The sequence below is a fragment of the Pagrus major genome, chromosome 2 (assembly GCF_040436345.1).
Source record: "Pagrus major chromosome 2, Pma_NU_1.0".
NCBI lineage: Eukaryota > Metazoa > Chordata > Actinopteri > Spariformes > Sparidae > Pagrus > Pagrus major.
In genome coordinates this window covers 13,758,148-13,965,626 of record NC_133216.1, presented here as the reverse complement: position 1 = coordinate 13,965,626, position 207,479 = coordinate 13,758,148, and the positions used below count along the sequence as shown (strand labels likewise).

The 207,479-nt window shown below is 41.0% G+C and overlaps 11 protein-coding genes across 15 annotated transcripts; 7 read left to right on the top strand and 4 right to left on the bottom strand.

Moving 5' to 3' along the window:
* The first annotated feature begins 1,330 nt into the window (after positions 1 to 1,330).
* rabgef1l (RAB guanine nucleotide exchange factor (GEF) 1, like) lies at positions 1,331 to 7,920 on the top strand. Of its 3 annotated transcripts, none has more exons than XM_073490105.1 (9): positions 1,331 to 1,432; positions 2,125 to 2,321; positions 2,473 to 2,645; positions 3,048 to 3,226; positions 3,733 to 3,814; positions 3,913 to 4,045; positions 4,175 to 4,266; positions 4,367 to 4,623; positions 4,996 to 7,920. In XM_073490105.1, exons 2-9 carry the CDS (start codon positions 2,149 to 2,151, stop codon positions 5,425 to 5,427), a joined length of 1,521 nt encoding a protein of 506 aa, XP_073346206.1. In that variant the 5' UTR covers positions 1,331 to 1,432; positions 2,125 to 2,148; the 3' UTR covers positions 5,428 to 7,920. The 3 variants fall into 3 exon arrangements, with proteins under 3 accessions (XP_073346206.1, XP_073346222.1, XP_073346214.1); XM_073490121.1 differs by having other exon boundaries at positions 1,374 to 1,432; positions 2,128 to 2,321; XM_073490113.1 differs by having other exon boundaries at positions 1,400 to 1,467.
* Positions 7,921 to 9,398: 1,478 nt separating this feature from the next.
* Positions 9,399 to 12,646, top strand: LOC141013058 (high affinity immunoglobulin gamma Fc receptor I-like). Its single transcript, XM_073486596.1, has 6 exons — positions 9,399 to 9,476; positions 9,560 to 9,595; positions 9,776 to 10,063; positions 10,683 to 10,955; positions 11,631 to 11,906; positions 12,007 to 12,646. The coding sequence occupies exons 1-6, from the start codon at positions 9,452 to 9,454 to the stop codon at positions 12,435 to 12,437; spliced, it is 1,329 nt and encodes a 442-aa protein (XP_073342697.1). The 5' UTR covers positions 9,399 to 9,451; the 3' UTR covers positions 12,438 to 12,646.
* Positions 12,647 to 14,396: 1,750 nt separating this feature from the next.
* On the bottom strand, positions 14,397 to 19,485 carry otol1b (otolin 1b). The gene is given in 7 exon segments (XM_073494792.1): positions 14,397 to 14,408; positions 14,573 to 14,677; positions 14,679 to 15,514; positions 15,601 to 15,672; positions 17,127 to 17,216; positions 17,301 to 17,707; positions 19,406 to 19,485. Coding segments are annotated over 7 exon segments (1,602 nt in total).
* Positions 19,486 to 29,354: 9,869 nt separating this feature from the next.
* Positions 29,355 to 29,631, bottom strand: sptssb (serine palmitoyltransferase, small subunit B). The gene has a single exon (XM_073493774.1). The coding sequence runs from the start codon at positions 29,629 to 29,631 to the stop codon at positions 29,389 to 29,391; it is 243 nt and encodes an 80-aa protein (XP_073349875.1). The 3' UTR covers positions 29,355 to 29,388.
* Positions 29,632 to 36,403: 6,772 nt separating this feature from the next.
* On the bottom strand, positions 36,404 to 50,682 carry nmd3 (NMD3 ribosome export adaptor). 3 transcript variants are annotated; one of them, XM_073490020.1, is made up of 16 exons: positions 50,616 to 50,682; positions 50,078 to 50,179; positions 49,067 to 49,201; positions 48,850 to 48,946; positions 47,901 to 47,981; positions 47,216 to 47,344; positions 45,292 to 45,382; positions 44,512 to 44,590; positions 43,757 to 43,853; positions 42,750 to 42,867; positions 40,192 to 40,337; positions 39,745 to 39,857; positions 38,573 to 38,645; positions 38,256 to 38,362; positions 37,126 to 37,196; positions 36,404 to 36,927 (listed from the first exon to the last, which is right to left on the bottom strand). In XM_073490020.1, the coding sequence occupies exons 2-16, from the start codon at positions 50,119 to 50,121 to the stop codon at positions 36,794 to 36,796; spliced, it is 1,515 nt and encodes a 504-aa protein (XP_073346121.1). In that variant the 5' UTR covers positions 50,122 to 50,179; positions 50,616 to 50,682; the 3' UTR covers positions 36,404 to 36,793. The 3 variants fall into 3 exon arrangements, with proteins under 3 accessions (XP_073346121.1, XP_073346112.1, XP_073346126.1); XM_073490011.1 differs by having other exon boundaries at positions 50,581 to 50,657; XM_073490025.1 differs by having other exon boundaries at positions 50,590 to 50,651.
* Positions 50,683 to 52,989: 2,307 nt separating this feature from the next.
* Positions 52,990 to 107,765, top strand: ppm1lb (protein phosphatase, Mg2+/Mn2+ dependent, 1Lb). The gene is made up of 4 exons (XM_073489641.1): positions 52,990 to 53,892; positions 89,778 to 89,994; positions 101,902 to 102,063; positions 104,750 to 107,765. Exons 1-4 carry the CDS (start codon positions 53,494 to 53,496, stop codon positions 105,088 to 105,090), a joined length of 1,119 nt encoding a protein of 372 aa, XP_073345742.1. The 5' UTR covers positions 52,990 to 53,493; the 3' UTR covers positions 105,091 to 107,765.
* Positions 107,766 to 109,952: 2,187 nt separating this feature from the next.
* On the top strand, positions 109,953 to 112,568 carry LOC141015532 (ADP-ribosylation factor-like protein 14). Its single transcript, XM_073489655.1, has 2 exons — positions 109,953 to 110,329; positions 111,676 to 112,568. Exons 1-2 carry the CDS (start codon positions 110,015 to 110,017, stop codon positions 111,982 to 111,984), a joined length of 624 nt encoding a protein of 207 aa, XP_073345756.1. The 5' UTR covers positions 109,953 to 110,014; the 3' UTR covers positions 111,985 to 112,568.
* Positions 112,569 to 114,027: 1,459 nt separating this feature from the next.
* kpna4 (karyopherin alpha 4 (importin alpha 3)) lies at positions 114,028 to 128,471 on the top strand. The gene is made up of 17 exons (XM_073482343.1): positions 114,028 to 114,268; positions 116,037 to 116,081; positions 116,243 to 116,332; positions 118,136 to 118,165; positions 118,298 to 118,350; positions 119,952 to 120,047; positions 120,355 to 120,440; positions 121,971 to 122,057; positions 122,150 to 122,319; positions 122,711 to 122,755; positions 122,903 to 123,034; positions 123,554 to 123,682; positions 124,385 to 124,489; positions 124,613 to 124,684; positions 125,594 to 125,756; positions 125,864 to 125,958; positions 126,093 to 128,471. Exons 1-17 carry the CDS (start codon positions 114,200 to 114,202, stop codon positions 126,186 to 126,188), a joined length of 1,563 nt encoding a protein of 520 aa, XP_073338444.1. The 5' UTR covers positions 114,028 to 114,199; the 3' UTR covers positions 126,189 to 128,471.
* Positions 128,472 to 128,928: 457 nt separating this feature from the next.
* On the top strand, positions 128,929 to 135,755 carry trim59 (tripartite motif containing 59). Its single transcript, XM_073482494.1, has 5 exons — positions 128,929 to 129,034; positions 132,301 to 132,606; positions 132,724 to 132,945; positions 133,035 to 133,244; positions 134,114 to 135,755. The coding sequence occupies exons 2-5, from the start codon at positions 132,352 to 132,354 to the stop codon at positions 134,711 to 134,713; spliced, it is 1,287 nt and encodes a 428-aa protein (XP_073338595.1). The 5' UTR covers positions 128,929 to 129,034; positions 132,301 to 132,351; the 3' UTR covers positions 134,714 to 135,755.
* Positions 135,756 to 137,196: 1,441 nt separating this feature from the next.
* smc4 (structural maintenance of chromosomes 4) lies at positions 137,197 to 156,128 on the bottom strand. The gene is made up of 24 exons (XM_073482470.1): positions 155,947 to 156,128; positions 154,330 to 154,490; positions 153,150 to 153,340; positions 152,385 to 152,576; positions 151,157 to 151,333; positions 148,860 to 149,024; positions 148,315 to 148,442; positions 147,946 to 148,086; positions 147,363 to 147,513; positions 145,226 to 145,390; positions 144,883 to 145,116; positions 144,583 to 144,768; positions 144,275 to 144,436; positions 143,813 to 144,038; positions 143,200 to 143,276; positions 142,167 to 142,319; positions 141,912 to 142,038; positions 141,592 to 141,781; positions 139,888 to 140,032; positions 139,230 to 139,403; positions 138,511 to 138,693; positions 138,183 to 138,415; positions 137,915 to 138,098; positions 137,197 to 137,532 (listed from the first exon to the last, which is right to left on the bottom strand). Exons 2-24 carry the CDS (start codon positions 154,478 to 154,480, stop codon positions 137,368 to 137,370), a joined length of 3,900 nt encoding a protein of 1,299 aa, XP_073338571.1. The 5' UTR covers positions 154,481 to 154,490; positions 155,947 to 156,128; the 3' UTR covers positions 137,197 to 137,367.
* Positions 156,129 to 156,620: 492 nt separating this feature from the next.
* Positions 156,621 to 196,635, top strand: ift80 (intraflagellar transport 80 homolog (Chlamydomonas)). The gene is made up of 20 exons (XM_073482482.1): positions 156,621 to 156,948; positions 157,059 to 157,142; positions 157,578 to 157,796; positions 160,120 to 160,230; positions 160,386 to 160,454; positions 163,587 to 163,696; positions 165,518 to 165,607; positions 165,688 to 165,825; positions 184,076 to 184,255; positions 186,593 to 186,711; positions 187,500 to 187,574; positions 188,084 to 188,247; positions 188,331 to 188,395; positions 190,445 to 190,580; positions 190,678 to 190,825; positions 191,867 to 192,038; positions 194,366 to 194,455; positions 195,164 to 195,336; positions 195,441 to 195,564; positions 195,949 to 196,635. The coding sequence occupies exons 2-20, from the start codon at positions 157,103 to 157,105 to the stop codon at positions 196,057 to 196,059; spliced, it is 2,334 nt and encodes a 777-aa protein (XP_073338583.1). The 5' UTR covers positions 156,621 to 156,948; positions 157,059 to 157,102; the 3' UTR covers positions 196,060 to 196,635.
* The last annotated feature ends 10,844 nt before the right edge of the window (positions 196,636 to 207,479 follow it).

Sequence of the window (207,479 nt, the reverse complement as noted above, 5' to 3'; positions counted from 1 at the left end):
TAATAATAAACTTTATGTTTATAGCACCTTTAAAAACAGAGTTTACAAAGTGCTATGACGATCAAGCAAAAGCAGGACACAAGCAAAAACAATACAGGACGATTAGAAGACAACATCACATCATAAGAACAGATAAAAAGGAATAAAGGACAATAAATATATGAAAAACTAACAAGTAAAAGCAGTAAAGGATGGGGGGAAAAAAGGGGGAAAAATACAAGGGAGGAATTTAAAAAAGAGTAATAATCTAAGAGCATTAAAAGGAATGAAAGATGGAAATTCAGTAAAAAAAAAAAAAAAAAAAAAGGATGACTTCACATAAAAGCAAGTCTATAAAAGTGGGTTTTAAGAAGTGATTTAAAAAGAAGTTCCTGCAAGGGTCCACACAGGGTTCATTCTCCGCGTAGGCTTTATGTTTTATATCTACAGCTACACCTTTTGTTTTGTTTGTTTGTTGTTGTTAACTCTGACACCACACCTTCCATGATGGTTTGAAGTGAAAAACAAACTTTGGACCACACAGTTTATAAAAAAAACAACAAAGTTTTATTGCATTAAATTCATATTTCAGTACAGAAAGAAGCAAAAAGAAAAAAACATAAAAACAACAAAAACGCAACAAAATCAAAAACTATATCTGCATATTTATCCCTGCATGTCCACACATACGTACATGTATGAACATGCATATTTGAAAACGTCACATGCTATTATTCATGCCTATGTACAGATTAATGAAGAACCCTCTTAATTTAAATGTGTCAAGATATCGGGACAGACATACAAAAACCTGGGGCGAATTAAAAAAAATAAAATATACAAATAAATAATAATAATAATAAATTCAGTAAATAATTTAAGGTGTGTGTATGTCACCTCCTGTAAATGTGTACACTGAGTACGTCTATGCGATTATTCATTTTCCCAAAACCTGCTCTATCTTTCTATGATTTTTTTCTTTTCTTGGGTATACGATTAAACAAATACATTTTTGACTATAAGTAGTGGCTTCACAGTTTGTTTGGGTTTTTTTAGAATAGCTTTGTTGTTATTTAGTTGAGTCAATGAGGTAAACAAAAGGACCAGTATAAAACATTTAAGGAGCTAGTGTACAACAATTGGGGGTCTGAAACAGTGTTTTTGAAATGATCTTTTTTAATGATATTGTGTTATAGGATTGCATACATGTTTGTCTTGAAAAAAAAACAAGACTTAATTAATATTATATATCATATAATATCAGAATAACATGAGCTTTTGCAATGAGGTGACGCTAGGTGGCGACATACCGTAAAACCTGTTTTGTAAGGTGCTAAAAAAAGAACCAGAGAAGAAGAACCAGCTGACAGACAAAATGGCTGTGGGACAAAGCTAGCTGCTTGGCTAGTGTAAACATCCACCCTCAGTAGCCTGGAACTGGAGCGACGATAAGGTTACCTGAGCTTTTTTGACACTGCGAATGAGACTGTATGTTGACATAAAATCCGCGTAGCAAACACAGAGCAGCTACACCAACATATTGTTAATTTAGCTAGTTAGCTTGACTAGCTAGGTTAGCTCTGTAATTAGCCTGGTAACCACTGGTAGCTAGCTGTAGATTAGCTTGTTGATTTGGCGTTTTTGAATATAAATCGGACGTTACGACAATACAACCATCTTTCAGGACGATAGCAAGTAATTGCCAGGGACAACGATTTTTTAAAGGATATTCTGTTTTAGAGCTACGGTCTGTCAGCTCAGCACTATGGCAACTGCTGGATATTAGCTAATGCTAACAAACTAGGTAGGTCAAAGCTGGAGACATTCCGCTTCGCCAGACTTTTCGGCCCGCAAAAATAAATCTAACCAGAGCCATCAGGACATTGATTACGTTAAATAATTTGGCGGATGCTACAGCAAACTAATGTTGCGTCGAACCAAATTATCTGTGTCTGATCGACGACGTAATGTGAGATTTAAACTCGAGCTCAGCTTACTTACTTACTAAAAAGTTGTTGGCATACTTAAATGGCCAACTGAATTGATCAGAGTGCAGAGGGACCTGTTTTGGTCACTGCGTTGCTGCTCCTACTCACTGTTTTGATTGCTAACGTTTTCTGTCTTTTGGTCCCCCCCCCCCCACAGCAGTCTTCTTAACTTTGGTGAAAGATGATGAGCCAGCGGCGTGGGATCCATCTGGACCAATCAGAGCTGCTTTGCACGAAAGGATGTGGATTTTATGGCAACACTGCTTGGCAGGGCCTCTGCTCGAAGTGCTGGCGAGAGGAAAATCAGCGAGAACGACAAAAACAGATTCAAGAAGACCAGGCACTTGCTGAGAGGTTTGTCTTTCAATCTGTGTCCAATGCACGACGGTTCCCAAAAGACGAATACTGCATCTTTCGTTGTGTTACCTCCTCATTTTGTGCGCTTGCTCTTGTTCATTTGCTCATCTGACACCTATTAACCTTTGCACTGTCTTTTCACTCCCAGGCTGCAGAAAGAGGAAGAGGAAGCATACGCAAGCAGGAATCAGAAGGCCCAATCACAGTCTACCATCACACCCTTCAGCAAGTTTGAGGAAAGAAAAACGAAGGAAAAGTCCAGCAAAGTCCACACAGTCACAAAGTTTTTTACTCCTTCCTCAAAAACACCACCAAAAAAAGGTACATGCAATTGGACATCGACAACTGTAAGAGATGAGTCGTTGTTTATGAAATCTTTATTTTGAAAGTCTTTATTGCTGTGTTTTCGTTGAGATTTAACAGCATCGTTATCAAATTGAAGTGCCTGAGCATGCATTTGTGCGGAACTTGGTCTGGTGACCTGATTTACTGGAATAACATTTAGAAACTAAACCAGACTGAGGTCATCGAAACTATTGCTCAATAATGTTTTTTTAGTTCAACCACTTCCCTTGGTTTGTAGCCTCGACACAATGTGGTTAAATGAGGACATAAGACTGAAACACATAGCACGACTATTGCAGGTGTCAAAGGGTATTACAAGAAAATACTATACGAGGGTTTGTAGTATTGATTAAAGCAACATTCTGATTCTTCCTCCAGATGCTTCTCCCTTTGACGCGCAGTCCAGCCCAAGCCCCAGCTCCTCTGCAAGCCGGCATTCCTCTGTGGACAGTGACCATGCTACGCGTGAATTCATTGATTTCCTCAAGCCTCTGAAGTCTGGCAGGGAAATCTTCAAACAGTGCAGGGCCTTCACTGAGAGCATGGTCTATAAGCGGGTGAGTTAAAGTGGATTAATCATCATGTGTTGGTGTGTTTGTGGGTGAAACGAGCATGCAGGAACCAGTCAAGTCTTATCTATGAATAGTTGTATGAAGGTCCAGACATCATGTTAACACATTGCTTTTGCTTAAATTCTTTATTTGTAGTGTGTCACTGCTTCAACTCGAATGCTAAAAACATGGAGCTTTTATTTTTTGTGTGACATTGTGTAACAGCTTTAACATTTATGTCTGTGAAATGCTGACTGTCGCACATTGTTGTTTCAGATGATGTTTTTATAAATAAATAATGAGGAAATATGCTCCTTTAGTCATTGCAAATGTTTTTCTAAAATCAGTTTGTTATATATTGACTAGTTATCAATTTACAATTGTCTAGTAATAAATCTAAATTGTGCACAATATATGGTGTTGTCATATTTGAGTTTAATTGTGATATCTTTTACCATTGTGTACATTTTAAGCTGAAATTCAGTGAAATCTGATCTGAATTCCTTGTTTAGGACATGGGTGCTGATGAGCTGTCAGAGTGTGTGCAGGACTTCTACCAGAACCTCTCTGATCGCCTCCACACTCAGTTCAAAGGTACCGCTTAACTCTTACACTCAAGAAGAGTAGTGGATATCAGTGAACATCACTAACGTCTGCTCTGTGTCTTTGTTCTTTGTGCCTCTGTTCCATAGGTTCGTCAGATCATGTGGAGAGTGTAATGGATGAAGTAGAGAAGTACATGATGACTCGTCTCTACAAGGAAGTCTTCTGTCCTGAGACCACAGACGATGAGAAGAAAGACCTGGCCATTCAGAAGAGAATCAGGTTTGCAAAAGTTCTAACAATGCTTTAATTGCTCGTCATTAATCTGTCTGCGTTCCCTCTGAGCACAAGGAAACAAAATGACAGGTGAAATGACTACATCTGAGAGGTATCTACTGCTTTCTGTTACAGAGCCTTGCATTGGGTCACGATTGAGATGCTGTGTGTTCCTGTAGATGAGGAGATCGCTGAGGTGTCTGACAGTGTAGTCAAAGCCATCACAGGTAAGTCTCAATAGGTTTATTTTTATCTTGGCGTGAGAGATGCACTAAGATATTTTTGATAAACAGTTTGTCATCTTCTCAAACCTCTGCATCATTTCAGATGTGATTGAAATGGATTCGAAGCGTGTGCCCAAGGAAAAGCTGGCGTGCATCACTCGCTGCAGCAAGCACATCTTCAACGCCATCAAAGTCAGCAAGAAAGAGGCTGCGTCTGCGGATGACTTCCTCCCCACGCTCATCTACATTGTGCTGAAAGCAAACCCTCCGAGACTGCAGTCCAACATCCAGTACATCACCCGCTTCTGCAACCCGAGCAGACTCATGACTGGAGAGGATGGTTACTACTTCACCAATCTGGTGAGAAAATCAGTACCTGCTTGCTTGCATTTATGTGATTTATCTGTTTTTGTCTCCAAGTCTCTATATTTATATGTTTTCGAAGAAGTTTAGATGCTGTTGAATTGTATTGGACTGATGTGCGGTGTGTTTCTATTATTTCTGTTATTTCTTCCATCGCATTTCACTACGTCTTCACTACTCCAATTGGCATTAAAAGATCTAAGTAGTTTTAAAACTGAGTAAATGTGGAGTATCCTGCTAGAACGTCTGCCTCGACTGTCCCATTAAATGCAAAATGTCACAAAATGTTTTTGAATCTGATGTCACAGACTGATGTTATCCATAGCTGAGGCTTTTGTCTTAATGACCTCCCACATCCCCTCTTCCCAGTGCTGTGCGGTGGCCTTCATCGAGAAGCTGGACGGCCAGTCTCTGAACCTAAGCTCCGAGGAGTTTGAGCTCTACATGTCGGGCCAGGCGTCCCCTCACTGGCCACAGGCAACCGGAGCTTCCTCCTGCTCCCCAGGCAGCGCAGCTCTTAACCAGGTCCACAAACGGCTAGACCTGCTCACAGGGCTCGGGGAAAGGCAGGACCGGGTCATGGAGAAGGCTCGCCAGCTGGAGAACGACCTCATTGACTGGACGGACGAAGTGGAGCAGAAGGTGCAGAGTGTTCTGGAGAGCTTTCCACCAGAGACACAGAACCTGACTGATACCGCAGCCAGTGGGACAGCGGCGGCAGCATCATCAGCCATCGACGCTGATAATGTTGAGAATGAGCTCCTGCCACCACCACTGACCCCACAGGTGTTTGCTGGTTGATGTTAGAGCTCTGCTCTAAAATAAATCCCTAGAGGCTTTACTCCACCCTCCTTCTTTCCCCTGCTGTCCGTATGCACATACAGCAGCCGATACATGAAATATGAATCATTTCCCCTCTAGGCATCACTGTTCCATCCATCCCTTGTCCTCGAGGCCCTGAAACCACACCGAGCAGTAACAGAAACATTGTTTTTCTGACATTTTGGGAAGCACACTTATTTGCTTTCTTGCAGAGGGTTAGATTAGAAGATCAATAACAACTGGATCTCTGTATGGTAAATGTGAAGCTGTAGCTGGTTAGATTATCTTAGCATAAAGGCTGGAAACAAGCTGGCTCTGTTGAAAGCTCACAAATGAACATGTTCTATCTCATTTGTTTATCTCATATAAAAACCGAAGTATAAAGAGGACTAGTTGTCACAGGTGCTAGTTGTTGAGTTGTGTTGCCTTTGAACAGAACCAGGCTTGCTATTTCCATTTGCTTCCAGTCTTTGTGCTAAGCTACGTTAACCATCTCCTGGCTTCATCCTAACTCCCAGCAAGAAAGCGAATACGCATATTTCCCAGAGAGAGTCGCAGAGACCAAGTACACTCCAGCATTTTTGTCGTGGTTGAAAAGTCAAGGATATCCTGATGTGATGTCTGGACCGCCTCAACTGGCTCCTTTTAATGTAAAGGAGCAGACTGACTCCACTTCAAGTTCTTCCCGAACACTTCTGTTGGTCAGCCTCAAGGCATCTTCAGTACCTCAGTCCCTCTTCATCCTTGTAATCGTTGTTAGATTTGTGCAGATGACATAAATGGTTTGATGTGATATTTAAACATGTTTTTGTCATTACCTGCATCTTTTCAGATAAGGTTTTTCTTATTATGTTGTGACGTTTCCAGCTGTTAATGGAAAAGCGGAAGCTTTAGCATCTAATAATAAGAATGAGAAGTTTTGGCAAAAGGAAATTGAGAAATCTTAACTTCCCCACACTAAGAAAAGCCCTCCAGCCCATGCTCGTGATACGTGCCGTATTTACTGTGTATTTCCCTTTCCTACGGAGAAACATCTGGAGAGAAAGACATGTGCGTGTGGGGCGGTTGTGCATGCGGGCAAGAGTGTCCGAAAGTGAGGATGTGCTGCATGGACATGTTCTTTTTATGACGATGAATCATAAAGTCCTCCAGTCGTGTGGATGGACATTGTAGTTTTGGGTTTTTTGTTTTTTTTTCTCATGCCAGACGTCTCACTCCAGTCATACGCTGGATGTACAGAAGTGATTTTATTTTTCTATAGAGTGGCAGGTATCAATTCTTTTGGATGCAATAGCAGATATTAATCCTGTAATATTTACAGTAGTAAAGAACATTGCTTGAAGACATGATTCGAATGATTGAATAGTCAAATGTTTATGTCCTGGTTTATCGTCTCAAGAGGGTGTCATGAGCATGTCCCATCATAACACAAAAAAAGAGTTAAGATGAATTTTTATTTTCTCTGTCCGAGCTGTTGGATTAGATAGAAAAGAAGACAAATGTGATGTTTCCATGGAAACATAAAAATCACTGGTAAGGCCGGTTGCTTTACCAGTGCAGAAGACTCAACATAACTCAACCAATTTAATTTATGTTTAAGCACTTTTCTTCTGTTTGATTTTAATTCAGGAGTATGTTTAATGAAGGAAGAAGTGGCTGTATTCTGTTGAATGGATCATTGGTTGAAAACAGTGTTGTGGGCTGTTTCCGTACAGACGTGTTTCTCTGTATTTGGCAGCCATGTAGTGGAAGAAATGTTTGGGAGAGTTGTGCGTTTGTCTTCCTTCTGCTTATGAGCTAACATTTCCTTATGTTGCAAGATTTTAATCTTTTTTTTTGTATCTATATGTGCAACAATATAGTCAGTGTGCCGTTGCTTTTCAATTTTAGTTTGAGAAGAGGTTTTAAAACAAACTTATAGCTACTACAAGGAACACTCATTCTTTGCTGAGTCTGGCAGCCCCTATATGGACAAAAGATGATGATGTGAACCAAAGTAAACTCTGTACAACTACCAGACCACGGAGCAGCTTCTTTCCTCAAGCACTCTGCCGTAAAACAGTTTAAATTTTACAACGTATTCCACCCAGATAAGTCAGAATCTGACCCAGTGACAGGCATTAAGAGTAACTGTAACAACTGTACAGAAACAGCCGGTCTTCTTGCTAATGGTCCTGTTCTCATATGTAGGACATATAGAGGCATCGGTATTAAATTGATTCAATTAAAAGTTCCTTGTAGTACATTCAAACAATAGCTTGAATAATTTCATATTGCACTGTATGCAGAAGCCATTTATCAGGTATTTAAAGAAGTTTAAAAACATCTTTGTAACCTTATAGGTTTGTTATTGTATCACTTGGGAGAAAGTAACTCAATACTGTCTTTTATTTAAATGTAACTTATTGGGGCAGTGTTGGTTTATTTACATCTATGGGTGTGTGATGATGATGATTAAAAATTGAAAATGCACGTGCACTTGTGTGCAGTTCCTGTTCATCATGTTGTTTCGCAAGACTGTCATGATTTTGCAAGCTTGGATTAAATGAAGAGTTGACGTACTGGGAATTAAATACTCGTACAGCACTCGTACTGTATTATAGTGGAGATGTGTAGTAGATGGTAATAAAAGTTAAACAAATTATTACCTTTCTGGGATTCATTAAACTTTTCCCCCTGTGAATGCTAATATTTAATAAAAACCCACAGTCCATGCTCTGTTTAAAAAAAATTACTGCTCAAGTTCAGTCAAAGTTAATATGGGATTTAGCATTCTGGGTCCCAAACTTGAACTCTTTTTTGTTCAAAATCCTCTCTTTGTGCTTCAACGGACAGTGTTTGTGTGCCGAGCTGTGGAAGAGGAATAGTAACACTGTTAAAAAGCATATTCAAAGTCAGAATAAGCAGACAAACCAAGAGGGAGTCTTCCAAAGTCAGATTTTTGTATGAATTTCTTTGTGTTATTAATCCTCTCAGCAAGCAAACACTGTCTGACAGAAGCGTGGACAGGAGGAATAATTATAGCAAGTCTTTCAATGTAGATACAGTAATGTAAAACATAGAAAAAATGAACCAAATGTCAAATACATCTATGTAATGTGTTGCAGAGATGTCTTCTCACCTTTGCCCCGGTCCATCCTCTCTCGCAATACCACTTTGTAACACAAGGGGTGATAGTCCGATAGCCCCCAGTTGTTTCAGCGGGGAGATGTAAAGCGGCAAGTTCGTTCAATAAATGAATAAACCTAGAAATAAATCCTCAATTCAAAGAGTAGGTTGTAAGTAAGCTACAGCCAATGACCGCTAGTAAAGAGCAGCTGGTGTTGGTCGATACGCTGTCCCTTTGAATTCCAGCCATATTTTATAAATTATACCTGTAAGATGTTCTTGAATGTATGTGAACATATCCTCTAAGTATTACTGTTCTCCAAAAATGGTCTCTTTCTCATTGGAGAGAGATTTATTACTATTTATTTGAATAAGCATTTATTTAGTCTCTTTCCCACACTTTCTTCCCATTTTTTCTTCTCAAAGGGCGTAGATACATTTCCACCCAGAATTCTGAAAAGTCATGTAGGCGTACGACTTTCACTTCCCTTTGTTTTTTCTCAGGTTGTGTGTTTTCCAGGATTGAGATATACCTCACGTGGGGTCAATGAAATGAAGTAGAAATGAAGAAATTATAAACAGAAAAAACTGGGTTGCCACATCAAATCTACTAAAAATGTTTATAAATGCGTGAAAAGATGACGCTTCCTTTTACTGTAAGTCATCCAGTCTTGTTAAAAACTAAATCCTGATCAGTTCCCAGAAACGCTCACAGCTTAAGATGAAAAACAAACTTGTCAGTCATGGGAAATATGAAAGTTTTGTTTCTGAAAAAGGGGATGTCATGCGGGGGTGTTTTCAAGCTTAGACAAAACCCAATTTTCACTTCCCTCTTCATCATCAGAAATAAAAGAATCTCTATCGGTCTCTACTTCCCACAAACAGAGCAGCCAAAATGAACACGGTCCTTTTCCTCCTTGGTGAGTTTTCTTTATTTCAGTCACAATATCTCACAAATCTAACATTATGGTTGTTTAAGTTAATTAAATTTTTTCTTTTTCAGTTCTTTCAACACTACCACAGCTTGTTGTACCCGGGGGTATGTACCAAATATTCCTATAATTAAATTCTAGATATGAAACAGCTTGGCATAGCATAATGCTGATATTTGAAAGCATACTGTATCTGTAGAATTAATATGATAGCTTTGTATTTCAGCAAGTATACAGATGATTAAGATATTCCTCCCTCACAAACCTGTATCTATGTGTCTCAATAGCCCCGCACAAGGCCTCATTCAGAGCTGTGGTGGAGATCGTGTCAGGGGATTCGAGAATCTTCTCTGAGGAGAGTGTTCGGCTGAAATGCAGCGTTTCTGATAACAGGTCCACCTGGGATTACCTGTGGTTCAGGGGCTCTGAGAAGCTCCCACAGCGTGGGGAGCACTTTGTGCTGTGGAGAGCCCATGTTAAACAGAGTGGGAAATATTACTGCCAGGGAGTGAGGGACTCAGTGGTGGGAGATATATACACCAGTCAAAGTCTGCCTGTAGAGATCAACGTCGATGGTAAGATCTTGTTTAACAGTATTATTAGAAATCTCCTTGACTCACATATTAAAGGAAAGGTTGGAACCCAAAAATGGAAAAAAAACAGTCATTATCTACACACCCCCATGTCAGGTGAAGTTTTGTAGTCCACAAAACATTTCTGGAGCTCTTAAGTTGATTTGAAAAGATATTATTTACATCAGACGCAGAAAACAACAGAAAAAAATGTATAATGGCTCCATTCAGCTCATCTGGCATAATCCAAGTCTCCGGAAGACCCAAGATCCCAAATTAATTTGAAAAGATGTTATTTACAGGAGCCATTTTATGTTATTTTTTTCAGTTGTTCTTTACATTTTTAAACAAGCCCCCATCTGCTTCAGTTGTTGTGCTGTGAGTCTCCAGAAATGTCTTGAGGACCATCAGTCTTCCCCTGTCTTTCCATCGGCATGAAGGTGACTAGATAATGACTGAACTTTCCTTTTTGGATGAACTTTTCCTTTAACACTTAATATTGGAAATTACTGAACTCTTGTGATGCTTCCTGTGCAATTGTGTTTTGTTATTTTAACTGTGACTACTAAGATAAGTTCACAAGATATTATTTTGAGGTAACTTTTCTGCGGTGTTTGTTCAGGAGGGTGGGCTATCCTGCAAGTCCCACCTCTTCCCACCCTTGTCGGAGAGTCCTTAGAGGTCACATGCCGTGTCCGAGGCACCCTCCAGCTTCGTCAGGTGATTCTGTACAAAGATGGCGTTGAAGTTATGAGACAAAACGGCCTCAACCCACGTTTCAGCCTGACCCACTTGACTGTGGCAGACCGAGGAATGTATTCCTGCAGAGCTTCCTGGGACATAGGGAGGCGTACACACTCTGTAATCTCAGTTGACACTCTACTGCAGGTTGTAGGTGAGTTTATGTGTGGTGATTGGTTGTAGTTGCAGATCACATGTTGAAAGAACGGCTAGACTTTTGGGGAAATGCACTTCTTCTCTTTCTTGACAAGAATAAAATGAGAAGATTGATATATATATATATTTATATATATTTATATATTAGTTTATTCATTTTATTAATTTACTTAATTTCTTATTAATCAAAAAATATTCCCAACAAAAAAACTATACTGAAATTTTGAATGAGTCATAATGTCTCATGTCAAGTCACGAGTCCTTTAACTTCCAAATCCAAGTCCTCATCTCTGCTTATTAGCATGTTACATCTTGTTTTATTATATATTCTGTACTAAAATTCCAGTGTAAAAACAACAATTTGTGGGTTTTAGTGGTGCTGGTAGGAGGATTCTGTTACCTTTGTACAGAGCCAGGCTCACTATGTCGCAATGTTTTCAGTCTTTATGCTAAGCTAAGCTAAGCTGCAGCTTGCTGACCATAACTACATATTTTGTGTACAAGCACAAGAGTGTTATCAATCTTCTCATGTAACAAGAAAGTGGATAGAATTTCCCAAAATGTCAAACGATCCCTATATTTTTAATTAACTGCCAACATACAATAATATAATATTCTCCAGAAATTATTCCAGCATGTTATTAATGTCTTCTCTCCTGTTGATCTGTCTCAGAGGTCCTGTCGGAGCCAATTTTGGAGATTGTTACCGTCGGCGACTTGATTCCAGCAAAAATGATGCGGCTCAACTGCCACCACCAATACAATGCCCCTGCTCCTGCACCTCCTGTACACTACTATTTCTTTAGGAATAACATGAAACTGGGAACAGCGACCTCTGAGAACCATGATCTGGTCAGACAGACTCCGGGCTGGTACACCTGCAAGGTCAGGGTGCCTGAGTTGGGCCTCATCAGGTGGAGTGAGCCCAAAAGCTTTGGACAAGAGACAGGTACTGAGAAGTAAATGTAACCTGCTGTTTACCTCGACTTAAAGTTTAAAGCCTTGTCCTCTTCCTGATTGACGAGGCCAACTTGTCTCTGACCCAATAGAACCACAGATGACAAAGCCTCCAATTCATCCCAGAGATCCATGGACTCGAGCTCCTCTAATTCATCCCAGAGGTCCATGGACTCAAGCTCCTCCAATCTCATCCCCAGACCCCTCCCTGCCTCCTGCATCTGAGCCAACAGCAGCGCTGCTCTCCCCTCACCCATCCACTGCTACTCCTACTTTTATTCAGACTACTGAAGCGAGCACCCCCACCTCTGGTCCTCCATCTTCACAGCCAGAACCAAGCACTGTGCCATCCACAGCCCAGTCTCTCAACAAGACTACTATCCCAGAAACTGTTGATATAATGAAGGAATCTGGTGACATGCCCGAGGACAATGTCGACATGTCTGGAGAGTCTGGTGACATGTCTGGAGCATGTGGTGACATGCCCGAGGGGTCTGGTGACATGTGTCCAGATTCTCCATAACTATAGAGACAACTTAACATACATTAAAGACCATTACAGATATTAATGATCCTAAATCAGAGTAATAACATGCGATTGCCACATCTTCAGCTGTCTGATATCAATCATCCGTACAATGCAATTGCGCTACTTAGTAATATTCATGTTATATTCATGTCATGTCATGTCATAATAAATAATGCCACAAATAAAGCTATTCATGAATGATACGTACTACTGGATTTTATTTTCAATGAACTCAATCACTTTTTACAACCCTATTGTACAGCGATACTGCTTACACTGGTGGGAAGCCCAACTTGAATTAAAAAAAAAAAAATCCTGCACACTGTCTCGCTTTATTACTGCTGTATTTATTAACAATGTTTCAGTCTTCAAGCATCTGAACAAGCATCACAACAGTTTCATATATGTGTATTTATAGTTGGTTAATTACCCAGTTTTCATCATTAATTTAAATCTTATAATTGTATCATGCACAAAGCAGTTTTGTTTTTTCTGTTATTTTTTAAAAATTCTTTAACCATTGAATGGTTTGAGTTGTTATATGGATGCTGTTGCGAATATTCACAATTGTCCCCCTTTACACCTTTTTCTAATATTTTCAGTGTGATTTGTAAAAAAATTCCTTCTTCCTTTAAATGTAACAATTTGTCTCAATTTACATTCATCAATCAATTTTTTCTTTGGCTATATGTGAGCAGATTGTAACGTGATGTGAAAAATTAGACCATATCTCTTGGTTACCTGCATTATACAAGCCTGTGGACGGTTTGTGTAAGTTGTTAAAAGCTGCTGGACTTTCATGGATTTCTTTGTGAAGGACTCGGAGTGGATTTTCCGAGTCAGCCCAAAGGATGTGACTCTACGTACGTTCTCGACTTCCTCGTCTCAGCGACTCTCTCTGCTCTGCTAACAGAGAGCAAATCAAAGTTCAAAAGTTCAAAGTCGACTTTATTGTCAAAACTGCAATATGTACAAGACATACAGAGAATTGAAATTGTGTTTCCCTCTGTCCAGACAGAAATAAGAAATATAAGAATATAAAATAAAATAGAAATATAGATCTAAAAATAAAAATAAAAATAAAATATGTACAGCTAAGAGACATTCGGGAATATAAAGTCCGGAAATGCAGCTAGAAATGAAGTATAAACTAACATAACATAAACTAACAACCGGCTTCCACCACAACACAGAAGTTAAATATAGCCCCTTTAAATACCTACCAACTGACCTAATTTTTGTGGCCTGGATAATTTACCTTGTATCTACGGATATATAAAGAACTGTTGTGTGTGTCCCGTAGATCCAAACGTTATTACATATATCAGCAGTAACTAGACAGTGTGTGTGAGTTTTTAAAACTTTTATTCAAACGCAACAGTTAAAAGAAAAAAGATGATACAAGTAAGAAGATGATACAATAAACATGATATTGATATTGACCATCTTTAAAGGAACAGTTCGTCCAAAAATGAGCATTCAGTCATTATCTACTCACCCCCCATGCTGATGGAAAGTCAGGCGAAGTTTCGTAGTCCACCAATCATTTCTGGAGCTTCACAGCAAAACAGCGTAGCAGCATTCTCCTAAACAACTGAAATAGATGGGGACTTGTTTTAAAATGTAAAAATAAATAAATAATAATATTAATAATGGCTCCATACAGCTCGTCTGGTGTAATGCGGTCAAGCACCTCACCCACTCCAGATGAGGTCACGCTTTTAGCTTTGCAGCTACGGTGAAGATTTCAGGTTAAGTTTTTTCAAATCTATTTGGGATATGGGGGTGGAGACTTGGATTACACTGAGCAAGCTGCATGGAGCCATTTAATGTGTTTTTTTCACACTTTTTTTACATTTTAAAACAAGTCACCATCTACTTTATTTGTTCAGGAGAATGCTGCAACCTTGTTTTGCTGTGAAGCCCCAGAAATGTTTTGTGGACTACAAAACTTCACCCAGTGTTCTATCAACACAAAGGCAAGTCGATAATGACTAAATTTTAATTTTTGGTTGAACTGTTCCTTCATTTTTTTTCATACTACTGTGCAGTCCAGCTTTTGAGCAGTTCATAAGTGATGAGTATAAAGTAGCACCACCAGTATTTGGCCTTTTCATGGATATAGTCACGTTGGAACAGTCCAGTATAAAGGAAGATATTTTCAGTAGAGTGTCAGGGCTTGTCTGAGTAAAGCAGGAATCCAGAGAAGATGCTGTCATCCTCACTGCTGGCATACGCCCCGTTCCAGTCTCTGAAGGTCTCCATCCACACCTGATCGCCCACTGCCAGCCGCAGCACCACCAAAGTGGACGCCTGGTCGATGTCTTGACCGTACAGAGAGTCCCGTGTCCTTACCCGCCGTGACCCGTTCACCACCAGTGTGGCTCTCAGTGGCTGATTGCGTACGGTGATGTGGAAGGAGAAGATGTAAACCCCAGCGTGGACGCATGTGAAGCTGTTGGACGTGACATTGAAGTGGTTCTCCTCGTTGTAGAAGACTTTGTCGAAGCGAATTGGGAAGCCAGAGGGAGGGAAGGACTTTCTTGGAGAGATACCCACACTGAAGGCTGAGCGTTTCTGAGGAACCCCTGATCCTTTTGCACCTTTGAATCCACGAAAGCCCCGGTCACCTCTCATCCCAGGGTAACCTCTGTCCCCTTTGGGCCCAATCATCCCTCTTACGCCTTGTGGTCCCTGAGATGCTCTAACCCCTGGTTCTCCTTGTGGTCCAGGAGGTCCTTGATCCCCTCGGACACCTACAGGACCTGGGGCGCCATGCTTGCCGTTTATTCCTGGGATGCCCATCGCTCCGGGGATGCCAGGAGGCCCAGAATCCCCTCGCTCACCTTTTTGTCCTCGCTCCCCGAATGTGCCACACTCCCCCTTATCTCCCTTGTCTCCCTTAGGCCCTGATTCAACAGCCACTCCTGGAGGTCCAGCTGGACCTTCTTTTCCTGGTTCTCCTTTCTCACCAGCAGTCCCATTCTGGCCTGGCTCTCCTTTCTCGCCACTAACACCTTTGACACCTTGCAACCCTATTACACCTTTCTCACCTTTTGATCCAACATCACCTGCAAGGTAAAAGAAACAATGTCAGAGCTATTGAAGTCTGGCAACATTATAAAATAATTCAACAATCACCTGAACAAGTTGGCACCTTTTTGTCCTGGTTTCCCTGGGACTCCTGGTGGACCGGCTGTCCCACTGCCTCCTCTGTCACCTCTTTCCCCTGAGAAATGAACATGATAAAGTTCATATCAACTCTCAAAATCTAACATAAGCTATTAGGACTTTATATCATCCTACGTTTTGGATCTCCTTCTATCGTGATATGACGTATAAGTGTTTATCATACTTGCATGATTATTCATCAAAGATCCTACTGTGTTAATATTTTGTGAAAGTACCAATAGTCATCTCTACAGTATTGTCATAACTGATATTAAGGTATTTGGTCAAAAACAACCAGAGATTTTTTAACTAGTGCTAAGTGCAGAAGAACAATATATTTAACAGGATTACAGGGCACAACCTCAGAGGCCTAAGGGATCAGGGGGCACCAATGACCGGAGGTGTTGAGTATATGCACAAACAAATCTTTATCAACACATTTTAAAGGAGACCTATTATGCTTTTTCATTTTTTTCCTTTCCTTCAGTGTGTTATATAGGTTATTGTGCATGTAAAAGCTCTTGAAAGTTAAAAAGGTCAAAGTCTGCACCAACAGAAACTCCTCTCTCCTACAGAAAACACTGCTCCTGAAACGCCTCGTCAGTAGTCCCACCTTTAATTCACCTGACTCTGTGACATCACACTATGTCACCATGTCACATGTTTGCATAATTTATGCCTGGCAGCTAGTTTGGTACATACAAATTGATTTAGCACAGCTGCCCTATTGTTATTAGCTGTGCTGGCTCAGGCTTGCGTGAGCTGACCAATCAGAGCAGACTGGGTATTCAGGAGAGGCCGGTCTTAAAGAGACAGGAGCGAAAACAGAGTGTTTCAGACAGAGGGGGAATACAGAGCTGCAGCACTGGACAGAATGAGAAAACTGATGTTTATTGAGCATTAAAGCATGTAAACCTTTTCTAGTAGTTACCCAAAATAAAATTATGAACCTGAAAATGAGCAGAATGTCTCCTTTAAAAGTGAACAGATTATACTCAATCCCCATCAGTTCTGGATTATTGGCTGTTCCCTGAGTCAAAAATAAACCCGTTGAAGCTGCGTTTAGCTGCAATACTTCTCAAATGTGGAACAATCTGCCAGAAGAGCTAAGACTTGAGACAAAGCTTACTACTTTAAATCCTGTTTCACAACGCTTTCTGATTAATTTTCTTTTATATCAAATTGTATTTGTAAGTTTGTCGTATTGTTTTTACTCTGCGTGCTTTTATTGTTTTTGTTTTTTTTAATCATTTCTTTGTTATGCTTTCACCTGTTTAATTTATGAAGCACTTCAGTTATGAAACTGTTAAATAAATAAATGTGCCTTGACTTGTAAAAGCTAATTTTGTACTGGACTGAACATGAAAGCCTTTGAACATTTAGAAATTCACTTATTGACGTACTCAAGTGTATTGTTACTTTGTCTCCCCATATCTAATGGCTCTATATTCTCATTATAAATGATGATAAAACATTTTGTAAGCAGCAATTTTAAGTGTGTATCATATTCACCCTTGTCTCCTTTAAACCCCATCGGACCGCTCACTCCCGGTGGTCCTGGTAAACCAGCTGCTCCTATAAGGCCTCTGTCACCTGATGGCCCTGAATAAGCAACAAAAGGTAAAGTTTTAATAAAAACAAATGAATTGATTAAATTAAAAGCATTTTTCTTTATTGCAATCTTACCTTCTAGGCCTCTGTCTCCCTTTGGCCCCCTGGGGCCCCTCTCAGGTGGACAGCACTCACAGAAGTTGAAGTAGCACTCATTATAATCTAGGGTGTAGTTCTCAGGGCCGACACCAGGGGCCTCAGGGCTCTCTGTGTAGTACTTTGGAGAGATGTGGCTCGGATAGGTAGTCCTCTCCGTGGGGGGCAGCGGATGGGGTTTTACAGTCGGCACTACCTTGTGAGTCTTGGGCATGCTGGTGGTGGCTGGGTTGTACACAGTGATCTGAGGGACTGGCTTCTTGGTGTACTGGTACTTCGGTTTTTGTGTGGTCTTCGATTCAACGCAGGACACCACAGTGAGTGTAAGAACAACTACAGCCACAAGTGACGACTGACAGGAGATAATCCTCATGGTTGACCTGGATCTGAGAAGAGACGAGTTTATACATGACACTTGTCTTCTGTTTCCTTTTCCGTGTACTTTAGGTTTAAAGACAAGAGGATACAAAAATAGCTCGATGATGATCAGCAGCTAACTGTTAAAAATCACTCGGTAGTAACCAGTGATGAACAATCTCAACATTTGTTTTTACAATTCAGCTTCTTTGTCTGAGTTTCTCAATGTTGCACAATTTTTCCTACATTGCCAATTTTCATTTCAGGAGCTACATTGTTCCTTATGTGCCTCTGTGACTCACTAAGTCTATAGTTTGGCCATTCAATGCTGATTTTATGGTTGTTATCAGTAAATTTAGCTGCTAAAAACCGATGGCAGATTTTTGAAGTCCAGGACTCTCCTCTTAAACATCAACAAATCATTTTCATAGGTTACCTCTCATGCTGACACTCAACTTTCCGAGCAAAATGTACAGTTTAATAAATACGGTAAGACTCACCCAGTTATGCATAAGTGGTATGGTCATTTATCCTCTCTAGCAGTCTCTTGGAGGCAGCACCAGGAGCCCCAGGTCTCTCTGATATCTCTGCCAGGCTTGGGCGAAAGAACATCCCCACCAATGAGGGTGTTTGCTGGAAGCACAGGGGGAGGTCTTGAAATCCAACTACGGCGGGCTGGAGCCGACCCAAGGAGAACCACTGTGCTGTGGACCATTCTCTGTACCCTTGTTGTGTAGAAAGGTGCTTTTGTGACACGGGATACAGCGCCCGCCAGGAGCACTCCCTCGCTGCGAGCTAGGCGAGGAGCAAAGGCCGTGGGGCAATGGGTCACCCGATATGGGAGGCATTCCTCCAACATCCAGCCTACTACCCAGGCTCTTACGCTGGACAAAGCCAAGCAAAGAGGGTTCTGTGACAGAGGCCAGGGCACTACAACGGCCTGTTTTCAAGCATGGGTTTGGTTTGTATTCTGTGTGTAGCTGCAAGCAGGAAGGTTGCAGATCTTTTATGTGCAAGGCGCCATTCACAATCTTGCACGTTGATGCTTTGAGTACACCTAGACAACAATATCTGCAACAATTAATTTAAAATGACATGTGCAAACTGGCGCGCAGTACTTGGTAAAAATCCAGAAGAAAGATTTAGCCCAAAGAGCTCTGATAATCTCCTCACTCAACAGTTACTAAACCTGAGATGTTTGTCAAAGGAACCAGTTAATCTCCATCAAATCAGTGCAGTCGCAATGCTTGCCTGATCACTGTGACCGACTTTCTGCACATGAGCCCCCAGCTACATTCGCTAACTATGATTCATACTGTGTGGCTGGACAATGATTCATTCTTACGGTGTAACGAGATAGCATCGGGTTTTTGGAGAAAAGTGATTTTCTGGTAGCTGTCTAGTCGAAACTCTCGACTTGTCCGTGACAATGAATGCTTGAGCAGCGGACATGCCTCAGTTGTCAAAGACCCCACGTCCTCAGAGGGATCTATGACCAGCTATGAGTGAGCAGGAGGAAGGGGAAATGAAATTTGGGAAATAGAGAGGGGTGATCAGGAGAGAGCTACTAAAGAGGAGACTGTGTTTATTTCATTTTATCTTCTAACATACACTTTTCTTTATCTCCTCACCCTCCATTTACATGCTCCTCTTCCCAGCAGCTCAGGTGATGTGTCCCTGACTTACCCCTTCATAAAAGACAAACAGATGGAGTGTAAGATATGCACCTGAGCCCTGAGAGAGCCAGAGAGGGGTTCCTCTGGGGTTCTCCTTGCCCGACCTCAACCCCATCGTCTCTCAGCTCCATTCAGACCACACACAACAGCGGCGGTCAGCTTACAGTGCCCAGCTGGTCACAGAGGACCCAGGCGCCGCTCACCTGTCCGTTCATTTAACACTGGCATCGGCCCTGCCCTCAGCCTCCATCCACACCGGCTATAGAGTGAGGGATAAGGAAGCGTTAACTTACTCAACGGGTGCAGCCGAGCAGAGAGAGGACCTAAGATGACTTGGATGGATGGAGGTGTATTGCCTTACATTAACCCTATTCATGTAAAGGAGATCCTGAAGCTGCAGGGAATGTGTATAGAGTGAGTTAGAGAGGGTGAGACAATAAAATAGAGACTTGTTTAGTAACCAACACAGAGCTCAGTCACTGTCACCATCATACTCATAAGGCCATAGACTGTTTTTTTGTTCCTCATTGTGGGTTCTTATCAGAGAAAATCTAGATCCTGCAGAATTAGCAGCTAATGACTTTGGCAAGAGATCTGCTGGCAGTGAAGACTCATCTCATGTAGTCAGAGAGAGCACAAAAACACTCTCTCCCGCCACACTTTCTCTGATCTTAGGGGATTGGTTTCTAATGCGCTCGAAGCTGGTTGTGTCAACGCAATGGCATTTTCCACAAGAGAAAAGCTGTTTTGCTCAAGGTGGAATCTCTATTTGTATTTACATTTATCTAAATGTGTTGGTAGTGATACAAACGTGATTGACAGAGATCTAGAAGTCCAACAGACACAGATAGTTGAAAAGCCATAAAGAGATCAGTGATTCTTCTGATCGTATCATTTAATCGGGGATTGTTTGGGAATAAATGTGTGGTGATGTCTTTTCGTATTTCTTGAAAAGCTGTCTTCTGTTCATTGTTGATTGAGTTCTACATCAGCGTACTTGGACATCTGGAAATCAGCGGGATTCATTTTCTTATTCTGGTGGAGACATCATAGTTTAAAGGAACAGTTCACCCTAAAAATGAAAATTCAGTCATTGTCGACTTTCTACAAAACATTTCTAGAGAGTCATAGAAAACAGCATTGCGTCCTCCTCCTAAACAACTCAAGTGGCTGGGGACTTGTTTTTGTTTTTTAAAAAAAACATAAAAGGGCTCTATACAGCTCATCCTGTGTAAGTCTCTGGATGCTCAGACATCCCTCATTGATTTTGAAAAAAAAAAAACTTCCTTCCTTCCATTCCTTTAATTACAAATGTTACAAATATTTGAAGAATATTGATGTCAAAAACTGTATTTTGGTTTATCAGTCAACATAATTAACTGACTGTGTATCTGTTAGTTCACTGTTAGAGGAACAAAACAAACAGGATCCTGCAAGCTCCCAGAGTGATTTGAGGTCATGAGTTGTGACTCTGGGGAACTGAAACAACCTCGACAGCACAAGAGGTTGACGCTAGATGTGGGTCATGAATGGATGGATGATTTTTCCACCCTCTTGTTCCCTATCTCCTTCTTTACTCCTCCTACACCGTCCTGCAGCTCCACAGAAACTACCACACCTCCCTCAGGTGTCGCCCCACTGTTATACCTGAAGGTCCCATACCGAGCACACCAACTCTAAATCATGATAAAAGAAATATAAAATAAACAGCAATCTGATCAGGTGTAGCTCACCTAACAGATTTCATGACCCTGTGAAATAAGGACAGGTTTTATATCAAGGGAAAGAGAAATTACACAACTCTGTCCTGTTCCCTCCCTTCTGTGTTTCACAATAAAATTCTTGGTACCCTGTCAAACATTCCTTCACAGCAGCTTGCACACACTGAGGAAAACATCCCTGTTATCCATGAATATACAGCACCGTACTCTGTGAGACAGATAGTCTCAAGAGTAATTCTCATCTTAATTCAGAAACTTCAGAAGCTGTGATTTTACTTGAGAAACAATGAGATTATCACATCAGAAGATTTTTGTCTCTACTTGACCACTTGGTGGCAGACTTGTGCTTTTTTTCAGTTTCTGAAGTACATTTGTACACATGTTTTGATACTGACTTGTATTTATCATTGCCATTTATTGTTGTTATTGTGACTCTTAACTATTATTTGTCAGTGCTTTAAAAAGGTACCCAGAGTAGAAGTAAAGACAGCGTGCTGAAATATCATTTTAGTTAAAAGGACAACACAATTTTTATACTGTTTTACTTTGTTTATATTTGGCGGACCCTGCCACCTTTCTAGCTTCAAACAGTGTTCTGGGGACCATATTTTCCGCCGACAACAGCTTGTTTATTCAGTTATGGAAAAAATACATATTTTGGAGTTTGTTTTATTACCTAATTAATATTGTAAATATAAAAATTTGGAGATTTTATTTCTTCTCCAAAACTACATTACTACTTTAAGATACCTGATCAACGGATGTATTAATTTGAGGTATGTACAAAAGTATACATCAGCTCATATTAGATGGTTATGATGAAGCAACAATCCAGCCTCTTTATTAAGCTACAGTTCTCAACATTTACCACGAGCCAAACGTAGCACAACATGGTTTTTTTTTGTAGTGAAAGTCCATCGACCATGTCAGGGTTTGGCTCCGGCTGTGGGTTCACGCCTTGCTGCCTGAGCTCAGGTTCTTATCATCAGACCAACCACTCCTACACAATCATATTGACTGATTCCTATCTGAGATAGACTGTGGAGCTGGGAGCTGGGTCATGACATGACTTCCTCCTCCATCTCCATCTTTGATCAACAAAGAATACCAGGAATTGCACAATCAAAATGAGTGCCACACAACTAACCTTGTCTGATTGCACAGCGAGAAGGCTAGAAATAAATCTGGTGTTGACATTGAGTTAAACATGAAACAACATATTAATTTATCCTCAGAACATGATAATGTGAACCTGAACTCTGCAGCGGAACCACAAAACATGTAACTACTTGGGCTATTGTGTCTCATCTAATCGTTGTTTGCTCAGTGGGTGATTTGCCTTTGTTTTTCTCTCTATATGAAGACTGTAAAGTCAAAGTGAGAAGTTCAACTATTAAAGAAGGAAAATGAACACATGAAAACTTACTGGCTAATAAAGAATTCATGGATTATGGTGTGATAAGAAAACTGATTTATACATTCATAAAAATGTCGATTTTTTGGAAATGACCTTTTGAGTGTGTTTAACCCAGCCCCAACCTGAAACGCTGTATAACAACAGACAGAGACGCACACAGACACACACACGCCCAGCAGTGCAAACAACGTTCCTTTAAAACAAGCCTGTTAAATGACACCATAATGCATTATAACAGCAGGTTTATTGTCCTGTCCAGTCCTTTTATTTATCCATTTATCTTCTTTTCTATGTTGCAGATCCTTACACAAGTGACTCAAAAACCACACAGTCATTGCAAAATTCAGTTTCACAATGAATCACAAGACTGAGTCATACAGAGAGCTGGAAAACATTCAGAGAAGTCGGTCACGTTTGTTAGCCGTGCAGAACAATATAAAATTCAACCATGTCTTTATAAGATGCTCATTTTGTGGCTGTAGGAGATAAAACTGCAATAAATTTAACGCTGTAAAAAATTGATGTACATGTGAGTGCCTTAAAACATTTCACATATTTTCTACAAACAGTGACAGAAGGGTCTGTACTCAAAAAACTGACTTTTAACAGTGATGGAATGTAACTGAGTACATTTACTCACGTACTTCACTTAAGTACAATTTTGAGGTACTTGTACTTTAGTTCCATAATAATCAATTATTATACTTATTTCCATTTCCTGCTGCTTTATACTTCCACTCTCCTACATTTACATCTACACTTTTGTACGTTTTACTCCATTACATCTATTTCCTAACTTTAATTAGGCCTACTAGTTACTTTTCAGATTACATGCTGCATCTGATATATGATGATATTGTTTGAATAATCCAGTGAAGATGTTGGGCCTTTTGCATCCTTTGTCTATTGTTCATGAGTTATTCTGGTTGCCTTTTCACAAGCACTTGAGTAGTTGATGGTAATTGTTCTTTTTGTGCACTTTTTTACATGGTTTTTGGTTCATGAGTAGAGTAAATAAAACATTTGTTGAAATCTTAAAGCTTCTCAAGGAGAGTCTGAAAATTAAATCTTACAAATTAGATTTAAAAAAGCACTTTAAGCCGAAGAAAAACAAGCATATTCTGTTTTGTTAGAGAATATTAAGGGTACAGATTAGAAAAGTAACCAACCAGATATAAATATGGCATCAGAAAGTTAATTCAAGGAATACGAACAAGCTGTAATACCGTGTGTGTGTGTGTGTGTGTGTGTGTGTGCGTGTGTGGGTGTGGATGTCTAAATGTGTCCATTGTTGTCTGTCATAGATCAAGGCTAAACATCAGTCTGCAGTCATTACCATGGAGACATTCACTGTAAAGGCACACACACCTGTAGGAGGTTAGAGCTGAACAATGGGCTGTTAAATCGTTGCACTTAAGGTGTGTGTGTGTGTGTGTGTGTGTGTGTGTGTGAGAGAGAGAGAGAGAGAGAGAGAGAGAGAGAGAGAGAGAGAGAGAGAGAGAGAGAGAGAGAGAGACTAGTTAGAAATGATTGAATATTGGCAATAATATTAATATTTGAGCACTCTCTGGGGGTCCTGGTAAACTGAAACCAGGCTGCAGTGGCACTTTTGGTGTATGTGTACGTGTGTGTGTGTGTGTGTGTGTGTGTGTGTGTGTGTGTGTGTCTTCGTTTTCTTGGTGTCACGTACCTCTCTGTCTGTGGACTCCACAGTTGCTACGAGCCCCGCCTCCCAGTTTTATTCACAGGCCACATGTAAACACAACAGAAACAATACACCAGCCCTCCAAGTGTTTGCAGATAGCTTTGTGTACACCTTGTCATTATGGAGATAACCTCTGGCCTCTTCCTTCACGGGACAAAAATTAACATGTTAAGTGTCAACAGATGACAGCTCTTCAAAGACCCCGAGGAAGACTTAAAATCTTTACTACGCAGGATGTATGAGGGGAGAAGAGAGGAGAGGAGAGGAGATGGAAGGAAATGGAAGGGAAGGAAAGGAACTGGGGTAAAGGTAATGATAGGATTAAGAGAAAAGAAAAGAAGGGGACAGGTGAGGAGATGAAGTCAGGTAAAGGAAAGTAAAATTCTCCAACTTCCTCTCTTCTTCATGAGAAGAAGAATAATGGGAGGTAAAGGACTTGAAAAGAGGATAAAGGAAAGGAAAGGAAAGGAAAGGAAACGGCCTCAGTCGTAATTTAGAATGAGCTTGAATGTGCAGGTTGAGAAATGAGGGTGCAGCATTTGTGTTCCTGGGAAAAAACAAAAAACAAGATGGAGGTGTCCAGTTACAAGGCATAAACATAGTTACCTGGCCTGCCCTACTACTGCAGCGACACTGATAATAACCAAAGTATTTTCCTGCTCCCTCACCCACCGTCCATGTTGATAACATTACAGGAAATTTGCATGTGTAGTGCAAATTTAATTTCACATTATTCTGCCATCAATCCCTTTGAAACAGGCTTTGCTTCTCATCATCTAAAACGTGTCTGCTACAACAAAGAGGACGGACGTGGACGGCTTGTTGGCACGGGCCGGTCACCTCGTACCACCTGCAGGAGGGAAAGACAAGCCGCTGGGTATTCATTCCTACACTGTCTAGGGAGAACTGGTTTGGTGGCTCTGCCTCTTATTGTGTGATTTCACATAATGTAGTGCAGTCAATTGTGTCAGGAATGTGCAACCCATGAGCCTTTGTTTTGTTTGTTCTTTCATTTCAAAGTAACTGCTCAGCTTTGCAAAATTCAAAAGCCTTTATATACTGTAAGCCCTGATGAAGACTGTGAGTTGAATCCCATAGGCGCTGAGCACCATTTATTAACTTGCTCTTATTCCTGGAAATGTATCCTGAAGCGCCTCTCCCAGTGTAGCCCAAAGTAAATTCAAAGCTGTTATCGAACCATTTGGAGTACAGGCATGGCTTTAGGCTCATTTGAAAGGTAATAAACTGATCTTTTCAGAAGCTGTGTAAGTGCTTCTGGCATTAATCTATAGGAGTCTTCACACACTGAATTATTATCATTATTTTTCCCAACTAAATTTTGTAACACAAAAATAAGCCTGCAGTTGACCTGTAACTGCCACCTGTTAGCTGGAAAACACAATGGGTCCACATCATGTAGTCTTACATGGTCCATGCTCAAATTTAATAATAATGTCCAAGTTTATTTTGAAACTGTAGCTGGCATGTAAGTGGATCAGGAGTGAGGAGAGAGGGGAGAGAGTTAGTCACTTGCCTACACGATTAGTCATGGCTGTTATAGGCTCTAGGGCGGGCCTAGAAGCTCCTATCTATCCTATTTGTTACCATTTAATCATGGATTACTGTGTTTTAGGCTAAATATGTTACTGAAATGGATCTATTGGAAATTTAAACAAGTTTTTGTTGAAGTCTGACACACTACTGAAACACCCAGACACTTTATTGGTGAGTTGGCAAAACTTCGTACATGCTGGTTCGTTAGCTTGTTTGTTTGTTTGTTGATTGTACCTCGCTGATGTGATTTTATCTTGAAATGATTTGCATGAATAGAATCTTGTTTGTATGGCACGACTTAAGTTGAGACGTTTGCCTATTTGCTCAGCCATGTTTGTAAAGTTGGCGAACTCAACAACTGACAGTATGCTTTGGTATTTTTTGGTCATGACTTCTTCAACACAAATCAAAGTATAACTCTCACCTCTCTCCTGTCCTTGGATCCAAAGAGCACCTGTTTTTGAAACCTGCATTGGTGAAGCAGCACTCCTCAGCCAATCTACTTGCATTTTCTCTTGTTTTATAGGCATAACAGACTTTATTTGCTGCATGAATTCATCAAATACCAGACGAGGACTTGTCCAAGTATCTTCAGATGTCTTTATTTTCTGAATATTGCAGTGATGTGTTGCCATCATGTATAAATATAACATTCATTTTGGTGAACGGTGAAAAAAGCCTCTCAGAGAGCTCTTCATTCTTGGTACATGACATGTCTGGAACGACTGCAAAATGTTTAAGACAACATAAATGAAATGCAACAGATTGGGAACAATATAAAAGCACTTTTTTCACGTGGAAAAACAAAGTAAAGAACAAAATTATGTGTTATTTATGGCCACAAGAGAACACAGATATAAATAATCAAAGATGTTTGGTAATTGACATTGTAACCAGCCAAGCATTTACCAGTGTATATAAATATAGAACTCCATATAAATAAAGTTAAGTTAGAGATCATGATTAGACTGTAATCAGCGAGCCCTTGACCCAAAGCACAAATAATCAAAGATGATCTTTAAACACACAACTAAATGCAACACTCATCCCAACTACCAGATACGACTCACTCTCTATAGATCAACTATAGGTGAGGAGGACGGGGTTTTCGTTCCACCAGTCAGGCTTTGCTTTTCATTCAGGCCAATTTGACTGCATTTTGCATGTGACAGCAAACAGTTCTGCTTTGAGTTCAGACGCTGTTGATTGAGTAAAGCTTCGTCATTAACAAAGCCAAGCCTAAAACGAAAAGGTGTGTTGTATCAATATTTGCTCATGCTCAGCACTGAGCACACCTTCCTGACATACCAACCAGTCAAAAATAAGGAGATAAAGAGAGGGCTCGGCACACATGCCGGTATTTTTTTCCTTTTATTACTCGCTTTGACCAGTAAATGAGGGCCCCTGATTGTGATGCCTTTAGATTAATTGCATAGCTTGGGCTTTTCTATCAACTTTCACTTTGAATATCAGCTACGCAGTGACTTGAAATGTGCGGTGTACCCTGCCAGTTAGCATTACAGTGCATAAAGGCAACTTAAACAAGGTGATGGTGGTCCTGATACAAAACCATAGATCAACCAGTAACATTAAGTGCATATCAGAAATGTTTGGATGAGGACTAACCCCCCTTTCATCAGAGAGCGATTCACAAACAGTGATAACATGGCGTCACAGATGAGATAAGAACAGACATGCTTAAAGGGGCACTCCACCAATTTTATACACCATGTTCAGTTTACTCCTCAGAGTCCTGTAAAAACAGCTGTACAAAGTCTTCTTTGGCTCTGAAGGGAGTTTCCTCAGGCTGCGCTTGAAATCATTCCTTTATTCACGTATTCACTCTGCACACTCAAAATTTACTCTGTAGTGAGCTGAGAGAGACAATTATGAATCATTGTCATTTTGCATCATTACTAACAGCCGTAGTCCCACAGAGCCGAGTGGCCAGAATAAAATGTTGGCATTTTACATTTCTGCAAACCACAGATATGTCTAAGTTTGTTCATGGCATAGGCTATGTACCATATTGACATTGGTATAAAAATGTGCCATATCACGTTGACATTACAGGTTTATAACTGACTATCACATTGGGAGGTGGAGGGGACAGTGGTGGAGTTACAGGCAACAAGGCTGCCAAACGGGCAACCGCAGTTCATGTTAAGTGTGAAACGACTGGATAGTTTTGTGGCCACCAAAACCTTGTTTCCCTTACCAAGTGTTTTTTGTGCCTCAACTCAACCAAACCATAAACACAGCGTTGTGACAAGATAGAAATAGAAAATTGATCCTAAGCAATCATAAAATTGCGAGGTAACCCAAAACATGAACTTGTCCTAACCCTAAGCCTGAGCTTTACCAAGGGTCAGCATATCAGCAGTTTGCAGAAATGTACATTGCCAACATTTCTTCTTTAATGCAGTGCACTGCAGAAAAGATTGCAGAAAGGAGTGAACATGCCATTGAACTATTCATTTTTCATTCCACTGTTGGAACCATTGAGGATACTATATATAAAATATTAGTGCACTATATAGTAAATTGTGATTTCGGATACAGAGTCTGACAAATAACCCAAATAAACCTAACAACGTCAGCGCTATTTCAACTTGGAGACTACACAGTTTTAGCAGAGGCTGTGTTACATGCTTGGAGTGTTAAGTTTAAACAAGTGGGTATTAACTGGTCAGGGAGTGTCTACCAAAAGACCTGATTGAGTTGTATTATGGGAAATGTAGGATCAGGTATTTTAGGATTTAGACGCTGTGGTCAAATAGTCAAAAAATTACATCGTATATCTTATTTAAAATACTTTACTTGATCACGATGGAAAACGTTTTGAGGTCAAGAAAAAAGAGGTGAAGGGAAATTCACAAGAACTTAGAAGAGATGAACTGTGGGACGGCATTATCTCCTTTCCTTTCATAAAGGATGCTCCAGTCTACACTATGCTAAATGAGATAAGAAAGACAGAATTAAAGCACCTTTCCTTAGCATTTAGAGAATTCAAATAGCCTTTTCAGCTTATTTCCAGGTTCTCAATTGGAAACCTTTGTGAGCAAAAAACAGACTATTTGACCGCAGCCTTAAAGTCTGGACGTCTCCACCTCTGCTGCTTCGTTTCTCCCCCCTGCATTTTATGGAACTGACTACATAAATCACTGGAATTCCCCTTTAAAGACTTAACAGTCACAATGAAAAGAAAAGTGTCTATATTTTGTATTGAGACGAGCATGCAAATGAACCACCCACATATGACCCTATCATGCAAAACCCAGAGGTGGTATGCACTCATACAGGACATGTGGGGAGAAAAAAAAAACAAAAAAAAGAGAAAAAGGACAAACAACATTTCACAAGACGTTTCACAGCGAGGGTGTGAAAGTAATGTAGAGTCGAGTGTCTAATACCATGGGGTAAGGCCAGAGGGTTCGGGATGTAAAGAAGATAGTGAGGCTCTGATTTCCAGATTGCTCCGTTAAGATCTTCATGTTTTCAGTCTTGATTAGATGAGGTGACTGACTGCTGGGGTTGGGGATGAAAGTGGGGTAAAGAGGTACTTCAGGAGCTGAGGAGGAAATGATTTGGGGACTCGTGCTAATCCACCCAGCCGCTGCCTCTTTCTCTCCTTCATTTAGTTCATGAGTGCCATAGTGCTCTCAGGCTGGCCGCCAAAGATCCCCGAGAAAAACTCCAGCGCGAGCCGCACATGGATGGGCACAAAGACATATGAGGTGTAGATCACCATGGCGATGGCGGAGAAGAGGATGGAGTTGAAGATGGACTTTTCCCACGGCTCCAGGACATAGATGCCGGTGATGAGCAGGTACTGGTAGTACAGCCAGGCCAGGTACTCCAAAAGGTTCTTGAAGTTCATCTTGCAAGCTGGATGGAAGGGAGGTGGAGGTGGTGGCCGTAAGAAAGAGATGGAGAGATGTGGAGAGGATAGAAAGACAGAGGTGAAGGTGAGGGAGGGAGCTCACAGAGGCAGTGCCTCAAGGTAAAAACACTACACTACAAATCCTGCATTCAAAATGGTACTGCAGTCGAGGCACAGACGCATTAAAGGAACAGTTCACACAAAATGAAAATTAAGTCATTATCTACTCACGCATGCCGATGGAAAGTCAGGAGAAGTTTCAGAGTCCACAAAACATTTCCGGAGCTCCACAGCAGTGTTGCAGCATTCTCCTGAACAACTGAAGTAGATGGGGACTAGTTTTAAAACATTTAAAAAAAAAAAAAGAATTAATTAATGGCCCCATACAACCACAATCAAAGTGTCCGGAAGCCCTGAGATCTCAAATTGATTTGAAAGGACGTTATTTACACCATCAATGTGCGGTAGAGCTTGTGCACCCACTTCAGACTCAGTGGATGCCAATGTTGTTAGTGTAGCTGCTAAAGGGGAAGATTTTGTCTAAAAAAGACTGTAAATAATGTCTTTCAAATCAATTTGAGATCTCGGGGCTTCCAGAGACTTGGACAAGCTGTATGGAGCCATTTTATGTTTTTTTTGGTCCCCATCTACTTCAATTGTTTATGTTCTGCTGTGAAGCTCCAGTAGTAGATAATAACTGAATTTTTATTTTTGGGTGAACTGTTCCTTTAACAGCACAATGTACTCAAAGAATTACAAGTTTAAGTACACATGAAGGACAAGAACTACTGGCACATGGCTACTCATGTAGCTGTAGTAAGCTAGTTAGCTCAGTTAGCCATGCAGTTAGCAGTCTGGACAGGGAGCTCAAAGTGGTATTATGAGACAGGGTTTGAGTAGATATCCCTGCAACACAATACACAGACGTCTTCACATTCTGTTGATAAGTTCAGTTAATATTTAGTTCAAAAAGTCTTATATATTGCACCTTTAAAGTAACTTGTAACTAAAGTTATGTAGCGGAGCTGAAGTATACAGTAGCATGAAAGTACTTACATACAGTACTTGAGTAAATCTACTTGGTTACTTTCCACCACAGTTTACTTATTAAATAAAACCTTTAGGTAAATTCAGCAAGGAAACATTGGAAATTTACTCTGGAAAAAATATAGACTAGCACTATGTACAGAAGATTATTCTATAAAACTCTCGGGATATCATAATGATAACACAACATGTATAATTTTCTACAATGAACACTAACAGTCTACACACACAGACTGAGACACGCTCTCCCTCTTGTTAATTATTATCCATGGGGACGACTGCGTAACCACAATGGAAAATAATCCTCGAATTAAAAAAAACAGTGCTTGTGGCTATGTGTTTATTAATTAGGTGGTGTGAGAGGGAATTGTGAGCTCCTCTCTAACCCAAACCCACAACCAAGTGGGCCTCACGGGAGCTCAGAGTCCTACAGGAGTCAGAGAAACACCAATGAAATCAAAGCTAGAGTTCCCACATGGACACAAAACAGTCCCCACTTATCCCCACACTTGACACACATACACACATGGGAAACTTACAAATAATTTACGTGATGTGAGGAGGGTAAAGAGCGACTGTATTCCACCCTCATCGAACATAGAGCACAGGCTAAAACATACACTTTAAAGGTGCAATATGTAGTTTTTGGGGAGGAAATTGTAACTAGAAGAGAAAAATCTTCATTGACTGATTTTTTTTTTATGCATAAACAAACTAAATATACAAACTGTCTTTGATTTCATGACTGAATAAACAGATTAAACGAACTGACCTTAAAGGACAACACAATTTCATACTGTTTTACTTACTTTATATTTGGCGATTATTGTAAATATTAAAACTCTGAGCTTTGATTTCTTCTCCAAAACTACACAGTGCCTCTTTAACATGCACATGGAAGAAATCTCTTTCTTTGCATGTTGTTTGTAATTAGTGCACCGTTCAAACATATCTGATGAAAAGCTACGTGTGTGTATTAGATGAAGGTTTACGTATCCGCAGGCGTTAACAGGTCCTGCTGCACAGGTAGGGGGCGGGGCCAACAGTTGCGCTACAGGTGCACCTGGCTTTCTAGAATATACTCTAACAGGGAGACTACAAAACAAGAAGGTAGCTGCTCTTTACAGCACGTAGCTCGATTAAATACTATACAGCAGGAGTGCAGCAAAGAGCAAAACCTGCAAAATAACTGAAGCAGAAGTATCCTGTCCGGATGGTCACATGAATAAATCTCATCCTCAGCTGACTGATTTTCTTTCTAATAGTGGGAGCACATCTATCTGTATTCTGCATGATCATAATAACGCCATAATAAATCTATATGTTGACTTACCTCAGCAGCCGGAGTCAGATCCCCTGGATGTTGTACTAATGAGGCAAAACGACAGGACGAGTCACAGACAACAGCCCGCGTCCCGCTGCCGCTGCTCTGCTCTGCTTTGTGTAAACGAAAAGCTGCCTCGCTACTTTCACTGGCCTATATGTAGCAGGTCATACAGACTATGAGAATGACACCACACCCACTACTCGTGCTTACACTCACCTGGCTCGCAGATGGTGCAGGTGAAGTGACCGCGGAGCTACGACGTGACAGGCCGGTGTGTGTGTGTGTGTGTGTGTGTGTGTGTGTGTGTGTGTGTGTGTGTTTCAGTGGGAGGCTCGGGAGGACTCGATGTCTTGGTCGCAGCTCTATTTCAGCCATGCAAAGTCCGCTGCTTTGTGCCGCATCTTTAAACTTTCTTCAGCTGGTGTCGCATCCTCCTGCGCATCGGTCCCACCATGCTGCAGCCCGACGCTGCCGCAGCACCACCTCTGACGTAGGCAGCAGCAGAAGCAGGATGGACAAACAAGCCGAGGCAGCACAGACTGGCAGCACACTGGTATGCACTCATACCAGCGCAGCGTAGGGATGTTGTAGTATAGTTTATTTTTGGGAACCAAATATTAGACAAATGTGATTTTTAAAAAAGCAGACATGCACTAACAGTCCTGCATCTGTGTATCGCCTGTTTTGCACGTAACAGTCAGAAAAACCAACAAGCTGGACCCACATCAGTGCACACAGCACCAACAGGACCAGTGTTCTCCGAGTAATCTTGGAGACTGATTTGAAATATTGATTAAAACATGCGCAAAATATCTTATCAGACACTCATCTCTGCTCTTTTGTCCTCATCAATGTAGTCTATGCGTTTGTGATTATGCATAATAATGATAATGCTATGATGAATGCAGGAACTCAAAAACAAGGTGTACTAAGGAGGTGTGTGACTGGAGAGGTGCTCGTTGCGTAAACGTATTACGCACTACCCACAGAGTTGATTTACTCCAACAGCAGCCAGGCTCTGTTTTGCTTATGCACACTCAAACATGCATTCAGAAAAGTGTACATTTAGCCAATTCTTCTTTTCATTATCTCTGGTCCAAAACAAAAAAATGTTTCCGGATTAACTGAAGGACCCGAGGGTGCCGTCAAAAAGGACAACCAAGAGAAAAAACGCACAACCCAAACACCCCTGGAAACAAAATCCAAGCATAAGCTGAGAAGTTGTGCCTCTGTTTGTGAGCAGCCAGACAAACAGTTAGGAAATCTTATCTCCTATCTGCTCCAGGGTTGCTGACCTGCTCAGTTCCTGCACTTGACAACACTGTGCATTATTGATGTGTAAACACGGGCAGTGGCGCCGTGGCGCACAGTTTACGCATGGATGCACTGCAGCGCCACAAGGACGAGGACTGGTTTAAAACGCCAGACAGCGCGCATAAACAAAATTAAGCCTTTGCATGTGATTCAGCACCACTTTGTAGTATCTACTGTTGTCTTAACATGAACTGTCCTGACCTGCTTCAGCACAAGTACTTTGCAAATCAGTATTCAAAGCAGATAACCAGCCTCCATAGACCTAATAAGCTCAGGTGTTGCTGCTCTAACAACATGTCACTCATACTCAGAAAGTGAGTGTAATACTAGAAATTGGTTAAAGGGGCTATGGAGGCAAAGCATTTGGGTCACAAGGGCTCAGTCTGTGCACATGCAAAGATGGTGAGAAAATCAGGTCAACAGGAGGTCGATCAAGAAAAAAGGAAGGACCCCTGCTCCACATTGTTGTTGCCCCCACCACCCACACCCACAAACACCCAGAGGAGATTCAGCTCATTCACTTTCCCAAGTAGATCTGATTACCGTTAACAGCAAGCTCAGGTTTGTGAAAAACAAGACTGGGCCGCCTCCTCCTCCTCCTCCTCCTCCTCCCTCTTCATGTTCAAATGTCACAGACACTAACACAGCCCGTGAAACACACATTCCTCTTGTGTCTTATTACATAAAACTGCATTCTCGTAGGTCTACACGGCCATGCAGCAAAGCTGATGACAAAAGGAAAACTTCTAAACCAATTCTGAGTTTTATAATGGTTTGGATTTATTGCTGTAGAGAGGGCAGTGTGTGAGCACATGATGTGATGTGACATGTGATTTGATATTAAATCGATATGAATTTGGTATCTAATCTGCTGTCAAACAAAAAAAAAGGAGTAGTCTCACACAAGATACCATCTGCCTTTTTCCACATAAAGTTCCAATAAAGTTGTTAAAATGCTCTATATCTCCAGCATTTTATCCATCAAACTGAGGCAAAAAATGTCAAAATTGTGTGTCTTAAATGTGGGGACTTGTGACTTTTCTTTGTCATTTATGACAGTAAATGAAGAGTCTTTTGTTTGGACAAAAGACACAATCTGAAGACGTTACTTTGGCTGCTGGGAAATTGTGATGAGCATTTTTCACAATTTTTTGATAGTTTACAGAAACAATAAATCGATTAATAATGAAAATAATCAGAAGATTAAGTGTTATTCGTGTATATCTTGATTATAACATAAAAAAAATAATCGATAACTAAGTTTATGTTGTGATTTCCATTTTTACTGTTTTGTATAAGCACAAAATATCAAGTGCCAAGATTACATATTTGACTACTACCAGAGTACCAGACAAGATATAATCTGCCTAATGTTTTAAAGCTGTTAGCTAATTATAATTTTATTACCATGAAGGAATAACTTGTTATTCATCCAAAAGTCCCTACTTGGACAGCATCTATGTTTTGAAGAACAGTCCTGGGTGCAGAGTCCAAATGTTAATGTATCAATTTGCAAATACAAAGTGAAATCTAGCATTGATGGAGCTCGGATTTGTTTGTGTGTGTTTATGATGTGCGATTGTTGAGTTGGGAGCTGTTCACACATGAGCCATGCCTCTCATCAGTTGCACATCACTCCAGTTCACATGGGGACATCACTGTTATTCAGAGCAGCAGTAATCCTTATGTGCATCTCCAGCTTCAGCCTGTATCAGAGCATAGACAGCTCTCTCTCTCTCTCTATCACAGGCTGAAAATGTGTTACAGCTGAGTGAGTATCTGAATATTATAGCAGTGACATGATTTAATTTACAGTGGCTATTTGAATGCATTATGTCCTTTTCCTAGGTGATCAAAAGCTCCCTCTGGTGGATATGTACAGTAAAGTATTTAACGATGAAGTCACTGAGTCTCAGTTTTGTACTACGTGCCAATTCTCAGCAGGTCTCGAGTATGTGATGTATATTGTTTTCATCTTGTGAGCCTGTGCGTGTGTCATCATTGCAAAACGTCATCCTAGAGACACCTTCTGTAGAGGGGACTAACACAGAAGGTACTCTCAGCTGTTTACGTGTCTGTCTGTCTGTGGACACTTAACAGGTGTGTAGATGAGATCAAAATCGAGGCAGAGTTTGAGGAAGAGAGCGGTACGAAAGGCCTGGGTATTATTAAGAAAATGTCAATACTGGTACCAATGCCTTGACTTCGATACCGGTTCCTGAACGATGAAATCTGCTTCAACAAAGATCACATTATACATACACGTGGTGAGCCCCATCTCTGGGCGTAACCCAGTGTTTTTCCTGCATGACTTGAGTCAGCCAATCACCAGCACTGTTAGGATCTCTGCACAACAAGCATGCTGCATGCTTATTGGCTCACTGACACTGATGAGATCAACTCCATAGGTATTGAAATATGGTATCGAATGACAAAACATTTTTCAATACTCAACAGTACTGAATTTGGGTTGATGCCAGAAAAGTATCAAAGTTCGATACCTGGCTGCAGGTATGGGCAAGGAAGCCAGAGGTAGGGGGCCAGGAAGCAGGGAAGAGGTCACAGACCCCTCTCACTTCATGCCCCTGTCCTACATTCCAGTTAGTATCCCAGTTTCAGTCATTCCAGTCCACTAAAATGTGGTCCTGGACACCGATTGTAGCAGGAATTACCACAACAGTGGTTTTAAGGACTATGCCAGATGTTTTTTTAGTGTCTGTTTCTCTGGGCAGATTTTTGTCGACACGTCAGCATCACAACTGTACAAGATACATAACTTTACAGGTGGAGACAGTTGAGATTAAAATGAAGGCCGAGTTCGAAGATGGGTGTGGTCCAACCTGACTACTCATGTCATGATGTGGTAATGACCACTGAGTAGTCTTGGGTTGGAACGTCAACATGTTGATGGGCGTCGGGGCTGGTGTGATCCCACAGCCAGACGGTCTCTTCTTAATGCATTGTATCCTTTCTACGATGATTAGCATGTAAGAAATATTGTAAAGAATTACTATGTACAATGGATTTGGGACACAGCTAATATCCTTTACATCCCAAAGCAGGAAATATTAATGAAAAGTGTGAATTAGGACAAATATTTATTTGATATAGTGATCCAGAAGCACTTCATTTCCACATCACTTCAAAATATTTCATGAATTTTATGAAAATGTTGACTTTGTAGGCCCAGTGTGGAGACAGAAATCCACTGAAAGTCTAGTTTCTCAGCAGAAACGTATTTGTTACTAAATGACAACATTATAACCCACAGTTTATGGGTTTCAACTGAAATGAGTCGTTACACCACAGTGTGACGAACTGTGGATATTTTCACTTATTTGTTGGCAGTTCAATCAGTCCTCGATCTGCAGTCAGGCCTCAGCTCTGTGTGTAACTGTATCACTGTATCAGCAGCAGACCTGTATTCAACAGGATAAGCCGTCAGTGTCACACAGGCAGGACGGCGAGCAGCTAGTCTGTCATCATGTCGGCACCGTCTCCTCCTGTGGCATCTGATAGGCTGAGCTCCTCCAGCATCTCCATCAGGGAGATCCGTGGTGCTCCGTCATCATCGGTGTCGCTCTCCACTGGGATCTTTGACGCATCTGAAATTAAAAGCAATCAACATCTATTCATGTACTATCCAATACATCAATAAACTGTGTGACATTAGACCCATTAGCAGCCATTGACGGTAAATGAGCCCTTCAGGCTGCAACAATAGAAACAAACATCTCAAAAGAAGGGCGGAAATCTCAGGGGATACTGGTGCAGTGAAAAGTCAGCATTGTCCAGCTCCTCACCTCTGTAGATGTTTACGTTCTTCCTCAGAGCCTCATCCTCCTCCAGGTCCTCCAGGAAGTCCTGGTATTGTCTGAAGACAGAAAAAGCAAGTTAAAGGAAAACCCATGGGGTGTGAAATCACAGGCAAAAATATATTCACAGGGTACTTGGCAATGTTGGCACATTTTCAGACTATTCACTAGCTAACCAAAACAATATCATGTCTTTAGTCACCACCTCAGGTATGTTAAGTGTTTTCCCTTATTTTCTGTGCAAGAGATATTTGTGCTGAAACTTTCCTCATCGCCTCAAAATGCAGCTGAGGTTTAAACTTTTGTTTTATTTATTCAGGAAGGTATTTTAAAAGGACGAGGTTTTCTAAATTTATACACCTTCTTGTGAGCGGATGAAGGATATTATGCTCACTCTTACAATTAAGGATAAGTCTGGGCAGGATTGTTCCGATACCATTATCGGAAATGCCTCATGACTGTAATGTTCATAGCAAGTACTACATCTGATATTCTGATTTGTCTTATTGTCAACATATCCCACAAAAAGTCCAAAACCAACATGAATTTATCCTACTAACAAGTATTGTCTGTGTAGCCAAAGCCATAAATGGCTAATTAGAGCTCCAAACCTATTAAAACACTGTAATGAGCCACACTGTTGCACTGGGGACATGTTTTTCTTCATGATGACCATTGGCACTTTAATTTAAACCAAGTCAATCCAACACACATAGTTCAGCTGCTGTAAATACTCAAACACAAAATATTTATTACTCCACAACTGGAAATAGTCCCCAACGAATGCACACATTTGCTTTGAAAGTACAGCATCCTGCTGCCTTGAAAACTATTTGGCCCTTTTGCAAACATGAAATCACTCATCACTGACTTGTATTTTAGATTATATATTTAAATAATTATATTTTACGGGTCAAGTAGGACCAAGTGGGTCTAAACTGTTGCAGACAGGGAAGTGAGAGTGTATTGTTGTTTTTGGTCTTTTCCAATAACCAAATATTTAGAATATAACCTTTAAATCTGACTAGTTAAATATCAAGGATGCACACCAGACCAGCAAATGACAGGCTGTGACTGTGAGAACAAATGCTTGAAGCTTGAATTCACTTAGCTCCTACCTCTCATCATCTGTGTCCATGCCCTCGCGGTCTCTGGCCATCTCATGCAGCTTCCAGTTCCTTCTCTTCACCCTCCTGGTGCGGTCATAGCTCTTCTTTATCAGCACCTTTAACAGTCAACGATCATAGGTGTAGAAATTTAAACACTGCAGCAGATCGTCAACATACGAATGTAGTATTTTTCCAAGAATGAGATCAGATCGACAGTCAGTATTTCATGTTGCCACCAGAGGTCAGTGTTAATCAAGTCTACAACAGCTACTAAAGGTCCAGGTTTATTCACCGATGATGTTCAGTGAAGTGAAGGAGAGTCTTACCACATCAGGAACATGGTGAGGGTTCATCTTGTTCAGGTACTCGTCATTGACATTGGAATTAGCGAAGTCAAATCTGTCGGGTGAGAATGTACATTCATACACTCACGCTCATTCAAAATAATTTGTAGCCAAATTTAAGACATTGCAGGTAAACATAAAGGTATGAAGTATAAACTGCCCAAAAAACGTCCAGTTTTCCATGAAACTCACACTTTAATCCATCAAAGGAGTTGCTAAATGAATAGAAAATATAGTCAAGACATTGACAAGGTTATAAATAATGATTTTTAGTTGAAATGTTAATTTTGTCCTTCAACTTTGCTTTCGTCAAATAATCCTCCATTTGCAGCAATAACAGCCTTGCAGACTTTTGGCATTTGAGCTGTCAATTTGTTGAGGTAATCTGAAGAAACTTCACTTCATGTTTCCTGAAGCACCTCCCACACTTTTCAGCTGTGCTGACGTGATTGCTGAAATGTTATCTAATGATCAATTAGCATTTCAACACGACAAACTTTGAATTGCTCACGCGATGTGCCATTGGACCACAGGAGTGATGGTTGCTGAGAACGGTCCTCTGTATACTCGTGTAGATATTCCATTAAAATCAGCCATTTCCAGTTAAAATAGTCTTTTATCACATTAATATTTCTAAATGATGCCAACTTTCTGAGCGGTAGTGTGTTTGTGGTCCTGTGCAGAGAGAGGTAGGTTTTATTTAGGAATCTGATTACTGGACTTAGTTAGCTTTATCTACATGCTGCCAACAGGAAAGTGCAAGCACAAAGTAAAAAGACAGTATTAGGTTCAGTTGTAGGTTTAAATATCTGCAACTACAGAAATGTGCAGCTTGACACATTTGGACAAAAAGTTTGTGGTGATTACTAACTCACAGATTAAAGTTTAAGACTAAAGACTTTTAAGGCCTAGGATTTGTAAAATTGAATTTAAGACTTTTTAAGGACCTGCAGACATCCTCTGTCAGTCGTTAATGCCAAAATGACTCAAATCTGAACTTCTAGTTAGGGATACACAATATTGGATTTTCTCTGATATCTTATTTTGGCCGATGTCAATGCTTTTCAAAATGTTCACATTCATTGGGCAAAATAAGAAAACTATTTCATCGCTGATCCTGCATCCCTTCTTCTCATCAATAACCTCATACACACCCCAGCACCAGGTCTCCGATGTTGAGCAGGTGGCCCAGGAATGTACGGCAGTGATACTGCTGACTGGTGTCCATCTCCGATGTCTTCTGAACCCACACCTCAGCCAGGGTGTGCTGTAACACACACACAAACACACAGAGAGAATATAAATGTACTTTCAAGCCGTTGAAACAACATTACTCTTGTTCTTTTCCTCCGATCTGTTCAGGCAGTTGTATCAATACTAATGCAACATTCAGGCAGAGGAAGGAGAGAGCGAACATTGTTCCCTACAAACCTCATTCCCTGCACCATCAGAACAAACACTCCTGTGTGTTGTTCTGGCTTGAATCCCGCGTACAGGCTCAGGGATAATGTAATGGTTCACTATTGATTTTGCTTCCAGAAAGAAAAGCAATGTTCCTTCATAATGCAATCTGTTCTGCAACAACACACACACACACGCACCTTATTGGACCTCATGCCGGCACCAGCACCCAGCTTCTGGTCTCGGATGGTGTCAGTGTCCATAACGATGAACTCCTCCAGTTGCCGTGGGTTACAGAGACTGTTGAAGGGGTTGCGCCAGTATGTGTTCCCATCCACCTCGGCAACTAGTGAGTTAGAGATGATTTATTGTTTATTATTGGTCACTAGAGCAGACAGCCAGAAACATCAGCACTAAATAGTTTCTTCTCATGTTTACTTGACAGTTAAAGAAAATTAGATAAATCACACACAGACAGCCTCTCAAGAAATGAGTCACTCTCGAGACGTTTAGATATTTCTGACAACTCAAACTTGAATATTTATAATCTTTACAAAATAATACGTATCTGATGTATCTGTCAAAGTGTTTTTCTATCTGTATATATTCCAAATAAACAGAACGATGTGTTTCTGTCTGTATTCGCAGACAAACAGCAACACAAATATTTTTAATACCAGAGTTAATTGCCTTCTGCAGCCCAAATCTGTCGCGCAGAGCTCTGCCTCGAGGCGCTTTCTGCTATTCAGCCCGCTGAAAAACTTTCTGCAACAAAAATAGCCCGCTCTTTGAAGAGTAATTAAAAACGTGTGTGCCGCTTCCAAAATGTCAGAATTCTGTCGAGGAGCGTCTCAGCCTCTCGCTTAATGAGTGATTACACCAGATACAGAGGAAAAGCATCATCACTAATTGTCACCACACTTGTATTGATTATAAATCCCTCTAAATAAGATGAACATTGCCATGACAGCATTCAAAATGCAAACTAAAGATTTTTTCCTTTTCTTTTTGGAAGTGTGTCTCGAGCTCTGCCGTGGCTGGGAGCAGAGGGAAGCTGTTGAGTTAAGACCGCTGTGATGAACATGTGGTCAGCAGACTGGGGTCGGCTTAGTGCAGCTGAAGGGTTTCAACTACTCCCAGTTAGATCTCCATGGTTATATACAGGAAATGCTTTTAATCTTTTTCATTAAACACTAAAAGATGTAAATGCATAAATATGCAAAGCTTGGAGCAGTTATTATTATTACAGTTATGTATTATTGGATTAAGTAAAATCCAAAAATACAATTTCAAGTTTCCATGATACAGTTAGCAGGGATTTGATTCCTCAGATTTAGGTTTCCTGTAAAAAAAAATACACAGGCAGCTAGAGAGGGACTTGTTGCGGATATTGATTGGCATTTACAGAACACTCCCAGAGGCCAGTTTTCTGGCAGGGATTAAGTACCAAGGTGGTCTTCCTGGCACCTCAGAGCTGACTGTGCGTTCATCTGTTATCAGCTATCTGGGAAAATTCACACGAATGCCCTGTCTAGTCGGAACAACAACTCGGAAAGTCGGAGAAAATGTTGGTACACAAGTTGTCGAGTTGACGTCATATGATGCTGAAACACGGTGGACGAAAGTAAACACTGGGGGTTGATGTAAGAAACTCTCACCAAAGTCATGTCTTGTAATCACTGTATCATTTCCTTTGCTCTTCCTTGTCACAAATACTGGAAACAGCTGTCAATGTGTTGTTCAAATGCTCTGAGCAATAAAATGCAAAACAACGTCTTTTCACCGTCCATGTTGTTGCCACATTCCGAAATCACACACATGAACACACCAAAGTCGGAAGAACGACTTCCAAATGCAGGAAATAGGACCATCAGAGGAACACGTGAACGCAGCATGAGTCAGCTATGACTGCTATGTGCACGGCTAACCGAGCTAATGAGATAAGTGCAGCTACAGTAACAGTTGTTAACTTCAGCAACAAGTAAAACCAATCTGTCACCAGTGGATATCAGACGGATAGTGTGAAAAAAAAAATTCTTCATAAAATTTGATCCAGTTTCCCCTAAAGCAGTGACTAATAGAGTTTCGTTTTAGCACAGTGATCAGAGAGGATCCCCAGAGACACCCCACTCCGATGACCTTATAAAAATTCAAGAAAGTGTTTTATTGAGCCTCTGAGGGATGAGTAGTCAACATGTTTATTGTTTTCCAGGTCATTCTAAACTCCAAAACATTGTTAACAATACATAAAAACATTTTTTTGTCATTGTTGGACCTGATACTGGCATACAGTTGACTTATACGCAACACGTGTGATTTAAAAAAAATTGCATTGTGTTGAATACAGCAACAAGTAAAATCTATGTAATGTAGTGTCTTGAAATTTCATGATTTTTGTATATACTTTAAGCAACATCAATGCGATGACAGCTTATTATAATATCAGCTCCCCCCACTGTTCTGCATTCAAACTAACAACGTTGACACGGAGGTCAATCTTGGGCTAAATTCCTCTGTAGACAGAATATACAACTTTGGAAACCTCTGACATGTTGCACATCAGGTCTTCCACTATGCCTATACATAGAGCTCACTGAATTAATGAGTGTAGATACAAACTACAACTCAGCTGACGACAACCAGATACACCAGACAGCAGCTATATGTAACCACAGTGGGGTGCGTTGTAGTAAAATTGGTCTGTGGTGTCAGTTGGACCTGTTAAACTCAGCAGTGCTCCGGTGGTAGAAATACTCACTCTGCAAGGTGTTGGGATCGATGAGGTGGATGGTGCTGGTGACACGGACGCACACACACACTTGACCCATGTTCCCCAGGCTCTGCGCCAGCCGTGGTGGAAGGCACACTACGTTGTCCTGGAAACCAGATTAAAAAAAAAACAAGACAACCTGAGGTCAAACTGAGGTCGAAGAGAAAGTAAAAAAGACTTTAGACTGTAGAAGTTCAGAAGTATCGAAAAGCTCTTTTCCCAAAGGAAAGCTCTGGTTAACCTACAGTTTAGATAAAGAGCGTCTGTCTGGATTAAAACTTTCTGCTCTGACCTTCAAGAACTAAACAAGCAGAGAACTAATCAGATTCCTGTTTTCATTTAATGAAAAAAACTTATATATGATTAATTTATGGTCATTTTACTACACATGGTCGTAAATAGAAATGTAGTTTGTTGTCCCCTAATGCTATTGATTATGCTATTAAAATTGATTAATAACTAATAAGTCATAAGAATAAAACAATTTGAAATTGGAGTGCAGGGGATGAGTGGAGGAGTCTCGGCAGTAACAGGCTGTGGCTCGGGTAGGCGTCGCCCATTCTTTGTCAGAATGCTTTCTATCAGGACAAGTTGACAAGAACTTGGCTTGGTTTCCTTAAGAAACTTTTAACCTTTTAAGTCTTTTAAGAACAGAACTACAGCTACATGTCAAACGGGATTAAGCAACTGTCAAAATTATGAATACAAACACCTGCCAAGAATCTGTATCCCTACCTTGGTTTTAATTTAAGTATATTAGGCTTGACTTTCATTTATCATCACCTGCCAATGTGAAACACAAATATAACAAGAAAGATTCATCATTAGACAGCTTTCTAACACAACATTCCTACTTAACTGACAAAGTGAAGGCTTCAGAGGTGACGTCTAAAGAACAGTTCAGGCTTGTCCAGCAGATATGGGTGTGTCTCAGCTCAGTGTACTCAAAATCCAACTTAGTTAATAGTTAACTTAATATAAAGGTTGCTGGATACCTTGCAGACGGGTACGATCTCCATAGAGAAGGTGCTCTTATAGTTGTAGGTGTTTGAATGGATGTCGTGTGAGATGAGGCGCTGGGATGTCTTTGACCTTTAAAACAGGAAAGAAAGTTTTTATTATTACAGCAGAGTTCACAATATCCCAGTTGAATATCGACAACAATGCCTTAATACAATAAGATGTTGTGCACACATGGAAAACCTTGTGTTGTTTGGAGGTCAACATGCTGTCTCTGCATCCAGAAGACGGATTATGTAATGTTTGAGTTTCTATCATCCGGAAACACTTGCAGCTTTTGTTTTGCAAATATTCTTTTTTTCATGCATTTTTTATGAGGACATTTATTCACAACAACATTTTGATGCACACCTTCTTGTGAATTATTTCTCAGTGACACCTTCACATTTGCTCATATACTTCTAGATTGTTGGATGAAGGCAACTACTGAAAGTCGGCAGTCCTAATCAGCTTGAATCCTCTTGTGATTTGCATTTAAACAAAAGGGGAATGTTGTTCTAATGCCGAGCCTCATGAGGACAAGGTTTTCGTAAGCCTCTTCTACACAGCCTCTTCGAGGATTACTATACCTTTACCCCACAGAATCGCTATATCGTGATGCTGACGTTATCGTGGGCAACCTAGAGTTACTTTGTACTTCCCACCCCTAGTAAAGACGAGTCTTACTGTGGCAGCAGTGCACGATTTCTATGTGAAAAGGTCTATAGGCACAGACTGAGGCATCTCTCACCTGCAGGGCACGGTGCACTGGAGGAAGTCAACCATCTTCTGAGCGTGCTGCTTGGAGCCATAGTAGAAATCAATCCCATCTGAGAGAGAAGAGCAATACCTTCAAACATTGCACCAATAAATACATCACATGCATCACGTGCTTCACAGGTCATCACCCTATGCATGCAGACGCACAGACACACAGATGAAGCTGGGAGAAAATATGGCAGCCACATGTTGTAACCTTCATAAAGCTTTTAAGTCCCGCCGAGATGTGGAGATGATTTAAATCACACTTCTCAGCCAAAACTCTGCTTCACAGTGCCGTCCAAGAGCAAAGAGAGCTGCTGCTGAGCTGTCACTCACTGCACAGCATGTGGGCCTGAGTGTGTGGATGCCTCTCTGTGTGCCTGTATGTATGATGTAGCAGTTAGCATCTCTAAATAGGGTATGAATCAAGCTTGCATTGCAGGAATCTTGTCTGGAATGCCTGCTCTGATTACAGCACACTGATTAGATGCCCAACGCGTGCCCCTCTGAGGCCCACGCGAGGACAGCTGTACGGACTGATTGGCGCCAGTGATACGCATGCATGGCTTGCAGTCTGGTAGGGGAAGAGGTAATTAACACTCGACACATCATTATGTTTCGCTTAGGCCTAATCCACATTGGTTACGCTGGTGACGGATGAGACAAGTTTCCTGCTTTTCTGTGTAATTCAGTTAGAGGCCCTGAGGGATACAGCAGGCCCCTCCCCTCTAAAACAATTTCGAAATATATAAAAATCACATTGACCTACCGTGGATTTCTTTGATGTTGAGGGAATTTTGGTGAAGTTTATGCTTGAGGATCAGCTGCTCCAGATAGTAGAAAGTCTTTTTATGAGCCGTCTGTAAAAAAAACAAATATTTTCGGCATGGTCATGATTATACAGATATTCATACAGATCCCCTGAAGCCCCTCGACCCAACTATGCTATTCAGCCTGCCAAATTTGCACAAAAATGAAGGTGACATTGTTACACAAAGGAAGTGCGTATGCCATTGCGCACAATCACAGGAAGAGACATTGTCTTCCCTGGTCACTGTCCCCAGGTAACAGTGGAAAAACTGGAAAGAACTGTAGAAACTCTACACTGCAAAGGAAAAAAAAACATTGCTGATGGAAGAAGCAAAGAAGGTGAAGAGGGAGTGGGATAGAAACCGAGGCAAAACAAGAGGGGACGGACAGGCATTCACTCGATTGAGAGCGCCAGTGTTATGTCAAAATCTTTTCCCTTGCTGATATGGGTTTCCCCTGAACACCAGGACATGAGACGGTTCCAAAACAATATTCTTTCTACCAGATCAGTAAGTAATAAAATCTGCCTACTTCATACAATCAAGTGTTTTACTCTGCCTTTTCATAGCACTGAAATTGTGGATTCTTGGTTAAATTGGGATTCTTACGATTGTTTCTTTGCTTTGGACAGTAGCCATTAGCGGTAGGAGGAGGGAATTTAAAAAGTTTTAACTTTGCGCTATTAGAAGTGGTAAGAGGCTCAATGTTTTAATCTACAATTGGACTGAATTCACCTGTTTCTGACTAATCCTCTCAATCATCTACCGTCTCTGTAACACATCAGTGAAAAAAGAATCCCTTGAGGATTTAGGGTTGTATATCCTGCCAAATACCTAGAGATCCAAGTTTGTTTAACATGGAACAAACAGACAGTGTTCAGGTTTTAACATGCAATTGCAAAAATAACACAACATTAAAAGATTGTGAAAAGAAAGAGTAAGCCAAGGACACTTAAGATGGAAAAATGAGAGGAATCAAACTACGCACTTTTTAACAGCAGGGAAATATCAGGTCGCCATTAAGGGTTGCAGAAGCAAAAATGTAACTGGCAAACATTTTTGTTTTTAATGTTTTACATTTACAACCTTTGTAGCCTTTCAGTATCACTTTACTTGTATGTGTTTCCAGCCAAGCCCATGAGTGGGTTTTCAAGGCCTTTTACCAGATTCACAGGATTTATCTTCAGACAAAATAAGACTGCTATTAATATTTCAACTAATCAATACATACTTCCTAAAATCAGGCATATAACATTTATGTACGTTGTATTTAAAATATTTTTCAAACGTTGAAAATGTCATTTAGAGTTCAGGTTAAATTAGACTTAGACTTAGACTTCACTTTATTGATCCCGTTGGGATGACTCCCTCAGGGAAATTGAATTTCCAGCAGCATACAGTTCACAATAAACTCTTAGCTAAAAATAGAAAATAAAGATAGGAATAGAACAAAATACAATAGAATACAATAAAAATAAAATAAAATAAAATAAAATAGGATAAATAAAATAAAATAAATATAAATGTAGAGGACTGTATATGTGTTATTGTACAGAAATTATTGCACGAAAGTAAGAGTGTCCAGGTATGTATGTGAATAAATAGATAAATAGATAAATAAGTTATTGCACAGTGACACAGTATTGCAGTATTGCCGGCTATCTATTTCCTCCTCCCCCCAAGTGAGGAGTTGTACAGCCTGATGGCATGAGGGACAAAGGAGTTCTTAAGTCTGTTGGTCCTACACTTGGGAAATTAAACAGCAGATAACAGAAATTAGGATATTTCATCGAAAGAACAGACGCCTACCTTCTGCCTAACACTTGGGAATTAAACAGCAGATAACAGAAATTAGGATATTTCATCGAAAGAACAGACGCCTACCTTCTGCCTAACTTGAACCACGGCCTTCCAGAAGTCCTTGGCTTCCACACGGTGGCAGTCGTCGCACATCTGGTACTGGATGACAAACTCGACCACAAACACCTGCTGTAGGATGGCGCCATTCATCACCTGGAGAGGCAAAGACAGCAACAAGTTACACCATCTGCTCGAACTGCACGGCAAACAGCGACAAAGGCTCTGCGCTTATGGTCATTCACTTCATGAGAAGAAAATCTAAACATGTATCCAAGTTGCCATTGAGATAGATTTGAGGGGTAGGATCTGGAGACAGCACAAACAAGAGAGTTGGCCCTGATAAGCACGGGGCTCAGGTTCTCAGAAAAGGTCAAAGAGATGAGATGACAGCCGCTGGCAAAACTCACTTCTCTCAAACACACATAAGTCATGAACAGAAGACTTAATTTACTCTGTTGCATATAAGATTATCTCATAAATTGTCACTTTGTAGTAAATATGTGTGTGTGATGTTATTATTTTCATGTAAACCAGAAGGCTTCAATTCTAATATAAACTGTCATTGCTGCTAATTACTTCCTGAACAAATAACCCAGATAACCTTTAGATGAAAAACGTGTTGCCTGTCTCAGCTCCCGGATCAGCTTTTTTTTTCTGTACGTCTGAATGTCACTCTCCCACACTTATCACTTCCACTCTGTTCTCGTACCTCTTTCTGGATGGTCACTTTCAGCTTAATCCTTTTGGAGTGTGGCTCTGTCCACAGGAACCCAGCATCAATGAGACGCACCTGTGAGGAGAGACGTGTTGTTGAAGATTACAATGTTTGTTTTCGTTGGAGCTGTGTCACAGGGGTTGATTGAACTTTGTAGTTATTTTAGAATTTCTTGTGTTGGATTTGGCAGCATGAAAAGAAAGTCCTATTAAGTTGTCACTGAGAAGAGTCCACTACATGTGTTGTTTGAGCTTTTTTTTGCTGCACAGCCCCATACAAAGCCTGATGAAATCAAAAATAATGTGCTGAAATTACTGCTTTTGCAATTAACAAAATTTTCTTCTCAAGGAGATCTATCTTTCTTTTTATAGAGATCTTATCTGTTTTTTTATAGGTTCTTGTGCATGAAGAAGATCTTTAAAGTTAAAAAGGTCAAGGTCTGCACCAACAGAAGCTCCTTTCTCCCACAGAAAGATTGCTCCTGAACACCTCGTAAGAAGCCCCACCTTTAATTCTGTGACTTTGTGACATCACACTGCATCACCATATCATACATTTGCATAAGTTATGCCTACCAGCTAGTTTGGCACTTAAGAATTGATTTAACACAACTGCTCTGTTGTTGTTTAGGTGTGTGTCAGCTGACCAATCACAGCAGACTGAGAATTCAGGAGGAGGGGCATTAAAGAGACAGGAGCTAACACAGAGCATTTCAGACAGGGGGAATACAGAGCTGCAGCAATTAAAAATGTAAGACTGACAGTCAGAAGTGGCAAACACATCAATCAGTATCTTGTTACAAGTTACAAATACTTGTTTGTCAAATATATTGAAATAAAAATAATGGTATCAGAATATGTATTTAATTATAGTAATTAGTTTAAAATCTACAAAAAAGACATTCTATTAAAACTGATAATACATTGTAGCCATTTAAACTTACTTTGGTCATAGAGCTCTTGATTTTTTTGAGACAAAGAGCCAGCAGTTCCCTGGACTCCAGGGCACACTGCACCCAGGTGGCTGGAGGCTGCAAATACCTGCACGAAAGAGAAAGATTTTCAAAGAATAAAAAGAAAAGAACTTCTTGTAATTATAAATGTTTTCTATAGGGAAACAATGATCTTATCTGTATATCACACTGTAAATAAAAAACAAACCTTTCACACTGTTTGCAGAAGTGCGCTGTGACTTGCTTGGGGATTCCCTCCGAGATGTCCACCTGAGTACGCAGGCAGGCTACACACATGTTGGCTGGGTTGGGAGGAATGGGGACACCACATGTACAGCACAGGCTGAGGAAGAGAAAATGAATGAATAATGTGTTATTTTACATGTTTGGTTTGATCAAAAATAGAATATTCAATAAAGACAAAATGAGCTTCACATTAGTGCTGACGCTGACCAAAGCATGGCATAGTTTATTCAATCAAACAGTTCCATTTTACGTGAGATCATGGATTATCACAATGAACGTGTAGATGTTTATAGTTTTGTCAAAATTACATCAACATTGTGTTGAAGAGCAGCTGAAATCACAGACTGTTTAGAAAACTCCTTTAAGTGGCTCTGTTACAGTCCAAGTGAGAAGCGTTGCCATTTGAGACTTAAAACAGCAACAGCAAGCCAGCTGTCGAGTCAAGGAAAGCTACCAGATTCATGTAGCCCATTTTAATCTTCCAGACTGGAGACAACAGCACTGGCTCAACCCAACGTTTTCTATTTAATTTCTCAGTAAATGATTCTCTCAGCAGCTTCAGACAAAACTCGTAGCAAGGAACAGTTGGAGCAATTTAGTAGGAAAAGATAAAATGCTTTATAAATGCAGCCTGTTCTTTTGTGCCATATAGCTTGTGACACAAATGTTTACTATGACTGATTACCAAATCTGTACTCTTCTTTGAGGCAACTACAGAGGAAGAAATGTCTGCTTTAACATCTGTTAATGAAGCTTTTTATCTCAGCGTAAACATTTTGACTTGACAAACAGTCAAACACTACTAATGTCTTCACTAATGGCTGCATTCCAGGTAGGCGTGCTAATAGACAAGATGCGTTTTCCTTCGATGACACGCCAACATATCAGTCTTGAGAAAGGTCTATAGTGGTGAAGGTGGACTCACACAATACTACAGATTCAAGGACAAGACCTGTTATAATTGTTCACTTACATATTCCCCTGGCTGCTTGTGGCAGGAGCTTGCATGTACTCCATTCTTGTCAACTTGACAGGTCGGTGTGGGTCAGTTGATCTTAGTGTAGCCCAATGATCTCTGAGGACAGAAACATGACAGGTTTAAATGGCCCTGTCAAAGCTGTGACAGGGGGAAAGTGATGGGAAAAAGCCAGAGATAGCTGGTAGCGACCACTGTGTAACAACTACCAGCTTTTTTTTAACAGCAGGTAAATAAAATAAGAGTATGGTCTCGTTGTTCCCAAGTGTACGCTCATAAATAGTTGTATAAAGACTGCTTTATCACTGAAAACATGCAGTGCATGCTCTATAGTTAACGCTGCTAGCTGATGCTCTACATCCAGTATCAGTTAGCATTAGATGCTAAATTGCTAGTTTTCACGAGTGATTCAAACGGATATTCGAGAAGAAACAAGCGCAAAATGTCGACCACAATTATTGGATAAGTAGAACTGGTACAAACGAGAGATGACATCTTACTGGAGTTACTTTTGACAGGAGAAAGCGCAACACACCGTGAAGTGCAGTCCTCCACGTTTTCCCCACCGAGGACCGAGGGAGGCTCGATGACGTCATGCAGGACTTAAGGACCCCGGGACTGTCTTTGTTCGCCTGAATAAATTTCCTTCAAAAAACATTCAAATTAAATAAAAAAGGCTGATAAAAGGCTAATAAAAACACATTTGGCATGAAGTTATTGGTATGAGCGAATCAAAATGACTCAGAAATAGTATAAATACAGCTGTTGGGCTGGGAAACCAGAAGAAACAAAAGACTTTTATCATATTCCACTTTAAAAAAGATTTTAATAGGTTTTTAAATAAAGATTGAAAACGTATTATGGTCATGTCATACAAAATGTATTAGGCCACGTACAATATATGCTTGTCTAAGAGTACTGCAGCTATATAGTCCAGGCTAAGTCAGGAAAGTGAATGAATGATTATTTTTGAGAATTGCATACCACATAAGAACACACAAGACCTTGATTTGGAAAGCAAATAATTTGGTAGGACTCCATGTGTGCATGTTGTTGTTTTAATAAAACACACAGCCTGGAACTATTTGCAAGTAATTTAGCAATAATATTATAGCAAGGACAGTCTAGCACATATTTGACTGAATCAAATAGATTTGCTTGAGGAATTTTGTTTGAGTTAAGTGTTACTGAGTAATATACAACAGTCTTAAGCAGATCAACTTGTAAGACCCTCACATATCAAACTGCAGATCTGTTAACCTCAACATGCATTAACAAAACCAGAATTGCATGTATATCCACTCTAACCAAGGACATTTTAACTTGCTTGAGGGGCCTGAGGCAAAATTGAGATGCTGGCCTCTATTAAGCCCTCTGTCTGTCCCACTCTCTGTGCAACACAAGTACTCCTATGATAGAACATGATTCCAGGTTTGCTGTGTGGTGTTTTGATTACACACATTATTTTGGAGTTTTCTTAATTAGCACAAAACTAGCTGGAAAAAGGAGGGCCTTAGGAAATAGGTTGCAATGCAAAGACCCTCCTCAAGACACGGTTTCAAGTTCAGGTAATCATGCAAGGGCTTGTGGGACCCCTGTGTGTCTGGAGTCCCCCGGACAGTTACACACTCAGTGCAGTTGGTACTTGTCACTTGTTAAAATAACATTGCCAAAGTTCGGCCTTTATGTTTTTAACATAATAACATAATCATGATTTATCATAAATAAAAACATAATTTTACAAAAATACATACTTTTTAAAACAAATTATTTATCTATGGTCTTTTAAGCGCACCTGTGGTATGGTAGCTCTCTAGATGCCTTCAAGTGCTGTCGGAAATATCTAATCTCAAAACACACGTGAACGATCATGCCTTATTTAGTAAACACACAATGGCAGGAGGCGAGGGAATACTTAGTGCTATGCAACCAAGGTGTTACTATGAATGAACAACATGCACAAGAGCTTTGTGGAATTGATGGTAAATGGTAAATTTTATTCATGAATTGCTTGCTAAAGTTTTTGGTGCTCTGACACAACTAACTGGAAAAAGTTTGGGAATTTTTATCTATTTTTAATTTTGTACTATTTTTGTGTAATTTGATTGTGTTTCTAAATGTTATAATGCATTCTTACCTATATATAAAGCACCTTGAATTACTTCTGTTTTAAAGGTGCTACTGTATATGCAAAAATAAATCTACCTTATCAATCTCAAATGAGTTACTCTGTGCAAGCTGTTATTCAAAGTTTTTATTATTGTTTGTTATTTTTTTGAAAGTAATCAAATTACATTACTCTATTATTGTAACACTTGGATTACGTTACTGACTACATTTTTTAACAGGTAATCAATAAATGAGTCGGAATACATTTTTAAAAAGTAACTCTCCAAACCCTGTCAATAAATGATACAGAAATTTGTGTTTATTTCAACCAGTTACTAATTTATCCATCTTATCTCCCTTATGAGCAGGGAGGTTTGCTCATAAAGGCAAAAAAAGGTTAGTCCTCCTCAATAATATCCACCAGCCTTATTTGCAGTGTTGTATAAAATACTCAAAAGTCATACTTGAGTATGTAAAGTAAAGATATCATGTTAAAAATATTACTTTGGGTAAAAGTGAAAGTCACCTATATGGACAGTTGTAAAGTATCTGACATTAATTGTTCTTAAGTACAGTACTTTTTGGCTTTTTTGAGACATTTTAAATGCCAAACTGATTTAAAAAAAAAAAAAAAAAAAAAAAGAGCATCTACAAAAACATTTATTACAACATAATCCTACAGAGTCCTTTGATTAACAAAGTTAAAGGTGATTCTGTCTCCTCTAGATCGCGGACGTTCCGAGCTGCACCTGAAGGCAGCACCGCTGTGTTTAGTCAGGCACCAGCGGAGCCTCGCAGCCAGTGTGGCAGCTGGGAATGTGACGGCTCCAGCGCGGACCGCTATTTTCAGGGACTGGGCACAGTAGCAGGGCTGGCCAGGAAGAGGCTCAGCCCAAAGCTCCGCTCTTGCCAGCAGCACACTGGCTTAATTTGAAGTCCGAACGGGCGACCTGCGTTGTGTGCTCGGGGCGTCGGTGCGTTCTCGGACCGCATCGGAGGGTCAGCGGACAGCCGTCGGTGGCTCACTGCGGGGCTGCGTGCTGGAGGGAACCCACCGTGTTTGTCCCCCCCCGCGGTCAAGCGTCCGTACTCTAGCACCTTCTGCCTGGCGAGTCCGCTGAAATATGCAGTGAAGTGTCCCCCCCCCTCCCCTGTTTTGTCAGTATAGTCTTCACGTACCGCTCCGGTTAAATGTGCCTGTTTCGCCGCGAACAAACCACTCGCGCCGACGACGATGGACTGAAACCTGCGGCGGGCGAGAGCGACACACAACCTGCCGCGATTTCTTGCATGTAAATAAATAAATGATAGAGGATACAATGACCCTGCTGTCTCTGTTAGGTCGGATCATGCGTTATTTTCTGCTCAGACCGGAGACCTTGTTCCTGCTGTGCATCAGCCTGGCTCTGTGGAGTTACTTCTTCCACACGGACGAAGTGAAGACCATCGTCAAGTCCAGCCGGGATGCGGTCAAGATGGTCAAGGGGAAAGTGGCCGAGATGATGCAGAACGAGCGGTTCGGCGGACTGGACGTCCTGGACGCGGAGTTCTCCAAGACATGGGAGTTCAAGAGCAACAACGTGGCCGTGTACTCCATCCAAGGCCGGCGAGACCACATGGAGGACAGGTTCGAGGTGCTCACGGACATCGTCAACAAGAGTCACCCGTCCATATTTGGGGTTTTTGATGGCCATGGAGGAGAGGTGAGTGTGCACAGGCCAGGTGTCTCCAACACAGACACAAGTGTGTTTGGGCTCCCAGGGGCCCCACACTGAGCTGCAGGGGTCCTCATGTGGTCCTGGATAAGATGCCTTCAAGAGTCAGGTTATCTGTGTTTTGTATCTCTTCTCTCTGGTGTAGTTTAATGACTGCTTTCAAACAGCTCTCAAAAATATACTTTAAAAAGTGAGACAAAGTGAAGGAGACAAAATTGGCCCACTTGGACTATGAAAATGGCATTTTTTTTTAACATGAAGGTATCTTCATCAGGACTGCATCTAACACTGAGTGTATTCTGTGGAAAGTTAAATTATTAAGTAACTTAATAACTAACTTGATGAATAGGTAATATATATATGATGTTTAATTTGGTGCATTAGATTGAATTCACACAAGATCAAAGGGGCACTTTATAGTTTTGTAAAAGAAATTCAAACTCCCAATTTTCAGTCATGAAAACGAAAAGTTTGTTTAATTAGTTTGTTGAGGCATAAAAAGTCAGTCAGTGTAGATCAGTCAAAATTTCTTCCCCAAAACTACATAGTGCACCTTTAATGTGTGAAGTTGTGATTAAGTTGAGGACGGGGCTGGATCAACCTGCCACGGAGAGAAAACATGAGCTGCTGGGCCCCACTTCCTTCCACTGTTTGAACAATGTTTTAATTTTTTCTCTGCTGGGACGATTTTAATATTTCATGTCGCGATTATCCTGGCCAAAATAATTGTGATGCACAATATTACCACCATAATCACCAAGATATGCTTAAATTGGCACTTAAAGCATGCTGGAATAACTTGATGTGACATTTTGTTCAGGAACAAACAGTTTTCGTGTGACACGTCACAGCGTCAGCCATTGTGACAGGTTTAAGATTTTGGAATGACGAAGATAAGAAGATATACAGGACTGAACCTTATCAAACTAGACAGCTTTTTCAAGTCACTCATCTAAGATACTCAAGATTATCCCGATTCACTATCCTGATTATGTAAATCTACCACAATAAACTGATCTTGAGTGTTTCTATCGCAATAAAATCTTATATCTCCTTTTATCTCCAGCTGGAATACCACCATACCCCTCATTTGCTGTTTGGCCATCAAACACAAACTAATCCAGAGATGTGCACCATAAAACAGGGTCCCAGACAGACTTGTAGCTTTTTCATTGAGGTGTACCAGCACATAATTTAGGTGCACCCAATAGTGCATTTTAATTTCGATTCTTAACCCATTATCTGTGACTAGAGAGTCTGTGACTATAACTATAAACAAAGCATACAAAAAAAAACCAATGACTAATGAAAAGACTGCCAGATCTACTGATGGAAAAAAACGATACACTATACCTAACATCTTTGCTGGATTATTCACACGTTATTATCATATGTGTATTGTCAATATGATATCAATATTTCATTTTTTAACATCACCATTATCGTACATATCACGTGGCACAACATCACTATCTTCAAACTACTTTTTTGACACAAAGATCCCCCTCTAGGCCGGGCCTCAAGGTCAGGTGATAAAGCAGGACCCACATTCAGCCACTTATGATGTCAGCTGCTGTTTTGCTGTAGTGGTGCACATTCCTTTACAAGTTTTCAATTGAATTAGGACAAACCAGGTGACACATAGCAGGACTGGAGTTATCTGGGGCCCCTGGAGGCAAGTGGTAATTCACCCTTGGCCATTTGTCATTGAGTATTTGAGGACAAGTGGAGCATGGACCCTTACTGTGCGTAGGAGACCATAATTCCCTGCTGCACGCATTCACCCACACTTACTCTGTTCTCTTCCAAATGGCAAGGCAACTGCATCTCATCTATTTACAGCTTAAAACGATGCCAGAAATATCCATCTCTCATGTTTGGTTTTTTTTTTTGTTTATTTTCTTTTTGCCAAAACAACATTTTTAGGATGCAGACAGCATAGGCCCCGTGGCCTAACATGATTATAGCAGGAAGGAAGAGGGTGAATTCAAATCAGTGTGCTTTTGAGGCAGCTAGCTGAGCTCAACACTGTGAGGAAAGCGTAGCTGAAGTGGGCCATTAGATCACTGGTTTGCTGGTCACTGTCCACCCCAAGTCGATACTTGTTGGCAGCTAAGAAATCTTCCTCCGTTCTGCTTCCTTGGTACTTACTAATTGTTGTCGTTGCCACGAGTGCACGAGCCTGGCAGCGCATTCAGGGCAGCAAGGGAACAGCTTAACAGAGCAACTCGCATCAAGAAGAGAAAGTTGTGAGTTTAAGGGACAGAGAACATTTGAGATGACGCCACGGTTAGACGGGAACACTGATTTATCATGAAGTCATGGCATGCTTGAACACTGGCATTGTTTCTTAGGCGTTCAACCATGACCTCAGCTGACAGTATTGATGCAGCAACTGCAAGTGACAGGGTATCCCATTTCTCCCTGTCTCTAACCTCCTCTTCTTTTCTCTTACTTCAGCTTGTAAATTAAACATTACACACTTCTTGATCAGCCGGATCAGCCAGCTCCCTCCATGCTGTCTTCAGCGACCGTCTTCATTCTGAGTTCGACTGCTGTGGTCTGATTGAGGCTGAACGATAACATGCTAAAAATAGGCAGCCAAAGGCATTGAGGATAGCTGTTCTTTTAGGGGAAATTAAATTTTAGGCTGCGGTGCTGACTGCTGCAGCTTTTAACCAAAAGTGGTCATTGGATTGTTTTCCCCTGCGGCCTTTTAACCCCCCTCCATGCGTCTTCCCTCTGTGGAGTTCCTTTTTTTATACCGCTGACCTAACCTGTGAGCCCTGCTGCAGCTACCACACATATGGTTATGAGAATAGGAGAAATAAATAGTGAATAGCAGAGATGTGTTTGTATATGTGACAGAAAAAGGAGAAAACGAGTGGGAGAGCATCAATGGTGAGAGTAAGAGCGAGAAGAAGACGGTTTAGATTTGCCCATGTAGGCGAGAGGCTGTTTTATCACTGCATGTCCATGGGCAACAATTTGGTCTGTTTTCATTCCCACGCCCTCTTTTGAAGTGTGTGGAGATGGTTTGCCAGACAGCAGCCTTCAGAAACAACTTCCCCTGTTTAGAAAATCTAGAATTTTCTTTTCAGCCAGAGGGCACTGAATAAAAGCAGAGGGATGCTGTGCGGCCCAAGGCAACGCCAGGAACACTGGCTGCCTCAGCTGGCTAGTTAGTGAGGTGTCGGCTGCTTCCATTTCTTTCCGCGCACACACTCCTCTCATCCAAACCACATACACAGTCATTAAAGCAATGTCGGACTTGTGTCAACATCTATCGAGCGTCAAAGACTTTACACCAGCAGGTCTTGGACACGGTTTTCCAAGACAAAAATTTAAAAATACATTTTCACTGCGGTGTGAGCGTGCCAACTAATTAGAGCAGAGATTCAACAAAAAAGTTCAAGGGAAGAGGAAGTCAATCCAAATGCAATTAGGTCTGCAGCAATGAATATTGTCGATTTATCTTCTGAATAATTTCTTGATTTCTTTATTGATTTTAATAGTTTTGCCTTTAAAATCGAGAGAAATGCTTGTCACAGTGTCCCAAAGCCCAACGTAACATCTTCAAATTGCTTGTTTTTTAATGGTTAGTCCAGAACTCTGTTTTGCTTAATGTAACAAAGAAAAGCAGCAAATTATCAAGATTGAGAGAGTGAAAATAAGTTTACCGTCTTTAATAAACATACAGTTTCACTTACGTCTTTTTAACACCGTCATACATCACCGAGCTATTGTAAATGCAAGTAGCTGTAGATGTTGTGAAAGAGTACAGGCTGCAAATGGAGCTTTTGAAAAGTAAGAAGCACAGCATCAGGTATGAGTACTGACTGGCAAAGCAGCCACACCCATGAAAATGATGTAGGTAATGGATGTTTTGCCCTATGGTATGTACTGTATAAAAACACTTAATGTGCCTGTAATGACAGACCTGAGGGTAGGTGGAGATTTAGACTTAATTTGGCTTTTTGGCTTGTTTTTTTTGCATTCTTGCCAACAATAGATTAGAAGATCAATGTCTTATGGAGCTGGAGCTGAATTGGCTTAGCTTAGCTTAGCTTAGCATAAACACTGGAAGCAGGTGGCTGCTAGAAATAGTTACGACACACAAGTCCCTGTAAAACCACTAATTGTCATTTTTACATTTCAGTTTGTGTACAGATAAACAAACACGATATAACATGTCAGTTAGTCGGTGGTAGGTGTATTTACAATTTACAATTACAATCTTTACAATTTTGATAGGGACAGGCTTGCTATTTCCCCCATGCTAAGCTAAGGTAATCTTCACTTGGCTCTAGCTGCTTGCGTACAAGCATGAGAGTGGTATTGATCTTCTTGTCTCTCTCTCTCTCTGCAAGAAAGCGAATACGTTTTTTTTTTTGGGCTGACCCAAATGTTTTGGAGCTTCTGGACGTTGAAATCTGAATGCTTAATTTTTTTAAATGTTGTTTTTTTAAGAGAAAGGGGACGTTGGCTTACTTGCAATAAATGCGAGGAAAAGAGTGATAATCAGTGAAAAATGAAGCTCATCTATAGCGTTTAACTTCTCTCAAAACCAGCACGTGCAAATGGTACGAGCACACAGAGCATTATCCACGAGCGGAAAAAATGTCCTCGCAAGAGATCATTTCTGTTCCACGTGAGCAAATGCGGTCCAGCGAGCGTGGGGATTTGACAAGGGCGAGCTCAACCCTCCAGACACACGTGAAACGGCTCAATACTCGCTCACTCATGAAGTTGAGTTTTGACGGGGATGGAAATGACAGTCCCAGTGAGAGGTTTCTCATTGAAAATACATTTAAAAACATCAGTGGTCACTGGTGAAAAGATACTCAAAACTTTGGACTATATTGAGAAATTTGGTTGAGGTATCTTAGTCAGGCATCAAAATGATGATATCGTATTATTTGTAAATTGTAGAGTGTCCTGATTGACAGATGGTCACTTCACCTGCTGAGCCACAACCACCTCATGTATGTAAATGGCGTGAAGCCTAGCACTTATTTTGTCAATTCATTTTTTTCAACTGACCAAATTACCTAAATAATTACACACATGTGTTTTGTGATGCGTTAATGTTGCAGCCGCATTTTAGCTTGTTGAAAAGTTTTACTAGAAACAGTGCCGAAATCTCAGTTGGTGCTCACTGGGGTGACTGATGTCCCCGTCTCCCTGCCCCAAATCCCCAAAAATGGTATCCGGATAGCCCCACGTATTTCCCAACATGTTAAACTATACCTCCCAGTGTCAATCTAAATTTGCACCATGGTCGGAAGTGATTTGGATCCTGTGATCCCAGGATGTGCAGCATGATGGAAGGATGAAAGTTAAGAATGAAATCTTGAATCCTTCGGTGAGTTCTGCCCCGTCACTGTTCTACCACCTTACTGGAACCAATCGGTTTACTACCAGATAAATCATCAGTCAGTGCTGCTAAGTAACATCTGGAAACCTCCTTTTTATCCGTATCTCTCCGCACCACACACCTGCTCACACACACCAATGCAAATTCAATTTTCAAAGTGCTAAAAATCAGTTTTAAATGTGAAAATAGCCATCGGCAGTCTCAGTCACATTAGATGTTGGCTCAGGGAGGGGATTTAACTGTTAAATGGAGATTGATTTTTAGCTGACTTGTGGGAATAACCTGCATGAAAGTGATAACCCTGGGCTCTCCATCCATATAACGGCAACATGAGCCATTTGTTCCATACCGGCATGTACAGAGTCAGCCGTGCTGTGCTCCTCCCTGCCTCACTGTCAGGATGTGGCTTCAGGCGCTGCAAAATTACGTTAGCTGTAGAGTACAGAGAAGACACTCACTACAAGGCTGTTTGACTTGAGTGCGGGGGCTGCTACTATCTGTCTGTTTTGCCGTCCTTTCAGCTTTTGTTCTGTTGATTTCTCCTTCTATCACAGCTCACACTTTGGTGTATTGGTGTTTGTTTGTGAGTGGGTTGTGATAGATACAGTATGGTCTCTTAACTGCGAAGGAAGCGATGGAAGAGCGCGGAGTAAAGAAGTGGAAAAAACCCTAAAGCACCAGGGATGATGACCATTTTTAGAGGAATCCTCTTTGTCTTTATTCAGCTCACATTCAGGCTGAATGGCCATTTCATTCTCTACTTCATTATTCATTTTTTGGAATCCCAAAGTACACAGGACTTTTGAGAGCGACTGAAGTAGTTATGCAGCATAGCTCACTTTCTTTCCCACTTCACAATGAAGGACATTTTATAGTCAGGACGGCTGGTGTTTGAGTTTTTAGGTATTTCAATGTGTTTATGTGCATGTTTGTGTTTTGCTCCAGGAGCACGGGGTGGGTTACGTAGTTTAGATACTAAGCAGTTTGAATTCCTCCCGAGATGAAAGAAAGAGCCAGCATGTGACTAATTGCACTGTCGGCATTACAGGATTAGAGGGAGAGCAAGCGAAGAGACAGAGTGTGTGAAGACAGCAGTGTGTGTGTGTGTGTGTGTGTGTGTGTGTGTGTGTGTGTGTACACGAGTGTATGAATATTTATGTGTGTGTTGCAAGCTTGCACAAGAAGGAGCACTGCTTCTCCTTGATGAACGCTGAGGATTCACTCGGCGCTGCGAGGGTCAGTTTGGTGTTATCTGGTCTTCCAGGGAGAGACGACTTCACTGTAAGAGGCTAAAATGCCAAAGGCCTATCAGGTCCAGACACCTGCTTCACACTGCTTTACATCACTTCGTCAATCAGTGCCCCCAGCTAGTTTATAAAATAGACTGAACAGGCACTCATTTTGAAGTAAATGACTGTAACTAACTAACTAAATAAATGAAGATGGAGAATTTTGAATTTGTTAAGCTGCTATAATCAATATTTTCACATTGACAAACTAATGGAAAATTATCACCAAAAAAATTGTCCTTCTTGTCCTTTTTCTTTTCCTTCTTCTTCTTCTTCTTCTTCTTCTTCTTCTTGTCCTTCTTCTTGTTGTTGTTCTTCTTCTTGTCCTTCTTCTTTTTCTTCTTCTTGTCCTGCTTCTTCTTGTCCTTCTTCATCTTCATCTTCTTCATCTTCGATTACTAGCGATTACTAAGTCAATGAAGATATTCGGCTTTGTATTATCGGCTCCATTTATCAGCTAGAATTTCATTATTAGCGAATAGCCTATATGTAAATGTCTCATTATAGGGCCAATAATTTATCTGTGCGATATATTATATTATGTATCCCAAGTCTTCTTGCTCATTGTTTGATCTAATGGCCTGAAACTTTAATATCGGGTTTCATTTTCGGCCACAAAAGGGCAGCTGTGTTCAGTGAAAAAGCTATAAAAACCTGTTGTGCAGTACCTACCCAGCACAAAATGGCAGACATACAAAGTAAGCTAGTAGCTGGTCGACAAAGCGTAGCATTTAGCATCCAAAGAGCGAGATATTTCCCCCAGCAGTTGGTGGATTCGTTGGATGTGGGTGTGAAATGACTGGCAAATTTGCTCTGCAGGATGGCACAGTCCATTCACCACCAGGCACAGGCTGAAGCATCATCTGCAGGGTGTTATGCCCCTGGTCTAGGGGAACCCAAGACATAACATGATGTGTGTCTCCCCATTCTTCCCACTGCCAAGAAAGCTAGTGTCACAGATGAGCCACGTTCAAAGTAGCATTTATTGTCCTTCAGCGGGAGAACAAGGCCAACACAACAAACAAAAGAATCCGATTACCCCTAACTTCCTGCCACAAATCAAAAATATAAACAAAAAACAAAATCTTACCTAACACCTAAATCAGTATAAACAGGAGAAAAGGGGTTATCAAAGAAAAAGGCTTCTCCCTCCTACTAGGCTACCACACTGTACAAGATTGTACTGCAGCTGAGTTACTCACAACTGGTTTACATATCACAAACAAAACACTAGTCAAACTAGACACTGGTCCGGGTTTGGAGTGGAGATTGGTGGAGAGGGAGATTGCAGTCAGCCGGCGGTTCAAAAGGGGCTCCTCTCCTCCCTCTGACCAATCCCGTGTATCAAGCAAGCCAATCAGCAGGTCCAACCTGTTCACAATCCACAAACACACACACACACACACACACACACTCAGAGAGAGACAACAGTGAGGAGGAGAGGCAGATCAGCAGCAATTACAAACACAATAATGACTCAGGGTCATAACACCTCCTCACCAAAAAATCTAACATTTATCCCCTAATAAATATTTGATTTAGTGAGAACGTGACAGCGCATAAGCCATAACATTGTCTAACCCCTTGTTATACCAAATCTCAATGTTGAAGTCCTGCACTAATAACAACCAGCGCATCAAGCGCTGATTTCTGTTCTGCATCTCACTCAAAAACACCCTGAAGTGTTCTTAAGAATTACTGAATTCCTGGCAGCTCACCGGTTTCCTCTGCACTTTGCATAGGCCAAAAGAAGAGGAATTAATCTAATTAGGATTAGTAAAACTGGTCATAAGTAATGTTATCCTCCTGTACCCACTTCTGTCACTTGTAGCAAAAGCTGACGCTCAACATTTCAGCCCCTCCTTCATGTCAAGTCAAGCAGAGAATGGAAAGCACACAGGAGGTCATATTCTACTGGAAAATACCAGTGCAGCAGAGAAGAGAGCGCTGGAGGATTCTGCTGAAAAGTCTTCTGACCTTTCGGGTAATTTGTCCCTGGTGGTGAGGTTTGTTTTCCTCGCAGCGAACGGACTGTCGGGGAGCGACTGAGGAGTGGAGCCACTGAGCGAAACACACCGACTAAATGGATGAATGGGGCTTTTGCCTGTCAAGCAACCTGAATGTTTAGCCCCGAAGTAAACATCTGTAATCTCTTCTTTTCCACTGTCATCCTTTTTCCTTCAAATAAATGTGAGGCTCATTCATAAATCCACTGAGTTTAATCATATTTCTGCCTCAGTGTGTTTTAGCATGTACAAACCTTCTCCTCTCTTCAGATAAGAGCATTCAGTGGGCTAAAAAGAACACGCACTCCTCTGGTCTGATAGGTGTTTTTGTGTGTGTTTGCCAACAGCATGTAGCGCCAGATAAGAGTGCCTTCTTCAGCCTCAGTGTGTCGTCCTTCCCTGCTGGCAGTGACTGCTCAATAATTTAACACCCTCTCTGTCACTTCTGCTAAAACCCCCTGACTAAATATACACGTACCTCCAAGCAGAAGGAAGCCACAAGGTCACTGCTCAGACACACGCATCAAATATCACTGTTTATGTTGAGTTTTTTGGGAGGAGTTCATGTCTGGAAAGTTGTTTTTGACATTGGGGCTTCATGGTGTTGAGCTCCTCTTTGTCCTCCTCCACCTCACCCACTGCTCTCCATGTGAGGCTGGTTTGAGCTGGCATGGTGCTGAAGGGTGAGTTTGGTAATGGAGCTGTTTGGAGCTGTTTGGTTGCCAACCCTCCCATCACCCTGTTCTCCCCTTTCACCTACGTCTCCTCCTCTCTCCGGGGGGAATGGCAGTGGATGAATAGGCCGCAAAAGCTCCATCTCCGAGGCCATGTCAACCTGCTGCCCCCCCTGCTTGCCACGCTCAGTTGCTCGATGTTGGTGCACTAACATATTGCCCCTTGTGATGCGTTCCCTGCTTTAGATGCCAAGCATGCTGATTCTGTTGGAAGTAGAGGTTTAGTCTGGCTCTGAATGCATAATCCTCGCCTATATTTGTCCAAAGCAATGCTATTAGATTGTACAGTCTTATGTGTGTTTTTGGTGTGTGTAGCTGATTAGCACTCTCTAAATCTAATCACATGGTGAGAATTGTCTGGGCTGCTTGGTCTAATCTACACTTTGTTTTGAAAGGGGCACATTCTTCATGTAGATGGCGGTTATGTGAAAATGCTGAAATGAAAGAATGCTTGTGCATGTTTGGGGTTTTTTGGAGTATCGTGTGCAATTTGAATCCGACCAGGAGTCTGTATACCAGCGCCGGCTCCACAGTTGTTTGTTTGTGTGTGTGTGATTGAGAAAATAGATGAGTCAGTTGGAGTTTTTGCCCGCTCGCTGTCTTGGCAGTGAGGATCGGTGGCAGAAGAATGTTGGCTGAGAGAAGGTAGCAAGTCGCAGCTGCTCAGAGTTAGCGACATTGGTGTGATTGTGTGCGCAAAGAGACCGGGGGGCGTGATTTTTGTAACGCTCACAGTCGTGGCTCTTTCTCTCTTCTTGCTGCCCAGATGGGCCTCTTGGGTAGGGCAGGTGCATCCTGGTAAATGGAAACAGGCCTCCTGGTTGTGTTTGTCTGCCACTGCCTCTTATCACTTTACAGGCCCACAAGTCGTGATTCGATCATTTTAAAAATCAAAACAATTCACGGTTATTTACTCTAACCCGCTCTGAAATGCATGACTCCACTGCTCGCATGTTTGTATGTATGTTTAAAGTTTGCATACTGGAGCCGGTCTGCTGCACACATGTGCCGCGCAGCCTTCCAGACATCGATCCATCCAGACAGGAGGAATGCAGCTGATATGAATGTTTGATATTTGCACATGGTGTCTATTCGCTGCCAGCTACAAACCTTCAAATCCACTGTGTGGTGGCTCAACCCTGAGCCAGGTTGCCTTTAATTTGCACTGTAGCAAAGGCTCGCGGGATAAGCAAGAGAATCTGACTCCACAGCATGTCATTAATTTGTGCTTGTGATTAAAATCGGGAGGAAGTCTGTTCTGCATGTATTCTTAGGCTGAGTATGTGCGTTTGTTTGTCTACCCGGGCCCTACTGGATCTCTGCCATGTACTCTTGATTGTGGTCCTTTGAGATTTATGACCCTGAGAGTTTTTTTTTTTTTTTCAGCCTGTTGTTTCCGTCTGTGGTTTAGGGCACTTATTGAGAAGGGTGGTGCAAGGGCAGTCTTACACTAGTAAAGCTTTGTGGTGAACCATCTGCTGTGTAAGGGTTAGATAAAGTTGTTCGGTCTAAAGACACAACAGAAGAGGGCCAAAGAAGCAGATTGAGGGCTATAATTTGCAAACATAATGAAGACGAACGCCACATGTTTATCAGACTAACGACAATTAATTAACTCAATCGTCCGATCGGATTAAATCTTGATCCCCATCTGGATTTTCTGACCTTTTTTTTCCTGAACCAAGACAACAGCAGTGTAAACTCTGTACTTAGCCATGTCCCAGTCAGATATAGGTTATCTACTGGCTGCCAGAGCTTAATGTTTGAGGCCTCCGGAGGTATCATTGGCCTCATTCAGAAATCAGAAATGGGTTGTTCACATGCTCTGACCCCAGGAACATAACAGCTCTCGCACACATCCAACATTGGTACTGGGCATTTAATAATATGTACAATTTTAGTCCGATTATACAATAGCGGATAAGATGAATACATAATTTTAAACCTTTTATTGTAAAACAAATGGACATGTTTTAACTTAATACAATACATCTCACTCAAAAGGAAGTGTCAACGTTTCGGCTACTTTTAAAATGAAAATATATCCTTTGCAATGAAGTAAGTCAAACCGTATCGTATCTGATACTAGGGCTGCTGCTAATGATCATTTGAAAAATGTCAATGTCATCCGATCGTTGTAAGTATCTGTGAACATATATAGATGACATATGGAGTTTCACAGACAGTGTTGATTTTATATGTAAGAAAGCCAGTCAGAGAATGGAGGGCTTTGGGGTCAGTCTTGACGTCTTGGAAAAAGTGTATGTCAGCCTGATTGAGAGCATCCTTGTTTTTGATATCTCTGTTTGGGAATGGATACTTGACTTTAATAAACAGAAACAAAGCTGACAAGGATTGTTAAGACAGCAGAGAAGCTAGTAGGCCGCCAACAGAAGCAGCTAGATGATCTTTACACGGGAAAGACCTGTCAATCATTAATGTCAAAACACATCTCCTCTACCCTGAGCTGCAAGGGTTCTTCAATCCCAAATGTAATGAATGAGTTCAGCGTACTACAGTAAACTTGGATATGAATGCACCGACTGTTGTAAAATTGAGAGGTCTTTGTTCTGTTGTGATATTTATTCTATGGACATCCTCCTTCAGCTGGACAGTAAAGTTTATTCTTTTCCATCCTATTCTTCTTTTCTATTCAAGTTGGCATCACCGAATTGCTTATTTCATACGGGTTCACCAGTACAAAACCCCAAAGTATAAATTCTACAGAGATACTGTATAAGACCAAGAAAAGCATTGGAGAAGGTAGAGCTAATATATCAGCCAATATTATCAGATATACAGATATATCAGTATCAGTGTGTATTAGAGGTGTGGAAATTTCTCGATTTATAAGATGCATCAGCATGCAGACGTGGAAGATTCTGGATCGAAGCATAATCGGGAGTTTGCAGCCTATGTTGATTGATGATTTGTGTCGTAAAACTGCTGATTACAGCACACTTGTAATTCACTGCAGACACAGTAATGTTTTGTTTTTCTAATGTTTATCACAGATAGGTAACACAGATACCGGTATTGGAAAGATGCAGCTTTTTATATTTTAGACTGTTGTAGTCTGATTATTGAAAGGACTTTAGAATAATTTTACTGCTTGTATTAAATGATGAAAAAGTAGCCATGCGCACGAATATAGAAACTGAGGATGCCATACATTGAGATGAATCGTTGTGCATTTGAATCATTGGCAGGTGAATCTTAATCTAATCGTGAGGCCAGTGAAGATTCACACCTCTAGTGTGTACGTTGTCCAATGTAAAAACATTTTTTTTTAAAGATTATATTGCAGAAAACTGATGCACCGATGTCATTTTAAACAGTAAAGTCCTCCATCTGTTACATATCTGTGTAACATTTGAGTGATCATTGCAAAATATGTGTAAATATTGGTCAATATATCGAGATCAGAATTTTTTTTTTTACTCTAATATTGCCATCTGCCCCAAAAATTGAATATCTGTCAGGCTCCACAAAAGACTAATCATTTATAAATAACCATTACGTCAACTGAATAATGCTTCCAGCTCTTTCTGATGCATTACAGAAATAGTCTTAGTCTTCTCACTTATGCTTTTCCCCTCACAGCCATAGCAGGTTGTTGTTATTAAACATGATTATTGGAATAAGGTAAACTTCATGATGATGTAATGGAGTCAAACTTCCTCTGACCTATTGTGCACCACCCATTAAACCAGCAGATATATAGCATGCATCACACCCAGTGTGTTGGTAAATGGAGCTTTGAGGCAAGCAGGGTTGGTAATTGATTAGTGTGGTGCAGAGGAAGCTTACGGTGATGATGTGAGCTAATGCTAACAGCTCAAGGCTCTTAGGATCCCTGCTCTCTTCCTGAGAGTGTCTCTAAGCCGAGGCTAAAATGAGTCGAAGAGACAGCGGGGCAGATTAGATTTACACTAATCCCACTGGGGAGATTGGGACTATACGTTCTCTCCATGGATTCACTCTCTTTTTCCCACCATCCTTCTCTCCCTCTTTATTTATTTCCCCAATTAATTCCTCGCTCACTTCCTGACAGACTTTTTGATATTTTTAGATCACCCCCCCTTCTCGTGCGGCTTTTACACATCCAGTACCTGCATGTGTTTGCTATCCTGAGAAGTCTGGTGTGTAGCCCTCTTCCTGAGTTGATTTAATGAGCTTATCCAGCAGCAGAGCTGGTAGCTATACTTACAGCTGCTAAAAGGAGAGGAGAGATGCTTTATCGAGGGTGAGAGAGAGATGAAAATGATGGCCTGCCCTCAGAGGAGGACGTAGAGAGGGGGAAAGATGCAAAGAGGAGGAGAGAGGAGACGGCCTGGCAAAGCAGCCGAGAAATAAAAAATGCTACCGGCTTACAGAAGTTTAAGTGAAGATAGCGGAAGAAGGAGCTTAAAGCTGCTGTTTGGGGGCGGAGAAAAGGCAGGGAAGAAGTTATTTCTTTCAGAAGAGAAGGGGATAAAAACACGGATGCTGAGAGGCGACGCCTGAAGATTTTCCAGAAAGTTGGTGTAGATTCAGAGGCTTAAAGAGTTGACAGATAGGTTAAACATACAGTAACTGTACAACAAGCTGAGTTGGATTGTGTATGAAGTGCCAGTTGAGGGTTTTTTAATCTTTTGATCATGAGTCTGTCAGTCTGAAGGCCACGGCACCATGGGGGCTGCAGTTCCTCCCCCCTGAGAAAGAGCATGGCATACTTTGTTCTGTTTTTCATCTACTCTCTCACACTCGCTCTCTGTCTCTGTTGACCTTTCCCCACAGTAACTGTCTGTTTCCTCCTCCCTCCAACCTCTTCATCCATTCCTCCCCTTCCTTCTGCCTTACCTACTTATCTCTCCTCTCCTTTCTCTCCTGCTTCTGATCCCCCCCTCTGATATCTTTTGTCCTCAGAAATCAGAATCTGTCAATCGCCTCGAGTGTCTCCGGGTCTGTGTGTCAAGGGAGGGCAATTTGAGATTGTGGGTGTGTTTGTGTTCCTGAGGAGAGAGATTCCTCCTTGGACTGTTGAACTACACAAATCTTTAGGTTTTGATCTGCATCACTGACTCTCCCTGGTATTTTAAAATGTGGTAGATATCAGATTTTTCACTTTTTGCCAGAGGTGTCTGGGTTTGGCTGAAGTTCTGTTTTCACCATTCCTCCTCTTCATGTCTTCTCTGACCTTTTGCTCTATTGCCTTATATATCTCTCTTCACCTCGCTATATCTTTATTCCCCCTTCTCCCTTTCTCCTTCTGTCTCCTTCGTCCCCCACCCCCTCCTCCCTCCCTCCCTCACTCCTCACCCCTACCCGCAGAGTCACCTTATCTCTCTGCAGTCTGTCTGACTTATTTATCACTGCTGTGAAATATTAAAGAGTCTGCTGCCTCCAGTCCTGAGGGGAGTCCACGACTTTTACTTACAACACACACACATACACTCAACTTAAATCATAATGTCTTCTGGAGATGCTCTGCAGCAGTACACTTTGGACAAACTGCTTATCTTCTCCTGGTTCTTATGGACTGACGGACTCATCAGGACCCTGTAGATGCATGTATGCTGCTGACATGTATGCCTGATTGACTGTCGTACACACACCAGTTCCATGACACCAGTTAACATTAGTTGGTCTTCCAATACGGCAGTCCTGACGACAACTCTGATTCCAGGAGAGTCGCCGAGTAAAACATAAATAAATCACAGACTGCTCTGCAAATGATTGCCTTCTGTTTTTATTTATGTTGTACACAGCGTCCCAACTTTTTTGGAATAGGGGTTGTGGAGCTGAAAGGATTAATCAATAGGTGCACTATGCAACTTTTTCACAGGCCTGTAAACAAACAGACAGAGCTCTTGATACATGGAATAGCAGTTTGCAGGAGCTATATGTATATATATATACACGTATGTATATATATATATATATACACGTATGTATATATATATATATATACACGTATGTATATATATATATATACACGTATATATATATATATACACGTATATATATATATATACACACGTATATATATATATATACATATATATATATATATATATATATATATATATATATATATATATATATATATATATATATATATATATATATATACACATGTATATATATATATATATATATATATATATATACACATGTATATATATATACATGTATATATATATATATATATATATATATATATATATATACACATATATATATATATACATGTATATGTCTTCCCCTGAACCTGTGAAAAACGTCCACGTTGACAACAACATGCTCGGACCAATATATATGATGCATCCCTAGTGATTGTGGGAATAACTGACTTTTCTTCATGTTGCAGCATGTGTGAGTGATTTTGTAAATAATGTCTTTGTAAGATGTAATAAATTCTTGCAGTGATTTAGTAGTGTTAAATCAAGACAAATTACACATTTATTTCAAAGTGCTTTACAACCTGTACAACATACTGTACAACAACTTCTCAGTTCAAATAACGAACAACTCCTCCTTTTAATGTTGAACAAAATGACAACATCAAGCACCTCCACAAAGTCGGGACACCTGCGAGAGGTGAATTTCAAAACAAAAGAATGATAAAAATGCAGCGAAGGCTGAGGTATCCTGCTTCTATTCTTAGCAGGCGGACCCTTGGGGAGTCATTGGTGTCTAAGGCTGGAAATAGTGAGCGGGCCAAAGTGGAGTGGGTCTGCTCCATGATGGCAGTGCACCTGCTGTGGAAACTGGGCTGCCTTGGAGACCCGTGGCCTGATGCCTGCTGGCTCTGCCACCGCGCCTGTAGCCCTCGCTCCTCTACCAGGCGGGCACGACAACAAATGTACAAGCTGTCAAGAGCTTGCAAACCAAAAGTGAACAAAAAATGATTAGAAGCATTTTTTAAATCCAAACTTATCCGCTACGTGAGCCAGCTTATTCAGCATATAGCAGCGATTCAATTCATTAGTTGGACCCGAATGAAAGTTGTTGGATGCTTTCCACGTAAAGCTTATTGTACGTGTCATGCCCAAATGCCCACGGTGTAGTTCTGAGCTGTAATGGGCTGCGTTTGGGATTGTTTTGGAAAGTGGGCACTGGGTTTGGTCTCTGGCAACACATCCTGTCCTCATTATGTTGTATGGGAACTTGGCTGCGTTGAAGATTTGAGCCATCATGGAGCAGCATGTGTCATCATCATGTCATTAGACTGTTTTAAATAAGTTTGACCTGAGGGAATAAGTTTAGGTATTAATGAAGGAAAAAGACCATCAGCGAGGTCAGGGAGCCGATCAGAGGTTTGTTTTTCTGTCGGTGCCTTGTTCGCAGATTAAAGACCTGAGACGACACAGCGATGCTGAATCGGATTTTTTTTTATTTCTCAGGGACATCCGTTACTTTCAGCCAGTATCTCCTCTGCTAGAGAGTAGGAGGCGATGTCTTGGACGCCCACAAACTTGTCACACAGACTGATGTGATGCAGGATCTACCTCTGTCTCTGTCCTTGTGACTCACATCCTGAAAGTAGCTGCTTCTCTTTGCTCATTCTCCTGTATTGTTCAGTATTCATAGCTCCATCACGCAGAGCCTCTTCCCTATATGCACTTAACAATCCACCTCAAATCCGGAGCCTATTGAATCAGTGTTCTGATGGATAGAGGTCTATACTCCCCCATAAAGTGACGCATCCACACGCAGGCATGCACACAAAATCCTCTATATTCATCAGGAAGCTTTATGAGGGCAGCAGCAGTGGATGTAGTAGATGAGTATTGATTTTTATGAATGTCTGTATGTTTATCATCGAGTGCAGTTTGGTTTTGCTCTATGTCACGCACACAAACAGGCATCGCATTGATCGCTGTGTTTTTTCTTCCCTCTGATGAATGGGAACGCAGAGAGGGGGTGAAGCCAAGAGGCCAGTGACTCGTGAAGGAAAGTCACATTTTCAGCATCGCATATTACTGAATAATCAACAGGACGGAGGTTAGGATTGGTGCCGAATAACCTTGTAAGGAACTCCATGCGTGTGTACCTGCACAGGCCTTGTATTTGTGGATTTAATTTTTTGATGTCGCTAATCAGAGCGAGAAGAGGCAGGCAGTTTGTAATTAACGTGATAAATGCAGCATCAGCATCGGAGTGACAGGCCAGAGGAAAAAGGGGTGAGGTTAAGAAATAGGAGAAGGATATAGATCGAAGCACCGGAATAAGCAAGCGATGAGGGAGTGGCGTGATCATAAATGAGAGAGAGATAAGAAAGAAGGTGTAGTTGTGAGCTGGTGCAGGAGGTAAAGGTGTCAGGGGGAGGAAGTAAACCAGATGACACCAGCAGAGTGCGGCGCTATTAAAATGAAAAGCCATCAATTTATTCACACATGCTTCTCGTACGAAACAGATCAGCAGAAATCCAGGCGTCACTCCGTTCCTTATTTATGGGTGCCCCAATTATAGGCCTTCTGCTGCTAGACGCCGTGTATGTGTGTATGGAAATGAGGTGCATGTGCATGTGAAATATGGAATGGTTACTTTGCACCATATGCCCACTGCTGGGATATTTTTCACTCGTGCCACGTTGTTTAATTGAAAGAGTTGTTGCGCCAGAGAAGCCAGCTGTATGGAGATGAGAGCGATCGTGAATGGATGGACACAGGAAGGGATGAATGGAGTCCAGGAAGCTGTTCACTCAGAATGGCGGAAGTGGCACTTGGCAGAGCGCGCTGCAATGTGCCTTGTGGTGGCAAGAGTCTTTTCAGAATGTCAGCGACTGCGACGACTCAATCTGCATTTCAGTAATCATCAGGTGTCTGTTAATAACAGCGCTGTTATATTTATAGCTGAAGAGATAAGATGCCAAGTGATTATTTCATAGCCAAATACCATTTCGATAAGCAAATATCGCCTGGTCACCACTTAACCACCTAAAACGTCTTTTCACTTTATTCTGACATTTTATAGTCAAAACTATTCAAAAACTAGAAGGGCATGTGGAGAGCGCAGATTTCCACCAAGGCCAAAAGTCCACTATCCTGTATGAAAATTTGCAAGTGCAATCACTATATATTTTTGGATATAATTCCAAAACTACTACTACTACTACTCTGCTCCACTCTCACAAGGTTAACAAAAGTGAAAATGATTAATGTATCCACCTCGTGATTTGGATCTGCTCCAAAACTTAATGGCATCTCCTTTGGCCCATGCAACACTCTTCCACCAAATTACATATAAATCCCGCTAAGAGTCAACAGACAACCAAAAAAACAAACCACAAACATAACCGCCAAAATGGTTGTTAAGCCGTCTGGGGAAGGAACTCAGTACTGCATTGTAGGTGGGTGATAAGCCTACGACATTACTTATCACCCACCTACAATGCTGTGTTGAGTTCTCTCCCCAGACAACTTAACAACCATTCACACCTGGGCTCACCTAGCCCTAGAAACCCACATGAAGGTGGGTTAAGCCAACGACCCACAAGTGGCCCTAACGACTCTGAAACTCAGAGCTCACACGTGTCCTTAACGACTCTGTAAGGACACTCCCACACAGAGTTTAAAAGCCTGCAACTCTCCTCCAGTTAGTTAGAACTGAAGAAGCCTCCTGGATGAGAGGTGAAACTGAAACAGGTTCAGTTGCCCACAACATAGCAGAATCTTAAGAAATATGATATACTGCTATGCATGGGACGATGAACATGTCATGTCCAACATTACAATAACATCACAATATTATCCTGATAATCATGAAAGTATTTTCAAAAAACTTCAGCTTGAATTGCCCTAACACATCACACTCTAACTGTACATTTTTCATTCAGATATTTTTATTGGATCCCAGATAAAATCTTTTTTTCACAAAGAATCTTGAATAAGTCATCATAAATCATAAGATCTTCCTGCACAAATAGAGAATAAATAAATGGTGGTAACCTCACCTCCTTGTTGTTTTTTAGTTTTGAATCCATAGTATTTACACACATCTGATTTTAACTTGTATTAGTGGGGGATACAGTGTGCAAACTGAGCCATCAGCCATGGTGACAGGCTTAGGCAATTCAAAATAAATCAGGAAACCAATATAGGAAAGTACGTCAGCGAGCTAGACAGCTTTTTTAAGTCGTTCAGTGAGGATGTTCACAATTACCTTGATACACGATTAACCCGATAATCGATTCACCATGATCAGTATTACGAGTGTTTTTTAGTCCCGTCCCTATATACGGCACATTTTAAGATATAACAGGAAAAATCCATGTCAGCTGGGCAGACACTGTTCGGATTGAGCCTTAGTCATGCTTGACTAATTGTAGAATAAAGCTGAATTTCTGCTGGATCGGCTGTCGTTTGCAGATAAGATGTATTTCCTGCATGTCTAAAATTTTGGTAAGATTTTCCACGTGGCTGCTGTGAAAAGATCTGTTCTTAACTGTGGTGAGTTTGTTTTGATATTATCTGAGTAGTATTTTACATGTTGTGGCTACCTGTGGTCTGCACTGAGACTGTGCTGTGATATAAGTAAATCAGACTGGCTGTATTGTCCACATGGTTTTCATCTGTCTGCAGATCAATGAAGTAGAAGTGCACAAAAATAATGCTGCCTTTGTCTTCTTAGTCAACATTTGTGAGGACGTGGCCATCTTGTTGGAATAAAGCTGTTTGTGGAATGCTTATTGGATGAAACTGATTGCCTGCTCGGATTGGTAGCAGGAATTCACCTCCAGCAGAAAAAGGAGTAATAGAGGAGAAAGAAGGAGCTGGAGGAACAGTAGGCCAATGTGTGTTTTCTTCAATATGTAAACAGCCCCCTTCTTCCTCCCTTCCTTCCTTCCTATCTTCCTCTGTCCCACAGTGAAGGCATTGTGGTGTGATAAAACACTCGCACAACAGAGGTGGTAATCTGTAAACAGAAAACTTGGTTTGCTTTCCTCTCAAACTACAGCTTTGGTATTAACACTGGAAATTCTCTTATCTCACATTGGCCCCTTTCATCTCTAGATCTTTGTGTTTCCTCCATCTGTAGATCTAACTAGGAGTGCAAGCTTTGTACTCCATCTCTGTTTATTTCACTTTCATTTTCTTGCAACGCTCCCACTGCCTTTCTGTCTTTTGATAAGAGCAGAGGATGTATCCAGCGGAGGAGAGGATAAGGAGGGCAGCGGTTGGAGAAACGTGGAGTTTTAAGTTCAGATTCTGCTCTATGAAGGCCACATACGTAATCGGCCCTTCAAACAAAGCTGAAGGAAGTGAGACTGTAAAGAACAAGGACAAGGTTTCACTGAGAATGAGTGATATGGCATCGCCGTGTTGATGTGCATTGAGCTCGCAGCCGAGTGGAGAGAAATGCAAATTGATATTTCAGATCAGAGGAGCTGTGTGAGTGTATGGCTGCAACATATATTTGTGTGTGTGTGTGTGTGGGAGAGAAGAGAAAGAGACAGAGCACGAGAGCAATGAGCCGTGAAGACGTAGGAGAGAAAGTTGGTGAGCGGAGATGACGAATGCACAATGACAGAGGTCTTGAATTGTCTCTCTACCACTGGCAATTTAAATAGCTCCCTACCCACAAACGGGGAGGAAGATTCGTACTCCCACTCTAATGAAGTTGACGACATCAGCGTTCGACTAAAAGCCCAATAACGGTGAGGCTTTGTCAGGAAATGTAGCTTCAGCTGTGGTCTTTTGAATTATTTACTTATTATTTATCAGACTGGATTCTTATTCTGTCTTTAATGGATGAATGAAGGAGGGCAACTAAGGACTGACTGATACACACACATATGCTGCACAATGAGTGTGTGTGTGTGTGTGTGTGTGTGCGCGCGCGCATTCACAGGTTTCAGCCTCCTCAGTGAAGCTGCTCAAACATAAGAAGGCTCTCAGACGGATGTGATTAATCTAGCAGGAGATCCGCTGTACCAATTAATCAAGCAGGAAATGATTGATAAGCGGCTTCAATCACAGCAGGAAGATGCCTCTTAGACATCCAGTGAATGTGTGTGGGTCTGTGTGTGTGTGTGTGTGTAGGTGACAGACAAACACTGACCTGGTTCATTAGCTTATGGTGTAAGATCCTGCCTGCTGTGGCTCCACAGCATGCTCGCATACTGTACGTGCATGTGGAAGGTTAGCATTGTTTAGGAATGCATCACCTTAGTGTGAGAAACGTGGGTGTGTGTGTGTGTGTGTGTTTGTGTATATGTATGTGTGCAGTCACACTTGCGAGAATAGAGGGGGCTGGTGAAGCTTGCCACTCTGACTAGTGAATGAATATTCATGCAGTTGATATATCAGTGTCTGCCAGAGAACGCAGGCTCCAGATCGCAGGAATACAAATAAGAACACTTGCCAAGTGTGTGTGTGTGTGTGTGCGTGCGTGCGTGCGTGTGTGTGTGTGTGTGTGCTCCGTGTGTGGGCGCACGGGGAGATTATAAGGCCCGAAGTGCATGAGCAATTTGGGAGGGTGTAAGATTGTGATAGGTGTGTGTCTCTGTGTGTCTGTGTGTCTGTGTGTGTGTGTGTGTGTGTGTGTGTGTGTGTGTGTGTGTGTCAGAGAGAGAAAGAGAGGCGTAGCTGACATTTACTTAGCTCTTCTCCTCTAGGCTTTTTGTGCCCCACATTCAAAGGAGGGAGAGGAACACTCACTCTTGTTTTTTGAAACTTTTGCCTGCTGTCTTCACAACTCAGCCTCCATCTCTATATTACATCCTGCCGTTTGTTCAGAGCTCCTCTATGTAGGACAGTACAGTAGAATAAGATATGAAAGACTGTGAAACACCACTGTGATAAGTAACTCACTAAAAGTAAAATATCAGTCAGTTGTTCAGACAGTTGTCTACACATTGGACTGATAATTATCACATTATGCCAATGTCATCATTAAAGAGCATGTGATTTTAAAGGAGGGATTCACATTTATTTCAAGTCTGTCTTCAAACAATACTCAATCATCCACATGTAAAGAGTTATTGGTCACTAGAAAGATCAATTTTCTGATTCAAATCAACCTGAAGTGGAATGATCCATTATCAATTCATAACCTCTGTGATCAATCTTTCAATATTCATGCCTTTTCCTGTGAATATGTATCTCAAGGTCCAAAATTAACACCCGTCAAGCACTATCTGCCACATTGACAGGTAATTGTTTTTACCAAAACAGTCACGTGATTCAAAATCTTTCCGGGCGCACTTCTTCTGTCCTCTGTGTCTTGGTGCATTCAAGTGCACTTTGATGCAGCTTGTAAACTCAGGAATCTATACTTGAATGGCCACAAAGGTTGTTAGTAACAGGAAATAACAGTTTCTATTTTTGTCGTTGTTTGAAACACGCGGTCCTACATCTGTCATTACTTTCTTGTTCTTTCAGTACAGCATTTTTTAATAATTAGATGCTAAAATCGTTGCAATATCTTTATTACCTCTGGAAGAGAGGGAGGAGAGCCAGCTACCCAGCCAGAGAGCTATGTAGTCGGCCCACCAAAGCTAAAAGCCTGCTCTGTTTACCTTGGCTGCGTTTTTTTAATAAGTTGACAAATACCTAAGTCTACTGATTTATATGTTTTCTTTTGTGACTCTTTTTTCTTTCTTAGCTGTGGGGGCCAAGATAGTTGGCGGTTGGTGGTTGGCGGGGTGCCACAATAAAATGTCACCAGCGGAAACACTGATTTCTCTATAGGCAGATTTTAACCACAAAACTCTGCAACCATTTCATTCAACTCTTAATTTAAACATTAATACTTTTAATAATGTAACAGGTTAGATAATAGATGGTTCCTTGTACAATATACAGCATTAGTTCTCCAGAATTTCTCTCACAGTCAAAACATTTTTTTATTGTAATTGAATTATCTGAATTGAATTGGTATCCAATTGATTTGGGAAATCAGTTGCAGTACCCAGCTCTATTGGACACTGTATGGAAGAGATGGTGGACAAAATCCTCTTGGGTTCTCCCTCTGCCTCAGCTCAGCAAGAAAACACTGTCTGAAAAAACAGAAAAGAGAATAACTTTGGGAGAACCATTAATGGACAGAACCGACACAATGAAGACTGTGGCATGTCAGTATTATATAGACGTGAACAATTATTAACCTAACTTTCTGAATTTAGTTGTTCAGATTGTGTTAGTTACTTGATATTTTTCGATAATCTTGGTAAAATGGCATGTGGGTTTTTGTACAGATAAAAAAACAAGATTCTTTTTTTTTTTTTTACCTCTGAATGGCTTCTTTTGTAAAATGATAATCTGATGCTGTGACAGACTATGGTTAAGATTCAGTTATCATTCATTCAAAGATAAGAAATGTGAACAGTTTTATGAATGAAGACGATTAGTTGGAGAGACGACAGGTGGTGACTCATTTTCCAGTCAGATACACTTGGACCTCTTGGCTCAAAACAAGATGCAACAAGGATCTCTCAGGGAACTTTTAATGTAGCTGCAAATACATTATGTAAGCCCTTAAAGACTGGAGCAGTGAAAGGAACAAAAAGGTGGTAGTATCAGAAAAATAGACAAGTGATTAAACAAGAAGACAGCATTTTAACTCTGCATGTAAAGAATATTATCGCTGATTAGTATGATATGAATAAACTCCTGAGGTTTTTCTTTTCCTGCAAAGCAAATGGGAGAATGACGACAAGTAAATGTCAGCAGTACACTCTCCACACACACACACACACACACACACACACACACACACACACACACACACACACACACACACACACAAATCGTGCAGAGGTGTGTATATATATAGACCAGAGGTAGGTGTTGGGGTCTGAAGGACAAGTGAAATTCTAATAGATGCCAAAGGACTAACCTATGGGGACATCAAGAATCTATATTTGATTAGTGTCTCATTCTTCTTCTCTTACTTCTGGCTATAGATCAGCACTTCCCGGTATTTTGATTCAAACGTACATGTGCAGCCCTGAGGGGTCTTTATCAAGGTATTGTTAAGTACAAATCTGTTTCTGAAACTTTTTAATGGTGCAGGATCTGTCCTCAACGCAAGGACATCTGTGAGCTGATGATATCTGAGAAGTGCTTAGCCAAACCCTCTGGGTCCTGAACAGAAGCAGTCATCATTTCTAGCCTCACATCTGTGCATTTAAGAAAATTGCCAATGTGCAATAATTGGGTCTACTTCCTGTCATGATTCTGTATGATAAGCATCAAACTCAATAGTTTTTTTGCAAGGGTTTGGCATTAATCAGACCTTATTAATTTACTGTCTACTTCTCAGTGTGAGTCCAGATTGATTCTTCACAGAGTGCCACCGTTGTAGTTTTTGTTAAATATGTCATTATTTCCTGTACAGTAGGTGCTGTTTATTTTCATCACTTGTTTTTGTCAACTCATCGAGAAGTTTATTCGTTAAAATAAGGAAACAAGGTGTGATGGCTCTAAAACTTCAAAGTAATTAGAATGACATAAACCGGAGAGAAGCAGCAAATCTTCATATTTCAGAGGCTGCAGTCAGAACATGGCCGTAACTATCGATTATTTAGATTATCAATTAATTTGGAGATTATTTTCTTTATCAATTGATCTGCTGATTATTTTGTGCATTAATAGATCGATTGTTTGATTTCTTGTTTGATATGCTTATATTGTCCATTGTAAATACAAAACATTATCAGTATGCTACATTATAAGATCAGCAAATCTTTTCATTTGAGAATGTGGAACCAGGAAATGTTTGCATTTTTGCTTGAAAAATGATGAACAGCTGCCGACAAATCAATTCAACAACTAATTGTTTCAGCTCTACTATGATCAATAAATGAGTGTCACACAATATAATCAGGGCCATGTCCTGATTCTGGGATATTAATAAGACAGATAGGACTATCATTCTTGGTATCTAATGCCTTGGCTTGCACTAAACAATCAATAATGCATTCTGCCTGCCTTAAAGACAGAGGCTCGCCTGTGCAGTGGAAATGTTGACCCTGCAACTTGGTGACATTGCTCCATTAGTTTCTGCAGCCCCACGCTGAGCTAAAACGATCAGTCTGTAGTTTACTAAAGGAGTTTTGGAAGAAGAGAGTCGTGGGAAGTCTTCTTTGCTCTGTAATGGAGTAGGAATGTGTAATATTTCTCCAGAATTATCATTTGTTTTCTTGCAGCTCTCGTAAAAGCGTGGGATTACGGGCTGATGCTGGTAGCTGCTGGTAATAATAGACTTACTGGAGGTGGAAGATGAGCAAGTATCCAAAGCATTGTCTGCGCTGAGATCACAAACCGCAAACACCACCATCTCGCAGGAACATCGTGTTCTAGCATGTCTGCCCCTAATCATAGCCAAGGTGTTGCTTCGCTGGAAACCTCTTTTTGTTTGTTGGTAGAAATGGAGCTCAATGTGTGTTTGGGAAAAACACTATGAATGGATTTCTCTTGTTGTCCAGACTTGTTAAAACTAACATCAGTTCTTGTTGCGGGCAGTCAAAGCTCCATCTGGTGTCTTCATTTATTCTCTTTAGATGGAGGTAATGAGATGACATGAGCTTGGTAGATAAAGATGTCATTTTTCAGTGCAGATCAGCTGTATGACGAAATCCTGAGAGTGTCAGTAAGGACAACCAGTGTGTTTGTCTGCGTATTTTTTAATCAGTCAGTAGGAAGCGATCCTCTATCCTCATTCTTTTTCTCTCCATCATTTTTCCCTCTCATTCCCCTCATTTCTCTCACCTGAGTGCACATCTAAAATGGTTTTATCACCTCTGCTCTCTTCCTCTCACCTCCTCATTTCATTTTTTTTTTCCTTCCATCACTCTTTCCCCCTCACTGTCGCGTTTATGGCCCGTGCTGATTTATGCCAGTTGAAGTTATTCTAATTGCCACCCCTCCGCTCCCTCTGTGAGACAGGCATGTGACGTGTGGAGCACCAAGGCCACACGTAATAACTTCTTCTGTCTATCTGTCTGACACACACACACATGAATATTTGCACATGCACACACAGCATGCGGATATTCCTCCGCAATACTGCCTCTAGCACCCAGACCTATGTAGATTACAGAGCTGTAACGGCTAGCATTACATTTCATGGGTGCCACATTTACGCTGTAGCAGCTCTGTTTGTGTAGAGTGTGTGTTTAAAATGACGGCAGCAAGATGGAAGTCGGAATGTTATTTACTGCCATGCTGCTGATGTGTGAGCATCAGCGCCTCTGAAACCTTTGCACCCAACATTTCCCATGATCTCTCTTGTTCTGCTGTATATGACAGCAGCACTTTTCATGCTGTTATCAGGTGAAATATAGAAGGAAAACAATGTTGCTCACACACAAAAGCTGGTGCATCAGTCAGGTAGATGTTAATGACTGAATCACAGATGTGTATTTAAGTCTGTGTTATCTGATAAGAAAAAGTAAAGAGATGCCAAATATGTTTTAGGTAATTTAGGTAAAAAAAAAATTTCCGTTACACAGTACGTCTACCACAAAGCACTGCAGCTCTTGTTTGCCACACACCGATCCAGATCGGATCAGAGCACATCACAGCCAGGCAGACAGGTAACAGTGTTTAGAGTTTGTGTGTCTGCCAAGCATTGATCTCATGGAGAATCGTGAAGTGAAATGTAGGCTATCACTTAAAGATAAGCTATGCCAATTTCATGTTTTTGCTTCTTAGGCTAGCAAGCAGATATGGACCCTGCTGTTGTAGAAATCTACTTTCTGAATTACATTTTTTACTTGCCCCTCTACAAATTTACCAGCGGTTATCAAATGACAACAAAGTCTGAAGTTAATTGTGATGTTTAATCTTTATTCAGATAACTCACTCCTGCAGTATACTTTCAACACCTTTGTAAAAATCAACGTGTCCAAGTGATTTGCTAGATCTACGAGCCCGACGTGGCCAGTCCTTATTGTTTAGCCCTGAATCATTCATTCTACAGCACAGCAGTGGTTTGTGGAGGGACAGTAGAGAGCGAGCAGATAATGAGAGGACTGGGACAGAAGATGACATGCAACAAAATGTCCTCGGCTGGACTGGAACCAGGATGTTCCCAGTAGGCCACCAAGACACCCCTTTGTTGACTAAGTCGACTTTATGCAAGTTTGTCACCTATTCAGTAAGAGCCTGCTACACAGGCAGCCATTAGGAAACACATTCTTTCTGTTATTCTGCTGCTAATTGGCTCGCTAGTTTGCCATGGAGCTTTAAAATGTCATGTCTTCTTAGTAAATTTGCAGCTAGCTAATGAATTGTTGATGTATACTTACATTACCTAACTATATAGTACATATTGCTGCATTTGTGAAACATTATTTTAACAGCTTGGAGGATGAGGTGAAAGAGAGCTTAAGTGTGATGGTAGACAGTATTTTTTCTCACATAATAAGGCTTTTGGGCACCACCCAAGCCTAATGAATGTGAAATTAATTCATAAGATTCAAAATTAACTAAATTACTTTTCCCACATTGTATGGTTGAAGTTGGTCCACAGTAGACTAAATTAGCAAGTTTTGTTTAAGTTCTTTTGGTGTTGTCAAGCTTGTCAGCCTTTTCTACACAGATATGGTAATAATAATGGTCCCAACTGATGTGAAACTGTTTTTTAGTGAAAAATGAACCTTCAAAAACCATGCCAAATAAGTGCACCAAAGTCTTTCACAAACCTCAGGAAAAACTGACAGATGTTAAAGAAACAGTCCAACATTTAATGAAGTAAACATGTTTTATCCTATGTCTCAGAATAGTGTGCATGTTTTTAGCCTAGCTTAGCACAAAGACTGAAAGTTAGGGGAGACTGCTAGCCTCTGTCAACTTAAAAAAGTAAAGTAAAATATCTATCTTGTTTACAAAATGTAGTGAAAAGTGATTTATTTTGGTTCGATGGCAACTGAGCATACACCTTTTGATGAAGACTTTGAGATGTGAGATTGTACGATTATTGATTGAAGGTGTACAGTAAAGATGTCTGCTTTACTGAGCTCATCAGACATGATGAAGAGATTTTTTTATCAAAAATGTTTACGTCAAAAGAACTAATACCAGCCAATAAACTGTCCTCTGTCTTTTTTTTCTTCTTTTGCTTGGATATCAATATCATTATCATCATCAAATATCCAGTACCGGTCATGCTGTAATACAAGCAGCTCACATCCCTGCACACTTCAGCAGTTATATGAATCATGTTCTGGCATCACAGAGCCTTGGAAATGATGCTGAGCTTCCTTTCTATAAACTAAACATCAGTCTATTATTGAGTGGCTGTCCAGGACGTAGACACTGACAGGGTGCTCTTACTACGGGGGGTTAGGCCGTATAGGAAGCTATGGATCAACCAGACGGCCTCCTTCTAATAGACTGTTTAGGTTTAATATGAGTTTTCACCTCCTCTAATGGGCTTGGCTGTCGCACGAAGGACACACGCCGGTGAGGTCCTACTCCTGAAGTCGTGTGTATTGCGAGTGGAGAGGCAGAGTGATTGCTCGGAGTCCGTTCACTACCTGAATGTGAATCACATCCGTAATAGTTCCCTTCACTTTATGAGTAAAGAGAGGCAAGATCTGTCTCTGTTAGTGTGTCTAAGTGTGAGTGTGTACCTGACTCTGTGTGTGTGTGTGTGTGTGTGTGTGTGTGTGTGTGTGTGTGTGTGTGTGTGTGTGTGTGGTAGCTCTGGAGCTGGTAGACGGTCACCTTTGCTGTAAAATCTGCTTTATTGGCAGCTGAATGAGCCAACAACCTGCGGCCTGTTGTCCTCGGGGGCAGGTCTTTGTGCATCATCGCGAGTTTGAGGGGACTTGGAATGAGACGTCTGCTGAGGTGGGACAGATGTTCAGCCAATTGGAGGCTTTGGCAGTCGTAACCATAGCTACCAGATGTTCTTATCGTACCAGCCTTACACCTCTCATTCTTTCACAGCCAGAGAGAGAAAGGAGCTGGGGCTGACTCTGTTTAGCCAAGAGGTAGTATTTCATGTCTCTCTCTCTCTCTCTCTCTCTGAAGGCTGAAGGCACTGAAGCATTTCCTGCCACTTTTAATGGACTTCTATTCAACTTTCCAGTCCTGATCCACTTTTATAGCTCTGCGTTTTTCGCCTCTGAAGTCCTCATTCACTTTACAGAAGTCATATCTGTCCTCTTTACACTGTCAGCCACACAGCACAATGTTGGCCATTACATGTACCCCCTGAGACATGACTGGTATTTGAATATGAATGTTGTTCGGACGCTTAAGTTTGGAGTGTTTCCTTGAGCTCATGTAGATATGTGTGTTTTTGTATATATGCGTGTGTTGGCACCACCGCAGTCGCCCCTCCCCAACCCCTCCGCCCCTTAGCCCATCTGTGCTCCGAATGTTTGTTGTGGTTGTGGGTGAGATTTAAGGGCAGCTAGAGAGAAATAGTTTTGGGATGCGGGGGTAAAATCTGTGTGTTTGGGTGCAAGGGGGTGTTTTCAAGGCCACACAAACACTTCCAATCTGGCTCCAGGCTCAGACTGCACAGGAAGGACGTGATTGAGTCATAATACTCTACAGTTGTTTTTCTAAAAATAAGTGAAACGGATCCACACATTGATCTTCAGTGTAGTTAAAACCACACAGAATAAGGGAGGCCACCACACTGCAATCATAAAAATGACACTTGATTCAAGAAAATGTACATGTTTATTGATTTTTAGCTCTTTAGTTGCAGATGGTGATGTACATGTTTGAACGTTTTAAAAACATCAACGTAAATGTGCTGGTAGTTTGCACCCACGGTTCCAACACAATGAGTACAAACATTCTCACCACTGTTAGGAGCTGTTGTGGGGCTTTGACTTGTATCAAGTGACCTTCCTCAGCAGGTGGAGTATAAATGTTCAACTTTACATCATACTTGACACTTCAGTGACCTTTCCTCTCTGTTGCCCTAAAAGCTGAACTCCAAAACCGATACTAAATGAATACTTGGATTGAAATTGTTGTGCTGTTTCCAAGGTCAAGAATCAACTTTCAGTCTCAACCTTTCAAATGATGATTGTGTGCTTTGTGGTAGGTTGCTCTAAGCCCCGGTCACTTTCCTCTTAAGTACAAATGAGAGGGCTTCTATTTATGATGCAGTGACAACACTGTCCCAATACACACACACACACACACACACATACACACCCACACTCCCACTCACAGCCTATACTTGGCGTAGCCTTGACACATACAAAGCTGAGGTGTGAGATAATGAAATTAGGACTCCCTGCTCTTGCTCTCCTCTGCCCTGTGGACACACTGAGCTCTGCAATGTCATCCCGAGGAGAAACATGCTACACCTCTGCAGTGAACACCCCCGCCTTTAATTAACAATATAATCTTGTTGTTTTAATTTTCCTGGTTAATTAAAGACAAATCATATCCCATCTGTCTGTGGCATTAAGCACAAAGCGATTTACAGTCCTTGCATGTTATACTTGGAGTAGAAAATTTCAAATGTAGTGTGCTCAAAGATGACTTTTATGATTATAATTTAAGACGTGTGAATCGGAAATCAAAACAACAAAGAGAAATATTTTGAAAAGTTCTTCCTCCTCTCATGTATCCACTCTGTCTTTCATTGCTTTGATGGTTTTCTGTCACTTATCTCCCGCTCTGTCTTTAAACTGGAGGGACTGTCTCTCTCTTTCTCTCTCTCTCTCTCACTCTCTCTCTTACTTTAATGATGTGCTTGAGTGATGCTAATGAATGGCTCTTACCCTCCTCCTCAGTTCCCCCTCCACCGCTTCCCTTTCTCTTCTTCTCTCCATCTGCCTGCTTGATCTGTCAGAGAGACCGCAGAAAGAGATTTTTCTACTTCGGTTATGAAACTCCCTCAGGGTGATTCTAAAGGAAAACTCGGATGACTTTCCTCATTTCTGCCGGCCTGGCGATATGATGGATGGAAGTGTTTAAAAGGCCCGACTATTTCTGTCGGACTGTTCGTCTGAGCGGCTCACAGTTAGCAGTCAGAGGGGAGGGTTTGGGGAGATGATGCAAAGTGTGGAGGTGGCCTTGTTGAGATAGGAAGGGTTGTGTGTGTGGGTTCGTGTACTTACTGTATGTGCATACGAGCCTTTGTGCTTGCAAGTGAAGTCTGGTGTGAAGGAGAGCCCAATGTGACGCTCTGCACCGCCATGACTGATTGCACTCTGAGCCAACTCTCCTGAGTTGGGACTGGGAGTCACAATAGTGATTTTCTACACGACAAGGAATATGTTTTTTTTTGTTATAAGATTTGAAAATTGTGGTTGACCGAGATGAAATCGTCAATTTTCATATCATATTAAAGGTGTTTCCCTGCCCCAACACACCTGATTCAAATGAATGGTCTTTATCAGGCTTCAGCAGAGCTCAATGACAAGCTGATCATTTGAATCAGGTGTGTTGGGGTAGGGAAACATCTGAAACATGCAGGGCAGGGGGCACCAAGGACGATTTCCAACCAGCTGTGTATCTTTACCATGTGGGTAGCCTATGCAAATAACCAATGCTAAACAACTTCCCTCCATGTTGCCAGCAGCCTTTTGATCAAATGTGAATCAAAATTCTCTATTTCTCACCTAAAACGTTTTTAGTAACATATTTTAGTGTACTGATTAGCTGTTATATGAGATCATATGTTATCAGATGATCTCCATATTGTTTCCCGTTTCAGGATATGGTCACACATACGAGAATGCAGGCAATGAATAGGCCAGTGCAGGATGTGAGGGACTCTGTTTGCTGGTTTGTAGTCCATTTGAGTGGTCAACCACATTCACACAAGTTCAGCAATGTTGAACTCCACGCGAAGCCAAGATGTAACTTTTTCTTCACAAGGGATGCAAATGTTTTATTTGCTATTTTGCTCGCAATGAGTCACTGATGATTTCGATCAGCCAAAACCAAGCACCGCCCAACCTGCAGAACATCACCCCTGAGCGGGAGAGTTTATTGGTGTATATTCTGGTTGTTGTAGGATTGAGCAAAAGGGAATACACAAACCCTTTTCTCTGTTTTCTAAGATGATGTAGCAGCAATTTTGAAAAAAAAAAATGCATCTTTCTACTGCAAAGAAAGCCCAGTTTAATTAGAAGATACTTTTTTAAGTCAAGCATCAAGCAAAAAAGGCAAACAACTAGTTCCAGTTTAACTAAATGATTTATATCAGTTTAAATCGAATATCTCTGGATTTTAGAATCAGTCAAAACCTTTCTATTTTCCTTATTTTATAAACTAAACAATCGGTTGACTAGAAAAAAAAAACAATTCACAGATTAATAATGAAAATCAATGCTCATAGTGACAAAAAACAGAACATTCTCACTTCATTCTCTAGTTCTCTCATCAGTGTCATTTTCAACAGCAGTAAAAAGTTATATTCAGTGAAAAAGTTCAACAGCCAGAGGACAGCAACAAACAGCAGACAGACAAAGTTCCCAACTAGCTGGTGAACATTGTGGAGTATCTATCCCTTGGCAATTTTGATGGAGAACAAAATGGAGCTGAATATTGGCCAGTTACAGATCTTGCAATATGGCTCAAAATGAAGCAATAACCTGCCAATAAGTTGGAACATACTGGAGATATGTCTCCTAACTTTCTTACATTACGTGTAATTTGGTTTGGTGACTCTTTATAATGGTTATACAGACATTAAAGACACACTGGAGCACTAGTTGTGATAAAACAGTGTTTTTATGACTGAAACTTTTATTCTTTCTGAAGGAGACATAGAGGGGTCACTAAATCTCCCATTAAAAACAGCTCATCCTTCAGCTCTTCCTGCATTCCTCCCTTGTGCACTTATGCCAACCACTAATCTCATCCTCCATTTTGTTCCCTCATGCATTACTCTCCCTGATCCTTGCCGTCTTGTCTTCATCCCTCTATCGCACAGTCCTCATCCCCATCCATCCCTGCTATCCCTCCCTCATCCACCCTTCTTCTCCTTTCATCCTCTAAGCCAGTGCAGATGTTGCAGCCAGGTGTTCGATGTGTCGATCTGGTTAGCCAGCAGGTTAGATTGTCAGATAATCAAGACTTAGCCTCCACTTTCAGTTCTGTCAAGGCTGTGTGCTGTTCCCAAGTGAAGACTCGCATGCAGTCACGCTGTCTCAAACAGTGATGGAGGAAGTATTCAGATTTTCTGCTTAAGTAAAAGTACAAATACCACACTGTAGAAGTACTCTGTTACAAGTAAAAGTCCTGAGTGAAAATGATTCAAAAATGAAGTTCTGTGTGTATAATCATGAAAATTCCCCTGCAATTGTTGTAGTTGATTGTTGTAGTTGATTGAGGTGAAATAAATGTTGATCTATTTTGTGTCGGACTACAACTACAGCTGCAACAATGAGTCGACTAATCAAACAATGGAACAAAAAAATAAATAATAATAATCTGCAACAATTTTGATAATAGATTGATTGTTAGAGTAAAGGCAGAAAACTCTGATTTCAGCCTCTAAAACTTAAAGATTTGCAGCTTTTCTGTTTATATCATTTAAAAATGAATATATTTTGGCGTTGGACTGACCAAACAAGACTTCACCTTTGACTTTGAGATACTGGAGTTGACATTTTTCCAAACTCCCACACACTGTCTAACTTGCAAAAATACATTTATTTTCAAAGTTAGTTAATTAGTTTGCCCGATAAGTCTACTACCGAAACATTTGTGAAAGTTGGACAGTCTGTCTGCATGAAAAATAATTAAAGGATGATGAAAGTTAACAATTGATTTTCTGTCATTAGGCTGTACTTGTTTTATGTGCAAAAATCTGAATTTGTATTTATTGGCTAAAGCTGTCAGATAAATGTAGTGAAGTAAAAAAAAAAATGCTATCTTTCCCTCTGAATTGTGGCAAAATATAAGTATAAAGTGACATGAGATTCAAATACTCAAGTAAAGTAGAAGTACCTCAGAAGTTTGAGAAAACGTACTGAGTCACCTTCCACCACTGGTCTCAAAGACTGATTGTTGCCAACACGTGCATGTTCAGTGAAATGCTTTGGAGGAATGTAGCTTGAAAAAGGTTTTGTGAGCCCAGCTCATTGTGAAGGACTGACAGGCAGATAATTAAACTGCTCGGTAATTGGCACAGTATAACCCTGGCAGACAAAAGTCTTTGTGACCTTTGAACTCAGTTTATGACTCCTGTTTCCTGCATGGTAACCGCAGGGTGACGGTATGTCAACTGTGATCTCCTTCAGACAAGAGAAAGGACGTGTCGGAAAGATCCATGGTGACTTTGGACTGAGCATCACCATGGAGGCAGAGATAATGGAAAACTGAAAGTGTTTGGGTTTCACTGGAGAAGATTGGGTGAGAGTGACAGAGTGAGCTCGCAGAGGAAAGCTTCAATAACACTGACACGATATAACAAGAGAGGAGTGGATGAGTTGTTTTCATGTGTAGAGACGAAGCGGAGGAGGCAGGGTTATCTGAGTCCTTGAAAGTAATTTCCCAGAGCAGAGCGAGATATAGATGGAGAGAGAAACAGAGGGAGGTATAGATAGGAGAGAGAGCTAAATGGGGACACACAGGAGACATATGGTTCATCTATGGGTCTCTGTCATATGACCTCAAACCAGTATATTCTGCCAGCCAGGAAATTGCAAACTTTTTCATTCCTGCACTCTGTTTTCTTTATCCACTCCTTTTAATTGCTGCAATTGTGTCCTACAAGTGTATGAAATATGATCTGAATGAATCTGGGATGCTGCAGATCATGTCAGCAGAATATTATCTGACATTTGTACTTGAAACTTTTGTGAACTCCGTGACCTTGGACTGGCTCATCTTCCCAGTTTGGCTCCGAGCCAGTGGAGGGAGGCATTGTTTGCCTTGAAACAGCAGCAGGGAATGTGTAGAAAAGGTTTGGTTGGTGTTACCCTCAGAATAAAATGGATAGAGGTGAAGATAGTTTCTCTGGCTCAGCTCTAGCCCACAGCGGGGTGTGAGTGTGAGCTTGTGTGGGTTTGACTGGCGGTGCACTTTTTCTTTCTTTATCTTTGTTTATCTGTGATTTATCTGCGTCGGCAAGGCAGAAAGGACAAGCAGGTTACTGCCACTGTAGCCTGCTGTGTGTGTCACTTGCTGAATGTACTGTGAGTTTGTGTGTGTGCACGTTTATAGATGCTCGAGCTTCCTTCCACAGTCGAAAGACATGCAGGTTGGTTAACTGGCGACTCAATACCGCAGTTGTTTTTGAAATATTAAAACTTTCGTATTTCTAAATATATAAAAGATGCATTTATCAGCAAATCCTCAATATTTGAGAAGGTGAAACTAGAGAATAATTGCCATTTTGGTTTTTAAATCCAACAAACGATTATTCAGTTATCACGCTTATTGTTGATTAATTTATGTTGCTGGCGGTATCCATGCTACTGCTTGAACCCGCTCAGTTTTAAAGTAAAACACATCGGAATATATTTCGTGTTTTTGTACCAAACTAATGTTAATCTGCAGTCATCTAACATTTCTTGCCTCCCTCTGCTCTCCATTATCAGGCTGCTGCTGACTTCGCCAAGGCCCACCTGCCCGAGGCTCTCCGCCAGCAACTGCTGACATATGAACGAGAGAAAGAGCGAGACAGAGAAAAAGACAAGGAGAAAGAAGAAAAAAAGGAGCGAGGCGGCCTGTCCTACCCTTCCATCCTGGAGCAGCAGATCATGACGCTGGACAGAGAAATGCTGGACAAGCTCTCCGCCACTTACAACGAAGCAGGTCTGTGTTTACAGTTAGTTAATATCCCCCCAATCAGATCTGAAAGTGTGCATTTGGTATCGGTGCTTGTATTTGTGGCCACAAGGACAGAGGTCACATACAGATGGATTTTACCCTTGAGTGTTGCTCATTGCTGGGGACACAATAACAAAGCACCAGTAAGTCCGGCGGAGATGTTTTCAAATGTCTCCTTTAATGCCGCACGCAAACTGTGACTTCCTACTCTACTTCGGTTTACTTGACTATTGTTGAATAGTGACTGTCAGCAGCCCCAGGCCTTGCTTATTCAGCTGTTTAAATACAAGCTGATCTTCACAAGGCTTGTAGTAATTATCTCTGGAGGGAGGCAGGGAGGGGAGGGGTGACGCAAGAGAGAGAGCGTGATGGATGGAAAGAGGTAGGAGAGGGGTCAGAGGGAAGGATGTATGTGTGGAAGGAGGACATTTTGCTGGTGAGAGCTGTACAGCAGAAGGGGAACGAGGGACAAGCAAAATGAAGGGAGAACAGTAAATGGGAAATGCTGAGGGAAGACAGGAAGGGGACAAAGAGAAAGCGGGACGTTCAAAGGGTGAAAAGAATGAGAACATGGATACAAAGGGTGATGAAAAAGGCCGATCTGATTCTGAACCAAAACAAACCTTTTAGGGGAGAGGAGGAGGGAGAGAACAAAAAGTCCCGCAGCAGAATCATGTGCGATGTGGAGACATATGGGCTTCATTCATAAACATATTGACTTTGTTCTGTAGACATCAGAGAAGCAGTAACAGTGAGAGAGAGCAGAGTAATGAGTTGCATGTGCTTTTCATCCACCTTTATTCATTTTACATTCATACCATAGGTATAGAAAAATGCATCAAAGGAGGTCAAGACCACACGATAACACTGGTGATTGTGATTGGAAGAAACATTATTGGCTTATTGAATGTGCACAGGAGACAGTTGAAATACAGATTATGAGATGATTACATGGACTAACTGGAGTGACATGCTGCAAACTGAAGAATTCAAGGTTCCTGGGGGAGGGTCACTTTTCCTTCTGGTGCACCTGATTAAACTAAGTCGAGTGAGAAGCTGAGAAAAGATGGGAGCAATGACGTCGCAGCGGAAAGGTTTTCATTTATGGAGTAACTTGATGGAGATGTACAGGGTTGTCATTTCTTAAAGGAAGCAGTCTGGGTTTTAGCTTCAAGGCTTGGGCCATCATACCCAAAGATAATAATCTCATTATTGTGTATATAATGCAAGAAAAAGTAGTCGTCAGTAGAGATGCTCCAATTCAATCTTTTTCTTTCGCGGTATGATTCTGAGCACTGATCTGACACCAGTGCATTTGAAAAACGTGTGTTTGCATGTTTATATAAATATAACATAAGCCTGTGAGGATGTGATATGATTGCTATCAAGTTTGACACATGAACTGATACATAAAGAGAATTAATTCCATAGAACTTTCTTTTATTATCTAGTTCTAGTTTTCAAACGTTTTGTGCTCAAGGCACACCTGTAATCAAAATGCAGAATAGCCTCTATAACGTGTTATCTAATCACTCTGTACACGTTTATTTTTTTAATACTAATATTAACAGAATGATTCAAGAATTAATTTGAAGCTTTGTTAAATTGCGTCATAGCAGCAACATGCATTTAAACCAGGCAGGTCCCAACACTTAAAATGAGGTGAACTGAAAACAAAGAGAGAGTGTGCGTGTGTGTCTGTGTTGTGAAAATAATGTGCGGTTGTAAGAAAATCCCATGGCACACCTGGACTTGCCTCACTTGCCTCATTTGGGAACCACTGAGTCAAAACTGAAAAAGAACATGAATATCAACAAATGTAAACCTGCTGACATGCTTGCTATTTATGGGTATTGGTTTCTTGTGCAGTATAAAATCAATTTAGTTGCATACAGGTGTGTGGGACGCTGCTCGGAGGTAGCAGGGTCCCATTTTGGGGCTAATAAACTTCCAGTTCCAGCATTTTAGGCTGTATCTTAGGCCTTGTGGTCAGAAAATCGTACAGATTTTTAACAAATATCCAGATAACGTATGTCTAAAAAGAAAAAAAAAACTAGGGTGAACAGTAAAATTATTACTCAAACTACTCAGTGCGAACATCCTTCACGGTTTACAGACTGTCCTAGTTTGTGGTTGACTCACCATACCTCAGTTGTGCACACACAGTTTTTCAGTGTAATGAGTCGACACTTCAGATGTTCACACGCTGCCTTTATTAGAGAGTTCAGAGAAAAAAGCTGACATGAAATGAAGGAAGAGATATATTGATGGCATCGCAAAGGTCACTGGTTGGCTACAAAGTGAAGATGTTATGCTTCATGTTCGCCGCCCTAACCCCCTTAGGCCATCAGAGGCCCTGCTTTAAATTGCCCTGTATGTAATTTCAGTCAAAACGATGAAAACAAGAGACGTAGCTGAAGACAATGTGTAGTAGCGTGGGATCATCAGAGTTATTGTCTTCATATTTAAACAACCACCATTGCCAAATAAAATCTTTCTGACAGGATGAGGTAAACTGAGTCACATTCACATCTGCTGTTTCCCGAAAGCTATGACGACAGGTAAATAACTAAACACACTGTTGCCTTGAGTAAAACTACAGATTTCTCTCAGTTGAATGTTGTTGGAAACATTTAGGATGATGTATGAACACGACATTTTAATGTGTAAATGTTACATATTGGTTTAGACTGTCTGATAATTGTTTCTTGCACCGGCTGACTTTGTTGCAGCTGTGTCGTTGTGTTCCCAGATCTCAGCAGTTACTTTGGTGAGTTCATTGTCGTCATAGCCAATAGAAATGTAGGGCAAAATCGCAAAAAGTAAGACCCCAGTTGTAATCTAATTGTAAGCTGCTACATTCTTGTTTCCCTTGCCTCATGAATTCCTATGTATTACAAGTCTGAACAGTGTGTAACCTCAATGGAAATGTGCACAGACAGCAGCCATGTGACTCGCATGAAAGTTGGTGAAGGGGTCATTGGTATGAAAGGGCCTTTGAGAGGGCCTCACGTCCTCTGGAGAATGATGGGTCATATGATACACTGATCGCTGAAGAGGAGAATTAAAATCTCCAGAGCTGGAGCGCCCAGTCCGCAGGCAACAAACGATTACTTCCAAACAGAAAAGGTTTATACGCTGCACCTTTTGTTACGCTCACCTGCTCTCGACCTCTTCATCCTCTTTCATCCCCATCTTCCCCTCCTTCGCTGCTTCCTCAGCTGCAGATAAAGCATCGGCTTCCTGATCTATGTTGCTCTCAAAACAGCCACCAAGTAAATCTCTCTGCCTGATCCCTCTGCCTACTACTGTTCTTAAGCTACGTGACCTGTTGCATCTGGGCCCCAAAAGATCTGTCGATATCCTCTTCTTATCCCTCTATGTTTCTATCATCCTTTATTTGGACAGTGCAGCAAGAAGGGCTAAAACTAAGGTTGTAGATAAACTCACAGCCAAGCTCCATTACAATGAAAAACCTCCTGTGGTGTCTATCCAAGCATTAGACATTCAGGGATTGAATTTGTTGCAGCATTTGTCCTAGCTTTATTGTCAGCATCTCTTGTGGTGGGTGTCTGCTGATCAGGTAATTGTTGTGCATTCTTGTCCCTGTATCTCATTCAACAATCGGACCATTTAGGGTGCACAGCTCCCTGCTCTTTGTCCCCATCAGGACCTAAATTAGGCTGGCATGGAGGGAAGAGACGGGAAAATGGAGAGATACAGTCTCAATTCAGCTCCCAGTCCCCAGGACAGCAGCGTATCAGATTTATCCCCCTGTTCGTTCATCCCTCTGTTGTTTATCAGAGAACAAAAGCGCTTGAAAGAAAGATAAGGGAGATGGGACTTTGATGGAATGGCCAGGAGCTTACAGTGTATTATGGAAACAGTCTCCTTAATGCGGTGTGGTATTCTGGTAGCTCTAACCTTTATGTAGCAGTGTGACGTGTCTCTGCACTCCCACGCAAGCGCACAAAAGTGTCCAGTAGTGCCTTGGACAAATAATCAGTAGTTACTTTTAGCGAGCAGGCAGAAAATGTCGCCATGTCTAAAGGGTTCTGACTTGAAAATTGAAGGTTAGGAACAGTTAAGATGAGGAGAGTTTGTGGATTTATGTGCAGATTTATTTTGGGGGAAAACATTTTGTGCACCACCTTCTTCTTCCAGAACAGAAGAATATCCGTCTAAATAAAGCAGGAATTACACATCCTGGTTAAGGTATTAATTTACCACATCATTAAGCGTTTTATGTTTTATAGACAGGTGACATAAAACAGAGAGTGCTCAGAGACTGAGACCTCTTAACACAGACCGCAACATTAAAACACACTCAGCATCATTTCAATGTCAATTTGTCAAAAGGCTGAACAGCCAGAACATTTCAGAAATCAATTATGTGCCAAAAGGGAGGAAATGTTTTACTCACTTGACGTTGAGGACATCATGCTGTTATTGAACTTTAAAAAATACACAGTCCTTTTAACAGTAGACATTAAATATATTCCAACCTAGAAGCAAATAAAAAATAAACATTATAATTATAATAATAGTATAACTAGAATGGTACTCAGGGTGCATCAATCTAGCTTAATCCAATATTAAACTTTATAGCCCTGCATCACTCTAAATTTTAAACCACCCATAACTAAGATCACCAGATCTAGGATCTGCATCAAATTGTTCTCACTCAGATGCCAGACACATAAATGTGCCTGATGTTTTTAACCCTTGCATTATTCCCTGAGGAATTAATGAAAATGTAAAAAAAAAAAAAGCCCTATCTTGCAATGTAAAATACAGTGAAAAAACCTTTCTGGATTCGTCCCTTTATCCGGATCTGCACCACAAGTTAATGGGGTCTATTCTGGGCCGAGTCCCATCCTTAAACCAAGTTTTGTGGAAATCCATTCAGTAGTTTTTGTGTAATCCTGCTGACAAACCAACAAACAAGTGGACACGGGTGAAAACATAACCTCCTTGGTGGAGGTAATGATATGATAAATGAAGATTTAAGATTTAATATTTTCAGACCAAATGAGAGCATCTTAGAGACAAAGAATGTGGCACAATAATCGTTTTAACTTGATTTGACTTGTTTTCATAATCGTTGGAAGCAAAGCTCGTAATGGAAAATAACCAGTTGCTAGAACTATTTGCCTCTTCCTTAGTTAAAAATGTTCACCAGGCTCTACAGACAATATAAACATTCTCAAAACATCCCTTTTTTCTTTTTTTTTTTAACTCTTCCAAGCTTTGTATTTGTTTTCTGATTACTTTTAGCTGAATGTTGACATCATTGTTCATGATTGCTTTATGAGTCATTTCTTCTGTTCTGACTCAAACGATGTTGGATTATTGTTTTTCTCTGTGAAGTGTCTGAGTACTTAGAAAAAGCGCTTTACATTCCATTCCCCTTTAACTAAATGTTTGTTCACACCGAGTACGTTCGCAGCAGTTTGTTCAAACTCTGCAGTGTTTCCTCTTTTAGATTCCACTTTGTTTGTTGAGCGGAATACAACATTTGAACCGTGGTGGCACCAAATACTGACACCCACGCTGGACTTACAAGCCCGAGTTATGTACACAAACTGGTCTCGAGCTCCTTTTTTCCTTTTGTTAATGTTATCAAACTGTCCGACATTAATTCTCAATCACCATAGTTACTCGTTCCACGCTTAGTGAGCCCTTCCTCTGCTCTTTGTGTCAAACTCCAAGCTTCTCAGGTCAGAATGATTCTTATAAAATGCTTTGATTCTCTTTTGCACACTGAAAAATGATCTTAGCTTTGGCCTGCAGCTGATTGTGGAGCTAGAAGGGGAGGTGACTCTTCCAGGTAAGATCTGTGGGTCTGTGACTGTTTCTTCAAGCTCATAGCCGGTGTACCCAGCTGTGAAATACATCCCAGATGTGAAGGTGGGCGAACAATACAGGGTCGAAAATGGGTCAAACTGACAGCAACCAATCAATAAAGTGCCTTGCTGCCTTGTTGATCTTGTACATTGGATCAGGCTCTATTCTTGGTCCTGATTTACGGTAGTTAAGTGTAGGACTTGGACGAACTGTAGATCTATAGATAGACAACGTGTGTCTGCAGGATACAAAAAGACAAAATGCTTCTTGAAATCTAGTTAAGTCAAATCAAAGAAAACTAAAGAAGATATTTAAAATAAATTTCAAATATTTTCCCGTTTTAAATCTCTAAGAATGTGTATTATACACAAAAGTGAACAGGAAACATGTAGCCTAGTGACCTGAACATAATGTTCATCAAACATGTTTGACAGGCTCTGACATCTGAGAAATGACAGTTCTTGTCATATAACAACACAGCAGTGGTTTTTGGCAGCTGAATTTTAAATTTCCAATGCCTGAGACAGTTCTCTGAACTTGACAAGGAGACTTTTTAAAGTAGTTCGTGCTCTCTGCATGACTGCAGGACCATTACATCGTTAAGATGGTGAGTTTTTCTTTGTGATGAATTATCCATTATCTCAAGCAAGTTTGAAGTCTTTGCAAGTTTGATGTTGGATTTAAATAGCTTTGACTGTCTGCATGAAAAACCCAAGATTTTTCTGTTTTAAGTTAAAGTATTAGAGGACTAAAGGCACAAAACTCTTTATTTCTCTGCATCCACTGAAGAGAAAGGAGATTTATTATCTTAAAAGGGAAATCCACCGACTTACAGGTCTTAGGGAATACTACTGAATATCTGAAAATAGTTGTAAAGCCTTTGTGGCTCCAGAGGAAGTCTGGTTATTTGATACAAGAGATGTCACTTAAGTCAGCGTGTGTTTGTTCTGAAGACTACGAGTTTGACAAAGAAAAATTCTGGAGATGTGGAGTTAAGAGAAGTGAGCATAGCCTGCTCGTCATCTCTGTTTGAGGCTAGCAGGTCGAGGCTACATTAGCCCGTACCACCACAACACACCCTAATATGAGGCTCAATCCAAATGTTCAGACTTTACCACTCTTACAGGCTCGTTCCTGGAAAGTCTGCGAATGCTGAGGGCTGTCCAAACCCACAGTTCATCCAGTCCACAAGCGGCCTCAAGTGGACTTCCTGCAGAGAGTCTGCTGGGGTTGTAGTCTTCATGGGGCCCAAAAAAACAAAACGATGTTCACAGTTCTATGTGATCAATTTGCTTGTAACTATATTCCGACCAAATTTTATATTCAAAAATCCAAATTCAGAAACAAAAAAGGCGAGCTTTTTGGAGCTGACTGCTTATATCAAACAATATTTTTTGCTGTTAAGACTCTTGTCAGCTTTACAAGATAATTATTTGAATCCTTTTTGTGTTTTATTTTGATTTATTTTCTACAACCTTTGGTCCCCCTGGCATGTTTGTTATCATAATAAAATAAATCCAATTAAAAACGATCAGACCAGGGGGTGGACATTTGAATTCAGCCCGAGACTGAGCTGGTCAGGTCGCATCGTGGTTAGTCTAGGCACCAGGTTTCGATAAAAAGAAAATGCAGTGAATTAAAAAAGCGAATATCTGTTTCTGCTGCTGATTGTAATCCTTATTTTAAACACAATTTAATAGTAGTGCAAAGCTAAACTGGTGGAGTACTTCCTTAAACCGCTTCCTGACCCATTAAGTGGACTTTGTCAGTGTTGCCATAACCCCCATCACATGCTTTGCCAAGATATGACTGAAACATTTATCTACTCTTTTGTTTTGCAAAATAAAAATTGGAAAGGAACAAGAAACAATCAAAGGAAATGATTGGGTGGTTCAAATACAAATAGTACACAGAAAAATCTCACACATGGCCCCATAAAGGCCGAGGCAGCTAGTTCCTTAGGATAGAAAATAATGAATGGGATACAGAACTATGCATCATAGAAAGCAGACACTGTTTAAAGCTTCATTGGGACATAGTATGAAAATGTAGAGAGTTGCACAGACTTCAAAATGCTTTATACAGAACAAAATGCTAAAAATAGCATTGCTTTAAATGTTAATGGTGAAAGTCCAAGGAGGCCAAGTACAGTAAGACAGGTAGGCAGCCCTGAGAGGAAAAATCTGATATTGTGGGTGGACTAATGGGCAGGTAGTGTTTTTTAGAAAGGCTCTGAAGGAGACAATGAGCCGGGGTGAGCTAGGTGTTGGCAGTCCTGCCCTCACATTTTTCACCTAAATGCCAAGCAGCTTGGAGAAGAGCATAAATCCATGAGATATATTCTGGTGCTGTATGGACACTTGTAGTCTGCAGAGTTATTGAGAGCACAAACACAGAGTCTTCGCGAGCTACGAGAGAGTGAATCAGTGCAATGATATAAATTGGAGTCGGGGACTAACCGGGTCTGAGATGTTAATCTTATTGGACTGTTGAAGGTGTGCCTGGCCGAGCTAAGCCAATAATTAGCATGAGGACAGGGTGCACGCAGGCCGCAGTGCCATTTTAATAGGGAATGCTGAACGTGTGCGTGGCATGGCTGGGCTAATTGGAGAAGGGTGTGCTAGCAAGGCACCTCAGTCCATTATCTGTATCGCCATGGGAACCAGATATGGATAATTAGCTGGACAGCATGGCACAGTGCAGCGGCAGCTATAGGCACTAGCAGCAGGATTATAGATGCATACAATGATGAAACTAATAGAAATGGATTTTTCACAAACTGCATGAAAGATTTAGTAAGTCGTTTACAATTAAGTGGCATCAATATTCACTTCATTCATCTTTAGCCTCGCTTCCAGCTGCTGCTCTTTCTCATATTTATTTCCTTGCCCAATTTTCACTTTTTCTCACCCAAAGCTTTGAATGGGAATAATAAAATCATTGTCCCGCTGAGAAGTAATCTCCTTTCTCTTTCTTTCCTTGTGTCTCTGCCTTCTCAAAGCTCTCCAGCCCTCCTCAACTCTTATGCTTCATTTCATCTGAATCCACTGCTGCGTGTTTACGCGCTCTAGTATCCTGGTTATGTTTTGCACATGTGAAGTCAAGTCAAAGTGTTTTACAGTTTTACAATGAATGTAGACCTCATATCCTGGTACAGAAACCTGGACCAAGCCTTATCCCTGGACATGCTACCTGGAGTACTCCGACAGAAAACACCAGGATACTGAGGCATGTAAACGCCTCATCCTGGTTTATGAACATACAGAACAACGGTTGAGATAGTGAGAGATCAAACAGGCAGACGATCAGAAACCTGGATACCTAATGTTCATACAGGTGCTGGAAATCCTTGAAACGTGGTGTTTTCAAGATAAAATGCTTGAAATCGCTTGTAACAGCATTCTTCATCGTACTGTAAATTGTTTTAAATTGGCTCAGGAGAGTTATAAAGGATATGATGTGCTTGAATTGGACTTTGTAACAGGTGTAGGAACCCCGGATACTGTTATGATCATGTTTACAGGGATTAATATCCAGGTTTTTCATGTTCCATGTGAACGCTGTATCCCGAATATGATCAAAAATGGGATAAGACTTGAAACCAGGATATTAATGTGCATGTAAGCACTCACTGACTGCATTGGGTAGGACAGAGTAGATGTGAACTGAATGGATGAAGCCTTTATGGAGTGACAAATGTATTTAATTCAGTCCACATCACACCAGGATGTGGAACTTTAAAGTTAAGTCTCAAAAGGTAGTAGGTCATCCACTTTCTTGCGATGGCATTTAAACCAGCTTTGTTTTAGCCTTTACCTCCTGAGAACGTCTCCACTGTGTGTCCCATTTTCCCGTCTCCCTCCATGTATCCTCCAACTCTCTCTTTCTCTCTCTGCCTCTGCTCGGGTGGACCAGGCCAGTAGGACCCCCTGCTTCTTCTCTTTTTACCTCTCCACTGTTCCCCTCATTCTCTCCTCAGTTTTGTCTTTTCTCTGTTTGAGCAGATGGCCAAAAAGGCAGATCTGTGCTTTCTCTACAGGACTTTGGATCTCACACAATAGGCCTCAGATTCAGAGTCCAGACTCTGTTCTGCCTGGCTGGGAAGCTAAACAAAGAGAGGAAGGAGGGAGAAGAAATGAAAGCGTTTTGGAGAGTGGTACAAGGAAGAGAAGTTTCTTCAAAGAGTTTGCACATAGCTTCATGTGTTTCACTTTAGTGCAGGGCGAACGTGTGTGTATTGGAAGTGTAGCGTGTTGTGCATCTTGAAAAAAAAAAGTTTTCTCGTCTTGTCTTAGATTACTGGAGTTTTTAATTAAGGTTGTTGTCATTTAGGGTTGGGTGATACGACGATGTGAACGGTGAGTTTGTCAGCCGTCACAGACTGTTTCATGGCAGTATTGGATTTTTATAGCCTCGCTGGCACAAAGGCTTTATGGATGCCAATGTCAGTCTGTCTGTTGTTCCACCACTTTGGTCTGGACTGAAATATATCAACAATTATCCGATGGATTGTACTTGAGTTTTCTACAGATTTATGTCCCCCTGAGGATAAATCTGTATGACTTTTCCTCTAGCGCCACCACGAGTTGACATGCAAAGTTTTTAGTGAAAAGCCTCAAAGACTATTGGATGGATTGCTACCTCAGGATGAACTCTAATAACTTTGTTCATCCTGTGACTTTTCATCTAGTGCCATCATCCCATCAAGGTATTATTGTCCACTCCTTTGGCTTATAACCAAATACCTGTAAAACTGTAGCCTGGCAACACCAGACTAATTCCCAAATGCGTGTTAATCTGATTATCAAGCGGCGTTAATGACGGGCTGAGAACAGAATGCCTCTGGAAGTGCTGTAGCCGAATCTGAGCAACAAAATGTGAGTTATAGCACTGAGTGACACATTCAAGTCGGGCGATTCTTGGTCCATTTTCAAGTAGAAAACAAACGGCAGCCTGGTCACAAACGTTCTCACTTTACAGCTAAACAGAATACTAACATAGAATTGATCAGCACTGGATGGGATAGTCATAACCACAAGAGAAAAAAGGCATAAGTGTGTGATTTTACATGACGTGTTAAAAATGAATAACTGGTGCATTCAAAACAACTCGACTTGACACAGCATACCTTAGTGAGACAGTTCGAGCTCCACCTCTTCGAATACAGGCTAATTTATGCTCCCTTTACATCCATTTCAGACAATATACCCGCCACTGCCCACATACTTCCACATGTCCTTCATTTTAGCATGGATGTTAAGCAATGCAGCCACTAGAGGGCGTCTTTCAGAGTGAAATCCGTCTCGCACAGACCTCCCCTTCTTTCTTCATCACCGTCCAACTCACACTAATTCCCATCCAGACTCCTCCCAGCTCTTCTGTAGTAACAGTTTGTCTCTGTGCCCGGGCGAAATAACATCATACAGATGTTTAAAAATTCTCACCAACTCACACAACCTCTCCTCTTAAAGTTCTGCTATTTTTAAAAACCTCTTTGTGTTGAGCGGCAGGAGAGCGAACGACACCCATACCCAAATCACGATTAACGGTTGTGATTGGCTGGACGAGGTGCAGGTCAGGTGGAAGTCACCTGGAACATGTGTCTAAACACGAGGGGGCCCAGACACAACTGCCAGAGCAAATAAAACATGAGCTTGGCAGATTCATCTGGTTCCCAGACTAGCAAAACTGAAGACATAGCCTCAGGTGTACTCTGTGTTTAGAGCTAATCAGCAAATGTAAGCATGTTAACACACTAAACTAAGATTGTGAACATGGTAAACATGATACCTGGTAAATATCAGCATGTTAGTATTGTCATATGAGCTGTTAGTGTGCTAACATTAGCATTTACTTCAACGAAGGCCAGTCTTGCTGTATGATTTGTCAGGTATTTGATGTGCTGGATTATCCTGGTTATATTTGTTTCTCAGTTTATTCCCAGATAATTAACTACATTACACTTCTTTCTCCCCCACCTTCTCCTGCACCTTCTTGTCTTCCTCTGGCCCCCTGCTGTTCTCCTCTCTCCTCCATCTGTTTCAGGCACTACATGTCTGGTGGCCCTGCTGTCTGATAAGGAGTTGACGGTGGCCAACGTCGGGGACTCGCGCGGAGTCCTTTGCGATAAAGACGGCAACGCCATCCCTCTATCGCACGACCACAAACCTTACCAGCTGAAAGAACGCAAGAGGATCAAGAAGGCTGGTGAGCGAACAGCTGCAGTCCAGACCGGCACACTTTTCTCAGCTGATTATGTGCTGCAGAACAAGGCTTAAGTTAAAACTTCAGGGAACACCACAACTCAGATTGTTGTCTTGAAAGCATAAAATAAGTCTTCTTATGATCAAAGCTGAGCATCGTTATCCTTTCTTTCACATCTTCTGTCTCTGAGCTCAGGCTGACATCAAACCCTGCTGACTGATAACACAGTCTGCTTCTAAAGCAGCATGTTATCAAATGCAACCAGACAGTGCACAGTGTTTAAGGTGTATTTGTAGACATAATTCTCCCTCCTACCGTATCTGCATAGTCTCTGTGCTGAGCAGAGTTTGATGGCTGGTTGCCAGATGATGGTGTGGTCACCATCAGGACGGCCCAGCATCTCCATCTAATGGTCTAATTGGGTAATGGAAGAAAACTCATAGATTTAGTTTGCATTATGTTGCTGTTAACCTATTCATGTAACATGCTCGCAATTATGACATTGCAGATGCTGAGATTCCCGACTGTTTATAGTGACCTTCAGTGAGAGTGGCTACCTAATGTTTTAATCATAAACCCTCATATACCGCTAGAATACGAATAAAAAACTACTTATACAATAGTGCTCTCTCAATGGGAGGCATTTTTTTTTTTTTTATGGCAGTGTTTGTCTCTCTGCGACACATTCTTGTAAACAGACACTCAAGAACAATTAATGATAGAAACTCCATACCTGCTCCACAGGCTCCAGAGGGTAGTGCTGATGGTCTGATTAGATTTTGGAGCTCCTTGCTGTATAAATTTACATATTAATGAGGGAAACCAGATTTTCTTTAAATGTTTGTAACTCTTAAATGCTAATTTAAGTGTCAATGCACTGAACAAAGAAAAGGAAGAAAAAAAAAACTCACCAGACACACTTGATAAAAGTTGTTGCAGCCACAGACTGCAACAACCAGTCAATACAAAAGTAAAATCACAAACACTTGAGACAACTTTACCATCAATAATTAATATAATAACGCCCCAAATTAGATCAACAGTAAATCATTAGAGCCACAGCATACAGTGAATAAAATATTAAATATAAAGTGTAAGACAAACTCCATAATATTTCTTCAGTGATAATGAATTCTGTAACTTCGAGATTAATTGAATTGTCATTATGCAACACAAAATTGTATAATATCATTTCTGTCGTAATTCTCTGAGCTACACACACACAAAGAAAACAAACTATAAAGTCCAATGAATAAATGAATATTAATCAAGGAACAAAAATAAGCTATTCAAGTCGTGGGTGTTGAGGATGACTGAAGGAGGCTCAGCCTGAGGAAAGAAGCTGCGGATGCGTCTGTATCTTTTGGCAGACGGCAGCAGCACGTTTGTTTTTTTGGATTATGAGGATTATTTCCTGTTAGTATATGAGACTTACTGTAGATCCGAACTTGAAAATCTGATATGGAATTTGTTGTTGTTGTTGTTGTTGATATAGATACTTATTTTGCATTACCTGACTAGTATTTTTTTCTGTATCTTAAAGGTAGGACCGGCAGTTCTGTAGAAAGAAGGTTGTTTGTTGAGTCTCAGAGAATACTGACGCTTTTGGTTCGAATACCAACACAAAGCAAAAGGAACGAGACTCCAGAATCGCTTTAAGAAGTAGTGTTTGTGTGATATTATGGATTGTTTGAAATCATTTATTAATGGTATAATTGTCTCAGGTGTTTATAATCATACTTATTTGTAATTCTAGTGATTGCAGTCTATGGCTCAAGTACAAAAATAATGTTGTTATTGCATTTTCAATCAGCTTCAACACTGCGCTCACGGTGAACAGAGGGTTAGAAAATAAATACACACTATTGTTTACATGAAGACAAATAAATGCCGTCTAATGATAATGTGAGGGCAGGAATGTTTGCTAATTAATGCATTTATTAGCTTAACTACTGCCCTCAGCAGAAGTTAACCAGCAAGTGCTTAAGAGAGAAATTAGGTCACGTCTAATTTATTGTCATTTATACAAAACACTTTCCCAACAATTATGTCAAGCCTAAAGAGGCAGTAGTATCTGAAGTATCTTCTACTGAGGACACAGAGGCCAAGTCCTCTCTGCTTTTTTCTGGGAATGTGGGGATTGTAGCTAACTTAAGTGCAGTTTATAGATAGTTACACATAATGGGATTTTTTATAGCCTGAACTCTTCACCTCAGCGTTTTTTAAAATGCTGGTCCAGAACTCGCTCACAAGGAGCTAGGAAGGCAGCCTGACCTAGTATGGAAGTCTTCATCTTATCCAGTCATTTCCAGTACAATTCCCTGCCTGTAAATCTGTTGGAGCCACAGAGGACACGCAGCTGTATTCGCAGGATGTGACATGAATTGAAATGTGTCCAACATAAACAATTTGTTCCATGAGCATGAACGGTGAACACTGAGTGGAAACACGTTGGTGGCACCAATCCATATTATTGTTTGCACTTTGACGTCTCTTAGTTGATGAAAAATGAATAGAAGTTGTGCCAGCTGGTTCAGAGGAACAAAAAATCTTCTTTTATCTCAGTTTGATGGCAGTAACGAGGAAAACATCTGTTTCTCTACTTTTCCCTTCACCTTTGTCTTGCTCTGTCTTTATGTTTCACTTCCCACTACTTATCCAAACATTTCCCCTCTGTCTTCCTTCTCAGGCGGGTTCATCAGCTTCAATGGCTCGTGGCGTGTCCAGGGCATCTTGGCCATGTCCCGTTCTCTGGGCGATTACCCCCTGAAGAACCTCAACGTGGTCGTCTCCGATCCCGACATCATGTCGTTTGACCTGGACAAGCTGCAGCCGGAGTTCATGATCCTGGCATCGGATGGCCTGTGGGATACCTTCAGCAACGAGGAGGCGGTTCGCTTCATCCGAGAGCGACTGGACGAGCCACATTTCGGCGCCAAGAGCATCGTCCTCCAGTCCTTCTATCGTGGTTGCCCTGACAACATCACCGTCATGGTGGTCAAGTTTAAAGGCAAGGCCAGCGAGCAGTAGACGGCCCGTTTGCCACGCACAGTATCTATATTATGTTTGAATATAAGTAAGAATAAAATAGGCTTAAGATGGAAGATTTAAAAACAGAGCCTGCAACTTTTTGAGCGAGAACTATTTCTATCACAGATATTTACAGAAGTTAACCCCTTCAGTGCATCAAACCCCACAGCCCATCACTCCCTCCTCTACTGTTACTGCTGACAAAGTGACACATGTAAGAAAATTCTTTCATTTAGGCTTTGCCATATCGTTCAGACACCGTAATACGAGCTGGGGCACCGTTATGCAAATAAACAGATTTAGCTCTGTGCAGCTGTGAGTCTGCACACACTTGTATGTTTGTGTGTGTGTGTGTGTGTGTGTGTGTGTGTGTGTGTGTGTGTGTGTGTGTGTGAGTGATAGAAGTCTTTGTGTGATAAACTTCCTCACAAGTGTCACATTAACGTCCAATCCATTGTCTAGCCAATAAAGAGAAATTTTAAGTATACAAGATAGCATGGAGTTCCACTTCTGCATTATTTCAAGCGTGTTGTCTTTCACTCAATGTCTGTGTGACCACTAAATTTATATTTTTCATTTTACAAACTCTGTTTCCACATCATTTAGCTGTATTGACGTCTACAGAGTGAAAGGCTGTCGTTCAACATGTTTTCCTGGATCAGATTCATGACACTGGTGCAAATCATTAAGATGAATTTATTCCCTTTATACATGAAATACACAAATTATAATATACATATGCTTGTCCAAATATCACTATTCATATTGTACAGAGAGAGAATTTACTGCAGTGTCATATCATACTTGCTGAACGTGCGGATTCCTGCGTCATCCCATCTCTAAGTATAGCTGTTGAAAGTCTTAGTTCACTTAAAATGACTGCTGTTAGTTTTCATGTGCTGACAACATCTCATTTTTGTTTTGATTGTTGATACATTTTAAGACTTTTTGATGCCGAATCTTGTTTGATCTGTTCTGCTGCGCCGCCAAGCCCCAACGTATCAGCATCCATGTGATAATGTAATAACAGTTAGATAACGCAGCGGGTTATCAAAGTGTAACCAAATCTCACGTGTAAAATGTAATACCACGTTTTAAAGCAATATCCCCGAAAATGATCTCATTATGACTCTTAACTGTTATTTTTTAAATAATGAGGTTGATCACGTTATCTGATGATGTACAACCCAGTCGCCAGAGTAAATGTTGCAAACCACAGATAAGTGAAAACTTTACATTTCTTTATTTTGCAACTTAACGTTTCTTTAGGTTCAGTTTTCAATTCTATTGCCAGATTATGTTCGGACATTGTCTCTACATCTCGTCACAAATACATTTTTTGCCACAAATACAGCTGGATAATGTCCTGATGTCTCCTTAAAAATATCTAGTGGTTTCACGCTAACAAATGTTGAAACTATTCAGTGATTTTCTTGCTCTCAAATGTTAAAGATTTCCAGTTATTTAACGCTTTCAAATGTTAAAACTGTCTAGTAGTTTCAAGTGTACAAATGTTGAAGCTATTCAGTGGTCTCGTGCTTTCAAATGTTAAATTTTTTTAGTGGTTTCACATTATCTGTGGTCTCACGCTAACGGATGTTAAAAAATATCCTGTGTTTTCAAGCTTACAAACAACAAAACAGTTTTTTCACGCTTTCAAATGTTAAAACTCTACAGTGGTTTCACACTTACAAATGTTGAAATGCTGCCTCAAACAGTGGTCTCTTGCTCGCCACCACCATCACCTCTGCCACCTGACATGAAGTCAGCTCATATACATGTAATGCGAGCATGAAATGGCGCAGCACTTAAAAGTGTTGATATGGTATGTACAAATTTGACGTATTCGTGGTTTGCAGAAACACACAATGCAAACATTTTATTCTGGCGACTAGGCTGTGATGTAACAACACTGACCACTAATTTAGACTTGTCACATCATAATCTAAATGCTCATATTTAAGAATTTACAACCTCTATCATTTTCTACATTTTGACATGCTCTTCCTTTATCTGGCCTTTCTTACATTATCGTTTACTACAGCCGTCATGAGATGTATAAATATATTGAAATTAACCATCCGCTGTTACAATGTCATCTATTAATGTCACCTTCACGGAGAGAAAACATCCTGATACAGATCATATATCACATTTCCTTGAACTGTAACTCAAAATGTAACAAGCCTTTTGAATGAAATGTGTTATTGTTGCCTTATTTTTTAACTGTCCATTTCCTGTTATGAAGTCTGCTGCCAAACAACTTGATTTTTTTAATGTAACGCAGTCGATCATACCACGCACACTGCACGGCCTCAGAGTCACATCTTGTTAACTCACATGTGGAATCATTGAGAGAAGTCTCCGAGAGACATGACGTTGTAAGATGAATGTACATACTGTCCTCATGTTAGTATCAACCCTCCACTGTTTATACAGCAATGAAGAACGCAACGCGCCTGTTCCTGGATTGTTTAACTTCAGAGATATATAACAGATAAAACTGTTTGTGCTTTTTCAGTTCACATTCTTCCGTAATAATGTACGTTACAGAATGTTTATGTGGCATTTGTACTTGTTTTTGTTGACTTTAATAAACTGTAAAAAATAAAAAAAAGAATTCTGAGATTTTAAGATGTAAATCAAAAAGGTAACAATAAAATGATAAATGATCAGTTCATTTTCTCTGTGCCTGTTTTCTTTTTTAAAGAAAATCAAATATCAGTACATCAGAGGTCATTTATATAGGTAAGGGTTAGGGTTAGGGTTTGTTTTTTATTTTGAGTTCAGTTTAGTTTTAGTTCCACAGTGGGTTTGCTCATTTTTTATTGTTTAAAAATGTTTAGTTTAAGTTGAGTTTTCATTAGTTTTGAGTATTAGTTTTTTGATGTGTAGGATAATATGCAGGTTATTTGTCGGGTATTACAAAACAAACACGACTCAGTCTCACTAAACATATGCACCAACGCCTCCTCATACTCGTGCTGACAAATGTGACCAAACAAAAACACAATTTCTGTATTTTTATTATCATGTTTAGCTGTGTAATCACAATATTTTATTTTGTTTTGTTCTGAAGTCTAGTTTGTATTTTTATCCGTTAACTGAAATGTTTTTTTTAGTTTTAGCTTTTAGCTTAGTTTGAGTTAGCTATAATAACCTTGATACAGATATAGCTTTGAGTCATTAACGTAGACATAAAAAAACAGAAGAAAGAAAACTTCATAGTGAATATCCTGGGAGTCATTATCTCATATCTAAAGCTTGAACATTTAAATATCATGAGATGTTGTTCTCTACCATGATTTATTTCTCCTGCTTTAAAAGAGAAAATGCAGCAAAAGAGATCCATCATCTGAAACCAAACAGTGTTCAGCCTCAGTCCGTCTCCGCCACCTGCTGGGTGATTAGAAGATGGTCCACAGGAGGACTCTAGTTGAACAGGGTAAGATTTTAACTAATAGATAACACCTTCAAAGTGCCCCAATTGATTACTTACATTACAATTATTTTTTTAAGTTTTCTAAAAAAATGTATGTTTAGATATGAATATGAGGCATTGTCTAGTTAAAGCAACATTAGCTTCTAAATCATGTTGATGGTTCAGTGTCCACAGGGTGAATGGTGTCTCTGTCTCAGCCACTCTGCCCCCCATCACTTGTTTCTGCACTATGTAACTTCAGTGAGAGGGTAGGATCACAGCGTAACACACATGTTTACTTCAAGATACAAGTTTTAACACATAACATTGTTATGATGTAATGAGTTTTGTTTGTAGTCAGCACCTACATTAAATCTGACAAACTGTTACAGACCTGGGATTTGTGTTTACCACAGTGGTGTTGCACTCAGAAACTGTGGGGGGCGCCAAATCACACAAAATGACAATTTCTACATAATGTTGCTTTAAATATGCAAAGGAAGCTATCTAGTGATAATTTGCATAGATGCCCAAAACAGAAATCTGAACAAAAATAAACACCTAAATGTGTATTTTGGACATTTCCTACAGACGCTGGTCTGAAAGAAGAACAATTATAATATTAATATTATATATTTATAATCTTAAAAGTGGCCAGTACATGAATTGAACAAAAATTGTGTTTTCATTCGTAGTGTCTCCCCATAAGTTTTATGTGAGGACTAGAATTTATTATTGACATTATGATTCTCTCATCAGCTTAATCATATAATCATTAAACATTAGTCTGAATCCCACCTAACAAAATTGAATATAGTTATAACAACCAGTGACACACACGCAGAAATGTAAGCTATTAACCAGCCTGCGGTCCTGTCAACAAGTTTAAGTGGTCGTACACAAACACATCAGTACACACTTGTGTATTTTAGAAATACAACTTTTTGTTATTGTACCAAATGTGACAGTCATGTCGATCATATTATCCAGTCGTCCTGTAGGACAACATTAGTGCAATGACTGAACCTACTACTACTACTAGTAATGAAACTACCAGAAACTTCCCATCAGCCAGGGCGAGTAATCCTCCGCTTGAATGTCCCTGTGACGTCATCGCTGTTGGCTACACAACCAGAAAGAAACACAATCCTCCCGTTAAACCAAACATGGACTTCCTGACTGCTAGTGTGTATGATGATCCGGGGCAGGTGTGATGTGACTCCGCTCACTGTGATTTGGTAACCGGAGAACTAAGTTTGCACCGTCACTTTGGATATAAATAGCTTTACTGAAAGCGACGCAGGGACAGAAGGAATCCCATCACAACAGAGGGGGGAGGGCTCGCTCTGACTGTGTATACATAGAGCATACTGACACACAGAGCAGACCAGACACACTGAGCCTACAGATAAAGCAGTACAGAGGGAGCCACTGGCTGCACACAACTCAGTTTACACAGTCATACGAGAGGAAGAAGCCAGAGTTTTTTGTATATATATAGACATGGGTATGCATGGATCCAAGTCTCAGAAACAAGCACAGGTCCTGATGCTGGGCCTGGACGGATCAGGAAAAACTACCCTGCTCTACAAACTGAAGTACAACGAGAGCGTGGTGACCGTGCCTACCGTGGGCTTCAACGTGGAGACGCTAGAGACAGACAGGAGCAGCCCGGGCCTGACAGTGTGGGACATCGGGGGCCAGAAGAAGATGAGGCCCCACTGGAGGCATCACTACACTGACACAGCCGGACTGGTGTTTGTGGTGGACAGCTGGGACCAGAAGAGGCTGGACGAGGCACGCAAGGAACTTCATCGGGTAACTTTTGAGTACATTTAACATTTAATACTGACGTCATAACTTGTTTGAATTGGAAGCCAATCAAATTAAAAAATGTCCACTGCACATACACAGAGGTAAACTTGGGAAGCAGGAGACTTTTGAAATGGAAAATATTTGCATTGTGCAAAGATGCTGGGTGTTTTTAGTGAGGGAGATGCAGTGATTTAAATATTATTTCACTGGGTAGTAACCAATTCAAACGCCAAATTTTATTCAAAGCAGAGCACTTTTACATGTCTGGAGTGGAGCTTTAATAAACAGCTTATGGCAGCGGTTCCCAAATTGGGATCTGGAGGGTTACCACACTGTAAAATCTGACAAAGTGATCTCGAAGGAAATCGAGGAAACCAATTACCTCAAATTTACATAGTATAGCAGACTAATAATTTCAAGTCGTTAAAACTTTTTTTAGCTTGTACAACTCAAATGTAATAGTCTGCTTTACTTGGTAACCCAGAGGTCACTATAACTCCATCCATAAGTAACACAATGACAGGATGTATGATTATTTTGCTTACCAGATGGGGTCCTTGGTGTGAAAAAGTAACAACTATAACTCTGTAAGTCTGTATAAAATTTTAAATGAATGATTGATAACACTGTATAATACAGCTGTAATCACATGTCATGATTATACACATGAACACATCGTATAATACTTTATTTAATCAGGAAGACAAATTGAGGTCAAGATCATTTACAAGTCCAGAATAAAATGAGATCAAACAAACTGAATAAAATGATGATGAAAATGAAAGAGAAATATCCTTGGCGCAGGTTTAAAAAATAATGAAAAAATACAACCATGTTATCTAAAACTCATCAGAACTCACGACGACACGTTGACCTTGAAGGCATCGTTCTTGAGCTCTGAAATAGCACTTAGTCAGTTTCAGCCCGAGCTTTCAGCAGGACATCATGTCCCTCATCAAGATACTCATTTGCCCTGTATAGTGAAATATAAATATATAAATGAATACATGCTTAATTAAATAAATGAAGCAATATAATAAATAAATACATGACATTTAATTTAACTGTTTCAATCACTCATTCCTTTTGTTTTTACCAGTAGGAGGCGTCATTATACACAATTACATTAATAAAAACTAAAAATGTCCTTATCTCTGTTTAATACTGCATTACAGCGTGTTATAAACCATATAGTGTGTGTGTTTACACTAATTCCTTCTAAAAAGAGTTAATTTAAAGTGCTCCCCTCATGGGATGTGTAGCAAACACAGTACCTTAAAGCAGTGGACAGATTCACTCACTGCAAAAACTTAATTCACTTGTTATTCACTTTGTTTTCTGTTTATCAGGTCCTGAGGTACGAGAGTCTCAGAGGAGTTCCTCTCGTGGTCCTCGCCAACAAACAGGACCTTCAGGGAGCTCTCAGCCCAGAAGCTCTCTGCCTGAAACTGGACCTGAGGAGAGTGTGCGAGGGCCGGGCGTGGTTCATCCAGCCCTGCTCAGCCACCACCGGCATGGGACTAGAGGAAGGTTTCAGGAGGACAGTCTATCTGATGAAGACTCCGTTGAAACAGACTCAAGAGGACATCAAGGTTAAGATGAGGTCAAAGGGCTTTAGTTTCACAGCGGTGAAGCAAGTTCTGCTCTGCAACCGATGAGAGATGAATATTCATTCATTCATACGGTGTGTAGGATTGCCTCTCACCTGCCTGTGTGACGGCCTCATTGTGACAAGATCAGATGAGGAGGCGATGACAAAAGGGATGATGTGATCACAGCTTTAATCTCTGTGGCAGAGAGAACTTTCACTCAGTCCTGGTGAAGACAAAGTGTCTTTGAACCACGGTGATAACCCATCAGGAGGTTGTGGGTAATTTTGGATTATGTGGATTATTTTGAGAAAACAGCCGAGGTTGATGTGAGTCGCTCGAGACAATCTGATATAGAAACATGCTGTAACTGGATAACTGACTGTTTGTTTGGTCAACTTGCTGTGGCTCAGAGAAATGTTCTCAGTCGTGAATGATCCGTTTTCTTTATTTCTTTATAAAATATAAAGATTTCTTGTTATGTGCTTACTTTTTCATTGCCACTGTATTTATTTGGAAAACACTGCCAGTGTCGTCTCACAATGTGTTAAACCGAATGAAGGTCAAACGTGTCTAAAGCACGTCTGTTGAATCTGTTTTGAGGGTCATGCTGGTCCTGTTTCACTACTGTTTTGTCTTTTTGTTACAATGAAATAAAGTTGTTAGTCAAATCAAATGTGTATCCTCTAAAGTTATTGTGTTTTTAGTACAATATTCCCTCTATGTTTTACTTGTGTTACAAGGAACATCTGCACACAGAAACAACAAAAGGGAATTTAGCTATAAACATTGCCTGACAATGAGGTTTCAACTCAGCAAAAATCAATTTCTTGTACCGTAATCCTGCCTTTATATTATTGATAGTTTAATATACATTGAAACGTGACTTGCACCTGAGCGACACTTGATTTTTGGGGCAGTTGATGATATTAGGGAGTAATAATTTTGTTTATTGGTACGTATATTTGCTGCTATGCACTCATTTTTACATAATCCGTAAAAAGGGGGTTATCAAACATTTGGGACAAAAGATATGTAACACATGCAGGTTGTTTTAGTTTGACAATAAACTTTATTGTCTAAAGTGCCTTCAGCACACAGAAATAAGAACAATCCAACAGTCCCCACTAATTCAATCAAGCCTAACCAATATCAAACAAAACAATATTTGAATCCACTTGATCCAGATTTTTATTTGTATTGCACTCATTGCTCATAGGTACCAGCCAACCCATTAAGATTCAAACATTATTCCCTGAGAGTAATCTGGATACTCTGGAGCTGCCCCAAAAGTTACTGGGGTCTGTTCTGGGCTGAGACCCGTCCTCCGTCCAAGTTTCATGGGAGTACATTCAGCAGTTTCTGTGTAATCCTGTTGACAAACCAACCAATATATATATATATATATATATATATATATATATATATATATATATATATATATTTATATATATATATATGTATACATATATATACATATGTATACATATATATATATATATATATATACATATGTATGTATGTATGTATATATATGTATATATATATATATATATATATATATATATATATATATATATATATATATACACACATTTTTATTCTATAGTTTATTCTGTGACATATCTGAATTTTTATTTCGTGTTTTGTGAACATTTTTAGGTTCCCAAAAAATAATGCGACACATTTCATATGACTTTTATTGCATAGCCTGTGCAAATACTGCATATATGCACCTATACCCTAACATGCCTAACTCATTTTGAGTGGTGTATATCTATTTATACATGTTAAATATTTAAAGGAGCACTATGTAGTAAAATTCAAACTCAGAATTTGTATATTTACAATATTAATGAGGCAATAATACAAACTCAGAAATACGTATTTTTTTCCCATAAAGGTCCCCGGAACACAGTTTGAAGCTGGAGAGGTGGCGGGGTCCGCCACATGTAAACTCTATCTATCTACCCTGTGCATGTAGATGACGGACGGTAACCTGTTATTGAATATAAAGATGAAGGCTCGGTTTGTAAGTAGTTGTGCGTCGCGCCCTGCAGATGGATGTTCACGGTGAAGCCAATGAGCGCGGAGGGGATTTCCCCACCCTTCCTCTACGCAGAGAGGCTGCCCTCCACCACCGGCATTCCCAGTATGCACCGCGGACAGACCAGCAAAAAATAGTCCGTTCGCGAAAGGCTGAGAAAAGGGAACTAGAAAAAGGGTAGCTACACGAGCTAAATCCACGAGTTTAACTGTATTTAACGCAACCAGAACCGCTACCATGGCCGACAACGAGAAACTGGACAACCAGCGGCTGAAGAATTTCAAGAATAAGGGCCGTGATTTGGAGGTAAAAGTTGTTCTGGTCGGTGTCGAGGATCTCCTCTTTTCCTCGGCTCCGCCGCTCTGTTCGCAGCCAGCTTCGCCTCTTGGCTTCCTTGTGACGTCGTTTCTAATTTCCACCATCGGGAACTTTGTACCCAAAAGCCTCGGCCAGGGCCCCTTCACAGACCACCACTTTTAGATGGCGGGCCTCGGCAGGGCGATTCCCCCTTGGGTTTCACTGGTTTCGTTACGCCATGAGACCGCGCTGGTTATAAAACATGTCAGAGAAGCTAGGCAGAGTTCATCATCGCCTCCGCTGGATGTGCTCTGCTAGCTTGCTGCTAGCAAGGCCCACGGGGGGGATATGCTAGCTAGCTAGCTGAACTGAAGCATATCATCCACCGGATCGGTTTAGCTCGATGTGCTAGCTTGTGAACACGTTTAATGTATATCTGAAAGTTAATATATTTCACCTCCAGGTTAGCATAGGGTGATATATGCCAGATTGACATGCTAACATAGCGGCAAATTAGCATTATTTTGATGCTGCAGTTAGCTAACCTGCGTGTTAGCTCGCTTGCTAGCTGCCGCTAAGCTCGGTGGTTGGGCTCGGTGGTGCTGGTGGCTGCAGTTCCACCCATCCCCCGTCTTTATCATCAAAAACAATGGCGGAAACCAGTTAGCCTCTTAGCCGGCCAGTTACATTGATCTTTTAAACTGTGGCGCAGTGTTAAAACAGCATTCAGTGGTTTACTAATGTTACACATGCTTAGAGGACCAGGTTAACGCGACCAGCTAGTTAACACGATCACATGACATGATAGATCAAAGCTACACGTTAGCTAACACTGGCTCACTAAGTTACCAGATGACATACACAGGGGCAGCTCGGCGTGCCTCTGCTTCATTAACGTGAGGAGACGGTGTTGTTTTCAGGCGGGCTCTCTTTAAGATGCATGTGAGCAGGATATACCCACACATCCTGTTTGACAAGTAGTTGCTGTTGCAAGCTAGGCCTCAACACATGAGCTGTCTGGCCTTGCAACCTGTTAATAACTTAAGCTATCATCGTCGTGGTGGAGGTGGTCTGACACAAGCAAACATCTACTCTCTAGCTGCACCAGTCTGCTCATAAGCCCTGTGCTCGGTTGCCAGTTTATTAGGTACACCCAGCTTAAACTAACGCAACATGACTGCAATAAACTACCTTCATGTAGGTCAAGATTGCAGAACAGTTTGAAACTGTCCCAGAGAGGTTGTTGATGCAACGTCGTGGTGCTGCATTAGAGATATTTTTCCAGCTCATGTATAGCAATGCTTGTAGACTAAATATTAGACCCCGACTTCACATTATTTAAATTTGAATCGGCAGTACAAATTACAGTTTCTAATGTGGACCTCAAATCAGTGACCAAACCTTTCCTTCCACCAAAAACTGAGCATTATAATCTCCATGATGTGATATATTACACCATCAAGGTTAGATTGACTTGTATGGGTGAGAACATGCTTAAAAATGGTACATATGCAAGAATACCAGGATTGTCTTGCATAACTAATGCTGATTCATATCAGGCCAGGCTCGTATCAACTGTGTTTTGGTGCTGTCATATGCAGCATGTGGGCGGTTGACTTATTGCTACCGGCACGGATGATACTGCTGATCAGCTCCGGTCGCACAAACTCGATCCTGATCTCGGGCTGTGCCCAAATTTAATGTTGTGTCACTCTCCTGGGCAGAGGCAGGTTGGGATTCCTCGTTGTATAATGTTGATGCTCTATCTCGCCCACAGACTATGAGAAGACAGAGGACTGAAGTAGTGGTGGAACTCAGAAAGGTAAAAAACATTTGTTTTATGTTGTGCTGTCAACTTCCAACGCCGATTACGAGTTTATCTACAGTTTCACATTGAATAAATGTACTGAAAGATGCTCAGTTTTTTCCCTGTTGTCATGAATTTCTGCTGGTAAACTGACCAATCTGTTCCCTCCACCGCAGAACAAAAGAGATGAGCACCTTCTGAAGAGGAGAAACGTGCCCCACGAGGACATCTGTGAGGACTCTGATGTCGACGGAGATTTCAGATCGGTACGCTCGACAGTCTAAGTCTCGGAAGCCGTCCCTTCACGTGTGCACACATCAGACCTACGTATTTTAGGCTAACAACGTCACAAAAAGTAGGCCCATCCAGAATCCCGCCATCACTTAAAGGGGCTCTACATTGGGTGGCATTGCTGGATTAAAATGGCCACTCAGCAGTTCAGAAATTCAATCACAGTAGTGGTATTGAGAGGGCTGACTCGAAATGGGCTGCTTAGCAATATATCAACAATGACATGCTGCTGTGAGTCACAGCAAGACATTAGAGAGGCTTTTATAGAAAAGCATGTGGGCCAATCAAGTTTAAATACTTAACAAACCGATGACCGCTATGACTGTTTTCAGTCGGTCAGAAACAACACTGATTGCGTTGCCTTGAGGAAATTTGTTCTTTCAGTCGTTGCCCTTTTATGAAATGAAGAGTTTGGGCCTGGTGAGCTTGTTAGTCTATATTTGCACTATTCTGATGTGTCAGATGTTTCACAGATCCTCACTTCCCCTCAGTTTTCGTTTGTTTTCCCGTCACCACTGTTTTTAATTTCCCTAAGTTAAAGTCATCTCTTTAATCTTCCACCACAGCCATGGAATGTAAATACTTCAATATAAATCTGCTGCAGTGCACTTTTGTATGCACGGTTGTGCTTGAATCTTTTAAATGTTTTTAATTTCCCCTGGTTTCCACCGTCCCACAATTTGAGGGTGCACAAGTCACCGAATGTAGACTGATGGCATAAACCTGCCATTGGGCGCCTGTTTCAGGCAGCATTCTCTTACCTTACGTTATCAGTGTGTTTCATGTTGTCAAAATCTTCTTCACTGCGGGAAACGACAACCTCCGAGCTAGCAGCCTACACACTGAAAACGGCAGGGTACCCTACAACTAATCTGGTCACAAATAGTACAAAACTAAACAAGTTAGCAGCTGCTACCTTTTTGATAATGAAGATTTAGCCATTTAATGCCGGGGTTCGCCTCCCTACATGCAAAACAAGTTCCCCCTGCGCCATTTTGCAGTGGCACTGTTGCTGCATCCTCGGTTTAGTGCAGCCCAAGTCAATTGTAATTGTTTATAAGAAATACAGACAAGTCGGAGGGTTTTTCCCCCCCAGTACCAGAATGCTAATAAACGCAGTCAAACCTCTCTCCACAGCTAACACAATCTTATGGAGATGGGTGTAGGGCTTTGTGAGACTAAGGGTGGACTGGAAATCAGCTGCAACTGCTGGCTATCAGAGGCTTCAGTCAACTTTGTTTATTAGGACCCTCAGTCATAGCAGGTCCTTGATAGAAAGTGATACTCAGAGGCAGCCTACACTGAGCTCTGAACCCCCTGCAGAGGGCGTCAGGTGAGCGTGCCAGTTGGCAAATTATCATGTCGAATGCTGGCCTGCACGTCGTCCAGCCTGCTGACTGTTACACCACACTGGTTCGAGTGAGAATGCAAGTCACTACATTGTTCTGGTGGCATTTCCCAATCCTCAGCCTCCCCTCACTGTTCTCGGTGGTGCTCTGCTGACTTTCCTTCCTGTTTTGTCAACTTCACATTCAAAAGAAATTTTTAGGAGTGACTGTTTTTAATTCAAAGAAAGCGGCTGACAGATGTTTGCTCAGCTGTGTTTGTTGCTGCCAGGGTATTCACTCTTCAGGGTATTCAGATGGCTTTTTGGCTTCTTCTATTTCTTGCCCAACCACCAGTTTACATTTCACCTGTTACTGATCATCTTGCAGCTCTTAACAGTGCATACTATATTTATTACAAATGTGTGACTTTGCAAATCTTTTCTTTTTCAGCAAAACACCTCCCTTGAAGCAATAGTACAAGTAAGTTGGCCATTTGATTTATTTTTCCTCTTTGTCATTCACCCCGTCTTATGGGCAGCGTATATTATGCAACAGAATTAAACTCTTATCCTCCGAATTAAACTCGGTGTTGTGCATGACTTGTTTTTTCAGAACGCCACCAGTGATAACCAGGGCATCCAGCTGAGTGCTGTCCAGGCTGCCAGGTAGCAACACACACCCTTGCACTCGTTTACACCAGCAATTGGGCCAATAATTGAATATTGTTTATCGTCTGTGTGTAATCATTTAGCGTCACATTTCTCATGTTGCAATATTGATGTTCGTGCTTCTAAGTGTGTTAAATTAAGTTCGTTTTGGCTGGTGTGAAAGCTGTCAATCAAACGCTGGTGCAGACTAAACAACCGGACCGAGACCACATGAGAAATTCAGTCAGACGCTGGTGCAGTTCATTTTTGGTGTGAAACAGTGTTGGGCAATATGTTACATTTTCCAACTGGCCACTGTCAGCCCAACAACAAGCGATTGCAAATTATTTTTTTAAACACTGAAGCAAAATAAAAGTAAACATCGTCTTTCCACTGTTCCAACAATCCCCAACTCTGGTTTGGTCAGAATAATTCACAGACGTAGATGTGAAAATATTCTGGCTCTACACACTGATTTCCCCTGCTGCATTGCTCTGCTGTGCTGCTGGGTTACCTCAAGACAACAACAAGAGTATTTCACTAAGCGGCTCTCCTCCCTCAGATGCTGACCATAAATTAGCAAAATAAAATGATAAAAATTGCCCAATACAACAACCGCAGATGGACTTGACCAATCACTCTTCGCTATAGCTGTCCAAATCGCCCAACCTTAGTGTGAAAGATAAGTGGAATGTCTCCAGGATTTAATGATGATTTTGAGCATGGCATCAAAGGAGAGGCCACTGCTGAGCATGAAGTGTCATGGAGGCAATCTTATAAGCGAACTGTAACTGTGTAGCCCAAAATAAACTGAAATACAGATGTGAAAGTGACCGAGACGAATTGGTGAAATCTAACACAGCACCAGGCTTTCAGTACTCAAGAGGACATTTATAAAAAAAATATATTGCTAAAGCACTTTATGACATCGAAAAGATATATTGGTAGATGTCAAGACCATGCTGTCATGATTGTATGATTTCCCACACAAGCAAAACTCAATTTTCATGCTGCATCATATTAAAGTTTTATTTGCTCTATAACAGTAGCAGATTGAAAATAATCCAGATCCTGTTCATGAGTCTATTTGCAAGCCAGAGATTCTGCATTTTAAAGAGGCTCTGATTTAAAATGTATGGCCTCTTGCAAAATACAGTTTCAGTGTTGAAATATCAGGGGCTGACTTTATTTTTTTCCAGCTTGGTTAGACAGCAGTGATTTACAGTAAGTCAGCCCCGTCTGATTAATGGGGATTGTAAATTGCACTGCAGCTCGGCAGTGCAGCCCTCCCTGATGACGGGTCAGGTGCAGCAATTCATGAAACTGGTTTCAGGATTGTTTTCGTGTTCTTGCCTTTCAATCATTCTTCCGTTTGAAGTCTACCCTGCAGCCATATCTTGACACTGAAGATGCCCTCTCGCTGTACCTGATGTTATATAATGTCGATGTTGGGTCATACACAGGTTGAAGTCTCCTGTTATTGCGCTCACTGAGATTGACTTTGTAGACAGTTCACATTCTTTAGCTGTTTCTCTGTGTGTGTCATTGGTTAGTCTTGTTGGTATGTGTGCGGATGAGTGTGTGAGTAATGGTCTTTTGTTTCCTCTCTGTTCTTGTAGGAAGTTGTTGTCCAGCGACCGTAACCCCCCCATAGATGACCTGATTAAATCTGGGATCCTTCCTATACTGGTGCACTGCCTGGACAGAGATGACAAGTAAGCAGGCTGTGATTCTGTTTTGTTTCGTGAATCACGCTTTTTCATGTGCGATAATTATAGTACAAGTTGGCCCTTTTTCCTCACCATGTTGAGTTTATGTACACTTCAAAGTTATGCAAATGAGGCAGCAGGGTTTAGGGCCAGCCTACTTCTGATCGGTGTAGCATTTATGTAAATGTGTTCCAGTTTTCACCTTCCAGGAACGGTAGAAATATAAATGAGTCATCAGCAGCATACTTTATACTGTGCGACGCCCCTGCCCAGTCACACACTCACTTTTATCGCTTCCCTCACCCCTCTACAGCCCGTCTCTCCAGTTTGAGGCAGCCTGGGCTCTAACCAACATAGCGTCTGGTACCTCAGAGCAGACCCAAGCTGTGGTCCAGTCCAGTAAGTGACATTTTTTCACAACATGCACCTTATTTCTCTTTTTTTTCTCTTGATTTTATTTCAGTGTCTTTTCCTTTTTTTTGTGTCTTTTTTGAATGCTCCACTAACTGATTTTTGTTACTGGAACAGATACCTGTTGTATTTTCCATTAATCAGAGTCATTATTCAAATAATTTGTTCCAGGGATTGTTTGAAAGGTTTTAAAACTGCAATTTTACTGTGTTCAGAGTCTTAACCTTTGCATAAATCTGATTTGTTTTTGTTGTGTTGCAGCTGTTGTGTTCTTATTTAATTACTTATTAAAAAATATACTGTTATTTTACATGTAATCATTGCCTAGTCAGGTGATTTTCAACAAGGTATAACAAGGTTTCTGCCAGAAAAGTTGTTAGGCCAGACGGCTCCTCAAATAAGAATAGCTGGCCAACCTTAAAAGTAAGTCCAGCTTGTCGCTAACTCCAGAGCTAACCATCTCCACTTTTAATCAGCAGTTGGCACGCAGGATGCAGTAACTTGGCCTGTGTCATGAGGAGTTGTAGCATTTATTCACAAACAAATAGCCCGAACTGTACAAACACGGTACTGCTACACTCACAGCTATACTGCAAACTTCATACTCACTGTGACAGACATGCTCTATCTGTCTCTCTTTCTGGACCGCAGAGGCTTTTATAACACATTTCAGTTTAAAAAAACATCTTTAAAAATACATTTAAAAGAATTCCTTAATGCTTGGACTCGATGGGGAGTCTACGTAGGCACGGCAGGCCGTCAGTGCTGCGATACGCTGGTGTAAACCTTGTTTAAGAACAACACAAAAATCACAATGTGCCCACATACACTATCAATATTTTCTTGAAATATTTGGATGGTCACTTTTCTTAGTTTTAACTTGGCAGAAACATATTATGAATTTATATTATGAATTATCTTGTGGGTGCTGCCTCCAAAAATTTTAATGAATTAAAATAGCAATAATAATAATAATAATAATATTAAAAGCCTAATATAAATTGGGCCTTGCAGTTTTTTTTAAACAAATACAATCAGTTTTCTGTGTAACAGTGTTTTTTAAATTTTTTTTCCACTTGTTAAAATTGTCTTTTTTACATTTTCTTTCTAATAGAGCCGCCTGCTTCTCCATCTTGATTTTTGCGTGGCACACATTCAGAAGTTTTAATCAATCACATTAGATGGCAGCAAGCTGGACCATAAGGCAATTTGACACTTAAATCAGAACATCATCATCAGAGTCTTTAATTAATTATGCAGGCTTAACGGCAGAGTTTAAATATCTTTGGCCTTGAATGAGGCATATTTCCTTCATTTGAGCTCTCTGTGGTTACATTAGCGTTTTTTTAAAGATCTGATTATAACGATCTACTCCCTCTTCACATCTTGTCTTATTCTTGGCATGTTTAGTGGCTGGATTGTATTTAGTGCAAACCTGATCAGGAGTCTTGATCTATTCAATTGGTCATTAAATGTGTGTGATCAGATGATTTACACCGTTCTGTTTCCTTTGTGTAGATGCTGTGCCGCTCTTCCTGAGGCTGCTTCACTCTCCCCACCAGAATGTCTGCGAACAGGCCGTCTGGGCCCTGGGCAACATCATAGGTAAGTTGTGGTTGGTGTCAAACAGGTGTATCAGAAATAAATACAGTCAGTCCCAAGAAGACATTTGTTTCATCTTTGTGTGTTCTCTTCAGGTGATGGCCCTCAGTGCAGAGACTATGTGATCAGCTTGGGTGTGGTCAAGCCCCTGCTTTCCTTCATCAGTCCCTCCATCCCCATCACCTTCCTCCGCAATGTCACCTGGGTCATGGTCAATCTGTGCCGCCACAAGGACCCTCCACCACCCATGGAGACGATCCAGGAGGTGTGTATGTGTGTAGATGAGTAAGCAGTGCATTGCCTGGTAACAATGCTTTTTATAGAACGAGGCATCATGTCGGTGTTAATCAATAGAGATTACATGTGCAGATGTGGGATGTTGAATTGAAAAAGGTGTCTTTTAAGAAGAAAAATAGTTGTGAACTTTGGACAGTATGTATGATCTCCTCTTATCTTAAGGCCTAATGGTAAATGCAGAGGAAAGCTGGACAAAACAAAAAAAAAACCCTCTAAAATCTGGCTTTCGCCCGAACATTGTTTGGTCAGCAATGAGTTGCAGGTGTTAAAGAGTGCAGGATCATGCTGCCATCTAGATTAAGCCATTAAAGATCATATAGAAACACTGTTAATGTTTTTGTTGTCATTTTTCTCCTCAGATCCTGCCGGCTCTCTGTGTTCTGATCCACCACACTGATGTCAGTGTAAGTAATTTTTTTCTATTCCAGTTTTTAAGTAGGCTGTGGTATCTTGACCTTACTCACCCATTACCGTTATATTCCTACAAAATCTTAAGAACATTTACGAGACGGAAAATGTATTCATGAGTTTTTCCTCTTTGCTGCCTCCAGATCTTGGTAGACACAGTGTGGGCTCTGTCTTATCTGACGGACGCTGGGAATGAGCAGATCCAAATGGTCATCGACTCCGGCATCGTCCCTCATCTGGTACCTCTGCTCAGTCACCAGGAGGTCAAAGTTCAGGTATGATTTAAACACCTTATTAGTAATGTGTAAAGCCAGAAATGGATTATAACCTGGCAGTCTACAGAAGTTGTTTATATCAGGATCAAAAGATGAGGATGATAAAGGGAAAGTCTGTATGCCAGTACTGCCACAAGAATATGGAGTGAAACTGAAATTCTCTGGACTGACTTTAACTGTTGCTCAAATATTGGTAAATTTAAGAGAAGTTATAAAGAATTTTATGAACAGATTATTATGATATTAATAAAGGTGAGTGGAAGTGTTTTCTTTCTTCCTGCTACTTTTCCAATCATGACACGTGTATAAGTAGTCTAGGTTGCAGTGTATTTGTTTTGTATAATTTGTTTTGGAAATTGCACACTGAAATGAGCGAAATAAACAAAATCGGACATGAAATTTAAATTATGCTTTTGATTGAATGAATAAAGCTTCTGTATGGACCCTAGTGATGTTGAATATATGATGTTGAATATATTCATGATTAAATCAATACATTTTGTCTGTCTCTACATCCAGACTGCTGCCCTGAGAGCTGTTGGGAACATAGTGACTGGCACAGATGAACAGACCCAGGTGGTGCTCAACTGTGACGCTCTCAGCCACTTCCCCGCACTCCTCACGCACCCGAAGGAGAAAATCAACAAGGTAATGATACACTCTCTGTTCTCTTCCTCCTCCCACGCTCATACTGTCACCCCCTGTTGTTCTGAAATTGCTGCAGGAAGTGCCGACTGGAAGTGATGAAATCAGAGACTCGCTGCTCGTATGAATGCTGTGTGAAAGGTATAGACGGGACAGACAGCTAGTTGTAGCAATTCACAACATGGAGCATCGCGTGGATGAAGACGAAGAGGACCCCGGTAGCTGGCTGCTTTAGTTAGTGAGATAGATTGGGGGGTGGGAGGGGGGTTTTCCGTGTGCTTGTGATTTGAATGTGTTATACCACGGGTTGGTGGCCAGAGGGTGCTGAAGACCCTGTGTCTCTGCTGATATCGGAGTGCATCTGAGCCCAGTCACTTAAAAATGAGGCCCCTCTCTTGTGACCTGGGCGATGATTAGAGCCTCAACACCGCCCCTGCCCCGCCCACAGCGCTCTGTCTCGGCCAGGGGTCAAACGTTCAGTATGGACCTCTGGATTCTGATCCAGTTCAGATGCAGAAACTCAACTTTGACAAGTGTTTTAGCCCTCAAGAAGAGTCATATTTCATTCAGAACAAAGGTCTTTAACAGTAAAATTAACCTGGCTTCTTCAGTAAGAACCTGCATACACTTTCACCTACGTGGTGCAGCTGCCTATATCCTCCAAACTGTCACTGACAACTTGTATTTGTGCTTTTTGTCCTGTAGGAGGCAGTGTGGTTCCTGTCCAACATCACAGCAGGCAACCAGCAGCAGGTGCAGGCCGTCATCGACGCCAAGCTAGTCCCCATGATCATTCACCTGCTCGACAAGGTGTGTATCAATCCCTCTTTGTATTAATCTTTAAGTGCAATTGGATCATGTCAGACTATTTTTGGAGAGCATATAGAGAAAAGATGGAATTCTCACTTTGAATGCATATTTTTGTTTTGTTAGGGTGACTTTGGCACTCAGAAGGAAGCCGCCTGGGCCATCAGCAACCTAACAATAAGTGGAAGAAAAGATCAGGTAAGGCTCTTCTGCACTATATCACTTTTTACTCTCACTCACTGTGCTCTGCCAGCTGTGGGCTTAAATCTGCTTCCACCTACTCTTTCCTCAACAACAACAACAATTACCACATGACTTTCTTTTTTTCTTACAAAATCACATTATTTATCTTTGATCAAAACAATAAAAAACAAATCCTGACATTTTATGAGAATGAAATTGAGTCATCAAAAACAAACAAAAAGGGAGAAGTTTTGAAAAAATGATTGGGAAGTAAAGGGCTGAGCGGTATGGTTGAAATCAATTTCACAATATTTGATACTTGAAGCATCTCACCAAACTCTAAAACTTAATTTACTAAATTTGTTGGGTTTAAATGAGTTTGTTTTAAATGAAAAGATGACGTACAAATCTTTTAAACTTGTCTTGTACTCCCACACTTACCTAATCTGCTGTGGGTTTAAATTTTCTTTCACTTACTGTTTCCTCACCAATATGAAAATTGGTTATTGATTTGGACAATAGAACTTTTTAATGCTTACGTTGATGCAGCTGCAGCTCAACAAAGATAATCAGAGGTTGTGCTCTTTGGGCCCCCAACTACAGTGACCTTCCCCTTACCTGTAGTCCCATGCTACAAACCTTGGTTTTATTTACAATTCATCTCTAAACCTTCCTTTATTCTTTAGTGTTTGTGTCCACCTTCTTGTCTATTTTATATAATTGACTGTCATTAACTTAATGTTTTGTGCTCTATAATTAGTCTTGACTTGAGATTCATTGTTAAACTAACATGATTGAATTCAGACAAGAAAGTTACATCAGCAAAGACTGCAACATATCAAACCCTCTGTTGATGAAGTGTTCCTTCCCTCTCCAACACGTCAAGTCACTGATAGTCCTCATTGTCTCTCTGCTCACCTACAGGTGGCACACCTGATTGAGAAGCAAGTGATCCCTCCCTTCTGCAACCTGCTGACAGTGAAGGACGCCCAGGTCGTTCAGGTGGTTCTCGATGGCCTCAGCAATATCCTCAAGATGGCAGATGATGAGGCCGAAACGATTGCTAACCTTATTGAGGAATGCGGAGGTGAGTTCTCTCTGCACTATCAATGTTTTATCATGTTCAAATGTATTAAATCTGGTGATCATGTTAGATCGACTGGTGTTAAAATGTTTTTCTTCTTTGTTCCTCAGGGTTGGAAAAAGTGGAGCAACTGCAGAATCATGAAAATGAAGATATCTACAAATTGGCATACGAAATTATTGATCAATTCTTCTCATCTGACGATGTAAGTTAAGAATATCCGTCCTGTGGTGGATATTTGTGTTTCAGTTGTATCACTGTGTTGTAATGCTTAAAGTTAAGAGTGGTAACACATTTCAATACTTTGTTAACGCGCTGTTGCTTCATTGCTTCGTTCAGATCGATGAAGACACCAGCCTGGTCCCAGAGGCCATCCAGGGCGGAACTTACGGCTTTAACTCAGCCAACGTGCCAGCCGAGGGATTCCAGTTCTAGACGTCATCTGGGGTATTCTGGAGTTTTGTTCACGATGCAGCACTCTGTTCAACATAAAAAAATTAGGAGAGAAAGAGCGAAAGAGAGCGAGAGTGTGAGAAATTTGATCCATTGTGCTTGGCTCGTGGGATCCATGGCTGCATCTTATCTGAGAGAAAAATGTGTGGATTTCATTTGGCATTCCAGGGGAACCAGCCCAAATGAAGTTTGAGATGGCGAGTGGGTGCGAGTGAGAATGAGTGGCTACATGTTGCAAAAAAGCAAAACATCTACATCGAACGGTTGAGAGACATGCCGACATAACTTCTGTGTTATTGGAGCTGTCGTCTTCGGAAAACTACTTCAAATGACAACAAAAAAACTTGATGTCTGCCCGGGGAGAACCAAGGACATCCAAAAATAAGAAATCAAGAGATCTTGAAATATTACTACACAACAAAATACAGAAATGAATATAACTTTAATTATGAACTGAGATGAACCATGAACCATCACAATTCTGCGGTCCTCCGACTTGAGAGGGCGCCACCCTCGATGTGCCCCTCCCCCAATCGGCCACGCTATCAGACATGTGTGTGAATGGACCCATTGTGTATGAATGTCTGGACTCAGTGCTGAGGAGCCAGGTTCATCTCCTCCAACGAAAAAAACGCCCCCAACAGGGCACCATCCTCTCCCCCTGGTGGGCGGGGCCAGGAGTCCGGCTGCGCGTGACGCATGTGCGAGAGAATGGACGGATGAGTTGTGTGTGCTTGGCTGCGTGCGTGACTGGGAGTATGCGAGACTGGGTGAGAACGCATGCAGAGACGGGGGAAAAAAACAACAAATCTAACAACATCTGAAGAGAAGCAAAAATTGAGAAACGCAACAATGAGGTTAGCAAAAGTTTCAGGAAAGAAATTCTGCCTTTGAAAGAGAGGCTGATCCTCAAATCCCTGAAAGGAAGAACTTTGGATATGGAAAAAAAAAAAAAAATCATCGTCATCACAAGGATTCTTTTTTTGTTTTGAATTATTGTTAAGTTAGTATTAATTGACACTGGACAATGCTATTGGCAGGTGTGGAGCAGCAGTGCATTGTATTAAGATGCATTTGGTGGCTTTTGGGCTTTTCTTTTTGCCTCCAGTGTGTTCCTTTTTATGATATTTTTTATTTTCAGCTTTTAGTTTCCTTGCTTCTGTAAAGGTGATTGACGACGATCGTATTCCAACCTTCACGCCAGAACCCTAACCTACGCACCAGACATGGGCTTGATGCTGTGAAATTTCTGACACCATCACTATAATCAACCAAATGACCTGTTCCTCCCCCCCTTGTGACACTTCATTAATTTTCCTTCAATTTACAGCAAAATCACTGCTTTTGCAGTATTGTTGCCATAGCTTTGACTTATCACCAAGGGAGAAGAGAACAATGGCCATTTCACGTAGGATTGTGAATCATAACCTTTGCATGTACTAAACTATAGCACAGTTATTTTTTAGGGTATTTTAGTTTCCTTAGGCTGTGGATACAGTGTAATTTTTATTTTAAGTAAAACTGTGCTTAAATGTTACATGTTTCCCCTTCCCTTACCCCTCACTAGTGTCCGATTTGCTGAATAATCTATGGTTTTGCACATGTACTGCAAAGTGAGGCCTGAAGTCTTTCTGAAGGTGTGTTGGTTGGTTTCATAGGTTTCGACCTGCCAACAACCTCTACAATATGCATCACTCAACCACAATCTTTGTTGTCTTTCTAGAGTAATCCAATGATGCTTTTTAGTGATACTTGAGAAAATAATGACTTTATTTCAGGAGCAGCAGTAATGAATCTGCTAATGTATCTCAGCTAGACTAAGAGGAGATTTAACCTCCCTTTTCTCAAGGTCAAAGGGTCTCCCACATGTCAGACTGGAGTTGTCCCAAGTGGGTTCTCCTGAATAATAAATAAACCCATGAACAAGTTTGCTGTACCTTTAGTACCTTGCAGAGTCCTTAGCCCCATATTCCTCTTTCCTCTTATACCAGCTAGGTGTACAAGCTTACCCTTGCCCATTTTTTGTGTTAACTTCAAACACTGTAGTAAATGATTACACATTGTGCTCATACACCTTCTGTTGAACATAGGGGTATTTTTTTTTTTTTTTTGCAGCATTCCTTGTTAGCAAACATGTGGTTTCAGATCTAAAATTATGACATGGAAGGAATAAAAAGGTGGTTTGCCCAAAAAAAACCTTTTTGGGAGATAGGCTACAGGATAGGTTGTCTTCGAGAAAAATAAATAGTGAAACCCAAATCAGGAGACTGTGTGTGTGTGTGGTCTGTTGTGAAGAAGTGGTGTGATTTAATCTTTTTACGTTTATTTTCCTCTTTTTTAAAAAAAATCCTGTAAAACAGCCAAGTGCCGTTGTTTCTGAGCTTTAATTCAAATCTAGAAAACGCGGATCCTGATTGGTCAGGGAGACCGTTTACCCGCATGCGTAGTACGCGCCTTAAAAATGATGCGTTCGCGACTAATGGAAATGTAACGGTTAGGACATGGGCGCAGTTAATTTCATACGACTTATATTTACGAGTTTAAAATAAGAAGGAGCATGGCAAAACGTATGCGCACATTCCCTTTATTTGTGAAAGGACGCTGATTTAAACAACTTGAATCTTAATATACAACCTTGCAAAACGCTCTTCTTTCCGATTTTCTACACGTGCATTTGAATGTGCTGTGAGAGTTAAGTATGTTTCGTAGTTCCACCTCCAGTTTTACTGAGAGCACTTGAATGCAGCACAAGAAGGAACAGGAAATGAAAGCTGTGTTTTGGACAGACCATGGACCTGTAACTAGGGACAGACGCTTTTGCCCAGACGGTGAGTTTTGACTGAATACTTGTCGCTCAAAACATCCTTTTAAAGCGTGTACGTTTTGTCTTAACGAAAAGTTAATAAAACGCACTACAACTAATGTTGCAAGTGTTGTGAGAAAGTAGCTACAACGGCTGTAATGTAGCTAACGTCACGTTATTGGTATTTGGGAGTGTCGAGTTAGTTACAAATAAAAGATAAAGATGACAATTTGTCATGTGGACACTACATTTCCCCGTATTTCTGCTCCATGAACCGATAAATTGAGTTTATTTGCTCGTCAAACTGCGAAAGATAACAGTCACCGTGAACTGTCTTTAACTTGAAACATAAATTATAGCTAGGTTAGCTAAAAACCTGCCCTGCTAACGTCGAGAAAGTGAATAAAGAAAGGTGCCCAGCTCTAAATGTACCATCACATGTGCATATGACGACTTCATAATGAGTGTTACTGATGCTGATCGGTCCCTAGCAGGACACCTGTTACCTGTTTGAATCTGGGCGCCTTATTGGCTGCAGTAACGGCCCCGTGCATGGATCAGGTTCAGGGGACAGTTGCACAACTGAACAACAGCCTGTCCTGACCACAAAGTGTGTGTCTGTGCATGTGTGTGTGTTGTTGGGGCTGGGTGGGTGCTGGCAGAACGCCTCCTATTGTCGCTGCGGGGCTGGCTGTAACCAGAGGAGAGGGAGCCCACACACACACACACACACACACACACACACACACACACACACACACACACACACACACACACAACTGATCCTCTAATATGAGCTGAGCTGGTTTTTGGCTGCTCTCTTGTTTTTCAGGATCTTCTCTTCCACACATGCTGGTTAGATTTAGTTGAATCCCTATTAGTTAAGCATCCCAATACCAATAGTATTATACTTATAATACACCCTGGGAATGTTGTTATTATTAGGTACACCTGTACTATCTAATATAATCCAAAACAAATGTTCTGACATAAAGCTCCATGTTCAGATTTCTTTTGACACTCAGAGGTTTTTAGGGATGCACGATGCTGATAACATAACCAATAGTTTCACATTTTTGTATTTTAAAAAGTAGAGCCCGACCGATATATCAGCTGGCCGATATTGGCCTATCACAGATATATCTGAACCGCCTAGACGTTCGTCAGATATGTGCCGATATAAAAACTTTCTATTAAGGGCCCGTGTCTTTGAGCTGGAAATCGCTCAACTTTTCAGAAAGGTGCTGATGACGTCTTTTTGCTGGCCTAGGCGATAATATTCTCTGTATTTTTGTCGCCTACAGATCATGTCATGCACCCACATCCTCTTTGCTCTCAAGTCAAATAAAAAACAATGGATAGTAAATCACAGAAGGGTCTGTGTTAATCATACAGTGGCGGGTGTCAAGACATAGTTGTCATAGAGACAAGATGCATGTGCATTACATTTTGAGTGAAGTCCTTTATACAATAAAGTTTTTATTGTTAATCTGTGAGATATTTTTCCTCCATCACATATTTTACTGCAAAAAATGTGCGTATACTGGCAGATATATACATTTTTACTGCCAAATATCAGTATCGTGCAGCCTGTAATTAGAATGCAGAAAAATATGCTTTGGTTAATTTACTACGCTTAAGTTCCCTGTGAAGTTCACACAGTGCGTTCAGGGTACTGGTGTTATTTTAGACAATAAAGTTTATTGTTGAACTGTAAACAATCCTGCTTCATATCTTTATCGCCAGTGTCTGAGGGATTCTTGCCAAAAACGTGTAAATCAGCTGCTATATTGATGTCGGCATTTTTTTCCCACCTAGTTTCAGTATTGGAATTGGCCCCAAAAATCAAGTCAGTCAGACTCAATTAAAAAGCTCATGCACACCTGAGCATAAGACAGGCTGAGATGTAGTGAGCAAAGATGTATGATTTAATATTCCACCTCCTCTCTGAACCCTTGTAGAACATTTATTGCAAATTACAATCATGCTGTCTCCCTCTGCGGCTCTTCTTCTTCTCCCTCCTTTTCTTGTTCGTCTTCTGTGTTTATCGGTGCATCTCAAACAAACTTTCAAGGAGCAAACAGCCACCTCCTGGATCAGAGTCCTGAAGTCCCAAGTCCATAAAAGCAAAATGGCTTCATATTATTGACTGTTCATCAGATGGAATTTCACAGATACTGATAAATAGCCGAGAATTAATCGGTCGTGCATCCCTGAGGTTTTAATTCAATAACGTAACGTAATGTTTTAGTAGTGACGTCGCGGTGGTGCTACTCAGCTGCATTATGTTCAGAGTTGTTTGTAATGTTCTGCCCCACATGTCCGTAAAAAGAGAAACATCTCATGATCTGTTACCTCATACAGGGAAGAATTTATGACAGAGCTGTTGTATTGGATTTCAGTTGATTGTTTATAACACTGGTGCGCTGACGGTCACTGGCTGGAGGACTGGGGATGGAAATGAGAAATGGGTTTTACACCGGCATGAAAATGCCACACCCGAGTGTAGTAGGCGGAGTCATTCTTGTTTAATTTTTTTTTTTTAAAACTCATTTAGGACAGTGACTTAAAATTATTTTCATTATTTAATCTGCTGTATATTTTCTTAATTAGTCATTTCCTTCATTTTTTGTTGGATGGAGGATGGGTCTTGGCCCAGAACAGACTCCATTTACTTTTGGTGTGGGTCCAGATAAAGGGATGGATCCTGGATTTAGTCCTTACTTTCTTTTACATTGCGAGAGAGCGTTTTTTTTTGTTGTTGTTTTTTTTTTGGCATTTTTGTTAATTTCTCAGGGAATAATTCATGGATCTTGATGAAAAATCAGGTGTATTTAGGCTTTAGGCTGTTATCTATGAATGAGTACAAAAGGGGACTGTTGGGCCTTGGCAGAGGTATGCGCTCTACTGAGAGCCATTCTAGTTTCTCAGTTTATCATTTGTCTATGAAATATCAGAAAATAAGGTAAACACCTATTTTATATCCGAGCGAACATCCAATCCCAAAGGTATTCACTTCACTGTCATATATGACAAAAAAGAAAGCATCAAATCATTACACACATGAGAAGCTGGAACCTTCAAGTGTTGCCTGGAAAATGAGTGAAACACTTAATTGATTATCTAAATAGTTGTTGATCAATATGCTATTGATTGACACTCTAAACTCGATCACCTTCTGTCCCATTTTCTTCAGTAGTCACCAGGTTATAGTCACAGTTGTAGCAAGTTTAAGTGTTTTGCTCAACAGGTGCATGACAAAGCTTTTCATCCATCCTGCTGTCCTGCCAGATCTTCTTCTTCCTAAACCTTCAGCCCTGAGCCTGGACTCTAGTCCTCACAATGGACAACCTGGAGGAGGACCTGACGTGCTCCGTGTGTTACTCTCTGTTCTCTGACCCGCGAGTCCTGCCGTGCTCACACACCTTCTGTAAGACCTGCCTGGACAACTTGCTCCAGGCGTCAGCCAACTATTCCATCTGGCGTCCGCTCCGCCTGCCGCTAAAGTGCCCCAACTGTCGCAGCGTGGTGGAGCTGCCCCCGACGGGCGTAGACGCTCTGCCCACCAACGTATGTCTGCGGGCCATCATTGAGAAAGTAGGAGAGAATCACTGTGAAATTTATGAGTACAGATCAGTCTGAAATCCTCTTAATAGACCGTACAGTGCTGCTTCACTTTGTGCTCGTCTGTCTTGCATGTGTGTTCGCTGTCAGTACCAGAGTGAGAGTGAGCCACGACCCCCGTCCTGTCAGGAGCACCACAGGCAGCCTCTGAACATGTACTGCATCCAGGATCGGCAGCTGATCTGCGGGCTGTGTTTGACAGTCGGACAGCACCAGGGCCACCCCATAGATGATCTGCAGGCGGCGTTCATCAGAGAAAAACAGACCCCATCGCTACTGCTGGCCAGACTCTCTGAGCGGAGATGGGCGCAGGTGGGGGTCCATTGTTAAGCTGAGTGTCCAGTTAATGTAAATCATGTTCCTGTTGTGCTGACTGCCCTCTCCTCGTCTCCCTGTGTCAGGTGTGTGAGCTGGCGGAGCAGCTGGAGCAGGAGAAGGCCCGCTGTGAGGGTCTGGTGAGGCAGGACCAACAGGAGGTCAATCAGTTCTTTCAGACGCTGGAGGAGGTGCTGGCCAGGAAGAAACAGGCCTACCTGGAGGCCCTGGATAAAGCCGGGGCAGAGGTGTCCCGAGCTTACGACCCTCTCATCCACAAAGTAAAGGAGCTACAGGTGTGTGTCAGGGCTCATCAACGATTTACATCAAGTTAAGGTCACAAATTTAGTTTGTGATCCTTGGTGGCATGGACAGGTAATGACAGCAAATGACACATTTTTGGGTTGTTGAACTCCAGGTGCTGGTGGTGCTCCACTCTCATGAAACGTGCTCATTGTGGTGATTGACCGATAATCAATATTTGAAACTGATATACATTTGCAGTAAAAATGTAAATGTTTGTATCAAAATGAAGTACTGATATTTACTTAACTTTTATACTCCACCAAATGTATTTATTGTATTTATCATTTTAGTTACTAGTTACTTTCATACATACGGATGGTGGAGGTGGGTAAGATTACCATTTTTATGACTTAATTTTCAAGCGTTTGCATCACCGCATGACTCAGAAGACCATTGTAAGATGTTGTCAGAGTTGGTTGCAGACTACTGCAAAAATCACATCATCCTTTTTATATTTTCATCAGTGGAAATGAAATGCAAAAATTACCATTCCCTCAAAAAATCATGACCCATTAAATCCTGTGTTACAATTTCTGTCAAAATAATAGCAATAAAAAACCTCATATTGTTCATCCCTAGTCTGGTATATTTATTTTCATTATTGTTTAGTCAATAAAATGTCAGGAAATGTTGAAAATGAAAATATTCATCACAAGATCCCAGATAATATATAATATTCAGTTCTGTTATAAAATTGAACAAAATGGAGGGCGCAGGAACAAGCAAATGTCTGCTGCTTCTGCTGAAGATGTGGCATAAACAATTAATAATCAGATTGTCCATTAATTTTCTGTTGATTGATCAATCGACTAATATTTTCAGCGTTCCACGGTACTGATAACAATCTTGTGTCCTGCAGGAGGAACAGTTGGACCTGGTGTCATTGGGTTCGTCAGTAGACGAGGAGGACTTGCCGCTGGTCTTCCTGGAGAAGGTGCATATGTTAAGAGAGCGGGTGGAGGAGTTCATTACGACCCCTCTGCCCTCGGTGATCAACCTCTCCGTCACGCCGCGGGCAGCAGAGTACCTCCAGCAGCACTGGCCTGCTGTGACCATCGGGGGCCTGGAGGAAGCGCCCGTCCCTAAGGTGTGCTGCTGTACCAGATGTGGCAGCGTGGAGGCTGGTGTGGAGACCGAAGCTGGGAGGGATCAGACCGACCTGTGGTGCGAGCTGCGGCCGACCTTTTCTGTGGTGCTGCTGGGGCTGCTGCTGCTGCTGGCAGCGCTGTGGTACAACCCGGTCGGAGGGGCGTCACTCGGTTTCTCTCTCGTGTCTCGGTTCAGTCAGTTAATCCACGGCCTGGGCAGCGAAATGATCACATCTGTCTGGGACACGGCGGAGTCGGCGTACACAGTGATGGAGGCTGCTGTAGAGAGATGGAGCTCTCACCTCTCGTCAGTGGGTGAAAAGGCTTTTCCGCAGCTGGCTGCCTTATTTAAAACTCTGACATCCCACTGAAGAGACCAGAGTGGAACGTTTTATTTAGAAGTCGACAAAGTCTCACATATTCCTGTAAAGGAAAAAAATCCACCCTCTCAAACACCTGCTGTTTATGATTTTGCATTCCTGGGCCCATTTTAATGTTTTATCCAAAACAGTCATCTGAGGGTGGATTTTTCCCTCAAGCCTCACTTCAAAGATTCCCAGAAGTCCTATGCAGACCTATGGAAAGCTTGCACAGAAAAATACCGTTATCAAATAGTTGATATAAAAATAAATCGAGCACAGTCAATGTAGCCATCAGTCTTTTTTATATATTGAATATTTGAGTGTATTATTTTATGTTATGATCAAACTATCTAAATAATAAAACACACACGTACCAAACACTAATAAAACACTGTATATTAAGGCGTGCACAAAGCGAAGTAGAAATGTATGCAACTGTTAAACTGGTGCCTCGACACTCTTAAGTCACCTCTCCCATCATGCAATGGGACATTTCAGTAGCTTTCCCGTTGTGTCAGAGAGCCCAGGACAGCAGTATAGCTGCACATGTATCTCCTTACACAGGACTGTTTACAGTACGTGAACTTTAGAGCCCAGTGAGTGGAACCAGACACACACCTGCCTCTGACCTGACTCACAGTCCGCAGGTTGTGTTGCAGTGCTGCACAACTCCGAGTGGCTCCATTACTGTGCCTTTAACCGTCATGCCTTTAACTCTCCAATGCAACAGCCTTATTGTAGTGAACTGTGATCCAATCCACCAGGATAACACTCCGGTTAGTCTATTTTAAAACTTGGAAAAAAGTCTTTGGAAAAAAGCTTTATCAGTGCACTCCACAAATGCTTTATTTCATTTCGTTTTCTTTTATTTGTGAGATATCAATGTGCTGCATACCTAAATGTTATATGCCTATAATATACGGACGTTTTGATGAATGTCGGTGATTTTCTAACAAATGTTGTCACCCAGCCGTGTTATAGTGGTTGGTTTTTTTTTCCTTCTCAGTTCCTGTATTTTAAAAAAAATGTCATAATAAATGTGATTGTTTTATTTTGTAGTATTCATTTTCAAAAGCCATGTTTTCTACAAAGAGACAGGGTACAAGTCAGTTAATGGTGTGGTATGTCTCAAAGTGGTGCAGTGAGCTCAGTTCACTGAACTGTCTCTGGTGTGAAATATATCATCCGAGCCATCGCATGACCTCAGAGCAGATCTACACCTGTGTTCACACATGAGATAGATCATGACTGTTTGTGCCAGTCCTGGGCAATTTGTTTTAAAATAATTATTTTACATATGGCCTGTAGAGGTGCTCATTTGTGCATCATCAGTGCTTTTGCTTACTATCCGTTTGGCTGGTTTGATCAATTTGGATACTTGAGGCAAGACGCTACTACTACTTAAGGTAAAAGTTTAAACAGAAAACATCTTTCTCATAGGTCAGGAGCATTGGAGAGGGACGAGTTGACCAAAAGTTGCAAACAAACTCCCACACACCATCTTTGTTCCTGTACCTTTATCAGACAAAAAGTGTTTTAGCATGAGAAGCCCTGTGTTGTAGTCAAGGCCACCTAAACCAAGTCCTGATCAGGAACATGCAGACCATAGGTAGTCATGAAATTGATCCAGAATGTCAGTGTTTGCATAAAAACACCCATAGAATGAAAACTCCTTTCATTCACCTCTTATTGCCATGTACCGTTACAAATGTCTGGGTATGATAATCACAAAAGGCATTACAGCGGTGAGAATATTTCTTTGTTTTCTATGAGAAAACAAATGTGACCATGAAGGAGCTGAAATCAACGGAACCATTTTTATTCAACACTCCCTTTCCATGTTTTACCGTTGACACACTTTTTTGTGCAAGCGTCAGGTTTTCTGTGACTCTTGTCTTTCCACAGAAACCATTTTAAGTACAGATTGTATGAAACAATAGTGATATCCCTGCAGTTGTGGTCTTGACTGGTCTTTAAATAAATTCCAGAATCCTCTTTGTCCGAGACTCAGTGAAAATGCAGTCGATGCTAAAGCAAGACGGGCCACGAGACCATCCTAAACAGGGAGTGATTGATTGATCAGTCTACACATATGATATAAAAAGATAAATAAACATCAGTTCTCTATATTGTTTATCTTTTGATGTTGCAAAATAAATGTATTTTAGCAAGGTAGTATATATGCGATAGTTTTAAACATAAGCCAGGCATTATTTAATTGAATACGTATGAATTTGCGTACATTCCCAGAACACAAATCTGAACTAACATAAACACCTAAATGTGTATTTTGAACATTTTCTCTACTAGTCTCAAAGAAGACAAGTTACGGAATAAAATAGCCCAAAATGTCAAAATGTACCAGTGCATGCATGTTTTTGCCTTTGGTCGTGTCTGACCTGAAGTTATATACATCTGAAGCCATAAAACTTGATTCAACTTTCTGCACAAAGCATAAAATAATTTGTGTGAACAAATTCAGGCTTCAGAAGATCTTTCCAGAAAACATTTATTGGTTTAGATAAAAATATAAGAACAGCAGCATTTCATTGTAAAGGATAGGATAAAAAGATAAAAACTATTTACATGAGGTGTGAAAGGAAAGTGAAACAGTAAAGATAACTCTGAGTTCAGCAGAGATCTCTGAGGTTTAATCAGGGACTCTAGTGGACGAGTGCTTCGTTCTCTTTAAACACGATGGTCTTGGGGTTGATTCCCACACTCTTGGTGGTGTTGTGAGTTTTGTAGATGCCGATGAGACGATCAGCGATCTCAAACATGTTGTTCCTCAGGGAGATGATGATGAACTGAGCGTTCTTTGTTTGCTCCTACACAGACGTTAGGGAGAAAAAACAATTACTGATCTGAAGACACTCAACTGGGTTGAATGCACTTTTATCTAAAAGCCTTTAAAAAGACGTGTCACAGTGGAGGCAAACAGTTAACAGCTTAGCACCTTTGATCCTGCTCCCAAAAATAATCAGTGAACTCCTCCATTATTCCAGTGTTACACAACAGAAACACTGAGCTCTCATGAGTCAGTGATTACAGCACTGATTAGCGCCACATTTTCTAAAATTAACTGGCTAAAGCAATTCAGTTGGATCAGTGTATCATCCATCGGCACCCCCTGGATTCAGTGTTTTACTTTCAGCTCATCGTGACATATTAAATCATTTTGCGACTAAAAATGTAATAAAAAATACTCACATAAATGTAACAGGCAACAATGGAGACGTTCTTGAAATCAAGAGCAGCATCGATCTCATCCATGAAGTAGAGCGGTGTGGGTTTATAGTGGTGCAGAGCAAACACCAGAGCCAAGGAGCTGAGGGTCTTTTCTCCTCCTGACAGGTTAAAGATCTTTTTCCAGCTCTTCTTTGGAGGACGCACACTGTAGAGGGTGAGCAACAGAAAATTAGGCATCAACAAAAACTACCTTTGGGCTTCAAGATCTGTTTATTTTCTCATCTGTTACCTGAACATGATGCCTTCAGAGAAAGGATCTAAACTGTCCACGAGCTCCAACTCTGCATCTCCACCCAGTGTGAGCATCTGGTAGTTCTCCTTCAGCTTGTTTGTGATCATGTTGAATCCGGTCATGAACTCGTTGAGCCGCTGTTTACGCAGGTCCTCGTAGCCACGCTTGAAGCTGTCCCTCTCTGTGGTGATCTCGTCCAGCTGAGCCACACGCTGCAGGTACAGCTCCTCCTGAAAACACACAGCGGCACATGTTGAATAAAACACCAGTGTAAGATATACCAATGACACCATTTGTGAGCGTGCCTGTTTATATTTCTGCATACCTTCTTCTTGTACTCAGCAATGGCACCGAGGTTGGGCTTCATCTGAGCACACTGAGTCTCTAACGTGATCATCTTGTTGATAATGATGTTTGGGTCGGAGATTTCTTCAAGTGCAGCAGAAGTAAGGACAGGAAGTTCCTCTGCTGGCTTGTCCTCAATGGTGTGAAGGGACAGCTTGGTGGCCTGAAGAACATTAACAAGAATAATTAAAAACCCAGTCAAAGACAAAAATCATAAACCAAGTTGAAATATTCAATAGCTTACCATTAAAAATCATCTAAAATATTAACATTTATGTAGAGCACATTTCAAATCAGAGTTGCAAAGCACTGCAGAGGACATGAAGTAAAAGCAGGCAATCAAATGGGCAAAAGGACAGGACAGGAATTCAAATTCAAATAAGAAGACAAATTAAGTTAAACATTTAGAAGCTAAATAAAAGCAGAGCCAAAAAACAAATAACTAAAACAACATCAGTACTAGTGAATTATTATAAAATTATTTTATTAACTTTTCCCCCCTGAGCCAAAAAATTGAAAGTCCATGAAGCATTTATTGCTCATGTTTGCTGCCTCAGTACTTTCAGCTATGTTATCAACTTATTACTTTATTGGAGTATAATGTTATTATTACCAACTGAACCTACGGCCAGAATACTAAAAATAAAACCACAATTGTATAAAAAAATGTTCACACATGCCTCAAACTTCCTGACCCACCTCTTTCTGCCAGTGTTTGATCTTGTTGTTGTGTTCGGTGATGGTGGTCTCGATCTGCTCGATGCGGAGCCGGACGCTGAGGGACTCCTCCTGCAGTGCGTGCTCCTGCTGCTGTAGCACCTTTATCTCCTTCAGCACCCCCTGATACTGCTCCTGCACTTCAGGAAGGGCAGCCTGGAGGACAAGAAATAACAGTGGTACGACTTAATTCAGTGTCTACCTGAAAATCATTTAGACTGGTGATTTTACAGTTACAGTAAAAAAAAAAAAAAAAAAAACAAGTGATAAGTAACATTGTTTTAATTTTACATAACACTTTCACTAAAGCTCTTGGTGGTCCAGGATGATCAATTATTGCCAGACCCATACTAATATATAGAAATAACTTGCATACTCTAGGTGATTAAAAGAAAGTGACACCTTTGAAATACTTGAAATGTAAATATGAGTTCAAGGAGGAATTTATTAGTCTTCATTTTGATTAAAAGGGATAAAAACTCTTAATTGCATTCCTTTATTTTAAAATTAAAAGATGCATGAACCTAGCTATCAATGTTGCAAGAAAATCAGGTTTAAAATAAATTGCCTGGATATATTGATATAAATTGAAAACAAAAAGAAACAAGCCTCAAACATAAAGTGCAGCAAGAGTGCCAACCTCAGCCTCCTGACAGGCCTTCATGATCTCTCCGGCCTCATCTTCCAGTTTCTTCAGTTGTTCTGTGAGCTCAGCCATCGACTTCTCATTCTCCTCCAGCTCGGCCTGCACACGGTTCACACTCTCCTCACACTTCTTCAGGTTGCTGCAGAGGGGACACGGACAGCAGAAGACACTGATATTATGAGCCTCCGTCAGAGTGTCCGTGGTTAGTGTGTGTGAGAGTGAGTCAAAAAACTACTGATAAATTCAGGTTGAGTCTTGCAAAACAAAACTGTTATTGGATGACTGCTGAAGAGTAACCGTCTTGTCTACAGGGTTCAAGAATCTCAGTTCAGTGACTTTTAACATCACGATCTGACGGCTGACCCACGCCGACGCTGTGTGTATATACATGATGTGTTCAGGTACTGTATTGAGTGTAGGACACAAATGTTTTGGCAGCACTCAGACCCCAACACACAAACACTGTAATTACATGCATAAACACTAAAATAAAAAAGAAGGGGAAAAAAAAATGAAGTTATCACATGAACTTCAGGTTTTCAACCCAGCTGGATTGATTACAACAGAAACATATTTGAGATGTACAACTAAAAAATGCAGCTTAGTGTTCAAACAAATAAATTGCAAACGTTTGTTGTCTAGAAGTTTTCCATTGTATGAAAAAAAAAGTTTTACAAAAATGTGTGTTACAGTCATTTTCTTGTAAGGAATGGTTTTGATAGGACATACGTTAGACACAGCACTTCTGAGAATGATAAACCGACTTTGTCTAATCGTCTGACCTTTATAAACACTAACACTACGTTTCGATACTGCTAGATGCACATTCCAGGTGTTCTAACTGACATTTTTCTGTTGTCGTTTTGTTTTGTTTTTGTTGTCAGGCAACTGTGCGAGGGTGAAGTATTGATTTGATGCAGTTCATAAATATTACTTGCTAAAAAAGGCTAACAGAAACCCCTGGACTGCTGCACTGAGACCCTTAGTCAAATTAATACAGCACACTGTCATAAACAGAAAAGCAGGTGGCAACACTTGTATGACTATTTATATACACAGAAATTAGCAATCAAAAGAATTGGAGCCATTGAAATGCATCTTAAACTGTTACATACACAGTAATACCTGAACGTGGAAAAATTCTGGCTTTAGTGTGGATAGATAAAGTGCAGTGTTTAGTGTAAACATGGTTAGACATTAGAAGCTGGAACAAGGGTGTATTTGACCTCAAAGAAGAAGAACTTTCACACAGGCTGCCTCAGTGTGTCTCACTTTATAAGCTCCACTGTGTTCTTAATTGGCCTGACAGCTCCTCCAGATGAATAAACCCTGTCACATTGAGCCACCGGTGTCGTTTTGCTGCAGCAGACTGCCAGGCTGTCTTGCCCAAATGATCAATCTTAATGTTCCAGCTACAGATAATTATGAATAAATGCCTGTTTAAGTTGCTGTCAAAGAAGTCAAACAAACCACTGACAACAATGGGAAGAAGAGAGGACACCCAGGACATTGTACAGGGTGTCTCCCCCTAGTGACAGACAGGAAAGATGTCTTTGCAACTAAATAATTGCATGGACAGTCTGGGATATCACAGCAACACATCGCTTTCAATAACAATTAAACACTCTGAAGAGAGGATTAAAAAAGGTTCAGTGAACACATGTAATTGCAGGACGTAAACGTGCATAATTTCCTCACCGGTCAGCTGTCTTTATGGCCACTTGAGCCTTGGTTATGGTGGAGGAGCAGTCATCCAACTCCTTGTTGACCTTGTCAAGCTTGTCCTGCTGAGCCTTCAGCTTGTGGCTGTTGATGTCTACAATCAGGTTGTGGAGCCTTTTCACCTCATTCTCCACCTTCCCGGCCTTACTGGATGCTGCCTCATAGTCTGAGAGGGGGACAGAACCGGGAGAAGAGGATTAAGACTTAATGATAATATTCATGTTAGACACTCAGACTAACTACATATGACTAGATATGAACATGAGATCGAACATTAACTTCTCTTCACAGTTTACCTTTCTTGAAGGCCTCCAGGCTCTTCTCCATCTGTTTCTGTTTGGCCTTGTCTGGGGCAGCAGCCAGCACATTAGCCTCAAGTTCCTTGATCTGAGGTCTCAGGTGAGTCTCCTGGTCAGCTAGACTCTGAAGGAAGGAAGGAAAGAAGAAAAACACCCAGTCACACAGGCTGGTTGTTATTCAGATCACGAATACACCCAAATGAGTGAGACAGAAACACAGTGAATGAAAAGGAAGAGGTGTATCTGTTGTACCGTCATGCTTTTGGCGTATTTCTCCAGGGTGTTCTTCATGTCTCGGAGCTGCGGCTGCAGGCGCTGGACGTTCTCCTCGAGCTGCAGTCTTCTCTCCTGGCAGCCCTGCAGCTTCGACACCTTCTCATTAAGCTTGCTCTCCATACGATCGAGCTGCAGAAAACACAAGACAATCATCATGTCTTGCACACTAATGGCACTCTGTGGGGATTTTCTGATAGCTGGGTTCATATTCATTCAGCATCTCAGAATCACTTCTAGGAGATATGCTTATGGTTATTTATAAGGCTCGCTTCACCTACGTGGAGTAAAGAGTCTGCCTTCTTTTAGAGTGAATAGCGTCCAGTTTTATGATACTGATGATGATGTCTTATGGTTTGTCTGGTTCAGTGTCATATCCAAAGAATGAAAGTGTGATAGAATGATAGATAGAATTATAAAAAATAATCTTTTTGAGTTCTTGTATTGCATCTTGTGGTGCTCAGACAATTTTATTCTTTCATCTATAAAAAATGTCTGATTAAATGTGAGTGTGCCTTGGTATAAATATTAAATTAAGCAATGATCTGGCACTGATGTCAATCTGCCCTCAAGGACCAGCTACATCTGTGTGCCATTTTGCTAAAATATCAAGGATTATATCTGTTATGGATTTAGTCTTTTCTTCAGATGATGTTTAATGATGAGAACATTATTGAACTTTAAGATGCAATAAATAAAATCACGGCTCCACTGTCCTTTATAATCACTGTTGTTGCGTAATTAATAGATTTTATTTAAGTGCAAGAAACTAACAAAAACATATTTCAATTTTCTTTAGAGCAGCCTCAGTTGTGTAAATGTAGCTATTATCAGGGACAAAATTGTTATTTTAAATGAAACATAGAACCTAACTCCTAATTCCTAATGAGAGAAAGTTGACTTGTGGTAGCACCAAACATTTATCGCTCTAAATTTCATACCATTTAAGACCAATATTATACTCCAAGACATCTGATAAACACCAACACCAACGTGTGTATTTTGTACTCACCTCCTCCTGGGAGAACTCAGTGCCAATAGAGGAGCCCATCCTGCCCTTCATTACTCTTCCTCCGCCAGTCATGGTACCTGTGAAGAAAAAAATAAACTAAATCACCCAAATGTATGTATGTAGTATCACCTTCTTCACTGAGACAGCCATATATATGTATTAGAGCCTGACAAACACTATTTCAATTTTTTTACAGCCAATGAAAACACTGATATGAGGGAGTGAAATAATCTTATATCGATATCTCATCAGATATACACGTTTTTGCAATGATTCCTCAAATGAGTTTATAAAACACTTATGTAAGGAGGCAGGATATTTTACACTTTAACATTAAACTTCTGTTGTCTAAAATGACACAGTAAGCTTCACTGGGAATTTAATAATTATTAATTACCTCAAGCATATTTGTCTGCCTTAAAATCTCTCTCTAAAAAAAATAAAAGGCTTTCATATCAGCAATATCGGACGACATACGGCAATACCATCTGTCATAGGCCAATATCAGCCAAATGATATATTAGTAGGGCTCTAATTTGTATAAGAGCTAGAGGAAGAAAAAAAAAAAAAAAAACGGCAGGTAAAGCTATGACAGAAAAATCAGGCCACCCACCCGCCATCTCGATGATCTGTCCCTTCAGGGTGACCACTCTCCAGCGCCTGTCTTTCTGGAAGGCCATCCTTGTGGCCTGCTCCATGTCCTTGGCCACCAGTGTGTCCCTTAGGGCAAAGTAGAAAGCTGGTCGCACACTCTCATTTTTCACTCGCACCATGTCAAAGAGACGAGGGCAGTCCTCTGGAGTGCGAATGGGAGCCATTTTATTCTCCCACACCTTCATCTGAGTGAGGAGGAATGAGAAGGAGCAGCGAGATGAGGAGACCATTTGTTTTATTAACAGGAAAACCAAATAGCTTAACAAGTTTAAAAGTTTGGTAAATATATATGTATTTATCCAGAAATCCAAGTAACAAACTGGTACAATTTCTTTAAGTTGTCGTCTGTATAACATGCATGATAAACTAATCTAGCCTCCAAGCGATTACCTTCTCTTGATTAAGGGTCCAAACTGTTTACCTTATCAAGACCAATGAAGGTGGCGACTCCGATGTTCTGCTCTTTAAGAAACGTTACACATTTCTGAGCTGTGTCAATGGTATCCACCACGATGTTGTCAAGAGCACCACAGCTAGAGGAAATGGCCACATCATACTGCTCATCTATGGCTCCAAGGTCTCCCTACAAGCAGAACAGTAAATTATAAAACAAAACTATTATAGACTTCTGCTTCTCGTTCCAGCCACTGAATGCTGAAAACTCAAAGAAAATACATTAACCTATTGTTGTGTAACCCTGTGTAATAATATGTTATAACAGCGTTTTACCAGTCTTCCAAAGATGCCAGGGATTCTGCCAATCTTCTTCTGCTGCATGAGGGCATCCAGGACTTTTCCTCGACTGCGGTTGGAGGACAGGGAGCTCTTGGCTTCATCCACCTTCTGCCTCATTTCCCTCACAACTTCCCTAGTCTCAGTATCCACCTTCATCAGCTTTGCCAGCTCTTCCTCATCCTGCAGAGAAGAAAGAAGCAATTTAACGAGACGCTCACATAAATTACACTATACACTGTGCAGAAATGCTTCCTAAACAAAATGCTATCCAAGAAACAGTGTTGTTGTTTTTACCCTCTTAAGCTCCTGTTCTTTCTGGGGTATTTTGACTTCCAAGTCTTTGATGGCAGCACGGCGCTCACGCAGTGTGTCAGAGGTAGTCTGAAGTGTCTGCTTGGCAGTGTTGAGCTGAGTCAAAGCTGTGTTGTGGCGGCTAAGGTAGATGTCAAGCTCTGACTGAGCCAGGTCCGTACGAGACCGGGTCTCGTTTACGGCCTTACTGAGCTCCATCAGCTCTTTCTCTTTGGTCTGGAGAAGACAAAAAGATAAGAGTCAAGGTTAGAAGATGAGGAGACACGATTTTACAGATGCAACAATGCAAAAATGTTTACCATCACACCAAGACATATACACACACCTCTTTATCCTGTTGCAAGCCGCTGGTCTCTTCCTTCAGACTCTCCATCACCTCTTTCAGTTTTTCCTCTTCTGTCACCTTCCGCTTCTCCAGCTCCTCCTTGCGAGCTGTTGCCTCAGAGATGGCCTTTTCACTGCTGGCTGGTACACCACGCACTTCCTCCAGCTGAAAGATGAGCCAGACAGGAAAACGTACAAAAAACAGATGAGATGTGTCCGAATCCTCTAAGCAACAGTGGTTGTACCCGTCTAGATTCAAGTTGAGGACAAAATTCTTGGATACACACCTAAACTAACCACACTAGAAATAGCCCTTTGCCTCTTAAATTAGATGAGATAAAGGGATCAGTGAAGAGTTTAGAAGAAAAGAGGTGTAAAATAAATAGATTGAATATGTTTTGTGTCAGTTACAAGCAACTGTGCTACACATTCAGAAGCTGGCCAAAACACACAACTGTAATCAACTATAAACACACATTCAGAACTGAGCAAGCCCTGGTTAAGACTGGCACAACAGTGCTGCTTGGCAGGGCCGAAACAAGGCAAGGAGTGGTGTGTGTGTGTATATAGTCTATGTTTTGTAGGGTTAACTGCGGGTGAAATGTGAATGTGGCTGCTGGGAGTGTTACACAAGCCAGGCCATAGTTGACTACCACACAGCAGAACACTGCTCCCCAGAGGTCTGTCTGCCTCTGACCAAGACGTTTCCAGAGCACAGCCATTGTAGTTGGAGCAGATAGAGTTTGAGAGCAGAGAGGGTGATAAGAATATATACCCACAAAAACCAGAGATCTCTAAACTGTATGTTAGAATGAAAATGTTTTTGAATAGGTCCGCAAGTTAGAAAAACATTGGCCTAAGAGACAGGAACATCATTAATGGTGAAACACAGCATGAGTGGGCTATCAATAGGCACACACTAACAATCAACTTGTGTGTTACTTCACAGCCCCCTAGTGGCCTGTTTAGGGCAGATAGCCTTTCCTGCCATGAAATTTGATTTACAAGTCTACACAGGTTTTATTTTATTTAAACGGATAATGTCAATTAATTGAAAAAAATACACAGGGATTACTCTTTACCCAAGGTAAGAAAAAATATGAAAAATTAAAGCAAGGTCTCAACACACTTGTTTAATTTTTCAGTCACATGTCAGTAGGAATATTTAAATGTTTTATTGTATGAAAGCCAATTTCATTGCAGTGGGTATTGCTTCATGTTGCTTTAGCCATCATGTAGAATGATGTCAGTTATATTTCTGTGGAAGCAATAACTCTTCCAGCAGCCAGGCTACCCAGCTCATTTTCTAAGTACATCAGCTGTAATATTTTCATACAAATTTATATTATCTTTTAAACTTAAAGAATGTTTAATTTTTACAAACAAATGAAGGACAGAAAAATGTTCGAAATGTTTTGTCTCTAGGAAATTTGTCTTTAGAATTCTTGTTCATTATGGCAAATAAGTCATAGTTATATATTGAAATGAAAAGGCAGACAACATAAAATGAACCATAGTTTAAAACAAAAACAGAACAACAAAAAAACAAACACACAAACAGTACACTGTTGTGTTTATCACTGCAAAACATGAACCTGTGAAATAAGGGATGCTTTTAGGAAAAAGTGATTCTAATAAATATGAATTCAAACTAAACATACAAAGGCACAGATAGACATTAAAATGTATTTGTTTAATTCTACAATTCATTTATCACTTATATGGAAGTTCCTGTAAAGCCTTGACAAATGTCATTTTGTCTGGGCCTCCAAACAGCCCCTTGTGTTTTCTATAAGCAACGGAAATTGTATTTTTAGTGCCCATGTTTCTTTCTTGGCCACGGGACAAAATAAACACAGTAACACTGGAGTGTCATACCAGTGGTGCTAGCTTGTCATGACTTAGTGCAACCCCAGTGTTTGCTAATGGAGATGTTTTGTAAAAAATGTTTTTAAAAAGGGGCTACAATTACGATCTCCTGACAGATTAGGATCCTGTGTGCCTCTGAACACTGAGGATGCCCACCATGATACTGTCAGAGTGAAATAATCACAACCACTGCAGAGTTGCAAACAGTCATTGTAGTCATCGAACTGTGTGTAATAGTAAAGGACAATTCAATTTAAAGGCGAACACACCTTTTCTTTGTCCTTTTCCAGCTGCTTCTGCAGTTTCTTGTTCTTGCTCTTGGAGTGTTTAATCTTCTCACGCACTTCAACGTCCTGCAGATCCAGCTGGGTGAACTTCTCCTTCTGGGTCTCAATGTACTTGTTGAGCTTATTTTGTTTCCTGGTGGAGGAACAGCATTTTTACTGGGCACGCACAAGTCAATCGTGTACAAATCAACTGAAATACTAGATAAACAATGATAATCTGGGGAAAAAAACAAAACAAAATAATATGTACATGACAAATGATAACAGGCTAAGTCAGTAAAATATAACACAGGGAGATTTTCATTGTAAGACTCTGACAGATCCAACTCATTTTAATTTTCAAAGAAGTTTTTTTTTTTTTTTTATTTCTTTTTTTAATCTCTGGTCACCACAGCCAAAATTGAATGACATGAAATCTACAGCAATGTAAAGTATATAGATTTTTTTTCTCACAACATTTTTCTTGATATTTTTTGCAACAATGTGTGGACCAATCACATTCTAGGACACACAAATTACTACCGTTACTTCTATACTTTTCCAGACAAAGATGAAAATGTCTTACTTCTCCACATTTTTGAGCTCCTGGTTCATTTTCTCAGTCTCCTGTGATATCTTTGCATTTTTCTCAGTGAGCTCCTTGGTGTCCTCCAAGATCTTCTGCTTTTCCTGCTCTTTATCTACCACACGCTTCTGCAGATCATGACTAATGACAAAGAGATATCAGGAAAAACAGTGAGAGGTAAAACATAAAAATGTACACGTAAAACAAAGATACCCGAGAAGTGTTATGCTGTTAAAATTTCACAATAGAATATAAAATAGCATTTTTCTTTGCATTCTCTACACTCCTGTGTGGTCTTCATCTAAATGTAATCACACCTTATTAATGTTTATTTTGTCTTGTGCAGAGAGATGGTGCTGGTGCACTCACACATAATACTGGCACAGCTGACTCTTGTGTTTGAAGATGTCATTCTCCAGAGTAAGGAACTCCACAGCTTTGTTCTTTTCTCCCTCCAAAGCGTTCTTCTCCTTTTCCACTAGCTTCACTCGGTTTAGCTAGGACAGTGAACATATTGCACTACTTAATATCAGGTGAGAAAATGTCAATAAAATTCCCAGACATAAGTCATATGCATTAGCTACATGTTTAAAAGAAGATATGTTTTTACAGTCTCTCAATCATTCTCATGTTATGTAATATTTTGATAAAAGCTGTAATAGCATTCATTTATTTCTGAACAGTCCTGTATCTTGTTACCTACAAAGTACAATAAAATAATAATACAAGAAAAAAAAAAATTAAATAATAAAAAATAAAAAGTCTTCTGTTCATCTTAGATATGATCACCGAACACATTCAGACAGGAAAGAAACATCTATTGTATAAATGCACATCAACTGAAGTCAGGACACAGGAAGGAAAGTTGGTTAGCTTATGAGTGTGTGAGCAGATAGTGTATGAGTGTATGTCACCTTCTCTCCCCTCTGCTCATTGAGTAGCTCAATGCGGCGGGACAGGGTTTGGATGGGTTCCTTGAGGCGGCAGGAGCCGATAATGTCCTCCAGGTACTCCAGCATGCCCTCATCATGCTCTGTCTGACCTTTAGGCTTCATCATAGCAATCTGCTCCACCTCGCCCTATTTACAGTCCAGACAACACATGGACAAAAACATGCATGCAATCATTCACAGAAAAAAAGAGTTTTTATAAAACATCAACTGCAATTTGTAATACTAAAATTTTAAATGTTACAAACAATTACTATAAAGATATGTGGTAAATAAACTTGCAATAATGCCAGTCTGCTACACTCACAACTTATCAGATACAAACAGTGTACCACAAATTAATTTCTAGAGGTTCCCTCTGAGAACCCAGTGGCTTTTCTGACTCAGAGAAACTAGGAATAATCCCCACTACCACAAACACACACGTATCAATTCAAAACAAAAAGAGAACACAAAATAAAAATACTGAAACACTCATTCTTTAAAAAAATAATGGATATGATTCAATCTGACATAAAAAGTGTTGTAGTGTAGTGTCAAAAGTGTTACCACAGACATATTAAACATGCTTCAGAACACTTCGAAGTATAAATGTTGTAATAACACACTTTCACCCCACCAGCAATAACTATCCAATACAGAACTGGTGTTCAAATTATAATTATTGAATTTAAAGTTATTTAAAAACAAACACTTTTGATAGCATGCAGGGTTTGACTTGTTGTAACTACACACTAGATGAATTTCTAAATACTGTACATGTATACTACTTGGGGACAAGTTAGGGACAACGCTCCAGTGTAATTATTTTTGTCTCAACATGTGCAATTTTTTTTAAAATTATTTTTTAAAGATAAACTGGCTTACATTAACAATATTGCCACAGAATTAATTACAAGTTAAACATAAATTAAATCCAGATACAGTAAAAACTACGTCTCAAATTATGTTTCATTTATTTGTAGGTGAAAATAAAGGCAGCTCACATATTACTTTTATGTATGAAAGAAAAGGAGAAGCCAGTAGGGGAAGGGGGGGGGGGATCCCACGTCATCCTCTGCTCTGACTAGTGCACAAAATAGAGAGCTTCCCCTTAGCCAGAGGCCTGGAAAAGTGACCTTGGAGAACAAGCTAAAGCCTCTTCCCATAGTCATGCAGCCATGTCATAGACACAGAGCTGAAAATCTAACATCCAGGGAGAGTGAGAATGGACATGCGCGCACGCACACACACACGCACACACACGCACACACACAGACAGACAGACAAAAGTCGAGCAGGACACATGTAATCAACCAGCTAACCACAAAACCACAGTGGAGGGTAAAACCAACTGTTCACCTGAAACTACCACATACTGCAAAAATAATTAAATTAAATATATTGTAAAAATTTGAACAACAAAGATTTAATCAGCCATTTTGTGCTACTCTGACTTAAGATATCACCCTACAAGCCTTGGGTTAATCAGTAATAATAGGTCAGTCACACATGTAATACAATCTGAAGTAGTAGGAGTGTAACTAGTGAGCAAACTCAGAGCAACATAAAGCTAAATAAAAAAAATTGCATAAAAAACCTGACAAGAAAAATAATTTGAAAAAACAACAACACAGGAATGCATTACATTCACAATCGAGGTTAAAAAAATATATAATAATAAAAAATGTTGAACCAATATTAAAGCCATGGTAATATGAAGGGTGTTTGATCCGGTCACACTGAAGCAGCACTGCTAATATTGGGGTTGGGGTCATTTCTCACACGCCAATATTTACGTGCTGCTAAAGCGTGGCAGGTACATGGGAAAAGGAGGGGAAGGGAGGTCCAACCTGTCCCCACTGGTGGGTCAACCCCTTCAAAGATTTCCCCCCCTCTACAAAATCTGAGTTAGTTGTTCAACAGCCACTCACATCCAAGTCCATGTATGGGTAAAACTGCATTTTTTCCTTAAAATTCTAAAGCAGCAAAAAATGGTTCGCACCTTTTCCACATTGTTTCAAACCATGATGCGCTGCTATAGCAGTCTAAGGGGCTGGCAGAGGACACATCCTCTCCTTTCCAATTCCAGTGCAACAGGTTATTCCCACAGACAGGCATGGCTTTAAGGTAACCATGTAACATTTTACTCAAAGAGGACTGGGGAATGGGCAGAGAATGAAGAGCAGGAAATCTCTTGACAGAATGGGATGGTCACAGCAAGGATAAAAAAAGCAGAGTTAAAAGTGGAAGAGGAAATCAAATAAAAAATTCAAAATTACCTGTAAGATCAGAAATCTGTTGTGGTCTAGGTCAATACCATGGCTTCGGAGCAGAGCCCCCACTTCTTTGAATGTGGCTTTCTTGCCACTGATATGGTAGGCTGAGGAATTGTCTTTGTTGGCAGTCCTGGAAACATAGAACTTGCTGTTGGGGATGACTTCGTAGTCATCTCCTTCCTGGCTCAGAGGGGGGAGGGGCAGAAGACACAGAGGAGCTTAGAGGAGAACAGTAAAGGAGAAACTCAAACAGCTCCACACATCAAATGATAATACTCATAACAGTGACAAATCCACTGAGGGTGGGCAGAAAAACACCCAACATTAGAAACAATTAAGAAAAGGACTTGTTTAAAAAGCACACAGTCGATCCAGGTCAGCTACACTACATGTAAAAAACCAATAACAATATTAATGTGTATTCTATCATTTTACATTTACAAAATTAAAACAACAGGTTGGATAAGATGATGAGATTGTAAATGCAATGCAAAAGGGTAGGTCATTTGCCTAAAAATGTATTAATTTTAAAAACAGGTCTAATAATTTAACTTGTTTACACCACCTCTTAAAAAATATTTTTAAGTTTCAGAAATGGCCAATTGTCAAGCTGGCAGAGTTTATAAAAATGATGGCATTAGTTTAACAACTTGATTTTAATTTACTGTGAACTGATGGACCAAACAGAGAGGCCTGGATATATTTAACAGTGGTCAAGGCAAAACTTACACCCCCTGTGGTAGATCAAATATAGAAACATGTTTAACTTGAATTCTTTGAACTACAATCAGTTTTTAAAGTAATTTGTAAGCTATTGTGACAGACTCAATTTGGCTCTTAATACCAATAATCATTTTATTGACTTTCCCCAGTTCAATCAAAACAGCAGAGCCTGGTCACTAAATGGCACATTTAAAAATTACTCAAAAATAGAGGAATCCCTTTGAGGCCATTATGAATCGACTATTGCGGGTGTGGGTGTTAGTTGTAACTTTCATGACTGATTTGAGTCGGTGTTTAGTCAATGGTGTTATAATTATGTAGCAATATCAGCTCATTAGCATTGAGGAAAAAAAATATATCTAAAATTCAGGAAAAATATCTATCCACTGGAAAATACTTCTAGTCACCCCCCTTTCACTTTGGACTGTGTATTGATTAATTTAGGAGAGCCAGAGTGAGTGCAGTGTGTATCTGTGTGACAGAGATATAGATAGAGAGATATATATACCTTATCAATAATCTTTTGAAAGTGCACCTCCACAGTACAGCTTTGCACATCTTTGTGTTTATCAGAGCTGTGAATCAGCACTGAGAGCTTTTTCGATCTGATCTTTTGAGCTCTATATCCAAACACAAAGAGCATCGAATCTATCACATTGGACTTCCCACTTCCATTTGGACCAATGATGCACGAAAAGCGCTGAGAAAAAGATAAAAAATGTATATAAATCAATTATATATAAATACACTGCATCCACAAACAAATAATGTAAATGTCATAACATCAGATCCTATATGTGAACACTTCAGCATAGTAATATTGTGACAGTGAATGTCTCCCAAGTGGGTGTAGTTAAGATTTTTTTTAATACACTTATATTTGCAAAGCAATGAGGGGAGCACAAAAAGGTGAAAAGACAAAGTTCAAAGAAAGTCATAATTTAAGGGAAATGTCAGCACATCACTAGATCACTACCCCTTGTACGATACACTCACTAAATCAAAATGGAGGAGTGTGACTTTTTCCACTTTGAAAAAAAAATCATAAAAAATTAAATAAATGTTATAATGTAGTGACACTAATATTTTTGTACTTTTTTGTGTCTACCACTACACAAGGCAACATGTTTACAGCTACATAATCTGAAATTTAACACAAATAAAATAAAAATGAGAAACAGTACAAATGGTGGTAAATCTGTGAGCTTAACACAACATATTAACAAAGTATTTCCCACGCAGGGTTGACATTTGTAACCATGTTTGGTCGTACCTTGTGAAAAGGCCCCAGAATCTGCTCGCCTGCGTATGATTTAAAGTTGCGATTAACTAAATGTGTTATCATCAGGCGAGGAGCGCCCGGTTCATTGGTCATTGCTGGGGGCGGGGGTGGAGGGATGCTACCGAGAATCTCCTCCAAACTTCGATTATCAACCGCCTCGGCAGCTTCCCCCTGAGACGGATCTGTGGCACAGAAAAAAGTACAACTTTTATTCCTCTGTGCGAGTCGTTTCAGGTGGGGGACAGTGGTGCATGGGGGAGGGGTAGAGGAGCAGAAAAAAAACCAAACAAACAAACAAAACACAGGCAGCAAGTTACAACAGCAGTCACACAACGACTCCCGAGAAAGTTGACAGGCGTTATTTTTCTTTGTTCTGAAAACAAGAGCCAAACCCGAAAAAAGAAAAGAGACCATGGCCGCTTTTGAACAAAACCACATTATTCTACAAACGCTCTCCACGAGAAGCGTTGATACGTGAGAGTAGATGCGCCACATTCATTTCGTCGATAATAAATAACCAAAGTGTACATTTCGATCACCAACGTCACATTTTCACTCATGCTGAACAGCACTCATAACACAGACAGGGAAAACCTTGTTTTGTGAGCATAATGTATAACGTTAACCCGATTATGTTGCCATCACACCAAGCCACAACGACCTGTCCAAAATCTATTGTGCTCACATAAGCATAAACAAGCTAAGGGGTCGATGTTTGTAAATTAAAACCTTGCAGACAGACACCCAGTAAAGCTTTTCAACATCATCTAGAGACCAAACATCACTTAATGTGCACCTAAAGCTTCGCGTTCAAATTATCATACAAATGACAAATTATCAAGTTAGATGCATTAAGACAAACACCGTTTTGGCAGACTACAGAAAACGTTTCATTATCCGAAATAAATTACCTCGTTTGCTGAGGAGATCCGAGGAAGAAGTGCACTCGACGATATCAAAATCATCCCAAAAATCATAAGACATTTATTGATGACTGACACTTTAGAAAAAAATATACCAGCCATTCTACCTACGTGTTGAGAATTAAGTAAGAAAAAAAGCTCCACAGCTGTGCCAATTGGCCACAAGCAATACAGCAATACACGCAACGCCATTGAGTGAACACAACTTATTTAGATTCACAGACACCAAAACACCCTTTGTTACTTGCCAGTTGTCGGCGGTGCCTCCTCTTGGGCCATTGGAGTTGGTTTCTTGAGGGGGGGTACATCCAGCTCGTCTTCGGAGTCATCCCGAGGCTGCGACCCTTTCCCTTTTGGCTTGGCGGAGGCAGTTGAGATCTTTGCCGTTTTAGATGGCATGATTTGAAATCTGAAGGGGTCATTGGTAAAAAGGGAATATCCATGAGTGGTTTTTGTGCCTGTCAATCTCCCAACTCCACTTTTAGTCGGTCACACGCAGCTACCGTTGTCAGGCTTAAACCATTACCACAGTCAGCTCTCACTGCCGCCCATCTAACTGTTAGTCGGTATATTTTACATAAGATAACTAGTTGGGTTTTTTTTTAAAAAAAACCAACGTGAATAAACGGGGTTGTCACCTGAACAAAGTGAGTTATTAAAATGGCTCTCGGCCTGATAACATTACAGATGGCAGCGATCAAGCTGCCAAACTGCGTTGTTGATTGTAGCGAATTAGATGCTATTCTAACCCTAAACCCAAATAACAGTATAAATTAATGACCTCCTCCTGTGACAGACATAGTCTTGGTAATCTCCTGCATCTAAAGGGGGCATTTGATTTGCGCGTCACAAAGTTGCAATGATGTGGAGAAAAAAATGGAAAATAAGGTTAACGTAACGTCAACTGGATAACAAATTCAGTTTATATGCAAATATCTAAAATCTCTCCCCACAGCTCTCAGCCCAGCCTATGTTATATGATCACCACTGGCGAAGTTAGACGCAGGAAAAAAGGCTCTCTAGATGGTGGTAAAGTCGTCCTAAATTGATCGAGGTCCCAAACTGACAATGATATTATTTAATCCCCTCATCTTTTATGTAGGGGGCGGAGGTGTACACGGGGCAACCTAACTCGCTAGCTAATTGGGAAGCACGTTCAAACTACGAATGTAACTTGACGGTAACGTTAGACTAATATTAAGATTATAAATACACATACGTGTGCCATATAACTTACGTTCAATAACTTGGTAACTTAACGCCAGCTTGGTGTTCCGATTAAAAAGACACGTAGCGTTAAGAATTAACTTTGCCACGTTACTGCTACTGTAAATATTAAGTTGGCTGCTGTAGAATAACGACGCAAAGCTAACGCTAACGTAATGGCTAACTTTGATTAGCAAACGTATGTGCGTTGTGGACCTATAACGCAACTCAACGCAATACTGCAACGTGAGCTGTACTCAAAGTTAGCCTGATCTGAACCGAAAGGGCGCTTAACTTCGCTAACGTTAGCCAAAGTACTTGGCGTTAACCAGAGTAAGACATTGCAGCTCAAAGTTTAGCAACATTAACATTTGCTTAGATAATCGGAGAGGTTGCATGTTACTGTTAGGGGTGTGTGTATGTGTGTGTCTACGAAAAGGCTATTTTTGTGTTAAATATAGTAGAAGGCAGAAAAGCGATCGCCTCCAACTACGTTATGAAATACTGTTAACCTCGGTCAATACGTTTTCCAAAGTAACTACAGTTTAAACTCGAGTTAACGTGTCGGTAATGTTAAGTCTAGTTTGGTACTAACGTTATGCATTTCAGCAAATAGACGGAACCCAGTCATTACTCTCAGCTAAAATGTTTCCCTGTACCTTCTTCAATATGAGCGCGTTCTGTCAAGAGTCTTCCTTTCCGAGCCAAATCACGATTTCGGAAGAAAAGGTGTTCGTTAATCCAAAAATTGGCAGATATAATCCACAAAATTTAGCCCCGTGTCATTCCGAGTCGCTCTCCTGCTTGAAAACTCTAACTTGTAAATGGCGCCTAAACTGTGCTGTCGAACCAAATTCGTTACAAACTGACGCAAGGCACCATGGAACGTTCAAAGGGCAAGGGAAAAAAAAGACGAAATTCAAAAAAGGGGACGAAGCCAACTCCGCCTCGCTCCGAATAAACCTTAATCCAGCGAATATCTAGACGAACAATGCAAAACGTAACAATACTTATATTAAATATCAGAAATGATTTTAGATTACTGTCAGATTCAAATCTTCCTACGTGTTTAAACGGTTGCTTGGTTACAGTAGGACGAAGTCCCGCCCGGAAGAAAAGTTAACATTACAGGAAATGTGATTCGATGGATCAACTTTAAATGTTAGTGTGTTTTGATTTTAATACGTTTCATTAAATACAATCATTTAACAGATGTCATACTGTACTTGTAAATAATTCGAAATATCCGTTTTCAGGGAAGTGAGACTTGCAAGTCTCGCGATAACTCACGTTTCAAGCTGCTCATGACCCAGATTAAATGGCTACCAAAAGGTAGCCTTGATAACGCTAGCGATATAGTGCTTATTAGTAATTGATAGGCTTGCTCTTATGTGTATCGAGTCCTCGTACATTTTGTAATGGAGTAAAAGACTCGCATACATTGCTGGTTGTCACGCAGCACACTCGGAAACGAGAGAACGATGTCTGCTTTAACCAGAAAAGCCAGTTAACGTTAGCATTCAAGTCACAGACGAGACTCGGGGACATCTGAGGATTCACGTTAGCAACAGTGGCAGGTACCGTAGCAACTGCAGACGCCTGACTTAGTCACCGGTACAACCAACACAGCATGCCAACTGCTTCCTCGCTTTGTTTTCGGGGTAAAGTTATAGTTCAGTGTTTTGGTCGTCTATATTGTTCCATGTTGTGTGTTCGTATGGCATTAGTGTGATATAAAGAGCTTTAATATGAGGTTTACTGTCTCTAACAGGCAATTTCTTGTTCGTCTAGTGATCAACACAGCAAACATCCACCATGAGATTGAAAACATCGCTGCTACAGGAACCCAAACATATCCTTTTAATGGCGTTTTTAGCTGTCCAAGCTTATATTTGTGTTTCAAATATGTATGTAAACAGACGTCCAAAACTCTGCTATTGTTTACCATTAGTTTTTATTGTGTTAGCACAACTAGAAGAATGAGATGACATCTTTGATGAGAGGAGAAACTGAAACAAGTCCAGTTGCCTACGATATAGCACTTACAATTACCATGATGACTGAGAACCTTCACTAACATAGAAGTAGTAGTATAATAATTGTAATTGGCTTCTTCTTACTGCTTGACTTGACCTGACTACAACTAGCTTTTACCAAATCTAGAACCTATTTTTGATTTTTTCACAAGACCCTATTTATTGCAGAAGCAACCGTCTCATGTCATGCAATCATTTTAAATATACAACCTTATAACTCACCTTGAGCGCTTTCCTTAACAGCAGATCACATAAGGAGCTTGTGAGTTGTGTCGGCTGGACAACAGCAGATGAGTTGTACTCATGCAGCGAAGACCACCAGATCCTCAGGTGGAACCTGCTTACCAGCGAGACCACTCTGGTTGTCAAATTGCCGGAGGACATTTACCCCATTGACCTACACTGGTTCCCCAAAACTGTTGGTGGCAAGAAACAGAACCAGACTGAGATCTTTGTCCTGACCAGCACGGATGGCAAGTCTCTTTATTCTCAAAAAATCTGTCCAGCGGGCTTTACGGCTCTGTTTAACTTGTAGACAAAATGTGAATTTTTTGTTTCATAATTCAGTGAATAGCCACATGACAATGATGTTATAGTTTTCAGTCATACTCATACCGAAATAGTTTAGTTAAAGATCATTATGTTGATGTAGAACAGTAATAGTTATATGGTAACTGTGAACTAACTAAACATAATAACTCTAACATAGTTATCACTGCTTTCTGGTCTGCCTCTGTTCATGTTTTCTGTCATGGCTCATGACAATAGTTAAAGGAAAATCATCCCCACCAGTTTGAACCGTGTTCAGTAAAACTTATCTCGCACTAAACAGAATGATCATTTTGAGAGAAGCATATTCATTTTCACAGTTTCACTTTAGGAAAATGTTTTTAGTATCATAGTAAAGATTGAGTCTGTCTACGCTCTAGTTTTAATTAGGCCTTCAGAGACAAATCACTAAAGATGGATGTTTGTTTTACATCTGTATAGTCTTGATACTAAACTGTCTCTGTGACGTGCATCTACGTGGCCTCTCATCTCTCTTCTTTGTCCTATATTACATATAAACACACAGCATATGGATGTACTGTTATGGCAGGCAATGTGTGGTCACAACACTAATGGCAGTGTAGGGTTGCAAAAACACACCCACAAACTGAAGCAGCAATTTTCTCTGGCAGATCAGCGAGTAGTGAAAACTCTGTTACGATTCACTTTTGCAGCTCTCTTCTGCTTCTTGCCTTGTTACAGTCAAACAAATATCAGTATTGTCATAGTTATCTCTTGAAAGACGTTATTGTTCTTCATTGAAAGCAAAAAAATTTGATCGTCACACAGTTTTGCTCTCTGCGACCTTGGTGTGCAATGAAGGATTTTGGCGCAGTTTTTTTTTTTCAAATCTGGATTCAGTACAGAGCGTTTTCTAAGAGATCTGTATGATATAGTTGAAAAGAGAGCAGTCCAACAGCCAGGGTTTTAATGGATGGGAGGACTCTATATTAATGTTGTGGCTTTTCCTAACCTTATTTGATTAGTCAGCCTCCCTTTCCCTTGCCAGCATATTTATTTTGTTTTGTGTCTATTGCATATGCAGTTTGATCAGTGAAACACATTGTATGTAATAAAGGTTTTTGTGCAATATTTTATGTTATATTTTACAACATTAACTAAGTGTTGAACATTTAATTAATAAATATACTTCGTTATTTTAGGATGCCTTATATTTCCCCATGGCTAAACATAATTGCATAGCATCAGTGCATCATTTTCCATTCTACCAGAGAGGGTATAGTGTGGAATGGAAGTAGACTTGTCCCAAAGAAGACTAAATTAAGCATGAAGGATATCGCTGGGCCTTCTGTTTGGAACAACAGTCTGTCAGTCTCTTTCTCTTTTTACCCTGTGGAACTACGATGTGGCATCATAATAAATTTCACACAGGCGCATCATCAAGCCGTATATCAATAGAAGTAAAATGGCAAAGGCTTAGTATGTTGTCATGATAAGATATCATAAAAACCACCTGCCTGATAACAAAAAAAGCAAACAAACAAATCGCTAGACAAAAGCATTGCACACACAATGTTTGGCTACACAGATAAGGACTGCTGATGGGAGAGCACATGTAATATAAATTATATTTTTAAATGTATGTGTCTTCAGTACAGCTTTACATGTCTTACACTCACTACCTGCTGCACAAAAGTGGATGTTTTGTCGGGATGTCCAAATTTAGAAATGGGAGCGAGCAGCAGCGTGCTGATTTGCAGTTTTAGGCCACCAGAAATTACATAGAACATTCAGAATTTTTTAATACACACTGCCACAAAGTATATGTTAGGCAAGCGTCTTCAATAACTGTCTCCATGCCTGATCACCCTTCGTGTCTTGCAAATAGAAAATTGCAGCCAAAACCCTTAGTTTTACTCATCCGCTTTATGCTGTAAGTTTGTAATTTAGCTGGGAGGAGAAAATATAACATTGTTGCTAATTGTGTGTTAGACAGTCATTATAGGTTTATTCATAGTGCTGGATTGTAAAGTTTTTTTGAGGCTAATAATATTTTCTCCTCACTGGTGTTCTGGATTGGCCATTAAAAAATGTTCAGCCCATTTGCCTGACGCAGAAACCTGAATCACTCAGACGCATGAAACCATGATCTCTATATTATTTCTTGCATGAAATGGCAAAGCAGACAGTTATGTTTCTGAATTATAGACTGTGAAACATCCACACCAACCCAGGCCTAGATGGTGGAAATTGCCACATAGTAAGCCTATTTTGGTCTCTTTACAGGAAAGTTCCACCTGGTTTCTAAGACAGGGCGCATTGAGAAGAGTGTTGAAGCACACAAAGGAGCTGTTTTGGCTGGAAGATGGAACTATGATGGGACTGCTCTTATCACAGGTAAAGATGACAGAGGCATACTTAGTTTGATTGTCATCTTACAAATACTAGTTTAAGCAGCCTGCTGTACATTTTTGATTAAGATTAGGATTTTGTGAGTTGTTTAAATCTTTATATTCTTAAAATCCATTTCATCTGTTTCTCTACTTATTTAGCTGGAGAAGATGGGCAGATCAAGATCTGGTCAAAAAGTGGGATGCTACGCTCAACACTGGCCAGCCAAGGTAAGGCTGAAGACCTTTGCTTTATTAAACTGAGCTTAAGCGTCATGTGTAGTGCTTGTGTGAAACAGCTATCCATATTTTCTATATGATCACAGAACCAAAAATGATCTACCAAAGCACAGTACATGCAGTTGTAATGTATCCTCTGCACTGTGTTGTCACAATAATTGCTGCTGACGGCTGTTTCTTTGCAAAATTTGATGGACTGAATTGTAAAAAAAATATGGCATACAAAAATAGTATTTTGAAAGAGATCAGTTTTTAAACTGCAGCAGCTGTGATTTTTAATGATAGAGGTGAAAGTTGAGGGTCAATGATTTCACTACATGAAAGGACATCTGTAGCCAGAAAATGTAATCAGCTGTAGCTAAGGAACAATAATTCTGTGAGTTGAGTCTGTGAGAAATGAAACTTTTTTCAATTTAATCCATTTAATGTTTTCTCTGCACGCCAGTGTGTGTGCACTATTTACACGCAGCCAAATGTGATTTCCCAGAGAAAGAAACACAACACTGTATTTGATATAAAAAGTGTTTGTAATATTATGAAAAAAGAACAAAATGGTGAGTCATTCTGTAGGATGGCATCACATCTTTTATGGATAGTAACAGTAGAGTAACAGCTGGTGCACTGTTCACAATCTCGTCTGCTGTTATAAATGATCAAGTAATCCATCATGATGAAGTAACTTGTGACCAACTATAGATAATTAGATAAACCACAGTAATGACCTGAACCCTCAGTGTGTGTGCACGCATCTAAGAAAAGGCTTAGAACTGTACATGCAAGGTGGCTGTAGTCCAGGCCGCCCTATATATAAATCTTGATTCATTTAATTTGAATGCCAGCGTTAGAAAGAGCCAACCTATGTTTAAGACTTATACAGTTTAAAGCAGGTGACATCCACACACACAGAGATATGTATAGTATATCGTATAGTAATTTTTGGACCTTCTGGCTCAAATAATCCCTCTCGTGACAGAAAAAATGAGACAGAAACAAAAACCGCAAGAAGCAGAAACCTGATGAAAAAGACCAAACACACAGAATATTAATATCATTCATGTGTATCGAAAAATTCTTCTCCTCCTCCTAGTGCTATGACACACAAGTTCACCTCCTCATCTGGCTCCTGTTTGACACCAGGCTTAGAATAACGCCCCCTCGTAGCTGGGGCTTGAAGGTCCGCTCTTACACATGGTGCCAGATGGCCAATAAATTGCCACACCTTACATGTTGTTTGATTTTATTCTTCGGACTTTTATCCTACATTTTGTATTAATATTCATGCTTCCTTTATGAAAAGTGTATGTGTGGTTATTGCATTCGTGAGCATGTACCTCACATCCGTGTTTCCTCACTGGCACACTCCGCTGAACGATCTGCAAGATTTCCTTCTGTGTTGAAACTGCCTTTTTACTCAAGCCAAGTAATTTAAAATGACAATCAAGTCTTTTTTTCTCTCTCTCTGTGGCTGTGTGATTGTGTGAACATTTGTGTGGTGTGTGTATGTGTTGGGCTTATTGGGGTGTAATTGTGCTCAATACAACTAAAAGCAGAATCGCTCCTCCAGTTCTGTCTTTTTTCTTAAAAGCACCATAAAGTTTCAAAGCTTTATAGAAGTAGAGTTTTATTAAAAGCTATAAAAAAGACTCCTAATGATACATTTCTCTATCCAGCATTCACATTACAGATGTATTACTTATTAATTGATTCATCGTGCTGTTTGACTTATTAAACGTTTCTTCTCAGTCGTGGGACAGAAAAAAAGATGGAGGGGTGGATGAAAGTTGGCTTCTGGGGAAATGGATGGTACACTCCTGCTGAATAACGGGTGCTGTGGAAAACCTGGGAGAATAACAGCAATTCAGCCCCAGTATGGAGGAACATTTTTCCTATGCTGGCTGTTTGGAGAATGAGCTGCTGGGTGGTGGGCTGCTCACCAGACCTACAGATTTGTGGAACACCTGGATATAGTGGCTTTGCTGCAGATACACACCACCCTCCACATGGCACTCAGATCACTGCAGGTGTTGCTTCTCTTCAGAGCCAGCAACTCCACACACACACTTCACAGCAGCACGCGGTTCTTCGTGTGTACTATGACCCATTTTAAGAGAGAGAGAGCTCTAGGAAGAGGTTGGAAGTGAGTGAGCGAGAGGGAGGAACTTGTCTCAACCCCTCTCATCGCCTTTGTCAGATTTAGATCATGTGACCAGTTGGCATTTGTGAGAAACCACATGCACCTGGAGTGGGGTTAAATGTCAGGCCCTCTCCCCTCCACACGCGCGTAGCCACAAATCCAACTCATACACACACATTTTCCCTCACACGTGTGTGCACGAAAGTACACACACATACACGCTTGTGCTTATACTGTAGAGGTTAGGCGGGTTTTCTCAGCTGGTGTGCCTGCAAGCTAAGTGCTGTTCCATAGGCTGAATGAGGTGAGATCTCTGTGGAAATATGAAACCTTCTAAGAGGAGGAATTAGCACTGCTGTATCCTGGAGCCATTGTTCAAACTAACTCCTAGTTTGTCAAGGAGAGAGAGAAATTCATGCACACAGAATTCCCATTTTTTAAATACACATCAAGTAAGAGTCAAAGTCCTCATTTACCTGATGTGTCAGATGGTTTGTAACACAGAACCATCTGGGAAGTCGTCCTTGGAAAATGTTTGGAAAAGGCAGACACTTTAAAAAATACTTTGTAGGTCATTGAACAAATCAGCTGTCTATCACAGTCGAGTGCATGCTAACTTCAACCAGTCAGATCAATAGTAGGAGAGCGCTACCACCAGCACCTGCTCTTCTTTCAATTAAGAAATCCTCTTCAGTTCTGATGTGACTGATGCTATAGCAGCATCTACGCTAACCTCTTGAGGAGCCGCCACTGTTGTTTTCATAAGAACAGTGGCTTCTCTCACTGGTCATCACACCTAAACCAGACCCAAGGCAGCCAGTAGTTCCTCATAGGATGCTGATAAATCCAAACTGCTGTGGTTCAGACACAAGCACATAGATTAAAGCCTGCCAGGATGGATTCTAAAGATCAAATGGTCACATGATCTTGCGAACCCATCTGCCCTGGATACCATCGTCCATGTACCCGTGTTTCTGCATATCTTCCAGGGTCTCCTGTGTATTCTGTGGCCTGGGGTCCAGACTCAGACAGAATCCTCTACACATCAGGAAGACAGCTAGTCGTCAAACCTCTGCAACCCAGCGCCAAAGTCATACAGGTACACTAACTCTGTGTTCTTTTCAGAGATAGAAATCCACATTAGTTACTCAAGATTCAAATAACTCCCAAGTTTTTAAATATTACCTTGTAACTAACCCTGTTAATGACTCAAAAGTTATGGTAGTTAGCATAAAATCAATCACAAAATTCTTTTTCCTCAATCACTTCTCAGTCATATGACCCATGCGCTCCTGATTATTGTAAAATTACTATTACTTCATTGGCTACATTTACTTTTAAGATTATAACTAATTTATTTGTACAATAGCTTCCAGGTGATATGACCTGATCATTTAACTTCAACACTGAGTATTAATAATAACTATCCTCAATAAGTGGTATAGTATATAATAGTGTATAGTCAACTAAACTTTAGTTAATAGTTATTTTACAGTTAACACTGAAATGCTTTATAAACTATTTATAAACTATATTTAAGCAATTGTTTATTGTAAACAGTTAATAAATACTGTTTAGTTCATCTATACCCATTATTTAGATGTTATACCCATTATAAAGTTACAACTGATGTTTATAAACTTTACAGTTTAATAAATGGTTTGTGAAGCATTTAATTGTTTGTTAACTGTGAAATAAATATTAACTAAAGTTTAATGAACTATAAATTTACTATTTATTAATGATGGTTGTTATAAAATGTTGCCTCTTTTTTTCAAAAATGTTTTTGGTGTATTAATTACTTTAAATTATTGTGACAGATGGGGGCAAATGAAGAAGCCCTTTTTCAAAAGTCATTGAGGGCATTCCTTATTTCATAAAAATACTTAAATAAACACTTAATATAAGTCGATTACTTCACTGAAATTTGACAATAATACAAATGATTACTTATTACTCTGAGTGCTATGGATGCCCCACAGCAATGATGCAGTAACCCCACAGTTCTGCTTAGTGTTGTAACTTTTTTGACTGAGGTTGTGGGCTCTCTTGCCTCAATCCTTATCTGCTTTGCCACCTTTATAGTTTCTAATGGGCAGTTTCTTTTCTGTTGCAGATATCTTTGTGTATTAGTTTTTATCTTGCATATTGATTTTGCCCATAATTTTATCTGACATCCCTAAGCACGTCACCTTTTCAGGTCTTTGTAAATTAAACTTAAGGGTCATCACTAGAAAGGCTAAATAAAAGGAATAAAAATACATTAGATCTGTATGTCTGTAAGTGCTTCTGCATTAAGAAGGTGCAGCACTGAGGACCTTGCACACCAGTGAGTATTTTTCTTGTTCATGTATACATTTGTTTATTATTCTTCTTGAAGCCGAAAAGCGCCTGGGACCTTAGATAAACAGTGGAGGGTTTAATGTGCGACTTCTCAACCCTTTGCTCTCTCTGTGCTATTACCACACACATGCATGAGCAGGCACAAGTACACACACACACACACAGACACACACATCCAACTTCATCACCTCTCCTCCAGACCCACTGGAGACCAACGCAGTGATGCCGTTGAACCTGTGTGGGCTCAATCTGAATGGGTCAATGTGCATCAGCCACACAGGGTTAAACATGGGTTGGACACTGCCTGGCTTGAGTGTCTTGAGGTTGTGACAAATGCAGGCTTTCTGACAAGAAACATTTTATAAACCCTTAACAGTGTGAGGGACCAAGAATACATGCCACTGTCTCTGGAGTGAATCCTGCTCATCAGTTTACTCTCTTTTTTTTTTGGACTCAGTATTTATCAGAGAGCTCTCCCACTTCTCTTCAACTAAAGGGAGAAGTTAAATATGGATGGCATCGTTCTGTTGTGTTGACCTGAAATTGTCCTTTCTCTCGTCCCTCTGTCTCTCTCTAGTGGAAGGCTCATGACGGGGTTGTGCTGAAGGTTGACTGGAATTCAGTCAATGACCTCATACTGTCGGGCGGAGAAGACTGTAAATATAAGGTGGGCAGTGTGCACTTTTAGATGTCTTGGGAGAGTGTAGAGTCCTTTTTTACCTTTCAAGCCATGTCCTCCCTCAACAGGTATGGGACAGCTTTGGCCGTCTGCTTTACTCCTCCTCGTCTCATGACTACCCGGTCACCTCTTTGTCCTGGGCACCAGATGGAGAGGTGTTTTCTGTGGGCTCCTTCAACACCCTGCGTCTCTGTGACAAGACTGGAGTAAGGAAAACCCTTTTACTCTCCATCAGTACCTTTTTATATTTGAATTGTTGCATCACATGATGACTCTCCAAATACAATTTGAAGTTATTCTATCACCACAATGGGATGTTATCACTGACAGATAAAATATTGTTCAGCCAGATGTTAGATATCTGGCACCTCTCAGACTCGATGAATTCATTTGATGATGCGTGTATAATAGAACTTGCTTCACTTGAAGCTGGACGTGGAAGTCTTTTGCCACATCAGTTGACAATCAGACAATCCAAACACAAATAATGCTTTGCACTTACAGCCAGACACTCCATTGATTTCTGATTTAACAATATCAGGTCCCCCCCATGACTCTATGTCTCTATGACAACTTTGTACTCAATCATATAAACACTGTATTTCCAATCTGGTTGGATAGCAAGTCGTAAAATAAGAAGTACTTCTGATTGGATGTACCTCCGCCCTTACTCCATGTTTGATGTAATTCTCTGAAAAAATGTCTTGTGGGTGTAACATGATATAAAAAACAAATATGTTAACATTCTGCATCCAACAAGCTAGATGACACAATCCTACACAAACAAAATGATGAATGATACCTTGCCACAAAACAAATCCCTGATCTCGATCATTTGAGTACATAGTAAGATGAAACGTTTCAGACTAAATACAGTTGAGCATTGTATTTCTGACAGCAGCTCTCTGATGTGAAGTGGGGAGAAACCATGCCCCCCCCCCCACACACACACACAAGACCTAGACAAGAACTCGAGATAAGAGTGCCTCTGAGATGCTGCGGTGGCAGTCTGTAAAAGCCGCCTGACCTCAGTTATGAGCAGCTGTTACTGACAACCTTTGCAGAAATGATGCCGCTGTAGAGTTTGAGATCCATATTGTAAGCTTTTTTGTATTTCATTCATATCTTCTAATATGACATTTATGTTGTGTAGTCAGTAGGGCACCACGATCTGGTTTAAAAAAATGGTGTTGTGATTATTTGTTGCGAGAGAGAATTATCAATCTTGCATCAAAATTTTCATTTTCACTGAAAAAATATTGGGGTCTGTACCAAAGATTTGTCGGTCCGGGAATCTCTGCAGCACTACAGTGATTAGTTATTATGCTGTTTTGTCACACATTTAACCTTTATCAAATAATTTCAGCTTCTCCAATTTGGGTATTGCACTTGACCATATTGCAGTTTTGAGCCTTAGTGGTCAGTCACGTCCTTTTCCCTGAAATGTACAGTATCTGTGTTATACTGTCAGCTTTTCCAGTGCAGTATGGTTTGCATTATGAGTCTCACTACAGGCCTCATGCTTTCTGTACATCGTTCATCTCTGTAAACCACATTAGGCTGCATGCCACATGTTCTTGTTACCTGGTGCTGATGGTAACTGGAGTTGTAATGAGAGGGGAAATGAGAGAACGATGGATGGTAATTGTTGTTTTATTATTGCTGAACGTTTGGCCAGGAACAATATTACTAGTTCCCCGCTCTGCCCTCATGGGATGTTTAGGGCTTCTTTGAGTTTACTCAGAGATGTCAGTGTATTGCTGTCTCAGACCTGTTGTAATGAAAACAAACAGCCAGGGCTGGGTTTTTGTGTGCTGATCACCAGGCATTTCATGCTCCATTTTGATTTAATTAGGATCAAATGGCTTTTCTTTTTTTTTTCTGGAGCACTAAAACAAATGGGCTGGAGAGAGGCCTGAGCCAACACACATGTCTTCTCCAGAGGGTTAAGGTGTGTGTTTGTATGCATTTCGGAGAGGTTACATTAATATAATTTGTAATGTATGAACGTCTAAAGGGAGCTTAGGGAAATCACTTATTCTTTGCTGTTACCTTTGGTTATCTGAACCAGGGAGTTTGGTAGTTTTTGGGAAAATCGCCAGATTATAGCCGCGAGCTGATGAAATCATTCACATGAAGCCAGCTTGTATCCATTTACTTCGTGTAAACAAAAATAGAAATTATTGAGCTATTAAAACTATAACAGGCAGAACTGAGTACAACTCGCTCTGTTATTTTTTTGTAATGACCCGATTCACCTTATGTCCTCCCGTTATGTGTTTGTTTACGTGGTTGGTTTGCTCCATTGTTTCGTCATTGCACCACTTGCTTTGCTGTGGTGTGTGTCTCGGTTAAGGCAGTGTGATGATGATGATAATTATGATGATTATGGTTCTGCCCTGCTCTAACTGGAGGAAGGGTATGCTTGCCTTCTCCTCCCTAAGCCCCTCAGAGACAGTGTGTACTGTAGCATGGCGTGGGAGGCTTACTCAAGAAGAGGATGGGGGGGGGGTGAAACGGAGAGAAAACGAGTTTAGAAAAAGAAAATCCCCCTCAAAGGTCACTCCATCTGAGTCGCATTCTATGTGTGAATTCAAGACACTCAAGCATCAAGTTTGAGAAAGTTCAATTTGCATTCGTATGCACGCTGCACATTAACTGTAAGCATGTGAGGTTACTACAAATACAGAAACCGTTAACTAATAACAAGCTGTACCTGTGTTGTTGCTGTGGTTTGTTTGCCCTGCAGTAAGGGTTAAGCAGCGCGAAGAGCCTTTTCAGTTACTAGCGTGACTAATGGGAAGGAGTTTCATTCTGTATCTGCTACAATGAAACCTTGCACTTTAACGTATTGCTGCTGGCTCAGCAGGATCAGCCCCGTGCATTTAACCCCTTCACCCCCCGTCCAGCTCAGCTCTCCTCTCGCCCTAAACTCTCAACTCTCTCCTACTCTTTTCCCTTTTCCTCTGCATTTTCTCCCTCCTCGCACCACAGGGCAGATGTAGCGTGTTACCCCCCCATTATCACCGTGCAGGGAAGGGGAACGCACACACACACATACACACGCACAAAGTTAACTTCTTCAAGGCTAAAGTACTGGGAAAGACTAGTCGTGTAGTTCCAGCAAGCCACCCCATGGACTGAACACAAAGTTTGTTTTTCCATAAAGCATCAACATGTAGTTATTATTGAATACATTATTGAATTATTAATACACATTTACTTATTTTAGTTGCATTTTTGTTGCTTTTGGAGTTCTTGTGTGTACAGTACATTTTCTCTCCACAGGAGCTTTAACAGGACACAACGCACAAAGAGGTTCACTGTCCCTTTTACAAGATTTGGGAGAGACAATAAGTCAGTGTCTGTCTGTGTGCCTGCCATGGTATATGCATGTGCCCACATGCCTGTGTGTGTCTGTGTGTGTGCGTGTGTGTGTGCAACCATTGCCGTGCAAATGTGCCTGCGAGACAGCAGTCTATTTACGAGGCGCTGCAGCTGGTGTCTAGCGTCTGGACCCTGTCACGATCCCTGACACTGTCACTGGCTAACAAGTAGGACTCATTGTGCCAGGCGAGCACCCTCTCGCTTCTATTTCTCCGCCTCTCCCCCTTGCCTCCCCCTTTTCTTCCCTGTGCTTGTTTTTTTCTCTCTCCACTGTACACCCGTGCTCACATACATAAATGTAATAGCTGCTTGGTTTTGCTTTTCTAATTCCTGCACAATGTTTGATTTCTTTCTCCTCTTTTAAAACGTTCATGGGTTAGAAATCATGGTGTTTATGCTACTTAAGTTCTGCAGATTTTCTTTGGTCAGTGTTTGAGAAACTTAATGATAAATGAAGAGAAAATGTTCTTACAGGACAGACAGACATAGTCCCAGGAGCGGATAGAAGTACAGTGTTTTGTTTGCCTGGGTCCAGACTTTTGAATCCATCCGCTCCATTTGGCATTGTGACATAGAACTGTGGTTTCTCATCTGAAAAGCAGACGATCCAATGAGCGCCGCGGGGGGACTAACATTCAGCCAATCAGCACCACAGGCAGCTCAAACGCCGTTGTCAAGCTGCTGTCAAGCGTTTTTTTAAGCTGTGTGCCAGAACGAAGATGGAGTGATAACAACAATGGCGGCCGCTATTGACGAGATAGATGGTGCTGTTTCATAGACGCCATCAATATCGCTTCTCAATATCACCGAATCATTTGTTTTGCTCACTCTGCTCCACTCTTAAAACCCCGGCAAAACCAGTATGTTGGCATGGCTATGCATCAGCGTAAAATGACGTTATAGTTAGGCAGATATGTTGGTTTCTTTGGATTGGTTAAGGAAAATTGGGCCTCCCACCTACATGGAAATCAGTTGGTTGAAGCTGATTGAAGGAGTTTAACGAGTTAACAATTCAGTCAGATGTCAGGTAAGTGTTTTGTTCAAGGACACATAAACATGGCTGAATCTTGTAATCAAGAGGGGTTAAACAAAGCTTCAGGGCCAGATTTCATAGTTATTTCATCATTCTTTTCAGGCATCCAAAACGAAAACATCCCTCAGTTAAAATAATTAATGCCTCCGCCGCACCTTGCTAAATCAAGTCACATTATGATTTGGAAAAAGTTGAGCCTTTTGCCAGTCTGGCCTCATTTAAATGATGAATAATGACGTTGGCCTTTGACCCAGCCCTCATTGAACTTAGTGATCACTACTGCCCCCCCTTACCTTTAACTGAGGTCTTACTGAAGACGTGACCCTGCCACGATCCAGGTTCCTGTCACACTCCTACTGATAAGCCAGTGTACATCTTTTTTATTCCCCTCTCTTCTCCACCCTTTCATCTTTCTACTCCCCCATTTTCATGTTATTTGTTTAACCACAGGCAACCTAGTTCAGATCATCAGATCACTTAAATGTTAGCCTCAGACTGAGCCCTGTTCTATACCAACATCCTTGTTATTTGTAATAGCTAAAATGTTTGCGTCCTCAGGGTGTACTTGTTTCCAGTCGTCCTTCCACAATGTCATAACAGCTGTCACCCTCACGCAGTTTTGGGAGATGAGTAGTCATAAATCATGTATCAAAGTTACAGTACATAATGAGAGCATTGTTTAAGACTTGTGTTAGTTAAAGAGTAAAACCACTGGTATCTACTTGTGGATGCTGCCTGTTAGTTCATACAATCATAACAATCAATGATTTATTATCTTTAGCTGTAATTTTCTGCGAGCTCCACTGTCTTTGAAAAACCCTCCTTATTCCCTTATCTATCTATCCATCCTGAGTACTTTGTGCCAGTACATTGCTCTAAAAGCTATTCTGTATGAACTTAAGTGGGAGATAGAGCAACATCAATTTTTTCCCTCTTTATCTGTGAGATACAAGCACACTTTCCTTTTTAAAGAGGGAATTCTCCTGTTTTGAGGATAAGTGTAAATCTCTCTCTATCTTTCCTCCTGTTTGCTGCTCATGCCTCCCTCCTCCCTGTGTCAGGGTGTGTTGGACTACCTCGTGCTTATCAGTGCTTTCCCCCCCGCTTGGCTCCCTTTCCCTCCTGGGCCCTCTTTACCTCCCTTTTTTCTGGGTGAGTCCGGGGGGGTCCCCTTAGGCTCTTTGTGAGCCTTGCTCAGCATTGCCACTCTGGGAATGGGTCCATGTCCAGCTGGAATCACCATTGCCTCTCTCTCTCTTTCTCCTCCCTTCCCTCTATAACGTGCAGCCTCATTCTCTATAGGATCTTTGTCTGCCATCCTTATAGCTGCCAACCATTATTTTCTCTCAGAGAGTCTATCACTCTTGACTGTCGGTTAGTCTGCCAGTCTTCTTGTTGTCTTTTTTTTATTCTTTTATTAGCTGCAGACTCTCCTTCTCTATGACATGCCACCCTCTCCCTAATTGCCAGACTTCAGGCTTCCCTGAGTCCCTCCAGCAGTTCCCCCCCTCTATCACTGGGGAGCATATACCTGAGCCTGTGCTGGCAGTTTGCTGCCAACCACTGGCCGGCCAACATCTGGAAATTGCCGCTGCTGGAAGAGAATAAAACGGCCCAGAGTTCTGGTCCTGATCGTGAACCACTGTTAGTGGAGCATGAAAAGGCAAAAGAAACCACTGTAGATTTATTAGACTGCAGGCCTTTATCTGCTTTCATCACATGAGAAGGGGACTTTTACGTACAACATAGTTCAGATGGAGAAAAATGTCACTGCAAAAGAAAGGAAAGGCAGCAGAGGTAGGAGAGACGGACACACACACACACACACACACACGGCGGATAGTGGGTGGAAAAAACAGCAGAGGGGAAAAGAAGATGAAAAGTAAGTCAAAGTGAAATTATTGGCATGAGTCTGACTAAGAAGGAGCATGTGCACATGAGAAAAGATGGTGACCGAGTGTTTGAAAAAAGACGAGTGAGTTTGAGAGTGTGAGTGTGTCAGAGAGAGAGAGAGAGCAAGAGCGAGGGAGCATTGTCAAACAAAGAGAGTCCTGAGTCAGCACCAGAGCAGTTTTCTCCCCAGGCAACTGGGCAGGGCTACTCCTCTCTCTCTCTCTCTCTCTCTCTCTCTCTCTCTCTCTCTCTCTCTCTCTCTCTCTCTCTCTCTCTCTCTCTCTCACCACTTGCTCTACCCCTCCCTCCCTCCCCTTACAAATCTGTGCTTTTGCATGCTATTTCTTGCTCTCTGCACTCTTCCTCTGTGTTCTCTCTCGCTGTCGTAAGCCCGCTCCCTGCGTACACTGTGAACTAGTGGTAGAAAGAGACCACAAGTTCTGAAAAAGGCCAACTGGGGTCTATATCGCCCTTCAGAGCTCTCTTCCTCCACCGTTTTCTCTCCTGTTTTCACAGGAATAACTTTACCAGTTCCTTTAATCTCATTTTGATGAGGTTACCAGGCACATTGAAGACCCAGTTTAGAGTGTGTGAGATGCAGGACTTACATGTAGAGTTAATCTATCATCCTGAGGAGCTCATTAGTTTCACTACCAAAATGCGAGGATAATGGTTTCTCCTTTGTATTCCAGGTCCTTTGTGCCGAACAGGCTTTGGTTTTCTGTGTTGCTGAACTTATTCTGGCACACTCTGTGGAACAGTGTATACTAAGGTCGTTCTTGCAGATGATTGACCCCAATTTTTTAGTGTGTGTGTGTGTGTGTGTGTGTGTGTGTGTGTGTGTGTGTGTGTGTGTGTGTGTGTGTGTGTGTGTGTGTGTGAGAGAGAGAGGGAGAGGAGCCGGTGCCTGTGTGCGTAAAGTGGGTTAGAGTAAAAGGCACTTGTTGACATGGTAATACTTTTACACCTCTCCAGAGTTCGGCTAAAGGCTTGCCTTGTTGGAAACCAAAAAGGAGGGGAGCACGAAAAAGAGCTGAGAAAAGAGAGCAGTTGGGGTGGGGGGCGGGGTAGTGTGGAACTGTCCAATATATCCTGTAAAGTTGGCCTAGGCAGTGAGGCTTGGAGGATTGGTCTCCATAAAAGACGGTGGTTTCTCTTTCCCTCAAGTTTTTCTCTCTCTCTTTCTCGCTCTCTCGCTCTGCTCTTGTCCCTCTCCCTTTTTTTTCGTTACTTCTCCACCCCTCCATCCTTCCCTCCCCCACGGCTGGAGTAACGTATGACAGTGAGACAGTGCCCTGCCAGCCCCTCTGGCAGAGTCATCATTCTTAGCAGCACTAAATCACTACCTCCACTAGCTAGACAAACATGTCACACTCGCAGAGAGAAAGGAGCAGAAAGAGGGATAAAACTGTAGAAGGAGCGCGGGTGATACTGAGTGACGAAGGGAGCAAATAAAGGGCTTCGGTGGTGCACACAAATAAGCGAAAGCAGAGCATGTGTGTAACTGGGGTATCACTTCAAGCTTAACTGCCAACCCAGAGTTCATTAATGGTTGTTATTGAGGACTAGGGCTGGGCTGGAGGCAGTGGACCAAGGTCCAGAAAAGGATGATTTGAAAGGGTTTAATTTTGGCTGCACCCTGGGGTTCCTCCCCCCTTTCTGCTGGCTTCCTCAGACATCAGAATGGTGCTAAGCTTTGACGTTGACTAATTTATTGGCTGGCTCCTTTTATTTGGTATAATTTGTGTGCCTCATTTGTAGGGCTGCACAATTAATCAAAACATTATTGAAATCGCAGTACCATACAGCAAAAGTGCGATATCTGAATGTTCTGCAATCTTTTGATAAAGGTAAAATGTGTGACAAAACAGCATTTTTTTTTACCACATAAGTTCTATGATACCAGTGTGCCCAGATATTATCCAACATCTTTGATATTTACGATCTAAAATCTGGATGATTACATCTGTACTCTCCCTAGCTGGACCACAAGAACCAATGAAAAAGGCATCCTGGAGGTGATGCACATTCTAGCCCTTGAGGCTAATGTTAGCTAGCATGCTAATGTTGACAGAAACCTAAAAGCTCACCTCCAGTTCTTGCTGAAGAATAGAAAACCTGTGTTGACCATGTTCCCCACCCATCCAGACTCGTTTAACCCTCTGCTTTTGTTTTTCTCTTGCTGCCACGTGTTATTACAGCAAATTGTTGCACCACACTAATCTCCATTTTATTTATGTCTGCTTCCCCACGAGATAATGTGAGATGATGCATGCTCCCTCTGGTAGGATAACTGTATTTGTACTGTGTGATGTGCCATTATTGTAAAATCTTTTAGTGTGTGTATGTCTAAGATTAGCAAGAAGCCAACCTGTGGAGTTTCTTCTGACACGATTTTAAAAGAGGTTAGGACTGTAAAAGTCCAGCTTCAGTCTGCAGAGCTATGAAGCCAAAGCATCAAAACCGAGCCCCCGATGCTGCACTGAGTGGTTTTGGCTGTTTATTCAGATGTATTAATTTTGAACATGTCGCGTCCCCAATTGCACTGAATCTGGCACTGCACTTCCTAGGATCCCCAGCAACGCACCTGCCTCGTGTGAAGTAGATCAAGTGAAAGGTTTTTGGGATATTCGAAGCACAGACAGACAGACAGACAGACTCCTTGCTTCATAGTTAGGTAGATAGACGACCTAGCCAAGATGTAAGCATGACATTTAGAGCCGTTATCAACAGGTATTGCATAACCCTTTGAGGAGCAGTTTAGAGGCACGCTTGTCAGTGTCTTCCAAAATAAACTCTTTGCGTCTGTAGGGATCCCATAGAACGTTGTCTCGGCTCATTGACTAAAATTGTCAAACCCTTCAACCTGTGTGGATGCCATTAGATGAACTAAGTGATTCAGTGTATTCAAGACCAGCCATCAGTGCTGTAGTAGGTCCACTTGAGGGCTTATGTGTTTGTAGCATGCCAAAACACAGTCAAATACCAAAATTACCTGTGTGCGTGCGTGCGTGCGTGCGTGCGTGCGTGCGTGCATGCGTGTGTGTGTGTGTGTGTGTGTGTGTGTGTTTGCAAGCGCATGTGTGCATAGTTGGTGCTAATAGAATTCTGCTGTCCAGCTCACAGCTGTGTCCTGCTGATGAGTCCCAGGAGGCCTCAGCATATGTCTATGGTTACTATGTTGAGGCTCCAGCATGAAACCATGTGTAGATCATTACTCTCTCTCTCTCTCTCTCTCTCTCTCTCTCTCTCTCTCTCTCTCTCTCTCTCTCTCTCTCTCTCTCTCTCTCTCTCTCTCTCTCAATATCTTCCAGTTTTTCTTGCACCCCCCCTCACTCACCCGCCCCTCTCTCCCGTTTCCCCTCGCTCTGCCAAAGCTCCAACTTGTGCCACTCTACACTCGTCCCAGGCTCGGCCTCTGTATCTCTTTAGCCGAGCCAAGTGGGTATTTCAATACAGAGATTTGCAGAGCTCCTCTCACTGGCCTATGTTTAGAAATGCGCTTATATGATAGCTATAGTTATTGTGTGTTATTGCCGAGTCAGGGAATGTAAATGACTTATTGTGCAGCAGGCAGAGAAAACGCTTTAAGTGCTGGTAAGTTCACTTAGTGTATAATGGGTACTTCAACAGTTGGAAATGTGCTGTGTTACAGGCCATAACTCTATAATACTAAAAAGAAATGAGATTCCATTTCATTGTTATCTTACACTGAACATTACGTATTATTTTTACACACACATTTGTGCAGACGCACACAGTTCCTTTGTACAACAGTTAGACTGAGAAGATGACTTTGGGGGAATAAAACCCACATAGTACACAAATGTGTACTGTGTCTGGGGACGTTATTGTTGAAGTCAAGGAGTTATTTTGTTTGACATGTGCCTCAAACCTCAGGAACTTCAACAAGTTGAATTTTCAGTAATTTTGCAAGTAGAGCTGCAAAAATTAGTAAATTGAATGATAATTCAGGTAAACGTAAATGAGACCATCTGTTTTTGATAATCGATTTATGGTTTAAGTCATTTTTCAAGCAAAAATGTCAAACATTTGCTGGTTCCAGCTCCTTAAATTTAAGGATTTGCTGCTTTTCTTTGTCATCTATGATAGTTAATGAAGACTACAGACAGAGACAGGATGCTGCATCAGAAAAAAACTATGAACTGATTAGTCATGAAAATAACTGGGAGATTAATCGATAATGAGAAGAATCATAAGTTGTAGCCCTAATGGCAAGTGCAGCCTCACAAATTCCATAAAGAAAAGCTTTTTGCTTATTTTTTTAAAAACGTTCCTCAGGTAATGCATCAAGGGTTAAAGGTTGAGTTCAAACTTGCATCTCCCATCACAATAAATGTCTTGTGTAGAGTTGCATTTAGACCTGAGGCTTGTATCTTGGTGGTCAACGCCTCCCAGGTGATATGTGAGTGTTGACTGTGTGTGTGTGTGTGTGTGTGTGTGTGTAGCTGAGACTACACTGTGTCATGGAACATTTGAAAGCAGCTCTTTTACAGGCCTGAGACCTCATTCGCTTTGATAGTATGTAACTCGATACAGCCGAGTCAGCTTTATTACAAAGTACAACGCATTAGATGCTCCTCATTTTCCTCCCAAAGAGCATGTTGATAATTTACCTTAGCAGCTGTCTGTGAAAAATGAAAAATGATTTATCATCAAGTACTTGCAATACATGGGTGTTTGGCAGTTGAGAAACAATGTAACTCCATGGTTAAATATAGAATTAACTAACAGGTAGTTTATTTCATTGTAACATCATCATCTCTAGAAAAGGTGTTGTGATTTGGATCATGTAGTCCCTTCTAGAGGCCCATTCTCAGCCACACATAGGTCTGACCTGTCCTGGACTTGGGCCCAGCTCGTTCTTATCCTAATAGTAACCCCATCCCCCATGGAGGGGTCAGTGCAAGCTGACATTTACAAGGCCTCCTAATCTGCTGAGAGATTGATGAACCCTCATCCAAAACCACCTCCTCCTTTCCTCAAAACAAACATCTTGTTTTTAGTTTCACTCTCAAACACTATTTTCATCTTACAAGAGACAATCTTTTGTTTTGAAGAGTAGATTTGTTGCAGCATTTTCATACATGTGCTGTGTGTATGTTTGTATGTATGTATGTATGTTTGTCTTCTTTATGGCTAGATGCTTGCCTGTATATGTCTAGTGTCCAATACACTCAGACACGTGTGTTGTGTTTATTATGTGCAGGGAGTTACACTCTGTACCTGCACTGCCAGGTCCTGTCCTGCACACAGACACACAGGCAAACTGAAGCCAGCTGGCTTTGCAGCGAGTCTGCCATCTGTTCTGATTTATGTAAGACTGTTAACCCTGGACTAGGTTGGCCCCCACTAGCCCACTAGCACAGTGATAAACTAATAGAGAAGGGGCTTTTTGTGGCTGTATTTCTTATGTAATAAGGAGATTAACAAATACTTTTACTACTTTGAGAAAAAATTGCATTTTTTTGTTAAAAACTGTTGTGACTTAACAGTGGCGACACACACAGAGTGATGAAAAAGTACACAAAAGTCATACTTGAGTCAAATAGGTATACTGTGTTAAAATAGTACTTTGGTAAAGTGAAAATCACCCATACAACTAGTACTTGAGTAAAAGCAGCTGATATTAAACATACTTAAGTATCAAATGTAATTTTTTGGCAATAAATGTAGTTAATGGTGCATTATGTAGTTTTGGGCAAGAAATTTTAATCAGAAGTGAAAGAACTTCACTGACTGACTTTTTTTTTATGCCTAAACAAACTAAATAAACAACCTCTCTTTGTTTTCATGACTGAATAAACAAACTGATCTTAAAGGACAACACATCTTCATACTGTTTTACTTTGTTTATATGTGGCGGACCCTGCCACCTTTCTAGCTTCAAACAGTGTTCTGGGGACCTTATTTTCCTCTGAGAACAGCTTGTTTATTCAGTCATGGAAAAATTAAATATTTCTGAGTTTGTATCATTACCTCATTAATATTGTGGGTTAAAATTCTGAGTTAGAATTTCATCTCCAAATGAAATAGTGCCCAAAAGTACAAGTTAAAGTAAGTTATACATATATTTACTTATACTTATCTGGCAGATTATTGGATACGACTATCAGCATTTTTCTCATGACTAGAATCAGTGTTTCTTTAATCAGATTGCGGATAAAATATATTAATTTAAAAATATGCTACTTTGGCTCTGATGCAGCAATCTGCAAAGTAACTAGTAACTAAAGTTAACCAGATGTTGTGGAGTAAAAAGTATAAAAAAAATATTTACCTCCAAAATGAAGTGGAGTGGAAGAATTAAGTATGGGAGAAAACTGGAAATGCTCAAATACCTCAAAATTTTACTTAAGTACAGTCCTTGAGTAAATGCACTTAGTTACATTCCATCACTGTCAAACATAGGGCTTAACAATAATATCTTTTCAATACTTTTCAGTTCTTGTCAGCAATATACATTCAAAGTACTAAATATGAACTGCATGTACAGTGTGTTCATTTTTCCATACCAAGGCCCAGCAGTGCCGTAGCTGCATAAAATGCAGGTTTTTAACAGGGTCACAGACTCAGGTTGACCCATTAACACTAATGGCTGTTTCAAGCTTTTCCTAGGTGCTTGCTTCAGTGTGACAGGACTGTCAGAGATAAAGGGCTAGAAAAGCACAGAGAGTCTGGAAATCTCATGCCCCCACTCTGATTAGCATGTTGTTGACTTGCATTAGGGTTGGGGGGGAGCAGAGAGCGGTCAGGGCAGACATATTTAATGCTTGTGAAGTAATGGGGCTGAATCAGCAGATAGCTCCACTGGGAGCCATTAGTCCAGACATGTGTCATTAACCCTTTCCCTGGCCCGAGCTCCACCCCCGCCCACCCCCACTCCTCTCAGCCCGGGCCACAAAAACCAGAGCGCTGTTTCAGGTAGTGCAGATAGAGAGAGGGGGAGGGGTAAACTTATGGCACAGATACACACTTTTATTTTCTCCTTTGACTTTGTTTTTTAATATTTTCCCTGCTCCACTCTCAGTCGGTATTCTTCTTTTTTGGTGCATTGTTTTCACTTTTTTGATTTTTTCGTGCATGTTGTTACAGTCAGTGTTTCATTTTTGATCGAGTTAAGGCGGATATCATCTATGGTCTGCGTCATGTCAGATAAAATGGATTCAAATAAAGTTCTACCTAGAAACTTCTCAAATCACTAGTGCAGCATAATCAGCATCTTTGCTATCCAGCCGCATGTGCAATATGTTCCAAACACTCATATTTTGGCCCAATCTGTCTAAATACAGTACACAGCTTTCATCTGTAGTTGGCAATTGAAGTTGCCCGTGACAACCAGGAACAACTTACCATGCAAGGTACAAACTTGATACTTCAATTTCTTTTTTATATGTTCTCCCTGACATGAAAAGTTGTCTCTGACCAACATAATTCAAGCTGAACACAGCTGCTTTTGTGTGTGGAAAGTACAAAACTTTTAACTTTCAACAGCCACTTTTTTAAGTCTATAGGGAAGAAGTATTTTGTACTAAATAGATGGATGTTGAGGTGATATTTTTTTTTTTAAAAAAAAAGCAAGAAACAACTGAAAAAAATGTGGAGTTGTTGAGTCGTACCTACATAGAGAGGCAGAGGGTGCCTTTTGTAACAGGCTTGTTATAATTTCGGGGGGTTCTCAGAATAAGAACGTTGCCTTTGAGCTAACGTAACCTTTTCACAGGCCTCCCCATGTTGGCTGCGGCTGCAGGGCAACAATAGAGAAAAGGGGCAGGCCCACAACACCTGCCAGTCTTAATGGTAAACATATGTTGAGAAATGCGGAGAGAGTGAGGAGGAGGAAGGGAGGAGGGAGAGGGCAGGCGTACTCCTTAAAGAGGCTCTGAAGAGGCTGTGCATTCGCAGATTGGCTGTGTTTTTTTGAGTGCGTGCGTGCGTGCGTGCATGCATACGTCTGTGTGTGTGCAAATGTGCCACCGTCTGCAGAACTGTCAGCATGTCGGTGTGGGCCTGGGGTAGGTTGCATGCTACATGCCAGGGTCTGTGGATCATCACATCATAGGTCTGCTCCTGTAGCAAAAGAGATCCCGATAGTAACACCGCCAGCCAAATACGGTGAAGGATGGTGGATGGTAGAGCAGCGTTATTGAATTATTCTGTGAAGGGTACTACAACATCCCACAGGGTCATTTTTACCAGTTCAGCCCTCCAGGGTTTGTCACCTACATGCAACTAACGTCTGTGCGTCTGAGTCACATTAACACACACATGTCAACACACACAGGATGCATGTGTGGGTGTTTTGCTTGGTGCTCAAAGTGATCATTGCAAGTGTTAGACTACCAGCCTTGGTCTCCTGCCATGTCTTTGACACAAGTACATGTGTGGGCGTGTGTGCGTGTTTGTGTCTGCATTGTGTGGTGTTTACCTAGACTTACATGCACAGCCATGCATTGCTGCTTTACTGTATGTACGTTCTGCGTGTATAAGCTCATTGTAAGTTTGAGGCCCCCCTTCTCCCACAGAGCTCAGCTGAGAACTACACGTCATGTCTGCCACCTTCTCTCTGGCCACAAAGCTGCCCATTATGGACAGACAGGGTTCAGTGACCAGAGCGTGGACTCCTGCTAAACTAGATGAAGGCCCAGACCCACCTACGACTTCCTACTTGTCCCTCCTAAATCTTAATTTTGGCCTTTATACATTCTCTCTGCATGTCTTCTCACCCCTTTCTTCTTCCTGTATGATATATCTCTGCACTAATCTCAAATCTCTTTCCAGTCTTGTCCAGTAGGGTTCTTAATATCCAGTACAGTTCCACCCCTTTTGGCTGCGATAAAACCAGTTGCCAAATCTACTACCACTGAGGTTCACCTCCCACTGCTGGGCTCCTCTTTCCACGTCTCCTCCATCTCTTTTATCCCTTTAATAGTCCACTCTCACTCCAGCCACCTTCTCTTTGCCAGCCCCACATCCTTTTTAAATCTGAAAGCACCAGTCTGGCTCTGTAGTGTGAGAATGAAGAGAATGATGACATATGTGTGCTTAGACTATATAGCAGAAAAGTGCTCATTATAGATGCCAATCACACAATGCATATGCTGTTATGTGTGTGTAATCAGACAATATTGCTACCATAAAATAGCTTTTTAATCAGTGGTCTAAATGCAGTCTCAAATTGTATTTGGCTACACTGAAACAAAATAATTATCGTAAGATGTTAAATATGAAAGACAGAGTAGAGCTGCAACACTTTGCTGATTATTCAAATAATTGATTACATTAAAATTAATTGACAACTATTTTGATAGTTGATTATTCATTTCAGTCATTTTTCAATCAAAAATATCAAACATTTGCTGGTTGCAGCTTCTTAAATGTAAGGATGTGCTGCTTTTCTTTGTCATTAGGGCACAGCCATCTTACATTTCTATGTATGTTACTTTACGTACAATTATTTTAATTATCTGCTAATCTGCCAGTTATTTCCAAGATTAATCATTTAGTCTATGAAATGTCAAAGAATGTCCATCATAATTCCCTTGAGTCCAAAGTGATGTGATCAAATTGCTGCTTTTTTACAACCACCAGTCCAAAACCCAAAGACTCTTCATTTACTAGATGACGAATCTGAAAACGGTGAACAAAAGACAAAAGAAGAAGTTTAAAGATGTCACTTTGGAATCCAGGGAAATTATGACGACATTTTTTTGACATTTTATAGACTAAACAATTAATTGAGTAATCTTGAAAATAATTGGCAGATTTACCAATAATGAAAATAATCATACAAATGTAACAAAACTAAACTGTGCCTGTCATGTGCCTACAAGATGATTGCTGTAATGCAATCCATCATAGTGTGGAATGTCAATTTGTCTTAAATTCTTATTTTTGTTAAAGAACTTCCTGATCAGTTTCTTGTCAGACAGCCATCTGTCAGAACATCTAAACTCTTCACCCGTAAGAAAAGAGTGAATAAATGAAAGAAAGGCAGATCAAGCAGGGTGACATGCAGATATTTTGGTCCAGAAAAGGTTATTCATGTCCCAGGTTTCTTCTCTGCTGGCCCAGTCTGTCCATCTCAGGACAGCTATAGGAATCCCCCTGTGTCCCATAGTCAGAAACTGGCTGACAACTCTGACAAGCCTGAGGATTTTCACCTCTTTTACACACATGCACACACACCTTCAAAACAGACATTGGACACTCATAAGAGGAGGGAAAAAAATGACCCACATTTATTTCTCCTTGTCTACACACTCATGAATCACTCTGTTGTGGTGTTATCTTTATTTTCTTCCAATCTCGCAATTTCTGTATTTACACTTTCTTCATCTCGTCTGTCGTTTCTCTCACTCACACATGGTGAAAACCACATACACACTGACACGTATGCGCAAAAGTACTGCACACACACAAAGACAACCCCTCCTTCCCACACACACATTCTCACTTGCTGGCTTGCCGGCTGGCTCTAGAAGGAGTCAAATGGCTCAATGTGTTAAAAGCATTAGGTAAGCATGGATCCAGCAGCGCTCCTCGGGCCGATATCATATGTCCTGCTTCATTACAGTCTGGTGTATACATTCAGCTGCATCTCTGACCCTCCATCCATCCATCCCTCTCTCCTCCATCCCTCCCCTCTCCTTTTCCCCCTGGGGTGCTTTAACACAGAGCGGGCCATCTCAAGATGTTAGCTGAAGAATGGATGAGATCTCTCATTGTTGTAAACGCTGGGCCAGGCTGCCTGGCTGTGGAGATCATGCGGCACGTGAATGAGCACATGGATAGACTCAGGTTTGAAAAAATCTATACATAAAGAATGTATGTATATAAAGAGAGGCTAATTCCTGTTACAGGATGTATAAGTAAGGAAGCGTGGAGCTGCATAAATCAAAGGGAGAAGGGAGGGGAAAGAAGTTAAAAGGCAATTAATTTAAGTTTCACAACCTATCTCTTGTCCACATGGCTGAACAGGTCTTATTTTTTCTCAAACTATTTCGGGTCCTGATATGACATTAACGGCTGGGAGGGTGCTGACCAAAACCAGCTGAGCTGTGTGTCTTTGAGACCAGGAGAGGGAGAGAGATCCCGTAACCTGCAGCCTGCCGACCGCTACCTCACGCCACACCTCACTTCCCGCAGCTTCATGTGTGTGAGGCAGCAAACACACTGAGGCCTTTTCTCCAAACTCTGTCTCTCCATGGAAGGCAGAGCTAGGCTAACATTAGCACTTTTCTTCCTCCAGGTGTGCACAGCTGACAACCAATAACAGAGAATAGACACTTATTTAGTGTGACTTACTGTGTTACTGCCCGGCCTTATGAGTGATCGTCCTGGAAAATAACATCTCGGAAAACTTTTAACTGCTTGAATCAAAGTTTTTTATTTTATTGTGATACTCCACTGAAGACTTGAGGGACAGGAGTGTGGAAAGGCAGATGTCAGGGAAGGACAAAATACTGGAAAAGGAGAAAAAATAAAGGCTTTCAATCGAGAAAAGGGATACCTGAGGGAAACGGGGAAAGATGAGAGAGGTATCCTTGTCTCAGAAACTGTTAAGGGCCGCATGGCGCACAGTGGTGTCTTTCGCCATCCCCGACAGTCATCAGCACAGCGGATTTTCTATTACTTTTTGTCTGTAAGCCCCCCCAGAGCCCTACCTTCTCAATCCTTTTCTTATAAAAAAAAGGGAGAGGTCTTGTTAATCAGCTTTTGGCTTCAGTTTGGGGGCTCGTATATAAACCCTCCCTTTTCCTCCCCATACCCCTGCCCCCCGTGTATGTAATAGATGAGGATAGCAGAGTGTATGTTTACGAGCGCGAGTGCTGGACTTGGCAGGGCCGAGCGCTACTTCAGTGTCTCACAGTTCATCACAGCTCAATGACTGACTGACTGGGCCCCTGTCTTTCTAGCAGAGTTTACATTATGTCCACACACACACTTGTATATACGCATTCACTCATACACGACTCTTGACTCTCACCGCCTCTCTTCTCTAAACTTGTCATTGTTTCTAGTTCCTAAGATGTCCGCCCAGGTAATTGTTTAATATTGTAGATAAATATCTGTAGCCATTAACTATATTGTTCTCTGTCTCCCTGCCCCCCTCCCTCCAGTGGTCCTACGCGTTGGAGAAGCCCAACACAGGCAGCGTGTTCAGCTTGGCCTGGTCTGCAGACGGCACCCAGCTGGCGGGGGCTTGTGGCAACGGGCATGTCATCTTTGCCCATGTGGTGGAGCAGCATTGGGAGTGGAGGAACTTTGTGATCACCCTCACCAAGAGGAGAACCATGCAGGTAGAATAAGAGACACACACATCTTTGTTTAGGTTTCTGCTCCTTTTCGTTAAACTTCCCTCCATTTTACCTGCACCCAGAGCTCCCCTCTCATTTGGCAGATCGATAGAGAGAAGAGGCTCACAGACTCAGATCAAACTGTCAAACTAGGCACTTCTGATCAAATATGAATCAAGATTATGTTACTGTATTGCTTATTTCTTGCTTCCTCTGTTTCGGAAACGTATTTAGTGTCCTGTTTAACTGTAATAAAAGAAAGTTGGTGACCAGGCCGCCATTTTATCCTCATTGAAGCCAGATGAGCCAACACCAACTCTCAGTACGTTGCCCACCAGCTGCACTGCTTATGCTGCGTTCCAGACAACCCGGAATTGAAAATATCCAACCTCATACTAGAAAAAGTACAACGAAATGGCACTTAAAGTCAGAATTCCTACCTGTAAATTAGGGTCAAATCCATCAACCCGACTTCAAGAAGAAGAAGCAGTTGTCTGAGAAGGGGTTGGATGTATTTGTAGATGACAGTATTTATATTAGGCTAGTGAATGGAATATAATAGATATGATTCAAGTATAAAAAAATGTATAAAAGTGCAAAAAATGAAAAGTGTAATGGAGTCTGTTACCTTGTCGTTTTTCCTCCTTTATTTTGTCTATATGTAAGGAGGCTGCACTGCTGAGAGTTCAGTTGTGTATAAACATCAAAACCAAAAAGACATCCTTTTGTTACGATCAGCCAAATGTTTTATTAACTTTTGGCATTGTGCACCTGGAGCGCCCGAAGGTCGGAAGTTGAAAGTTTTAACTAGAATATTCGACCTCCAGCTTTGACTGGAGCATTAGCAGTCTGGTGCAGCACAAAGCATTCTGGTTGTTGAAGGTTTTCTAGCTTTTGGGCAAAAGTGAATATCACAGCTACTTTTTCTCTCTTTTCTCTGGTAATGTAGCACCAATTTCAAAAATATTTATGTCTTTCTACTGCATAGAAAGCCCGGTTTTATGAAAAGACCGTATATCAAGCAGTGGAATACTTCTTTAAGTTTTAGTTTGTTTGATGAAATAAAAGAAGTGAAAAAAGACAAAGCAATGAGACTCAATCTCATCTAGACAAATGGCACATTTTTATGCATAGGCAAGAGAATCTGTCATGATTCCTGGCCCATTATAAAAGTTAAGGTTTTACATGTTAGCAGTTTCTTCGAGGGTTTTCAGATCACTGAAAATCAGTGTATCTGTAAGGAAAACTAAGATTTTTTACAAGGCAAACAAACAGAGCCAATTTCAATTACGTCAGCAGAACAAGAGAATTAAAAAGTACTGCACTGCCATAGGCAGACTGTAAACGGATGAGTGAATATGCTATGAAGAGAAGCAAATGTTTCACAGGCCTTGACTAGTTGTGGCCATATATTAAAGCAGGACCCTCCCTGTGTGCCAGTGTGCAGCCCTGCAATGACAATGACCAGCCTGTGTAGCTGCCTCTCTTGCTCCACCGTTCTCTACTGTTTAAACTCATTCTAACCACAGGGTAGCGTTTACACGCGGTTAACACACCCAAATGTACATATACACACACACACTTGTATACTTTCAGACGGGGATACACGCACGCACACCTACAGAAACAAGGTCATGCACATGCCTGTGTGCCAGCGCACACGTGCGCTCATTTGCCATAGACATCTTTACCAAGTGCAGTTTGTGTAAACCAAACAAAGTCGGGTCATCAGCCATTTATTTTCAGCCTCGCAGGCGCTTTCTGTCTCCCTCCTCCCCCTCTCCTCCTCGCAGTCCTTTTTAAAAGTGCACATCTGCCAGTGGTTTGTGAATCAGCCAGCTAAATTTACCACCTTGCGGTCAAATGTTTTTTATTCCTGGTTGTGTTGCATGTAAATTTGGCCTGCTGGAGGGAGCAGAGGAGGAAGATTTGTAAAGCTGTAAAAATAACCCCACCTTTCACCTGGTGCTGGAAAAGGCCTTTTCATTCATTCACAGAGGGAGCTGGAGGGAAGTATTTATCTATGCAGGTGAAAAAATGAGTTGCAACCGCTGCACGCACACACTTAAAACAGTAAAAACTGCTTTCTCCGACCACAGTTTCCCTACGTATACTTGGACATACTGTCAACTGTTTCCTGTGTATATTAAGAATAAATACACTCCGATGTGTATGTGACTGTGTTCAGCACTCTGTTAGTGAGGCCAGTGTCTCCCCTTTGTTGTTTGCCTGTTTAAATGTAAAGTGTTTACTCAGTAGTATAAAGTGTATGCCTGTTTTCATCCCTGCACTTGTTTTGTTTCACTTACCTCTTAATATTTTTGCCTTCCTCTCCTTCAGGTGAGGAATGTGATGAACGATGCAGTGGACGTACTGGAGTTTAGAGATAGAGTCATCAAAGCATCTCTGGCGTACGGTCATCTTGTGGTCGCCACTTCCCTCCAGTGCTATGTCTACAAGTCAGTAGCCCACTCCTCCTTCGCTTGTGCGCTCTCATCCTCGTTCACACCGCCTTGAATATTCTCATCTTATGATTTCAGTAATCCTTCACACATGAGGGTCTTGTGCAGCACATACTCATCTTTTACATCCAAATACTGAAGTTAAATAAGCCTGAAAAATTTCACCTAAAAATTTGTCAAAGAATGGAAAAAAGCAGACACACTACACTACAGGAGTACTGGTGGAAAAAACAACCGCATCTGACTAAGATGCTGAACCATACCAGTCTACCAGTCTAATGTTATTAGCTGACCTTGTGTACGTGGTGGATTTGCTAGGTTAATTTGAGGTGTATGAAATGGTGAAAAATGTCAGTCAGTGTTTCCCAATGTCCTAATATGTCTTGTTTTGTCTGAAACCTATGGATATTCAGTTTACTGTCATAGAGGAGTAAAGAAGCCACACAATATTCACATTTAAGGAGCTGGAATCAAATAATTTTCACTTTTTCATTGAAATATGACACAAACCAATGAATTGATTGTTTTTCTCTTCTCTATTTCTATTATGATCATTTGTGTCCTTGTATGTCACTGCACTTTTCATGCTCTATCTGTGTATTTATCTCCTCTCCTTTCATTGAAATTTCCTTTAATTTGCCTTTCTGCCTCTCTTGTTTCTTTTGTCTTCTCACCTCTGCACTCGCGCCAAATGTAACACTTTTGTTATTAGATGTCTGTGTTCTCACAAATCTTTCTGTGTGTGTGTGTGTGTGTGTGTGTTTGTGATGTCTTATCCGTGCCAGCTCAAGAAACTGGAACACTCCGCTCATCTTTGACCTGAAGGAGGGAACAGTGAGCCTCATCCTGCAAGCAGAGAAGTGAGTCTCTCTATTCCAGGAGCAGCACAACAAGAGAGAGAGCAGGCTGTCTGATCGTCTGTCAGCTTCTCTAATGCTTCATTACTCCGCACTGACCACTCATCAAGCAGCTAACCAAGCACACACACACACACACACACATACATCGAGGCTGTACTCCAGCCCTGTCATACAATAAGGCTGAGAGTGAAACCACTGGGGGAAATTAGATTAATATGGAGTAGCTCTTGTGCAATACTCCAATGCCGTGGCCCTGACACTCATCATAGAGCTAAATAGATTACTGGCTATTCAGAGTTGAGTTTGATGAGTCGTTCTGAGTAAGTCGATGCTTTGCTAATGTACATAAAATGTTTAAATGACCTGATCATATCAGTTTATTAACTCGACTCTTCATTCTTTTACTATTTAAAAAGTCATCTCCTCTCCCTCCTTGCTCCCGTTCCCTCCCCCTTATATACACAGTAGACTTAATCTGCTCTCATCCACTGCCTCCTCTTGTCTCACAGACATTTTCTGCTCGTGGATGGAGCTGGGTTGTATACGTTCTCCTATGAGGGTCGGTTGATATCTTCACCCAAGTTTCCCGGCATGAGAGCAGACATCTTAAACGCCCAGGGTGTCTCGCTGAGTAACGACACCATCGCCATCCGGGACAAGAGCGATGAAAAAGGTGAGGGGGCTGCCATCATCATGATGGTGAGATAAGCTGAACAGACTTTTTTACTATGTTTTCTATTTCCTTCGTCTCACCAGTCATTCTCCTCTTTGACGCCTTGACCGGGAAAGCCCTTGCCGATGGGAAACCCTTAACTCACAAGGTGGGTAGTCCTTTGCCCTTATATTGAGTGCTCCCATCCTGTTTCTTTGTCTTCATCAGCCAATTATGTTCCCCTTGTACCTACATTTTAGCAAACGTCAGACTACTTTTATAGTACAATGTGCAGCATAAAGGACAGACAGAGCTGTAAGAAAATCCGAGACTCTGTTCTACACCAATCTGACAAACATAATATCACTTCGCTATGACCAGCTTGTCATGTCACTGTCATAGCAGTCACGGTAACTTGTCAGAATGTGTTGGTATTTGTGTTTTATTATGTGTTTATAACAATGTGATATCTCAACTGAAGAAGGATTGGAGACTCATTTGATGAGTTGCACTATTACACACAGGCCAGTTATCTATGAACTATACTCATACTGTAGAGCACTCATGGATATGTGCTTTAACACACGTTGATAAATCAGATTTAGGACCAACAAAGCAAAAATCAGCTGGTTTAGTGATCATCTGTGAAGAATTTAAATAATTTTAATAACTTAAATGCACTATAAGGAACTTTAAGCTGGTTTGAAACTGATGCCTTTATATGATCTACATAGATGGAAGGAAGCTGCTCAGTAGTCTTGTCGTACATTACAGTACTAAAACAAATTTGACTTTGTTTCAGCATCATCGTATGTTGTTCAAATGGGCTGCCAGAATCAAGAAAAACAGTTCCTTGTAGGTGCTCTAATGACGAGCATTGTGGAAATGATAACATCGTTAGAGCTCTTGATACTTTACAGTAGTAGTGGCACCTAGCTACACCAGAAATTAGCACAGTGAAATTGATTTGTGTGTCGTTGCAAATGAGGTGCTGCTGCAAGCTTGGTGGCATAGTGAACTCAAAATGTGGGTCATGTGACGTAGCTAATATGATAGCTTGTTTTAATTTAGATATTGTGGTCCCGTCTGTTCCCACAAAGTTCAGCACCAGCGTCAATACAGTTTGCATTTGGTGTGCAAATTTGTGTCAGAAGTTCCCCATAGCTGAACCAGTCACCGTGCAGATTCACCTCTGTTAGCAATTTTCACTGATCGCTCTGATTGCAGTGAAAATGATTTAATTCAAATTGTTGCTGTAAATGCTGGTGTAACCAGACCCTAAAAGTGATACTTGGTATCTAAAAAGTTTAGAGGGTGTCGTAATATTTTTGCCTTTCCCATGCCAAAAAACACAGAGTAAAACTGTGTTGGCATGCCTAGCGTTTACTCAAGCACTATTCAGATATGGACTTTTACTTTTAACATGATATCTTAACTTTTACTCCAGTATGACTTTTCTGACAACTCTGTTAGGGGGTAGCGGACTCTTAGCAAAGTACATTATTTTGTATGATATTGCTCTGTCTAGGACAGGCCCAGTGAGATGACTTGAGTTTGATGATTATTTCCCATGTCTTAAACGAACAACTGATGAGGATGCTGTCTTTTTGTCTGCTTTAGCTAAAGGTAGTGGCTAATTGTTTGCCCTGATGATTCAGGAGGCCAGGTTTTATCTAAATAGACCTGTGAGGGGAACAGCCTTTTTAAGAGTTTCTGTGCTCAAACAAATATAATAACCTTTATCCAGAAGTTGGATAAACAATAAGACACAGGAATAGAATGGGTGAATATCTTTGGAGTCAAATTAAAAGGGAAAGAGACAAAAAGAAGGAAAGAATTAGAAGCGAAGGAAAAGAATTGGAGGTAGCAGGACTCACTGTTTGTCAGCAGGACTTCGTCTGCCAGTACTCCACAGCTCCAAGACGCTGCACCGGAGCCAGCTGGCTCTGGCCAAAAACACACACACATTCACTTACATACAGGTTCAGACACACATATACCCACTCCATGTCTCTCTGTCTCTCTCTCTCATACACACACACACACACACACACACACACACACACACACACACACACTTGGCAGAGAGGCTGCTGGTCACGGTACAAACTGCTCTCCCCCTTTTCCTTTATTTTCCTGATCTTTTGTCGTTCCTCCATCACTCACTCCTCTGTTCCCTCTTACCTTTGTGCTTGTGTGTGTCATTATTCATATGTAGCTAGAGGTGGTGGAGGTCGCTCTGGACCAGTGCGGCCCGTCCAATGAAAGGAAGATCGCCCTGATAGACAAGAACCGTGACCTTTACTTGACCTCCGTACGTCATCTCGGACGGGAGCCCAAAATCTGCAAAATTGGTGAGACGGGGAGGAGGAAGCTCACTTGGCAAGATGTGCAGTGACTGTAACTAATGTTGGGGTAGCATGATCGTTGTATGTGTGCTCTGTCCTGTAGGTAGCATGGTTCACAGTATGGCATGGAATGATGCTGCTAACATCCTGTGTGGAGTCCAAGACAACCAGCTAACAGTCTGGTACTACCCGAGTGCTGTCTTCACTGACAAGGACCTGCTGCCAAAAACACTGTACATAAAGGATGGCAGGTAGACATGTACAGTTCTTAACTCTCACTGTTATACTTTTTGGGGGGTTTTTTTGTCATGGAAGAGAAGTAATGGAAAAAGATGTACAATAAAAGCTGCTTTCCCCATGGTACAACACATAGCGCTTTAGGCTTAGCTCTTCTTTGCCAGCAGCTGTCAGACTGTACAATACTTCCTGCCGAAAGTCTTCAGCTTCAGCCAGTACAGGAGGTGCTAAGGCATCCTGAACTAGTTTCGCATGTCTCTGCTGCACCAATCTGAACATTTGGTTTTGTTTTTATTCATGCTCATATTGTACACACTGTACTTTCCTTTATTTCTTGACTGTCAGTGGTTTATGGCTTGCTGTTGTAAATTTTTACACACATGATGAATCAAGCTTTGCAGTTGCAGGCTGTTTATGCCGACACAAGCCTCAGTTAGCGTTGCTATTTTTCAGAGTTTAGTGTTTTTTTGCTTTTACTATTTTGGTGTTCCAGCAGCCAGATTGCATCATCAGACTCATTAAAAGTTCTTTTGTTGTTATGCAATGTGCAAATGGAGAACACCCGATACTAAGTGGCAAGAGCTAATAAATAAACAAATACAAAGGCTCCACTCATATCTGTGATGGAAGGCAGGTTGGACCAAGTACAGTGAGCGTTACAAAAGCAGCACTGTCAGTATGTTATTTCATCAATTCAGCAAAATTGTACGTGTGGTGAGCGGCCACAAATTACTCTGCCACACACACAGACACACGTATGCAAAATGGCAAAAACTGCATTTTCAACAAGTAGATCGTTGTGTTCCTAATTAGCACAATCAATCATCCTCCACACGTTAAAGTGTGAAATTTTTACATGGTTACAGCATATTGCATCACCCTTCACATGTTATTAAACAGTTTGTCTTTTTATCCCCACATGAGTATTCAAAACAAGAACACTGAGATTGTTCAGCGTTTCTGTGACTACAAAACTGTGAGGATGTGGTTACATATATTTGTTCTGACTGGTGTGTGTATGTGTGTGTCTGTGTGTGTATTTGTTCCCTTGAAAGTGAGTTCAGCCGTACACCCAACATTCTGAGCTATGTTGGCACCAAGGTGACATTACGCCAAGGAGATGGTTCACTGGTGTACAGCAGTGTACCTCCCTACCCAGCTCTCCTGCATGAGTACAGCACTTCTGCACGCTGGGAGGACGCACTGCGCCTCTGCCGCTTCGCCAAGGTAAGACACCTGCATATCTCTATTAAAGGGGCTCCATGGAACTTCTGTGTTGTGCTCAAAGCCAGATGTTAAAATGTTTCAAAATGGAAGTAAGCTACTGGTGCTTTTTGTTTGCTGAGCGGAAAGACACTAAGACGATGCACTCCATAAAGTCACATGCTTTGGACTGTGGCGGAAATGCAACCTGAGTCATTCACAAAAAAAATCCACAATCCAGCAGCTTTAAACGACTCATGTTACAATCAGCTCACATTTGGCTAGTAAAAAAAAAAAATAAAAGTGATTAATACATATAAATTGCAACAAATTGCTACATAGAGCCCCTTTAATGTGCACTAATTGACTGATCCAAAGTCCCAACCCCCTTAGTTACTGTTGGGCAGTAACTAAGGGGGTTGGAAGGATATATTAATCATGTGAGGTTTTATGAACACAGCAAAAGGACGCAAATGGAAGCCAAGTCAGTCCACAGAAAAAAAGAGGAAGCAAACGTTACCACAGAAATAAAGAGGAAGCATACATTGACGCTGACGTTGGTGATGTGACATCAGGTTAACTCCTCTTGATGTAACGTTAGCTAACTTTTATACGTTAGCTAATGTTTTGCTAACAATAACCCATGTTTTGCTAACATTAGCTAAGAAGTGACTTTATATGTCCGTGAAGATCATGGCATCAAATTAATGTGACTTAACATTGAAATGTTGCCTTAAACAGACATAGGTGTCTATGGTGATGATGTTGATGTTCAGACACACACACAGCCTAATCCACTCTTTTCATCTGAAAAATGTTGTCTTTGGTTTTGGGGATGGAATAAACAAAATGCCTTACACACGGTGTAGAGTGAATATCGAGGTACAGGTCCCCCAGCAACATCTTTTAATCATTTTTGTAAACTGCTTTTTCTTTTTCAACATGGATGAACCCAACACGTATTACACATTAGTTTAACAGGAAACTGGAAAGTTGACCGAGGTTCATCTGGCTACCAAGCTTGCTCAACTGTTCACTGAGTGAAAATGGGCGAGGATTAGAAGGGGTTAATTGTGCTAGAGAAGAAATCATCAATTTGAACTTAGCTACATCTGCTGTGACATCATTCTCACATTGGTGTTGTATACGTGTAAGATACCCAAACAAAAATATACCCAATGTATATAATTGACCTCAAGATAGGGTGACATATCCTGCTGTCTGGGGTTCGAGCACAGTCCAGGATCCTGTGGTTTGTGTCACATGCGTGTATGTATGAAAGAGAGTGAGACAGTCTGAAATGAGAAGGTAGCAGACAGGTTTATGGGAGCAGACCAGCAGGCTTTAATTAGCCTTCAATTAGCCTGGTGACACCATTTACCGGATTTAGGCCCCATAGACCTCACTCATAAATACACACTCGGTGACATGCATGTGTAAACTCTCCACATGCATGAACACTATTAGACTATGTGTTTGCTCAGGCGATGATGCAATAACCACAACCCTGGAGAAATGGACGGCCAGTAGTAAGACGAGGGTGGGACAAAAGGGATTAGGGAGAGGGACTGGTTTTAAGAGCCTTCTCCTCGACCCCTCCCCCTCGACTTCTGGTAAGAGTTTGGTGTCGGTGGCTTTTCCCAGAATCCCAGTGCATGTTGTCAGTAAGCCTTCACCTGGAAAGAGTTGATGTAATAGTTTGGAGCCATGCACACACACATGCATACATAGCAGACAGTATCACTATGATACAGGCAACCAAAATAAGATTTGGCCTGAAGTTGTGATAGGTAGTCCAGTTTTTATATCAAGTTTATGACCTTAGGCAGTGGCTGACAGTGTTATTTGTTGTTTCCAGCAGTGGTTTCTGATGAGAGCTGTTTGTCTTGGTGATGGACACTGATTAAAGGGGGGAGCACAGAGTGGAGACTCCAGTGTGAAGTTTGCTCAACTGTTGGCCAATTGGTGGTTAAGGCTTCATTTTAATGAATGCAGCTGCACAGAATAAAGTGGTGACACATTAGTTCACATTCATTGATGTTGCATACGGCAAATGTTTGTGTTTGTTTTTGCATGTGTTGTCATGCATGACTACATGGGGCCTGCCAGGATGTGAGCAGGATGTAGAGGGGACTGTAAAGACACCATCATACCCTGTCCCTGCTTTATTATATTCTTCATCAACAGACTTTGTATTTTAGATCAAACATTCAGGACAAGTCTAAATAAAAGTGACTTATGCTCAGATGATATCTGTATATGTTAAAAGTTTGTGGAGAAAAAAAGGGGGAACTTTAAAAATTTGTCTCCAGGCCTTTGTTACATACTGCCTCTGCTCTCATGATCTATAGGACCAGTCTTTGTGGGCATGTCTTGCTGGTATGGCTATGGCAAACAGGGAGCTGACCACAGCGGAGATGGCCTACGCTTCTATCGGAGAGGTAAGAGCATTTGTTAAAGGCCAATTCAGTTAAAAATACGTACTCACATTTTCTTAATTAATTAAAAATTCAAGGATTTTGAAAGAAGAATTAAGTCGAAAGCCATGTTTCCATCAGCTCATGTTTATGCACACTTTAAAGTATTTGAAGGACTACAGGTTAATGGTAACAGTATAATAAAAAAAGGTAAAAAAAAAAAAAAAAAAGTTTTTATGTTTGCATGAGGTGTTTTTTGCCATTTACAAAAAACCCTTTCCCAAATAAGTTCTGATTTAGAGAACATTTAACTCACACAACTGATCAGACGATCTGCTCCAAGATGAGAAAAAGAAGTTGTGTTCGCTGTCAGCGTCTTCCCGAATATAGGTGAGAAAACATGGCTGTTAGTAGCAACAGCTACGTGTGGAGCTACGAGGAGACCAAAAGTATTCCGGAGTCTCAGAGGTGATGAAAGATCACAGCCATTTTTAGATGGAAAACAGCAACGGACCCGGTTTTGTTTCCAGTTCTTGGTCCGTTAATTGCAGGCATGCATAATCTAGGCTCCAAACCAGTCGATGGAAACGCACCTAGTGCGCATTTTCTTTTTTTCTTTGTTGCGACATTTCAAATTCACTTGACAATTAAACAGAAACACGGCTTAAGAGATCAGTTAAAAGGTATCTCTTTCTTCTTGTTTCTGCATATCCTCTCCGTCTCCTCTTACAGCTACCCAGGGTGCAGTACATCAACTTCATAAAGCAGCAGCCATCTAAGGAGTCCTCTTTGGCTCACATGCTGATGTTCAGTGGTCAGGTCCAGGAGGCTGAGGCCACTCTGTTACAAGCTGGTCTCATCTACCAGGCCATACAAGTCAATATTGACCTCTTCAACTGGGAGAGGTACATGACAGTGATGATATCTCTCATCCTCTAAAGGGGAATTTTTAGAAAAATGTCTGAAATTAGGTTTGAGTGATGAATGTGGATGTGCATCTTGTGTCCAGGGCACTGGAGCTGGCAGTCAAACACAAGACCCATGTGGACACGGTGTTGGCCTATAGGCAGAAGTTCCTACAGAAATTTGGCAGGAAGGAGACCAATAAGAGATTCCTGCAGTACGCTGACGGGGTAAGTTGGAACAGTCTGTCTGCTGCACTGCATTAATTGATTAGGGCAGCGAATAGCACAGGGAGGGTGTCTTTTTATAATTGTTTGCGACAGGTTATCAGCTTTAACTCACTATAAACTGAGTGCCTCCAGTTGAAAAAGGTTAACTCTAAGGAGATAAATACTCATTGATGTTGGAGCATTACTGGGGTGTCCCTCGCTGCAAAATATCCCTCAGTGTTATCACCATCAGGAGGGGGAAGGCATTAAAACACGCCACACTATTCAGGCACCAAGTGTGATCCCGTTTAACATGTAATGTGAGTAATTAACTGCTTCTATACTGATCAAAGCAAAATACAGTTTCTTGTCTCATTTCATCTCATCTTTCTGTCTCTCTGCCAGGTTGAGGTGGACTGGGAGAAGATCCAGGCGAAGATAGAGATGGAGTTGTCCAAAGAGAGAGAGAAGGCCGCTAACGCCTCTATGAGGAGCAGCATGGCCCCGCGGCGTTGATACTCAGGGGACCTTTTGTCTAAAACATCAGCCTTGCAGGAATTGATTCCCATGTGTTTTTGACATTTGGTGAATATTAGGTGGTTTGGCTCACGCTCAGAGTAATAAAAATGTTCTGTACTTGAGGTACAATGTCGACCATTAGTTCCAAGTACATTAACTTCAAGTGAAAACAAAAGGGAACATTTGGATGTGGAGGCCACAAAGAATATGACACTTGATTTTGATTGTTACGCTACAGTCTTGTCAATGTAAAACATGTGCACAACATTGTACACAGCATTCTGTTACTGCGGGTGGATAATTTGACTTTTGATAAGAGTATCTGTATTTCTCAGCAACAACACCATTATGGCCTTTCTGTCATATCAGCCTCTCAGTGATATCTGTGACAAGTTGAAAGTTGATTGTTATCTTTTCGTCGTGTACAAATGTGTTGCTGTGTTTCTTTGCCAGTGGCGTTTGACTGTGTTTTTATATGTATAGATATTTTTACAGTTTATATATTCATAACATTGCCTCCTGTAAAGACTAAACTGTTGGTGAATAAAACAGATAGACACTGTATATACTCAGCCAGAATGTCCTCTTTTATCTTGCTTTCTCTATTTATTGTATTCCTTTAATGTCTTGCTGCTTCAGTGGTATCTTTGAGTTGTTTTTCCAGCATTGCACATGCACCCAAAAGGTATTTCTAGGTGCATGTGTGTGTCTTAGAGTTCAATATATCTACAGTATGTGCTTCTCTTTGAGTTATTCTTGTATTTCCTTTTCTGCTGAGGTGTGAAACCAACCGCTTGCCATGCAGCTCCACCCCCTGGTTGGCAGAGGGCCAGTACATCAGCGGACCATTATAGCCTATCCATCTCCTCTAGTGGCCCAGAAGGGACGAATGATGGAGAAGATCTATCTCAGGTCTCTCCAAAACAAAACAACTGCTTGACCATATCACGATCATTCGGACAGATACGGTAGAAAGCGAGCGGCATAATCCCTGAAACTGTGAGCGGCCGCAGATGCTGAAACATCAGAGAAAACGGTAGATGGAGGAAAATCTATCAATGGGTTCATTCTCTCTCGCTGTTGCCTTTTTTCCCCCCTCAGCTACCTGCACTTTTAGCCACTTCTAGGACTCTCTCTCTCTGACTCACTGTCTTTCTCTTGTTTTACTCCCTTCGTCTGCTTTCTTTAGAAACCTGCTCGCCGTGTGATAAAGCATAGACCCAACACAACATTAATCTATGAAAAGACTTATCAGCGAGGAGTCAGGTTTCACATGCATTACCACTGAGAGCAGCCACACACAGTGAAAAATAGAATTGAAATGAATTATGTCCTTCCTCTTGAACTATACTAAGCACACTGCACCCAATCTAAGTTAAGTGACGAGGAGTTTTGTGACGATTTTAACATTTTACACTAGAAAAGTCTCATTTCGACGTTTTAATCTCAATATTTCATATTTTTTAAAACTACACAGCACAAAACACCAGAAAGATTCTGCACTTTTATTAAACCGCAGAGCTGTATTCCCACATTCAATGACTTGCAAGTTCTCATATAATAGATTGATCCCAAAAATACACTTCCCGGATATAATGTAGAATTTATGAGGACGATAATGCTCATTGATTTGACCTTAAAGTTTATCCGTCCTTTGGACCAGTGAGCAGAATTACTGGATCATTGATGCAGACTCTGATGTTGCTTACACTGAATCAATTTTATGTGAGCATGTGTCTCTACTGTGAATTCATCTGAGGGCATGTCTGCTTTTTTCTGTTCATGTCCCTGTATATGTTTGGATTTTGTAATATGTACTTTTGAGGAGAACTGTCCTCTCCCCCTGGCAGAGAGATGTCCCAGCCATACGTGATCTGATTAAAGGAACAGTTCACCCATAAATGAAAATTCAGCCGTCATCTATTCACCCCAATGCAGGTGGAAAGTCAGGTGAAGTTTCGTAGTCCACAAAACATTTCTGGAGCTTCACAGCAAAACAGAGTTGCGGTATTGTCCTAAACAACTGAAGTAGATGGGGACTTGTTTTAAAAGATAAAAACAACCAAAAAAACAAAACATAAAATGACTCAATACAGCTAATCCGGCATAATGGAAGTGTAAGGAAGCCCTGAGATCCCAAATTGATTAGAAAGGACATTATTTACATCCTTAGCTTAGCAGCTACAGTAAAGATTTTGGTTGTAAATTGGGATCTCAGGGCTTCCGGAGACTTTTATTATGCCAGATGAGCTGAGTGGAGATGTTTAATTTTCCAGTTGTCAAGATTTAAGATTCCAGATGTTTATTGTCACTCCAGTATATATACATGTATGTACATGAGACAAAAATAAAATTACAGAATGTAAAGGCAACGAGGGGGTCTTGTTGTTGTGCAAAGATAATAAGTGTAAAATGAGCAAAATAAATGTAAAATAAGCTTAATAAATTTAAAATAAGCAAAACATTATAAAAGCAGCAGTCCCATGCTGTCCCCATCTCCCTCAGTTGTCCAGGTGAATGTTGCAACTCTGTTTTGCTGAGAAGCTAAAGAAATGTTTTGTGGACTACAAAAACTTCACCTTCAACTTTCCATTGGCGTGAGGGTGAGAAGATAATGACTTTATTTTCCTATTGTTGGGTGAACTGTTCCTTTTAAATGCAACGACCATGAAGGAGAGAGTGAAACGCAACATTCACACCTCTTATGGTTTGAGCAGCCCTCATACATGGCTCCATACATCTCGGGGTCGCATGCTCCACCATCTACCATCTACCCATCAGTGGGTTTTAAGCATGGATTTAATGCTTCTAAGTGCAAACTCCACCCACCCACAATGTTCCCTCCGGAAAGCAAAGCCATCAGTGCTCACTAGTGGCTCTGCCATCATGGGCCGCCAGTATTGGATTACACGAGCCACCACAATCAGACTCAGACTTTAAGTGTCAGGAGCATTAGAGGAGCTCAGGGTCTCTAAATGTGAAGTCTGGGTTTGTGGTGCTTTAGCAGCAACTTCTCCGGTATTTTAATCGCGAAACATTGGACAGAAAGTGAAGTGTTACTTATTGTTGTGAATAAGGGTGCTTTGATATTACTGCCTCTTATTACACTCTCCTAATGAGTGTACACTAGTGCTTCAGATGGTACATAACCGCTCTGGAGCTTCTCACATAAGTCAATAAGCTGAGGGTCACTGGGTGCGTTATATCTGCTTACAAAATAAAAGAAGCATTAAAGAATGAACAGGTAAATAGAATTGCACATTTTATATAGAGGCCGACCGATATATCAGTTGACCGATATTGGCCTATCACAATTTTATCTGTATCAGCGTTTATGTTGTTGCTATCAGCTGATATGATAACTTTTAGTTTGAAAGAACACAATCCAGAAAAAGCTCAGGCTGATCTATAATTATTACATTTTTAGTTGTGTTTTCTGTTTTAGTGCACGGACGTTATTTTAGACAATTGGTGATTTTGTTCATCTTTAAACTGTCCTGCCTCCATTACATATTTTTGTCACATGGAAGGTGAGAGCTGAAAAGATTGTTGACAACTACTTTGTTCATTTTTAAGATTTAGAATAGATTGTTTAAGTAATTTTTCTGTGCACAATCGTCAGAAATTACTTGGTTTCATCCTCTCACATCTGAATATTTGTGTTTTTCCTGAGGTTTCTTTGATGGTAAACTAAATATCATTGTGTTTTGGACTGTTGTCAGATCATCTGGGAACCTATGATAGACATTTTTCACTATTATCTGTCATTTTATAAACTTGTGTTATTCGTTAGTGAAATGAGCCATTACTTGCAGCCTCAACGGAGATACTTTTCTCTTCTCGCCTTCTCTTTTGGCCTGGGACTCATCATGTGCTAACATTTCGACAAGTCTGAGCTTGAGAGAGGATATAGCAAGTGTGACTGCTTACTACACACACAGTCAAAGTAAACTAATGTCTGATGACAGATGAGCTTAATCTTGTTGCATAATGATGCATTTTAATTGACAGTTAATGGCAAATACACCTATATCTTTAATCCAGGTAAACGGGCCGTGAATCCTGATGCGATGAAGTGTGTGTGTCAGCTCGGTTTTCAGTTTGGAGCAGCAAAAAAAAAAGACACTTCTTGTCTCATCAGTCAGAAATGCAAATTAGCAGTGGACAGTTACACCCTCGTGGTCAACATACAAGTAGAAGTGAAGGTCTTGTCTCAGATGTCTCCTGTCAGATGTCCCTCCGTCTTTTCCTGTCCTCGGTCTGAGCTGCACAGCGTTAGTTCTGCTCGGGGGCAGCGTTTGTGATCTTGTCTGACATGCTATCATCAAAATACAACTTTGTTTCTTGGCAGCTCGCACCCCATCAGTATGCCAGCTGTAATCTCTGCCATTGTTATTTTTTTATTTTATTTTATTTTTTCAGTGGATTCAAAACCTGGGAGACACTGATACATGTAGCCTCAGGGCAGCATCTTTATAAAAAAAAACCCTGCACATCTCTGCTGCAGCTTCAGCTTGTGCAGTATTAGACATGGCTCAGGTCACTGATAAAATGCTCATCTGTCAGCCCCCTAGAGAAGTGTGTGTGTGTGTGTGTGTGTGTGTGTGTGTGTGACTTAGTTTGAGAGAATATTGCTTTCATGCTGACAAGCTATGGGCTGAATTAACTGGCTCTAAAGCTGCCTGATAAAAATGTCTGCCCCAGAAAATATTAAAATATTGATATCCCTCCCTTCAGCACACATTTCAGGTTACTGGGAGGAGAAAAAGAAAATCTAAATATTCTTCCTTTTGCATGCAAATTCAATGAAGATGAAATAAAGGGGAAATTGGGGTCTTTCGGGTTCAGCAGAATATTTAGCAGAGAAGGGGGTTTCACGGTGCCACTTAAAATTGAGGTGCTGAGGTAAAAAAAAAACTTAATGCGATTGTACCGGAGCCAAATTAGCTGCCCCCCCCCCCCCCCCCCCCCCATCACAAAGAGCGTCGATCTCAGCCGCCTGCTTCACTTCATAATCTCCTTTTCTTAACCCAAGCCGCTCGTTTGCATACAAAAGGCGAGTAATCCCCTATAATCTTACAAAACACGTCCATTTTCGCAGCCTCCTCCTTTTATTCTTAACATTCAGGATTATAATTGCACTTGAGTTTATATCTCTGCAAGATAATTACCCTGATTATATTAAAATATGAATGCTGTATTGTCTTAGTCCGCCGTCAGACAGAGTTCCGACATGTCCTTGGGCTGTGTTGCGGTCCTGCCACCTCCAGGACATCCCGCCTCTGCTCACCGGCTCTCGGTCCCGCGGCTCTCGCCCTGCCCTGACCGCCCCTGTCGCTCCCCGACGACAGCAGGTTGTCATCGGAGCGGTCCCTGTGCATCTCCTGCATGCTCTCCTCGTACGTGGGCAAATATTTCACCTCGTCGTAGGCCGGCAGGTTCGGGGAGGCGAAGTCCCCGAGGCTGCCCTCTGGGTACCGGTCCAGCAGGGAGTCCTGGGACGCCGACGCGTGCCCGTGGAAGAGGGAGGGCTCCTCGCTGCGGTCGTTGTGCGGGTTCCGGCGGGGCCGCGGGCAGATGATCCGCTGGATGAAGTAGCCCATGGCGAAGAGCAGCAACAGGATCAGGATGCCCGACAGCTTCTTCGTGAACCAGCCGACGTTGTCGAAGAAGATGTGGATGGGGAGCTTGCAGCAGCGCACCGCGGAGCTGGCGCTGCCGTTCCCGCCGACGATGGGCGGGCAGCACTGCTGGCCGTCGCCGCACTGGACCCCCCCGCAGCTCCGGTAGGCTTGACAAGCGGAGAGCAGACATGCCGACAGAAAGGTGCCAGTGGTCCCGCGCGGTGTCCCGCAGCCGCCCGGCCCACCACGGGGCATCATCGCTGGATCTGGAAAGTAATGTGTTGCGTCTCCCGTCCTGTGATGTTGATAGTCCGCTCAGGTGTTCGGCCACAGGTCCGCCTCCGTCTCCAGCTGTGCACCAATCATCCGCTCACACAGACACTGCAGCGCCGAGCGGGACAGCACAGCAGGTGCCCCCCCGCTGAGGACGACCTGTCTGCTGCTGTACGGACGATAGGAGTGGAGCAGCAGCAGTGTGTGGAGGGAGCAGTGATGAGAATCATGAATAATCTTGCATCATTATTACGTGAAGACATTTCTACCAGTCCTCCAGCGTGTCCTTATGCCAGTGCAACACACAGATCTGGTCCCCCATCATCTGAGCTGTCCCCCCAAAGAGATCTGTGACCCCAGCCACCTCATATCAATAACCCCCCCTCAGCTGAGTGCAGGGTTTGCTGCAGAGCCCCATGATTTGTGTTTGGTGAGATGCATGTAGGAGGGCTGAGGAGCACAGATGGGAGAGTGAGAAGTCATTATACTGTGTTTGGATAGACTGTGAAACCAAAACTAGTTCTCATTCTGCTCTGTTGAAGCACTAATACTGCACCACAGAAATACTTCATTACAAGCAAATAGTGGTAAGTATTATTAGCTAAATGCACTTGAAGTATGAAAAGTAAACGTAGTGCAGGAAAATAGTCCCTGTGAGTGTTTAAAAATGAATGTGTAAGTAGCATTTACACTATTTTATGTGCTATTGGTAGTTGAATCAGTCACAGTGACTACAGTACAGTACTACAGTGTAGAGATATTTTAAAATAGAGTACAAAAGTATAGGCAGAATGGCCCTTTGCAGAATCATATATACATTATTAAATCATGAATATTGATGAATTCATTTACATATCCGTTTACAGCCGATACAGATAGGGCTCATTTAAACTACTCTATGTAGTCCTGTGTTGCTTAAAGGAAAAGTTCACCCAAGAATGACAATTCAGTCATTATCTCTTCATGCTGATGGAGAGTCAGGTGAAGTTTCGTAGTCCACAAAACATTTCTGGAGCTTCACAGCAAAGCGGCGGTGCAGTGTTCTCATAAACAACTGAAGTAGCTGGGAACTTGAGACGTGAGATACATACAGCTCATCCGGCATAATCCAAGTCTCAGGAAGCCCTGAGATCCCAAAGTGATTTGACAAGATGGTCGAGCTCAGGCACCCAACGTACGGGGTGTGCGCTAACATCTTTAGCTTAACAGTTAAAATTAAGATTTGGGCTTAAAAATTGGCGTAGATAACATCTTTTCATTCATTTGGGAGACTTGATTTTCACCAGAAAGCTGTATGCAGCCATTTTGTGTGTTGTTTTTTTCTGTTGTTTTTTTTAAAACAAGTCCCCATCTACTTCAGTTGTTCCAGAGAATGTTTTGCTGTGAAGCTTGTGTCCCAAAAGTCCCCAGACCCCCCAAAAGGTTGAACTAACTGAGTCCTGCGTGGACACAGATGTGAGGGCCCCTGATACAAGGCGCCAACAGATCTACCCCTCTCATAAAAAATGAATAGTTCTTGCAATGTGGGCTGTAATGGCCCCCCATTAGAAGAGTGTCTGGATTCACATTAGTCCAGCGTCACCCTGGAGGACCATGTGTCTTCAGCACTGAAGCACATAACCATAAAACTCAATCTCCAGTTTAAACGACAGTCTCCTCGCCCCAACGTGTTAATTTACACTAAAGAAGTGCCTTTGGACAACATCCAAGAATGACAGACGGCTCAGTAAGCTGCTCTACAAGTACTGAATAGTAACTGATTAATTAAACCTGTCTGCATGTTGTATTGCAGTGAAACAGTGACTGAATGAATAATGTTCTGCAGCGGTTGTATAGAGGGACAAAGGTCAATTTCAAACACTTATGTCCTTATTGAATTTGAAAAGGATTACAGCCTCTTTCCCTCAGAGAACAGGATTTATAATATTAAGACAGACTAAAGAAGAATATAGCCCGTTACTGTATTTTAAATAAAAGGGATCTTACTGATGAGACATGGCTTCGACACTCTTTTGTCGTGTCGATATGGTGTAATACACGAAACAAATCATTTTGAACTACAGGAACATTTCACCCCTCCTGTCTTCACGTTACTCTTTGTCACTAATAGCCAGTCTGTATTCCTTTCTTTCCTAAACAAGGCCTAATGCACAATGCACCAAATCTAATTATGGGAGCATTATGACGTGAAATTCAGTAGAAGGGTAACATCACACAGCCTAATTTATGCAGCATCGTATTTCTTTCTGTAATCGGCCTCGATTAGGGAAACGTGATCGCAGGGCTCCCTTCTAACCAAATAAACAAATACACAATCAATAGCCTCTGGCCAGCTGCTCTGTGAGAAACCCTTTTCGGTTCCTTTGTTTCGAGGGCTTTCCCAGCACTTCTGCTATTTTGATACTCTTATTGACATGTTTAGGGAACAACAGCTATTTTTTGATCACGGCTCCCGCTCTCTGGAAAGTAGAAAAATGCTGCTGTCTCCACAGTTCTCACCCCGGCACAGAGGAGCACTTCAAACCATTTGGCTTTTTTAAATCCCATCCAGATCAAACCAATGTCAGCAGTTATGAAGATGAGAAATAGGATAACAAAGTTAAACTGTGTTCATCCTGAAGCAAACTAAAGTAATTTAGGTAACACTTTATGTTAAGGTCCTTTTAATAAGTATTATGTAATAGTTCATAAGGGTCTTCTTAAGTACTTATTGAGACTATTTAAAGCAACATTATGTAACTGTTTTACCTTAAAATAACAGCTTCTAAATCATGTTGATGGGTACAGTGTCTCTGCCTCTCCGCCCCCCTATCACTTGTTTCTGCACTATGTAACTTCAGTGAGAGGGTAGGATCACAGCGCTACATACATGTTTACTTCAACGTACACGTTTTCAACACATAACATTGTTATGATGTAATGAGATTTGTTTGTAGTTAACTCTTAATGAAGGCTTTCAAGATATCAGACTTTCACTACACAATTATCATAGCCAAACAAATAAATTTCAAAATAAATCAAATCTGTCTTTAACTTTGTTTTTCACTTTTTTTGGCAGATAAATGACCCTCAGAATGCAAGTGTGGGGAGGTGGAGAGAGAGTCTGTAAGCATAACTGTAAACAAAGTGTACAAAAAGAACAATTACACTAAATTACTGGTGAAAATTCAACCAGATGAACTGAACAAAAGATGCATGAGGCCAAACATCGTCACTGGGTTATTCACACGATATTATCATACGTGTATAACAATATTTCATATTTTAACATCATGGTTATCATTAATATGGCAATATCATGACACGTTTACTACTACTAGCAAGTTTCTTATAATCAATATAAAAGAAACATGTTTATTATAACACTCGTTATGTTAATAAGCATCTTATAAGGTCAGGACCCATTATCTCATGCTTATTACAAGAACCTTAAAGGTCCACTTTGTAAGAGAGTTGATTCTTGAGTCACAGTCCCAACTCAAACACTGAGGCTTTGGGATTTTAGGTCGGTTGCGCCGCCATGCCAAAGCGTCAGTATTTGATGAATCAACTTTCTTACATAGTAGACCTTTAATATAAAGTATTACCATAATTTTCCCATTCTTTGGTTTTCTTGCCAATCACAAGGACTCCATGATTCAATCTATCCTTTTCCTCTCTTGTTTATCTTCTTTCTCTGACAATTTCTCATCCTCAGGTCTGTTTCTAACCCACCACATCCTGCCTCTTCCCTCTTTCCCTGAAATTCACCACAAAGTGCTGCTCTTATGTGAGTAAGATTGATTGAATAAATTCTCCTTCTTTATCTCTTTTCGCCTCCCCCTCTTTCTTGTTGTGTCTATCTCGGAGCGGCTTTCAGCAAACACATCAAACTAATTGGAGACCAACTTCATCCCAGAGGAAACGGAAAGGGACAAGTGTTCCTTGCATAGTATATTTACAGAAAGTGGAAAGTTCCTGTGCTCGAGCAGATGTCCGAGTCCTCGATGCTCGCAGAGACAGAAACACGGACAGATGTAGAAAGTATAAACACAACAAATCTGTTAGCAGCATCAACACAAGGGCGACTCTGCTGCTGTTACATTAACTGGCACAATAATCTGACGTTGCAGCCTCCTCTATGGCTAACAATTACCATGATAACTCACTGACTACACTATATCACTTTAATAAATGTGCTGTGCTGCATGCTTCCATTAATCTGGCACAAAGGTCTCTTGTGTTGTGCTTAATAATTCAGTCTTATGGGGTCCATTAGTCCTGTGCAATGATGAATGGCAGCGTTCATTTTCATGTGTCAGAGACGTTGATGCGCGGACCGCCCAACTGTCAATGTCACGGTTATCGCGTTTGCATTAATTATGAAACAAAGAGAGCCTTGTCAGGCATCGGGCTTTGTTAATGGACCCACTGATGGTTCTGCGCTTTGCTTTGTTTGCACCAGAGCAGAAGTCAAAACCTCAGGGTTATTGCCCTGAGACCAGCTTCAGCCTCTGTAGCTTCTTTATTCACTGTATTTAAAGAATAATCTGATCTTTACATGATGTGATAGATTGCCCTAATCCTGTTGCATGTGTAAGAATAGCTATGTCTGAATTTGGAGGATGAATGCATACGTTTTATCTTTTTGTGTGTGTGTGTGTGTGTGTGTAGTTCTTATCCCAGAATTGCAGGATATGTGTGTGGGTGTCATCAGCGTCTGTGTATTCCCATCAGCTTGAACTCTAATAAAAAGCAGGGCCTGCAGTCGGTGTAGATTGTGTGAATCCAGAAAAGTCCCACACCACAGCTATTTCACACCCACGTACTTCCTCTAATCTTATCGCTCTGCTTGCTCAGAGGTCTTTAAGTGTGCGGGATTGTGTGTATGTGTGTGTGTGTTGAGAGTATGGGGCGACTATATTTATGTTTTAGTCCGTTTGTGTGGGTGTCTTAACGTTTCGAGCATGTTTTCCCCTTTCTTCGTCGCTGGACAGTATGTGGTTGAGTGAGAGGGACACGGTGAAGGGATGACGTGTGAGTGACCCAGGTCAAACTTTGTGCTTTTTTCCCCGGGAGCCAACTGAACGAGCGAGTGGATGTGGTCACCTAAAGAAAGTGAGCACCTCTTACCTTTTGCGTGGCCAGCGATGTGTAGTTTTTGGCTCGGAGAAGAATCAGTATTCTGACTTCCTTTGAAGAGAAAACCTGCTCTTTAAGCCCAAAAGTCCTTCACACAAGAGAGAGGGAGAAAGAGAGAGAAAGTCTCAGTGCTCTTAATAAATCTGCTGAGCTGGGCTTTTTGACTTTATAGTGAATAAATGTGTACCGTTGCCCATATGATAATCGTACAGGCCATCATACACCGCAATTATTTAGACAGGTTTGATGGGGTAATAGCTCTAAGTGATTTGACTCAGCATTGTTGCTTTCTGTTCAAATGGGAACATCATGTTGCCCGGAAAGATTTATATACATATACATCAATCACTGTCTTTTTAGCTTTTGGGCAATGCTGCCCTTCCACACTCTGCCACAGAC

What these genes read in the sequence shown, in the direction of transcription:
- rabgef1l (XM_073490105.1), top strand. Translation starts at nt 2,149, where the DNA reads ATGATGAGCCAGCGGCGTGGGATCCATCTGGACCAATCAGAGCTGCTT. An exon ending in GACCAGGCACTTGCTGAGAG is followed by an intron (nt 2,322 to 2,472) that starts GTTTGTCTTTCA and finishes TTTCACTCCCAG; the next exon opens with GCTGCAGAAAGAGGAAGAGG. An exon ending in CCTCCACACTCAGTTCAAAG is followed by an intron (nt 3,815 to 3,912) that starts GTACCGCTTAAC and finishes TCTGTTCCATAG; the next exon opens with GTTCGTCAGATCATGTGGAG.
- LOC141013058 (XM_073486596.1), top strand. Translation starts at nt 9,452, where the DNA reads ATGAACACGGTCCTTTTCCTCCTTG. An exon ending in TGTAGAGATCAACGTCGATG is followed by an intron (nt 10,064 to 10,682) that starts GTAAGATCTTGT and finishes GTGTTTGTTCAG; the next exon opens with GAGGGTGGGCTATCCTGCAA. An exon ending in CACTCTACTGCAGGTTGTAG is followed by an intron (nt 10,956 to 11,630) that starts GTGAGTTTATGT and finishes GATCTGTCTCAG; the next exon opens with AGGTCCTGTCGGAGCCAATT.
- sptssb (XM_073493774.1), bottom strand. Translation starts at nt 29,631, where the DNA reads ATGAACTTCAAGAACCTTTTGGAGTACCTGGCCTGGCTGTACTACCAG.
- nmd3 (XM_073490020.1), bottom strand. Translation starts at nt 50,121, where the DNA reads ATGGAGTACATGCAAGCTCCTGCCACAAGCAGCCAGGGGAATAT. An exon ending in ACAAGCAGCCAGGGGAATAT is followed by an intron (nt 49,202 to 50,077) that starts GTAAGTGAACAA and finishes TCTCTTCCTCAG; the next exon opens with CCTGTGCTGTACATGTGGTG. An exon ending in ATGGACACAGATGATGAGAG is followed by an intron (nt 37,197 to 38,255) that starts GTAGGAGCTAAG and finishes TTCTGTCTTCAG; the next exon opens with ACAATACCAGGACTTCCTGG.
- ppm1lb (XM_073489641.1), top strand. Translation starts at nt 53,494, where the DNA reads ATGATAGAGGATACAATGACCCTGCTGTCTCTGTTAGGTCGGATCATG. An exon ending in TTGATGGCCATGGAGGAGAG is followed by an intron (nt 53,893 to 89,777) that starts GTGAGTGTGCAC and finishes CTCCATTATCAG; the next exon opens with GCTGCTGCTGACTTCGCCAA. An exon ending in CGCCACTTACAACGAAGCAG is followed by an intron (nt 89,995 to 101,901) that starts GTCTGTGTTTAC and finishes CATCTGTTTCAG; the next exon opens with GCACTACATGTCTGGTGGCC.
- LOC141015532 (XM_073489655.1), top strand. Translation starts at nt 110,015, where the DNA reads ATGGGTATGCATGGATCCAAGTCTCAGAAACAAGCACAGGTCCTGATG. An exon ending in CACGCAAGGAACTTCATCGG is followed by an intron (nt 110,330 to 111,675) that starts GTAACTTTTGAG and finishes TCTGTTTATCAG; the next exon opens with GTCCTGAGGTACGAGAGTCT.
- kpna4 (XM_073482343.1), top strand. Translation starts at nt 114,200, where the DNA reads ATGGCCGACAACGAGAAACTGGACAACCAGCGGCTGAAGAATTTCAAG. An exon ending in AGTGCTGTCCAGGCTGCCAG is followed by an intron (nt 118,351 to 119,951) that starts GTAGCAACACAC and finishes CTGTTCTTGTAG; the next exon opens with GAAGTTGTTGTCCAGCGACC. An exon ending in AATTCTTCTCATCTGACGAT is followed by an intron (nt 125,959 to 126,092) that starts GTAAGTTAAGAA and finishes TGCTTCGTTCAG; the next exon opens with ATCGATGAAGACACCAGCCT.
- trim59 (XM_073482494.1), top strand. Translation starts at nt 132,352, where the DNA reads ATGGACAACCTGGAGGAGGACCTGACGTGCTCCGTGTGTTACTCTCTG. An exon ending in TGCGGGCCATCATTGAGAAA is followed by an intron (nt 132,607 to 132,723) that starts GTAGGAGAGAAT and finishes GTTCGCTGTCAG; the next exon opens with TACCAGAGTGAGAGTGAGCC. An exon ending in ACAAAGTAAAGGAGCTACAG is followed by an intron (nt 133,245 to 134,113) that starts GTGTGTGTCAGG and finishes TGTGTCCTGCAG; the next exon opens with GAGGAACAGTTGGACCTGGT.
- smc4 (XM_073482470.1), bottom strand. Translation starts at nt 154,480, where the DNA reads ATGCCATCTAAAACGGCAAAGATCTCAACTGCCTCCGCCAAGCCAAAA. An exon ending in GGAGGCACCGCCGACAACTG is followed by an intron (nt 153,341 to 154,329) that starts GCAAGTAACAAA and finishes TCTGTGCCACAG; the next exon opens with ATCCGTCTCAGGGGGAAGCT. An exon ending in CCTTCATTGGTCTTGATAAG is followed by an intron (nt 144,039 to 144,274) that starts GTAAACAGTTTG and finishes CTCCTCACTCAG; the next exon opens with ATGAAGGTGTGGGAGAATAA.
- ift80 (XM_073482482.1), top strand. Translation starts at nt 157,103, where the DNA reads ATGAGATTGAAAACATCGCTGCTACAGGAACCCAAACATA. An exon ending in GCTACAGGAACCCAAACATA is followed by an intron (nt 157,143 to 157,577) that starts TCCTTTTAATGG and finishes GCAGATCACATA; the next exon opens with AGGAGCTTGTGAGTTGTGTC. An exon ending in GAGAAGACTGTAAATATAAG is followed by an intron (nt 165,608 to 165,687) that starts GTGGGCAGTGTG and finishes CTCCCTCAACAG; the next exon opens with GTATGGGACAGCTTTGGCCG.